The sequence below is a fragment of the Ammospiza caudacuta genome, chromosome 1 (genome assembly GCF_027887145.1).
Source record: "Ammospiza caudacuta isolate bAmmCau1 chromosome 1, bAmmCau1.pri, whole genome shotgun sequence".
NCBI classification, from domain to species: domain Eukaryota; kingdom Metazoa; phylum Chordata; class Aves; order Passeriformes; family Passerellidae; genus Ammospiza; species Ammospiza caudacuta.
In genome coordinates, this window is record NC_080593.1 from 15,360,081 (window position 1) to 15,632,046 (window position 271,966).

Sequence of the window (271,966 nt, forward strand, 5' to 3'; positions counted from 1 at the left end):
GGGGAAAGCTATCTGTATCAGATGAAACATAGTTAATTTTTTATATTCCTCAGTTCAGGCTCTATATCAGATTTAGTTCTGGTTTAAAAGCAATTTAAAACCTGAATATAAATTTTTGGGTCCCATGACCACTCAAGAGAAACTGGAGGAGCAATATTATGCATTGGTGCCAGCTGAAATATTTGTTCCAGCACTAGAGCTGTGTTCAGCTACACAGCAGTAGTACCAAGCAACTTTCAGCTGTGCTTGATCTGTACTGATTGCAGGTTTCTTCATTTTGAAGCTGGAGAGAGAAGTGGGCACAAAAAAGGCAAGGCAAATATGCACAGTCAGTTTACCATTTCAGGTAAACTAGTTTTTTTAATTTTGAGTTGCATGCAGGAAACTTTATTTACTTGCAAGTGGATAGGTCATGCTTAACTGTCCAGGCTCAGGAAAGCCTCCCTATTTTCACAGAAATCCACGATAAATTCCCTTTGTACTCAACTCACTGTATCCTGGCAAGCGAATCCTCTCCTTGCAGCGTGAGAGAGAAGGGAGTTTATAGGTAACACAGTATCAGTTTATTCCTATGCTGGGCCCTGACTTTTTTCCCCTTGAAGGGAACAGCTTTATTTAGCCCTAAAGCAGTGATATTTTCAGAATCAATTGGTTAATTCATAAGGCATCACGTAAGGCAGGCACAGTGGGGCATTCTGCCGGCCCAGGGGGAGGGACAGCATGTCTGATGAGGCTGCCTGCAGCCGCTGGGGAGAGCAGAGCTCCTCTGAAGAATCTTAATTAGCCTCCACAATTGGGAAGTTTTGTGGGCAAGCACAAGCTGGTAGGACTGGATCAGGCCTTTACAAAAGTAGCCCTATGTGAATGTGGGGCTTAAATGAACATTCCCCCCCTCTCCAGCTCCCCCAGCATTCTTGTAAACAGAGCACTTGTAAAACAAGCTCACACTGTGTAACAAACCAACATGAAAGGCATTCAGAGGCGACTTGGCCTCTCAGTCCATTTTATTGCCCTGATAATTAAATGGCAGCTCTAATATTAGTTTCCTACAACTTCCCCAAACAGATTCTAGTTTCAGCTGCTACTTTAAAAAAACTAAAAGAAATCTGTGTTGTGTTCAGCAAACTTAGAATGCAAAGTGGAACAAGCTGGTACAGTGTCAGTTTTATTTTTCATAGAATCTCATTTTACAGCTTATTACACTAACATATAGTGGGCTGGGGAAGGGGAGAGAGATCCTGAGTGTGGGAATAAGTAAATGCAGAACACTGAAGGCAACAGACAAAGCAGGTGTGATGGACAAGCAAGATAGCAAAGAAACATTCACTCAGAACTGCAGGAATCTAGGCCAGAGACCTGGGAGAGAGCCCGGCTGCCTAGAGTGTGGGCTGGAGTTGCTTTTTATTTTCTCTTTTTCTTCCTTTGCATATCTTAAAATACAGATGAAGGCCCAGCTATGTTTTTAAGGGTCATTTGCTCTGCAAACAGGTGGAGTTAAGTACCATTGCAAAGCAGCAGTGCCTGCCTTTCTCCATCTTTTCTGGAGTGGCTTCTGTGTGTCAGCTCCTCAGGGATGCACTTGTGTCTAACTTCCCTGGACACAAGCACCTGAGTGCCAATGGGAGTCAAGAACTGTGTCCCTTCAACCAGCATCTGTGCAATAAAAAAATAAACTTGTTCTCAGTTTGGCAATGTTGTTCTGGTGGCACTGAGGGCCCCATCCAAGATCCAGCCCTTGTGGCAGCAGATCCTGAGAAGCACAGGTGGTCCTGTCTGCTACAACCTCAGCACACAGAAGAAACAAATGCATGAGGCTCAAAAGCGGGAGTATGCCAAAAAAATAAAGCTCCAAGCTAAACTATCTTCATAGCTAGTTCAGATCTGTTTGCACAGTACAAATCTGCTCAGAATAGCTTGTTAATTCGTAATGTGAAAGAAACAGCTGTCCCCTAAAAAATTAAGTACTGTAATTAAAAGCTGTCATTTCTTATATCAGGCATTGGAAAATACATGTTAAACATTGGTCAGCCTGTCTAGTTCATCAAGTGCTGCAGCCAAATGACTGGAATGAAACCCCTGGCAGTGTTTCCTGGCCACTGATGTGCCAGTGCTCTCTGCCTTTATGAGGAGGCTGATGCTGAGCTGGTGGTGGCTTGGTGGCTCCTGCATGCACCTCTCCAATTGTTCCAGTAAAGGAGGTGACTAACCTGGAAACAGAACTGAAAAATCACCTTTTTACAAGAAAACCTCTCCTATCAGCCTGGGCTGGGTGGTGCTTGGCTGCAGGGGCTTGAGCTGAACAGTGCTGTCCCCAGTCTCTCCTGCTGCTGCAGGGATGTTCTCCCTGGCACTGAGTGACTGAGTGAATCTTCTGTGGGTGCTGGCCTTGCCAGGCCCCTGCCACACACATGTGACCTGCTCAACTTCACAGCTTTCTTCTGTGAGGAAAAAACTGAGACATGGCTGTGCCAAAGGTAATGCCCCTCCTCTGGCAGGTTGAAGGGTGCCACTGTGTTTCCTGCTATGACAAAGCTCTTTCAGAGCTGAAGTGCTGTTCTCACTGACACACTACACACTAGTCCTGCTCTGATCCAGCTCGGACCTTTTGCTTCCTTATTTGTACAAGAGTCTGGAGCCCTGGAATGTGCTGGGCTCTGCCCAGGGCGCTGCTTCCCTGGCAGGGCTGAGGCATGGCCACTCAGCCATAGACACAGCACAAAGCAGACATCAGTGCAAAACCAGGGACTAGAGAATGAGAGAAATGTTCCTTTCCAGGTGATAGTTACAGCAGGCTGTGTGCTGCTCCTCTGGTGCTGCAGAAATGTCTGTAAGCTGAGCAATCAGGAATTGCATTTGGCACAGGGCTGGAGGAAAGCAAAGTGTTTCCATGCAACCTCTGAATCCCCATCTGCATTGCTTGTGCAGGCTGAGCTGTGAGCCAGCTGCCAAGAGGACAGCACAATCTTCAGGTTTGCATTAAAACACTGCAGCTGTAGGCCAGGATCATCATTGTTGCTTTCTTTTGCCTGAGCTTCCCAGCCTGTCCCGTTCAAATGCATGAAAATTAATAACTTTCTGTCCACCTTTCCTATTTATGGAGTGCAGCAGCTCTGTGCAGCAAGCCAGGTGCTCAGGGCCCTTGGGTACAGCTTCCCACCCTGTATATGCACAATTTAGTTAAGAGGGGGAGAAGACAGTTTATTATAAACATTGAACAGTGGGCGGCATCATTAGCTTTTAAAAATCATAACTAACTCCCCAGGTGGTTGTCCTAATGTGTTCTGGGCTTTCCTTGCATCCCTGACATTAAAAGAAAGCCTGAGCATATGAGGGTGGAAAGCAGCACAGTGAAATGTTGAGCGCTGCTGTTGGTGGCACAGCAAATCCTGCTCTGCCAGCATCAGTCTCAGATGGCAGAAGTGCTGCCTGTGTTGTACAAGGCAGAGGCTGAGGACCAGAGCCTTTCCTTCCTTCCTGCTGCCTTTCTCATTTGCTAGGTTGTGATCTAAGGCTCTGGGCACGTTGCAAGCCAGACATCACCATTGTAGCAGTCCTCCCAGGTTTTGGAGAATCAGTGAATGGAATTGGCAGTAGCCTCCTGTTTAGCCATGGGCTTCCTTGTTCCCTCTTGGCCATTCATGGTCTCTAGCAAATGAAAGCTCTTCTTCTGGCCAAAGGCTTCCTTCCCATTTTTGTCCTAAATGAGCACTATCAGTTGAGCAAACCTGTCTCATCAGCCATGGCAGCACTCACAGCCCTGCTGGTGGGCAAATCACTCTGCTTGACATCTGCAGGGACATGTCCTTGGGAGGAGCAAAACCTCACATTAACAGCTGATATATCAAAGTGCTCCAAAATTTACAAATCTACTCAGAAGAGTTGGCAAGGAGAACTGGCACTAATTATCAGGGAGGAAAGTGAAAACCATCATGGGCAGCTGCACTGGGTCTGGGCAGAGGAGCTGTTTACTCTGACTCCTTTCCAGAACAGCAAGTTTAGGTGATGTCAGCACTCAGGTAGGTAACTCTTGTTATCCTTGTGAGCCAAAGCTTTTCTGGAGTGCCAGGGACCAGAGCACTGGCAGAGAGTGCTGCTCCATGGGCTGGGCTGTGTGTGAGGGTGAGGGAGCCTGGAGCAGCACTGGCGAACCAGGGCACTGCAAAGGGACTGCACTGACCCCAAAACCAGACTTTGGATGGGGAAGAAGAAGAATGGCTTCCAGGAGCTGTCACCAAAGCAGCAGCCCTGGCACACTCTGCTGTTTTCTCCCTAGAACAGGCCCCACAAAGCCTCACAAACATCCTGGAAGGGGCAAGGGCCACAAAATGGGGAAAACCCTGGGGTTCCCCTTCCCTCCTCTTGGCAGTGCCCTCCCCTCTGTGTCTCCCATCACAGCTGCCACACTGTCCTGTCCTGCTCTGTAGTTTCCATGAGTCAGGTCACCTGGGCAAGAGCTGCCCTCCAGCTGAGCCCTGCACAGACAAGGAAAAGCTGGAATGACCTTTCTGCTCATGGGATGAATGTCAACATTGAAGGACCATGCTGTTAGCTACCTTGTGGCAGCTGGAAGAGGTTTTGGACACAGAAACACCAAACACATCTAGCTTGATTATTGTTTTGGGGACAAAGCTTGTTGTGGCAATGAACTATTTAACTTCGTAATGGGTCTCAGCATCTTGTAATTATGTACAAAAAATTAAGGCTCTGAACATTCAGAACCAAGATTAAAATAAAAATAAGGTACTAGCACATTTGGCTTAGTCTAGCACATTTGGCTGACAAATTAAAAGAACTAACAGAGGTGCTATTTATCATTATTTTATGTGAGCTGGTGATCAACATTACACCTGCAACACCAGGAAGAGGGTGACAAAGCTGAACTTCCTGTCATTTACAGGAACCCATGAAAAGCTTTTAATTCAACCCCTGTAAAGCCATTCAGAGGTAGTTTGGGGTCTAGTAATGATTTCCCCACAGTGCATTGCTGTGTGGAGGATATGGCCAATCCCCTTCCTGCCAGAAATTCAAGGTCTGCAAAGCGGAGCCTCCATTTCCCTTTTTATTCACACAAAATAGTCCCCAAACAAGTCACCAAATCCTGGGTGAAGTTGAAAGAGCTGGAAATTATAAGCCAGGGCAGAGCAGATGGTGCAGTCAGAGTGAGTGAGTTACTGCTCCTTTGATCCCACCATCTGGGCCCCCTCCCACCTGCCCTGCACACAAACCCTGGGCAAAGTTGTTGCCCGCCCCCAAAGCTCTGCTCCCCACCAAGCTGCCCAGCATCTCACAGTCTTGCACAAACACATTTTATAATTAAAGCACTGAAAAGAGAGGGAAGACACAATTAGGAGGACTCTGGTCCTCTTTTTGCAACCTTAACCCTGCTCCTGCTCAATCTGGCAGAACAGCACTGTCACCTCTCCCCAGGATAATGAACTTGGCTCTGTCAGACCCTTTCCTAGGGAGGTGAAATATCTAACAAATTCTGGCCCCTGTTACCCATTAAGCACAAATTGCTTCAGAATTGTCTTGACCTCATCACATTGGTCATCCTTGGTTCTGGTCATCATCCTCATTACATCTCCTCTGCAGAGCACACTTATGAATGCTACCAGGCTGCAAAAAAATCCCTCTTTTTAGCCTGATTCTGGAGTCAGACGCTGGATGCAGCTCCCTGTGGGCTGGAGGGCCCCAGCTCCAGGGACAACAACCAGGGTAAAGTTCTGAGCTGGCCCTTACCATGATGGGCACGAGCAGGAGGCACAGCCTGGGCCAGGGTGGGCTGGATGCTCTGTCTGCAGAGTGCCCTGGAGAGGACAGGCAGTGCCTACAAGCACAGGGCCAAGTGGGTATTCCAGGAAAATTTCCAGGCCAAGTTCTCTCCTTGCCTGGGACCTCACATTCCTTTTCTGTTTGTTTTACTGTCCAGTTGTTGGCCACCAGTAGAACGGCGGCGGTCACAGCTCAGTTTGTTAAAAATACCCACCCAGTTATCTGTTGGATCATAGTTATCCTGCATTTTCCTGGTTGTAAGCAGTCCTGGAAGGCACAGGACCACTCACCTCAATGAAGGCAGCCAGTCTGGGAGCATGGTGTTCTATCATTCCCTGCTTTCTCCCAAAAAGTGCCATGTGAGGGCTCTGAGCTCCCTTTTGAGGGGGTCTCACAGCCTTCCCTCTGAGAGTGCTGTGAGGTCTCTGGCACAGAGCAATCTGCTCACAGCACAATTATTCTCTGCTAAGGCCTCAGAGACCACGAGGCTCCTGACATTTTTCACTGCCTGGAGAGGGGTAATTTTTCATTGCTTTCCTGAGGACTCTTGTACTTTGCAACAGTAATGGAGCATCCAGCTACACTGAGCTGCAGCCTGCAGTTTATTTTTATCTCTTGATGGGCATAATCTGAAGGACTTCCAGCTAAGATCAGGAAAATGGGGAGTTATAAGCAAAGCTAGTAAGTACACAGGAGAACCTCCTAGCAAACCACAGATTTTATCATAGTGCATGCAACATGTTTTTGAAATTGTATAATAACAAGATATGCTTTACTAAATACTAAGTAAAAAGTAACAGGAGAGACTGGATCTTAAGTTACACCAAAATAAATAAACTCTGAAATACAATCAGCAGTATCATACATGCTTCTAACTTCATCTGTCCCCAGCTACAGATCCAGAGGCCACATCCATCTGCAGCTGGTATGGGACTGTGTCAGCTGAGCTGCTGGTTGGGAAAGACATCACTTCATCTCTGGGATACATACCGAGGAAAAAAGAGCCCAGAAACCGTACTTTGGCAGGATCTGCACATCTCCAGCTAGTTATTGCATTTTTTCACATAGTCTGTTTAAAAGAAAGTAACTGTTACAGAAATCACTCTTGCGAGCAGCTGGTATAAAATAAAACCAGCAAAAAAACAGAGCAGAAAAGGATTGAAATTATAGCTCCTATTTGAAGGGCCATTGCATGAAAGAGGTGTTTGCAAATACTTCTGAAATCTACCATCTAATTTAACTTAACAAAACAGATAACCAACAATCTGCAAGCCTGAAAAATAAAAACATCTGAGTTTTGCCAAACCTTTCCAGTGATTTGCGAAAGAGTAAATATTTTCATTTCAAGCTCTAAAAAAGGAATTATTTCTGAGAATGAAAATGTAAAGCAAAAATCAAACTCTTTTAAAATTTATTTTTCCGGTAGCATTCCCGGTGCTGCTGCTGAAGGGCAGCAGGCTGGGCTGCCTGCTCAGCCTTACAAAGAGTGTGAGGAGAGGGAGGAGGTACAAACAGGGCTGGGGACACTGCCCTGGGCAGGGCAAATCCCTGCTCCCGAGACAACTGAAAGCCTTCCTGCCCTGCAATTACTTCTCCCTTGCATTAGACAATCTGCACTTAGGTGACAGAGTAAAAGTCAGGCGAATTTCTTTGGCACAGTCTAGGACAAAAATTAGGTTGATGCTGTTTGCTCCAGACAGGGTGGGTTTTTTCTTTTCTTTTCTATTCCTTTTAAACCCAACCCTAAAATTCAAATTAGGCTCCAGCTCAAAGCCTTTACCACCAGGGCATGAATGCTAAATAGCCTGTTCCCAGTCCAATCTGTTCACGGCTTGGCTAATGATTATTCTCCATAGAAACCTCACCAGAGTCAGTTATTATTCTCTCCTCATGCACTTGTATCTCTCTTGTATTTATATAAGATTAAGTAGCCCTGTTAAGTTTTTACCTCTCTGATTGGAGCTTATTTTAACCTCAATTAAGCCATCAGCCTGGGTTTCTGAAGGCAGAGCAATAGCATAGCCATTATCATTCTCTCCACCTTTTGTATGAAAATGATGTTGGGGATTGGTTGCTTTGGGGATTGCTCTGTGGCAGGTAACCAACGCCGAGAGTCGGAGGATAAATGGTGCCAGACTCCCAGAGGTGCCGTGGCACTGTGTAATTATTGTTCCAGACAGCTGAAAGCAGCAGGGTTTCTGGTTCCCCTGCTTAGTTTCAGTCTGCCATGATTGCTGGCACAGAAAGATGCTGATTGTAAGTAAACATCAATTATGCCCCGCTACCCCACTGCTAACATCTCCGGGCTTGCAAGAAACAGAAGCACAGTGCTGTGCTTGGCTCCTACTACCAAAAAACACCTATATGGATTTCAGCTTCCAGGTTTTTGTCTTGCTTGGTCAAGGGACATTGCTCCTAAATTCCATCCTCATGAATAATGAAAGTTATGGAGCTCTTTGTATCACTACTTATGTGCTGTACTTCAATGCTCTTGCTAATATAATGACTAAAGTACTTATTCTTTGAAGAAGGCACACTCAGGTGATGCAGCAAGCAATTCTGTTATCTGCTCTGGAGCAGAGGAAGCATTTTAGAGTCTTTAAAAGAAAAAGAAAAAAAGCAACCAACCAACAAGGCAAATATAACTTATCAATCATCCTATATGTCAAGGTAATTCTTTTCAGACGATGTGTTTTTTTAAATGTCAGCCTATTCCTTACCCTTTTTTATGTGGCTTTGGGATTTCTTTTTTTCTTTGCTAAAGGAGGCTTAAAAATGCAGAGCCCAGGCTGTGGCAGATGACAAGCCCTGCTCCTGGGGCTGTGTGGACAGTTACAGAGCGATTTCCGTGGCGCTGGAAATGCAGCCCCGACGCTGATGGAATTTCGCTGTGCTGTGATTGCACCGCACTGCAGTGAAATGGGTTCAATTTGATTATCTGGCTATTCCATTTCGCCTATATTTACAACCTGCCTGACCTCTGGGGGAAGGGGAGGACAGGCAGCCAGTCATGCTGGAGACATTTCAAAAGGTCAAAGCAATACAGCGTTTACCACTATAATTCACAGGCTCTACAATTCGGAGATAGCGCTCTCATGACAAAAATTGGCAGACGAACACAGTTAATGTGAAATATTTATCTATTCCCAGAGCAAACACAGAAAGAAGAGAATGTTTTCAAAATTCTTCCCTTTCTCCTTTTGGCACATGATGATGTATAAGTGCATAAAAGCAGCGTGCAGACAATACCTTCTCTTTTAGAAGTTGCCCTTGCATGGTGCCAAAAGGTTTGTGTTGGACTGGCTACCTTGTTCACAGCCTTGGTGCTGATGTGAATGCATCCACAGCCCCACTGGGAGGATTTTGAGTGTGTTGTTGCTGCTGATGCTGCCCCCACAGGGTTCTACCCTCTGCACCTTCACCATCTGTGCTCAGCAGTGAGGCCTCAACCTCCCTCCAATGTTGAACGAGCAGCTTGGGGGTGGGTGAGAGCAGAAAGTCCCCTGCAAATCTTAATTAAACTTCACATGCAGTCCTCCTGTCTTGAGGTGCAGATTCATTAAGGTTGTAAACAACCACCACTCATCCCAACTGGCTAAATAAGAAAATGGTGTGTTGACTCCAAAGCACTATTTAAAAATTCTGGTGTACTTAATAGGCCCCAACAGTCAGAAAGTAAGAAAAGCATCTTCATGTTCATGAGGTCTGTGCAGCTGCCTGTTTCTGAGATTTCCATCCCTCCCTAACCTGAACCCCAGGCCTGGGCAGCCATGCAGTCTGGATCTACATTTTGTACCTCCAACTTCTTTGTTTTTAAACACTGCTTATTCCTAAATGTCCCCCAAAGTTAAGCCTTCTGGTACTGGGACAGAAGTGCTGTGAGTTATATTAGTTTCATTTTGAAAGCTGGACTGGTTTGTTTTTTTGGTTTTTTTTTTTTAATGAACACCTTGTATGACATTTTTGAGGGCTGCTGTCTATCATTTTACATCTTATTGGATTAATATGTAAGAGAGAGTGGAGTGTGAGAGGCAGCTATAGGACCTACTTCTTAGCATCTTTCATCTTTGCAGGAAAGATATTTGAAAGTCAGCCTAAGAGTGCAGAGCAGTTTGAAATCAGGTACAGCCTCAGCTCTGTGAGTCAGCGCGGATCAGCACTGTGAAGTGTTCACACAGGGAAGCATCTCAGTCAGATGCTGCATCACATCCCCAAAGGATCACTTGAGGCTCATGCAGCCTCTTCCTGCAGCTGCCACGAGCTCTTGGTCCTCTTCTTAATCCCTAACAGGGGTCTCTGGTGACAGCCAGACCCTGCACAGAGCCCAGCAGAGCTTTCTGTGTGGGACAGGGACAGGCACTGGCTTCACTAGTGCTGGTCAGACTCTTTCAGGCAGAAAATATTTCGTTTGTGTGTCTCCCTGTGCTCCAGTCAGCACCATATCACCATCTTCCACCAGTCCCCACGCGGGTATTTGATGACTCACTGAAGCAATAGAAGCTTGCAGGGAGGGGAAGAAGAAATGAGACCTGTGTGCTGCTGGATATGATAAGCCAAGTGAGCAAGGAAGATAAAGGAGTGTGCCAGAGGCACAGACCATGCTTATGGTGTGTTCAATTCTCACCCACAGAGCATCTCCTCTGCAGCCCAGCTCACCTCACAGAGGAGGAACCCAGCTCAGACCAAAGAGCAGCTCCCTGGTTAGAGGGTGGCTGAAAGCAGCTTCTGCTTACACACAGGACTTAAAAAACCTTTGCACCAGAGGAAGCAAATACTGCTTTAAGGTCACAGTACCTGGCACTAGCTGGGAGTTTCCATGACCTGGGAGCAGGACATGATTAGGCAAAGTGCTTTGGGGTGTCTCATCCCAGCTTAACCACTGCCACACTCTTGGGGCTTTCTCCTACATTGTAAAGGCTGCAACTTGCCTTTACCTCTAGATCCTTTTAACAATTCTCCCTATCTCCTTCCATTTCTTTTTCCTCATCTTGCATTTTATTCACTCACCTCCCTCCACCCCTTTCCCAAGGCATGTCAGGATTTATAATTATAAATACTGTAAGCAGTCCAAAATTCCTTAATATAAGACCATTTTCTGGTGGATGATAAACCCATCAAGGGCAGAAAAGTTTACAAGGTTTGCTGTGGGGGATTTCTATTTTGCTTTGTAGTGTTTGGGAGGCACTGTCACAAAATCTGCTCAGAGAAACCTCAGAAGGAGCTCAGGGGAAGACCCTGAGGTGAGAGGCCTTCAGTGGGGAGCATTAGCACATCTATTGTTCAAGGCAGAAATTCAGAAACTGGCTGAGAGGTCTCATGTTAGTAATGAGATTTTGTCATTTCCATGCAGCTTGACCAAATTTGGCCAGTTTTTGAGTCTGTGAAAACTTTCAGACTGCACATGGGCAATAAATTCCAGCTGGAGGTTGCCAGCTAAAATATCTTTGCACTGAACATGTGCCCACTGAGGGGCCATGAGATGCCAGATGAGCTTTCCACACCTCCCCTTGTAGGGCACGAAGGACAAAATTAAAATTATTTCAGAAACTGTAATTTTAGAGGCCCCTTTTATTAATTGCTTTGGCTGAATGACCTTACTGGAAGCTGTGCAGACAAACAAGATGAAGATTCCCACTGTAACAGAGTCATTGGAGAAATGAATATTTGCTGTATTTAAAGTATGCAAAATAAAGCTTTTACAAGAAACATGTTCCTATAACCAAAAATGTGAAAGATATGTCTTTATTGTTTGTCAAAAGAATGGTTTAATTATTTATTGCTCCACACTGCATTGCCAAGATTTACACACTAGTTCAAATAACAGAATTGTTTAAAAGAGCAAGATGATGTCTTTACAAAAAAAGCCTGTGCAATTGGTATAAGCTCCTCTTTGCTGGGCTCTGTCATGGATTGTCTGTAATACTACATTGCCAGGACACAGGCTAGAAAGGAGAAAAGCCATCAGGCTAAAGCTCAGGATGCAGAATGCTGAGAAGGGTGAAAGACAGCATCTGCAGGAGTTTCTCCCCTCTGGAAATCAGGCTCAGCAAAAGCCTTCATCAAAGTGAAGCAAGTAGTAAAAATAACAAGGCAATAAAAATTGAAAGCAAGACAAAAATATCCACACCAAGAAAGAAATGCATCTCCAAGGCAGGACGAGGGAGCAACTCAGGGAATTTTTCTGCAGATAAGAGAACTTGGTAAAAAATCCCCAAACTCTCCACCCTGCAGGTCATGCACTGGTGATGGGAGGAGGGAGAATTGGATGGACTGTGAGCACAGCCACAGCTCACCCATGTGGGGAGGACACTGTGCTGTTCCTAGAGCTCACTGAGACCATGCTGCTGCAGGAACTGGCATGCAACAAGGGGTCAGAAGGTACAAATCTCGGCCAAAGCCACACCTGCACTGTCAGGCACATGCACACTGAGCAGAGCCAGTGGAAGGAGGATGGTGGAGCCTCAGTCTCCAGGTGTGAGGTGGCCAGAGAGAGCCATCTAGGCCAGGTGAAGGAATGAGCCACAGGAAGAAATGTCATTCAATTGACAAAATGTTGCTTATAGAAAGTCTACAAAGGAAAAAAATGCCTTATAGTGTTTCTTATTACTAAAGCTCCTTTCCTATTTTTCTTTATTTAATTCCAGTTGTGAGCAGAAGGAAAACCTTTAAAAAAGAGGCAAGCAAATCTCTAACCCTGCATAGATTCCTCCAGGCTGTTAACAGCTCTCCAAACAACTACAGCTACACAGCCTTGACATTCCTGATCTTTTACAACAAACTGGGCTTTGAAAGAAGATTTTCCATGTTTGCTTCTTTATGTTACAAAAATTAGAAAGGAACAAAAAATTACGGGCTGCACCAAAACACAGGGACCCAGAGGGACATTCCTGAGTGTCGGCCCTGTGTCTGACCCTGCTCTGGCACACATAACTGGAGCTGCTCTGGAAATGCCAGCCGTGTCAGTGGACTTCAGGGGTTTTCCTGCCAGGGCTGTAACTCCAGCAGCAGGTTGCTGAAAAGCCACAGAAGAACTGCAAGATCTTTGTGGTACAGATGGGCAGTCAGTGCCACCATTCTTGTCATGCACGGCAATAGGCTCTCTGGAACTTTGCCCTGATGGGAGCAGGCAGAACCACAGTGTCACTGTAGAGATAAGGCTGCAGGGGACTTCTGGAGGTCAGCCAGGGACACCTAGAGGAGGCTGCCTAGGACCATACCCAGATGGCTTTTAAATATCTCCAATGATGGAGACTGCACCACACCCCTGGGCACTGTGCCAGTGTTCAATCACCTTCACATGAAAAAATGTTTCCTCACTTTCAGAGAAAGCCTTGCACTACCTAAAATATTTCTAAAGTCTCATACCTTCACGGCGATATTTCTTGGAGGCAGGTCTTCACAGCACAGACGACTTCTTCTTCTGCTTGTTGCTGCTTTTTAGTCAGGACTCCCTCCAGGCTCTCCCTGACTGGCCAAGCCCACTCCCTTTTATCACAGTTATCTTCACTAGCTACAGCTGCAGCCCAATTACGGACATCGCAGCTGCAGCCCATCAAGAACAACCTGGGCTTATCAGGGCAAGGCCTATATACAGATATTCAAATACAATACAGATATTTTACTAGGACTCCTACTATAAAAACCCACTCTACCTCTGCTTCTTTGGTGGCCAGCAGGCAATGATTTTCCGGCCTCCTCCCTTCCTACCATGATTTTATTGACTGCCGGAATAGTGGCTGTACCCATTGACAGAGCAAAAACGAACATTCATGCCCAAATTGTTAACAGATGTTGGGAACATCTCAGAAAACACAAGAAGCCCTAAATTGGTCTTACAGTGATATTAATATTAAAACGTCATCCTGGCATGGTGCAGTTCACAGCAATCTGCCAAGACAAAGAAAGCCATTTAAAAAGTTAAGCCTGTGCTGTAAGTCCAAATAAGGGAAGAGAAAAATGGAAGTTTACCCTAAGCTATCCTTAGCTCACCTTACTATGTCTAGTTGTGGCAGGTTGTCAGAGAACTCTCCAAGAGCCCTGGAAGCAGGTATGCAGCAGATCAAGTTTTTCAGCTCCCAGCTGGCAAAGACATCACTGGTGCTTGCAGACTGGAGCTCACTGGGAATCTCAGCAAACCTGGTTGGATTTTAAGCCTGTGTTTTTCAGTCTCCTGACATATTTAGGCATGGGATGAATTTGCAAAAACTCCAGCACCACAAGTTTTATACAGAGAGCCATGGGACTTTTTTTACTCTCTTGCTGTCCCTTCCAGGTGTTTTGGAGGAATCTGAAGAGACCCCCACAGAACATCCTACCACTTGTTAGCTGATTTACAAGAGAAAGACAGTTAAGTATCAGTTTAAGGGCAATATAAAAACCCTGAAAATTTGCACTGACTATGATTTGACACCACAAACTGCCTACTGCACATGCACAAAACCCACACTTGGGAAGGAATATTGCATTGGGCAAGAGGGAGAATGTGTGTAATAGGGTTGTGGATTCAATGACTTCAAAAGAAAATGAACATGTCCAAAGAAAAGGGATGTTCAAAGAACAATTTAGTCTTCTACATTTTGGTGCCTTTTGAAGCTGTCCTGATGCAAAAGAATTCTCTTCAGGCACAGGTTTTCAAAGAAAGGCTTTGAGAGGTTTTGCCTTAGAAATTAGTACTTGTGATGCAGCAGTAGAAGGAGATCATGATGAGCAAGAGCTGGTTACAAAGAAGGAAAAAGATAGAAGCCAAAGGGAGCTGGGAAAGGTCAATAAGCACAAGTGGAGCACAAAGCAGACTACAGCAATTACAGCATCATTCTGCTCTTATGCCAGTACTGTACCTTGTTGAAAACATGGTGCTTTTCTGTTCCCTGCAGCATAACCCACAAACTGGCAGGATTGCTCTGCCAAAAACCTTCAAGTCAACATGCTGTGTATTTATATCATTCAAGAAATAAGAGGCCACTTCATCCATGGTATTTAAGCTGATATATTCAGGACATAAACATGTTTTGAGTGACAAGGCCTAGTAAAGTCATTCCATAGTTTCCTGCTATGAAATTTCTTCAGAACTTCTGACTGACTGTTGCTACAGGTGCATATGGGCACAGCTGGAATACTCACTGCAGCAAACTCGTGCTTCTGCAAGTCTCCATATTTGCTCCCTGTGCTCTCCACATCCCTCTGAGATCAAAGATACCACCATGTCCTGGTTCACAGCACAGCAGGAGCTGAAACTGGAAGTGACACGTTTAGAGAGTGGTCCTTTAGTGCTAGCACAGGCACCGTGAGTGGCCACTCGCCTTGATATTAAACAGGTGTTAAACAGTAGGCAATTTTATAAGTTTCTTTTAACTGGAAAGTGTCTGGAAAGCAGTGAAAACCTCATAGAGAAGTTTTTGTGAAATGTCAGAGGGAAACATCTGTTATTTGAAAACCTAATAGGAGGGAAGCGCTGCAGTGAGAACTTTCTCTTTGGCGCGTTTTTCCCATGCCGGGAAATGCTCCGCTGGGACTCTCACTCCTGCCTGCTGCAACGCTGCTGGTTGAAGGTTTTTCCTGCAAGAGCTGTAGAATCTAAAACTGCTGGAGCTTCAGGCAGGACCTGAGCCACCAGAGAGCAGGTGGAGTGAGGCAGCTCAGCATTGCACAGGCTTCCTAGGAACACACGGCCACACAACTTAGCACCATTTTGCCTTTAATTTGTTGCATTTCCAGCAAAACTTTAAGCACCACTGCTGTTCATTAAATTATGTCCCTTGGCAGGAAAAAAAAGGTTATTTCAGGGTCTGTCACTTAACTGAAGTTTACTGAAGGCATCAAGGAAGATTCCAAACACAGAGGATAACAGGTAGGAATGAATCAGGAGCACTTACAGTACAGACAGATCCAACACATTCCTCCTCCCAGCATTTACTACTGGCCACCACCCATAGGTCACTGGGCAACTCAGACAGAGCTTATCCTAAGGGATACATTTGAGATGGCTCCTGAAAAGCTGTTGCTTCTGTTGCAGGTGCGGCCCTGGCTGCTTTGCTGGGGCTCAGGGAGGAAAAGTGACACTTTTAGAGCATCATGCAGCTGATGTTTCAGCCTCCCCTGACATCCTCTGCTGCCCCAACCCCAGGCACAAAGACGCTGTGGGTCCCCACTTTGTCACAACCTCAGAGACTCTTGACAAAAGCAGTTTGACTGGTGATGCAATGTGTCCTAGGAGAGAGAAAAGGGGCTGCTTTTCTACTTAGACCTAAGGCTTGAGCTATATCCTGAGTCTGGTGTATACCTCAATATAATTTATTTTCAAACTCAGGAGATCTGAATTACATCAAGAGAAGCAAGACAAGTTATACTCAGTAAGATTCTCATTTCTCCAGTAATTTCTTTATTTTCCAACTCAGTCTGAAGGTAGCAAGGACTGGTATCCTCTTACATCAGGGGAAAGAGGTTAGCTGGAGGAACTGCAAAGTTTTTCTCTCTATGGACAGGTAATGACAAAAGCAGAAAACAAACCCAATCTTGGAAGACTTCTGTTAACTGTCAGTTTGTTCAGCTTAGGGCAAACTCTCAGAGCCAAAGAAAGTGATTGTTTACTGTTGTGCTGTCAGCTTTTAACTGCATGGTGTGACTGTTTTGGGTAGAAGAAACAGCTTTTGTTCCATTCCTCTGCTTTAGTTGCATGCCTGCACTGGTTTATTGGATTAAAACATACAGATTGAGGGGGTAAACCAGCCAACAAACAGGCATGGAGCTCCACTAGGCTGGGGCAGAGGTGGTGCAGTGCAGGCTGCCAGCAGAGCATCCACACCTGAGAGCATCGCTCCTCCCTGGGCATGCCTCTGTTGGGGCACCTCTCCATGGGCAGCACCAGGGCTCACCCTGGGTGAGAAGTCACATCCATGTTCTCTTGTCCTGGACTCTTCTTCTGGGTTTGTGGGGGTCCATTTGTTCCATGTCTGCAACTGTCTAATTTTAGACCCTGACCAAGTACTTGCAATGTCCTGGAAAAAGCCTCAGGTGAACTCAGTCCAGGGCCTGTGACACAAAGCCCTACCTATGGGACATGCAGGTATTAGTTAGTCACACGTTTTCATGGTCCTATTTAGCCAAAACAAGATGATTGGCACAGGATGGAGTTAATGTGGGAGGCAAACATTTACCAGACACCCCTGCACTGATTTTCCATGGGCACAAAGGCCATGTGTTGGGGTGCAGGCTGCTGGCAGCATTGAGCCACTAGCTGACACTGTGTTTTGTAACCCTCCAACATTTAAACAACAAAAAAACCAAAAAACCCTAACAAAAAAATCCCCCTTGATTTTGGGGGGTAGAGGAAAAGTGACCTGTGCACATACAGGCACTTCCCTGCTCAGGCAGGCGCTCAGCCAGGTGTGCTGCTTTTCCTCTGAGTAATCTGCAGAGGCACCAGGCTTGAGTTGTGCCAGCTCTGTGCAGGCTGTTTGCTGCTGTGCTCTATCCCCACGGTATTTGCCATAAGCCAGGCTCCTCAAAGGCTTAGTGTGAAGTCCCTTACAGGAAAGCTATTTGGCATTCATCTGCTGCTCAGTTCCGAGGCAGGTTACCTGGGATAGGCTGCAAAATCATGATGTACATACTTACAGCTTTGCATTACAGAGCTAACCCAGCTCCTCCCACCTCAGAGCCTGCAGGAGAAAGGCAGCAAGAGCCTCCACAACCCTCCTGCAAAGAGCTCTGCCCTCCCTGGCAGCAGAAAGGCTGCTGTGTTCACAGAATCACAGAATACTCTCAGCTGGAGGGGACCACCAAGCCCAACCCTCAAGCAATAGCCCCTGCTGGGACTGAATTTGTGATACACAGACATCAGCTCACAAGGCAGGCAGTGTCCTTGAGCACAGAGGATTAACTTCATGAGTGACAAATGAAGAATAACTGTCCCATCTTCATTATTGTTCCAAAAAATTCAGAATGTAGCAGGAAATCTGACCTCTATAATTGCCTTTTTCTCCAAAGCAGAAATCACATGAAATAAAAAGGCTCCAGCTTCTCACCCACAGGCACGCTTTTAACCTCCTGCAAATACACAAAGATGATGCACAATGCCCATATTTCATCTGCAAATGTTACATTGGGCTAACAGCCCAGGCTGAAACAAATGGGCTTAGGTTCTAAAAGCAAATAATGTGTCCTGAAACACTATTTCAGCATGTGTTCCCTTTAGAAGTACAGCCTAAAGAGAAATTCTAGGTGCACTAATGGACAGCTGCTTCACCTCTGAGCAAAGTGAAGCCTGTGCTTTCCTGAGCCACAGCCTCTGCTGCACAGACCAGAAAGCCCAACCCATTCCTACCTGTGCTCTGCCAGCCACTTTCTCCATCCTCTGCCCCTTTTGTCTCCTTCCAGTTGTTTTGATTTTGTAGGCTGAAGCATTTGGACACTTCCTGCAGGAGCCTTTTCCCTCACAGAAGCCCCAAGTCTTGAGTGAGGTCATGAGCTTTGCATAAATGGCTTAGCCTCCAGTAATTAGGAGCACCTTTTTAAAAATATATATTTTTTAGGCTATACTGACATCTGCAGGTGCACCATAATGGATTTTGGAAACTAGAGATGCTATCGTTGGAGAATCAGCCTGCAGGTTTGCAATGAAAAGGATGATTGGGATGATTGCATCCCTGGGAGTGAGGGGAGCAGGAGCAGGGCCAGCTCCCACGAGAGGGGGCTGCACACTGCAGTGGCCAAGCCCTGCTGCCAAACCCTCCCTGCTGCTAAGAGCACTCACTCCTTCTTCATGGAATTGTTCTCAAGCCAGCAGGCCAACTTCATACAGAACCTGCAAGGTGCAGCTGCTCAGAATTAGCAAAGAATTGTATTTAGTGATATTTTGGCTGGTATTCAAACCTGTGTTGATCAATGTTAGCCTTAGTTTAAACAATAGCCATAAAAACCTACATTTGGAAAAATGCAGGATATTGTAGATGAGAATGAGGGTCAAATTAACTTAGGTCATTGTTGCTTGAATTTATAAATGCCTATTGAAATTGTATTCAGTCAGAGCATAATGTGCTTTGCAAATAGTCTCAGTTTTCTACAGTTCTGATCTCAAAGTGAACAAGTGAACATCTCTGATGCTGGAGATGCCACTGCAGCAAGATGTCACACATTCTTCTAAATCAGGTGGGGTTCAGAGTGCCTTGCCTTTAAAGAAGCTGTAAACAAAAAATCCATGAGAGATGCCTCTTGAAATAGTTGAACAACAGGTGCCAAGACAGGTGGGAATTTCTGCCACTTCATGCATGCCTGCAAGCTGCAGAACTGAAGGAAATTGGCTGAAGCTTAACTACCACAACATTGGTATATCATAACAGTTTTGTAAAGATTATGATATACCAATAGTTTTTCTTAGATATGTTCTTTGTGAAGTAAACAAACACACAGAATTATCCTCATTTACCTTCCAAAGATTTTTCTGGCTTCTAAAAATATTCTATTACCAGTACAAGACTTTCTGTAGTATCTCATTCTGAAAGCACTTCAAGGCATAAGGATTTGGACAGTCATTGTGTTGCTTCTAGGTATTATTACACTATGAGAAAAGAATAAATTAATTAACAAGACAGAGTCCTTTCTGTTTAAACAGAGAAGTTGTGATTTGTTTGTGTCACATCAAATTAAAACTTAGGTTCTTTGCCCAGGGTTTGAGGGTCCCACCAGACACCCAGGCCTGCCTGACCACAGGGAGGCCTGAAGCAGGGGCCTCCAGGGACACAATTCCCACTTTATCCCTGTAAACTGTGCTTGTGCAGCCCCAAGACCTGCACCTCTGAGTCCTCCAGGCACATTGTCACTTACAAGAGGGGCAGCAGGGACTGATCCTGGAAGCTGTTACTTTTTAAAATTGCCATGGTTGGGTACCAGGAATTAGGTGACGTATAGATGAACACAGTAAACAGAAGAAAGCCTGGGATGAAGAAACTACACTTTTTAATGTGAAAGGTCAGGCTCTGCTCACTTTGCCTTTCCGAGTAGTCCTACTGAGGCTAAAGCAGATCCTGGAGCAGCTAAAGAGAAGGAAGTTGGACTGTGAGTGTGCTAATGTTAGAAAGCCCTTGCCCCTCCCAACAAAGACACTACATGTGAGTGCTGCCTCAGTGCTCCTGCAGGTGCAGAGCTGCACTTGTACCATTTCCTGGGGCTGGCTGAGCTGCTGGGTGCCTGGAGAAGGAACTGAGGTGCCATTTCCCCTGTGAGCTGGACAGGAAGGAGCTCGGGCACCTCCTCTTCTGCTGAAATCTAAGTGCCCCAACCACAGCAAACAAGAGGAGGCAAGTCAGCCAACACAGCTGCACAGTGCCTGAGTGTCACATCCCAGAGTCAGATTGAAGCCTTTGAGCAGCCCTCAAAAAATCACAGCAGAGCTTAAAAATGATCCCAGCATGTGCTGGTGCAGAGTGGAGCCAGCCATGGATCAGGGCCTGTGAGCATGAGAAGTGACCCTCTGCTAACACCACACTCTCAGTACACATCTCTCAGGGCAAGATGCACAAAAAGGGTTTTTTAGACCTTATCTGCCAACTGGAGTCACGGTCCTGAGTTATGTCCTGGAGGTCTCTGCACATTGTATGACTGCAGGGAGTCAAGCCCCTCTGGGTTTTCAGCACACAAGGAGTGATGAAAACCAAGCTGCAGGGTAAGAAATAGCCCTGCACAGCAATTAGGCAACACTCAGATCTGTCTTGTGCACTGGCCCATGTACCCAGCAAACAGAGAAGTCCTACAGCAAGGGCAGTGGCTTATGTCTAGCTGAGATTGACACCCTTGGAGCTACAGAGCCTATATCCCTCAGGCAGAGCTGTCTGCAGCCTTTTAGAAATCCTGCAATGGCACATTGGCTGATGAGGTAGGAGGCAGAGGTACAGCTCTCCCTGGCTGTGGTAGCCTCAGGCATGTCCCTGCCAGCCCCAGTGCAGAGAGGGTCTGACTGAGGGCAAGGTGGCTCTGCCAGTCCCCATAGCAGAAGCCACTTCTTATGCCTCACAATGCAGGACAAGGCTGGAGAGCCTGAGTGGATAAAAGAGAGAGAAAACTCACTCAGCAAAACAGGTATAGCAGCTCTGAGGCAGATTGCACTGAGTGTGAGCTTCTCTCTTCCATCCATTTAACCACCACCATGAAGTGCCTCAAATGAGAAAAGCTGATCCTTCTGACTGGGCTGAATTAGGGACAGAGGTTTTCAAACATTCTGTGGAGACAATAAAGGCTAAAACCACTAGAATATCAGCAAATCTTTACTGCCTTCACTCAGTTTATTCTGAGCATCTGGACAGAGATCTTGCCTTACATGTGAGCTGTGGAGCAGCCCACCAGGCACATGCCAGAATGCCTGGCAGCATGGAATCTGCCAGGAGTTCATCACTTAGCCACACTTTTGCCATGTGGTATTTGCATCCTTGCTCTCAAATTCAACAAGCACAGCCCCAAACCAAGCAGAGTCTCCATGGAGCCACCATTTCCATCACAGCTTTACACCTGTGGAGAGAAAACAAACGTCCTGTCTCTGGGATGCCACAAGAAAAGCTCTGGGGCGGGTAAACTCTGATGTAGTCATACATTGTGTGCCGCATGGCTGGCAGCCATGGACATGAAGCTACCAAGAAACAGAGAAGGAGAGGAGAGGAGAGGAGAGGAGAGGAGAGGAGAGGAGAGGAGAGGAGAGGAGAGGAGAGGAGAGGAGAGGAGAGGAGAGGAGAGGAGAGGAGAGGAGAGGAGAGGAGAGGAGAGGAGAGGAGAGGAGAGGAGAGGAGAGGAGAGGAGAGGAGAGGAGAGGAGAGGAGAGGAGAGGAGAGGAGAGGAGAGGAGAGGAGAGGAGAGGAGAGGAGAGGAGAGGAGAGGAGAGGAGAGGAGAGGAGAGGAGAGGAGAGGAGAGGAGAGGAGAGGAGAGGAGAGGAGAGGAGAGGAGAGGAGAGGAGAGGATGGGTGCTGTTCTCACATCCCAGCACTGGTGGAGACCTTGGGAAGAGGTGCCCAGGAGGACAAAAGTGTCAACTTCTTGCTTCTCAGTGCCAAAAGGCTTTTAGTACAAATTACCTAACAGACAGAAATATAAAAGCCATGACCCTAAAGGCCAGGACAAACCTTCCTCTTCTTCTGTTATGAAGATTAGACATTTAATAAAACCAGGACAATTCATTATATACAAGACCTGTTGAAGGCCCTGGGCTGAGGACCTGGCTCACATGCTGACATGACACAGATTCAGTTCAGCAAAGAGGAACCTGAGGGCAGGAAAAATCCTCATCCAAACTCTACTTGGTAAAAGTGAAGGGGAGAAAAGAAGGAAAAAGCCAGAGTCAGTAGCCAGAATGTATATTTTGGTTTGTGCTTTGTGATAGTCTAAACCTGAAGTCTGATCTGAAAACATCTGAAATGCAAGGAATTCAAATTCAGGTATGAGTTCATATTTGGATTCAATCCAAGCAAAACAAAAAAGGACTGTCTTCTGCTGTTTGAAGATGAAACACCTTTTTTTTCTGCCAAACTGTCATCACCAAGCACGAATTTAGCACAATTTAAAAAAATTTAAAAGGGTGTGGGGGGGAGTAGAATACATTTACTTGAGTTTTAAACAGATATTAAATAGTCTAGATATGGAGGTGCCACCTATGGAGACATAAGACACTAGCTCAGCTCTGAAACTGGGAGTTTTCCAATCTTTTAAAAAAACATTTTACACATTGTCAAAACAAACTACAGATAAACAAGCATACAACAGGTGAAAAATGTGACTGCAAGGGCTGTGATGACAGTTCTGTTTGCACAATACATTCATTTCAGGGTACTTGAGCATCTGTTACATATTTAGTTCTTTCCTGCTAAAGACAATAAAGCGGGTGAGCATCACTTACACCTAAGAGACCATATGTTTGTGAGATGCTGGGAGGTTCACTCAGCAGAGAAAGAAATGCATTCCCTTCAGGGAGAGCAAAGCAGATCAAATTTCTTCCTTGCACGTTATTATAATGACATTATTAATGCAAGTTATAGAAAATAATCTACACAGAATACAGCATCTGGGCTAAATGCTTCCTCTTCCTTGCTGCCAAGACATTAAAAAAGAGTCTTGCTTTGGGTTTTGTGGACCAAAAAAGTACAGAAAATAAAGTTAAGAACAGCTGATTTCCTCTACCCTTTGTAATGAATCCACTTCTCAATCATTAGAAGGACACACTGGGCATGAAAAGGTGGTTTCCATGCAGGTTTCCCCTACTGGAGAGAAACTCCCAGATGCTCAGCTTAAAGCCTCAGCTGAAGACAGGAAAAGAAGAGGTTGTTTTGATTTGAAAATTCTTGTTTATGATGCCCCCATTCCCAGAAACACAGCAGTGGCTGCTTTTGCTCCCACAGTTTGAGGCAATTTTTCATGTTTCGAGGAAAGTCATGATTAACACTCATTCAGAATTATGTACACTGGGAGTACCATGTCCACTTTTGGACTGTCCAGAACAGAACAGACCTTGAGATACTGAATTGTGCCCAGTGGAGGCCCCCAAGATTGTTGGAGGCTGTGCATGTGGACAAGGAGGGGCTGAGAGGGGCCTGGCCAGCCTGGAGAGGGATGGATGTCTGGGCTCCTGCTGCTGTCTACAGCTAATGGCCGGCAGGGAAGAAGGGAGAGGGAGCCAGACTCTTTTAAGAGGTGCACAGCAAAAGGAATGAACACAATCTGGAACCTGGAAAACTCCACCTAGATACTAAATTGGACGTTGTTTGCTGTGAATGGAGTGACATCTCCCTAGGTTACTTCTCATTCTGCAATGCTCAAACTGGAGGAACAATCCACCCTCTTCACACCTCAGTTGCGATGGGAAATGCATAAGCAAAAGAGAGGAATCATATGAAACAAAGATGCATTTTTTATTTGACTACATGGTGTCCAGGACAATTCAGCCAGCAGGACCCAAGCAAAGAAAATCTCTGATTTCTAACTTCTGAGAAAGTTCACTCAACTCAAAAACTTACCAGGGGAATGCATCTCCTCTTTATTGACTACAGCTCTGCTGAGACAGACAGGGATCTCAGCCTGGAGAGAGGTTGTAAATGTAGAAATTAAATTTAGGTGTGTGCACTAATTGGCCAAATGAGTTTGTGTTAGTGTAGGTGCAAAAGCAGAACTCCAGGGGAGTCTCACTGCAGCTGAAGATGCTGGTCAAGTCATAACAGGAAAATATTGTTGTCTCTGAAGATACCCAGGTTACTTGCTGAAGGGGTTTTGAAGTGTTTAGCTAACAAATAAGATGATACTCTTCTTTTCCAGCTCTAAGAAATTCAGGTATAGACTGCAAATTGCAGTTATACTAAAAAGACAGGAAAATTACCCTGAAAGACATTTGGAGAGGACTGAGTTTCTTTGTGCATACTGAAGTACAGAAGTGCAAGTGCTGTGATGTGACCTTTCCCTACAAGTATGTGTAGTGGCAACAAAGGGGAAATTTTGTGTGAGAAAAGCCAATGGATTTACTGCTTGAATGAGTTTTGTTTAAAACTAAAGCACTGGTATTCTAAATAGTACTTACTGGGGGGTTTTTAACAATGCATTAAATGTTTGTTTAGCAAGGAACTGAATGGTATTTCCTTACTGATGCTAACAGGAACCCCTGACACCTTCAGTCAATAACTGAGATCTGTGTATTGCTCTCTGGAAGGACAGAAATGATGCTGATGTTTCAGGAAAGGGTTAAACAGAGATCCTCAGTAAAGGAGAGCTGGATGGTTACAGCAGGACTGGCAGTGAAATGGGGTTGCACAGGCATGCAAATGGAGAGGACAATTCCTACAGCTGAGCACTCTCTCACTGCTTCCCTCTAACCAAATCAGGACAATGTTATCCAAGATACCCCAGCTCCTTGCTGGACAGATCTCCAGCCCACCAGATAAGGGTCCTGAGAGCTGTAGCAGTCAGGCAGGACAGAAATGCTTCCATGGGGAGCCAGCTGGCACGGGAGGAGAGGTGGGAACCACCACCCAGCCTCATGTCTCATCCCATGAGAAGCAATAGTGTAAATGGATCTGCCCCACAAACACTCCTCCTTCTGCAAGGGCATTACCAGCTGGGGGGGTTTTCACTGACAGAAAGGGCAGAGGAAAAATCTCTGGGGCCATGCAAGCCTGCCAGCATCGCAGAGCTGGCAGTTTAGGGATGCACTGTCAGCCTTCCCAGGAGACAGGCAGGCCTCAGAGGCATTTTGCTGGGCCAAAGGGGTGGTGCCTGGGGCTCCTGCTTTGCCCCACACCAGTGCTCCCAGCAAGGCAGTGGTGGCAGAGGGGAAGCAGCCCCAGGGGAAGCAGAGCTGCTGGGCTGCTCTCTCAGGCACACTCTGGACTAAAGCATTGGTCACCCTGGAGCATTTGGGAACAACTGTTCAAAGTCCCAGGGGAAAGCCAGAGCTGACCTTCACTGTGCCCTCTCACTCCCCTGGTGCCTCCTCCTCCTCCAAGCTCCAGCAGCCCAGAGCCCACCGAGCCCTGTGCCTGCTGCTTATTTATTTATCTTGTAAGGATGAGCCCGGGGCGTTTCATGTTTCAGCCTTTTGTGCCCTTGAGGGAGGAGATAATGGAAGACCTGGCAGGAGATGCACACACTCATCAGCCCAGGGATCCCCCACACCACCTTTGCAGGGATCCCTGGGAGGGCATCACACTGGTATAAATAAATATTTACCAGCAGTGCACCATTAATCCATATACTTTTTAAAACAGAGAATGTGAACATAAATAAAGCTGGGATAAAGCACATATATAAAATTTGCAGGAAACACTTGAGACTTGGAGAAGCATCTTTCCTGTACTAGTGGGTTTCCTTCTGCAAAAACACAACAATAAATAAGAAGTACTTCAACTAACAGCTATAAATAGCATCTTGTGTGCATACTCAGATGATTTACATGCTTGTCCTGGAGTGATTGGGCTGGAATGAGTTGCAGCCTGTTCCTCTTCCTACATGGCAGGAGTTCTCCCATTACCTAAGCTTCATTGTTTTTGCACTTTTTATTCCAGGGCTTCACGCATGGCTTGTTTGCTGCTCAGTTCCTTCCCATGTCCAGCTTCCCTCCTTGCCAGCATTTCCAGCCATGGAGATGACACCTGATGGTGAGCAGATCAATGGCTGGTTTCCTTCCTCTGAACTCACCCACAGGGTGAGTTCACACATACACTCACCACAGTCTGTCGGCTTCGCAGATGTTCCCACTTGTTTTCATGGGATATTTGAAAACATTTCAAATCCACCAGTGACTGAATGAAAATAATTCATGCCTGAAGTAAATGTGATGATTTTAATCATATGAATTCCTGTTGTAGAGAGGGACACACACACATGCATATACATTCCACACGCTTTCTTATGCAGATAATATGTTTCTTCTATTGTTTTCTCTTGGTATGAAGCAGTATCTTTAGAGACAGGAAAAATTGCATAGCACTGACATGAAGTTTTTACTATTTGAATTTTTATGGCAAAGGTACTAGTGGAAATTTCCCTTGGGAAAATACTTGGCATCTGAGATTTCTCCCTACATTAAGGAACATACATAAATGAATCTTGATTGTATGAATTGCTAATTGAGAAGATACAATGTAACTTTCCTTGCTATCATAGCTGTAGAATTACATTTGCCTTCTTTAAAACTCTGGTAGTGCCTCAAGTAAATAAAGGCCAGAGAAAGTGAAGTACCCCAGTAAAACACACCATTGTCCCAGAACAGGAGTTCACAGGCTTTTTAATCTGCTGTGCCAGCTCTCAGCCTTTCAAACTGCAGCTTCACAGATGAGTGCCATGCCCTCTGCAACCCACATGTTGCTGGAGGTGGTTCAAAGACATATGGGGAGTGAGAGCCTGTTACCAGCAGCAGACAGCACAGCTTCTGCTGGAGGCCAGACACAATGCAGCTGAGAGCCTGTGGTGTACAGATGAAGTCAAGGCTGTGCCTGCTTAGCCCAGTGCTCTGTCAGCCTTGGCAACTCCCACAGGCCAGCACAGAGTCACAGTCATTGACTGGGAGCTGTTGGAGGCTGAGGAGAAGTCACCCATTGCTTTGTTATTTCTTGTAGGAGCACATGGACACAGACCTCCCAGTGGAGCCCTGTGAAGATGCCTGTTCCTCAAGCACCAGTAACAGCTGCCAGAGAATGTGCTTGTGCTGAGGCTCCACACAGCTGCAGGGAGCTGCAGAAGGGCTGGAGGCACTCCTGCTCACAATGGTTGTTTGCCTGCAGCTGGATTATGCACATGGTTGCTTCCAATGTCCACAAAAGGTTGAAGAATGCAGAGAAAACCGCTCAGACAATTGTTTATTTGTTTTCAAAAAAGGAAAAGAAGGAGACTGTCTCAGTGGAGAACATCAATTCATAGCCGAGTACCTGTCTTTGGTGTCTCCACCAAAGGAGATGAATGCTGGTATCTCCTGCCAGGCTGGGCCATGACACCACCTCCTGCTTTTGCCTCACCATCAGCGGCAGGACAGCCTCTTCTCGAGGGAAGTTCAGCGGAATTAGGGTCTCAACCTCTTTGGGCGTCTGTCAGTAGAGGGCAATGTAGTTACAAACAACCGACCTGCTCCAGGTCCCCACCCAGCAGAAGGCATCGACCTTACCTAGTGTTTTATATTGCCATGTGTGACCTAATAGTGTATCCTGCTGTTATGTGCCGTGTTTAACATACCAGCAACACTATGTCATGCAGCTGATACTAGAATTAAGGTCTAGGGTATGTGTTTATGAAGGCAGGTTCCCTTGTGATCACTGCTATTTGTGGCAGGGGAAAGGAGGGGACACAGTCCTGGAATGGGTTTCCAGTGGGCGTTTGTTTACTGTACTTTCGATGCACTGGTTTATCAGCCCAGGGAATAAGTTATAGCTTCCCAGCCTGCCTGTCTGGTTACAAATTCCAGTCTGTTCCTCCAGGCTGAATATAGAGAGCAGCTGGCTGAAGCTAAATGAATAATACTGCCTCACAAAACAATAGTGCTGGGCTCAACATGTTGCACAGACATCTATTTTGAGTTTGGATATTTAAAGACTAAGGAGGCATGACAAGCACATTTATGGGGCAGCAATTACCAGCAGCCTGCAGACTGTGCCTTGGATGTGAACAGATTAACACCTTCTTCTCTGCGTGTGTCAAATACTCTGGTAAAGAGTTCACCTTTGCAAAGAAAGTGTCTCTGAAGAGTTGACAAGTCCTTCCACTTCCTGTACATCCAGCACTTTCCTGTTGGATAACCTTAAGCAGAAACTTTCTGTGCTGCAATCAATCCTATCTAAAATAAAGAGACAAAATGTGCTGCTGTTATTTTACTCCATTCTGTAACTTTTGTTGGTGGGAAATGGTAGAAAGATCTAACAGATCTTTCTGGTTATTAAATTTCTAATTTCATTCTGGTCTAATGAAAGCACTAAGAACCTCCTTAGCACATAAGGTACCTCAATGCTCAAAAACAATCATTGCTGTTCGAAAGCCAATGGAAAAGGGAGGGAATTTTCTGCTTTTCATGACAATCAGAGCTAGGACATAACCAGATCCCTAGGTTGCTTTTAGAGATACTTCACCTCTTTCAGTTTCATTATCTCACGACAGCTATAAGTGTCTGCATATACCAACAATCCAGAAGGAGGCTGGATTCTCATTTTTCTGAGTACAACCTGATAGCCTCTATTCATTTCAGACCAAGCAGAAAGGGGATTTGGTTGGCTTTGTGGCCTGAGATTGCAAGTATGTACTGAAAAGCACAGCTACAGGACACTGTCATGACAGATTGAAACACTCTCATGCAGGGCAGTGCAAGGATGAGGCTTTAAAATGTATTTGTTTTATAGTTCATGCCATAAAATCATATATACAAGCAGTCATAGGGACTTGCCCGAGGTTTTATAAGCTCATAGTAGCTTCAGGTACTCGGAAGTTCTAAACTTTGACTATTCTCTCCAGCAGGAAGGAAAACTACTCTCAATTAAATGGTGCTTAAGGGAAAAATTGAGTCTTTCTTAAGAAGTTCACTGGCCAGTGACTCTGGGGTTAGAGAAAGCTCTAGATCACAGTGGGAGGTCACTCAATAACCCAGGTTTAGGGGCTCAAATGTAAATTAACATAGGATAAGAAAGCTCCTGGCCTAATCCCCAGCTAAATTAGCAGTGTGGACTGGCCTGCAGATAGCTTATGCACTGATGCATTAGTAGGTTCATGGCAAGTAACTAAAAATACCTAGGAAAAAGTATTGAGATGGTTTGGTAAAAGAATGCTAGGAAATCCTAAACTGCTATTCATGCCAGAATTTGCTGGGTTTTTTCTGCAGTTTTGAAACTGTTCTCCTATCTCATCATGTAGTTCTGCATAGAGAAAAAACTGTTCTCTTATTTCATCATGTAGTTCTGCATACAACAAATGACTGAGACAGTGAAAACAAGCAGCAAACAGAAAATCCCAGTGAAAAATACAGTATATCACACTTCTGACTTTTGTCTGAAGATGGATTGTGATACAAGTACCTTGGTCTAACCAATAACATCTGTAATCATTAAGCTGGGCATGTGTTTAAATGCTTTGCAATACTAATAGAATTTATCTGAGGTTTTTGGAAAGCTGAAAAAATAAGTATTTAATATTTTTTTAAGAAACAAAAAGATTCAGAAATCAGGTTGTGATTTCCAGAAAAAGGAGGATCTAGTAGCAATTTCAGTAGAATTGAGCATTCACACCTGTATTTGTGTCGTCAGGCTTACAGACAATTAAGGAGGATATTCCCACAACCAATATTGCACACTTATTTACCCATATAATCCCTCTAAGCTCTCAATAAAGAGTAAAAGGCTTGTTAGTTCAAAGAACCTAACCTGGAATTGTGCTCTGGAGCACATGCTTGAAGAGACCAACTGAACAGTTAGCCTGGATCGTGCCTTAGAATCACGGAGTAATTTAGGTTGGAAGGGACCTCTGCAGACCATCTTGTCACCCTGCTGCTCAGAAGGGGGTCAACTGCAGCACATTGCTCAGGGTGTTGATGAGCTGGGCTTTGCACATCTGCAAGGATGGAGACCCTACAACCTCCCTGGAAAGTTGTTACAGGGTCAGGACCTTCCTCTGCCCTGCTGATGAATCAGGTTTTCCCACTGGCTTATTTGAATTTCTCATGTTCCAGCTGGTCCACTGCCCATCACTGTGTACCACTGAGGAGTCTGACTCCACCTGCCCCTTTGTGGACCCCCTTCCTGAAGCTTTCCCTTCTCTGTGCTGAACAAATCCAGTTCTCAGCCTCCCCCTATACATCCCCTGCTCCAACCCTCTCACCGCCTCTGTGGCCTCCTCTGGACTCAATCCTGTTTGTTGATGTACTGTGGAGCCCAAAAGTGGACACTGTGCTCCAGATACACTCTCATATCTCCCTGCCTGCTGCCTCTGCTTCATGCTCCCCCAGCTCAGTGTGGAGCTGGCTGCCTTTGCTGCAAGGGCACACTGCTGCCTCACGTCCCACATTTGGTCCACAAAGACTCCCTGATCCTTTTCTGCCAAACCCCTGTCTGTTTGCTTCACCCCCTCCCTGTCCTGCTGTGGGGGGGTGTCTCATCCTAGGTACAGGACTCTGTGTTTGTCGTTTTTGAGTTTCATGAGATTCTTCTCAGTTGATTCTCCAGGTTGTTCAGCAAAGCCCTGAAGCAGCTCTGCCCTCCTTCATATGAATTATCCACCTGCCCCCATTTCAGTACTGCCTGCAAACTGCAGGGAAGAGGAGAAAGGAGTTAATAGGACAATGTGCATCCAAACCCCAGACAAGCAGTGTTTGAGGTCTTCTCTGCATGACATAGCAGCCATGCACAGACGTCCTGTGAGTCAGCAGTGGGCACATTCACAGCACCTGGCAGTGCTGGGGCAGCCAGGACAAACTTCCTGCCACGAGCAGACAGCCTTTCTGGGTGCCTGTCATGTTTCAGGCAGACACAAGTGTAGGGCTGCTGTGACTGAATGTCTAGGGAACGTGCCTGCTCCATCTGAAGGGTTTATTTTTGCAATAATGTAATATTAGTATGGCAAGTAGGAGACAAAATGACATTATATATTTTTTTTATCCATTTCTTTGCCATTAGACTGCACTGTGAAATTTTTTCCATGCCCCAACAAAGGGACATGGGAAATAAGAATCACTAACTGAGCTAGCAGTTTCCCCTAATTTCAGCTATTCCCTATAGCACTTTTTCTCCAGATTTTGAGGGTTTTTTTCTGGGATCAAATGTGTCCCCCATTGAAAAAAGTTGCAGCTGGTCCAGATCTAATGGGTCAAATGCCCTGTTCCTATCTCTGACAATGTTTTACTGCTCTGGAAACTCTTTTAGGGCCGTGTGTCCAATAAAATTCAGTATCTAGATAGTGAAGCAAACTGCAGAACACACTGAGCCCGGCCTCTGCTCACCAGCACTGCTGGTGCTGCGCAGCTCCTGGCCACAGCCCTCTGCCAGCATGGCTGGGAATGGCTCTTTGTGTCCAGAGGAAGATACCAAAGCACTCCTGTACCAGGGAGAGCCCTACAGCAAGAACAAACCACTCGTCCTCACCTCATGCAAATGTTACTGAGCACAAAAGGCTGCGCGGTTTCTCAGGGATGCGATTACAAAGGCGGGGGATGCACATGCTCTGCCTGTTAATCACCCCTCGGGTGCTTAGAAAATGTAAATCTGCTCTCTGTGTGCTGGGCTGTGGCAGTGCCAGCCTCAGAGAGCTCCAGCTTCACCCTGCAGCGTGCACAGCGCTCCCTGACTCCGCACTGAACAGGCTCCCACCTGCTGCAAGACCTGAGCAACCACTTGGCATGGCTTGCTTATAAATAGCACACACCTAATCCCAGCACCAAATTAAATTAGACTTAAAATATTCACACAGTCTACACCTGGCTTCCTGCTAATGGCAGCTACACTAGTAAATGTTCTTTTTCTCTACCAAAGCTGTCCCCTCCAAGGCAGATCCCACAGAACTCTTTGCTCTGATCAAGCATGACTGGGATAAGGGATGTGCTCTGCCTCTGCCCCTCATTTGAGCCAAGTCTGCCACCCAAGCAGGCCACCCCTGAAGCCTGCTGGCTTTTTTTTTTTTCCCCAGAGAGATATCTTCAGTTTGGTTTTTTTTTTTTGCATCATGCACAAAGTACCATCTTATTTTAATTTTATATATATATATATGGGGGAAAAAAAGACAAAAAAAGGACACCATTTGCATTTTCAGAGATCCTGGCAGAGTGTGTACCGGGCACTTCTGAAAACAGAAAACTGTATTTATTCAAAGTGTCCAATAGGTGTGCCCCTGAAGTCTTCCATTTTCTCAGTGACGCACTGAATACAGAGATTGATGACGCAACTTGAAGTTTTAAGATTTGCTGTATAACTGTTTCCATATAATAATATGATAAAATGTGTTGCTTTTTTTAGCACCTACCTTTGGCCTAAAAGGCGACTTGCCCTGCTAGACTTCCAAGGAACTGCTGCAGGAGGAAGCAGCTAAGCAGAACCTTTATCTGAGCAGTGTTGTTCAGCCCAGGCTGCAGCAGCTGCCTCTGCCAAGCTGGATAGTCCAGAAGTTTGCAGGACAATCAAATCTGTCAGTGTGAACTGTGAACCACCTGGGCTGGACCCTAACAGGCTGCCCCAAAACAGGAAGAAAACTTTGAAACTTCTACATTATTCATTTATTTTAAAATTCAACATACTTGTTTTTGTTTAACCTTGATTTATGCTAATCATAATGGTAAGGGCAAGTAATTCAGGAAAAAAACCCCAAAAAACCCTATCTTTGTCTCTGGCCTGAGGACAGTATTTGGGAGTTCACTCTTTTGTAACAGTTCTGGATGCCAGATTAAAAAAAAAGATATCATTATTAATACATCTCTTTTCAGAATCAATCAGTCTACATGTCCCATATGGCAAGGTTTAGGCTTTAAAATATAGTAAATATAAAATATTTATGCAATTTTGGGGTAGGGGGGAAGATGGAAAGACCAGGCAACAGTTTATAATTCAAGTCCTGTTAATTCCATGCTAAAAAATAAACTTTGAAAACCACTGTGGAGGCAGCATTTAATCATGTAAGTGTCTAAGTCAGAACTATATCTCCTGGCAAAGTTGGAACTGAGTAAGAGGCACTGAAACCAGCCTTCACAAGCCCTATAAAGCCCTTGTACAGTTCCTTTCTGCTAGTAGTTATGAACTTGCTCTTAAAGATGTGGAGGATGTGCCAAAAAGCTGTATCCATGTAAACAGGACTTCTGATTTCATCACTTTGGAAAAGATAAAATAGCAGTTACACTCAGGGCACCTGAGGAAATGACAGGCAACGTTTGGAAAAACTGGTATAAAATATTAATTGTTTGCAAATTGCTTATTATTTGCAGAGCACTGTGTAAAAATAGAGAGGTTGCCTGTTCTGGCAAGCCTATGGACTTTGTTATTTTAGCCAGTAGCAAGAAGCCAGACTGCTGTGGCTGTAGGGGAACCAGTGCTTTAATCTGCACTTCTCACCAGCAGACCCACACATTAAAAGCTGCTGCCCGAACAGCCAAGCCACCCAGTAGGAAAGATGAAAGGGAAACCAGGATTTTGAAAACAGTCTTTCTATTCCTTGCTTTGCCTCAGAGACTGTGGGCAAGCCAAAGGCTCATGTTCCCCATCTTTTAAAGGCTGGTGACAGCACTTTGCTGCCCTGCAAGGATGATGAAGATATGTACATTTAATACTCTGAGACTCTCTGGCACTATAAAGAGAGAAGCATCCTGAACGGATACGGAGTAGACAGGCTGCCCTGGAAAGGAATGGCTGAGGAATGTGGCTTAGTATTTGCAAATTATAGTTGACACTTTTTTTAGGACTTAGTATTTTCTGGCAATGATAATGTTCTCGAAGGAACAGACCTACAGTCTCTTGCAAATCATGCACTAGAGCAGATGTCGTATTTCTGATATTTCATTCCATTACGTTTATTTTTGGAACTCTAAAAATTCCTAAATCCTCCAAATCTAGACAGAACACCCTATCTGTGTTGTAGCATAAATATGCATAGCTGAAGCCCTGGTTATGACTGTCAATACTAACTAGAGAGCCTTAATGTACTTAGATTTAAGCCCACTTAATTTGCAGAAAGCTATTCAGATGCTGTCAGTCAAGCTGGGAATTTGAAGAATATTTAAGTTGTTGATTAAGTACTTAACATTACAGGTTAATCCAAAATTGTCTGTCCTACTTTTCTTGTGGTTATATGGTGACCTGTATAAATATTGGAGTTCTGTCTCACTCCCTCCAGTGCAGTCAGATCTCATCACCCCAAATTATCGAGGACTAGAAGAGGTACAAATCTGCATTCCTATGTCAGGCTGCTCACTAACAGCTCCCTTGTGCTGCCCATTTGCTCTCACTGATGAGATGCAGATATTCACTAGTAGAGTGTGTGAGGCCCAAATAAGGCAGGAGGAGGAGGAAGAAGAAGAAGAAGAAGAAGAAGAAGAAGAAGAAGAAGAAGGTCCTCAGAGCTGCTCCTCTTTCCATACCTGTGGTGAGGCCATGCATGGGCAGGGAGAAGGTGAATGCCAGCAAAGGCACACATGGGAACAGGCACACTACTCCGAGAACCTGGGTTTTATTAGAGCTCCAAAGTGCTGTGAGTCAAGGTGAAACTGGCAACACTAGATCCCTCTCTGCCCAAAACAGCTTCCATCTGAGAAAATCCTGGCCCTGTCATCATTTTGCACATGAAAGTGGGAAGGTGAAACCCTCCCCTCTAGAGACTGAGGATTTGTGTGCAGGACACCAGGTCAACATCACAGAGCAGAACAGAGCATTTGTGCTGCCAGAGCTTTCATGGGGAGGCTTTGATTTCTTTTTTCTTGAAGCCATAGGGTCTGCAACAAGGGTTTACAGTATGTTTTTAGCATAAAACAAACCAAAATATATACAAAACTCCCCATCAACTTTCTAACCCTTCTTCTTACAGAGAAATGCCAAAAAAGATGAGCAAATGCCATGTAACAGACTTAAAACTCAAAAGTCTCCCATCTTTGTTGTGGGCTATTGTAAAATCTTGTAATTTTAAGCAGATGGACAGGCGGAATGTTGAGGCTGCCAGCCCTACTTTGTTGAACACCATGCAAGCCAGGGCAGTTCTCTCCAGCCACTGTGTTAGCAGAGTTGTGCTACAAAGCCTCTCTGCAGGTGTGTATCTTGTGAATTTCATGTAGGGAAGAAGACCTTAGGTGCCCTCTGTTCTCACAGGCTTCACTTGAGATGTTTGGGGCCAGGAAGAGTTCACATTTACCTATCTTTGATGCTGTTTCAAGAGATGAAAAAATGCAGTGTGGTGATTGAAACTCACCAACTGATTGGAGCATCGATCACCCAGTGACAACATCCTCCAGCACTTCACATTGTCACAGAACCCACCTCATCTTCTTCAACAATTCCCATAGCTGCAATTGCCTGCTCTTCCATGTGAGACCAGGGAAGAGTATCATTGATTTCTTGCCTGTTTTAATGGAGCTTAGCAATTAGAAGAGAGGTAGAACAAACATTGCATCATCAACCAGTTCTCACAGGTAAGCACCAACTGATCCTCACACCACAACTGGGACAGCAGTTGGTAGAGATGAGAGGTACAGACATATACACAGATTCAACATGATGGAGGAGTTTCTGGTTCTAATTTTTGGGGTTATCTGCACAAACGCTGTGTCTTTAGCAAGTTACTTTCTCTGCAGTTAAGGAAATTAAAGTTAGGTTACAACCTGCCTATTTGTCTCCTGGACTGTAAGGATGAATGGCTTGTTAAAATAATATATTCTTTAAACATGATTGACATGCTTATAACTGGCCTAAAAATCCAGGTCTAGTAAAATGACACATGGAGTATGTACCTTTGTGTTAGTTTAGTCTTAAATGTACATGGGAATTGAAGCAAATGTTGTTCCCTTCAGTGTTAAAGAAAAAAGCTCATGGCTTATCTGTAAGTGTTTATTCTAGTACGTGTTCACTTCTCTGGGAGTTAGTTTTTTAGCTGTACTCCCAGGGTAGCCAGGATGTTGGTAAATATTCATTGGCAAAAACATCCCTTCATGATTGGAATTCACTCCCAGCAGGCATTAAATTGGAACAGAAGAACAAAGGATATGCCAGACTTGATCAGACCACTGGTCTGTCAAGCCTGGTACCCTGCCTCTGGCAGTGGCCCATTCTTTATGCTTCAGACAAAAGAAAAAACATTTTAAAAAACAATGCACCTGTCTGGAAATGCATCCCAAATACCTAACTCAGACTTACTACCTCATCTCAATGTAGCCGGGACCAGAGTAACAGAGAACAAAATAACTTAATACAGTAATGCAGGGAATGATTGCATTAATTTTATTTTTGCTTCACTGTATTGATCATTTCTTTAGGAGAGACCTTACTTTAATATTTATGCAGTTCTGAGTATCTCTGACACTGTTGAAAATGAGCTGTGGCTTCTCAGGGATAACATTGTGGGTGAGTGTTTCAGAAATCAGATTTTACTCTGGCAGTCTGGCACACAAAACCTGCCTTTCACTTATGGTTCAAAAGCCCCTGAAGTCACCAGCTTGGGTGGCCTCAGCAGCAATTGCTTGATTCCAACAATTAGGTTCTGCTTTTATTATTGCAGTTTATCCTGTATTAAGGCTTTATGAGGTCACCCTGCTCAGGACCCACTGTAGTAGCCCATGCAGAGCCTATCTCAGTTTTGACACCCCCTTTTGACACCCCATCCTGAATAGAATCTGTGTCAAGAGAATGGAATAGGTAAGCCAGCAGGGAAGGTGAAGGGCAAGTTTCTACACTCATCAGGAAAAATTATCAGGATTCTCCCACACTGGTACAATGACAGATCTGATCTGCTCATTGAGTATATCGTTTCATTGGCAGTGTCAGGAGAGAAACTGAGGTTTCAGTGACATGGAAGCTGAGTGATGATTTCAGCCCAGGTATAATTGCCTTCTGGAGAAGATCTGAGGCCTGCTGATGAATAAGGTGCTCAATACTCAGCCTTGGGTGCCAAATAGCAGCTCTTAGCAAATCCTAGAGATCCCCAATGCTGTGTTCTTCATAGGCAACACACAAATAATACAAATATGCCATGTCTTTGGGCAGGTCAAGTCTCTTCAGGCCTGTGAGCAAGCAGAGCATCTCTGTTTCCAGGTGAGTAAGAAGGGCATTTAGACAAACTTCCTGCACACTTTGAATTCCCCTGCCTCAGTCACTCTCGAGCACTGCAGCTGAGAAATCTTTGATCCCTAGTGCACTGTATCACACAAAGTGTTTGTGTCATGAAGTCCTTGCTTTTGTCCCTGATAAATTGTAGCCACGTGTGTCTAAGGCAGAGCTTTGTCAAACCAAGGTGCGTGAAAAGAAAAGCAATGCTCACAAAGACGGGCGTGGGGGACGCCACGGGCAGTGAGTGCTGAGGAGCCCAGCCTGGGGAAAGGTACCACAGTGCCTTGGCCTTAAAAGCTGTTCTGAGCACGTCCAGTCTGCATGGGAAACTCAGTCAAGAGCGGACATCTGTGTTTTCGGTCTGTTAACTTGTATTTGACAGCTTGGGTTTTGGCAGCCTGAAAAGATTAAAAAAACGTAGCCTGGCCAAGGCTGGCCTTGCACCGAGGCCGATGGCGGCGAGGGATTAGAGGTGAGGGAGGTCGAGGTGCCAGGCACAGCGGTAGTGGTGGGCCCAAAGCTATGGCAACAGCCACGCTGCTCCCTTTTCCTCAGCTGGTAGCTGTTTGTTTGAGGATTTGTGCTGCCTGCCCCTGGGTGAGGGTTTGCAGAGTGCCTGCTTGGAAAACATTTCCATCTGCGTTTCGGCACACAGCTGCCGGGGGAGAGGAGCACAGCCTGGGAGTCTGACACTGCTCCACACGCCCCATCCTCCCTTGGGTGTGCCTTGGGCTGGGTGACTTCATGGCCAGATCCAAGCTCTTCCCAGTGCCTTGAGAGCTCGTAGAGCTCTCCCCCTGCCTCCACAGAGTGTTCACCCACTGAAGTTAATTCAAAAAAGGAGCTCACGTATCTGACTGCATGGAGTGTAAATCTGGCTGAGAAGGAAAAGTGTAGAGCCTCCAGTGGGTAATGAATTTATGAGTCTGTACCTGTGGTCTTATTTGCTGGTAAAGTTTTTTATTTCATTGACACAAGAAGGGAATCAAGATTTTTCCTGATTGAACCTGCAACAGGGCAGCAGATTTAGAGAAATGTACTCGTCCACTTTTTGCTGCTGGAAGTTAAATGCTGAGAGAGCTGCATGCAATACTCACAGCAAGACTTTTATCAAATCCTGCCATTGTTAGGACTATGTCAGGCCAAAACACCTCCATCACATGGAATCATCTAATGCTGATGAGCTGATGGTATGCTAGGGACAAGGGATTTTGAAAGCATTCTCCTTGCCCCAGAAGCAAGAACCAAGAAGCTGAGACTGCTGTGTTGCTGGTGCATATCCTGGTAAAGAGGTACTTCAGTGCAATGAGGTAGGAGCTCAGAGTAGTGTTGAATGTAATTCTGAAAAATGTTGGTTTTGTGGAGGGGGGCAACTGTTGTAATACCCAGCAGTGCTGTCTTCTGCTGGTGGGATGGAGGCAGGAGCCAGCTGGAAGGCAAGGCTGTGCTGCTGCAGAAAGCCATCCTGTAGGTGAGAGCAGGACTAGCTGAACCTTCCAGACCTATGAGAGCCTGTGACCATTTTAGCTCAAGGTCATTTAGCAGTAGCACTTGACAGAGAGACCATTTCTTACAGGCTAACTTGTGATTGAATATGTTTTGTGACTGAAAAAATCCAGTCAGTAAAGAGCAATAGGAAATGCCAACCTAGCTGGTCATTTAATTCAATAATTTGTTAAAAAATGTGACTGGTAAGAGGGCAGGGTTACATTCCCAACATCTGTAAGGTTTATAATAAACTACAGAATAGAATGGCACCACAAGAGCTCAGTTCTAGTCTCTGGCAAGGCCAGAACACTGAACATTTGGAATTATTTTTGATTACTCCTCTAGAACAGCATGCACAGCCCTTATGGAGTGCCCAAGCTGCCATGTGTCTTGTTCATGGGAGCCATGAGTGTCTGAGCAGACATATGGTGAGGCGAGGAAGCAGCCGGTGCGGGTGATGCACACACTGCCAATTCACTTGCTGCTGCTGCTGCTGCTGCTGCTGCTGGGCAATTAGGCACATCAGGAACTCACTGGGCTTCTTTCCCTCTCTACTTGTTCAGAAGTGAAAAGACAAAGTGTCTGCAGGGCTCATGCACACTTTCCCTGCCATTGTCTTCATCTGAGTCTCCCCTGGCAGTCACCAAAAGTAAGACAAAAATGTCACTGTTTGAGCTGAATGTATCTCTGTGCAGAGAGACCCTGTAATGCCTTCCACAGCATTCAGGCCTTGCCTTGGGCTTGCATGTGGCTCATGGCTGAAGCAGCCGTACAAAGGGGGCCCTTGTGCTGGACAAGTTCCTTTGGCACAATAAAAGTCTCTGCCATAAGAATAAAGCTTCTTTGTGCCAGGAGCAGAGCATTTCCAGTGTGTGGCAGTGGAAGGAACACCCCTAGAGACTGGGCAGCATCAGGCATCCTTTCCCAGCATGAGGCATCTTCCTCTGATGCTGCAGAGCACACTGCAGCATTGATTGCAAAGATGCAGGATACCAAAATGGGCTTTCTCCTGCACCTCCCTCTCCCCCAGGCCATGGGCCAGCTGTGCCTGGGTGGTCACCTCACTGCTCTGTGAGGGAGCTTTGGGCTGCAAAGATGAGGATTTGCTGCTGCAGGGTTGTCTCTGAAAGCATGAAGTGGCCAATATCTGCTGCTCTAGTACAACCAGGCCATGCTGGGACCTTTGGCAATGATGCCAGACATGGACAGGACACCAGGAGTTGGTAATGTCTTCTCCTGCGCCCTGCAAAGCTGGGGTTGCGGTTCACATGCAGGCTGTACAGCTGGAAAGCCCCCAACAAGTGTTCATACCCCAGGCAGAAATGTCATTTCTTAAATGTTCTCCTGCTGCTGGTCCAAAACCAGCTTGTGAGCTGAGGGGGCCACTGCTGCCACTGAAATGAAAAACACTCTGTGCAGGCAGGAGCACTTGTGAGACTGGTGCTTAAAACTACAACTGAAAACAAACCATGTCAACAGAATATCAAACCACACATTGACTACCTCTGAAACCACATGCAAGTCTGACTTCAGCTGAGTCTGCCAAATGTGCATGGCAAAATGGCTGGTGTGGGCACATTTCCTGCTGTGCCCAGGCCTGGGTGCTGCGGTGCTGGGAAGCAGAGCATTCATCCCAGGGAGCAGCCAGGGGATGGACCAGCCTCTGGCACTTTGTACAAATGCTGCAGTGCTGCCAGGGGATGGACCAGCCTCTGGCACTTTGTACAAATGCTGCAGTGCTGCCAGGGGATGGACCAGCCTCTGGAACTTTGTACAAATGCTGCAGTGCTGCCAGGGGATGGACCAGCCTCTGGCACTTTGTACAAATGCTCCCAGTGCTGCCAGGGGATGGACCAGCCTCTGGAACTTTGGTACAAATGCTCCCAGTGCTGCCAGGGGATGGACCAGCCTCTGGCACTTTGTACAAATGCTCCCAGTGCTGCCAGGGGATGGACCAGCCTCTGGAACTTTGGTACAAATGCTCCCAGTGCTGCCAGGGGATGGACCAGCTTCTGGCACTTTGGTACGAATGCTCCCAGGGCTCCTCAGCCCCATGGCTGCTCCCCAGCCCCATGGCTGCCCCCTGGCAGGTTGTCCAAGCACTCAAACACTGAGCTGGGAAGTGCAGTGAGACTCAATTGCATCTGCTGGCATCAGTACAGGGCATTGGTGGGTGGGCAGGGTGGTCCCAAACCATCATGGTATGCAGCTGTTGGTGGCTGAGGGCAGCAGGCCCTGTGGGCCTTTTTGTTGAACAGCCCAGAGAAGGTTGTTTTATCTGGCTTTAGTTACAGCTGGAGCTGTGGTAGTTAGGAGGACCTTTCACAGGGGCTTAGGGGATTCAGGCAGAGCCTGCAGGTAGAAAGAAATATTTCTGGATTTCAGACTTCCCTTTGGTTTGGGAAAAGGATGTTGATGGTGAAAAAGCTGGGCTGAAGACAGGTCATGACCTGCTGTGATTGCTCTCGTTGACAGTGCAGGAGGCACAGTCTGGTCTCCTCTCCTTGGCTGAGGGAAAGGCTGCCAGCTCCTGGGTCCTGTGATGGCAACTGCCAGGGCTTTGTCTGTGAGCAGCTATGGCTGTGCACCACTGGAATGCCTGGGGAATTTCTGCCTTAAAACCCTCCCTGCCTCCACAGCAATCAAGTGTCAGGATGAGAGGGACCAATTAGAGGGACCAGTGGAGAGTGGGAGAGGCTGCAATGCTATTCACTCTCTGTCACTTCAAAAGGGTTTTATTTTCTGTATGTTTAAAATGCAAATATTTAATGGGGTGTATTAGAGCATTACAGCCATAACTTGAGACCTTTCAGTCAAGAGTAAACAGGTGCTGAGTCTTTCTTTTCAAGGCCAGGCACAGCTGCAAGCCTGCCCTCCCCAGTACATGATTATGGGATGCTGCTGGGACTTTTTCCACATCCCTCCCCCACGATGCTGCACATGCTCCTGCAAAGACCCTTTTTTTGTCTTTCTGCAAAAGACTGTCCTCACTGTTCAAAAGGAACAGGAAAAAAGAAATGTGATTTATTAGCTCTGGCACAGAGGGCAAGGTTTTGACCTCAGGTGTGAATCTGAGAAAAATACTATTTTCTTGACAGCCAGCCCTCTTGGAGTGAATTAAAACTGCTATTGTGAGGAAATGGATTAAAGCCGTTTCAGCTTTTACGACAATACAAGCTGGTTACTTTATAGACCATCTAGGATGTAGACTCGCCCCAAGGTGCTTTATAATCATGGGTTTAAAGGGAGAGAATTTGCCTGCAGAGATGAATCAATGGGTGTATTTTATGAAACATTAATGACTGCTTTTGTAGATGTAAATTTGGGGGTATGTGCCTGCATCTCTCTGCACTGTCCTGCAGCTGCAGCTTAAGCTCTTTTGCTGTTAGTGAAGATCATAATCCAGCAGTGCAGTTTTGCTGGAGGAGCTTTACATCATCTTGTAATGTAAACAATATTGTAAGAGAGCCCGACAGCCCCACAGGATTTTCATTGAGCTATGATTGATGTGGAAAAGGATGGAGCTGCAGTGATTCTGCATCAGTCACAGCTCTTGCCTGGCTCTAAAACTGACCCTGTTAGCACAGTCTGACTTGGATCATTTGTCTCAGAAGTACCAAGGGATTTTAAAGCAGCTGTGGATTCAACCATTTCAAATGGGAACATATTTTTGGTTTGTGGTAAGAACAACATAAACCGTATGTGTTTCAGAACTCGGGCCTCAGCATTCCTGGCCTGTTTTGTCAGCACGTCTTTGCTCCTCGGCAGCATTCACACGTACGGGTCCATGGAGGCTTTTTTGTTTGGTTTTGTTTTTCCGCTTCAGGTCTTCCTCCCTTCTTTTTTCCTTCCATCCTCAAAGAAAGACAGAAAGAAAATGCATCACCCTTGCTTTTTGGGGCTAGGCAAGGTTTAAGCTGAGGCAACACTTAAGCAAAGGGACCATTTGTTTTCCAGCCTTTGATGTATCCCTCATCTGATGTGTTTTCTCCTAAATTCTGTAGAATGTGCAAGGGCCCAGTGGTGAAAGCAAATACCAGGCACCATGGCAGAGCCCTGAGCAGTGCCTGCCCTGTCTCTGTGTCCAGATGGGTAACCTATTTCAGTCATGCAAATTATTCTGCTTTTCTACTCCTCGGCCCTTTAGATCACTCCTCCCCTTCTCCTTCAGCAGGTTCCTTCCCCACTGACATCTGTTCCCAGGAATGATGAACTGAGTTTGGAGCAATTACCACAGTTTGTATTTTCCAAACCAGCTTGCAGCATGTGTATTAAAAACACCAGCATTAAAAGTCAACAGGGTGTAAAAGGTAACAGAGTCTCCCACCTCAAAGCTAATGATGTTTTGCCATGAGAACAAGAGCTGTGTATCCTAATTTGCCGGCTCCTTTCTCATTTGTACAATTTTGAGCCGTTGTTTAATGAAGCCCGTCTGGTTCCCATGATGGGAAATTATATTATCACAATGCTCATGTTAAAGGCCTTATATTTCACCCCAAGCACCTGTGGCTGCACAGCAAGGAGGAAAGCAGTAATGTGCCAACTTGGATTCAGATTTTGAAGCAGGGAAAGGCTAATTTAGGAAATGCTCCTCTGCCTTCTCTGCAGCCAAGCACAGCAGGGGCTGGGGAGCTGGTGGGCTGTTGGGTGCCTGCAGTCCAAGGCAGCTCTGTGCTGCAGCCAGCAGCTGGGGATTAATATCACAGAGAGAGTAAGAGCTGAGTTATTTCCACAATCCGTTCACATAATGGATGTGAATGTCAAGATGTCGCCATCTGAAGTATGAGCACCTTGGAACAAAACAAAAAATTACTGGCAGTGTCAGCTTTCAGGAATGCTTTTCAGAGGTGGTGGAAAGCTGCACACACAGCACCGATTTTCTTCAGCATCTTCCTTTCTGAATAAAGGGTGACCTCGGGCCCTCTCCTCTTCCCCCGCAGGCAGTCATGCACAGGTCTCTTTTAAACTAAACCCTATGCACACTTACTACCATGTGAGCAGATATTTGGCAGGCAGTTTCTCAGGCAGGCACCCTGCTCTGGGTGGATTTGTGGCTCCAGTGTGTATTCAGTCTCTGCCAAAGGGCTGTGAACAGACGAGACGTGAGCATCTACAAATCCTTCCTGAGGTTTTATTCCCCACTTAGCTGCAGACTGCCTGAAGCTCGTGTCAAACATGTGACATGGGCTGATTTGGCAGTGTCCCACGTACAGACACACCCTGAATCTGTAGCTCCAGGACCAAAGCAAAGCTGGAGCAAGGGTTACTGCTAACCAGGAGATGGCTGTGATCACACTGGTACTGAACTGAAGCACTTCATGCTCAGGAGCTTCCTGACTGGAAGTTTAAGTAATGTTCACCTTGTCACCATCAGTGCATTTTGTCAGAATAACCTACTCTGTGAGCTCTGATTATACTGGGCAGCCAACTACTTTGCAACTGTTAAAATGCTTCTTTCTCTATCTGGGAACATAGGCAGGGGAAACTGCATCAATACATCTTGGCCTTGGATGCCCAACAAGCCTCTGCCCCCAGAGCCCTAATACTGCTATATGACATTAGTAGGAAATTTTGCCTTGCATGTCCCATAGAAAAATGCTACTGACTTTGCTGTGGGTCAGCATGTGGGACAGTGCTCCTTCCCATTTGTAAGGATCCTGGCCCAGGCCCTGTAAGAGCTTTGTAACAGGGCCATGGAGAACAGAGAGGGAGTTTATACAGGAGCTCCTGTATTTGGTGCCTGTGCTGAACAGTTACTGATGTCTTAGAAATAAAATGCCTATTGTATCAAAAGAGATGTGAAAATAATTTTTTTTCTCAAATAGACACTGCTGCCCAAAAGTGCTTCCCAAAAATTGTCAGTAGGAAAACATCAAAGCTGGGGTATCACTCCTTCACCATTCCAAGTCAGCTGCAAGGGGATAACTGGTATTGAAAATATTGGATGCAAAATAGATATCTGATAAGGTCTGTCAGGATCCTTCAAGGGCTGAGCAGTATTTCCCATCTCCCACCCCATGTCACCAACTTTCCCATTAGGTAAAGAAGTGTAATCTCCAAGAGAACAGAAGTGCCCTGGCATTCAGACCTGGCTGCCTGATTTGAATTTAGATTATTTCATCAAGGTAATAACAAGATCTGGGACCCAAATCTGCTGGAATAATTTAGAAAGCCATGTGAGGTCACTGTTGCTTCTTACAAATAGAGCTTAGACATAATTTACCTGGCAGTAACTTGACCTGGAAGAGAGAGGTTTATCTTCTTGGCATGCTGAGTCTGAGTAGCTCGACAATCTCTACATAAATTTGAGATCTTTCATTCTCCAGCTGGTTGTTATTACTTATAATCTCTTAATGCAAAAAGTATTCCTTCCAGGGGCCCCTTTCTTTGCCTTTCTTACCTTTGCTTTTTTTTAAAAAAAAAAGATATATTGCATGTCAGTTTGCCTTAGGATCTCAGGCCCATGTCCTTGAAATCCTAATTTGGTCAGTACACCTAAAACTTTTGTTATGTTTTAGGTGCCTCTTCAATTCTAAGTGTTTCATTGTATTATAACATACAATTTTCAGGAAAGATTGAGACCTATATTGAAAATTTTGCATTGTGGGCATACCTCATAGCTTTGCTTAGAATCCCTTTTGTGAGGAGATTACAAGCAGAACAGCAGAATTGCAGGATTACTGTAGAAATGGGGAAAATTGTTGCAGATTCCTGAGAGAAGCCTGGTCCTGACCTGTCTTAGGGTAGTTATGGTGCAGCTCTTACACATCACACTCCACTCCTCTTTGGGTGTTTGAGACTGGCAGGGGATTGCTGTCTCCCCTCTCTGGGCCCTTCTCCATGTCTTGGGACACACTCCCTGTCTCTTGTCCCTTCCTTGGTGGCAGCAGGGACTAAGCAGTTCCTCCTCACTGCCTCAGCTGCCTGTCTGATGTCTGCAGTGCTGCCCCTTCTCCCTCACCCACTGCTGACACATCGGGGGATTTCTGCTGCCCTTCAAACCTCTCTGGCTGCTGGAGCATGAAGCACCTCCTCAGCATTTCCATGTTCTAAGAAAGGGTGGTTTCACTTCCTTTTGGGGTTTTTGACTTTTCTTAACTCCAGGAGCACAGCCCACTGTGGGTTCTGCTTGCTGCTCCCTTAACCAGACAGAGTCAGTGCAAAAGAGCTGCCTTGTCCTCATGACCAAACACTGTGGGGAGCCTGTGCCACCTCCACCGCTGTGCAGGGAAGGAGGGAAAGACAAGATCAGCTGGAAATGAGCTGTGCCTCTGGTGTCTGCCCAGGGCTGGCAAGAGTCACTGTGAACCGGCTTCTCTGTCTCATCCTGGTCACCCATGGTCCCACAAGCATGAGATGGCTGCTCCTGGCTGTGCACCAGAGCTTCCCTCTGGGAATCCTGCAGGCACGGCCCATGGCCAGGGCACGTGCAGGGTGAGTCCCAAAGGACTGGGATGCTGGGAAGCCTGGAGGGGTCAGCCTGCCGTGGTGCTGTGTAAGACCCAGCCTGAGAACTGGAAGGCAGCAGATCCCTGGTGTCCTGCCTCATCTTCCCTGTTGGAATAGAGTCAGTGCCCTGGGGTGTCTGGCACCAGCCCTGGGATTAGAGCATGCTGACCAAAATGCAGCCACCCTAGAAGGGAAGAAGCAAGAAATGGTGCTGCAGAACATATTTGCATCAATAAAATGTACTGTAATACAAACATCCAGTTTGATACATTCATTATAGTTATTGCCTGTCCCTCTGCTGTTTCTGACAATATTTGCTCTTTTCTTCTCTGATTATCTGGACCCCAATCATTACCAGCACCCTTCCATTATTACTGAACCTCATTTTAGCAATGTGACAAACAAGAGCAGTCTCAGAGATGCCAGTTTTAACATGACTAAACCCTCACCCACACTTTCAAACTGGGACAGCTGAAAAAGAGCTTTTATGTAAGATGATGCAGAGCATTACAGCCATCCCCATCAGGTGTTAGCATTTTTTTTCCCTTTTTCTTCATCTTTGCCTCAAGATGTTGCAGTTTTAGCTTGTATTTGCTTTTTTTCCAGCTCATGACTCCACGTGTGGCTGGAAGGCAGAGCTGGAGCAGGCTGTGCTGATGCGTCGTGTAACATTAGCGCGGGGCTGTCGGGGAGCAGACGGCATGTGACCAGGGCAGGCTAAACTGGGACATGGCACTCACATACTGCCTTCCCTATTTCTGGCTCTGCCCCAGGCCCAGGTTCTGCCACTGCCTCTCTTGCAGGGCCAGCACAGCAGCCAGGGCCAGCAGCCAGGCCCCGGGCTGGGCAGGAGAGGCAGGTCTGTGAGGAACAGCATCGACCATGAAAGGGGAACCGGGAGGGGACAGGGCTGGAAACACTCCAGGGAACCCAGTCCCACTGCAGAAGCTGAGGCATTTCCTGCTTCTCCAGCAAAAAGAAACACTCAGCCCTGCAGGGAGCTGCTCTGTCCCCTCTGGCTCCTCTGCCATTGCTTTTGGTTTTGCTGTGAGTTTCTCAGCAGCTCTCCCCACAGCCTGCCACCCCCAGCTCTTCCTCCCACTGCTCATCAAGTGACTGAGACGGATGGAAGGTGGAGGGACACTCCTGGGGAATTTATCCAGCCACCTTCGAACTGTGCAAAGTGTACAAATTCAGCAAAGTTTAATCTGCCCCTGAAAGTTGCAGGTTATTTTTTATTGGAAAAGAGATTTAACTGAAAATTCAGGACTATGTCTCCTGTTGGGTTTTTACCTATGATGAGTTAAAACGTGTTACATGGAATTTTACTTTTAAATTACAGGGCAGTTGTCACACAAAAGGGGCAAAATTTCATTCTCCTAAAAGCTACCTACAGACATCTGAGAGCAGTGCTCCTCCTACAAAACCTGCCAGAGGCCTGAGTCTAAAATGCACAAATTTACAAGAGGTAGAAAGCAGAAATGAAGCTTGTTCACCAATCCCCACTGCACAAACTGCTAAAAAAAAAGATTGTTCTATACAAAACACCTATTTAGGTGTCATCTGCCATTTCAAATATTACCAAAACACCTATTTAAGGCTGTTCTGATATTGCAGCTATTATGGCTGATGACAAAAAAGGGTGGAATAAAAGCTCCTCTCCTTTGGTGCTCAGTAAGTGAATCCAGAAGAAGCAGGTACTGCTCCCTGCCTACAGGTAACTTGTAAAAGCTTTAATAGGAGACCAAAGAGTGAGAGCCTGTGCCACAATACTGGCTGCAGGCAGCCTTCTCCTGCCCAGCCAGTGAACCCATTAGAGCAGGCAGAACATCAGGGCACAACATCTGCCTGGATTTCACAGCTCCTTCAGCCCAAACCTTCAGCCTGAAGCTCTTGATCAAAGGCCTCCCCAGCCCTGTCCCTCTTCCCAGTCCCTCTCCCTGCTGGCCTCAGTCTGCTCCTGGCACCAGCCTGGTTCCCTTTTTTTCCCCCAGTTTTCCTTCATGGTCTGTATATTCTTTTCTTTCCCCTATAAATCTCTCTTGCTGTCTGTGACCTACCACAGAGAAAGAGGTGTCTCTCCCACAGTCTCTCCCCTTTTCCTCATCTCCTACCCAAATTTTTGTACCCCCAGGGAAATGGCACTTTCTGCATCTGAGCTGCTTTCCCCCTGCCCATTATCTCTGCCCAGCTTCTGCTGGGTCCTCCCTCTTGTGTCTCCTGATCACCTCCCACAACTGAGTCCAGTTCCACCACTGGCTCCCTGTATTTGGATCTGCTTCAGAGAAACCTCTGCTGCCTGGAAGCAGCATTAGACTGAAGAGGACCCAAAGCAAAGTGGAGGTTTGGATATTCCTCCTCTCTGAGCAGATAGAAAGAAACTGCTTAGCCTGCCCTGTGAAGAACCCCTCCATTGCCCTCCCTATGGGCACTTGGCCTAGCAGAGAAGGCTTTCCCTCCTGAGAGCCTCTCTCCTCCTCTCTCCAGCTTCCTCTTTGCCTCTGGCTTCTCATATTCCTCACCAGCCACCAACCATCGCCTCTGCCATCCTCCATGGGCTGTGTGTGGTTTGGCAGTGGCAGCGTCACCTACACTGTCACCTCTTGGTGATGCTGTGCTCTGGCTTCCCTCTGCACCTGCCCAGCATCACCCCATACCTGACACACACACTTTGAATCCTGCTCTTGCTCTTTGACTCAGACCAGACACCCACCAAGGTGGCAGGATGTGGAAAGGGAAAGGAGATTATCCTCAATCCCCACCTGGTCTTCCTCGTGCCAAGTTTTCTTTTCCTTTCCCCACGCTATCCCTCACTCCATCACAGATTTTGTAAGTTAACATGCCCTGATTTGATTTTTCAATTCACCCTGAGAGGCAGTAGTTCATCTCCCTTCTTGATCCTAACCGATTTTATTTTCTCAGGATTTCTTGTCACCTTTTTAGAAGCCTTTCCTGCTCCCTCCAGCTTGGGCTTTTCTGTCTGCCTGTGCACCTGCCACTCTAAGGACTCCTCCCATTTTCCCCCTCCCTCTTGCATCTTATGCTCAAAGGCATATTAGATTAGAAGAATTGGAGAAGCTTGTGACTTTTAAGTTCCAACAATGCTCTGGTCTTGGCAGATTCCAGTGATGTTGTCACAGATGAATCTATTGCCTGGGAAACTGGAGCACCCCACCTGCGTCCTGCCCTGCCCTCAGCAGTGACACACACTTGGACTCGGCTGCCTTTGATGTAATCATTCCTCCAATATGTCTCTGGGCTTATTATTTATCCTATGTACCATTCCCTCTTACCTTTTTATTTCTGACACTGGCCACATCTCTCCTGCCATGCTATCCCCCTTACCCCCACATTAGCACATTAGTTCTTAATGAACTGAAAGCAAAAACTTATGTGTCTTCATAAGTTTCTATTATAGTGCTTCTTTCTCCAGTGAAAAAAACAGAGGTGACTTGAAATTGAATGAGTTTTTGTGTTTTCCTCTGCATATTTGTAATCTCATCTGGAAGAGCACTTAAAAAATGTTGCAGAGGATCTTGTTATGACTAATACAATTCTGTCATGCAATTAGCACCAGACTTATTTAATAATCTAGTCTTCAGAGAAAAATTGCCATATCAACAACATTTATCAACTCCCCCATAACAGAAACCACCAAGGTACCAATCCATCTTTTCCCTTCAGTCACTTGATACTGTATAACCTCTGTTAAACGCAGCACACCTGCTTATGTGAGTCCTTTTCTTCTTCAGAAATAATGGTTAGCCACACCACTCAAGAAAAACAACCCAGCCCAGGGGCTCTACCCTAGCAACATTTCGTGTTCAATGTTTCAGAGGAATGTCTAAGCTTCACTTTCATGAAATAAGGCAATTTTTTTTCCTGCTTCTACCCAGCAATGAGGTTATGTACTTAGGGAGAAAGCTTGCCTCTCGTGTAGTGTTACAGTCCCTGGCATAAATACAGGTACAAATCTCACTGTCACCAGTACAAGGACTTAATATTTTTGGTTTGACTGCTGCAAAAAGCCACCAAAGCCTAATCTGAGTGGAAAGCTTTCCCTTGCCCCTGCAGTTTCTGGTGCTGTCTGTCTTTCATCTCCCTCCTTTTGCCTGCCCAGAGTGGGCTGGGTGTGCTCAGCATTGCCTGCAGCATGGAGAAACCATTTCTAATTCATCTTTAGCAGCATGGTGTGAGCAGCCAACTGAACTTGTATCAGGAATCAAAGCAGTTCTGTATGCCATGACTCTGGAGGAGAAACACATGCTGCAGTAAGTACAGGTCTAAAATAACAGACACTGGGGGGAAATAAAAAGCACGTCAGAGTGTGGATTGTTAAACCCTCACAGTCAAATCCTGAGAGGTCTTTAGCCCTCCTAAAGCAACTCCTGTTGGCTTCAAGAGGCCTCCAGGTGCTCATCTCCCGTCAGGATCTGTACACAGGGCTTTTACTTAATGAAAAGATCTTCACTGACTGGTAGGAGAATGAAAGGGTTTTGAGCACAATAAAACATTTTCCCTGGATTTGTGGAGCAGGCAGCACAGACTGGGGTCATAACAGCAGTCCCTGCTCACCTGGAAATTGGGGACACAACTCGTGATTCTGGGAATGTGGTGCTGCTTCTCAGCTTGCTGCAGTGAAACAGCCTGTAAAATGGGGAACAAAAAGAGCTGCTGACAGAAGGGCTGGTAGGTAGCAGATGCCTGTGTGGCTCTCTGGAGAGAGGAAAATCTCTTAATTCTGATGGCTTTGAGCTCCTGACTCTTCAACAGACTGCATACTGTAAACCCCGAAACTTGCATTGAAACAAAAGACACTTCCTTGTTTCCATGTGGAGTGCAGGGGGTCCCATGACTCTTTCCAGGGAGGCAAAGTGATTGCTAATAAAACAGTATTTCAGTGCTCATGCATCCCACAAAGGGCAAGTAGTATTGTTATTATCATTATTATTACTGTTATTATTATTAGACATTGAACAGAAGTGCTGTAACTCAGAGTACTATTTTCAGTAGGTCCAGCTCTGTCTGCAGGACACCTGCTCTCCAGGGTCATTTCAAGACAGCTCCTGCTCTGTTGTTATTGGCTTCATACCAAGAGCCAGCAAAGCAAAAGATTTTTCACTTAAGCCCAAACTTACTGTTCTCCTGTCAGCTTCCCCATAATGTATTACTTCACCATGTCCTTTGACCTACTGCATTTCTTTATAGAGAAATATAATTAATTTTGAGACACAGCTTAGCTCTGGGGTTCAAAACAGTTTCATGTGTTTACTCAAAACATTAATTTTTCCCTTCTTTTTTAATTTTCAGGCAGAAAAGGTTATGAGAATTAAATAAAGCACTGCTCCTTCCAAGAGCTCCAAATGCCAGCATGGCTGGAGGAAGCTGATGGAGGGAGGAGGATAGAAGGGACAGAGGTGGGGCTTTCTCAGCCAGAACTCAGGAGCCAGAGCTGTTCCTGGGAGCTCAGGTAGACACCTCTGCTGCACAAATAACCAGTGGTGTATGTGAGGGCGGATCTCTGCTGATCACTCTGAGCTTTGAGGGAAGATTTGTTGACATGCTGAAGCTCCTGCTGCCCACAGCTACACCATCACCTGCTGCTCCCAGGCAGGCTCCCCCATGGGGACAGCTCAGCCTATCCAGCAGCATGTCCCAGGGATCCAGGCAAAGAGCAGCACCTTTTTCTCACAAAACCAGGACACAGATGGGCTGTTAAAGTGACCTGCCATCCTCCTTGTTCATACATTCATTCATGAGGATTTGTCATATGAATGACGACAAATCTTGTCACCAGCAGAAGGTCTTGTCACACCAATAGCACTTTCTTCATTTGTGGATTATTGTCCCAAGACTGAGGTGTTTCTAGAAGCCATGAAGGACCCAGTTAAGCCTCTTTTCTTATCTTTTTTTCTGCAGCAGAATTGCTTACCTTGTAGAACACACTCACAGTCCATTTGAGAGCAGGTGCTGCAAAGCCAACACGTGGGTGCTGTTAATCCCACAGGAATTATTTTAGGGAATGGAGGGGGAAGGGAAGTTGCATATAGGTATAGGAAATAACAAAAAATCCTCATAAAAATTTAGCACATTTCTGAGGCATCCAGAGCCACCCAGCACCATAAGCAATCAAACTGGAAAGAGATCTATTTAGTAATAATGAGAGATGCACTTGGCATCTTATGTTCAAAGGCTTGTGAGGTTTCTAGTCCTTACAATTTCAACAGTAGTCCCATATCTGATGCTCCACAGAGAGCCTTGATAACCCTTTGCAAGGCCAGTCAGCACCTTTGAAGTCAATGCTGCCACAGTAATAGCTCTGAAGATCTGTGCTGGCTCTAACCTCGCTGGAGGAGTGTTACCATCTATTTTGTAACACTCAGATTCTTTGAACTAACAGCACTCCCTGGGCTTACAGCACCTGACACGTCTGCTGCCAAGCTTCTTTGCTTCTTTCTTACTGCTTCTCCAAAGCAAAGTCTCCCATAACTTCATTTTTTTTATTGCTTTCAATAGAAAAGAAACCCAAAAATCCTGGTTCCACATTAAACTTAATGTTTAACTTTGCAGGAATTTTACACAAATAGCCCTGCTGGGATTGAAGCAGTAACCTTTTGCTGGATACTTGTGTTTGTACATCCTCTTGGTTTAATTAATTTTCCTCAATGAGAGTGAAACCACACTTCCTGAAAACATACTTGCATGAAAACTAGTGAGAAAAAGTCTAGATTTAATATCAAGAAAGATGCAAAACTAGTTAGGAAATGGACTATGGGCTGTTTTATTTTTTTTAAAGTCAATATTTCATTGTCATATTGGGAGGATTAAATAATGTTCAAACAAGGTTTGTCACAAATCTGGCACAGACTAGGCAAAGGCAGTGCCCCAAAGCTATTATGAAAGCCATAGCTGGCATTTAACATCATGCATCACCTATGAAAACAAGAAACCCCACAGCACACTCTGATCTAATAATGATACATTTGACAGCTGAATGCCAGAAAGTTCTCTGCTGTTGCTTAATGCACTATGGAATATCCAAATGGTAGAGTGACCCCTGCCCAGGCCTGGCCTGGGGGCTCATCTTTGAGGCTGTGGGGTGAACCAGGCTGTGCTCACCTGGCTGTGCAGGATCTGCTAAGCTGTGTGAGACTGCACACCAGGCCAAACTTACCCTTTGTTGTTTTGAGCATTTGGGGCACAATGAGAATTGAACTGCTCAGTGCTGGGTGCTCTTACAGATCCCACTGTGCCTTGGCAGTGCTCACCCCTCCCATGCTGCCCCAGAATGGAGAACCTAGCACAGAACTGAGCTGCCAGACCACATCACAGGCAGTCCTTAGCAGGGGCAGAATAAAAGCAGTTCTAGAGTAACTGGTTGTAGCCAGGGACAGGAGAGCAGCTCACAATGCAGTGAACAATCTCTAGATTTTTTTATCTAAATATCCATATCATTATGACATCTAATAAAGAAAGGAAACCAATAGTAATTTATCTGACGTGTTAAAGCCTTTTGAGTAAACTAATTCTCCAGCCTGCCAAGCATAAGTCCATGTAGCCAAGATTCACTTCTCTTTGGTACCCAAACTAAGATAAATGATCATCTTGTCCACAAGTCATCTTTATACCATTTCCCACAGGAAGACAAGGTTTGAATCCAAATTGATTCTAAAAACCCCTGAGCTATGGTCAGAAATCAAATAGATGTCAGTAAAAAGCACTTAAGAGGGAAATGTCAAATGCAAAAGCTACCAACAAACAAGCCCAGCCTGTGCCCTCATGAAGAGTGACCTGCCAGGCAGTGCAGGCTGCAGAAAGGGACACACAGTTTTCAGAGATCCAGCAACTGTTTGAATGTTTGGTGTTGTCTGCCCACAACAAAAGAGAAGGCAAATGCCATCCGGGGACACACACACCTGTGAGTGTGTTTCATGTAAAACATGGAAGAAATTATTGTGCTCTAATTGGCACCAGTGCATTCTCTGTGTAGTTTGGTGTCCAGTTCACAGCATCATGTGTTAAGGAAAAGGGATGGTCAAGGGCCAAAGAGTCTCATATGAAATCCCAAAAGTTTAGAAGATGCAATCCAAGACAAAAGGCTGATGAATTGGGCATTTTCTGTGTGGAAATGGAAAGTTGAGGAAAACTTGAAACTTAGCTGTCTACCAGAAACCTGACTTCTTTCCTCCCATTATGAACTGGTGATGTGAAATATTATGTCTTCCACTCTCTGCTTTTGTTTGGTAAGGTTTGGTACAGTAGGACTGTGCAAATTTGGACCATGTGTTAGGGAATTTTCAGATCTTTTCTCTATCTGAGCCAGAGCTTCCTCACATCAAAGTCCTGCAAGGCTCCCCTCAGGATCCAGTTGTTGGGCCAGCATTCATCACAACAACTCCTTTTGGACATACCCAGTTGTCTGGGATCGTGCATGGCTTAGCCCTGAAGTGCTGCAATGAAGCTGAGATGAGCTCTGGGACACGGTGGTTCTTGGTCACAGCACCAGTGTGAGGAGTGACTGCTGGCCCTTGGTGACACACCTGGACACAGTGCTGGAGGCATTTCCAACATGGGCATGCTCAGTGTGCACCTGCCAGGGCTGCCAGACCTACAGAAAACCTGCATCTTCCTGGACCAGCAGCTGGACTCAGGTGGCACTTCCTAGGGGAAAATGGCCAAAAGCCTGTGGCCAAGCCCCTGAGCTGTGCATGCTGTGAGCAGAGGAAGAAGAATTGTGGCAGTGGAGTGTTTATTAAAGCACATATAACAGGGGCACCCAGTGCATGGATAAAGAATGACATCATGCTGCAGTGACAGTGCTGGGCAGGGTCTGGGCTTTCTGTCTGTCCTACAACAGAGAGTCCCAGACTGAAGCCTGGGACATCCACAAGCCCACCCTGTTGATGAACCAAGGGCAAGGTAGTGCCCAGCAGGGCTGGCAGCAGAATGCACAAAAGAAGGCCAAGGAAGGCAGCAGAGCAAGGGGAATGGCTGGGAGAGGGGCTATTTCCCTGCATGTTACTGCAGCCACTTGTCCCTGCAGGTACTGCCCCCGTCCCCTGCTGGAGCTGTCATCACCAAACCCGCAGCTCACCTAGGGTGTGGAGCTGGCACGGACCCCATCGACCCCAGATCCTGTTTCTGGGCTGCACTGACCAAGAGGGCAATCATGCACACTTCCTTCCACATTTATGCAAAAAGCATCCACCCCACACGTATTTCCACTGTATTTGAGGCCTTGTGAAATCTTGGCAGAAGTGGATGGATTTTGCCCAGAATACACAATTTAGTGCTAATTATCTCTTCCTGCTGGGCTTTAGAGCACAGAGCTTTCAGTTCAAGAACAACAGCTACAAGAGCTAATGGATTGCTCTGTTACCAGGAAGCAAACCCTTTGCAGAGCGTGGAGGATCCTGCCCGGCTGCAGGTCCCGGGGAAACTCTGCAACAATAGGAGGATGGAATTCATTAACTCTTCAGGGAAGGAGAGCACAGCACCAGCATCGTAATTGCCTTCCGCTGGTGCTGCTGGGGAGAACATCCCAACACAAAAGGGCATCTCACCCCTCCCAAGGCACAGAAAATTATATGTAGATGTATATGTAGTTGTAAATGTAGAAAAAGAAAATTCCCCTCGTTGGGTCAGTGAGCAGGTGCAGAAGAGAAAAGGATGAACTGTGGTTGTGATTCATTCCCTTCCATGTCACATAAAGTCCATATTTTCTGGGAATGAGTGTACAGGATATGGATTAAATTGTTGCTTTCCAAACCCCACTTCCCACGTGCACTTATCTCACATCTAGAAAGGCCTATGGGCCTCTCTGACTGGGCTCCACTGACAAACACTCCCTGAGACAAGGAAGAGACTTGCTCCACTCTGCTGGCAATTAAGCTGCAGGTAATGAATTAACAGCATATAGGAGTCACACTGAGAGCCAATAATAATTTAATTCTCCTGCACTGGCAGTTAACCACCCAGCAGTAACCACCCCAGAGCTGCTCTCCACACAGCTGATTTTGGAGCTTTACAGACCCACATATGGTGATCATTTTGGTGATTCCAATGCTGACATGTAGCCTTAAGGAGAGTCCAAGGTACCTCCTAAAACAGTGAGCGTTTTGGCTGGTGGTGACCACGTCTTAGCTTTTCTTTCAAATGCAGTCTTTTGGTGTGGCTACTCACCTTCTCAAATATCCTTACAAGTGTAAGAAAAAAAATACCAAAATATAGAGCAGATGCTTCAGTACCTTGGACTAGATCCATTATTGACACAGGACCAACATTACACCCTTCTCAAAGACACTTTCTCACTTGCTCATATGGTGCACAGATGTAGGCTGCTGGCAGTGATCTCTAAAGCAATGTGGGCAACTTCCAGATTTTCAGGTACCCTTTGTCTCCATTTCTTGTGCAAGATTCTGGACAGTTTATTCTCATTTGTGTCTTTGTAGTTATAAGGCTAAAATATCCTTATTGTTGCTGCATTTTTGCTTCCTCTTGGAAACAGAGTGGGGGAAACACTGCTTTGATGAATGGAACAACAGCCAGCACTGAAGGTGAGGAGTGGTGGCATTGTTGCCACAGGTCAGCAAGAAAATCCTGTGACCTGCCTGCCCAACACACAGAGGTTTTAGTGGCAGCTCTTCCAGAGAGCATGCTTCTACCCATGGGAAAGGTTTTCACAGCTTGGAATCATGAGTACCACCACCAAAAAGTAAAAGGCTGTGAGACTAAAAGGAGTGAGAATAATTCTTCCTGAGCTGAGGAAACAACCATACCAAGCCTGACAGCTCTTTGCTGGGACAGTTGTAAGCATCCTCCATCATGTCCAGACAGAATTCCCTGTCTCAAGAACAAGTTGTTCAGCACTAGTTCACTGGGAAACATGTAGGAAAAAAAAAAAGGGAAACACCAAATTGATTCCAAGGAAAAATTTCTTCCTTGAAATGAAGATAAATAATTCTGCTGCTTTATAACTGGTGGTTTTACTGTGAGGTATTGCACAACAGGATTAAACAATGTTCAAGTATGACTGCATCCACTTCTATCTGGCTGTAATGTTTTCCTTAGCTCATTGTGTCTCAGACAAGGTTAGCTATGAAGAACAAAAGCCTTTTAGGTCTGCAGATTACATGCACATGAACCCCTCTCACCTGAGTGTGGTAACAAGCATGTGGAATACATATTGAACTCATTCTTCATAGTGTTTTTTCTCATAACATTTGGAATTCAAGTAAGCTTTGTATCTTAATAAATAAATATTGAGCTAATTGCATTAATAATCACAAAGCAAAAGGCAGAAAATACCCTTCCTATCCTGCATGTGGGCAGCCTCAGTTTCCAGCATGAGCTAGAGGATGACCATGGGCAGGGACCACGGGGTTAATCAGAGCAGCTGTCCACCCTGTCCACCCTGTCCACCCTGTCCACCCTGTCCACCCTGGACACCCTGGACACCAGGCCCCAGGAGCCCCAGCCTGGGCTGCAGAGGGCCCTGTCTCCCATCTCTCTGCCTGCTTGGCCTGCCCCTACTTCCACATTTTTAGCAGGGGTTGCCATGCTCCCTTTCTGTCCAGGTGGTCTCTGCCTTAGTACCATCCCAAGAGACAGGAGAGACTTGACCTCCACACACCTGCTGCCTGCCTAATCCAGTGGAAAAAAGCACCATGACAACCCCACCTTCGAAAGAAAAGCATTATTTACCTCTTCTCACACAATACACATAATAATGAGAGTGCTCCACCAACACTTTCATCACCCATCTTCTCACAGGACAAGATGCTTATCCTCTCTCCTGTATACTTTTTTCTTTAAAAACCAAACAAATAAAAAACAGTTGACAAACTGTTGATGAACAGTTAACAAATGTGAGATGCAAATTTCCACATGAGAAATAGAACTTTTGCAAAAAATGATAAGCAGCTTGAAGCAGACCTTACTGGGGCAGACCCCAAGCAGGCCCAGGGATGTCCTTCTGCCTTTTGTGCAGTGCCTCCAAGCCCAATGCCCTGGGGGGGCTACAGCCATGGGAGAGCCCCATCACACAGGCAGGATTTAGGAAAGCAAATGTGTAGGAAAGCCATGGTCTGTGTTCCCTTCAGGCAAGGCTTGGGATCTGAGCAGTAAGTCCAGGACAGCCCCTATTGCATGGGGTATCTGGAACTGAGCACCAGGCAACCTCCATATCATGGGCAACATTCCAGGCCCATCCACAGGGCAGCAGCTTTGCTCTCCTAGAGCCCCCACACTTCACCAGCTAAGCATTACTGAAACTGGATCCCCCAGCTTGCCTGTGGGTAATGACTTAGACTTACCTTTCCTCTAAAGATGGGGAAACAGGACCAAGTACAAAGATTTTTTTTTTTCCTTCTGTAGAAATGGTTCAATTGTTTCCATCCTGAATGTGATGTTTGTGATCCAGGACTTTTGCCTTCCACCTCATTTGCTCCTGCACATGGGAAAAAGCAGCACCTGGCTGTTTCCCCTGGCAGCTCTGCCTGTTGGCTTTGACAGAAGGGGACCAAGACCCACTCAGATGCCCACAAAAATTGTTGGTTTTTCTTCAGTAGGGCAGCACTGCTCACCCAGGGGGAGGGGAAACAAGGTTATTTTTGGAAGCTTTGCTGACCTTCTGCTGGATAGCTATAAAAAAGCTTTTGTGGGGTCAGGTCTGAAAACACTGCAGAGCCATACTCTTAACTGGAAAGATTTCATACAGATACTGGATGAAAACCAGCAAGACAATGTACAAGGATGCATTTCTTTTCTGTTGTCACAGCTGATGGAAACATCCAGTCTATGCTGGATGTTTCCAGACATGATGTAGGCAGCAGAAGCCAGATCTAATGAGATGCCTCAGCCCCTCCAGCAGGCAGCCAGAGGTCCCTGTGCCCAGGTGATCAGGGCCACCTCAGTGCCAGTGGGTCAGCATGCCCTTCCTGCCCAGGTGAGGGGCATCTTGTTTGAGAGAGATCCCAAAACCTCCCAAGGAGCCTGATCTGCAGGCCTGAGGTCATCTCAGTGTATTCTTCCCAAGTTTGGGTGTCAGAGGCCCCTCCCCTGTTCCTTGTGCAGCACCTTGGAGTGAGAGCACTCGGCAAGGACGTGGTGCTGTGCTCGGGCTGGTGCTCCTCATCTCCTACACCACCAAGGTGCCACCATGGACTGGTCCTTGGGACACAGCAACAGCACAGGAGCATCTCCTCTGTCAAGGAACTGCTCTTCCCGCAGGATCAGAGACAGGTTCCTTCTGGTGCCCATGCTTGCTTGTATCACTCATGACCTCACTCCACCTTCTCCTTTTTCACAGGTCCTGAGACACTGTCTAAAGAGGAAAACATCCTCAACAAAAGGAAAGGGTGTGCACCAGTGCTGCTCTGAAATTCTTTGTGTCTGCTAGGTTATGGTGATCAACTACTGAGGTGACAATTGGGGGATTAAATAGGATGTTGGGTTCCTTCTCCTCACGTGAAAAATTTTACTTTTTGCGCATGGGCAGGAGAGGGGCTTGAAGGAGTGCAGTGAGCTCTGTCCAGCTGCCCAGCACAAAAATGGAAAAACAGATTCTCAGGGAGAAATCCATGTTTTGGAGCATGCATGGACAGAAGGACCTGGGTACATCCCTGAGCCAGGGCAATGCCAGGCACTGAATTTTCCCTTTGCACTCTGTAGCTTCCCAACAGAGATGCTTGGACTTTATTCCAGGGTCAGACCCCCAAGTCTTTTCTTGTGTCTAGCTCCCAGTCCCAGTGTGATGACATCCTGCTGCCAATGCCTCATTTATAAGCAAGGAAAAATCCAACCCATTCAGATTTTGAATCTGCTAAATGACTAATGGAGCTAATTGTGCCCTCTGCTCTTGTAGCAGCTTGAAAGCAAAAAAGAGGGGTTGACACAATAGGGCAAAGGACATTTTCTAGCTCTGACAATAACTCAGCAGCCACTTTTACATTGCAGAGACGTGCTGCCAGCAGCCCACTCTTACTGGGCTCCTACTCACCTTTGTAATTTACTTCAGATTTTGGCCTTCAGTCCAGTCTTAAGCAACACTGTTCTTGGCTTCACTCTGGCACCTATCAGAGCATACAGAAACCCTGTGATGAATAAAGCAAACCCAGAAAAGTAGAATACCTGTAATCCAGGGCCTACTTTGTAGTTTTAGCAAAAGCAGCAGCAGGCACAGCACAGACATAGCAGTGGGAGAATTATTTTAAGTCAAACAGCACAGGAAGAGGTTCTTAGCTCAAAACAAAAATAATCTGCTTGCACCACAAAATAAATTAAGCTTTTAGCAGTAGCTGGAAGTCACACATGCAGGGAACAAAAGAGTTTATTTGCACAACACGGATTACTTACATTTCAGAGTAACCAATGTCAATGCAGGACTAAGAGCAGAGCAAACCCAGTAGTCCGGGTTTAGCTATGAGCTGTTACTGCTGCTGACTATAATGAGAGGGCATTTCCTGAATTATTTCTCAACACTGATACTGGGATATGTGTCTTGGACTAATAAGTTGTACAGGTTGTTTCTTTTTGGGAAATCAGCTTAAAACAAGTTCAATGCCTGCATTGCACCAGTCTAGAAGGAGAAAATCCACTTCCCAAAATCCCTTTCTCTTGCTTTGGTGTTACTTGGGGGACTGATGCAGCTGAAAAATAGTCCAGGAAAAATGTCTGGTTACTTGTCAGCTTGTTAAGGATCAGTCCTGATGGGGCTGCACTGGGAAAGGACAGAGGATGGGAGGGTGCTGGATTCTCTCTTCCAGCAGCAGCAGCAACATGTACTAATACTGACTGCAATGGCTGCTGAATTGCAGACTTGAAGTTTGGAAATACAGTTCTCAGGAAGTTTAAACATCTGCTTCTGGCATTCCCAGAAGTGCACCAGCATCAGCATGCTGATTAATCCATTAGAGCCCACAGACCATCTCTTCCTTCACTTGTCTTGCTTGGGGAGAATGGCAAGAAAGGCTTAAACCCCCCTAAAACATTTGGACTGAACTGCACACTGGTGTGGGAATAAGATAATTCATGATTATGTCCACGTTACAGCACTCATGAAGGACATATGAAACTTGCACTCACTTTTTCCATTGAAATGAAGAGGTTTCAAGGCAGCACACTCCATTCTGGCCCTCCTGGAAGACAAAGACTCCATTGTTGGGTTAGTTCCACTTTGCATGACAGAATCCTGTATTTGTTTGGCTGGAGAATGAGCAAATAAACATGATTCTTAGCCTGTGATGGAGATGGAGGTATCAATCCTGTTGGCAGTGTCCTATATGGATAATGGCCAGACACTGCAGTTAGCACCATAATTCAAGTTCTCCTGTTTCAAGGCAGTGCAATTGTAAATCACTGATTAGACATTCATACTTGCACTTTTGTGTTTGTTTCTTTTATTTTATCTTTTGTCCTTTCAAATAACAGCATAAACAAGAGGGTGACTGAATGAATGAAACCCACTCTCACCTTTTCTATCTCTCTTGGCTGGACAAGCATTGGCACATGCTGGGTGCAGTTCAGAACTGCACTGTAAGGGATGCAGTAATAGCTGTCTTTGCCTAGCAAGGACATTTCTTTGGTCCTCTGCCCTAGGAAGCCAAGTTCCAGAAGTCAAGCAAAGATTTCACATCTTTGACACATCACCTTCCCTGCCAAAATTGGCCAGGCATAATCATCAGGTCAAAATGTAAAGTGAGAGAAGGGGACAAGCAGCACAAGCTCACAAATACCACTGCTTAGGAGATCAAGGCCAAAAACCAGGGTAGGTGGTTACAAGATATTTATAGAAAGGGAATGGTCTTTCACAAGGTTATTTAATTTATTTCTGCCTCTTTTTTTTTGGCTGAGAAATATACAATTATCCTAAATTTAGAGCACCTCAGAGATTATACAGCAGCATTCTTCCACTCCTTGTCACTGCTGGTCATTCAGGAGAGCATCTCCATGAGCTGCATGACACTGATGCATCTTTTGGGGGAGCAAAGACTGCTTTCCACAAGGAGAATTGGATATCAACATGCACTCAGAAAACTCCATGTCAGGAAACAATGTGTCTACAAATCTGAGCAGAAAGATGCCATAATGCATTTCAGAAACTACAGGAGAGAGCTCAGGTAGTGGATTACAGGAAAGGCTAATTTGTGAAATACAAGGGTATTAACCATGAGACATCCCAGAGGAATTTGAAATTTGTGCTTAGAGGGAAGTCCATGACTGGACCATGGTGCAATGGTCTGTTTGAGGCAGATCTACTGCAACAATGAACCAGGCTGCCTCCTGTCCCAGTGTTTCAAATGCTGGCTCTTCCAGCAGCAGAGTCACTGGAACACGGCCACAGCACGAGAACCTCATTTACCCACAGCAGCAACAAGGGATGCACAAGAGTTTGGGTGGATTTGGTCTGTGGGGCAAAGCTGACAGAACTGGGTAGCAGAGGAGCAGAAGATGGACCTGAAGAGCAGCTTTGAAATACAGTTTTAAAACAAGGAACATAAATAGTCTTTGACCCATAGATGGTTCTTGTGACAAAATATGTGCATCATTTTTTACATCAAATTTTCCAGCTATTTTCAATTAGTTTTATATGCAGTGAGCTGAACAGATTCAGATTTCAGTGAATTAAATGTATTTCCACTCTTAGAGAGTAAGCAATGCAGTAATGTAAATGGTGAAGCAAACTAGACTAAATTAGAAGCTACTGTAAAGTAGAAATTAAGTTTCTCCTTAATGTTGAAAAATCAGAACACTTTCATAGCAAGGGTGAAAAAGCAGATCCTACAATGGTTTTACTGACCTAAGTAATCATGAGATGAGCAATTTCTGTAAAGAAGGATGGAACAATTTGTATTTTTAAACATACATGCAATTTGCTGCACTGAGGTGTTTTTTCCTCTCCACTCCTCTCCCCTGAGGATTGCAGGCGGAGCCTCTGCTGGGGAGCCAAAACACATGTCCCTAACAGGTGACCTTCACTCAAAACCTACCAGGAACTAGATGATGTATTGGACCAGCAGGAGTTACAGAGAATCAGCAAAGCTTTTATTCTTTCCCCTCTCTGAGAGCCACTGGCAGAACCTGAGCTCCTTCCAGACTAACAGATCCTCACACTCCATGTACAGCGGCAATCCCAGCAGCAGGGAGCAACAAGGCCCAAACACCTCTGGTTTCTGGGAACATTTCTGGAAGTAAATTGCTGGTGGCAACCAACCAACCAACCAGCCAAAAGTCCCACCAACCCTTTTATTTTTGGCATCTGTTGACCCCACATATGACATTTTAACTGTGTACAAAATCTGAGACTGTTGGTTGGGCTGAAGAATTGCCCTCTGACCACAGAGTGAGAGGGTAAATTTGTCAAGTGGTGTAGCTGCTAATGGCTGAGCTCCTCTGGGCTGCTGAAAATCACAGAAACATTCCGTTTGCCAATGTCCTTCAGAACAAACTGCATGCCAAAGTGAGACAGAAGGCTTTCCCATGTTAGAGTCCTCAGTTCTGTTCCCAGCTTTGTCTGAATAATCCTGTTCAAGTTACATTACCATTCATCAATTATTTTTTATAATATTTTTTTTTCCTCCTAACACAGCAAAACTCACCTTATAATCACAATTGGAAAAGATACAGAAATGGTGATAACACTCATCACAAATGTAAATGGTAGAATTCCTTGTTTCTTGGTTTATAGAGTGCCTCTCCCTAAGCTTCACGACACAACAGATTGTCTGAGAGACTAAAATGTCAGTAAGAAGCCAGATTTAAAAGATAAAAGAAGGATTTTAAAGACAATACCATGTTTTGGGGAACACAAGTCACTACTCAAGAATTTGTAATTTACAGGCTGAGGGGCAGCTTTTCTCTGGGCTTGAGCAATGTAAGCCAGCAGCTCCTCCATTACTGCTGGCTTGTGCTTGAGGCTTTCCTTGGAGCTGTCTAAACTGGGGAAGAAAAGCTGACTTGAGGTCAGCTTAGCCAGTTTGCCTTGATGGAAGCCCCTCCTATCTCTGCAACCAGAGCTGAGATCATTTGCCCAGGTCACCCTTTAACTGTGGCCACTGCAAACACTGCCTGGCCAGCAGGGCAGCAGCTCACAACAAAGCACAGCTGGCAGGACAACCCACTCCAGCTCCCAGAAGGGCCAAACCTCCCTCCCCCTCACTCCAACAGAGGAGTTGTGCCTTTTCTGATCACAAGGACTCAGAGTCTGTGCAAGTCTCAGCTCAGCTCCTGGCTTGGAGAGGACCAGTGAGAGCATTATGCTCAGCCAGGGCAAAAGAAGTTGAGAAATGTCCCATTTCTCCACAGGAATGTTGTCCCATTATTGGATTCACTTGGTTTGAGAAGGGAGCAGGATTCCAAGTACCCTTTTTGAGTATAGAAACTTGCAAACCTGTTGGGAACCCGTGTTTTTTTTCAGGATTTCACATTATTTTCCAATTAACTTATCTCTTGAACAATTTGGTTGAGCAGATTTTATTTTTGCACACTAAAAGAGCAAAATGCTCTCTCTATATCTTTGCAATACCTTACCTGTCATAAAAAATGTAGAAAGTTTCACAGAATTCAAGAGATCTGATGACATCCATGCAGAATTTGGCTAAAGAGAGAGCTGTTAAAGGGCAAGAGATGGGAATAGGACCCAGCCATCTTACGTGCTGTAAGGCTGCTCTTTCTTTGGGCCCAAATCTACAAGTGAGCAGGATTTCCAGGTAGAAGAACAGAAGCTCAGCAGGAATGACACAAAGTTAGTGTAGGCATGCTTCAGGTTTTTTTTGCATTTAATAATTTATCCCCTTTATTCCTGAATTAACACAGAATGTAAATCTTGTGATCATTACACAAAGCCTAGTTTACACAATGAGAAGCAAAACCCAAGGGCAGACCCCAATACAGAAATGTCAAAATCTAAAGGCAGAATCAGAGGACTTGAGGCTCACTAGAAAACAAAAGGAAAGACCATAATGGCATTCTCAAATATGTATTCTAAAGATTACTTGCCACTGTTCTCATAATTTTTAAAGATCCTTTGGGGAGTCTGTCAGTGTAGAGGTAAGGCCTGAGAGAACTTTACCTCATTTTAGGTTAATACTACAAGACTTTCATATTTGGCAAGCTACTAGGACAAACTGCCAGAAAAGTGCTCCTTTCATCAGCACATTTCATGTTTAGTCCAAACAACAGGTTTATTTTTAATCAGTTTTTAAAAAGCAGATTACTTTTTGTGAAGCAGTGAATATATAACAATATATTGTTCTCCCTAGAGACAACATAGATACAATGTGTATGATAGGCATGATACACACAAATAAGAGGACTGTGTGACAGATTAGCAACCAGAGGCCATGAAAGAGCAGAGGGATAAAACAAAAGTAGTAAATTTTTGATCACTTTTGAGCGTTAATTTGGTTCATCACATTCTTTTGTGTGGTTTTTTTTTTAGTGATAATCAGATTGTGCAAATATCATTATAACAACTGTTCAAGAAAAATATGAACAATAAATGACAAAGCATAGACTTGAAAGATACTCTAATATTGAATTTCCCAGATGAAATTTAGAGATTATTGTAGAAACAATTAAACAAGCTATTCTGCCAGGGAAAGATAAAAAAAGTACTTTTTAAAGCAGATTGTGAACTGCAAAACACACATCAAAACCTCTATCTAAGCAGAGAATTGTGTGCAGACTCACATCTTGGTAATAAATAAATTAGAAAGAATCCACTTTGAAGAAGTGCCCAGCACAGTGCAGATTAAGCTCTTTTCTCTCTCCTCTTCCATCACCTTTCTTCACTACAGCCTCCAGGACCAAAATGGACTTTTCTCATCCTCACACCATTACCTTCATCTCTAATGGTCTTCTGCACCCTAAGAAGTATTTTCATTTCTCCCTTATAGACTTCTATGTTGGTTTGGAGTGTCATGTCCCGATCTTTCATTGCTTTGATGATAAAAGCCCCAGAGTAGCATTTTGCTGTGGCAAAAACTGAGCTTTTAGTAGAGTCATATTTTTTATCTTGGAAATAGCTTTGCTTTCAAATTGCCACTCAGTCTGGTGGCCACCGCCATCCCAGGCACACTTTGCCAGCACAAACATGGGCAAAGTGCTGCTTGTACAGACTTTGGGTTTACCAGCAATAATTGCATTAGAATAATTTCCCTCAAGAGTGTGAGTACAACACTTGCTGGCAGTTGAAGCAATTTTTACTGAGTCTGAACAACACTGCCTTTTAGGGTAAATATGTTATGTTCTGTGTTGATATGCCATAGTGCATTATTCTACTAAAATTTAAGGTATTTACTGAAGCACATTGCAATTCCAAGATTAGGCAAAGTAACAAAACTTTTTCATTTATTTTTCTAGCATCCATTAATCTATATGGAATTCAATACAATTTGTAAAAAAAACTTTCAAGCTCACCATACAACTTTGCTGACTATTGCCGTGCTATTGATTACACACATGAATTGGCTGCTCCAGAAAAACAGCAACTAGACAGCAATGTGGCTATGGAGAATTTGGGAATGCCACCAAAATCACCACTAGGATGCCATATGAGTATTACTGAAAGAGAAGGAACAGGTTCTCTTCCTCAATGTCTCTTCAATGAATTCTGTTTTGCCTCCCTGAAGTTTTCTCTGTAGCTTTAAGTCCCTCTTTCATTTCCTATTAGATCAGGACCTCCTAAGGGTATTTCCCATCCCAGGGCCAAAACTTAGTATTTACTTCTGTAACAATGTTCCTATAGTTATTCTGTAACATTTTCCCCATTCTCATACAATTTGATTAAAGAGGACATACAACTGTCACAATTTTGCTGCTACAACTGATTTTGAGGTGGTGGTTCATTATATTCTGGAGACTGGTCAGTAGCAGAAATAAAACCAGTGCCCCAGGCACAGCAGGGTTGTCCCATGCTGAAATCCAAGGACACTTTTCTTTCTCCCAGCCTGCTCCCTGAGTGCTGTGCCAGGATGAGGGATGCATGGTGCCTGAGGAAGAAGCAAGCACAGACATCAGCTTGGGCACACAGGGCAGATGATGGACTTTTCATCTTGTGACTCAAGAACAAGTCACAGCACAGTGGAGTTTCATTAAAACTACACAGCTCATGTTCACTGCTCTTTCCCAACTTTCATTTATCTCTAAGGGACAGAACCAAAGGCTTTTTTTTTTTATGTGAGAAACTTACTGTCCTTGAAACTGCTTTGCCATTAATTTAGAGAGAGGTCATAAAATCACAAAACCCACATGGCCTCAGCTGGGCTGCTGCTGCTCCCCTGGGGCCTGGACTCGGTCACAGCTGCCCAGGCACCTCCACACACACAGAGCTTCCTCACTGCTGGAATCTCACTGCTGGCGCTGGGAATGGTGCCTACATCCTCTAAGCACCTCTGGCTTCCACATGAGCTTGCTCAACTAAATGAAGACACACCACAATTTCTGTGTTTTTCACACATGTAACAGATGATATTACAAAGTCACAAACACCAAAGACATTGCTGAGCTTGACAGATGCAAAACTCAGTGCACCAATCTATTTTGAAGATAAAAATGTTAATAACATAGTGTAAGTAATGAATATAAATTCTCTCCCCTAAAACAATGACATATCCTGAGTAAAAGTTGCTTGGACTTTACTTTCTATCCAAATTACTGGCCTTCTATATTCAGCTGTCACTTACATGAGAAACCTTAGGTTTACCAAAATTCTCTGTTCTGCTACTAAAGACAATAAAATTTTCCCATTTCAGCAAATGTCTCACTGGGTTTATTACCACAAACATCTCAGAATATGAAAAATATGAAAATCTTAAAATAGTTTCAAGAAAGTGAGTTTCATTACCTAAAAGAGAGTAGAGATAGTTCTACCTGGGAGAAATTCTGAACCACCTGATTAACTCTGTTATGATAATAATTACGAGACAATATAATTAATGCAGCATAAACGGTTAATTTCTTCAAAACAGCTTTCACATATTTAGCTCAATGATGCTATGAAGGTAGACGTTTACTAAAAGTGCAGTATTAATACACTGTACAGCAAGATGCACAGGAAGTAAAATTATTACTATATGGGAGAAATCCTCTGTATGCATTAATACTGAGATAATAAGATTGAGAAATACTCAAAACTTAGGTATGTGAATATAAAGTATCTTACATGATGTTCATGAACTCCCTGCCCCCATATTAATAACAGAAATTCCATTTTAGGTATCATTAAAGAAGAGAACTTTGCTTAAAGAACAGTCTGTAAACTTTGCTTGAACGGCAAAACATTGTAATCATGCATATATATTAAAATTTTCAAGCCTTTATACTTACATTACTGAAATGATATATCTGCAATGTTGGCATTGTATCTTTGTGAAGTTCAACAGCAAAAGATACATCAGCCTTTCCATGGACAACTTATTGCTAAGTCAAGAAAACAGTTGTAGACTTATTTCATTTAAAAGTAGTCTTATTGAAAAATAGCATTGAACAGTACATTAGATAGGTACAGCAAAATAAAAAGACCCAAAAGAACAATGCACATGGTTCATTTGGAAAACTCAGTTGTTTTCCTGACACTGGTAAATCAATGCACTAATGTAGCAATCCCTGTGCCTGCACACAGTTCAAACCCCTCTTTCACTTCCATGCTCCTTATGTACCACTGAAACCCAGGACTGCCACTGAAGCAGGGGCTGTGTCTCAGTAACTTCTCACAGAAATAATCTAAATGCACTTTCTACATTACCAGAATAATGACAGTAAGTCAGACTTGTTGACGCATTTTATTGTGAGATGGGGAGTCTGGTAAAAAACTAGAAAATGACCATGATGTAACAAGGAACTTAAAAATGAAGTTTCAGATTTGTAACATACATACATGAATACAGGAACAAATTGGCACAAAAATGTTAAACATTGTTCCCAACACTGTTTTATAAGATTATTCTAATTTGGCTTACTAAGGAAATGAGAGTTTTATGGTTAGACTAATCTCTTAATAAAACTGCAGAGCATCATGCTATTAGTCACACAGTGAATTTCAAAATTTAAGAGCTTTATATTAAAAACTGGGTAAAGGTAAAATGAATTGATTGCAATTGTAAAATTAATACATTCCCATTTTAATTCTTCTGTTCTACAGTCCAAGGCAAGTATAAATGTTAACATAACACTGTTAAATCAAATCTCAATGCAAGAGAACCGATTGCATCTCTACTTTAAATCTTATCAACTTTCCAAATTTTCATACTAAAATATATTATTGTATTAATACAAACTACAGTATTATACACTACACTGTGTAATAAATAAAGAAATATAAAAATAAGACACATAAATATAAAAGTTTTCTAAAACTAAAAAGGTACATATGTCAGTAAGAAGGGTATTAATACTGCCAGGTTTGAAGACATACAGTACAAAATGTTGCACAGATCTATAAACTAAAAGAAATAAAATAATACTGATAGGTAAAAATCAGCTAACATTGTTAATAAATGGGGTCCATAATAACTAACATTTGAAAATACTTATGAGCCAGATAACATGTCATGTATGTGTCTGAAATTAAAGTAAACCAATAAAGCAATAAAGCAGATTAGAAAATTTCCCTTGTAATTATTGTAGAGAAATTCTGCAAGTCAGGTATTAACCCAAAATACCACCAAATAATTAAATAATGAAATATACCAGTGTTCTTACTTCTCTGATGGCTGAGTGTTTTTTCCCCATGAATAGTTTAGAAGTTTGATACAAATCAACAAATGCTAGTTATTGTAGGCCACACATTGGATAAAGGCTGCTTAGAGCCTTTGTAATACTGATAAATGGCACTTACAGCACATAGGTCTTGCATAAGGCCAAAGGAGATACAAAGCTTCATATCAAATCCTTCATATCATTACTACATACTCAAAACACAATTACAAACACTGTTTTTGACAACTTTCCTGTCCTTACCAGTATTAACACTGTTAGTCCCTGCAATCAGAACTCAACGACAATCTTCTCAACTACATTTTTAACCACATGAGTAAGAAACTTCATTTCTTCTATCATCTTCTTCCTTAAGGCTAACAATACACTTTAAATGATAATATGCTCTACTACAACATCTAATGTCATAAACTGCTACCTTCTAGGTTGAATTTACAAAGGTAGCCAAGCACTGTTTGCAACTGCATTACACGTCTCTGCAAAAGGGAATTTTGTAGTGCAGAAGTTCTCACATTGTAAAACATAAGAAAATACTGAAGCGGATTTAGGAAATGTTTTACCGTAAAAAAAAAATTCATATAAATCTCTCCCAATTGTACAGTTTAAAAATTAATCAACTTAAGAATGAAAATTAATACTGATAAAACAAACAATGCCAGATGCTTGTCTAATAACCAGGTTTCCTACAACCTGGTAAATCTTTGCTTCCAGAGTCACTGTATTTTTCTAATCTGCTTCATGTTATAAACTTGTTCCTAACTTTGAAAACTGTGTGAAAAATTACTAAGTTTGAGGTTCAGGCACACCTGGATTTCTTTTTTTTTTCTTTTCATTTTTTTTATATATATATTTTTTTACACAGTAGTGAACAGAAATCACAGTATGCAGGCTACTGCGTTTCCATGAAAAGCATGTATAATATAGAAGGAACTTCATTACCAATTTTTTTTCCTTATAGAAAAAACCTAACATGTAAGCTTTATTCATTATTTTCTTCTGACACCTGCCCATTATTTTGTATAACTTCTGGTTCTGCATTGCTTGCTTGATTTACAACTTCATCATTCTTGTCACCTTCAGTTTTCCCTTCTTCCTCTTCTACTGCTGCTACTTCTTCTGCATCCCCTACTTCTTGTAGTTCCCTACATTCTTTTTCTTCCTGAAGTCCCTCTATGTCTTTTTCTTCCTCTTCCTCTTCCTCTTTTTCACTGAATTCCTCCTCCTCCCTGGTCAGGCTCTCCCTCTCATCGGAGTCGATCTGTGAGGGGGACGCCCTGGGCAGGGCGTGCTCGCTGCTCAGCGCCTCGGGGCCCAGCTCCTCGGGCTCGGCGCTGTCGCGCTCCTCGGGCTCCCTTTTGCAGTAGGAATAGCGATGGTTCATGTGCTGAGAGTAAGAGCCCGAGTGGGAAAACCTCTTTCCACACTTGTCACATTGGTAGGGCTTTTCCCCAGAATGCAGTCGCATGTGTTCGATCAAATGGTGTTTGTGTTTAAATGCTTTCGTACAGATTCCACACTCGTGAGGTCTTTTACCTGTAAAATAAAGCACAAGCAGTTGGGCATCTTGTAGCAGAAGTGTTAAAATTGTACACTGCTGTTTTCACTGTAAAATGCTGTTGGTGAACTTATTAGCATTGATTAAATTTTATATAACAAGATGTTCTACTCCATGCATTATCAGCCTGAGTCTCTTTCCTGAGCCCAAAGGCTGAAGGTGCAAGGGTACATTGTCACAATCGCTACAGTAATTTCTAAGTTTTTTAGGAAAACCCATAATCTCATAAAGAGATTCTCATATATGACTTTTAGCACCAAAAAGTGCAAATATAAATTAGAAAATGAGACATTTTTTTTGCATAAATTATTTTCAATTGAAACCATTTAAACTTTTCTATATTGATGGCAATTCAAAATTACCTAAGCTTTTACATTAGTTTTGGTGTATGAAGTCCTTCCATGATACAAGTAAAAGGAAAATCATTCTAAAGTCTAGGCTGAATGCTTTATGTACAAAACTTGCTGACTACGCATGCATTGACATGAAAAAAAATCTGTTTCACTCAGTGTGTTTCTGCTGTTTTCCAGCTACTGTCTTGTTTTTAGAGTTTCTTATAAATGTATCAGGAGCCTAGCAGTGTTATTTTGATTTTGACATTTAAAATTGTTACACAAAATGACTTTGCAGTCTTAGCTCAGACATAAAAGACAAAGATAGTAAGACATCAGGTTTCTGGTCACACTACACCTGTGACCAGCACATCCATGTCATCTCATGCCAAACAAGCAACAAGGCAGATATTGGTCTCTCTTCCCAAGAAAGAAGTGATAGGACAAGAGGAAATGGCCTCAAGTTGTGCCAGGGGAAGTTTAGATTGGAAATTAGGAAAAGTTTCTTCACCAAAAGGGTTGTGAAGCACTGGCTGCCCAGGGAAGTGGCTGAGTCACCATCCCTGGAGGTACTTAAAAGACAAGCAGATGTGGCACATCTGGGACAGGGTTTACCAGTGGACTTGGCAGTGCTGGGTTAATGGCTGGAGTCAATGATCTTAAAGGCCTTTTCCAATCTAAATGATTCTATGATTTTGAATGTTACATTGAAGTTAAAACTGGTAGAGGAAGGACAATTCTGCTAGGAAAAGGAAGAGTTAAGAGAGTCTCAGGACAGGATAGGTATGAAATAAGATACCCTTAATGAATACAACTTGAGAAAATTGATCAAGACAAAAGAATTTGTAATGTTTTTAATTTTATATGTGATATAAAACTAAAAGGTTAACATGCAGAAATATAATTAATATAATAATTCAGCTACTCTGTCAAGCAAGAAAGTAGAGCAGCATGAAGGGAGCAGACAGAAGTTCTAAAGAGTTTATTTTATGGATATGGGGAAAGAGAAGATAACAGAGCCAGCAATAATACAAAACCCAATACATGTTTGGCAATATATAATACAAAACCCAATATATATTTGGCACATAATCAGTAAAAAAAACCCCAATTCTTACTTTAAGACATCACAGAAGAAATAAGAGAGAAAGAGGTATTAAAAATATCCTAAAGATACCAGAACCTGAGCCAAAAGGAACAACTCTGAGAATTAAAAATAAAAATCAAAGCCAAAAGGGTGTTCATTAGCAGTTAGATTCTATGTCTAATGAATAGCTGAAGCTGTTAACTTCAGGGCATTATAAATGTAGCCCAGTTGGAAAATCCTTCATGCCAGATATGCACACTGTTTTTCATGCACAGTATCAAATACACACACGATCCTTTTTCCCTCAGCTTTTATTTTTAATTTTTTCAAAATTTATAACCAGGCAAGGTAAATTAGAGGTAATATATCCTCATTTATAGGCTGTAGCTCACAGATGATTATCCACAAGCCAGATGCAAGAACTCCCCTTTTTCTATTTAGGGTTTAGGTTTAACAAATTTAAAGAAAGACAGAATTGCTGTTCTGTCAAACAAATATACAAAACCAGGTGTTTCTAAAGAAAGCTTAGCACAGGCAGTAAGGACTGCTACACTTCCCTACACCGCCTGAGAACTGGGTTCCAGTTGAGATTATCAGTTACCTGTTACCAAAGAAATAAGGATCAGAAAAGTCTTTCCTGGTACATACCTGTGTGTTCATACTTATGTCTCAATAACGAGCTGCTCTTCTGGAATATTTTGTCACATAAATCACATGCATACATCCCATTTTCTGTCTTTCTCATTTTTTTCTTTGGGGGTGTTGAATCAGAATCATTTTGATCTTCTAAATTGGATATTCCTTCTGAGCTAGTGTCTTGCCTTTCATCCTTCAGAAAAATTACAAAAATAGGTTAACTCCAATAAAAGAAGTCACTCACATGAACTGAAGCTTCTATTCCCAATCAATTCCATAAATAGCCAAACAAAATTGTTTAGACTTCCACAGTCAAAGAAAACTCCTTTACTGCGTTGTTCTGCTTTGCAGTCCCTGCCACCATCCAGATGCAGATTTCCTCACTGGGACTGGTTTTAATCACATCCAAATATGACTGTTGGCCAGGTCTAAGCTATGTTGGCACTCTGCACTTTAGGGCCCATAAAATAAATGCAATATTACAGACCTGTAAAGCACTTCAGTAAGTGGGAAGAGCAAATTTGTCACCCAACTGCATTTTTCAGCTAATGCTGGTCACCTACCTTTTGCCTCTGAGATTTTATGAAGTTAAAAGACTGTTTTTGCTGAAGTTTTCACAGAAAAGCTATTTAAATTACCATTCACATTTGCATATTTCACTACCATCTTCCTCATGAAACTACCACAAATACTATTTAACCCAAAATTTAGGGGCGTTCAAGGACTTTCATTAGTAAATATTTTCAAAAATATAACTGCTGTGTATTTCTAAGCAGTTTAAGTGCTAAAGCTTCCCTGTAAAAGCACAGTATTTTCTGCTGACATCAGCAACATGTACATGTTACCCTCAAACTTTTAATACAAGCAGCCTTGTAACTCTTCAAGGCTCCTCAGTCTCTGGCAATACAGAAGCCTGAATAAAATGCTAGACCACCAATTTCCAAGATTTAAGTAGAAACACTCAGCCACTTGCCTGTTCTGCCCTGTCCCTACCTTAATGTTCACAGGTGATTGTCAGGAGGACTGACCCCAATTAGATCCCATCTGGATGTACCCAGGGAGGAACAAGCCAGGATACAGGAATGGCAGATGAAGATAAATATCTCCCTGACTTTCAGTTGAGACTATATCTGCATTTTGTTTAAAGTGACATTACAGTGTCGGATGAATTCAGCTACTCTGCAAACCAAGGAAGCAGAGCAGCACAAAAGGAGTAACCAAAAGTTCCAAGGAGTTTATTTTCTGAATATGGGGAAAGAGGAGATGCAGAGCCAGCAAAAGACAAAAGCCATGTCTTTATTTTGCTTTTTGATCAGGAGCATTAGATGGTCTTTAGAATAGTGAGCACTAATGTCCTAGAAGATTAAATATGGGGAATAACTGAGCTGTTCATGCACAACAGTTTCCATTAGTCTGGACTCAAGCTGCCTGAGCTAACTAGCTTTGCAGAGGGCACAACAGTAATATCTATTACCTATTTACAATCAAGTCAAATAAGCCTGATAGCTTGTATTTATATTTTTATTTAGTTCACCTTGATAGCTTTCTGTTAGTTCAGCAGAGGTACAGATTGAATACATCATACGTACATCATGTAGGAATATGGGGACCGAAGTACCTGATTTCCATTGGCTTGGATCTGTTTTGGTGGTGTCTCATGAACTGCAGGACTAACTGTAGTAGAGTATGTGTAAGCCACCTGTGGAATCAAAATGGTTTGCTTATTGGCAGCGAGAGCTCTCAAGCAGGGAACACTGTTCTGGTCAGCAATGGCAACAATTGTAGGTAACTGGGCAGTGACTGTAGGTATAGCAATATTTATGGGATTGGCACTTGGTGGGATTACATTTACAATAGGATCAGAGTCTGTAACACTGTTGTCCTTTTGTGGTTCTTTTTTTGCACAAGTTAAGTTCAAAGGTTCTTCTTGGACAGAATAAACACTGTTCTGGTAAACACTAGTTATGGTAGATCTTTCCAACAGTTCTCCATGTTGCTTTGGTAGCGAAAGGTCAAGAGGTTCTATTTGTGGCTCTTCTTGTACACCCTCTGCCGTGTACGTGTAACCCTGTGAATTTCTTGATGAAGAAAGGTTTAGTGGTGATGCAGATGGCGTGCTACTGTGTGAACCATTCAGAGTTGAAGCCCCTGGTAAAGTCTGAGATTTCGTTGTACTGCCAGGATTTTGTGAGTTACTTGTGCCGTTCTGGGGTTCGCTCACATTTGAAGTTGCTGCTTGATCATCGTTGTCTGTGGGGCTGCTTAATTTAACTTGTTCAGGAGAAGATGGTCCAGAAGACTGCACAGAAATCTGTCCAGCTTGCATTTTTTCAAACCACTTTTTTACCACATCCAGTGGTAGGTTTACAGAATCTGCTATTTTTGAAAGCTCTTCTGCACTTGGTTGTGCATTTAATGCATAATAGGCTTTTAGGAGCGACAGAAGGTTCTTTAAAGGTGGCTGACCAGGAGACAAGTTGTTCTCCCCGGTTTCTGATGGGACAGGGGACTCGGGTTTCTCAGCTTCTGCTCCACTGGGCTGGGGAAGCTGTGGAGGGCTTTTTGTTTCATAGTGCTTTAATTCTTGAAGTGCATTAAGATCTCCTGGACAGTCATCACAAAGAAGACAAGTGCTATCGTTGGTCTCTCCTTCAAAGTTCTTATCTTTCTCAGACTTCACTGTGAGATCTTGTGGTAATTTTTCATTTTTGCAACTATTTGTAGGAACAGAGTTTTCTTTTTTTAGATTTTGTGGAACAACCTGAAGTTGACTTGGCTGCTCCAAGCTGTAGTTGATGATAATTTTGGTTGTCCCATCTTGGTCAACCAAAGGAAGACTGATAGCTGAAATGAGGGAATGGCCAGCTTGTTGTATAGATGCATTGTTGATTGTTTCTTGTTCTTTGGATGCAAGATTAGCATGATTGTTTTCCAGTACTTGCCTTATTACATTACCATCCACTGCCACTTTTAGTACATTTTGAATGTCACTTAAATTGATGCTTATGGGAGACACCAGACCTACTGTTGGTAGAACAACAGCTTGCACCACACCCTGAGGAGAACTGGTTGCCTGCAATGGGCTACCACCACTAAAAACCCCATTTTGCAAAGGGTTTGAACAATTAATTCCTGAAGCAACCACTATGGGCTTGAATTCATAATCCACAGGTTCAGTTTTAATTTGGTTAAGAGGGAGCTGCTCTTGCAAGGGTTTATTTTCTATCTTTTGTCGTATCTGTGGTCTTGCTGGGCTACCTGGTGATGCAGAAAGGGAAGGGGAGGAGCACTGAGACATCTTGAGCCCTGACCGGGCTCGACCATTCACGGGCATCAAACCAATACACTTCTTACTGCTTATGTGTGAACTGTATGAACCAGAATGGGAAAAACGTTTCTTGCAGTTTGGGCACTCATATGGCTTCTCTCCTAAACAGAAGAAAAATAAAAAAGAAAAGAGAAAAGGCATATGCAACAGTTAACCAGGTTATAGTGCAACTTCATTAAACAATAATTACCAGAACAAATACATCATAATGACCTCTCAAAGAGTCCTAGGGGAAAAAAAAAGTCTTATCTAGTGAATTGAACAGTAAGAGTATAGCTCTGAGCCAAGGCTCCTTTAATACGTTTGTGATCCACTAGATACAGAATGGAGCCCACATAATCATGTGTTCCAGTATTTCTCTATTTGACAATTACAGATTTCATTGAACTTCATTAAAGTAGTACCACCACTAACTTCTAACTTCTTATATAAGATTTCTTATAACTTATCCAATAAATTGTGTCCTGAGTCTACTTTGGTATGACTAATCTGGAATGATGTCAATTACAGCCACAGGAGGAACACTCAGTTCTTATGTCCTGATTATTATCAATTAAAATTCTCTAGCAAGGCTTGTAACACGCTGAATGATCTGCAAACATTGAAGAAAAACAGACAAGTGCAAAGGACAAGAAAGATGTCCCCATTTCTTCAGTGACAAGTCAAATTTTCCTTAATTGTAAGAGATTAAGTTGCAACAGTAAATCCTCTTGACTTTTTCTACATATTCCCCGCAGAGACCTGAAGGCTGCAGTCAGTGCTTGCGGTCTTCCAGAGGGAAAATATAAGGAAAACAATAGTATTTTAAACTTTATAACTTTGCTATTACAACAAAGTTATAAAGAGCAGAAATGGCAACATTAGTACTCAATTCAAAGCTTGATTTATTTACCACTGTGGATTCGTAGGTGCTCCTTTAGGTGATGTTTATATTTAAAAGCTTTTCCACATTCAGTGCACTTGAATTTTCGATTACCGCTGGACTGCGTCACATGTCTCTGTAAGAAAGAAGTCTTAATTATTGTACAGGACAGCAGCTTGCAGAAACACCTTCTATTTTCACATTGCATCATAGAAAAAGCCATACAAACCCAAAAGAATCAACCATAATTGTAAGAGACTGAAGGTGGTATGGAAAAAGGAAACAAATTAGAAATCAGGTACAAATGGAGGCACACATTTCTTCTGAATAAATCTGATACAGTAAAGAGAAAGAAACAAAACAAATGCAAAATATAGTTGCCCCTTCTCCTAAATTCAGGTGAAGTTTACACTGACATGTTAGTAGGAAGTTCCAGGATGAATGCTAGTTCTACTTGTGAAAGCAAAACCATCACGGAAAAACCCCAAGCCCACTACCCACAGAATATTTCATGCAGGATAGAAAAACATTAAAGTCTATAGAAACCTGTTTAAACTTTAATCGGTTGACTTGATTTTTCCATTTACATGCTTCCAGGGCTTACTGTTGGCCTTGGATCCCTCTATATAATGATGCCACAGGACTGCTCAAGAGAAGGTAGCTTAGTGACAATAAAGGTATTCTTGGTCACAATTAATTTGCAAAATAAATGTGAGAAACTAAACCAAAACAAATAAAAATATGGAAGGGTTTCCTAAGTACAAAACACCAAACCTCTTCACCATTTGCACTGAAGCTTTGTGATTATTTTTGTTAGATTTTGCCTTGTGAGAGCAATTATTGTTAAATTCTAAATTGTTTTTGTCTTTATTGCTATACCAGTTTAAAAAGAAGCAAAAGCTAAGACAGACATGTAAATATCTGTAATATATACATGACACATACATTCAAGATTTGTAATTTTACCACAAACTGTATAAATCTATGAATGTGTATTTTTAAGGACAAAAGTTACATGCACTTTTAAAGTTGAAACAGCCTAATTACCAACATAAAACAGAGGAACTAGGAATTTTTCTGTTCAAACAACTTGTATATTAGAAAAGCCCAGGAGCTCCTTTTTAAATAGAGCTCATTAGGCAAAAAGATACTCTACCATTATTGGAATGCACTGCGGATTTTTAGTAACTGGGACAAGGATTTTCATAAATTCGTGAACAGAGCTGTTCATGGACTCCTGGGACAAACAGGCTGCCCAGCACCAACAGCAGGTGTGGATCAGCTGCCTCTGGTGTGAAAGCATGGGGGGAACCCCTGGCCTGGCCTGCTGTGCTTGGCAGCACTGGGAGCAGATGCTCACTGGGTGCTAGGGCTCTTCCTGAGCACAGACATGACAACTGGGGCTGAGAACTGTGCTGGAGAAGCAGGGATAGATAAAACACAGGATGGTGACCCTGCTGTGAGACATGCCTGCAGATCTGAAGAACCTGTGGCTGTGCAGATTGCTGGATGAAAGTCTGAACTCTCTGCTATGACATATGCTGTCCAAATTATCAACCCTTCCCGTTCTACTCCCTGTCCCCCTTTAAGAGAAGACAAATTGAAATAAGATCATCTAAATTACTTCCACATACTCTAATCCAACAGCTCCCCTGGGAGAAGCAGTTGGTTAAGCTGCAGATTTTGCCTCTCAGCAGATCCTGCTCCCACCCTGCTCAGGATGAGCTGCTTTCTCACCTCCTGGGCTCTGCAGTGAGGTCTCCAGTGAGTTTATCCCAATTAGCACCAGACCCTCATTCCCAGGTTTGGACAAATCCAGCAGGTTTGTCAGCTGTCTTTTGCTAGTTCACATGGCTTTTCAGCTCTGTTTAACTAAGTCCCTTGAAGATGATGTTCTAGAAGACTGTGGCTGACTCACTGCATTTCACTTCAAATGATCCAACTGCAATGAGTCTAGAAGACCGTGTCAGGATTTACTTAAGCCTGCTGAGAATCAGTTACCACTGTTTGTCTTGAATTATACAAGCTAACAGAACTCAGGATATACACAGTTACTGCAGGTCCTGGACTACATAAATATTCATACGAAGTATCAGGGCATGTATTCAATCTGTCAGAAATGTTTCTCCTCCAGTCTTTAAAATCAAATGTTTTATTTCTAAGGCATGGAAGTCCATAGTCCACTTATCAAAATGTTAATGAGTTTTCCTGTTTTCCCAGTCATAGCTGTGAGGTGCTTTAAGCTTTCTGCTAGGTAGTGTTTCCAAATCTTAATTTGGAAATTTTGCCTTAGCTTCTTATATTTGTAACTCTCTGTTCAGTTTTCTTGCTGTCTCTCGTAATACTGTTTAGAATTACTTTGAAGGAGCTTGTTTAAATGTAACTGAGAAATCACAACACTTCTCCAAAGTACCACCTGTAATACTTTCACCTTCTTTTCTCAGATTCAAGTGGTTTTCCCCATCTCAGCATTGTTAGCTTGTGCCTGAGATATGTGATATATTTCTAATACACAGTACATAATTGCTCATTAAAGAAATATCTGATCATTAAAGAATTAACTGCAACATTCAAAGAATATTCTTCTGCACTCCTTGAAGAACTGAAAGAAGAAACGCCAGCATTAAGGTCTGTAACTAGCCTAATAACATCCCTAACTAATACATCCCTGCACCAAATGTTTATGGTGCTTAGGACAGAAACCCACCCTTCTCACACCAGAGAACAAAAATAATTAATGAGAATCCTCCAAAGTTATTTGGCAGACAGAAATTACAGGTATATCACGGGTTTTTTCACAAATAATGTTTCCAAGAACTGCCATTTCTCAGCAGTGTGCACAACACTGTGAAATTCTGAAAATCTACCTACAGGTGCTTCATAAATTGATGAGAAAAAAAATGAAAACAAATATAAGAAGTACTTTTTCACACTTCAACATCCCTTTTGACGCTTCACATGTGAAGGCAGATGACACACACAGCATCCCCTCCTACCAACTGTTAGTTTTTCCCTGTGGAAGCAGCCAAGGGTGCCGTGAGGAGCAGAGGGAGGAGGGAGGGAGGGAAGAAGAAGATGGTGCAGGATGGCTCTCAGCTCTCTGCTGGAGCAGGAGTAAAGTTTTGCATACCTTCCCCTGGCTCAGAAGGAGGCCCAGTGTGCAGGTACCCCTTCCACTGCCTTCACTAAGATAGATTTTATCTTTGCTCATTGCTTCTTTGCAAAGAACAATTTCAAGATTGTCACATGATGGACGTTTCCAGCTAACAAAGTTATCCAAATAATCTATGGTCAGGTGAAGCTCTTTAACAGTAAGACATCAAGTTTTAAACATGCAGCTGTTTAAGATCCACAGCCAGGAGGTCTATACTTCACTAATGACAAAATTTTCCATTACTCAAATGATGTAATCACATATATGCAGCCAATTTTGAAGACATGACAACTCTGCAATAATAATATAAACAAACAAGTATGTCACATTTACCAAGTATCTAAACCATTGTAGTTTTAATTCTGGCTATGGCTTGAGAGAACAGAACACACTTTCATGGGTGTAATACTGAGTTCCAGATACTCCATAGAAACAACATTAACCAAATACAATTGTGCCTTCAAAAGTATAAATCCATTAAAATATTTTTGTGGGAATACAGTTTAAGCTCCCCTTTTTAGCAATTCTTCTGAGTATTTACTCACTTGGTATTTTTTATTTTTTCATTCAAACTGCATGCAAGTATGGCTTCTATCTCCCCCAACTACTTTATTCTTATGGTTTTAGGCTTGTAACTGAAAAGACTGAAAACAAATGTGGTAGCCCACAAGAAAAGCATTATATAAATAGCATTCATAGATTTTATAGCTAGAAATATAAGATGTATGTAAGATGAAAGTAACTTTTAAAGTGCAAGCCAAGCCAAAAAGGAAGCGAAACAGAAATTAATTGCTCATGGGAAGCACATTTGAGTAAAAAAGAACTGCCAAACCAGAATATGCTGGTGAGGTTATTCCAAAGCTTGTGAGACAATAAAATCCTTGCAGCAGGACGGTTGATACTTTTTGTACCAATTTAATTGACCTGTGAATGTGAACACTTGTGTACAAAAATGTATCATAAATTTTTAACCCTGTTAAATTGTTGGACTTGGTGATACTTTGTAGAATGGAGGTTAACAGCCAATGTGTAAAAAAGCATCTCCTTTACTCTGGTTTCCTTGAGCAAAGCATCCTCCTTTACTCTGGGCTACAGCCTGTGGTTTGGTGCTACCAGAAAAGTTGGAAGTACTTTTACTTTTACATTCAGTTTTTAATTTTTCTGTTATATTTGTCTCCTATTTCATTTCTGGAGGGTATGAATCTTTCCAGTCTGTCCTCTGAAGGAAACATCTCCTAGCCTCTTCAACTTGGTGGTGGAAAATCTGTTTGTTTTTTCCTCTGGAAAATTCCTGACTGTTTCAGCTGGTTCCTGAGCCTCAGAGTGCCTCTGATAAGGATGTGCTGGGAATGGATGATGGGACATTGTGGGGATAAAGAAAGAAAAGAAAAAGAGGGATGGGAGAACAGAGACTCAGGATCTTCTGATGGTTATGATCAGATGGTTAACTCATGGAAGACATTCCAGGGACCCATGCCCTCAGGTCAGCCCATCAACCAGAGAAAACAAGCTCATAACATCTTTAGCCTTTTCTGTTGCTTCATTTAGTGCTTAACATCATATTTCACACATTTAACACCATAATTTAAACACTAATTATTTGGATATTGTCTTACAGCATGAATTGCATTTAAAAACTGTACCTCACAGTTCAAGCAACACAATGGTTTGTTTTTTAAGGGCAAAATGCTACAGTAAATAATGAATTATTCAAACAGGACTTATGAAAAAAAAAAGGAAATGTTTCATTAAAGGCTTGAAATTAGATTTAAGTCATAATTTTTATGCAATGGTAGCCAATGAACAGAAAAAACCAACAAATTACCTATAAATGTAATAAGGCACTTCTGAAAACAACTCTAGTGCCTGGATGAATGAAAACAGAAATTGAGATCTCAACCTTTGACAACTACAGAAAAAGCCTGACTTGAGCAGTAAGCTTGAGTGCGTTCTCTGGGCCTGGACCATGAGCACACAGATGATCTGCTGTGAACAGTTTACCCACTCTGCACCTTTCTGCCCACATAACAAACCACAGCGTTGCTGCAGAGGACAATAACCATGCTCCAAATGCCACTTACTGGGTCTCTTCCTGATTTGTGTGATGTCATGTGGCGGTCGAGCTGCGTTCTGTACGCAAAGGTGTAGCTGCACAAGGAGCAGCTGAAGTTATCCTCGTTCTTTTCATGGCGGTATTTGATGTGTTCCTTCAGAGAGGTGAAGCGTTTGTACCCCCGGTCGCAGTACGGGCACGTGAGCAGCTGGGAAAACGCGTCAGGAGTTCCTGCACAGGGCACACAATGCACCACGCTTAAATAAACGAGTTCCAAACTTACTACCTGCAACAAACAGGCTTTACATTTGCACCTATTACTGTAAGAGAACATGCAGCTGCTGGAAGCTCCATTTTTTTAGAAAAAGACACGTGACAATTTAAATTTTTTCCACAGGTATTATGCAACCTCCCACACTATTGCCCCAATGTACCTTGGAGAGAGTCAGCACAATATGCTGACAGGACAAGGAGAAATGGTTTTAAACCAAAATAGAGTAGATGGAGACTAGGTATAAAGAAGAAATTTTTCATGATAAGGGTGGTAAAATACTTCAACAGGTTGGCTAGAGGGGTGGCAAATGTCCCGTTCCTGGAAATATTTAAGACCATCTTGGAGAGAGTTCTGAGCAACATGATAAAGCTGATGATGTCCCAGCTCATTTCAGGGGGGTAGGACCTAGATGACCTTTAAAAGTCCTGTCCAATCCAAACTATTCTATGATTTACAGATACATATGTGTTAGTAGGATATACTGTCTGCAGGACAGAAAGTAGAGAGATCAAATGTGTGGCCATATATATGAGTCTAAAGTGGTCTATGGAATCTATTTTGCTGGCTTTCATAAAGTACTTCTGTATTAACACAGGGTAAAGTGAAACCAGACTGAAGGTAAAAATTAATTTCACATGTCTATTTCAAGAAGATACCATTTATGAAGCTTTAGCTTTTAGCTCCATCCCTTCTTACCAGTTTAGCCCTCCACATAGCAACTCATTCTATCCTTGAAAAATTTATTTTTAAAGGACTGAATAAAATACTTCTTTATAAATTTATCACTAAAGGTATGATCAAATAAATGTAGGGTTTGCTGCATTTGATCAAAACACCAATTTATAGGTGTGATATCCTCCAATGAGCATGCTACTCTTCCTTGCTTCAAGTCAAATAGGAAGGAAATTTTGCAAGGATGCACCTATGCACTGTGCTGAGCCTGAGAAAGGTGGAAGGTCTTTTCTGATTAACATTTTATGCTCTGACGCACAAGGGGCACATTTGTACACGCTGTCATTTTAGGTTTCAGAACTGTAAGAATTATTAATGCTCATTAAATGAACCAGTACTTTAGAAAGTACTTCTGAATTATTTACCTTCATGACCTCTTCCAGCAGTTATCACCACAGATTGGTAATATGTTCTATGAAGTAGCAATTCATTCTGTTTGTGTGGAATTTACCAACTTAATTTTCACTAAATGTGCCACTGACCTTGCAACAGTGAAAAGCAATCAGATCACTTTTCCTTATGACTAAAAATCCCTTTTTCTGTCATATAGGTTCTTTTATACTTGTTATAGTGACAATCAAAATAACCTCTACCCACTGGGGTTTTTTTTGTTGTTCTATCCATTTCTGCTTTTCCTGGTTTAGCTGAGTTGTCCAAAAAGAAAGCCATTCCCACATGTGTAGACCAAATATACTTCCTCTCAATTCTCTTTTTAGCATCTACAATTCAACTCATCTGACATAAAGAATACTCCATTTCAGCACAAATACAACTCAGTGGAAATGTCAGAAGCACGTTAGCTTAAATTTTATTTTCGTTGGAGGAAATGGAGAAATGAAATGAAACTATCCCAAAATCACAAAAAACTCTGATTCTGTCACTTCTCTTGTCTACTTTCCCAGTTTGGAAGCATGCATCTTTACCAAATGTCACTACATTTTTGGCATTTTCTGTTCCAAAATGATTAAAACACTAAATACTATCATTCAGCCTTGTGATCTTCACAATACTTCTCAGTGAAGTTACTGGGATAGGTCCAATTTAAATGATTAATACAAAGATATATTTTTAATGATTACATGGAAATCATATGACAAGTCTGTAAAACTAACTTGACAATATGTGCCACTGCAACCACATATTAAAATCTTAAATTAATGAATGCACTTTTTAAAGTAAAATCTGTAATAGCATAAAATCTCTGGAGGAGCAGAACAAAAAGGCGATCTTTACATCTATCTGCTCAGTTATACTCCTTTCTTAAAACAATTAGAACACAAATCCTAACCATTTATGTAGGCTGTTACCTTTTCTTGAAAAATCATAAATATTCCAATTGACACAAGCTATCTAAGCTAACACTTGAGAAAACACAGAATGCCAAACCAATCTCAATAGCATTCATCTTCAAATACTTCATGATGAAGAAATGAACAAAGTGTAACCTCTCATCTCACACAGAACACCTTAAGCATGAAACTTCTTCAGAGGAAAAAAAACTATATCTATGTAAAAATAACAACAGGTCATTATTTTTACCACATAAACATTTTTAAATGAACAAAGCTTCTTTTTTCTTTGCTGCTGTCCCTTCAGGCAAAAAACCTCAAAAACCTGTTGTAGACTGGCTACCCAATAAAAGAAATTCTATCTAATAGATCCTATTGGGAGCTTTGTTTAGAAATATAAAAAAGGAAAGAAATATGTTATAACTCTCCTTGAGTTATTCTTATACAAAATTGTACTATTTTGCTTTACTTCTATTTTGTTTAATAAATGTTTACTCTGTTCTGTTGAATGGATCTATGAAAGCATGAACTTTTCTCTTCAATGACTAGGTTATCATTTAGGTACTCATACAAGTGAATCCCAGTGCATGTCTTGTTTGCAAAATCAAGTGGCAATGTTTTTTGCATGATGATCCTATCCTCTTATAATTATTTAACTAAGATTTTTTTCCTCTATAGTTGCATGTATATGCACGGGTGTCTTCTTAAGCCCAGCAGTTTTGGGTCAAGGAGTGAGTACAACTGATTTCGTAAGAACTGAGCTGATGACATATTTACCATTTTCATCCTGACCACTGGCTTCTGGCGTGCCTTGTCTCTGGTCCTCCTCAGGTGCTTCAGGGTAGATAACAGCTGTATCTTCTTGTTTAAGGAATTCTTCAACATTAGGGTCATGGTTTTGCTCATTCTCTGCATCAGAATCACATTCGTCTTCTTTTACTAAGTGTGAAAAACAAGACACAAGATACAAAATTAAGTTCAGAAAGAACATAAATGAGATTCAGTAATTCACATTGTCAAATCTCCCTCTAGCCAAGTAGTTAAAAACTCTTTACAGATATTAGCATAGGTTAAGTCCTTTAAGATGCCAGATTATGCCATGTTTTGGAAGAACTGGTAGCATAATGGTATTTAAAAACTTTACTAAACACAGTTTGCCTAACTCAGTGCATTTTTGTCATTTCAGATTTAGCTGTTCTTCTCAATTTCCCAAAAAATCTTAAATGCAACATTAATAATGATTTAGGCCTTGTAGCTGGAAGGCCTGGTTACCATCTTGGCTCCTGTGTTTGCAAAAGTACATTTGTTGCCTTCAAGACACAATTTTTAATGTTATTTATAGCTGTTCATCAGCACAAACTCAGAAGATATTTGAACTCAGTAAAAACCTGGGCAGATAAATGCAGCAAACTTGAACTATGACTGGCTTGTTCTATGGTGCTGGAAATGGCTACCAAAAAGGCTTCAGATCTAGTTACCAACTTTTAACACTTCCCACTTAAAAACTTAAGAGAAAAGCCCAATGAACAACTGTATTGCAAAATTAGCAAATAATAAATTAAATTTTTTTACCTAATGCTTGTATGATAAATATTTGATCCCAAGTATTAGCCTAAATACATTGTTCATAGAGTTTATTTTTACCATGGTGGAACGTTCTGTGAAAGCTCTGTCTGCACCACCCTAAATCATTACAGAGGTTCTCCACTATTAATGTGAGGTATATTTTTAATAGGAAAGAGAAGTTTTATGATTCATCTCTCAGTGTGAAGTCACATACTCAATTTACAATTTGACACAATCTTTTTATGACATGAGGCAGTCTCTCACATGTAGACTGTAATGTAATGAATAATGCAGCTCTCCATAGCTGCAAGAACTGACTTTATAGGAACTGAAAAGAATGGGTGAAACTAGAGTTTAAAACATATCAATGTGTTTAGATGTGGGTTTGCTTTTAAATAAGACTTACTCTGATATTATCTACCTATCTAGTAAGGTCATTAAATAAACCCCCCAAAAACCTTTCAGAAGTTGGATGGGATGTATATTAATCTTCTGTCGTACAGAGAAATGGAAAAAATAACAAACCATTTGCTTTTGTTTGAGTCTGAAACTGAAGTACACATTTTATTTTGCTTTCTATGTAATCAGTCCAAGCAGAGGAGTGGATAATAAAATACAGTATTAGCTTAAGTCTATTTTTGTATATTTCTTCATAGTTTCAAACACTACCTGTTGACCCTACATGCAAGCTCATTGCTGTTCCTTGCTCTGCCCTTTGGAGATGCAGTGCTGCTGGAGCTGCATGGTCAGTCCCTGGGAGGGAGGGAGGGCTGCTCTGTGTCCCTGGTCACCTGCACCTCTGGACCCTGCACACCAAAAGATGCCCAGACTTTTTTCCTCAGCTAGAACAGCTTTTACAGTTTAAGACCTCTAGCATGGAAAAGCAAAGCACTTTTATAAACAGAGGTGGGAGAATTCCAAAGCTTTTGGAATGATACCTAACTAAAATTCAATAGCACTTTATGAATAAGGGACTCAGATTAACAAAGAAATACCTGTACATCCAATTTCATCTGTCTGAGCTTCAGGCCCCAGGATTTCCTTTCTTTCTTTTCCAGCTGAAATAGCACATTTCACAAAAAGAATGAATATTTAAAGAAAACCCCACAAAACAACAACAAAAGGCACATGCACTCCAACAACTTAATATACTTGAGTTATTTCTTCATCAGTGCTTTCCATTTCTGTATTGTTCAGAAGTGCATTTAAACACAATGTTCTTTCAAAAATATGGATGGCACGTTATTTCAGCCGTGTGTGATCAGTTGAACCACAAAGATATTTCATACTTAAGAAAACCAAACCTAAAAAGGAAGCAATACTAAACACTGACCATTATGTGAAGAGAGGTAAAGCCGTGGACAGTGTTTCACCAGCAAACAGAGAGTCACCTACTTAAGTGACCCCATCTACAAATGCAGCCATCTGATACATTGGAATATTATTTCCAGAAATCAGAGCATTATAAAACAAATGCAGTTATAAATTAGCGGTTTTCAGAAATGATTGATAATTTGCTGGTAATGCCTGCAAACAGCAACCTAATGTGTTCTCTTTCTTGCAAATTATCTGGAAACCACTTAAGGCTGTGATTGCCTTAAAAAATTAAACAAAAATAGGATTTTAAACACATGCTTCCCCTTCAGAACAACTGTGCACTGCAGATCTGCTTCACGTATCAATTCCAATACTCGGTATAAGTCTGCAGAACCAGCACTGCAGAGCCAACCTGCTGCCCCAGCTCTGCCAGCTCTGCTGAGCTGCAGCCCTCAAGGATGCAGCATGGAAGTTTTAACTCTAATTTACACCAACAGGTTTGCTGGTGCAAATCAATAAACAGCCAAGTTATTCTTCATTTTGCTTCATTGATTGGCACTGGACTGGGAAGCTCCCACAGGAAAAGCCACTGCTGACATTTCTGTGGGTACCTGGCTCAGGGCAGGAGTACACAGCTGAGCTACATTGCTTGGTTTGCTCTCTGTCACTCCTATATGCCCCATCTATGCTATGCCAACAGATGTGAAACTAAAGTGTTATTTCATAGTTTCATTATGGAAACCTTGGATGCTTCAGACCTACACTCCAGAAAACACCTCCTAGGTGATGCAGAAGGTTAGAGCACAGCTGCTCTGACCTGAAATGGCACCTGTAACACTTCTATTACTTATACTTCTATTTACCTTCCTACTTCTATTTACCTTCCTTCACTTTACTTCAGTGCAGGAAAAATCCTTTAGGTAGGTAAGTCAAAAGCCCAGAACATTCCAGCTTTTTAATTACAGAAGAAGCCAATTTCTCCTTTATGGAAGGAAGATGACAAATCCTAGCAGAACTTTTAAGTTCTCAAATAATACCTCAGCTTCCTCAAAGGAAAAACTTTTTAATTGTGCCTACTTTGACCAAAGCCCACAGACCCAAGGTATCTGCAAATAGTGGCCATTCAAACACATTTCTTACTTTAAACAAGAAATGTGTTTAAAAGGAAACTGCAACTCTTAAATCTTACCTTAATTTCAACTGACATCTTAAAAACCCCTCAAGTTTTGGGTCATGATACCAGACTTGGTTCAGAGTTTGTAAGATGGATGACTGGATGCAAAGCAAATTTAAACCCAAAATTTAATTTCGTAAAATCAAACACAATACAAATTTTCCTTTAAGGAGGGTTTTTGATGGTTGTGATTTTTCTCCATTATAAAATAGGATCTACATGAAGGGGGAAATATCAATCAGTAAGTTATTACTCTGGAAATTTAAATTACAGGGTCTCCAGTAAATTCCACTGGCTTCAGTACAAATAAAAGCTTTGCTTCCCAAGAGAATGTCAAGGAATTTATAGAATTATAGATTAATCTAGTGAAGTTAAACTCCCTCTCAATTCTAATAATCCTAACCTCTGTTTGGTACTGTCTCTTCCCAATAGCTACAAGTAGGGTACTGTCTCTTCCCAATAGCTACAAGACAGGGAGAAACCCTTTTCCACAGGGAAATGCTGAAGGAATAATTAATAATTTGAAAAATATTAAGTAGATATACATCTTTATAGCTATGAATGGTCCACAAATAAAGGCAATGTTGCAACTGTGCCCTCAGAAGCCCAGTTATCACACAGCTGGGACACAACAGAACGGGATGTGATGTGGGATGTGATGATGGGGGAACAGACCCTTAAGACACCGTTCCACCAAGCAGAAGTCACAGTTCTGAGTTCCAGAGGAAATTCAAGCTACCTGCTAAATGACAGCTTAAATAGAGGTCTCCACAAATAGCATCTAGGTCATAAATATCCATCCTGGTATTGCAGCTGGACATACCAGATAGTGTAAGACAAGTTCTTGGGCTCTGCATCTCATCACTGCTTATGAGCTACTGCTCAGAGACACACTGGGGCTTCCCAGGGTTAAATGCTGACGATTTTCAGATGTCAGGGGACAGTGTTAACTAGCAGCAAACATGCCTGACAACTACTGACATTGGCTGACAGTAAGGATCTCTGCATGGCTAAGATAACTGATCAAATTGAAACCACTAGCAAAGTGGAAATTTTGGCTGTAGACAGAAAGACAAACTTCACTGAAATTTCCACTGCAGTCTTGATCTGCACAGAAGGAAAGGAATTCCAAAGCCCATCAAGAGAGTTTCTAATTTAAATTCTTCAGAGCTAATTTTCTGATATTCATGTAGCAAGCACTATTTACAGCTTGCAGTATTGACTGGTTGTTTGCTTTTTGATCAAAAACATGCCACACACAACCCATCAAATGCCAGCACACACTTTTGAGCATATAGGCTCAACCTAAAATTTGATGACTTTAAGAAATTTTGAATTCCAGAAAGTCCATAAACATAAAACACATTTATATTTTTTTCAAAGGTATCTTAGTTCCAGTCCTGAGACCTCCAGATTTGCTAAATACTTATAGTACATAATAATGCTCTTTTAAGAGCATTAATACAATAAGTTTAACTCCCGCCTTTTTTTTTTTTTCTTTTAATTGTAGCATAGTTTTTACTTCTAACTAAAGCAAAGGAAAATCATATGAGAGAATCATTGCACACATGAATGCTGGCACACTGTCAACAACATGTACAGGATACACGTGGTTCACTTTTTTAAACCCCTAGGACTGTTTCAGTTAAACCTCTTGAGAAACACACCTTATATTTAAAACACCTGTTCCTAGGGTCTTTTAGAAATTCAGTTAGAATGACTGGAAACGGAAGGAAACTAATCTGATACAGAAATGTTATGTGTGTTGTTTCTATTCTGGGCAATTCGTGAACAGAATAAATACGCAAAAAACTCATTCTGTCAAGTTCAGCTAAACCCAGAACCACTGAGTACTACTTTACTGGTGAAACACAACTTACTAAAACTGCTGCAAAGTATATTTTTCTGAAGGTAATCACCAGTCTTGAAGATACTTGCACACCATCTACCCCAGCACATTTCCCTGTATGTGAGAGATCATGTATTCAGTACCTCTCTCTTCATATTTCTAACATGCAGCCAAGACTGATGATGTGATTTTCAGCTCATACTTTCCCTTCTAGGAAAGCTATCAAAAGAGTAAACAGTATTCTACCCTAGCAAATCAAAGTTCTATAAAACCTAATGTAGCCTTACTTTTCTCATATAGCCATTGCCAGAAATTTCAACTACTTATTTTAAAAAAAACCCTATTATCAAAATAAAAAACCCTTCCAGACTGCTACAAAAGAGGCTTCAGAATACATACTTTTTACAGAGCAAATCTGTGGTTGTTGAGCAAGCTTGTATGGCAATTGATTTATCTTTTGTCTGGCTACCAATGAAATTCTGTCTTCATTAGCAAACTCCAAAGCAGAGAAACATTGCTTACATTGCAAATCTTCAACCACAGAAGAATTTAAAATTAAAGAGAAGTTAGAATTTTAGCAAACAAATTTTTAAAGGTTAAAAATGGTATATTTCACTTAAGGAGTTAAAAAAGATGGCATCACATGTCTAGAGTGCTGAAAACCCCCAGAATGCTGCCCAGATGCTGTGTGATGAGTACATCTCCAGAAAACATCCAGTCCAAGAGGTCTTGATCCCAAATGTCTGGGAGCTAGTGCTCTTCTTCCTTCCCATTTTTAGATTTCCTACACCTGTGCTTGAAGGGTTCAAGCCTACACAGAGCCCACTTTAATGTAACCACAATTTCTGAATCCTGCAGGAGAGCAAAGATATTACAGGGGAACTAAGAAAATTACCTACCTAATAATTCAGCTCCAAAACACTCATTTCCTAGCACAGCATACCTTGGCAGTGGCAGCTATGTAAAAACAGGCTGAGCTGATGCTATTCTCTGACCTCTCAGCTGCTCTCTCTCAGCTGGACTGCAGTTAGGGGCCATATGAGTGCTTTCAGTTTATTTAGATGCGAGGTCATGCACCGTATGTTAAACCACCACTGTTCAAAGGTGGATGCTAGGAATTGTGGCTGGAGTTCATATATGCTGAAAAACATTCTGTATCTTTCAGGGCATTAAGGCCAAATTCCACAGTAAATTCCACTAATTTATGCATTTATCCCAATTTGGCTCAAAAGTAAGCATGCTGTGTGATATTATGAAACTCATAATATCTTTTTACTGTGGAACGTACTGGTTCCACAGTAAAAAAAAAGGCCCATTTCCTGTCTGTTTAAAATTTTCAGCTTCTAAACCTGCTGCCTAATATGTGCAACACTTACCTCCTTCCAGTATTTTCAAAGTAATGATTCATTATGATTTACATAGCCAATTCTAAAACTAATAATCTAAACATTAATTTTCTGCCTGTATTTTACAAGGAAAACGAGAGAAATTAATATCTGATTGGGGTTTTTTTCATGTTTTTTGTGTACTGCTTACTCCCCAAGCTGAGCCAATCCTGAACCTTACAGGGAGCTCTGGTAGAGACCTGCCAGGCAAAGACTTGAAAAAACCAAGATCAAGTAACTAGTCTTTAATCAGCCTTTGGAATGCTGCATCTAGAGTCTGGAAGCTCCTACTAAACAATGTCAACAGAATTAATGCACCTCTGAATCTGCTTCAAATAATAAATTAAGAACATAAAGTATGTTAAACAAATATGTTATAAAACCTCTTTTTTGATTGTGAATCTTACATGTTATTTCAGTATAAAAAAAGGAACTAAAAAAAGTTCTATTGAATCTGCATTTTAGAAAACTTTCTTTCCATAGCACCATCAGTAGAAATGAACATACCTTCATCTTCCCAACAAGTGTTTGTACTTGCTTCTCTTTCACTGTTTTCTGGTAACACTATATGGTCCGTTGGCAAGTCATCTTCTGGCACACTAGCATCACAGTCTGCTGCATCTGTTACACTTTCCTCTTCCACTATATGCAATTTATCTTCATCATCTGAGTCTGAGTTTGCTTCTACCACATTGTTATAATTGGTTACTGTGGAGAGACAAAAACAAAATACTGATCAACGTACTCTTAACTGACAGCATGGGGTCACATAATTATTGCTTCTTGCCCCATGGGGATGCCTTGTGAGCAGCTTGGCTGTAATGCTGGCACACAAGGAGCACCTGAGAGCTCCTGGGCTCCCACCACCTCTCACTGTGCACACCCAGTCTCAGGCTGCACAAGAGGAGGCAGTGGCCAGCTCCAGAGTTGGAGCCACAGTGGAGCAACAGAATTCCAGCTGGATCACTCCAATGTGGATGCCAGCATTGCCAAAAGTCTCTTTTATGATTATTATGGCACTGAAGACCCCGTGGGCCCAGGCTGAGCACCCTTCAGAGAAGGCAGCCCAGCTGCTCTCGGGGTCCCATGATCCAGCCCTTCCCTGCAGGCACACCCTGTGTGCTCCCCCAGCCCAGCTTCCCCCTGCCTCCTCCTGGAACCAACGCACCCCACGCTGCAGCTGTGGGATCACAGGGAAACAAGTGGGAACAATAATGAGATTGAATTCAGAATGGCTTAAGTGCTCCTGATCCAAGCTAAAAGCTCTTGTAGTTACACCCATTAAAGACTCAGCAGGATGAATGTGAAAGGAAAAATCACAGAGATCACTTAGATAGGGAATCTCATGTAATATTTGCCCAGTTACAATGAAAAGGTAAGAACTCTACTTTCTTAGCCTGGAGAACACATTGCAAGTCTTTGGACAAAGGATTACATGACAATATATATGTTTCTGTCATATGTGAGCAGATTATTATTATAACAGTCTTCATTTTTAGGCACAAAAGATCAGTTATGGTCATTTCAGCTTAAAATGTAAGGAAACTGTAAGTAAACTGTATCAAGAAAAAATTACTTCCACAATCTTGTGTCTAAATGTCTAAACAAGACATTTGTTTAAATGTCATGTTACTCACACTGAAGTGGAACTATGAAACAGATCTATGTTGGTATTATTTCTCCACTGCCAAGTTTGAACTTCTTACTAAAATGCTTCAAAGTACAGTCTAAGAATGAGAATAAATTTATAGATGGATAAACCAACAAGACTTGGCTGCAGCACTCCTTCAATGGCTATCAGAATTATACCTGGGAGGCACATAATCATGGTACTTTATGATACCTGCATCCTGTCACTGTTAGTTCACAAGAAGCCAGACTGATTCATTCATGTGAAATACTGCCTATTAAAGTAGATAAATAGCAAACCAGACTCTGGCTCTTCTGAAGTTAGCTCTTCTTCTTTTTTTTTTTTTTTAAAGTAGAGATTTTAGTAATTTAAAAATGCATGTAACCAGGAAAAGTGAGTAACATTATGAACAGATAGGCTACCATCTCATTTCCTTCCAATTCAGGAGAAAAATGTCTCATCTAAAACATGCATGAGAATGACAAAAGAGCCTTTTCAATTTAAAACAATCATTCAATGTTTCCATATTTTACACAGTGCTATTTGAAAAATGTATTAACTCCCCACTACTCATGGTATTGACATATTCTAAAACAGCAAATTCAGGCAAATTGCCTAAAAACTAGTATCTGGTCCATTTCAATTGATAAATTCATATTCACTTAATATCCTCTAACTGATTTTGCAAAGTAAAATAGCTACTGTAAGTGATGCTATAATACTGTGTGATACATGAAACATACAAATACAGGTGACAAATTCCCTCACCAAAGCAGATGAGATTTATGAATTTATTCTCCTGAATAATGGTAAATGCAACTTCAAAAAAGTGTGAGAACAGACATAAAACAAGAGGAAGTAGATAATAATTTTAGCCTTTTCTCTTGATTGGGTTTTACTCTGAGGCTTAGATGCAGAGTATTATTAATATAAAATAGCAACGCATTTACATTTGCCACACATAAAAGAGATAATTAGAGGGGGGATCAAAATTTATAGGGATAAGTTCAGATGTAGACAATGAATACTTTATCTTTTAAAAATAAATTTCCTGTTAGTTGGGGAATTAGGTGGTATTCCTTATATTAGAGTGATTTTATGGAAAACAAAACCATAATCAAACAGTTCGTCTTCAAGAATTAGACTTACGGAGAAAAAATGTTTCCTCTTTCCTCATTAAATACATTACAGATATGATATATTCATTAGGGCTCTCTTCACCATGAAACATTTCCATACATCCTCACTATACTAAAATGCCAACTCTGCAGAAGTTAAAAACTCTTCCTTCCTTATAAAAAGCAAGGAGCTGATCTTTGGGATTTCAGTTTCTTTCGTTAAACAGGCGAGACAATAAAGCAAAGAAATCTGGTTCTAACATTTTTTCTTTCCTCTCCCCAAAATGCTTTAGGGAAAATAAAACTGCCAAAGCTGCAACTAAAAGGTCTCAGCACATTTGGGGTGGCCAGGCAACCCATCACCAAACACAGCAGAAAGTCAAGCACTTAAAATGACAGGAGCACTCATATATCTACACATGATTTTAACTAAATGATTACATGCTGCTTTCCTTCTGCAAGGTCCTTGCCTCATCTAGTGCAGTGATAGCAAATACAAATGGAATGCTCAGTTTTATGGAGTGAACTGAGTATTTGTAGCCTTCTGCCTCATTTGTTTAGATTGCAAAGTGATTGCTCAAACTTCTTACTCCCTTCAGCCAGCAGTGCACCCAAAGTTTCCCTTATAGGATGTTAGCCAGAATGGGATTCCATATCATATATTATAATGTATGGTGTTGTATGGCATACGCTTATATGCAATGTATTGTAACAATTTATTGTACAGTTACATGATTATATATTTTATATTCTATATAATTCCCTTAGATGGTATTCAGAAGGAAGGCTTCAAAACATATAATTAACTGAACTGTAGTAGGGTGATGCTATCTCCATTTTGCAAATTAGAACCTGGCTGCTTAAAACCCAGAAAGTCTTCTGGCAATCCTGGCATTGCCACGTCAGTGCAGGGCACTTCAGGCTGTACTTTTCAGAGGACTTTGCATTCATCCAATGTTTTACACATTCAAAGCACACTTGTGTTCATTCCAAATGCAGCTGTGCCCAGAGCCCAGGTACCTTGGCCCATGTGCCACAGCAACCAGAAACATAGAGACCAATTCCAAATAAGTGATCTTCCAGAACCACATAAAACCTCTTTCAAAATGAGAAAGTAAAATCTAGTCTTTCTGTGGAGCTTTCAAACGCCCTGGAGAGAATGCTTTTGATTCCTGCAGCCCTCTACTTAAATTACTCTGCTTTCCAGCAATTAAGGCAAGGGTTCTGGAGGCAACAGCTTCCTTTAATAAACACCCCTGATTTATTCTCTGGGCAGCATTCCTCCTGTGAAAAAATTATGTGATCACATAATTAAAGATCTTATCGTTATGCATACATGCAAGAGACAAATTAAAACAGTTTGAACAATCTTCATTTCAACATTTTCCAACTTTTTTTGAATGCTCAGCTTTCAAAGTCAAGTGTTTGATTTCAAAGAATGTGTTAACACTCTTTAACGGAAACTATGGTTAAAAAACAATAAAACCCTGTAATTTACTGTATTTTTAGCTAATTAAAATTAAAATCAAAATCCCATTACATGATACCATACTGATACCTTCATGGCTGCAAATCTTAGCTTTAGCAATGCAGATTTGCTCCTGGCACCCTACAAGATGAACAAGTGGCAGTAGGAAGCTGCAGCCTCCATTTGCTCAGACAGATTTTGGCTCCATGTTTCACAGGAACTATGGCATCTGGCATTCAATTCCAGGGGTAATCATCCTCCCCCTCTCCTTTCTTCAGTTCAGTGTACAGCCAAATTCAAACCTTCCCTATCTGTACATAATTTTGAGTGTTTTCTCCTCCCATCCTTGATGTTTTCTCAGAATAGTGACCACTGAAAGAAGAGGACAACAAGCTCACAAGCCTTGTTCAATGCCTGGCGCCACAGGAGCTGCTGAAGTTGGGAGGAATAAATTTCATAAAACCTTTTTGGATAAAGATTGAAGTATATTCAATGCAAAAGCAATACATAGAGACAACTGCTTACAATCTCTGAAAGAAATTAAATTGACTATACATAAATGATGACTTCAAGGGGCTTCTAATTTGGCAAAATACTCCATGCAGAAAATAAAACACACATAAAACCTTGCCTGGAACAGTTACGGCTTCCCAGTGAAGGAGCTAGAAGTATTTCAGACTTCAGTACTATTTACTTTTAGCTAATGTAATTTAAAAGTAGTGACTGGCTAAATAAAATAATTCAGCCTGGATCACAGAAATCTGGCACCAAGAGCAGCCAGTGTCTCCAGGATGAGACATTGCTCTGTGAAAAGCAAGCACAATTAGAGAGGTTACGTCACCCTCGGCCACCACAGCTCCAGGGACAGCCATCAGCCACAGGGGACAAGCTGCAGACCACTGAGGGGTGTCTTATCAAGATAACTGTAAAAGCCACAGATCATGAGCCATGGCTGCAATCAGCTGAAGACAGGTCACAGACAAGCAGGTATGATGTATGACACACACATGGGTCTACTCTGTTCAATGTACAGTATGGCACCTTAGCAAAATTTTACATTATTAAAGTTTATTAATTTCAGCTTTACTTTCATAGGTTAATAGAAAGCCTCAAAAACATGTTATAAATTACACTGAAGACTAAATATTTATTCAAGAAAATTGATTTTTATATCATGACTATATAAGATCTCAAATAATTATGAAACAGTAATTAAAAATACATTTTATGAACCATAATTACTTTTTTTCCTCTTGATCCCTTTCGTGATACAGTATCCTGGTTCTTAAAGAACAGATCACTAGCTGGAGTCGAAATTTTCCTTCCTCTAACAACAAATGACTGCAAAATGAACTGCAGCAAATGAGCTTCACTTTCTGGATTTTTACAGTCCTAAATGCAAAGCAGATGTATGACGTTGCACAATTCTAATTAAAAAACAAATGTGCTCAGATGGAAGTAGTGATTAAAGAGCTAAAACAGAGATATATATTATTTTGCTGGTTGAATACAGGTGGGCAACTATGATACACATGTCTAATCAAATCAAACATGATACATAAGTCTAATCAAATCAAATACGATATTTGAAAGGAAAAAATTGCTAGTTGCTGGTTTAAAATCAGTAAAACCTCGAAATTCAAGGTGAACACCAACATTGTGGTGATGAAAGACTCTAGGATTCATTGTTTCCATGACATAATGGGTGAGTCCCCAAAAATACAATTATTATTTTTGCCATCTGGGTGTCAATAGAAGAAAAGCTCCTTAAAAAGCTGTCACCAGTTACCTGCTCACCACTCCCCATTCAAACCTGCCCTCAGAATCATTAGGTGACATGAAAGATGACATTCCCAACACAAGGAATGACACAATCAAGTTGATGTCACTCAACAAGATAAAAACATACATGGTGGAATATGCATCAGAATTATTTGAGATCTGGCAAGAGGACAGAACTGCACTTAAAAGAGGACAGAATTCCACAGAACTAAGGCAAAATACCTATCATGTAATACCAGGATCTAGAAGGCTGCTTTGAACCTGCTAAAACCTTTTGCTCAATACTTGACCATTGTCTTTTATGTAGGATCTGGTCCAGCATTCTTACTAGCTGTCTTCTGTACACCTCTCCATACTTATCCCAAAAATCCCACCTACTTCCACTGAACAAACCCCCCACACACAACTTTTGGGAATTTGTGAGTTAACACAAACACTGTTGAATTTTTTAAGATGTTGAACACGTAACCAACACATCTGAGTTGTGTGAGCTCAGCATCTCAACACTGAACTGGCAGGGGATGTAGAACAGGTGTGAGAGATTCTGATCTTTTAGAAATCCTACTTCTAAAAGCTACTCCAAAAAAAAGCTGTGAATGCTCATGCATGAATTCTGCTAGAAAGAAAGGTTTGATTCTACAGACTGGAACAACTCCTGTGCTCTCTGAAGTTCATCCCCAGTTCATGGATTTCTGCTCTGACAGCCTACAATCATCTCTTGGAAACCACTTACTCTTTGTCAGCCCACCTGAAAATCTGCTCCTATATATTATTTAGATCTAGTGCAATATTTAAGCAAAATATATTGTGAAGTCTGAAACCTAGTCATTTAGCATTCAGCACTTTATACTTAGATTTTAGGGTGTACTATTAATTTTGTTACTACTACTGAATGAAATGCCATACTTTCAACTCTCCACTGATAAGCTGCATAGACCTCTATGTTATTTTCATATTTTTCCTCTCAGTTTAATACTTGCATGCAATAATATATACAGAACCATGCTACCACCTGAAGCAGAAACATGAGAAAGAGCTTAAGAAAAAAGAAAGCATATGCTCATGCTTCTACTAAAATTCTCTGCTTGGAGTTTTCTGGCTTCTGGAATTCCTAAATGACTTGTGCTGTCTTTATACCTAAGAGCTTAATTTTCTGTGAATTTGTCTGCTTACTTCTTGAATTCATGAAAATGTTGTCATTCACATTAGTCTGAGGCAAGCAGTTTCACAACTCTGTATTGTGGGCAGAATAAGTTCTTTCTGTTAATTTTGAACCTGCTGTGCACTACATGCAGTGGGTGTCCACTGTGTGCTCTGTGCTGTCCATGATTTTATTCACATCACAGCACTGCCCTCCCCTACAACAGGAAGAGTCTTTGCTCACTTGTTACCCATACAAAAGTTTTTCCACTGATCATTTTTGCTGCACCTCTCTGGACCTCCTGTTCTGCTGCATCCCTGTGTTAGCAGGGGGAAAGGTGACAATCTAGAACTGCACTCAGCATTCATCTTGGATTAGAATGGCAGCACTACAACACACTGTTTTCTTTATCCCTTCTATCCCTAAGAACACAACCATATTTCTAGACTTTTCTTGACTTCCACAAGTAATTAAGCTGGCATTACCAAAGGTTTGTTACCTCTGAACCCAGAAGTGCTATTCCTGAATGGTAACAATCAGGTCAGAACCCATCACAGGACCTTTCCTCAACATTCATGGCTTCACTTTTATCCATCTAGAATTTTACCTGCCATATTACTGGCTTGACTAAGTGGAAACACTGTCATTATTTCTCAAACAAGTACAAGCAATTCTTAGTGAAAATATTTGCTGCTTCACACTCATGTCACTGCCTCCATCAGGCAGCAGGGTGATTTCCTGCAGCACTGGGATGGCCAGCAGCATTTACGGAGGAGAGTGGAGGCAGCAAAAAACATTCCATTAGGTAGCCTGTTGAATTCAGTAAAAATACACAATGAGATCTCATTACGTGCAAAGAATGAAGAAACTGTATTATACTTTCAATTAAATTGTTCAGGAACAAAAGCCATGCCAGAGATTAGTTTCTGAAACAATCCATTTAAAATTTAATTTAAGAACATACTTGCAATTTTCAGAAAAGTCATTCTGCTTTTAAGAACGGTATATGTGCTATGACTGTGGAGAGCAGAACTAGCTTTTATATATAAGAGTTTGACTTGTGTTGATTTGTATTTGTGTAGATATACACACACGTGAGTGTGCTCACACAAGAATGGGGAAATGGATTCTGTCCTTTCTCTGCCTGAAGGGATCAGACTTACATCTCCTACACATGTTTATATAAATATATGAATAGTTGGAAAAATAGAAGTCTAAATATTTATATGTACCAAGCACATTTCTGATAATTTTGTTTAACTAATAAAAACCTCTTTCAAAATAGCTCTACACCTCTTAACTGAATTCTAGTTAAATTCAGCTTGACACACTTTGACTGAATATTCCAACACATTAAAACCCACAAAATTCAAGAATCTTAATAAGCACTAAGGTATATAAATCACCTCAATACACATGCACTGGATTATTTGCTCTTCAGAACAAGTCAAAGAAACTTTGAGTTTAAAATAAATGCTTTGCAAGCAGACTGCAGAAAAAATGTGCTCTAAATACTTTACCAAGAGGGACACTGGATGTTTGGCTTGGCTTATCCAACACATTAAAATCAACAATGTAAACAGAATTTTTCTGCTTGTCAATTTTAAATTATGATTTGAAAATCCATTAGCATTTGACACTAAAAAAAAACCCCTGACTCTCAATGTTATGGCAAAGTCTGGAGTAAATTCTGATGATCTAAATCAGGACCAATTCCCAAGCACAAGGGTAATGGCTACAGCTCTGGCACTACACCCCAAGATGACATAAGTGATACTTGGAGCAAATGTGGCAAATATTCCAGTCTCAGTGAGAAAACTTTCTGCTGATTGTCTTTGTTCTTATCATCATGTCCCTTTCAGGTAACTGAGTCCTACCTGCACAATGCCATTGGAACAGTTTGGTCATGCACATGCAGGAGGAGCTCAAGGCTTCCCCGTGGGGCAGACACAGAGGAAGTTCTGCCACCACTGATGTCTGAGTGCTACTTGTTACAAATGTATGGATCTTCCAAGGGCAGGAATCAATTCCAGTGCTCAAATGAGAACTCAGCTGTATGTAGAACTGACACAAGAGCAGAGATGAGAAGCAAAGGATACACACAGGCAAGCAAGGCAAGCATTGCAGGTGTTTAGCCTTGGTGCAAAAATAATCCATAATACAAGAAACATTTGTTTACATATGTTCATATACAGATACATACTCACATACATATTTTCAGGTTTGACAGCACGAAGTTAGATTTGGAAATGAATACCTATATCATAACACAAAAATAATATGCTTTAAAAATATTTCCCTTATTTGGGCCTCTACATTGAAGTAACTTAAATATAATTTTCACCATGTTGCTTTCAGACTCTTCATTACTCTGCAGCTTTTCTGTGTTAAAAATGCAAGCTTTATAGCTTTGCAAAATGAAGTCTTTTAGTCTTTCAGTGGCACAAAGGGACTTGCAAAGGAACTCTATTGGATTTGCAAATGATGGTCATTTTTCTAATGAAAAAGCTAACTATTGCCCAAATTTTCTCCCTTTATAGTCTTTGGATTGATGTAAATGCTATGTGCAAATACAAAAATTCTTAGTGGCAGCATAATTTGAAAAATTGTATTTACTACAAGGCGCTGACAGGTTTGAAAATACTATAAATGGTCCCATAAGAAAGAAATTAACCTTCAAAAACAAGACAGCCAAAGGTGTATGAGAAAATTAACTGTACCCTTTGCCTGTTATCACCACAGTACAAGCCAAGGTTTCTACAAATGAGAACTTAACTCTGTGTAATTCCATGTCACCTGCTGCTGTCAGGAAGCTTTACAAAAACTTACAGGAAATGTAATACTTTAAGGAAGTATCTATAAAACAGTGAAGTATTTATGAAGCAGTAAAAAAAGAACAATATCCCCTTCATGCATTTTTTTTTAAATTTCTTTAATTTCACTGCAGCTTTGAAGACTCAGAAGGGAAGAAGTTTGGTACCACTGTAACTTTTCTTTCTCAGGGCTCACTCATTTCACATGCTGTCCCTTAGGGAGCCACAGAAAACGCACAGTAGTGTTCACTCAGTACAGGTGACAAAACTCCTCCTGTGCAACACTGAAGTTTTTACAACTATTTATATTTGTGACTGCATTTGGACAAAATAAATATCAAGCAGAAAGTGGGAGGAGCTATGTAATACATAGGCATGAACTTCTGATAAATCTGCACTCTGCCCATTTTTCACTTTCTAAAGAACACATAGTTTTTCCATAAAGTTGCACAGGCTAAATAGAAAATCTTGATATTAATGATAAAAAAAAAAGATCTGAATTTTCAAAAATACACTGCAGAGCCTAATTCTGTGTAGGTGGCAATGTTTTAGTCACAGTCTGATTAAATCAAAGACAAAAAAATAGAAACCTTTCCCTCATCTCCTATGTGACTGCTGGTAAGTTTGGATTTCTGCCACCAGTATTAGTTGCACAGTTTGTCATTTTCCTCAGAAGACTGGAAAAATTAATCTGCACACCCAAACCTGCTCCTCACATTCTGAAGGCTGCAGGGGTTTACTGCCTCCAAGACAACTGAGCACCATGATCATAAAAATCAAGTGTAAGATGTATAAATATGTGAGAAACCTTCATCTTTCAGTACCTCCACTTACTGAACAAATGGAAACAGTGAATTAAGTGATGAAAGGCTGAGAGCAAGAAGTATGTCCATGTATTACATAGCCTGTTTAACTCTTCAAAAATTACCTTTCCACTGGTGACTGTACCACTCTGCTCTATGTTCAAAATACTCTTAACTCCAAACAGTTGACATTTTTTTCTTTATAAAACTTCTCAGATATTGAAAAAAAACCTAGCTTAGAGATGCATTCAGGAGATAAGACAACTAATTGCTTTCTCAGAGTCAGGTTTTAAAAAGATGATTTATTATTACAGTAGAAATTAACCCTTGCACACAGAAAAACGCCACCAACCAAAGATGAGCCACAGAAAATTGTCTCATCATTAACTAGCACTAGGTATCAGTTCCAACCAGTTCCAAAGAATGGGTTCCAATCATTTGGGAAAATGTGGTGAAAGAAGCTTACTTGATTGCAGCAAGATGGAAACACTAAATGTAAGATACATACAGGCATAAAACACACACACTAAAATTACATAAAAGTTCCCTCATACTGACCAACTTGCTGAACAAGTGTCATATCCTTTTTCTGGTCATAACTGCAGCATAAACTGAACACAACTCTAACACAGTTGCTTTAGATTTATCCTCATTAAAGACTTAATCTGAATTACAGTTTGATAATTACCTTAATCCATGCTGAAAAACTGGGGAGCCACGTTTTCTACAGCCACAGCATTCTACATAAAATGTTGTGTTAGTACAAGATACCACTATAACCAAACCCACTCCACGATGCTACTCCATCCCTCATAACTCAGATAGCATTAGGCCAGGTTAATCCCTCAGGAATACACCGCTGACATGTTTATATAAATGTATATATTTCATAATACTGGCTATTTTATATAACATCATTACCTAGGTTTATAGACAGTAAATATTTATTTCAGGGATAATAAAAACACTACAATACAGGAATACCAGTTTGGCTTTAAAGTATTGAGATCCTCTAAATACAAGCAGAAGGATGATACTCCAGTGGCACATTTTATACCCAAGAATAGCATATGACAGAAATTTTTTCTTGTACCAAAAATTTTATGACTATCACAAGATGCCACTAAAAGTCTTCAACAATATGAAAATTTTATATTTGGCACACATACCACTGAAATTAATCACATGCCTTGTGAAGCTCTGACATAATTCTTTATTCATTCCTAAATTAATAGAGTAATAAATGATGCAATTTTGAAGACATGTTGCATAAATATATCCTAAATTAATAAACTAACAGAATACATTTATTTAGAGTACAAATTTATTTTCATTTCATATTTCACAACATTTTTTCCTAATCTCCAAGGAAACTTAATCTCCATTAAATTCCTTAAATATACCTCTTGAGGGAGAGGCAGTTTGTCAAATGCACAATGGCCATCTATTTGTTCTGACTGTAAGTTCAAACACTCCAGTATTTGAGTAGCTCTCCTGGCTGCTCCCTACTTGTGACACAGTGAAGGGACTTTTTTCTATTTGTCTATTAAGTTGACAAGTTATATTTTGGCTTCACTCCTATTCCACATATAGCACTTTTAATGGTGTTCTATGTTTCAGTTTTCAAAATATGACTTTTGGATTCAGGGTAACTAATTTGTAGTGATTATATGTTATTATCATGACAGATTGTTAGAGCAAACATTCCTAATTCCCTTTTTTTTTGAAAATAAAGATTACAAAGAGATGCTAGAATATCAAAATGTAGATGAATATAGTCTTAGCATGTAATTTGGATTATCTGGTTTGCTACACATACCTTTGTACTTGACTAACATGAGTTTATTATGCATATTCATACATGATTTGTACATAATTTTGCATTTATATTCACAGCTAATCAACCAAAACATTGGCAGCAGAAAATTGCTGTCTGGGAGTGGTATGACAAGTTCCAAGTCCCTCCAATTTTTAATTGTCTACTGTATTTCTGTAATACTCACTTTACAACACAGATTTTTCACATTACTGATATTCAAATTTTTAAAAATATGAAATCACTGACCATTTATATAATTTATTTGTGTGAAGTGGGAAATAAAGAACCATCTAAATTCTAAGTGTGGCTTGTTCCCTTGGCAAGATAATGAACAGCTATCATTCTCAGGAATCTACTGCAATGTAGGAGCATGAAAAAAGAGATGGTCAAAAAATACACAATGGATTTACAGCATTTTACTGGATTTCAAGGACAGACAATCCCTGGTGTTCTCTTGAAACAGGTGGCTACATGAGATTATGAAAGGCCTCATTTATCCTGTTTAAATGGAAGTCTAAAGCTTAAGGAATAATTTAATTTTCAAAAGATGCATTCCATGAGGGCTATATAGATTGTTAAAATAGTAATGGGAAGTTTTATGTCAGTGGATTTTATACATTTAAATAACAAATTTTTATATTTATACAAATCAGAATGAACCTTAATTGGTATTTCTAATACTATATTAAGGAAATAAACATATTTTGCCATACTAACCTCTTGAAAATACTCCAAAAGACTATGAATTTATTCCACAGAAAGATGCTATTTTTCTCTGAAGCTCAAGTAATTTATGATAGATGCTTCCAAAGCTGGGGTTAATTTCTTTAAAACTGTAATCTGGATTTACACTGTTCCATTCCTGTACACAAATTATTCACATATAGCTACTGAATCTCCCTGCAAAGGCACTTAAACCCAGATGTTTATACCAAAAACTGGACAAACCAGTTCTTTGGCTCCCATGTTGAAGAATAACCACAATCTATCTATTGCAATAGTTCACAGTCACTGTGAGCTCATGCTTCAAGAGGAGTCTGGTTCCCAAAGAAGGTATGAGAACACATTAAACTTTCAGGATTTACACAGCCATGCTGATACTGACACTACATCTGCTCCCCATCACAGATATGAAGATTCAAATCAGCATCGAGAAAGTGCTGCAAGAATGAAGAGAAACACATGCAAGAGCTTCTTTCTGAAATACAGTAATACATGCACTCTAACACAAAGAAATAGTAAATTGGGCACCAGCCTAAATTTAAAATAAAATTCTCATTCAGTTCTCAATATAAGTTACTCAGATGAACTAGCAAATTATTAAATGTTCTAGCAAACTGTTTCAGACTGTTTCCCTTAAAATGTGAAATAACATCCTGAGAAAACAGCACTGCTAGCCTTGAAGAATGATACTCTATCTATCAAAACAGTCTTAAGGAATAAGAAAATACCCTGCAAAGCCAGGAACTTCAGAGCAGACATAACATGATGACATGATATTATCTCTGTCTGAACTTACGTGGCAGAGTAAGCTGGGCAATGAAAGCTGGAGAGCTGAGCCATGGAAAGGGACCTGGGGGCCTGGTCCATGGCAAGCTGAACCTGAGCCAGCAGTGCCCTGGGGCCAGGAGGGCCAACCCTGTCCTGGGGGGCATCAGGCACAGCATGGCCAGCAGGGCAAGGGAGGGATTGTCCTGCTCTGCTCTGCGCTGGGACAGCCTCACCTTGGATGTCACGTGCAGTTCTGGGTGCCACAGTATAAAAAAGACATTAAGCTGCTAGAGGGTGTCCAAGGAGAGCCTCCAAGGATGGCAAAGGGTTTGGAGGGGAAGCTTTAGGAGGAGTGGCTGAGGTCACTTGGGTGTGTTCAGCCTGGAGGAGAGACTGAGAGAAGACCTCAGTGTGGTTTTTAACATCCTCCCAAGGGGAAGCCAAGGGGCAGGCACTGATCTATTCACTCTTGTGACCAGTGACAGAACACAATGAAACAGCATGGCGCTGTGTTGGGGAAGGTCCGGCCTGGATACCAGGAAAAGGTTTTTCACCAGAGGGTGGCTGAGCACTAGAACACTCTCTGACTGGCAGAACAGTGGAGCAGGGGATGAAGGCCACTGTCTGCCCTTCCTGCAATCCTGGAGGCTGCTGGCACCCCCAGGGAGGACTCCTACTCTTCCCTTCCTGAGCATCAGGGTTTTTTGCTGATGCTACCCTTGCCTTTAAGCCTTATATTCCTCTGATTATAGTTCATTCCTGCATTTATGAATCCTACCAGCAATAGAAATTCCTATCAACTGCTGAAAATTTGTAAATTGCTCAATGATTTCAGAAAATAACCTGCCTCTCTCAAGAGAAATGTCAAATTCACAAGCAAACCCAGTACAGGGAGAAATGGCTGTAATTGACACAAGTGCCAGGATTTCTAACATTCTTATTTATTTTTCATGTAATTTAAAGTATTTCTCTACTTTAAAGAAGCAATGGTCAAGAAAGCATTTTTAGAATCAGGAAAGAAATAGCTTTCTTACTGAACAGAACTGAAGTAATTGGGTCTGCAAGGTGACTGAGATCCAGAAAAAGTTATTGTGTTGTCCTCTGCTGCACCTCTGGAGAAACTCCTTCAGCTGCTTTGCTTCATTCAGCCTCACATTTGTTTCTTCATAAACTCCAAAGCAAATTATTCCTTACACTATTTTGCATTTTCCAGTCACCAAAAAACCCCCCAAAACCCACAGGCAAAAATATATCTAATCTTCTACTAATTTGTTGCGATCTTTAAAAAAAAATAAAAGAGAGACTGCATATAATTAATATTTATATAATAATATCTGTAATTATTATTTGGAGGGGCAAATTAAGTGTTTGGCCCAAAACCGTGGAATGGAGAAAAGACAATATTTTTTGACATTTTTCAGTTAGTATTAACACAAATGTAAAGTGAGCTGAATGAACAGTAGCTAATAAACTAATGCTAAAATCTTTCTTAACCATTCATAATTACAGTATGCAACTACAGCATGCAACTTTTTTACAGTATGCAACTACATGATACACTGAATTACTATGAAAGCATGCACGCATGTTTGCACAGGATCAACACATGGCACAGTAAAGCTGGTAAAAGGTTCCTAACCAAAACATACTTTAAAAATAAAGCAAATAAAGAGGATTAGAAATATATATATATATATATATATAAAAGAAAACTAAGATTTTATATATGATATTGGAATTTACTGTACAGCAGGTGTGTTCCTTATAAATGGTGATGAATAACTGTACTCAATTTAGTCCAACACCTCCAAATTCCCACTGTCTACACAAGGATGAAGTCAAACATTTTGAGACTTTAATTTAAAAGAGCTTATCTGTTTCATGCAACATTGAAATTCATATATAAGGTAAACAAAAAGCAATAAAGAACAATCCAACAAAGGATCAGTTACTGGGTAGCTTAAGCAGGAAGACTAATTTCCAAAAAAAAGACCCTATTCACCCCCATATTTGTTCATGTAAATGACTTGACATGCATTAGTGGCATTCTTAAATTTAATTTTGCCAACTTCTTGTAAACAAATTGAAAAGACAATTGGAAAGCAACTTAGACATGTCTGATTTCAGATGAGTACTGAGGAAAACAGCAAGAAACATCTGGCACTCACTGCAAGTCAGACTTTTTTTTGTAAAGGCCACTACAGAAACAGCTGAAGCCTAACAAACCTCAATGCATGGTTTGGTACAAAACTCCTTTGTTTAAAAGGAAAATTATTTTCAAGCTTACTGTATCAGGTCTCCTATGAAGAGACAGAAATTCTAAAAAGGGAGAAAAATTTCCAAATACCTTGAGAATTTTTTTTTATTGCATCACAGACAGCTTCTGAGAAATTAAGAACTATGTGGTTAAAATTACAAGCCAGAGAGCTACTGAAGAAAGCAAAAGCATTGTGTTATCTGTAGCTACTTTAGTGTATGTAATAGTTTAATTTTATAGACAGTATTTCTAGAGCAGATTTTAGTTTTTAAGAATCTTATTTGCTCTATCAGAACAGTGCAAGTGCAATTCACTGATAGGCTATGAAAAGGAATAGCAGCAATAAAAATAATGCTAAAAAAATTAAAATATTTTAACCTAGTTACTCCATTTGGGAATCCTAATAATGAACAGTTGGCATTAATAGCTCAGACATTAAACATCTCTAGTCTTACAACCTCTTATTTCCTAAGGGATATAGAACAAGAAAACATAGAATTTGAAGAATTCAAACGTGATCAGACCTGACTTTTGGATCTTCTAAAAAGAAAATATATTTTCCAAGCTCTGATGATTTTTCCAAGAACATACTCATACCCTTTGAGAAGATCTATCTAATCTTCTGTTCCTCCTAGAAGCAGTTGAGACATCTTTATGGCTACAATTGTAACTAAAATAAAGGGGATCTCCTAGAGGAATTGGAATTGCAGAAGGGGCTACATCAATACCTGACTAGATTTTCAGGGAAATTCAGTTTTTCTGAAGCTGTGATGCCATCAGAGAATGGAGAGTGCAGGGAAATGGACTGAGGACTAGAACACAAGCACACTCAGTGAGCAGAAGGCTACCGAGAAGCCATCACTGAATAAGAAATCGATTTACTCATGAAAAAAAACAAATGGCCAAATGAAGGTGGTAAGATGAGATGACATGTTTAAAAAGATAAAAACCCACAACTCTGCAAGGATGCCTGACAGAAACAGCACTTCTGGGAAAGGCACATTTCCACTGTGTTGAGGATTATATGGAAAGACTCCATGCCCCAACTTTCCTTTACCACAGAAAGTAAAATACTCAGAGGTGTTTTGGCCACTATGAAGAACTGCCTGGTAAAAAGTTTAATGAAATAGCTGAAAATAATACTGTATATACCAGCCAAATGCATCCATACTGCTCTAGGGATCCCAAGTTAAATCTACAACTTTTCTGAACTCCATGAATGTTAAGAAAGAGAATTATTAGGACGAACCTTTGTGGTTAAAGACACTGAGTAGAAACTTGAGAGATCTTTGTGGACTGGTAAAAGCTGAGAGGCACCTATGAAATCTCATCCTACAATTTTTTTTTTTAAGCCAAACATGAGACATGAGGTGAAATAAATATTTCTCTTTGAAAATACGAGTCAGTAAGTTTACCCTTGCCTTCAGAACACCCATCTTTTTGCCAGCTGACATAAATGACATATTGGTTCTTTCTGAAGGATAAGGAAACCAAAGAGAGATAAAGAACAGAGAATTTACAACAGACTCGCAAGGCTTCACATTACAATTTAAATACAACATGACTTTAAAAACCCTTTAGGGTAAGAGTGAAAATCAGCTTTGTTTTACCAGCTAAATTTAGATCAATTAGTAAACACTGCAGTCTAATAGGAAGCCACAGGCTTGGCCAGTGCAGGTAATGGCCGTGCCCTGGAAAGCAGCAGCTGCAGAGGTGCTGGAACAATCCATCATCCAGCTCACTTATGAGGTCTGTTGATTAACAAACTCAAGGCCACACAAGGAAAGAGAAAAAACCAAGGGAGTAGAATGGGTAATTAAACTCTTCGTTCACTACACAGTGCACAGAAACACATGTGAACATTCCCCACACTGGCTTCATTCCAGGTTCCTTCTCCAACATTACAATGTTGTAATACCACTCATATCTACTAAAAGACATTAAAAACCACAAAAGGAACAAAACTTCTTAAAACAAAAAATGATTTAAACTCCTTGTGACTAGAAATTTTGAACAATGACAGCAACTTCTGAGACACAAGACTATCAGAGAGTCCAGGATGATGTAGAATTTAAAACAAAAATTTCAGATAAATTTAAGAATTTCAGATAAATAGTCAAATTGTAATATATCCACTATAATGAGAGGACAGCAGCACTGCATTTTTTAAGTAACCCAAAAGTGATGTTAAACATACAAGAGGAGATCAGAAAAGTTAGGAATACTAAGGAAATAAAAAAATAAGACACTACTTATAGTATATATTAAAGTATAAAGCCAATCCTATGATGCTTAGCTCAACAGCAAATTCAGCTAATACGCTTTTAGATTAAAAAGTACAATCTTAGGGCCATTGCTCTGAGAAAAAGGCATACACAAACAACATAATCACAAGACAAGTATTTCAGGCACTTAGAAAACCATACAGAGTTCTAGAACTTTGATTTCCCAAATAATTTTTTTGTATGAAGTTCTGCTTGATTTGCAAAGCTACATATTCTTGACACATACTCTATCAAGATACTTGAGGAAAACTCAAGCCATATGACATTCAAATTCCTTTCTCCAGGAGAATTCTCAAGCATTTTGACTGAATACCCACAATGGAAACACTCAACACTACAAACTAACTCCTAAGTGGAACTTCACATTAATTTTTGGCCACCTGAGTCAGAGGAAGCTGAGTGAACCAGAAGAGCTGAAAACAATATATTGTCATAATCTGAACACACCTAAGAAACAACCTCCCTTCTCTGTAAAACACCTAATCTAGTTCTTAAGAACAGAAGCAATGAAGATTAATTTCACAATATATTTCATTAAATAATATATCTAGATCTCATAATAGTCCATTAGCTCAGTGCACTCTGAATACTAATTATGCACTATCTCATTTTAGTGCCTTATGGAGTAAAACCTGTGCAATTATGAACCAATGCTTATGGAGAGATAACCTGTATGGCAGCATTTTGCTAGTATCAATTATTCTATTAAGAATTCTTAAAGGATCTACAAAAGTATGCATTCTTTCTGTAATTCTACTGTGACTTGTACCATTAGACATGATAGTGCAGTAGGATCATTAACATGTTTTTAGCAACAACCCAATATGAAAGGATTAATTTCTTCACCATTTATTAAACACTTTGAATAAACAATTCTGATGTTACTGTTAAAACAGTAGCACTGTAAAGGAGAAAATTTATTACCAATTTTTGGTTGCAAGAAACTCAAGATGCACATGGAAGTCCCGGCAGTATTCTGACATACCCTCTCTGAAATAAGCTAAAAAGTTTTATATTTTATACTTTTCACCATGGGCTGTGCAGAACTACAAGAAACTACTCATTCCCATAAGACAAGACACAAAAGTGAAGAGGGACTGCAATTATTGTTCATCTTTAAAATTAGTCCACTAGGTCAAATGAGGCAGAGCAAAAAAGTTATTTGTGTTATCAGTTGTATGGATAAACACTCAGTATTATCTGATTATCAGTCTGATCTACAAGCTCATTGGTATCTATGTATGCTGTTACAAAAAACTGAATTACTTCAACGTGACTAGCAAATAAATAAGTCATGGTCCTTTTTCCCTTTGCTCTTATTTTTGAATACCAATGAAAAAAATTACCTGGTTGCCTTCCTGAATTTAGAGATATTTAGAATCCTAATCAGAAATCAAAAACATCAGAGACCTGTCTTACCCTCATCAGAAAGACAGATGCCTGGCTGCCTGATCAAACACATTTGGAGCTACACTTTCTATTCAGAGAGAACAACATCTGATTTTTGCAAGTAAAAATGCATTTGTTCACTCTTATTTTACAAACACAGTATAGACAGATCATTAGGCACAGAGAAGGCAATTAATTAACTTCATGCAGTTAAAGAAATAAACCCAAAATGTTTTCTTTAAATAATAAAAATGTCAGCCACATATACCTGTTCTATGCACTTGTCAAAATGCAGCTTCCCCTCAGAAAAATGAGGTACAACTGAGCAGCATAAACGTTCCAACAGCAGTTTAGCAAACAAGGAGCTGTCAACTTCCAATAAGCTATTATTCACACCTCTTTAATCACTGCCACAGAGTCGATTATAAATAGCCTCATACATTTTTAAATAAGGTCATTCTGAAATGAAACAACAAAGAGGGTAGTAAATATTCCAGTACATAAGCAATTTAAATTCTACAGCATAACAGGGCTGTGTGTTCTCAAATGCTCAGTTTAAAGAAAGCCAACAAAACCTTTTATTAACTGGTGCAGTGTCAGACACGTAATCTCTGTGAGATCAATAAACCAGGCCAATTATGTGGTAGTTTGCAAACAGATCTGAAAGAAATGAAACTATTAAGACTTGCTCACAAAATCCAGCTTCAACAGCATTATTTACAAATATAAAGTAATACAAATTAAGTTAATACAATACACAGAGCTGCATGGGTAAGTGTATTATGTAAACATTTCTTACAAATATGAAACAGCTTCTCTCTGTTTTCCCAGAGGAACACCACAAAGAAACAACTTATGCAGAACCCTGATCATATGAGACTGTTCTGTTTTTCCTGAGATTTTAAATAATTAGAAATTAATGCACAAAGAAAAGCAAGAAAAGATCTGCACAAGTAGAAGTTCTAATTTTCCCCTCTGTTCCCCATATTTTCTGAGATTCAAGATAACTTGATAATTATGACAACACTAAAATAAATTCTTTATCAATTAGCTCAGACAAAAAATGATAAAAATTATGTTGTTTTTTTTTCTCAGAAGCACCATAATAGTTAAGTGGACCACAATTTAAAGATGCTAATTTAGCACTACCAGAAAAAGAAAAATTAGTAGGAAAAAATACCCCCAATAGTTCTCATTTTACTGACCCCACACTTTGTTGTTACTGTGAGAAGTGTTGGAGCACTTCTTCCTATTACATGCTTTGTTTTTCTAACTTGATACTCACAGAATCATAGAATATCCTGAGTTGGAAGACACCCAAAAGGACCTCGAAAGTCCAGCTCCTGACCCTGCACAGGACAGCCCCAGGAATGCCACCACGAGACCAAGAGTGTTGTGCAAACACTTCAGGAACTCTGGCAGGCAGCGGTCACAGCACCAGGTGTGGGGAGCCTGCTCCAGTGCCCAACCACCCTCTGGGTTAAGAATCTTTTCCTAATATCAAAACTGAACATTCTCACTTGACACAGCTTCAGGCCATCCCCCCAGGTCCTGCCACTGGTGACCAGAGATAAGATCAGTGTCTGCCCCTCTTCTTCCCCTATGAAGAAGCTGCAGACTGAAGTGAGGTGGCCTCTCACTCTTCCCCAGGTGAACAGCCCAAGTGACCTCAGCTGCTCCTCACACAGCTTCCCCTCAGGCCCTGCTCCATTTTTGCTGCCCTCTTCACACACAGAGACTTGCCTGTGATTTTCAAGGCCTGCTGATACACTGTGCCATACCCACCCATAGAGCCACAGTCCTTACCTGCTCCATTGTGGAAAATTAGCTCCATGAGTAGGAATCCCAATACTGCCCACTGCCCACACCTTTCTGAGATATTTAACCCAGTTACAATTTCAGCCCCACTTATTTATCAGATTTAGCTCAAAGGTGTTTTCTATAGTTCACAGGCTGCTTTGTACCTGATTCTAAAAAGACTAATATTTTCCATGAGCACCAAAAATATCAAAATCTTTCTCCAACCTAGAAGCATACCTTAATATTAAAATGTCATATTTAAGTATTCATGCACCTGGACAGACACAGGAGGCATTGTACCTGCACTTGGAGCTGGCCATGCCCAGCAGCTGTATCCCCACAGCATCACACCTAACTTGCCACCCTGCTGCATCTTCCTGGTGTTTCATGGTCTCACCAAAAAGCAAGAGTGACCTCCTGCATAAAGGATATCCAGAAGTTCAATTCCATTAAGAACTGAATTAACTTCAGGATTCAATTAAGAACTTCACAGCTATCAAAACATTTACCTATACCCACAAACACTCTAGAAAACAGTGTAAAGGATCCACTCTTCTCAGTCAGACACTACTGGTATTCTACACAGCTACACCTTCTAACTGTTTTAAATAAAGCATATTATAGTAGCTTACACAGTGAAGTGATAAAATTGCAGCTGACTACAGCAAAATCTACATGAAAGCAAGGAGCAAGCTGTGCTATTTCAGTTCTCAGACAATAAAGAAGTAGAAAAGGTTCTGATGTCAACAGGCATCTTAGAATATGTTCATTTCCACACTAGGTATGTTGCTTTTTCATCTGGTTCACTGTCATCTCCCTCACAACAGCCCTTAATGAATACTTGGAAAAGGAAATAGCTTACACTAAGAAATACACCCTCTCAGCCTTAATGTCACCAAAGTTTGGTTCATTCCCCAAAGCTTGCAAACTTCTGCTTTCTTGGGTGTACATCCTCCATCTACCTTAAGGTTCCATAATTTGTTTATAAGAAATTACATATATACCAGGCCAGTGTTCCAGACAGCTGTAAGGTTTTTTTAATGTGTCAAGGAAATGGAGCTATGCCTGAATAGAAACGAATTTTTTTCCTCCAAAAAGATGCACTATAGTGTATATATAGTAAAATATATGTACTATACATATCTTGATAACCCATCCCTGATTTTTCCATTTGTTCTGTATAAGACAGTCCATCTATACTTTCATGCTAACAACTTTTGGTAATAACAAAGCCTCTTACTTGCTGTTTACAGTAGGTTCACAAGCAGAATTTTCTGGAAGAAACAAAGAGTCAACCATACATGATTTCTTACCTGTATGAGCATTTTGGGAGGGAGGATTTCAAGCATTTCCTAATATTAGAGAGCATACCTTCATTGGACAACTGTCAATAAAACAGAAACCTTTTTTCTCATCCAACAGGCAACTAAGCTTCTAATCTGGTAACTGGGAGAAGTCTCGTGTTAAGAGTAGTTTCAGTGATCGCTGTGAGCTTGATGATAATTTGCTTTCAGCTGCCTCACAACCTTGCAGAAGCCATGGAAAAATACTGAGCTTTGATAAACAAAAGAAAGAATTGTGATACTTTTCCCACCACAGTGAGAAGGGCAGAGTTTGGATTCACAAAGCACAATGAACTGGAGAGGTGACAGGTCTGAACCCTTAAGATGTTTTAGGACAAGATATTTAGCACTATCATCAGAGATCAAGAAAGTTGCAATCCCACAGTGGCATTCCACAAGCAAGTAGGAAAGGATCATGGAATTGAAACTGGAAATATCCCATGACTTTTGGGTACCAATTATGATGCTACATATTCTCAACATCAAAAAAACCAAGGCCACCATTAAGTACAAAAGGGTCTGGACCAAGCTGAGCCCCAAAACCAGTGAAAAGCAGTAAAAAATTTTAACTGTAATTTGTATTCATTACTATCAGATGTGACCTCTATAAAGAGTAAAATAGAAAAAACACAATTTGAATTTTATAAAATATGTCTATATTAAGAGTAGAGATACACAGATGTGTTTACACACACATAAATGACTACAATTATTTATGAAGTGCCTAACATCACTTAAAAATCACCTAATTGACAGTCAACAACTACAGGAAAAACAATTTTATTGTAATTCAGTGAGGAGAACCCCAGTCCTTGCTCTGTTTGTACTCTGGGCTGAGAACAGAAGCAGGAATGGAAAAGGGAACATAACAGAAAAAAATACAACTCAACTATGAAGGAAATGAGTTAAAAATAAACTCAACTCTCACATGATAGCACAATATTACTCAGTATGTTAGGACCAGGACACAGTAAATAAAGAATATAACATACATACACAGATGAAGGCAGCACGACAGCTACACTTATATGAGCTGTAAATGAGAATGAAAACCAACACCTACACAATAAAAACTTTAAAAACTAGCAGGTGGGCAGCCCACATGGGATGAAATATCAGCTAACGAAATTCAAGTTTAAAGATAACATTCCAAAGAAGGTCTTGGGGCACACACAAACAAGAATCTGCACATGAGCGTAAGTTCACTTCATTAGGAACATGACCAAAAGCACAGCCCTACTTTCATCACACTACAGCAAAATTATTTTTAATTTTATGAATTAATTTATACACTGAATTAATTTATACTGAGTTACCCTAAGGAATTCAAAACTTAAAAAACACAGTCTTGTCTTCTGACCTGCCTGTGAATAGCCCTGCTTAATTTCTCATGTCTGACCCTACTTGCTTACTCATTTGTTACACTGATTAATAGATAATTCAAATTACATTGAATTAAATCGTTTAAGGAAAGGTATATGCATCCCAGTCATGCTGCAATATCTGGATTGAGATACAGTATGTTATCAATTACACCTTAATAATACTCATGCTCCACTGGATATGGCATCAGAGGAAGAGTAGTAAACAACATCTGAAATTATATTTTGTTGTTTTATTTTCTTCTTTGGTGACTACACAAATGAAGAATTTCACACTTTTTTTTTTTTAAATAGAGTATATTTAGTACTTCCAATGGATGCTTAGAGTCCCCTGACAGGCACCTGCTTCAGGGGAGAAGGGCTGCCCTGTAGGAGTGCCTACTTCTCTCCAACATTAAGTGGAATGAAAGTGGCAGGACTAGCCCTGATCTCAGCATCTAAAATGCTGACAACTCATAAGCACAGGTGACTGTGACAAGGTATCTAAGGAAGAAAATACCTGGGAGAAGATACCTGGCCATAACCTGAAAGAAAACGGACACTTCCAGGGGTAAAGTGTACTTGAACCTTCTCCGGGGGGGTAGTAGAAGACAATGTGTATGAGAAAGCTGAGAAAACTTCCCTTTTACAAAATCCATTTGGCTTTCAGTTTTACCCTGGATCTCCTCCAACACTCTAATTTATATACTTGGGAAGAGATGCCTGAACTTCCTTAAATGTGCAGAAATAAGTGACGCATGCAGAAAGTAAGAGAGAGGACAGCAAACATGGCCAGGTTTAACACACTGGGAGCTACCCCACAAGGCTGACAGTATCACCCTCACCGAACCAGCCCTGCACAGAACTCAGGCCTGCTGCACACTGCAGAGAAGAGCCCACATTTGTATACAGGCTCTTCTCCAAGTAGAAGTGAGCTCCATCAGGTTCCAACTGGACTTGGCAGAAGGCAACAACAAACCAAAACCCTCCCTGGTGTCCCAGCTTGTGCCAGGCCCAAGCAAACCAATCCTGCTACTGAGGCTGGCTCACCAGTGCAGGCATGCTGCTCTAGACATACAGATCACCTGTTTCTAACTCATCCAGAGCAGCAGTGCAAGCAAATTGGAATAAAAAAAGAATATATAACTAAAAGTAAGCTTAAGGAATAAAAAGAAAAATGGCAGAAATTTCAGCTAGGAGCTCCTAAAGCTTCCAAATAGCATCAGCCTTCTGCTATGGGCACAATACTTGGCAGAGAACTCCCTTGTAAGTCAAGCTCTGCCACTCCAAACCCTCTTCAGACCAATTCACAGCCTAAAAGAGATTAAACCCGTGTAAATGGAGTGTTCAGTCCTATTTCTTTCAAAAAGATTGTCATTGTAGGGAGCTTAATTTTGTCCTGCATTTCTACCCCTGCATTTTAGTGCTTGGTTTCCTAATCCAGTCAAGAACTGCTATAAAGTAACAGTGGGAGAAGCAAAAGGTCTAAAACATGTTGAAAAATTAAAGAAGATTTGAGGATCCTAACATGAATGTAATACAGGACATCACTTTTCTTATGCTTCTTTGCTACTGCTGTAACATAGAAAAACAATTTTAAAAGAAAATTTTTATTTAGAAATTATGACATTGATCAGAAATACCAGTTTATAAAGCCATTTTCCTCAATTTGAGAAGGTAATGCAAATATGAGTTTTAGAACCTTATTACACCTATCAAACTGCAGAACTTCTTTCTAAAACACAGGCTACAGTAAGAGCAGAAGACAGATGTCTGGAAATTTTAATGTAGGAAAGTCTTTGGTCCAGGTAAGATCTGCAAGATCTCAGACTTGCATGGACCCATGATCACAGTTTAGTTCTTCCCACTCATGTAAAATGTTTTCTTGATCACTGGCCACTGCTGTGCAAAGCTTCTCTTCAGGAAGCCCCTGGTGTTTTCTCACTGCATTTTGCACCAGTGATTGCAGAACACTTGCACAAAGCAAAAGCTGCCAATGAGCTCTAAGAGAAATACATACTGCACAGGAAAGGGATCCTTCTCAAGCTCAAAACACTACCTTGATCACAAATTTTGTTTCCTAAAGTTTACTTTGCTTGCTTCCAGTGTTCCCTACTCTGCATGTAACTAAGCGCTCAAATTCCTTTTGGATTTAGAATATGTTGCTTCCTTTGTTTTTTTGTGTGTCTGCACTGCTTCTGTCAGATGATGTACCAGGTACAATGACCATTTTACCAAATCCCTAGAGAAATGGATCAGGGTGACTAAATTATCTATTTATTTAACTTGCCACTAGGTACAACAAAATGAAAAGGGGTACCTAATCTTCCGTTCTGAATTCTGCTCTCCAATCCCCAGGCTAACCTGGGCACCTCTGAAGCCATCCTACACAACTGGCAGCCCACGTTCAGCTGTCCTGCACAGGGAGTACCTCTTCTCTCAGCTTACCAGCAGGGAATTTCCAAGACAATGTGTACTTTACCCTGCTGAGCAAAGGAATTAGAACAATGAAAAAAGGATCAGTGACAGAATGTCTTAACGTGGTTCTTGCCAATAATATGAAAAGATGAGCCAGTTGTCAGAAAATATCCATGGGAAAGGTTCATTTTGCTTTCTGAAGTCATCCTGAATTAGCCACACACTGGTGCAGGTGGTAGGTCTGCTGAGAAGGAATTTGACAGGGCAGTTTTTTCCTACTCTGTATCTTAGAAGTTTTGTATAGAGAATCATAAAAACAGAGTGGTTTGGATTGGAAGGGCCTTACAGATCATTCAGTTCCAACCCAGGTGCTGGACCTTGCACTTGGCCTTGTTGAACTTTGTGAGGTTTTCCTGGGCCCAGCTCTCAGGCCTGTCAAGGTCCCCCTGGGTGGTCTCCCTTCCCTGCAGTGGGAGGAACTCCACAGCACAGAGCTCAGTGTCCTGCTGAGGGTGCAGCTCCTCTCACTGTCCTTTGTCACGCTGCTGACAAAGATGTCACACAGGGCCAGTCCCACTGGTGACCCCTGGAATGTCACTCGCCACTGCTCTCTGTTTGGACATTGAGCCCTTGGCCACAGCTCTTTGAGTGGGACTAATCAGCCAATTTCTTATCCACTGACTGTTGCACCCATCAGATCCAGCTTGTCTCCAGTTTTGAGTGTTAAATTCTTCCCACAAGCCTAGGTAGATGACAGAGCTGCTCTTCCTTAATCCACTACTGCCATAACCCTGTCATGCAAGCCCACCAAATTTGTCAGACATGGCTTGCCCTTAGTGAAGCCATGCTGGCTGTCACTAATCATTTCCTTATTTTCCATCCTCCAGGAGGATCTCCTCCATGGACTTGCTGGGCACTGAGGTCTTTCTTTTTTCCATTTTTAAAAATCAGGTTATGTTTTCCCTTTTCCAGGTCCGTATTTCAATCATCATCAAGAAGAAATTAGCCTAAGATGAAAATACATCAAAGGATGATTTCTATACCTATTTCAATTTTAAAAAAAAATCATTATTAACCTCACACACTGAAGACAGACTACAAAAATCTTATTATTTGTAGGAACTGTCATGCAATTAATATGGTACTCTTGAATTTAATGAACTGCTTCCTGGAGAAAAACTGAATGTTGTCAAGTATTTTAGGATCCATATAATCTGATTTCATGAGGAATATAAGACATTTTATTGTATGAAGAAAAAAGCACTACAGTATTAGAAGCAGTTCATTAGATGAAGTCTCACCTTTGCACCTCTGCCAGAGCTTCAACTAACCTATCAAAAAAAATGCCTGTTCATTAAACCTAGTAAAATTTTCAGACAGTAAACATGATTACAACTTTTAAATAGCACTTAAATTTGAAGTTACTTCATCTGAATAGAATTTCACAGGTTCCCTCCATGATAGGGTTGCAAGGCATAATGATAAACTGCTTTTATTTTCAGAACTTAGAAAAGTATGCTTCAGAGAAAGACAATTTTTTCATCTTTGCTTTTTAATAACTATTCTGAAACATAAAGGTGCTCATATTTGACCAAAGACAAAAAAAAGCATACATTTAAAAGGTAAATGGTAATGAGTCTCAAATTCCTCTTCCCTACTGGTAAAAGAGACTCTCACACACCACAAGGGAAGTGAGGGGTGCTGAGACAGAACACAAAGTTCCCCAGATCTCTGCCAGCTTTATCAAAGGTCAGAGCCTGGGGCTCCAGCTTCCCGGAGCTCCTGGGCTTCTGCTGACACATGAGAAGAGAGAGTGGGAAGGAAGGAATTCTCCCCCTTAAGTGAATGGCTCAAGAAATCCCAGGACAGGTGGAGATGGCAGTGTCAAGGCAGCCTTAGATGAAAAAAGTCTGGAATCCACATCTGCAAGTGTGTGTTTATGTTCACTTTATTAATTAGCAGCCTAGAGGTTGCTCTGTACACATATGGTAGCCTTGTCTACTTAGACTAAAAGTTGTTCTGAAGAATATCCTTTCACTTCCTGTGCAGGATTTTTTTTCAGGAAGTACTTAAATGGCAAGTCCTCCTCCCCTACATTAGTTAACTAAAATCTGTGTACAGTGAAACCTTATTCAAATTGTTCTCTAAAGGCAAGTTGAAATAGTCATATTTAAACAAATGACAAAGAGACAGGTTGGAAGGTGAGAAAAAAATTTTCATAACACAAAGTCAACTTTAAACTTGAAACTATGAATTGATCTTAGAGATCAAAAAAGAAGAAGTGAAAAGTTACTTTTTCATGGTTCCATCTGAAATTAAAATTTTTATTTATAAAAAATGCTTACACATTAACTTCAGCTCCTAAAACAATTATTTTCTAACTTAACTTCAGAAAGATTCTAACAATAGACTGAAAAGAAACACCACAAAATAAATTCTTCCTCCAGAATCAGTGACTGGAGCAGTTAACAGATCAATAGCCCTCTTCATGCTGTGCCAATTAGATTATTTCCAGTGATGTAATATCCTGTATACCCAAATCACAGATCATGCAGTTCCAACCCCTTGCCTTGGGCAGGGACATCTTATACTAGACCAGGTTCCTCAAAGCCTCATCCAACCTGGCCTTGAACACTTACAGGGATGAGGCATCCACAGCTTCTCTGGGCAACCTGCTCAGTGCCTCACCAGTGAGGAATTCCTTCCCAATACCTAATGTAAACCTACTCTCTGTTTGAAGCCATTCCCCCTGTCCTGTCCTTACACATCCTTGTAAAAAGTCTCCAATTTTCTCAAAGGCTCCCTTCAGGTACTGGAAAGCCACTATTAGGGTCAGCCACTATTTAGGTCAGCCCAAAGCCTTCTCTTTTCCAGGCTGAAAAATCCCAATTCTCCCAGCCTCTTCTTGTAGGAGACCTGCTCCATCCCTCATCATCTTGTGGCCTCCTCTGGACTCACTCCAAGTCAGTTTTCTCCCTGTGCTGGGAACCCCAGAGCTGGACACAGCACTGCAGGTGAGGCCTCACCAGAACAAAGCCAAAGGGCAGAATCACCCTCCTCAACATCATGAGATCTTTCTGGTTTAATCTAACTTTGGAGAGTATCTCAATAGCATTATCATCACAAACCAGCACCACCTCCATGATTCAGAGCATCTCTGCAGGAGTGGCTGAATGTTGTGCCCTGCACACCCTCTTCTTGCTGTGTACCCACCTACTGAGCACACAACACATGTGCATGCATATGTCCATAAATTTAGACAACGAATTATGATAGCACGTGATGATTACAATTTTGGAATCACAGGTAAGAGACCAGAAGAAATATTTTAATTTTCAGTAGTTAGGAAAACAAATCTCTCCACAACACTTTTTTAGGTGTGATGGCAATTTCAAACCCAAAAGTAAATTGTGTCTGTCACTTAAGCAGATAAAAATACAGTTTTTATAGCACTTTTTAGGAGCAGCTGTGCATTCACCAACAGAGAATTCATTTCAACACTGACAAAATTTTCTGCAATGAGCAAAGTAGAAATAGAAGGAGTAAATATTAGCATATGCATGACTAAAATAGGAAAATTCAACATTTTGTCAGAAGCATCTTTATGCTTCAAGTAGAACAGAAGAATGACTAGGTATTTTGAGCTGTGCATAACTTCAAAAATCCAGCATATATGTCTTCTGATTTTCACCATTTGTAGCTACAACAGAAAATACATTCATGAGCTTTAAATGTATTAATTAGAGAATCACAGAGTAAGGGTTGGAAAAACCCTCTGGGGTCATGGACTCCAAGCATTGACTGGACACCACCATGTCAAGTGCCATGTCCAGTCTTTTGTTATGCACCTCCAGGGACAGGGACTCCACCACCTCCCTGGGCAGCCTGTTGCAATGTCTAATCCCCCTTCTGTGAAGAAATTTTTCCTACTTTTACAGAAACTTACACCTTCTGTTCCAATGTTGTGAGAGGCATTTTGTTGTTGTATATACTAATAGCACTTGTCCCACTGATGCCAAATTGATTTCTGCCTTTTTTCTTTTATATATTCTCTGTATTCTTTCCACATGTATTTGTAGCCTATTATTGCATTTGTCATCCCAGTACTTTTCTCTACATTTTCAATAGGCAGAAAGGCAAAATCTATCCCAGAGCTCCAAGCCCTGGGGGGTTAAAGGCCCTTATCCCATCTTGGTTCACCCTGGCAACCAGGGCTGAAACCAGCTCTTCAAGACACATTTTTATAAACAAAGTTGTCTTCCTATCTGAGGGGGAAAGATGCTGAGAGGGTTGAACCAGGGGGAATTACCTCACCACTAATGTCTCTAATTGGTGATTTTTGTCAATTATGCTAATTTGCTAAACTTATAAAACTGTGTTCACCCTGTGGTGGAGGGGGGTGGTGTTTTGTGGACATTTTCCATATCTGCCCCTGGAGACCATAAATAAAGACCAGCCTTCACATTATCTCCCACACTAATATTATCTAGAAAGTGTGTTGTTTCATTTCTAGGTTCTCTAAGGCATCACCACCACATCTGAATGTAACATCCTTAAAACAATAATCTGAAATCAAGTGGGGGGAGGATATAAAAAATACATTTCAATATTGAAACCGTAATACTTAGCTCATTGACTGCCTTCCTCTGAAATATTCTTTAAGAGCAGACTGAAAGAGTCTGTGGCTCTTGATGTGACAGCATCTCACATTAGCATTTTTGGGAAAAAATAATGTTTTGACCATATTATTAGATTCCAACAAAAAAGATCCAAGTGCCAGACCTAATATCTAGAATTGTTGCCAATTGAGGATTTCACTGATAAGAGAATTAAATTAGACCTAATGAGTAAACAGTAAGGGGGTGAAAAAAAAAAGTGGTCCTACCCTCTCTCAGCACACCATGACTATGGCAGCAAACCCTAAAAGATGCAGGAATAAAAGCAAGAGTTTGTGCTACTCCTCATATTTAGTGTCTTAGAGCTAAACTATAAAGCATCACAAAACATACTTGAAAAACAATGTTGCATTAGATAATTAAGAGGAAAAGTGTTTGATTGTCTAACTGATCACACTGCAAAGCACCAAATTTTGGGGGTTGTTGCAGTGAAAGGAGGATATTCACTGCAGGGCAGGAACAGAAGGGGTTTGCTGTCCATCACTTTGCCAGTTCCCTTGCCCTCTTCCATAGGTGTCAGCATCCCACCTATGACAGCAAAGAACTTTTCCCCTCAAACCCTTACAGTTATTTGTTCCTAGATTTTGCTATGAGAATAAAAAAATCCTTAAAGCCTGAGGCATGCAACTCTCCTTCAAAGCAGTAGAAAATAAAATCTCTGGGTGAACAAGTAGCTGGAAAAACTCCCCTGATACCAGGCAGTATGTTAGGATGAGGAAAGTAAAATGTTCTTTACTTCTGCTTCTTCCAGGCCTCTGGCTAACTGAATATTTTCTCCAAGACATAAAATGGCAGCAAGATGGGTATTAACTTGCAAGCAGCTTTTCAAGTGCTCCACTATTCATCCAACAAAATCCATGCTGTCTTGCTCACTGGTATTCTGTCCAATTTTTAAGCTTTTAATTACAATAAAAATTACCTTCAGAATATAAAAAATTTTTTAAAAAATGTTTAGCAGCCTTTAGCACAGTCAACAGAACTGCTATAAATACATTGGTCCTTGTTTTTGGAATGAAGAGAGAGCTCCACATAAGCAAAAAGAAGAAACTGCATGCCAGCTCCAATGGGTCTGGACAGAAGTGCTCCTGAATTCTCAACATTATTAATATTCTGTTTTCAAAATGGCAAAACATAATTTTTCTGTTTTCTTTCTCATGCAGAAAGCTACTTGAACATTTTCTGATTTATTATAACAATGTCAAACATCCTAGATACTTAGTAAGAGCAAATTCCTGTAGCCAGTTGCTATGCTGTAGCTATTAGCTGAGCAAGCTGTACTCCAGGAAGCATATAAAGAGGTCTGAAATTTTAGAAGCTAAAAATAGTTGGCAGCTTAAAGAAAAACCCAAAATTATTTGTATTAAAGAGTTTTTACTGTGTGAAGAAAAGACTGTCAAATCTAGAAACATGTATTCAAATTCTGATACTGTGTTAAATTCCCCAATTTTAAAGGACACGTGACCAGGCATAACTGCTAGCTTTGAGATGTAAAATAGAAAATAATGCACATGAAAGGAAAAAAAGCTAAAGCAGGTCTAAGGGTTGGGTTTGGTCTTTTTAAGACTGAATCTACCTTGAATAACTTTTCTTTAGGTCAGTGCTTCATTTCCCTGCCTTAGTTGTCATCTTTAGAAGTTGATTTTTAAAATTTTTCTGCAGGACAAACTAAAATACTATTTCCAATAAAACTGTATTGCTACAAGTGTACAATTTCTGGGGTATGTAGGACAGAAACAGGACAATTTGAAGGAGTAAAACCATTAGTTTTTATTTTACAGATCACTAAGTATTTTTTAAGAATTCTGAAAACAGTATCTAAAAAAAAGTATTAAAAAACTTGAATTCATAATACAGTCATCTGTATCATCCTCAAGAAATGTTTAGGATCTACAAATTGAATGCTGAATGCCAGTGGCAGATACCCTCTGCATGGCATGTGATACATCAACATTTGGACTAATACCCAGCTGGGGAAATTAATCTGAAAAGCACTGAACACTGTAGAAGAGATAAGAGCAGACTCAGCACATCAAAATCACTCAGCACAGATCACATGAAAGACATAATCAGAAGTTCAGCAAGGAAGATGACTGCACAGCTAAGGAGAAAATAAAGGCTCCTGCAAATTCAAGTTGAGGCCCTATGACTCTACACTACATTTTTCACTCACATAACCACTTGCTGTTTTTTTCCATGGGACTTTTGTCTCATTCCACATACAAGATAGGCAATGCTCTTTCACTTAGCAGGTAGGCCGACTTCATTTGCAAAGGCATCACTGTGAGAATGTTAAACTCCCAGCTGACCCTGAAATTGTGTGGGATCTTCTGCTCCAGCTGGACCACTACAAATCCAGGGGGCCTGACGGGATTCATCTGAGAATCCTCAAAGAGCTGGCTGATGTTTGTAAAACCTCTCTGGATGATTTCCAAGCAGTCTCAAGAATCCAGAGAGGTCCCAGCTGGATGGAAGCTGGTGCAATATTGTCCCAGTTTTGATGAAGGGCAAGAAGGAGGACCCCAGAAACTACTGATCTGTTAGTATCACTTCAGTGCCTGGTAAAATCATGGAAAGGACCTGAAGGACAATACAGTCACTGGCCACAGCCAGCATGGCCTCATGAGGGGAAAGCTCTGCTTGTTGAACCTGATTTCCTTCCACAACAGGGTAACCCACTGAGCTGATCAGGAAAGCCAGCAGATGTAACCTTTTTGGACTTCAGCAAGGCTTTTGGTACTCACAATATCCTTATGGACAAAGCATCCAGCTGAGAGCAGGACAGCCCTGTTACATGATGGGTGAGCAAGGGGATTGTGGGTCAGGCATGAAGAGTTACAGTGAATGAGGTGACACCAGGCTGGTGTCATTAGTGGGGTTCCACAGGGAGCCACCCTCAGACCAATTCCCTCCAACAGCTTCATTAATGACTCAAAGGAATACTAAATTTGCCAATGACACTAAACTGGGAGGAGATGTCACCTCCAAGGGCAGAGAGGCCTTGCAGAGAAACCATGGCAAATTAGAGGTCTGGGCAATCACCAACTTCAACTTTCCCTTGTTGAAGTTCAGCAAGGGGAAGTGCTGCATCCTGCACCTGGGATGGAGCAAACCTGGATGTATGGACTGGGCAATGAGAGGCTGGAGAGCTGCGCCATGGAAAGGGACCTGGGGGCCTGGTCCATGGCAAGCTGAACCTGAGCCAGCAGTGCCCTGGGGCCAGGAGGGCCAACCCTGTCCTGGGGGGCATCAGGCACAGCATGGCCAGCAGGGCAAGGGAGGGATTGTCCTGCTCTGCTCTGCCCTGGGACAGCCTCACCTTGGATACCCCGTGCAGCTCTGGATGCCACAATATAAAAAAGACACTGAGCTGTTAGAGAGTGTTCAAAGAAGGGCCCTGAGGATGGCAAAGGGTCTGGAGGGGAAGCCAGAGGAGCGGATGAGGTCACTCAGTTTGTTAAGCCTGGAGAAGAGGACACTGAGGGGACATTTCACTTGATCTTCAACATCTTCATGAGGGGAAATGGAGGGGCCAGCACCAATCTCTTCCCTCTTGTGACCAGTGACAGGACTTGAGGGAACAGCAGGAAGCTGTGGTGGGAAACATTCAGGCTGGATATCAGGAAAAAAGGTTCTTCACCCAGAAGGTGGCTGGGACCTGGAACAGGCTCCCCAGGGAAGTGGTCATGGCATCAGCCTGACAGAACTCCAGAAGAGTTTGGTTAATGCTCTCAGGGACACAGTGAGATTCCTGGGGTGTCTCATGTAGGGCTGGGAGCTGGACTCAATGATCCTGATAGGTCCCTTCCAGATCAACACATTTCATGATCCTATGATTCTTTGTATCAATGTACTCAAACATCTTCAAAACATCACTCTGACAATAGGAAGGCTTCACTTGATAAAGTAAGACCAGATTTAAAAATTAAATAAAAAAAGCCACCAACATAAACCAATAATTTGTGTTCCATAATTTGGCAGCTCAAGTTTTTAAAAGTATTTATCATTTTGACAACCACATACATGTGCAGGTGAGAATTTTAACAGAGTGCAGCTGCCCCTGTGAACACCAAGTGTTCTACAAAAGTGACCTCAGTGGCAACTACACAGCCAGAGCAAGCTCTGTTCATTGACCACTGAATGAGAAACAGATGTGACAGAAAGCTGTACATTACAGACCATTGTAACCACTACTGTTCCAGGTATGCAGGGGCCATGCTTCACATTTCACATATACTCTTTCCTGCAGCTGGTGACCTGGCTCATCTACATAACAACTGCAATAACTCAGCATTAAAACAGGATCTTTGACTTGTACCTCTCCTTCTCAATACTGCAAGTAATGTTGGCAAATTCATTTTGTCTCTCAAGTGTTTCCAGTCAGAGACCTGAAATAACCTTGCATCAATACCTTTGAAAGATACTATTCATTAAGTCCTGGAGACAGATGAGAATGAAAGCAAAAGCTTGAAGACAAAGCTTTACCTGAACAGTAGCCTCTGGTACCTTAAAAGCCTGTGCAAACACTAACACTCCTCTTTTCCCAATAACCTCAGTCGATATCAGCCCTGGCAAGGAGCTACAACCTGCTCCTTGATGCTTTCCTCAGAGCCTTCTCTTCCCCATCAGCTAGCTTCCAGGTCATATCTTTACAGCTCCTTTACTTTGACCCACAGAATTCAAAGAGGTTTAAAAAATATCAAAGTAACATGACAGGCACACAGAGTTTAATACTCAACTCAAAAATACTACACCAAGCCTTTTCTCAAGTGCATGCATGACTGGGCTAATTCAGGTTTTGCAGGCAGTTTCTCCACAGTTTTTAAAACCTTTGTTGTTTTATTATTTTTCTTTTTAGACAATATTCCAAGATTATAAGCGATTAATGAAATCATGCTAAAGAGACCCACACTCATGTCTGGGGTTCAGTAGCAAAATCCTGTTGAACAGAGTGGTTTTTCAGCTATGGATTCAGTTTGAGAGATACTAAAGATACCTAAATATGATCATTTTGAGGACTCCTGAAATTCTAAGAGCTATTATGATTAGTAATAAAGAAAATTGTATAATTTAAATATTTAAGATAGAACACACCTTACTTACTAGATCTCTGATGAGAGCTAAATCTTAACAAGAGTACACATTTATAACTTGCACTTGAGAACCCTGAATCCCAAGCAGAGTATTCTTAAGGGTACATCACTAGCCATATCAAAACCTTCTTTCCTGACCCTAAATTCACATCCTTTTGCAACACATAGATATCTTTTCTCAGTTAAATAGCAAATAAGAAGTCTTAATCAAACCTTACAGAACACTGTGTTCAGAACTTAAGACAAATCATTTGCTCAAATTTCACTTCATAAACTTTGCAAAGTTACTCCACATCAAAAAGGAATTTTTCATAAGAGACACGAATCCTAAGGAAGAAACAACACAAACTCCAGAATGAAGACTTAAGTTTTCACAAAGCAATAAGCAACGACCAAAAACAAAACAAAACAAGGAAACAAATTCTTGCTTTTACAAGATAACATGTTACCCAGATGCAGCATACATTTAATACATATTTTAAATAATTAGTCAGATATCAGTTCTAAGATTAAATCTGAGAGCCTGGAATTGCTGCTATAAGGAAAATCTGGTAAAGCAGATGTTCAAGAATTGAAAGGAAAAGAACAGTTGAGGGCAGTATAGATTTTTGTCAATTAATACTTTAGAGGATAAGGAAATACTTACAGCTATTTTTAACCACAGCTTCCTGCTGTTTTCCAGACTTACATTTAAATCAAAGTGCCACTTGGCAAAGTAAAACTGCAACTCTGACAACTTTCACAAGCTGAAGCTGTTCCAAGGAAAAAAAAAAAATCCAAGAAAACACAAACCCAAACAGGATCCTTTTAACTCTTCTTCCCTAAGCAATCTGTGCCATATTAGCTTATGCTAGGCAGGAAGGGTCTCAAGGGGTCATGTTTTCAGTGCCATAATGTAAAAGTAAACACTGAAAGACTGGGGAAAGAGAATATTGATTCTTACAGGTCAGAGAGGCACAAACAGAAAGGAAGAAATAAGTGGTGTCAAGAAAAACAAAAATTAGCAAAATTTCCAAGCAGAACAGAAAAAATTCAGTTGACTAGTCATCACACTAATTAAAAATGCTCTGTATTTTCTCTAGGAAGTGCACTAAAATACATTCCTTTTCCGTTTTACAGGTGTACCTAATTTAAAACAGCATGAAACTTATAAATAGGAAAAATCAAATAATCTACTTCCTCAAGATTGTTTGCTGCTCCACTTGTAACATCCAATTCCAGCTCATATACCATGCCAAAAATCCTCTTACTACCATCAGGAAAAGTTGGGTTTTTTCACCCACATTCATTGGAATTGAAACCAAAAAGACAGAGAAGAAAAAAAAATACATATATTAATTATGTTGTATGGCTTTAATAAAGAGGCAGAGAAACTCAGAAAAGGAACAATTGTAACACATCAAAGGCAGAAGTTACAAAGTATTTTTTATGTAATGGCACTTTAATGGGTTGGGGGTTTTCCCCTATGTGTCACAGGACGACAGTTTTACTTTCAGAAATCAGATTATTTAAAAAGACTTAATCATTAAAAATACATATATACATATAAACACACTGAATTTAAGGGGATGAACCTAAAAATCAGCCCAGTGAAATGCTAAACTAGTTTTACACATAGTGAAACTTGGGTAAAAGCAAGTGTAATTCCAATAAAGGCATATAGAAACAACCACATCAAATGCCTTTCGACTACTGCTATGTGCTCTTGGTAAAACCCAAAACTATGCTAATGAAGTTTCTAAAATAAAAAATTAAACACGGAAATCAACTTTCATACAGTAGCATTAATACAGAAAATGAAAATCTTTGCAATCATCCACATATTCAGTGCTCGAGTCATTGAGAATGTTTTCAGTGCACTTCATAAACAGGTGTTTCATGTTGGCATAGTCTAAACTCCAAGCATATAAAAATCACTGCCTATTTTAACACACTAAAAACAATTACGAAGTGTATGACAGTTCAGGTAGAAATATCAGTTGTTAGCTATTAAAAACAAAGTAAGCAGCATTTCAGATAATTTACTACTATACAAAATAGATGTTATTACTATTGGTTTGTCACTGCAAAATTTCTCCCTGTAAGCAAAACCCAACAATTTTGAAAAAAGCAGAGTGAAATAAAAAGGAAAGATTATAGAGAGATTATGAGAAAACTTGGTAGAGTAACAAAATGGGGCATACTAGATCATATAGAAGACATTCCATAGAGCATATATATAAAATCTTGTTTGACTTTTATTGTACGTAGACATTTTGATTTGAGAAGTTACTGGCCACTGAGCCACGCTGCTCAATGCAGACAGTTTGCTGTTCTCCTTTTTTCACAATGCTCCCTTAGCATCTGCAGTTAGTATCTTTTACATTTTTCTCCATTTATGCTGCAAAACCAAAGAGCTCATCTGTCACAGATGAACAGCAAATCAAAGAATAGTCAGAGTTTGGAGGCTGGAAGATGAATTATGAGCAGATGCCAAGCAGAGCAGCACTGCCAACACCCACTGATCCCTGAAGCTGTCCAAGGAGATGGTGGATAATACCCAGTGGTGCTCTGCCCAGAAATGTGAGTCTAGGAAGACTTGTGTAAGGTGGAAAATTGCAGCACTCAACTTCTGCAGCAGGTGGGACAGACAAGGAGCACGAGATCCACCAAGGCTACTTAAATCCATTTCAGGGGCTCTCTAGCACATGCCATGGTAAGGAGTCTTCAGGCCTGGGTGCAGGATGGGGACTGTGCTGCAGCTCCTCAGCAAGGCTTCTCCTCACTTTCTGAATGGCCAAGTGGGATCCAATTGTGTTGAGAAGCTTTTAGGTTTTGTGGTGGTTTTGGTGAAGACTGGCAGTTCAGAATAGTTTTGGAAAAGACGTTTTGATATGGAGGTAAAGAGCTATTGGTCACCTTGGAGCCCTCAAACACAAAAAAGGAAAGCCCACACCAGAATGCTTCATGCAGAGAAGCCTCCATCACGTGGGAATCTCTGCGGAGCCTTCTGGAAGTAGAAGGTATGAACACACCCTCCCTCCCAGAGGGACCTCAAAACTATACAGAGAACCAGTGAAGGACACTCCACAGCCAGATCCTTAGTCTGATTCAGGACATACAGTCCTTATCATCAGATTTGATGACCAAGTTGCAGAAAACAAGGCAACAGTTTTGATGCATAATTTCTATCTTAAAAGACAATAAAAAAATCTGCATTCTTGACCAGACTTTACTAGTTTGGCTCTGGAGGAACTGCACACTGGTAAGGGTGGGAGGGCAAAGGGACAGCTGTGATCAAGAGGCAGAAGAGAGGCTTTAATTACCTTGTCATCATGGTTAAGGCTCCTTCTTCTAACAGAGCAGTGAGAAACCAAGACATTTATTGTTATACCACAAGAGCTGTTTAAAATTATGCAGGCTAGAATAAAATTTAAAGATTACTCAACATTCAAGTTGCTATTAGAACACTTTGTTTTCACTTTCTTATAAAAAGTAACATCAGCCAATTTTGTTAGAGTTTTGACATATTGTCTAAATTGAGGCAAATACTCCACATGGAGCTCATCTGTCATAAAATAGCTAAAATCCTTTCAAGAAACCTGGATACAGAAAATATTTTAAAACCTGAGGAAAATACATGTGCACACACACTCAAGCCTCATATTTGAGCATGGTGGCACCTGTATATTTAGTAGAAGGAGCCTGATGTGTTTAACAATGTACAATTTACAGGATAGGAATTTGCACTTCACTGTTTTCCTCCCCTAGAACTGGCCTGAAATACATCGTCAAGGTACTGTGGGAATAAGAAATTTGTACATACTAATGACAATAAAAAAAGTTGAGATCCACAACACCACATAGCAAGCCTCAATAGGTATTTTCAACTTTATCAGCTAAACTGTCTAAAAACTGTGGACACCCTCAGTATTGCTCCATTTTCCTCAGAGTAAAAGTTTCCAAGTTGCAGCACCCAAACTTTTATGCAGTATATAGACATAGCCCCAAGAACTGAGTATTTTTTGTGCACTGACATTATCTGGAAGAATACTGCCACAGCAGCACTGGAAAAAGTTTAGGAATTTCACCAAGAAAGTTTTACAGTCTTTCTTTGACAACCATGACTTCAAGGATAAAGTTGGTCTTTTCAAAAATGAATTTTCCCCACAGTTTTAGCTCTTTGATTAGGTAAGCACTGAAAATACAATCCAGAAGCCAGAAAGTTTCTCCTAAGCTTTCAACTACTCTGTGCTGACACCTAGGCAACATAGAAAGGAAAATGTGATTAGAATGCAAAGGGCATGAATGAAGTGAGGAAAAGGAAAAAAGGAGATTGTAGCAGATGCGGTGAGTGGGAAGCTGCAGGAAACTGGCAAGGGAGGATTTGAGCCTTCTTGGCAAGAACAGTGGGAACTGGAGGGAGGGTCAATGGAAAACCAGTCATGAAACACAATTGACAAGAGACAGTAAGAAAAATGGCAGGCGAAGGACTAACAAGCAGTTGGGTGAAGAGGGAGAATGAGGATGCTGAGAAAGTGGGAAAACTGGGAACAGAGAGAAAGGCACAAGCAGGGACTATCACAGAGCTCTGAAACTGGGAATGCAAGGGGAGGGGACACAGAGACAGCATCACAGGTGCTGAAGGGCAGTGGGAAGAAGACACATTAGTGTAGCTCTTTTCCATTTCTTCTGATAGACACTGGTGAGATGGAGGCACAAGAAGATGGAACAGAACAAAAAAGAGAAAAATTAGAAAGAGGTCCAAGGAAGGAAATAAAGAATGGTAGTCAGAAAAAAAGGAGAAGGGAACCAGGTAAGCTTCCATGAATATACAGGTACAGACTGAACAAGGAGTGACTGACACAGGAACTCTGGATGATGCAGTTGGGTAGCATGAACAAGACTGAGACAAACATCCAAAGATGGAGCAGGGAAGGGTATGGGGTATGAAAGCAAGTTGGGGAAAAAAAAATTCACAATCAGAGCTGCAGAAAAAAGGAGAATCTTCTATGGTTTTCAGAACTTTTTCAAGTGGAATGCCTAATTCCTAACTGTTATCTGTATTCTCCCTTAGCAAAGGTTATTCAGCTTGCTAGCACAACATGCTTCCTCCTATTCTACAGTAGTCAGTGGAACCAGCAGCAACAGCTTAGGCCACATGACTTCATGAGGAATTCAAGAGTTCACAACTTGCTGATCAACTGCATACAAGCTAACAGAATGAAAGTGCAAAGGTATCAGCTCAGGCTGTTAAACTCCACTTTTCCCACCTCACATGCAAATAAAGTCATATGAAACCATTATTTATGTGGCCCCTCCCAACAAAACTGTATTACCCTTCAGTGTAGAGGATGCATCTCCACTGGGAAAGAATGAGGAACTGTCAGTGACTGCTGCATCTTTGGTTCATTTACTGCAAAACTTGCAAAGTTGCGAATGATACCAGAACTGCAGCAAGACAGTCTCTTGCTGATAAAACCATGTGCTATTCCTGTCTTTGCTACAGATTCTCTATTGTCACCAAGCAGGTAATTCAGACCAAGTTTACAAGTTTATTTAAACCTCATTAATTATGCTACTTTCTCCATTTTTTTTTTCAGATATCCACTGGAATTTTCTTCTAAAGCAAGCAGCTACTAAATAATCAGCTGCAGCTATGCCAGCAGGAGCTATTCTTGGTATTGCACAAGTTAAGCAGGTTTAAGCATTGAAATCTTTGAGAATATAAAAAAAGTCACCCAAAACTGATGGAAAACCTTCCCTTTGCAATTGCACCTCAAAGCAGCACTGTGAAAAGAGACAGTTGTGAAGTATTACAAATACCTATTTAGAAATAATTTTTATTTCTGAATAGTGTTGAACCGCAAGATTCAAAACAATACATAGAACAATAAGGTGGAAAACTACTGTGACTAATTTTCCATTAAATATATATCACACATCTGCACTGAAATCTGAGTTACATGGAAAAAATGCAAGCTATCAGGAACCTAAAAGCAATTACCCATATACATACATGCACACACATTCAGTGAAGAACCTGCATTTGGAGAGAAAAGACAGAGCAGAGTGGAAAAGCAGTGAGATCCAAATTAACTATAGAGCTTGCTATTTTTTAACCTCTGAGTGTTCACTTAAAGCAATAAAAGTTAAAACTGTTTAAGGCATAAGAGTACATAAATCAAGAAGGATAGGAATTTAAAGGGTCTTGCTTCAAGAGTTCTTTATTATTTTTTTTTTAATAGAACAAGGCCTCCAAATCCTAGACTAGAGTCTCCAGGTACTCCATTTGCTGTCATGCTTCTTTCAAAGCAAATTACATTTGACAAGATTCAGATATCAACAATTAATTAAACTCAAAGTGGTAAATTATGTTCACAGCCCACTTAAAGCGTTAAAAACTTCTTTTGCTGATAAAGTTTAACAGGTAAAATTACCAGGAAAAAACCAGCAGTTTTTAAAAACAATCCATTTCTGGTCAGATATAAGCATTTGTTTCTCAGTCAGAATATCCAGAGATCTGCCAAAAGCCAAGAAGAAATGAATGTTACACGGGGAACTCTTCTACACTGGGAATAAAGAACAGGTGATGGTGACTCACTTTATATGCATATCAATGGCATGACTAAGGATGAATTGTTCTGCAAAACATAGTAGCCCTTTGTCCAAAATAAGCTCCAAAACCTGTCCATCACTTCTAGAGAATAAATATAAATTAACAGAATTGCTGACATATTTTCTCCTTTTTACATGCACACGCATCCTCTTGAGCTCAATGGAAAAGCTCAGTCTTAAAGTTTTGAACTAAGATAAAAAAAGAAACCCACAGAAGACTGGAATCCAACACATATTGCGTATTTAGAGTGGGTGTGTTTCATTTGAAAGAAAAAAATTCCATTCCTGCAGTTGAAGACTGAACAGAGAATATAATTTAAAAGAAGTCTTCTCATGAAGAGGGAATGTTGAATGTATGACTTGTCTTGTAAAAGAAAAAATTTACAGCAACTAGATGGGCTCACTGGAGTCTGCTGCACTCTGGTTCAGATAGAGAGTTGCTAAAAATCCACTGTTCCCATTTTTAATGTTATATGTAGTCTCAGGGGGAAAATTTGACTTGACAGTGAATTAATCTGCTCTTTTGGTTCTTCTTACAAGAGAAGTAATTCTGTGGTAGCAGCAACCATGTAAAGCTACTATATTGCAGGATTTTTCTTCCTCCTTGCATTACACTTGCCCCTTACATTGTAATTTCTCCTTTCATTGTTCTTTCCTGTTCTGCACTGGTTTTTGTATCATATTCATTTTAAATTAGATTATGCTGGCAACAGACTAGATGAAATGTTGTTGATATTTTCTCTTTACGTAAATTGGTAAATATGATAATCTGATCTATAATGAACTGTAAAAACCTTTTCAGTGTGCCTGTATTGCAGTTTTGGTTTAGTTTAATGATGTGTTGTGGTATTGATTTCCTTGGAGATAGAAACTAATCACAACTGCAGTATCCAGGACCATTTGCCTCAAATAAATGCTTTAATTAAAAATCAAAACTCTAAGAGAAGTCAGGAACATTGCTGCCAGAATATCTGCCATGTTTCACTCCAGTTTCCTCTCTCCAATTCTTTCTATGCTTATGAAGCTTTCCTTAACATGGGGAACAGCTACACAATTTACATCAGTTGATTTTGTACTTTTAAAAAATGGATTTTACATACTTGATCTCACAATCAGTTGTTAAAACACATTAATATTTGGTTCCAAAATATGGAGTAAAAACCAGCTTAACTGAAACGGCAACTTTGTCTAAGTTCAACTGTTTTCCAATTCTGCTTTCTACTTTACCTGTATCTATACTCTATTAGTCATTTCCAAAGTTCACGTTGTCATTCCACCTCTTTTGAACAGTGACTATATTTCTCATAAACTTCTTGCTTAAAACACAGCCTAATTCATAAGAACAAAAATCCCCACAGTTTAAATACTAAGTTTAATATCTATTTTAATATAAATTTCTATGTCTAATATCTATTTTCTTGTTCTAGCTGCTACAGCACAATTCCTTTTACTGCATTAATTTCTGTTGAAAAATTTTATGTATCATGTTAAGATTTCAGTCCCTCTGAAAGAAGAGACAATCATCTGTTCTTTTGATGCATGTATTAGGAATGACAGACCAGCAACTCATCCTTTATCATAGGACAAGTACTCTGCTTCAATATTAAGAGTTTTAAAAACACTGAATTTCATTTCTCCCTTTACTATTCTAGCACAAAATCTCTCTGCAATTCCATGTCACTCTCATTTCCATGACCCTGAAAAACTTCACATCATTTGCAAAGTTACTTTTTTTGCTCTCCACGCCCTTTTTCAGATCATTTACGGAACAGCAAAAGTTTTCTGCATTTGTGTGAGTATCGTATTTTATCACTACTCCCTTCTTCTGGTACCCTCAATTTTAAATTAATTTCTCTGCCTAAAGGATTTAAGAACCTTTCACAAGGGTCTTGGCTAATGCATGTCAATTGCATATCCTTCTTGTCCACCTGTCCTGTGACTCTTTTAGAGAAATCAGAAGTGTGAAATCTCGAAGTCTGGAACTCTGGACTCATCCCTGAGCTGTACCCTCCTTCCCAATGCCCTGACACTGACGCAGTCCTCAGTAATCAATGTACTGAATGCCACAGATTGCTCTGTGATTCCATTCTCATGCCATCCATAAGGAAGATTCCATGTTACCTAGGGGGCTGCTCACTCCCCCCACCTCCAAACTCTTAACCTCCAGTTTCAAGGCAGTTTCCTTTTGCAAGAGAGCAGAGCTGGACTGAAGTGAACTTGTCCCACTCCTGTGCTGTGAACACACTTACCTAAAGGCATCGCTTTTTTGTTCCATGACCTTATTTTTTTTCAAGTGCCACTTCCATACATTAATCAGTTTCTAGTATTAGAGAAAGCTTCTGGTTTCAGATGCTTGAAAAAACAGGCTTTAATAGTTTTCAGGCACCTTGTAAATTGTTCCCCAGACTCTTGATTTGGCCCTCTCCAGTGTTTCTGGAGTAAGCCTACTAGAACCTAATGCACTTCCTATTCTCAATGCTGGGCACCATTTGAACTTTATGAGCAAAGGTTATCTTCCTCTTTCTGTACTTCCATTTACTGCACCATCTAATCACACAAACTCTCTTCATCTTTCACACAAGTCAACTACCTGCAGGTTTTGTGGTGATTTCAAGGCTCCAAGAAAAATCACACCACTCTGGGCTGCCCCTTTCCATTTCTTTTTAGTTTAAGGAACATTCTTGCTGACATCCAAGTTGGGGGTGAGGAGGGGCCTTCAACACAACTACAAAGGACTTGTTTTGGACAGCTGAAACATTCCTGGAGGAATGAAGTATAGCCTGATTGCTGTTAGAGTAATTCCTCAACAACACTAATTCCAGTCTCTTCATTTGGGTTCAGTCCACCACTTAGGACAAGTCAAAACCACTTTGCCTTGCAAGCCCTCCAACATTCTGTCTGTGATTTTTCTGCTGTCTAATAAAAGTGTCATACTGTGTATTGGGATTCTGGCAACTTCTTGCACAAATTTATCACCTTCTCTAAAAAGAGGATCAAGCATTTCTTTGGTCTTTCTGGAATCTGCCAGTCTTGCAATGTAATTTAAAAGGCACCTCCAGATCCTTCACATCATATTATCTGTGAATACAATCACTGTGGGCAATTATTTTATTGTGACCTTGAGGGGACAACAAAGTTCAGCTGGGGACGATGTGATTGTGTATATGTGCATTTATTTGCATATTAATGCCACAGCACAACAGCAGCCTGAAATGAAAGCTCTATCACCCCCCTTCAGCAATCACAGTTTTTATTTTTGCAGTTCTGCAGCTCACTTATGTGCTGCATTCTCCACTATAAGTACCTAATTAAATACACTATAATTTTTCCCCATTGCATACTGTGCTGTAAGATACTTTGGTTTGTGAGAACTCAACAATGTTTACAACCAAATGAAACACTCCTTCTGAAAACAAATTCATTTGGGTTAAGTTTGGGCATTTAATAGACAATTAAGATATGCTTGTTCTTTAATAAAAGCACAGAAGATGTAAGAATATGAGTCAGATGTATTAATGATGCATTTTCTTCATTTTATTTTAAAATCATATCTCCTACTGACATATGCAACCAGAATTTCATATTAGAAATATCTATGGAAATGTCCATCTCCATTCAATGCTGTCCAGGTCAGTATTGACTGATGGGAAACAACAATGACTGAAACTGAATTTTTGGTTCCTTATATCAGCTTGTATCATCAGATACATAACTAAGAGATTTCAAGATCAATACATTGCAAACATGTTTAACCTGAATCCTGCAAGTGTCAGACTGTACTGTCAAAAGAGTATAAGGTCATGTCACCTAACAGAGATGATACACAATTCTCTATGTATACATGAAGTTCTCTACAAACAGCTTTATAGAACAAAAAATCTTAGCAAGAGCCATAAGCTATAAAACAAGAATCACTTTTATGCATCTCAGTAGCGCTCATTGAGATTAAACTGTAACTAAATAGCACCCCAGCCCTTCTTACAAAGAAGTTTAAAGAGTAATTTAAAACATTTATTATCTACTGTAATTTTTACAGAATTCTGTTTTCAGTCTTTCTTATTCACAAACATTTAATAATTTCCTTTGGTTTCCTCATGCCATGAGGCAAAACATGAAAGGATTGCTCGCATCCTAAAAGTGAAATCAAAACAACCCTACTCAAATCAAAGCAATCTTAAGTAAAATTGACAATAAAATTAAAGACATTCACAGCCAAGTCTTGACATTCATTATACATTAAAGGTAATAAATATATAAATATTTTGACAGGATATCTTGAAGCTGAAGAAACTCTGAATTTTACATTTTCAAACATTCTGAATCAAGGCTTGAATACTGAAATCTCAGGTAAAGATTTTCAGTAGCTGTTTGAATGTAGAAATATGAAGAACTATAATGTATTCATTAAACCCCATAATCCGTATCAGAACTGCTATTCATCAATTCATTTTAGCAGCAAGAAATGTTTATCATGCAGAAAAGTCCAATATAATTTCCAGATTAAGGAGAAATACTCTCTCAATTGCCTGGTAAACAAGTTAGGAAAACATTATTCTATGAATTTTTCCAAGCTGCCTTGGTAGCACCAAGGCGCATTGCTATTTTCCCTCCCACTTCTGAAATGCGTATTTTAACTTGGAGTATTTCTACATTTCTTACTTATTAAAAGAAAATTCCATTAGATCTAAAGCTAGGTCACTGAATAAGCAAGCCAATTCACTCAATGATAAACACTAGTAATTATATCAACATATCAGTTTCAATAGAAATTACAGATGGTCTCCAGTCAAGAAAATTAGAGAGTAGAGACAAAAAACAGTGCTAAAAAAAGATGTTTGAAAGTGGACCAAAGTACACCTATTCTGTTGCATGTCTTTAATTACATTGCTGTAGAAGAAACTCACCACTAATGGATCTTTTTCTTTTCCTACCAGGATACAGATTTTTTTTTTTTTTTCATTTTTGACAAATACTTTAACCTAAGTTTAGCATGTCTTTTTCAAACACAACAGGCAAGGGTTCATCAGCTACTGCAAGAAACAGAGGCGGCCCAAGCCGGTTCAGTAGAAATTACCAGGCATTAGCAGGGATAAAGCAGTTGCAGAGCACAGAGCAGTGGGTGCCCCATTCTGACACACCAAAGTGTTCAGTACCACACCAAGAACACAGCAGAAAACCTTTGGCCACATCCAAGGTCTTGACACAAGTCCCACACAAAATCATCCTGTGGTCTTCCTGCACAAGTAAGAGCAAGATCCCAGCTCTGAGGTTTTGAAGGGAGGCCATGGGACATTTGATATGGAACTAAGAATAGGTGAAACTATTTATTACACACACCCTCTAAAACCAAACCACAAAAAATCCAGACCCAAAAAAATACAAGATTGTACCTATTCATGAACACAAGAGGGTTATTAGAGCCTGTAGGTCAGGACAGAAGACTGAAAGTATGTTGTTAATTTACAATGGTCTCAAGTCTAGAATTTAGCACGATTATAAAATTGACAGGAATACAAAATGAATTTTCACAGACAGGAGTAAACACTACAGGCAGCTTATGACAACTTCACTCTCTTTCAGGGGCCAAGTAACCAGGACACAATGGAGTTGTAAGACAAAAGTTAAAATTTTTCTATTGACAACAAGCCAGAAGAACTCCTCTTATTCACAGATAGGCAATAAATAGGAATTGTGAATAATTCCTTCTGAGTAAGATAGCATGGTCATCCTCTAGTACCTTTCTTTTTTTAATATAAAATATCCTAACTAGTTTGGCACTAAACCTTTGCTCATGCAGAGGTTCTTACTCAAAGATGTTTTAAACATCTCCATGAAGTTTTTGTCTCCAAGTTCAGAGTAACAAGCCAGTTGTTTAAAATTTAACTTTTTTAAAATTTAAATATGACTTTACTATCTATTCTTCCTCCCCATTTACATTTCACTTTCATTTACTAGTAATAATAACTGCATACATTCATGTAATCAGAAAATTAATGCAGGGTATGCCTCAGCTGTATTGTACTGCTCTTTAGTATTCATTATAGTGCATGTTTTGATACCTCCATTTAACTATTTAAATACGGACAAATATTTAGTAATTTTACCTACTGCCATGGACACCTATTATATTTGATAGTGGTTTCTTGAGTGATGTTGGTTCCTATCTAAAAAGCTGGAAGTCTTCAATTGGACATAGGTTTGCAAAACTACTTTCCATCTCTAATATTAAAGCATGAAAGAAAAAAAAACAATGGGGTTAGAATCTAAGGTTTTAGTTCCCAGGGTTTCCTCTAAATTAATTCAAAAGAGGAAGAGGAAGAGAAAGCATGATCCTTTTTCCGGGGCTGGGGGCTTTCCCTTTCAACTTGCATAGGAGGAATACAGATACCTCAGCGTATCAAAACCAGTAACTGGACATTTTATAAAATAATTTTATAAAGATTTAAAAACAAGTTAATAGTAGAACTGCATTTTGCAACCAGAGGTCAGGAATGCTTTCAGAAAGGGCACAGGAGGGAGGGGAAAGAGTAGGAAATTATACCTGCATCTTCTTAAGTGCATAACAGGACTTTGGAAAAGCTAGCATTCTTTACCTACAAAGTATGTTAAGTCCCTTCTTCTACCTGACCTTTCTAATATCTATTGAAATGCCTTATTTAACTTTCTATGGCCCCTGCACAAGCGTCCACGTTGGGGAAGTATGTAGGTCACAGAACACACTGATGTTTATGGTTAAATGTGTGTGATCAACTAATTACATAACAAAACCTACATAGTGCAGCCTGCATCAGTACAAACAGCAATTCACAAGTTCTGTATTTCCTAACACACCTCACAAGAAGCATGATTTTACAGCAGTCTGCCTCAAAGGCTAATGGCAGGGCGAATGAATTCTGCATGCATCAGTTCAGTTGTTGGTTTTAAATATAGATTTTTCAGTTTATTTTGCTTCTTACAGGCACAGACAGAGGACAGCTGTAGGGAAACACTACAAATATCTTGTTTTCAACTTATGCAAACAAGATGCTCAGTAGACTCAGAGATCTGGTAACTCATATATTAAAACGCCACACAGTATACATAAACTTCCTCACAAGGAAGTTGTGTCCTGAAAGACGGGGCAGAAAAAGAATACTGTACTGCTCCTTTTCAGCCTGTGCATTATGAAGTAGTGTCTAGTGAAAACTGGTACTCCCTCATGAGACATTACAGATGAAGGGACCAAAAGAAAGAAACAAGACGTAATTTTAAAAAAAATTCATTGACAGTTGGGAGCAAGAAGATCTCTTCTGACTCTGACAAGTTTATGATCTCTGAGAAGCCAATCCAAGCAAAACCAGAGCACTCTCAATCAGAAAAGAGGGAAGAAAGGTATTTACACTGCTTGCTCACAGTCCTGTCCCATGCTGTTCCCCCACATGTTCTAGCTAATTGACACATACAGCCTTCTGGCAATTCTGTTTATTACATTTGAACATAAGCTTCATAAATTTAAAAGCTTCTTGCGTTCAGTAATATCACTCTATCCATGCACCAAAACTGAATGCTTATCTGGGCTTTTTTACCTCTTCAGTGTAGCATTAGGAAACTAGGGGACAAAAGACAAAGTGTGAACCCATCATTTAGAAGTTACACACATTCTCCAAAACAGAACTTGTGCTAAAACAGCTCTATCACTCCTCCTCAGGAGTGATTTATGAAATAACTGTTTCTGTCTATGCAGGCAGAGCCCACTGAATGTTAAATGCTTTTAAAGAAAGCTTCATGGTTTAATGTAACATAGGAGAAGTTCCATGGAGCTCATGGACTAGGGCACTGCAGCCACTGTCCCTAGAACAGAAACATTGATTTGGAGTGGGAAGATGTAGTATGAAAACCACAAATAAAAGGAAAGAGGAGGAAGAAAGTTCAGAACTTGTTTCATCTAACAAAAATCCTTGTCTTCTTTTGGATTATTTTCCCTAGCTAACCATTCCAAATTGTCATCTGAAATTACTTTGGTTCCAAGCCTTTTAAAAACATAAAAAATTATTAATTTATTATGTCAGAGGTAGGAAGAAGGGAAAGTCCTCAACAGCAATGTGAACATGAAAAAACCTTGTGGAATTATGGTTTTAAATATAGCCTGTTCAGTTTACCTTTTGGTTTCAAGTGTTTAATATGTAGTATGAACAGCCATTAGGACCACAGAACATGAAGTTATCTTTCTGACCCACTCCTGTGTAACTTTGCATTACATAACAGCACAAGGGCAACAAAAGGAGTCAAGCCCTCTCTTTGACAAGGACTCTGGCTCATTTTGTATTTGTTAACAGGCTCAATAAATATTTGAAATGAGAATAGAAAACTATACTAACAGTCTGACATTCTTCCCCACCCTTTTGTCCCTCCCATACAGAGGAGATTGGCAGGGGTTATTGTTGCTCTGCACAGTAGAGTAGTAGGAATTAATGCCATCATCGTGCTGGACATGGAACAACTTTATTTTCACACTTTTTAACATCAGTGTAACACCAGCACTGCAGTCTCTTTCATTAGCACACAAAACTTAAGTCAAATATTCTCATTTATTACTATTTATTTTCAACTAAGAACCATTAAAGCCACAGATACACAATGTAAACTTTTGCCTCTCTCCTAATAATTAATGTAGAATATACTTAACTTTCCAGCAGATTACACACGTGAAATATTTCCACATACCAAACATGAATACAACTGCATCCAAGCCTGTTCCGTAGAAGAGTGAGGGGTTTGCTACAAATGTTCACAAGCTCAACTGGAAATGTGTAAAAACCCACCGTGTTGGTGGCAGTCTGAGATCATCTAGAGCAGCAGGTGCTCAACCTGCACATTCAATCCATCCCTAACCAGTGACAACCAATTATAAACAACATTCCACAAGCAGAAATGCATCAACCTTCTCCTGCAGAAGTCCCACAGCAACAGGCAGATTACAAAGCAAAACCCATGAGCTGCTGTGCCAGGTTGTGCAGGGCAGGAATGGATGCAGCAATTTCCATGAGCACCAACACTTGCACACATCTTGCAAGAGCAGGGCTCCTCTCAATAGCTTGCAAGGACATTCTAGAACTTCTTCAGCAATTGAAATTTGTCCAGCTTCCATTCCTTCTTCCTGCTGCTGTTCTACACACTGTCAAGGAAGATGAAAGCAAAAAAACAGGGAGCTAGTACAAGGGATGGTAGTTTACACTGAGAAATGCAATGCATACTGAAAGGATGTTTTACAAACCCTCACAGTACCAAACTGACAATGACATAGTGCAGACTTACATCAGTAATCCAGAGCACTATTCAGCCATAGTTTTCAACTGTGTTTCATAAGGAGGGAGATGTTTATGCAAGTCAGAATACAATGCTTTTATCTGGCCCAGATAGCTTTACATTTTACACACTATGGGTACTAGCAGTAAACTGAAGAGAAAAACATTCAACACTTAAATCTACATTGGACTAGTACAATGTATTATCTGCTTGCACCCTTAAAATGAAGCATGGGAGGTTACCTGCAAGGAAAACTAGCTTTCTCTAGCTTTCTCTCAACTTCTTTAAAACTTTTTAATTGCAAGCACCTTTTTCTTCTTTAAATGTAACCTTTTACATGTTCTTCTAAATCTGTTTTGTTTTGTACAGCTGCTAAGTTGTAAGTAGACAGTATCTGGAAACATTGCAAGTGAGCAATAATTCAGTTGAAAGAAGCACAAACGTATGGGTGGGTAATTACTACAGAGACAGCTGAAGAGAAAAGAGGGAAAATACTTAAAAATTTGTAAGAACAAAAACTCCCACCAAAACCAACACTCTCCAATCTTACCACAGGAGTACCTTCACAAGGTAAGGGATTGCAAACTATCATACTAATATGGAATATTTGCAAAGTTTGAGTATCTACTCCATTCTGTGTTTTATCACCCACCCATCTTCTCCATTGAAAACAAAACATGTAGAATTTAAGGCTTGGTCAAACTGCAACTGTTTATGTTCTCCTATTACAGTGGGAGTTAGTCATGCTTTTTTACAAATAGTTTTGAATAATTTCAACCTGCTGTCCAGTCAAGTAAGAGAAGTGCAGCAGCACTTACTTGTGTGCAATAAGTACAAGTGTTCAGGAAGGATACTGAAATACCAGTTCTGCATTTCTTTTTAAGTTTTTCCTTGAAACATAAACAGTTAAGCTGTAGCTCATGATACTTTCTCAGGAACTGTTTGCAACTGTTATGAAATTAATATACGCTTCTACACTTCTCTCTGCATGCACAACTGCCTTTTAAAGAGATAAAGTTCATACAGCAGGCTACAGGAGATACTGTTCTCATCATGATGCTCTTAACTTTAAATGACTGCAAGAACTCTTCAGGAGGCTAAATGGAAAGACCCAAATAATTAGAGATACAAGTGTAGGTTACCTAAACCAAGAAGATGCCCAGGTAGGTGATGAAAGACAACAAGCAATACATATATAAGCCTGTACTAAAATACACCTCCCTGCCTCCCAAACATGAACAGCTTTCCAAATAATTATGGAGCATCCCACATTGAAAGGGACTTGCAAATATCACTGAAACCAACACCTATAAAATGCATATTTAAAAGTTCAACAAATTCAGAAGTTTAGTCACCAACTGCCAATAAATACCATCACTTGAAGATCAAAATCACATCCTGAATTGATTAGATATTGCAATAATCACATTTTGTTCTGTTAATCTCCAACTTCCCCATGAACAATGCAAGCCAGTTAAATACAAAGGTGGGCACAGCAGATTAATCACTAATGCCAGTGCATACTAACAGAAGTTTCACAAATGGCATTTGACAAATATTAACTGATAGGAAAATATTTTTACAGAAATGCTCTCCTATTCCAATCTCCAAAACCACTGAAATATCATCACAAAACTAACATAAAAATTGAGATAAATATATTTCACCTTTGAAGAGAGACAAATAGAATGCTGCAGTTTAAAAAGGGGGGGAAAATAGAAAGGCCAAATATCAGTCTAAATTTCAGTATCTAAATTTAAGTGCTAACCTTCATCCTGCCCTCTCATTCCTGCATCTCATCTAAATTAGGAGTCACCAATCATCACTATTTAAAATGGAGCTATCCAGTCCAAAACCAGTTAATTACTTCATCTTGCAAAACACATGCTCTTCTGTGCTAATTAAACTCTGTGAGGACCCTTGCTGGCATTTACACACAATCATATTTGCTACCACACCCCTCAGCTGAGAGCCCAGGACAACACAGTTAACAGATCAAGGCTGTCTCCACGCCACTCTAACAGTGTCCCAACACCACTACACCACCACACCTCACATTTGAAACTTCTCTCACTTTCAATGTGGTGTAAACACACACCACTTGCCAACAAGCTTGTAGGGTCACTATATAAACAAAACATTTTCAGCAAATTAATGCTCTTGGGCTACTGGAAGGACAAGCCAAACTAAGTGGAGGCAGCATTAGTTTTGCTGGAAAGCTTTTTCCTCAACAGAATTATAGTCTTGTCAATATTGCTTAAAGTCAGGTTCGTCATCTCTGCAAACTTTCTTTAAGGAATGTCACAAGACACAGGTCTGTATCAGGTTTGCATTGCAAGGTATTGGCAGTGAGGGGCTACAGGGGTGGCTTCTAGAAAAAGACGCCAGAAGCTTCCCCTGCGTCCAACAGAGCCAATGCCAACCAGCTCCAAGATGAGCCCTTGCAGCAGCACCTCTGGAATAAAACATTTCAGAAGGGGGAAACTGCTTGGAATCATAACAGTGGAGAGAAGAGTGAATATGTGAGAGAAACAACTCTGCAGACACCAGGATCAGTGGAGAAGGAGGGGGAGGAGGAAGCTCCATGTGCCAGCGCTGAGGTTCCCCCGAGCCCATGGTGAAGACCACGGTGAGGTGGCTGTGCCCTTGCAGGTCCACAGTGGAGCAAATATCCATCTGCAGCCCATGGAAGACCCTGCACCAGAGCAGGTGGAGGCCCAAGGAACACAGACCCAGTGAGAAGCCCGTGCTGGAGCAGACTCCTGGCAGGACCTGTGGAGAGAGGAGCCCATGCCAGAGCAGGTTTGCTGGCAGGACCTGAGACCCCACAGCAGACCCACCATAAGGGAAATTATTTTAACTTCAGTAGGAAACCTATCTTCCCAGAACACACAGATCCTCTAAAGCATTAGGACATGGACTAATGTAATTAACAGACAAGTGTAGTTAGTTCAGCAATCTCCTTACCCTCTCAGAATAGGGAACATGTAAAATTTGTCCTGTTTCCCAGTCCCACTCCCATCCTAGGTGGATAATCACTTACTCTTTCTGCTTCTTGAGTCAATAAGACAATCCCTTATATTGTAGAAACTACTGCTTTGGCTGCTTTACATGCCAGAGTGCAAAAGCAAATTCCCAAGCACAACTGTGAGTTCAGTGAACAGAAGACGGGCTGGTAGGAAAAAAACATGAATTACAGTTTCAAACCATCCTTGAGAACAGTTAGCATTAACTTCATTCATGAGCTGAAGCCTTAAGGAGAAGCAGAAACATGGGTGGTAGCAGTACATCAAGGGGACACAGTTCTGCTGTGAGACTACACAGTCTCCTGCAGAAACATTTTTCTTCCATGTTCTGAAGTGCTTTACGATGGTACTTGAAAGCTTGACAAACACAAACTATTACAGCTTGAAGAACTTGGATAATCTGAGTATTTCTTTTGAGTTTCTGAACAACTTCACTGCCTAACTTTCCATGACCTTTACACATACTAAAAGCTTAATAGCTAACAGATTTCACAGAGCAAGTATCTAAGGTTATTCATCATTATTATTCCAATAATTTGTCTGTTTCGGTATGCTGTCACTATTTGTCATCCTGAACAGTGTGAGAAGTTATTAACACAGACAGAGAAAGAGGTTCACACATTTCTGCATGTGCTATTTTCATGGTACTATAGCCAGAGCATTTCTGAATGAGGTCTCACTAAGAAGGTCTAGTTTTAAAGTCTTGACAGGTATGAATTATACATATTAATGCCACAAAAGCCTTAATTATACTGACAAAAGCTGCCTTTCAAATTTACTTTGTTCAGGAAATATTGTAATGTGTACCTTTGTAAATTATTATTTTCCTAATGTGGATTAATTTAGAAGCATCCTCAGTTATTAAAAACATTACTTCTGGTTGTGTCCCCAGTCTACAGTTGCTCACCATGAAGAGCATTACTGTGAGTTATACAGTACACCACAAAGCATCTGTAAAACCCAGAGGAACTCACTCCAACTCAGGATTTACTCAAATGATGAGTTGTTTTGACTTCTCTTCTGAAACTGCTCTCATGGAGTTAGCCAATATATTCTGGTAATTTGTGCTCTTGTTATATCAGGCATCTCTAGTATCACAGTTGGATTTAGTACTAGTAAAAGTATCATTCAAATTCTAATTGTTTAATTTGGTAAATAACCTGGTTCAAGTACTTTAGAGGGCTTTTAAGTAGACAAACAAAGAATAGCCTTGGCAAAAGCCTAAAATAATATAAATCAATTTTCACAGCAGCTATGCTTGAGGGATTGTTCTCAACAGCTCCAGTCCATCATAACCCTTAAAAAACAAAAAAAAAGTTTAATTTCCCCAACACTTTATAGCATGTTGAGTTGAACTTAACAGTACAATTACAGTATGGAGTTAGCATTTTCTCTACTGTCTGGGAACACCTTTTGCATATGTTTCCTCAAGTAGATTGAAGTTCTTACATGTCCTACAGCTTTTCTCTAAACTTTCAATGATATCCATACACTGAGAAGCAATCAGGGTCACCTACAAAACACAGTTCACCAAACCCAAGTTCTAATTTCTGGTCGTGTTATTGCCTAAAGGGAACCTGAAGTCGGAAATTTAAAGAGATATCAGGTGCTAAATTCTGCTAAGAAGTTTCAAAGACTCTTGAAATAACATCATTTGGTCCATACTACTTAAAAAGTCCATATTAACTTTCACTAACCCATGGAACAAGCAGTATATCCAAAATAGTGAGTTATATATTAACTTCAATGTGAAGAGACTCTAAAAACAGATAAACTCCTTAAGATCAAGCCTTTGAAGACCTCTCCATCTAATTCTAGAGAAAGTCTTAAAAGTTGGTCTAAAACAGAAACATGGAACTTCCTCAATCATGTAACCCACAGCAAGAAGCTGGTGACTGCCCTTGATTACTAACAAAACAAACAAGTGATTCCATATTAACCTACAAAGTTCTTTAAAAGACTATATAAAAATGGCAAAAAAAGCATGAAAAGCAGCAGGTAATACCCTAAACATCAGATGGGTATGTTCTTGATAAATGCAGAAAGCAGCTTATCCTTATTGTACAGAATTTGCCATAGTAACCTAATGCCTAACAGCCATCTGCTGTAAGGGGTTGCATGTTGCTGACATTATTTAGGGGCTTCAAATGACCTAAACTGGCTCTAAGTGAGAGTTATATTCAAAGGCACAGCAAGTGGGAGATGCTCTGCATAAAGCATTAGTGAAATTAAAAAAAAAAAAAACACAAACAAACACCCACAAAAATGAAACCCCAAACAAAGCAAACAAACCAAAACCAAACACATGCCCTTCATTCACCATCAAGCAACCTTAAAGCCAGTGCCTGTTATTGATTCAGAAGAATGAGACTGATTACCAGAGCTAGACAGCACCAAGAACTGAACATAACTACTCCATTTGAAGCTGATTACAGCACAGAAGTCAAAGACAGTAGGAAAAAAATGAAGATGAGATCTACTCTTTCTCCATAAGGTGGATGTATTCTTTTCCATTACTAATTTTTCATGGTAGCAAGGAATAGCAAGCATGTAATTTGTGGGAAAACAACCATTGTTCATTACAAGGACACATGCCAAACCTCCAAATCCTTCAAAGAAGACAGTTCCAGCAAGGTTAAAAGCAGTCACCTGTTTCACTTTATCAGCAAGTTCCTTACTCACATTTGCACATTAGTGCAGAAAGAAAAAGAAAGGTAGAAAAATGACTAACAAAACAGTAGTGAGATTCAGTGTAGAAATACTGGTGGTTAGGTAGAAAAAGCCAGGTTTTCTCACAACTAGCTTTGCTGAGCTCAACTTCTGCACCAAGTGAAGCTTCTTGAAGAGGAGTGCAATACGAGACAGGCATTCATTTCTTCAACCACATCCAGGTAAGTAAAGATAGGTTGATTATGTTCACTTTAAAAAATGCTTATTTTTCAATACCACATCTCCTTCTGTACTCTGAGAGGGGATTATACAAGAAAAGAACCCCCCAATCCTCCTCATGCTTTGACCATGCTTTAATGAAACTGATACATTTCATTCTTCAGCATATCAGTTTTGATGTTCAATATTAGATACACCATGAATTAACATTTTTCAACACCAAAAACATAACTTCTACAACTTCTACTTCATTCAATGTAATAACAATGTAACTTAATTAAGGATTTCCTGACACATAGTGACTACTTTCATATATCCACACAACATAAAACCCCCTCAGCCTACAATTACTCAGTCCCTGAAGCACCTGATGGACACAGTAGCATGTGAGGATCACCACCAAGAACCCTGGCAAAAAAATAGAAATTCTCATTTTATACTGCCATAGAAGAAGAAGCTCTTTAATACATCTGGAACCAAATCTAGAAAGGCTCAAAGGTGCTTTACAAGTATTGAATCACTCTACATGAAATGAAAGCCATAAATAGAAAATGTATTACAATTATTTATTGAAAACATCTTTAATCCAAAGACTCAGTTAAACCATATTGCATGAGCAGCTTGCCTCCTAACCACTTAAAATGTTTTACAGCTTCCACAGCCATGCAGAAGTTCTGACAGAAGCAATGCACCTGCATGCCTTTAATTGCCCATCAAAACCCACTCAACACATACACACAATTCCCATCCTTAATACACATTAATGTATCTGCTCAACATACATGCACATGCTACCTCACACTGTGCAGAAAACAGGAGTAAGAAAAACCTCTGTTCTACTTTTCTAACTTGTCCTAGAAAGTACAGATCCAGAATCCCAAATGCAATATATAGGTAAAGAACAAAAATTTATATCAGATTAAATTCTGAAGAGAAACAGAAAAGTAGATACAAACAAAACCTCAACCAACAGCAAAAAAACCCCAAAACAACAAAACAAAACAACTAAAAACCACCAAAACCCTTCAATTGTCCAAATATGCTGTTCTCTGTCCACCAGACAAAAGTTCCCAAGCTTCAATGAGATTTTAGATATATTCAATGAGATGAAGATGCAGCTAGCATGAAAAAAGCAGAAGGTTAATCGTTTCCAGATTGCCTATCCATGCCCAGCTGTGAAACTTTAAAGAAGGACATTTCTTAAAAAAATTGTTTAACAAGCCAACATATGTGAAAGTGGTTCTGAGCATATTCCATGTCCTTCAGGGGCATCACTATTCTCAAGTAAAAAAGCTTTCAGCAAGGAGTGAGTAGTCATTGATCCCAATAAAAGTTTTTAACAGAAAATGGAGAGAACAGTGGCAGCCAAAAAAGTGTACCAAAGACCCTCACAAATCTCATTTTTATATAAAGTTAGAAATACTCTGGGATTTTTTTCTTTATTACAGTCAGAAAACACTCTCTAAGTCTTGTAAATCTGTGTCAGTTTTTAGGTCTTAAGTGATAAAAACATATGCTAAAGACCATTAATTAAAGGAAAAAGGACTCTAAGAAGTCATGGGCGGGGCTCCATGAGTTAGGGATCGGGCTCCATGCAGTGAGGGGTAGGGCTCTATATTTGAGGGGAGGCGCTCCTTAAGATATGATGCGATCTTAATTTTCCCTTTTTAACATGAGGATATCAGTCTTCAGAGTTTCAAACACACTGAAGGCAAGGGAAAAAACCCTACACTTTTTAAGTTTCCTTCTATTATTTTGGGGCAAGCAAAATACCTGGCTAATTAGCAGAAATTACCTCTCTCTAATGATATTAAAACAGTCTCACAGTTTCCTCCAGCACCCCTTGCAGTTTGTGATATAAAAAGGACACATGAAGAAGCCACAGTCTGGATTTCCAGGATTCTAGATCCTGTGTAGTTTACTCTTAGACAAGCTTAGGCCTTGCACTATTTCCTAGGACAAAACAAAGGCTTCAACATGAAGTTTATCACAAGCTGAACACAGGAGGATTACAACAGTGAAGAGTCACAAGGGGTACAAATATCCCATATACTTAATTTTCCCATCATGATTTATTTTGCTATACAAGGATCCTCAGTGTAATAGAAAATACAAAAGTCCTTTGTGCAGAGGGCAAGTGTAGCTGAAATAGTGCCAAAAAGACTGACATGCTTTTTGCTCCATCTGCCTGCTAATAACCATAGGAGCAATCAGCCAGCTGTCTCTGCTGTTGATCTCCAATACACAGAAGTTCCCAAAAGAAGTCCCCAAACCCACATCCACAAGCAAAACCACAGCAAAGAAAATATAAAGCCATTTTCCAGAATAGACTGGAAGACAGAGGAATCAACAGAACATTGCAAGAAATTCCAAGCTTTTTTTTTTCTGTTTTTTGCTTAGGGAGGGTGAGAGGGAAGCAAGTAGCCAACCCAGCAGTAGCTCAGTGTTTGGCTAGCAGGGGCAATACTCTTACAGTGAACATTCAGCACGACTGTCACAACATTAAGAAAACAATACATGCAAATCACTGTTTTAAGAAGCAATTATCTAATGGGCTTTTGGTAAGTGTTGCCTCTTTATCAGCAAACCCTAAACCAAACAAAAACAAAGGGTTTGGGGAGGAGGGAGATGCCCACAACAAAAACTCTACTGCCACCTTTCTCTTTTGCAATACAACAGTGCATTAAATAGGAGAAAGCCTAAACAGACATTAATGTAAAAGAGATCATACAAATGTATTTAGTACCACATCTATAAAACAATATTAGTCTTCACTGTTTTCACCTGCATAAATGAAAGATATACTTAGCCACTGGAGGGCTCTTAAATCTGAAGATGTACATATTGGTGCCCTACTCCAAGAAGTTTTTACTTACCTTTTCAGGACTATGAAGCACAAAGTGTGATCCTTCACCATTTACTTAACAGTACAATTACACTTTGATCTCGAACCTGCATTCACACTTTACTTTTAAATCCTGTAATCCCCACAAAATTTCTCATAGTTGTATAACGGTATAATGATAGGTGGAGCTTTTTTGTACTAAAGCAATAGAAGAGTGATCCCAGGTGCCTAATGTTAATGAAGCTAGAATTACATCTCAAGACTTGGGAGGGAAAAAACAACCACTATCAATTTTTTCCAAACTTACACCTCTTGTCAGAAGAGTGCTTAAAAACGAACACCAAGACAAAACCCAGTGTTTTCTCCAGTTCCTTATTTTTTAGCTGTAGTGGCTTCAGACTCTTTGCCACCCAGCTACTGGAAATGGGATTTCTTCTTGGCAGCGTGTGCCACAACTGCATGTTCTAACACAGGGCAGCTCAGGCTTGCACACTGCCAGTGATTAGAACTGCCTCTCCAGTGTTTAATATGCACAGCTAGCTTGGGAAAGCCTCAGAAGCAGATCTAGTTTAAAGTATATGTTCTAAACAGCCACCAAGACAGGGGAAAGAAGATACAAGATATCCCTGCCATTGATAGTTATTTACAGGTATTCTTTAGGCAAAGGATTGCCTAAAAGAAAAGAACAACATTTTTAGGTAAAGAAACTGAAGGTACATATTTGATACTGCTCCTGAAATGTTATGCATGACTTGTAAAACTGATCAGTATAAGAAACAAAAAAACCACATACAAGTTAAAAAAATCTAAACAAAAAAACCCAAAGTAAACAAAACTAAATGCTTCCAACTCTGATTTCAAGTATGGCAGTAATAATTTGTTTACTTCTTGCTATAAAGTACATTTCTCTATACAACCATATGTGATGAAAATCTCTCAGATTTAGAACTGCCTACCTCAACCAGCAGCATTATTGAAAATACTTTATACCTCTCCTCTTGCTCTAAGTTCTGTTTAATGACAGGGTTGGTTTGGGTTTGGTTTTCTTTTGGTGTGTGCTCTTGGTGCATGTTATTTGGTTTGGGACTTTTTTTGGCAGAGATGGTGTGTCAGGCATTTTATATGCTTCTAACCTGAAACTCAGAATCATGGAACAGTTTGGGTTGGAAGGGACCTTTAAAGGTCAAACTTCACATGTGCTGCTATTGCCATCCCTCCCATAGTAAAATATAATGAAGTATTTTACTGCAACTGGTTGTAGCTGAAAGAAAAAGCATGCATAGGATAAGAGAAAATTAAAGTGTGTTTTATACTTCCGATTCAGGGGAAATTTTTTCAAATGGACTGAAGTCTAACTGAAGGAGTTTAGCAGTTGCTCAAGCTTGGTTTTTTGTTGTTCAAAGTCAAAACTCACAAGTTGCTTCAAGTAAGCATGGTGTGTTAATTAGTTTTAAACAGGTCATAAAAGAGTCATAGTTCACATGCAAAGTAATTTAACCATTCACTAAACTCCTATTCAATAGGCAATGAAGCCTAACAAACTGCTTCTTCCAGAGGTCCAGCAAAGACAAGTTCCAAGCACTTCTGAAGTGAAAATGTAAGCATTGACCTTTGTTAGCAAAACACATCCAACATGGAATTCACAGCCAAACTGATTTACCCCCTTTGGCTGCCCCCCCAGCAAATGGAGCATTAAAAATCACTGTTAGAAAACTTAAGTGAATTTTTCCACAACTTGCCCAACCATAAAATGCATTTTCAGTAGGAGGAGAAAGCCATCATCAACAGTTAACAATTACAGAAAGTTACTGCCAAGTTGTGTGCATTAAGCCAGTCTCAAATCCATAAAAGTAATCTAACATTTCTCTCCCCCAATAGAGGGAAATCAAATAAATGGAAGATGGGAGTACAGAAGGCACACAGTGAGAGACTCCCTTGAACATAACTGACAGTTCTTAGATTTCTGAATCATACAAATCCAGTGGCTTTAATATAGCTGACTATGACAACTGTTAAATCTTAAATTCATCTCCTTGCTAAAAATCTCATATTAATATTTTATTTTGTTACATAATGCTTCCTTCATGCAAAGCTAAGTTCCAGAATCTTATACCTTTATGTAATACAGAGCTCACAATCCCCATCCTCAGCCTTCCCCCACATTTCACATTAAATTAAAATGAAACTAGTGTACCTCATCCCTTATGCCACAGGACAGAGTCTGCCATAGCTCCTTTCATGCCTCTTTCCCTGTGCACTCCTTTCACTGCAGCACATCTCCCTGCTCTGGAAGACAACCCAAGGCCATTCCTGGCTGACTCTAGTCCAAACACTGGACTTTTTATCTTCTTTTTTTCTTCATTCACAATATGAGACAGAAGCAAATAAGCAGTTGAGGAGAAGGCCCAGTGGGAACAGCAAGAGATGAACTTACAAAAAAACCAGTTGTTACACAGAAATATCTTCAGCTCATGTAAGAGCAGGGAAAATGGTTGCAAAATGAACACAGTAAATATTTTTGAGAATGTGGCTCCTTCTTCCATTGCTTTTCTGGTCACCCCCTAATAACATCACCTCCTTTGCTGCTCTTTGACTAGAATGATGGCAAATGAGGCTGTCATAGGAACAGACTTCAAATAAGCCCACAGCCTATCAAGACAGTATTCACTGACAGTTATATGAACACCTTACTTTTGAGTTTTGATGTAGTCATAATGCTTAGTATTATTTCTTCAGTGCATCACAGAGATGGGAGGTGCTTACAAGAGACTTAAGAACATGGATCTGCTTGTCTTGAGACTGGTTTACTATTAGCTGCAAACAAATGACAGTACTAAAATACTAAACTGTGAGGCTTACAAGAGAAAAATACAAAGCCAAGGTGAGCCAAGAAGTAGAAAATATCTTATCCCAAAGCTTTTAATTCTTGCTCAGGGTTGCTCTTTCACACTGAGCCTTTATATTGTATCTTCAAAAATGTTATGGGTCTCTACATTTGTATAAGTGTCTTTTCATTCTGCTTTTGTACTATTTCCACAAAAAAAACACTGCATCAAAACCACCTGTGCTTGAAGTACAATTTCTGCTACCTTTTTCCTGTTTGTCTTATGCTCCTTTAAAAAACCCCAAAATTTAGAACTGATTTTTCCCCCTGAATTAACGCACAGCCTTAAGACATGTCATCTCTCCTGCAATTAGGCTGGTTCTCAGAGGCCTGAAGCTTCAGGCTTGGGGCATCTCAACTCCATGAACTCCCCTGTATTAGCCATGTCTGCCAGCTGCTCTTCCCTTTTCATATATAAAATAATCTTTAGGCAGCATATGGCCTTGACTATGGGTGTATGTTGTGGCAGGTTCAGGCTAAAAGGGTTACAAGGCCATTTGTCAAGCTGTATCACATTTCCTCCACACCCTTCCTCTCGTGAGTAACCCAACGCCGGAGCACGGCTATGACCGAGGGAAGGCTTTGACTCCAACTCAGCATTACACACTGGTGCCCATCCAGTGAGTCACGGCTGTTAAAATAAAGGGCATGACACAGCACAAGTTAAATTGATAAGGAATTAACAGTTCATCAGGCTTGAGGAGAAAAAGCCTGGTTCTTCAAAAACACAAGAGGCTAAGCCTTCAGTTGTTGTGTTAGACAACCACAGGAGCCACCATGCACCAGCGCAGAAGTGAGGTCATGCTACACCACCCTTCAGATTCATTGGTGAGGAAGCCAACATTCCATGGGCCTCAAGAATCCCATTCCACTCTGCAGCATGAGATCTGTAATTGAAGGGCTTTGCCAGTTCCATACAATCAGTCAAGTGATGATCTGCACTGTCTGCCTAGGAAAAGGACAGACGTAACAACATTTACTGGCTTATCTAAACATCTCCAAGTGTTTACAGGAAAATTGGAGTTTGTCAATATAAACTCCTAAGTGACCCAGGGAAGTTCTACTGGCATAGCTATATCAGTCAAGGCACCTGGCTATGCCTCTTGCCAACACCTCTGAAACCAATGCAGTCAGGATGAGTTTCCAATACACTACTGTCTCACCTTTGGTTCCTACTTCCTCTGAAGTGCAGTTGTGCTTTGGGACGAGGTATTGATGGATGGTTAGAACATCAACTTCATTTCTCTCATCCACAGCTTTACAGACAACTTTTCTGTACTTCACAATTAAATCTTATTACTGAGCCAAACTCTTTCCCTTCTAAATAGTGCCTTTAAAGTGAGTCAATTGCATAGAGCAGCAGACATCTATTTTCTTATTCCAAACAAAGAAAATTAAAGATTTATATTAACAGAGCAGGTATGACAACCACAAGAGATCGTGCTAAAAGCTTTTCCATGGGAATCATCTTGTTTCACACAGGTCAATGAACAGGTAATTTACAAGACATGTTTCAATATCAGGATAAGAACTTTACCCACATCTTGGCCAGACACCTTTGAAGAAAAATAATAAATTACTTCTCAGTACATTTAATGATGGTTGAGAAAAGTCAAAAAAAAGTGGATGCTTTCATACCAGAGAACAGGCCGTTAAGTTTCAGAACTTGAAATGCACAGGAATTGCACACTATGAGAATGATCAAATTTAGAGGCATTAAGCAAGGTGGATTTCCTCATTCATAGATGACTTACAGAAACAGTGACTAAAGTCATAACAATATGTAGTTCATAGCACAAGAATATGCTATAGTATCTGCTTCAATATCTACTTGAGGAAATATGAAATAACTGGTTTCACAAAGCAACTTTGAACAGGTGGCTGCATTTCAAAGGTTTTTGTCCAAATACAATGGCACCCTAATGCTCAAGAAGCAGCATAAACCCTTCTGTTTTGTAAACCTTCAGAACACCCTTATTTGAGGCACAGGGCATAAGGAAACAGAACTGCACTACAATGAGATGTATCAGTGTGCAATAGATTCAGGATGTTCAACTTACTCTACCAGCTCCATCCTGATCCCAAGTGATGACATAGCACCACTTGGGTAACACCAATAAACCACAGTGCCTTCCTGACCTTGCTGCAACTTAGTTCTGAGATGCTCCAAAAGAGATGTTCCTGACACAAGACCAAGCAGTTATCTGTGGAAAATACTCTTGCCTTGGGATATGCTATGCTTGGAATTGCATATCCTTTTTCTAATGGAAAGCTAAGAGCTTCAGTAATAGTAGTAAATTACAAAATTTGGCTTCTGAAGACACTTCTGGGCAGAAAGGTTGTCTGAATTGTTAAGTGTACCACTAAAAGCATTTAGAGCACAATAGAAGAACCAACCACAGGAATGCCCACTTACAATTGAAAATCAACCACAGGAATGCCCACTCAAGATAAGCCTAAGTATCATTCTTACAGCTCAAAAAGTCAGGAGTTCACCAGCTGAAGCACACAACCTTCACTCACCTGCAGTATGCTCTCTCTCTGTCCCCCTAGCATTCAATAAAGTGGAGCAAGTTGGAGGATGAGCTGAAAACATCAAGGAGGCCACCCATGTCCACGTTTTTATGGTTTGAAAAACAGTCCTTTGGTGCTCCTTGCGATGCTGAACAAGCATCTATACAAAAATCACAGAAGTGCCAAAACACAACCAGATCAGTTTGTCAGGATTGCAGCTGGAACTCTGGTGGACCTCTCTACTGAGGTTTTTTGTGACACAGCATCATAGAAGACAATTACTGATATTGACTGTCTCACTCCAAGGTTAGGCTGGAAGGAAGGGATGAAGGCAGCACAACATGTTTATGCAGTTCTTACTGCAACATTTCAAGAAGTCTGGTCCTTTTAAACAGAATTTAACAGCAGGCTGCTTGACGATCCCCAAACAGGTACTAACTCAACAATGTAACCACTTTCAGATTTGGATAGGTAAAAGTACAGCAGCAAAGTTCTCATCTTCAAAACACAAGTTGAGCTCTTCATTCTCATCTCACCTCCATGGGAACAGTGGAAGCTAAGCTGCTACCTATGCCTCTAGCCATACCTAATACATTTTATTGGTTGTGCTATTTATTAATGTAACAACAGTATGTGGGACCTGGAATCAGAAACAGTGAAACTAATACCAGTGAAATTTATTTCTAAACTTGAATACCTAGATTCTGAAGCCTCAAAACAGTGGACTCAGAACAGCTTCTTACAACCAGCTAAATGCCACACATCTTGCTTTGAAATAAGTTGCAAAACAGACTGTCAGACATCTTTGCATGAGTTTGCTTTGTGGTTGGTTTCATCTATTCTAACCACATTTAAAATTGGGGGGGATGGAGGAGGGGATTGGGTTTTGTTTGGTTTAGGGGCTCAAAGCTCCAAATAGAAAGACTCTTCTTGGGACTTTTCCCAAACTCCTATATATGGGGACAAAAACTGCATTTCTTCCATGCTTCTCATGCTGGTGACACAGAGGGCTGGATCTATGGTAGTGCTAACTGCTTTAGGAAAGTAAAAGTCTCATGCAAATAAAACTTCTGTCTCTTTTTTTTCTTTTCTCTTAACAAACTGTAACTTTCCAAACCATGCCTGACAGCTGCCTGCTTTCCACACTGAAAGTCTGTTACAGTTCATGGTATCAAAAACATTGCTAAGCATTTAAAAGGAATTCCTTATGGGTCACTTTCAGAAGTTAAACCTTAGGGAACCCTTCGAACCTACCTAAAAAACTGCTGGGCTTATTTACAGCTGCTTCACTTGACTTAACAGTTCTACTAAAGTAAGTGCAAACCATACAGGTTTGAAATGGTCCATTATCATGTAAGTGCTGCTTTGGTGGTTCAAAACAACCAGTGGAAAATGGTGATCAGCTGTCCAGATTGCAGCAGACATCATAGCAGGACTCTTTCTTTACCAAAAGTTGGTTGATATATCTCAAAGGAAATCACTGGCAGGTATGATAACGTTGTTAGCAGTTAATTCAGTCACAGGACAAGAGACGATTTTCAGTTACCAAGACTTCTATTTAAACTTTTATCTTGATCGCCCAGCAAGAGGAACTTGCTGCTGTTACTTGGTAACAAAAAAAAACCCTACTGAAATGTTGAAGTTGTAAGCAACAGATTTGCTTCTTACATTAAAAGAAACATTTTTATGAACTGTTAAAACTAATGAGATGGTACTCAATTCGTTGAAAGAAATACTCATTACAAAAAAAAAAAAACAACAAAACACAACAATTACTTAATACAAATGTCCTTGTCCCTAGTCCTTCACACACAAATACTACACAGCTCTACATGATCATTACAGGACTGTTTTGGGTCATTACTGACCTTACCAAAAACATAAGTTTAACTTCAGAGCACCATCCCAAAAGAAAACCAAGGCTGAGTTTCATGTTTGTGTAATTGTTATGTCTATCACATGTAGCAATTTACACAGATCTTCTATGCTTGCATGGTTAGAAGAAGCTTTGTTCCTATTTCAGCAGAAACTGGGTTCAGAGCACTGCTAGAGATAAACACCCCAGTTAGGTTGGGGACTAGAGCAAAGGGGAGTAAGTTTAAGTGGGCAGGGAGAAGGGAAAAAAATGGGAAAAACCTCACACCGGTCCACAAGCAGAAAGGGTGGACCCCAAACCCAAAAAGCATCCATCTTTTATTATCTTTGTAATATAAATAAAAAACTGTGAAAAAGCAGAGCAGGAATGCAAAAACTAGAAGAAAAGAAAGACAAAGACACAAAAAACTAGTAAGTTGACTTAGAAGAATGTTTGGGATGAAACAGATGCAGCCTGTTCTAAACTCAAATCGAGTTTTTCTAGATCATGGATTTTTGCCCCTGTACATGACCAACATCTCAGTGCTGTAATTATACCAGCAGAGACTGTTGGCCTTGCTTCAGTTTGACTATACATGCTACTGCACTTAGAATACACCAGAACTATCCCATTCTTCAAAAGAAGAAATAACACTAACCAAATTACAGAACCCAAAACTATTTCATTCCACATATTGTAGGGGGATACACACGTATGTCCTTACATTTGGAACAGAACAAATACATTAAAATCCTACAATACCCAGCATCTGAAAATATTTTTTGTTTATACTGTTAAAAGAATAATTTTTTAGCTGAGAACACCACTTTTCCCCAAAATAAAAATATTAAAACATTAAAGTAGCATACAGTTCCTGTAGAGATTCCAACTTGAGCAAGATGCAGTTGTGGAAAGTCTACGATCCATGTTGCTTGTGCTAGACTAGACTAAGAAAATCTGCTCCATTCTTAGTTTAGGAAAGAACCAGATTTTCTGAACCATAGTTACGATGTTGCTGGCAGCAAAGTAATTTGTAGAGGTTGATTGACATTGTAACTTTTCACTGATTTCTGCAAAGAGCTACATTCAACATTGAACAGAATTGCACTGCATATGGATACTCCTCCCCGGGTAATTCTTCCCCCCCAAATCCCCTTGTTGTTTAATTTACAGGAGGATGCTATTAAGTGAAATTCTCAAACATTTCTTGCTCCTATCCAATAAAGCTGGTTGGCCCATGGGGTGCAAACTCCTGGAGTTCACCAAGCAGAGTCCTCCAGACAGCTCCTGCACAACACAGAAAGCAGACAGGCTCCTGGGGCTGCCAGCATTTCAAAACTGATCCTGGCCAGCACCAGTGCCCTTTGCCAGCTCTGCAATTAAGGCTCATGTTGGGCGGTGCTTCCAGGAGGCCAAGCACCCTAGATAATGAAGGTACAGGGTAGATAATCAGCACAGGGTAGATAATCAAAGAGCACACACATTCAGCAGCAAACCACATCAGAGAAAAAGCAAACTTTGGAACTGCAGCCATTATTTACTGGCTTACAATGCACTAGCAAGAGCCTACAGAAGAGTGCATCCAAGAGAAGAATGGGAAAAAGATAAGTATTTCATATCATCATTGCTCTGCAAGAGAGCTGGCAATTAGAGTTGGAGTTATGCTGACCAGCAGAGTTCCTGTCCCCTTACTGATCCACTTGAAACACCACAACTACTTTTCTCCCCTTCTGGAAGATAAATCAAAATTACTGCATATACACAGTGCTATAAAAAATGCAATCAAAGCCTTTCCAATGGTAATATCAGAGATTTAAGGTGCATCAGCACAAGAGCAAGAATCAAAACAGTCACTTTTGTCAGTTATTCCATTCAATAATCAGCAGAAATGATCATTGACAGTTTTAGCAATGCACGTTTTCCTCTTCCACTCCAGTCCACAGCATCCCATGTTTAAAGCTGACTTTAAAAAACGCTCAAACATCTTGAGGGGTAAACAATAAAATACATCTTGTAACAGAAGGATGTTAACAGCACACTCACTTCTTGCTGAGCTTTTAGAAGCCAACAGCAGCCAATACATTGTAGAGTGTAACTATGTCTCTTCCCAATACAACAATCTAGTTGAAAGAAATCTGGGATATCAGGTGTAGGCCAAGAGCATCTTCAGCTCATTGTGAGCAGCTGCTGCACATGTGACCAATAAAGAGAACCTAGCATCACCCAGCCCCAAAAGTATGGCCATGTGCATCATTCGAGAGCTCAGAAGTCTGATATTTGAAAATACAAGTAGTGCAAATAACCTACAGTTCAACCTGAAAGTGAGTTTTACCTGCTGTTCTTGTGTTATAACCTCAAGAACATCCTTCTTCAACTGTTTGGACTACACAAAAAAATTCAATAGTGGAGGTGGTGTAGGAATTAGCTATTAATTGACTTTACTTCTTGGGGCAAATAATCCAGAAGAGCACTATCTGCAGAAAGCTCTCACAGACACCAATGCTGCCCACCAGCCCTTTCATTGCAATGTACTTGTGCCAGGAGAGAAGGATGCAGGCATATTCATTTTAAACCAAGCGTAGAAGACATACAGTCAAATTATCACATAAAAGAGTATTTCTGAAAAAGGCTGCATATATTCTCCAAACTTAGAGGTGTGTTGCATGCATGTAATCTTAACCAAACTGCATCTGAGGAAGTTCTTCCCAACTTCTCTTAAGCAATCAGTATTTGAGAACATTTCTCAGAGCACAAAAATTTTGGGCTAGGTATAAAACACACAGAAATTTTATATCTAGCCTGTAATCAATTTCCAAATGTGCAAAGAATTGTGTGTGTGCTCCGCTGTCCCTGGGTTAAAAACAGATAGAGCACGATGGCCTAGTCTGCCACCTTGAGCAGCACAGAACACAATTTCAGCCACCAGCTCAAGAAGCCCATGATTCCTGGTTAACCCAGAAACTGCTACTTAAAAAGGCTTATGAGGCCCATTTTAAAAATTCATTTATGATTATCACAAACTAATGTTTGGTAAAATCCCCAAATTTAACTGTCTTTAAGACCTGACACATAGAAGAAGCCTATGTTAGAAGTAACTGCTGAGAAACAACAGGCATCTACCTTTACCTGCTAGAACTGCCCAACTTCAGCTTTCACAGCTTCCTCTGAGCGTCCTTCCTTTGTGACTTATCACAACATTTCCTACTCTTCTTCCAGATAAACTCAAAGTAGGCTTCTTTATTCTCAGCACTAACTGTTTTGCAAGAATTTTAATGTAAGTTTGGCATTCTGTTTTTTTGGGGGTTGTTTTTTGTTTGTGGTGGTGGTAGTTTTGGTTGGGTTTTTTATCTTTGTTTGACATTGGTTTGTTTTTTAATATGAACACAGACACAATATTTCCTGTATATCATGCTGGCAACAGTTCTGAAGAGCTGGTACAAGAAGCAGGCATGATACTCTAGCTTTGGTCTTCTCTAGTGACATATACAATTGCAACACCACCTCCTCAGCATTTTCCTGTCAACAGGGAGACATTTCAGAGTCCTGGAAACTCACAATCAGCTGGCAACCACGAACTTCAGTGTCTTCCAGGACCATCCTTTCAAAGGAATGCACACATTAGCAGCAGTGAGCAACTACAGCCTGAAAGACTTTCTAGTGTTTGCTGTAATTACATTCTACCTGAAGCTATTCAAGATTGAAATCCCCAAAAGGTCAATATGAAAAGTTAGAATGTGAACATTCCTTCTGAGTAGATAATCTCACTTACTGCTACATATAGGACAAATTATTTTCAGATCATCAGTTTCTTTCATATTACTTTTCATAAGTTTAACTATCAAACACATGGATTTGAATTCTTCAGAAGGGTATTTGGAACAGCTAAAAATATGTTGCTTTAATACAGTTTTGCATTTTTTTAAAGTATTTCCTAAAGACTTTTTAAAATTCACATTAACATGAAAGGATCAGAAGAAAACACTACATAGATTATTTTCACCCAAATATCACATTTCCAGATCATTGAAGGAATGTGGTGACTTTCCATAGGGCTTCTTGTACAACTTCAAGAGATTTTGATTTCTACAGAAATAGATTAATATATTACTCAGTCCATTAAATTAAATTATTTCTTTTCAATGGAAATTTGGAAAAATTAATGCAAAACTTTTAATACAGATATGCATATAGACTTACCTCCTCTGTAATTTTTAATAAGAATTTTTAACTCTCAAGTAAAAGCTATGACACAAAAAAAAAAAGCCCAGATACAAAGTTATGTTTCAAAGCAGATGGATACTACATTGATACAGTTATGGGAGAGAAGAAAAGGAAGAAAAGATACTTGTCAAGTTGCCTCTATTTCTATTTGCAAAACAAGACGCTGAAGAAAAAAAATCAGCATGAAGTTTGAGATATCAACCCTCTTGATCTCCTCTTAAGAAATCTACACCAGTAGGGATGGTTAAATTACCCTATCACTTCACCTCAGAATCTGAGATTTTAAAAGTCAGGCTGAATTCCTACAGGATGCCTACTCTGCTTTCCACCAGTCCCCCAGTTTATTGCAACAGTGCAAACCCACTACTTTTCTAACATAAATCTATTCATTTCTATAAATGAAGTCAAAAGGACTTTAAAACAACACTGCACAGCATGAACACTAAAAGATGGAACAATTTCAGCTATAACTTTGTACAGTATGGGAGATTTAACTAAAAGTATCTATTTGTTTGAGCACCATTCTTCAGTTCTTGCCTGTGCTGCCCCCCTCCAGCCACTTCACTCTTTGAGTAGTGAATGCATCCTGTGGTTAGTGAGCACTCTGAATATTGAGGACATAGCAAAATCCAAGATGTGCACTCTGGCTATGGAGAAACCTCCAAGAAGGCAACTACTACTATACAGGAAGAAGGGAGTAAGAAAATATATTTTTGTGTCTAAGTTGCTCAGCTACATAATAGATTCTTCCTTGATCTGAAACAACTAGCAATTACTCTAATCACATTGAACTCAACCCTGAAAACTTCACTGCTATTAAAAAAAAATAAAATAGTCCTTCACAGATACATCTCAATTCAAAGCTTCAAAGCAGCTTTTCCCATTATTAAACCTACTGACTCCAATGCCTCAGTCTCATTTATGATCACCATTTCAGTACAAAAGCACTGCTTAAGCAATCAACAGAAATTAACATTTTAAGTTAAAATCTAGTTGTGACCATCTATGACAGCACATGTAACTGAACAAGAGAAAACAGCAGAGCCTCACAACACTCTGAGATAGCATATAGATTGCAAGAAGCTCATTCCTCATTCCTTTCCCAGCAGGAGACACAAGAAACCTGACTTGAGTGAGATGGGTTGATACCAAGGTGTTCTGAAGGAAAATACATGGGGCAGGGCAGGTAGCCTGCTTCCCAGCTGAACTAACACACCAGTCTATGAGTGCCACAGAACTGAAGACTAGATTGTTAGAGAAAGCTCTAGACAGCTAACATCTTCACAATGTAGCTTTTAGTGCTCAGAAATTTCAACCACTATTATTATTTTCAAAAGAAAGTAATAAAGGCGAGAACTCACTAAGGGAGTTTTAACAGTGAAAGAGAATAAAACAGTTTTTTGACTGATAGAGGTAAAAAGAACACTAAGGTGAGACAACTCACACATAGTAAAACCCAGATTCAGGCATTTTTGCATCAACTAGTTGCTTATGCTCCCACTAAAATCAATGGTATATTCTGTTCATCCTAAAGCAGATACCTGTGTTCAATCAGCTGAATAGTTCCTCAGGCCCACTGGCTAGGTCTCTGCAGACTCTAACGGGAACACAGGCAATGAGCTCACACCCTGGCATCTAAATTTAGGTGCCCAAGACTGTGAGCCAACCCTACAATTTATACAGCCAAAGTACATAGGCATGCTGATCAGCCAAACATACACATGTTGTAAAAAACCTCTGGGACAGCAGTCCTTTAAAAAACCCTTTTCTGAAGAAGGATGTAGGGGTAAAGAGAAGTCAATCAGAAAGCTGCTAACAGAATGAGCTGAAGTCTGACTACATTCCATACAAGTTTCAGTCTGCATGAAAAGAAAATAGTTTCTAGATATACATAAGGAGGCAGAGATTCTGCCCTGCAAAAGCTGTCTTTAAAAACAGCAACACATCTGAATGACTTCCAGCACAGAACTGCTGAGGGAAACCATTCATGAACTGTGTGAGTAGGGAAGGGCTGACATGGATGTATCTTTATTTTAGAATTGCGTCACATTTTTCCCAGTTGCCACATGTATGTACATAGCACTGGACGTACAAACTAGAAAATTAAATAAATAAAGATGGAGTGAAAGAAAATAATGTATTCTAAATGAAACAAACCCCCCCCAAAAAAAATCCCACAGCAGAAAAATCCTACAACACAGAAGCCAGATTTTGAGTTAGGGCATGCTCAGACACTGCAATAAGACAACAAAGCACCACTTCCCTGAATTGCCCTAAATTGACCACTTGTTCTTAATCTCTCCCAATTGTGAGATAACAGATCCACTTGTTGACAGAGCCACAGATTGCATCAATTGGTTGCCCATAGAATAACACTGGGACCACTTGTTTGACAATTATGCAGGCTAACATCCCTCTCCCTCTCAGTTCCTCAGTATCACAGTCAGAGGAAAGGACAGAAGAGTGAAAGCAGCTAAAGCAGCTTAACCCTTGAGATGCCAACAGTTGGCCTACTGAGGAGTTCCTGTACACTTGGCTTTCCTGGCAAACAGGATTCTCCAGGGTAGAGTGTGAGTGAAAACTCTATCTACAACTCATTAATTCTTTTTCTCCTTTGGGCTTGCCTGCCCAGGAATGATTTTCAGACAAGAAATCAAGATATTGAAGCACAGATTGAAGCAGCAGTCACAGGAAGACTGGAGCAAAATATTGCTGTAAATAACATGACAGTGATTCTACATTCTTCTGCTGTCTCGAAGTCTGACAAAAGCTGTTCTTTCCTCACTTTTACTTTTTCAACATGACCACCAGATTTCCCCTAAACCTTTACTTGACAGGATATTATTTCCTCCATCTAATACTTTGTCAAGTAATCCCAAGTAGCAGTCTCTCTGTTATTTTGCCCAAGGACCTAAATTGGTAACTATTTTGATTGTCCTGCATCCTCTTAGCTACTAGGACAGGACTTCAAGAAATAAATCACACCAACCAACAAATAAAAATTCTGGAAAACAATTCCACAGTACTAGCAGTGTGGAGCTGTTGGTTTGTTTCAGTCTTCAGTAGTTGCTACTTAAATAGGACCAGAGCCATTTTTAAATGAAAAGGTGAAGAAACTTTTAATTTTCCTTTTGGAATGAAACATTCCAAAACATAACCAAGTGATAGTAGTTAGCTAAAGCCCAACACAAAAACAAAAGCCTTGGGGCTGTCAGTAGCCAGACCTTCAAGAGGACTCAACCCAACTGTTCCCAGACAGACAGAAACCTGGGGACAAACCCACCAGTTTCTGTTTTGAGGTAAGGCCATTCACATGTTCAACACATCACATTATATTAAGAGCTCAAGACTAGAGCAGGAAGGTATAACATAAATTTCAGTCCAGTTGGAAGGAATGCTTTATGCCAATGGGCTCCAGGCCTCAGAAGGAAGACTTCCCAAATTAGCACAAAGACTCTGCAGCAGCACAACAAGCTGCAGGGGCAGATGAGCTGAAGGACCCTCACATGGCAGGCTTCTGGTCAGCGATTCTGCCAGGAACTGTGGCTTTGAATGCACATCTGTTTGTGCCTTTGTGGTCTCAACTATTCAAACTAGCCTTTAAGGCACATTAGAGTTCATTTATTCCCCCAGGCACTTGCACTTGGGACAGTAAGAGAAACTAAAATCCAACAAGTTTACATTCCTGAATTGTCAGCTGTGGGTATTAGTGAAGTCTATAGCTGTCTCCTTGAACCAGACTGCATTTGGGATCAATTGTGAAATCAGATCAGCTTCCCAACTAGGTACAAAACAGTGGGTTTGTTTCCTCCAGCACTGCTTCTCCAGTTCAGCCTTTTCACTTCACAGCTGGTAGAGATGCTTCTCCAAATCCCACCCTCACACCACTAGACCCAAAAGAGCCCCAAGAGAACATACCAGGCTTGGAAACCAATGGAGAAGCTGTGGGAGCATTAGTTACTAGAAAACCTCCCTTAACATTTCAAGTTTAAAGCAGCCTGGAAACACAGAACATAAAGAAAATAGCAACTCTTACACAGCATGTAGTTTCATAGTCTGAGAGAATAGGAGAGAGGCAGAAATAAAAGAAAAGCTGTTAGTACATAACATATAAGTAGCATTTTAAGATCTGAAGGTTTGATTTACCAATTAAAACACTTGAAACTGCAAAAGTGAACATTTGACTCCTGCCTTTTCATTCTGATTAATACAAGCAACAGATTTTCTGGTATTATTTACAAGTAGCCAAGACTAGTAGATGAGAGCTCATAACAGCGCTGAAAATCACATATCAGTTTCACTCAACTATGGTGGAACTGTTCAGAGTTTTCTTATACTGAGAACCAGTAAGCATTGTGGCATATTTTGTAACTTACTAGTTTACAGCCTGCAACAGTAAGGGGTTTTAAAATGCAAGTTCTTGCTGGCATTAATATTACACAATTGAACTAAGCATGCCACAAAGAACACTACAGGCTAAATGCAGGCTAGTGACACTCAGGTATGTAAGTGCAACATCCAAACCAAGGCAGGTTGTGATAGGGAGAGGGTACACAGGTCAGGATCCAAGCAAAAAAGCACACCATGCTGCTCAGCCTGAGATTCAGAGCAAAATTATGCCGGTAGTGTCAAACAAAGGCACCAAACATATTCCTTAAAGCAGCAAGAGATGATTAAATATCTCTTCTGCCTTTCAGCCAGTGGCTGCTGCCTCCATAACCCACATACCTAACACAGGTATAGGTCCAGGCCTCAACTAATTTTTAAAATTATTTTACTGGGCTGAAGTCTTTTAGTTCCAACTCATGTGCAGGGCTGTGACCTGTGGGGCTGAGTACACCTTCCAGTGCTTCTGGGAGGAAAGCAGAGCCAGCTCTGGGTGTTCATTTCCAGAGAGAGCGTGAGGCAGCTGCTTGTCTCCAGCCATCCCCTGCTTGCAGTGTCCTGCTCTCCCCAGAGCATCTCCTCTTCAAAGATGGACTGAAGCAACACAGTTCTCCTTTCAAAAAAATTCCAACCCCCAAAACATCCAGCTCAAGAGCAATTCTTTGTGCAAAAGTGCTTTAAATCTGAAAATTGGGTGCTGAGCGAAGCATATTTGTTTTCAAGGAGAATGAACAGGTTTTTAATTACTTATCCTCTAAGCAATGAAAAGAGAAAGTAAACTATGAAAAAACACAGAAGGGAACTGCTGAGGACATCAAGCTTCCAAGTTTACCTTAAAAACTAAAGTACACTCAGGATTTCTCAATTACTCTTAACAGGTTTAGTTATATATATATAAAAAGACAGATCTCCTTGATGTTTAATGTGCTTTAAATCTCTGAAGTTAATGAGAGTGAGTTATTTCCTAGTTTGGAAGCCTTTAAAAAAACCAAGGGAACACACTCTTTCCTTAAAAATAAAAGTTTCAAAATTTAATTAAAAATCTAACAGAAAAAAACCCAAACAAGTGCATGTGTTGAGGTGGAAAACACTGGCCATAGCACCAGCCTTGGAAGCGCTCACCCCATGAGGTGCACAGGGCTCAGAAACACATTAAGTTGTTTCAGGAAAAGCCTCAGAAGGTGCAGGGTACAGAAGCTGAAAACCCCCAAGTCAGAGGGAAATTTCCCATAAGCCTCGTGTGAAAGGCTGCCTCCTTATCCTGCAGTCGCTGAATAGTGCTTTTCTTCTGAAACAAAGTGCATGAGGTACAGGGAACAAACTGTAAAGGTAACTAGGCCTTTTGTCATGTAGTTCCTCCACCCACTTGTACTTTACCGCACAATAGCTCGTTTACAGATTCAGACCACTCCAGCTCCACACAGAAACAATCCTGTATTGTGAAGTGAATCTACCAGAGGAGTAAAATCTAAAAATACTGCAAAAAGTCTATAGCAATCATTTCGTGGAACTCTCCGGTTCTTCCCTTAGAGACAAAGGCTTTCCCAATTTGAATGGCTAATAACAGACTTAGTCACTCCTTACTTGAGAGTGACTAATAGCCTGCAAAAGCAAAAAATACATACATACCATATGAAGCTGTTTATCTCTTAAAATAAAATTTAAAAAAATAAATTATACTGAAGCAAAAGCAGTCCTAATGTGAAAACCCATGTTGCTTCCTCCCCCATGTCCAGTGGAGAGAACAAAGCACTTTGTAGCACAGAGCCATTCCTGCATGTGCTACCCAGGACAAGCCAGAGGTGCTTGTTTACACCAGCGGGCAGGCACAGCAGCTACAGAATAGGGATGGGTAGAAAAAACTAGCAAAGCACATGGCTCAACCAGCAATCTGCCTAGTCAGCCATACATTAACACAAGTAAATCAAGGGAGACCAGTCAGGCTGCTGGGAAAGTCTGGAAGAAAAGACAGATAGCCTACCTACACTCTACTTGCACTTTCACCTCACAGAAAATAGTAACTCCATCCCCCACAAGCCGCTATAATAGAATAAAGATAAACGCAGGGATTATGCCAAGTTGACCCCAGGCTTTGTTCTTTCCCTCCAAGCATATTCAGTGAAAAGGTCTAAACACACATCTGATTTGACAAGCATTCAGATTCACAAAGAACGTGGTGAAAGTGAAATCATACTTGGGGCATTCATGGGTCCCTATGTCAAAGGTCATTCAGCAGTGTTTCAGCTGCTGCTTGCTAGGGTTTGAAATGAACTAGTTTAAACCCCCATCACCACAAACACTGACATACAGTTTATGCCAGCCAAATATGTCATAGCATGTTTAGCAACATTTAACTCAGAGATAATATAATTTTTGCATGAACATTTAATTCTCACAATTGGCACTACCTCATCTGGAAAAATGGATCATTTTCCTTTTTAGCCAGATTCATGTCAACTCACATAATTCATCTGCAGAATATTGAATTATTATTAGAAAGAAGGTCTGACCAAACCATTTATATCCTTCTCTCTTTACATAAAAAACCAAACCCACAGTTTTTTCTACCTAACTAGAAGTTAATTAGTTGATTCAAACCAGAAAAAAAAAAATCACATTTAAATCACTTAGCTACCCCAGAGAGCTCAAAAAGGTTTATCAAATAACTTATCATTGATTTTCTTAGTTTCTCAAATATTATTTGAGTCTTCCAGCTGCCGTTCAGGATATTTAAAGAAAGCACACAAGAAACTAACTTGAAATAGTAGTGGGCTGGGAAGCTTCAGGGCTACTAAAAGTGGGGGAGCCTGTAACTTGAAAACCTGCTGAGAAATAACAGGGAAGGAAAACAAATGTATTCTTCCAAAGCCTTTGTGAAGCTCGCTCGCAGCTCCGGGCAGCACAGTGGCAAGCCCAGCTGTCGATTCAGCAAGCTGCAAGACTGTCACTCCAAAACAGGTCACAGTTCAGCAAGCAAGTTGTTATTTGTTTTCACTGCAGAAGAAGAGGTCTACACTCTAAAAAGCAGCATTTCTGAGGCAGTGCTTTCCTAGAAACAACTCTATTTCTTTATGTCTTACAAATAATACAGCATTTTGTCACCAGTAGACATCAGTAGACATCTTAACTGGAGAGAATCTCAAACCTCTCTTTATTACAGGAGGTGGTTTTCCATAAGGATGCTGGCTCACCATAGCTGGCAATCAGACATGTTTGTCACTTTGTCAGCAAGCTGAAGAGTAAGGCACAAACATCTCCTATTGCTACCACCTCTAGCTCCTATGCCAGAGCACTGCCAGTGCATCTGCCAAAAAGCAGCTTCTATTTCTCAATTTCCACCAAAGGCACAAAACCAGGTAACAGCAGGCTCAGGACTGCCCCACTGACTGCTTCCCAAGGCAGCAGCAAGAGGGCTGTGTTTAGTGGGACACACACCATTAACTGACAGGGATTGGTTGCATTACATGTTCTCATCTCAAACACTAGGGCATCAATTTAAATAACCTTTAGGCAGGAGACAGTCTTTATTCTTTTGACAAATGGGGAAAAAAATACCTCTCAAGGAAGCACAAAATATGCTTGTTCTTTTTGGCTAGGAAATAGGCCCCCCAAATCCTGCAGATGCTCAGTATGACTTCTTCATCTGCATCTTTCCCACATGAATAACTAAGATTCCATTAAAAGCAGAAGATTGACATGATCTCAAAGACTGAATATTTTGTTCCAGAGCCCCCAAGCCTAAATGGAAACCTACATGTAGGCTTTTCCATGAGTGTCCTGCTTGTAGAAATGGAGAAAAACAACCAAAATAACACTTGTAGAGGGTTCGAGACAGGAGAGATGACTAAAGAACCCTTACTCTTTCTCACGTGAGGATGACAACACAAGCATCACAAGGAAATGCAGGCCTCACTTCTCTCCAAATCCCTTCTGTCCCCTGCTGTGAACAAAGCACATTACTTTCCTAATGCCTGGCAGGTTGTGTTCAAGATGGTACAGAAATCCCTCCTATTCTATCATGCTGTGTAAGCAAACAGATTTGTCGTGTTGATGCAGTTGCTTACTAGTTTCAGAATATTCTGAGTTTTGTAGATGGCTGTGATGGCTACCAGATACTTTGGGAATCTGAGAGGTACAGAGAAATAATATTCAGCTAACAAAACAAAAAGAATGAGAATCAGAGGTATTGCTTAGTCTCATCAATAACACCCAAGGTAGTAATATGAACATTTTTTTTTGGCTGCATGGTTTTCCAGAACTCCATTGTGAGTCAACACCAAAGGGAAATCTAAGGGCAAGCACATGTGAATGAACCTGAATGATTTTGAATACTCGTTTCCTCCAAAACAGAACTTGACACTCCTTCTTCTCATATGCTACAGGCTGGTCAGCTGAGGATTGCATTTCAGTCTCTGCAAGTCACCCAAATTAAAGAGTTCCCAACTGTATCAGAGACTGTCCACTGAAGTACTCTGTAATAATCACATAGGTTTTACAGAACTGCATTATTTGCTCCAAGAAACCTAAAACACCTATTATTACAGCAGAGATAATCACATGCCTTATTTAAGCTGAAAAACATAGATTTGGCTTTTTTTGGAAGCATTTTTTCCCATCTCTAAAAGAGTCTTGCTTGGAAGAGGGGGAAGAATGGAGGTGAAAATACACTGTAGCTCTGCACATCTTAAAATCTTGAAGCTTTTGGACAGCTAGATAAGCATGACAGGATTCACTACTTCACCCAGGAGTGAGAACATTGCACTGACTCATTTAACTTCTTTTAAGAACTACTCAATTCCAGAACAAGGAGAAAAACATGAGGCTTTATAACATCTGTCTATACAGTACATCTAAAAGACTCTTCATATTTGCTGGAGTCATCAGGATTCACACAGGGCCTACAACACACAGAAAAGATGGCAACAAACAATATTTCACATACCCTAGCTTGTCTACTGCAGAACAAATCTGTTCTACCTGAGAAAAACAGACAAAAGGTAAACAGCATGGTTCTGGGCTGAAGTAGGGAGCAAATCAGTGTGAACCTGTGAGCTTCCACATCTTCACAGCACTGTGTTTGTCAAGCTTAAGGCAAGGGGTGGCCACTAGGACCCACAACAGGAAAACTGGGGAGAGGACACAAGGTGAAGGATAAAGAAGGCACCTTCCAGGCCTGCATTTTCTAAGCATCTCATTTTGTGACAGGCATTGCACTTCTGTTTGCACAAGGCCTTCTTGTGCACAAGACCTTCTTGAATCTACAATCTTCTGTAGATTCATGGTTTGTTCACTAGATTCTTTAGAGAGGAGACACTAAGCTCTTTCCACATCCTCCTCACTCCAACAGCAAAAGACAACCTGCTTGCATAGTTTCAAAATATGTTGTCATTTGAGTTAAATCTAGCAATAAATATTCTGAACTGGTTACCTTTTAAACCTGAAAAACATGGATTTACAAGTTTCTGCCCTATGCCATTTCATAGCTCTGCAGAGGGTGCTGTTAATTATCACATCCTAAACTCGGGATCCCAATCCTCCTGTACTAGTATTTGCCAACAAAAAATTACCAAGAGATCTTAAGCATCAACCCAAAGGCTGTTATAACTGAGGGCTAATCCTGTTTATTAGTACTAGGACTATATTTCACTAGTGTATTTTTAAATAGAGACTTCAAACATACTAGTTAACCAAATGCTGACTTCCAAACTAACAGGTACTAACTAGCAGGACTCAAAATTCTCAAAAATTCCTGGTTTTAGTGAATTTGTCTGAAAGGGACGTTTAAAAACAGTGTACTGCTTGGTCAGACAGACTGACATACTACATCACTTGCCATTATGAGGAATCATTCAACTCTAGGAAGCAAGGACACTGGGTTCCACACACCCCACTCCTCAATGGTATAGGAGAAGTACCCCATCACAAGACTTCTTTTATGGATATTTGGAATCTATTAGCACAGATCCTTTCACATCTGCAAACTTTCCTCATAATATGGTGTTTGAGTCAGCTGTGTCACCATTACACCTTAAACAACACAGAAAACCACAATTAAACTGTCCATCAACAGAATACTTTTTCTGTACCTGAATACTTTGAAGATAATGAAACCCCCATTTTCCACATTTTCTTCTGGCTAAGTGAAGATGATCTTTCAACTGTTCTGCCACTCTGCTCTTCTGCAATTTCCCATATTTGTCCTGAAAACCAGCCACAGCACAACACTGTAGCCATGCCAGCCAGATCCAGTCAAAGGCAATACCCTTCTCAATCCAATATGTAACTATAAAAACACTATAAAGGACAAGAACAGGTCTAGATCTTTTTATTCATATGCATAAATGTAACTTTCCTAAGCTACAATAATGTGCAACATACTGCTTTCAGGAGTGCCAATTAAGTCACAGATGTTGAAAGATTTGTAAAATATGTAGTTAACTCCTTCCCCCCAAGAGAGTTTACTTTCTTATTCTTACTCAGATGTCTTTACATCACCTACCAGTGAATATACCTTTCTTTCCATCTGTGACTGCAGAAACTAGTGGCTTCCTACTGTAAACCACAGCAATCACATGGGGCAAAGAGAGAGGAGATGAGAAAAACCCCACAGATCGCTCTTAAACTAGTCTGGAATGTATTTTATTTGTCACCACATACAGACTACCCACCGTCAGAGATAGCTAACTAAGCTTTAGTTTTATCACCAGCTTCCTTGCTAAGTAGCTACAGTCTTCAGCCATAAAAAGGTCATATTATTACAGAAACAATTCTGAATGCAAAATAAAAATGCATGTAAAGAGAATTAATACTGCTGTCAAGGGAGCAGCATTTGTGGAGCTCTATGGTATTATCAGTTTTGTTATTTCCTTTTTCCTTGGGAGAGGGGGGAGGAGGTGATGGGCAGCAGAGTTTATTGGAGGAGAGGAAGGGAGCAGAACTTTTGAGGAAGGGTTTTTGCTTAAGGCAAATCAATCCAAAGGACTGGGGAAAGTTGGTGTGTAACATGTAGCTTTGGAGATCTTTGAAGGACACAATCCTTACAACAAACAGTATCCACATCCAGAACAGTCACAAGGAGACCTGGCAGCAGCTAAGAGAATGAGAAAAATAAAGCTTGTTCAAACAGTATTCCCATTTTATTTATTAAAAGTTGCAATTCATACATTTTTCTGCTAAAGCATAGATTTTCAGAGTCCATTTCAGTTGTAACCACAGCAACATATTGAACAGACCACAACAAGCAAGACTACACCAAATGTGAGTTAAGAGGTTTGTTTAATTAAGTATTTCAATACAAGTTCTCCATGTTTTGACAATACATCTGTATTCTATATACCAAACTGTTTTTATCCTGACTTGCCGGTTAGTTTGGAAGCTCATGTATATCAGAAGCTGTCTTAATATCCTGAGCAGATGCAAACCAAGAAGATCTTCCATTTAGCATAAATTAATGTACTGCACCTGTTCTGTTTTTTTTAATGGGGGACAGCACCTTTTAGAACTTGAATGCCATAAAAACAAACAAAAAAAATCTTCTTGAAAGCCGCAACTGGAAGTTACAAGTGCACAAGCAGCCACTACTGCTTACTGACACAGTAAACTATAGACAATTGAAAGGGCTTTTAAAACACTGGATTCTTACAATGGGTAAGTATAGCTGTGAAAAAAAAACTTGATAATATTCCTCATTAGTTTTCCTGCTACTATGCTTCTGCACACAGCCTCATTTGTCTACTTGAGCCAGCTCTCTACAGCCTTCTATTCCATGTCCTTCCCCAGCATCTGGACTCCCTGTGTCTTAGCCATGCTCCTGGCCCAATTTCCTTCAAATCTGCATTAGCACATCTTCCAAAAGACTTAATAAACCTAACACACTTCTGCAGGGCAGATTATGTAATCCTGTAACTAAGCAAAACATTAGAGATAAAAAAAAGAAAAGAAAGGAAAAAACCACACACACCTGCATGATGAAAATGAAACGGAGCCATCATGCTGTTACTCCCTTCCTTCCCCCACACATACACAGCAATCAGGAATAGCAAGTAGTACATCACCAATTTAGTTCATAAGTATTTTCCTGCCAGAAGAACTGTCAGCACTGCTCTGTAAAGCACCTAGGAATACTTTTGACAGTTGAAAAAAAATTAAGTTTATTTTATACCCAATAACATGATCATAAACCAAAGGCTGCTCTCTCCCCATCTCCAGTACAGACATCCTCCATGGCAGGCTTGTCATTTTTTTGCTTTATAATGGAGTCATTTTATTGTATGCAAGAAGCCCCAGGCATTCTGTACAGCCCATTACTCTTTGCTGCCCACATTCAGATGGCTAATCTGCTATCAGCCAGAAGCTTGACAGACAAAAGGAAAAGGCAGGAAAACAGCTCATGCAGCTGCACATGCGCACACACACTCCAGCTACAAAGTGTTCCAACAGTAGACCCAAGAATGAACAAGACACACATTGGATTGACAGTCCTACTTAAAACTATAGTTGAAGACACACAAATTCTTTAAAGGTAGACAGGTTGGGGAAATATTTAAGGAATAAAAAGCTTCATTAGGATGCCTATTAAGATACTTTAAGGCACAAACCCGGAAGACTTTACTCAGTAAGTGAGCACCTTGGAACCTTTCAAAAGTCAAACATTTTTATTCTGATAATTTGCTATACGAGACCTTCAAAATGCTTCAAAATAATGTCAAAAGTCAGGAAGAGAGTTAAATATAGGCAACTGTAAACTATTAGAACAAGACATTTGACAAGCTCTAGATCTCAGCATTTCTGTTTTCTTTCTGGCTCAGAAAAGAACTCACTCTTTTCCAAAGAGTTATATGCCAAATTATTGCGACACCATACATATGAAAAAGCAAATGCAATGAAATTATTTGCATACAGTAGTGCATAACAAGGAGCTTTTTAATTACTTTTTTCCAGGCACGTGACATAAATGGAGAAGGCTTGCAACTTCATACTAAAACAAAGAAAATGCCTATATTTGCTGGAGTTCTTAACCACCTTATTTTATTTCACTTCTGAAGGAAAGCATCTTGGTACCATTACAAGCAGTATTGCCAAAAACATTTTTTGAAGCATCAGATCCACAGACAACAGCTTGCATCAAACATCTTGTAAGAACTTCTGTCAGGATCATAAACCACTGCTGTATGTCATAATTTTTATTCAACTAAGTCTATTTGTATCCTTTACAGTTGAAAAGCTAAAATTCTCCTTGTGTGAACTGGCTTAGTTCACAGAAACAGAAAGTCTGCCACTAGTTTTATTCACTCACATGCTGAGGTAAAAGCCAGGCCCATCTTTTTAAGCCAGGCTCATCATCATGTAACCAGCACATGAACTATGCAGGCGTGATTAATCACGTGGTGAAACAGAGAACCATGGCACGTTATACTGTGTGATGTGTCACTGGAACTATTTCCCCTTTCCTAGGCCACAGCTACCAATTAAATTCTGCTTCTCATTTCTAAGGTACTATTTCACTATTGTGCAGAAAGTCTCCCAGCATTTTGATTGCACTATAGAACCAATTCTGTCTTCCAATATTTGCTCAAAATCATATTCAGTGTTCCAGGAATACAGTACATCTGTCAATTCCAAATCTGGAAAATGTACAAGGTAAGCCTTACCATGAAGGGCAGAAGTTAGAATAGCTTATTTCATAGAATAAGTCTCTGTGGTTTCACTATCATTACAACACTTATGAACAGAAATCTACCTTGTGTTAATACTGGGAGCATTCAGACCAGTCTAATAAATTAAATTATTGGATATAACTACAGATATATAGATATAGATAGATGCAGATATATATATATATATGTCTACAAAACAAATCTGTACTGCAAACGCAAATTGACTTTCAGCACCCAGTAGCTAGAATGTATCAAAATAGGTTGTTATAACAAGCCATCCTACAATCTGCTCCTATCTAAAGTTTAAAGTTGGCAAGAATACTGTTTTCTTGTTGCCTTTCAGACTCAGAAGTTCTGAAATCCCCTGCTGAGCCTCGTCCTGCAGATCGAGCACTTGTCTGCTTCTGCAGCCATCTGCAGCATCTCCTCAACAGCAGCACATCCCCAACAGTATTCTGCAACTTTATCTTCCTCTCCCACATGTGCAAGGTAAGAAGGGGGAAAAAATACTACATTTGCATATGTAATTATGGTGCAGCTCAGCAGTGAGCAAAAAATTACTGGAAGTTGAGAACAGATATGCCCATGACCACACCTTAGTATTTCAAATGAAAATGCTTAGCAAGGAAGGGGAAGGGACAGCAGCAGGGAAGGAAGCCAGTCATTACAGCTCCAAATCTGCTTCAAAGCTCTTATTCACCACCTCATGCTCTTTACCAGGCAAACTGTACCTAGGTCCTTCCTGTAAACAATAGCATAAGAATGAATCCAGTAGTGTGTGACTGGTTCTGTTTTGCTTGGCTTAACCAAATAGCTGTGCCAGGAATACCATGAAGAAAAGGAAAGGCTTTGGAAAGACATAAACAAAACAGGATGGAAGATTTAACAGGTTACAGATTCTGAACAGTATCTCCTTTTCCAGTCTAAGACTTAACATGACTTATAGTGGATAGCTTACAGGAACTTAAGAGAAATGACAAAATGGACTAGAAGGGACAAGAAGGAAAATCGGATACATATCTGGAAGCACACAAGGCAAAAATACCTCAAGAAAAACTGTTTAAAGTCAAGTGCATCTTAGAAAAGGGGACAACTCATCTCCCTGATGCTTCTAGGCATTAATAAAAATTATGTTAGCTTACATGAGGAGGAAGGTGTTAGGAAAACAAACAAATAAAAAGCCCAACCTGCTGCTTTAGAGACCTACCAGTTCAACAAAAATCAACTTAAGTCTTGTAGTTAAGGCCTGATTTTTCTGTTCTTTAGTTTGTCCTTTTTCAGATGGAATAGATTTCCCCAGGCTTTTTTCAAATCATGCCACATTTGTGATGTTTTGTTATATCATTTTGCTTTCTTCCATATACACATCTGTGGATGGATGCCTACAAAATAGAAAGAAAATTGCCCTCACTGTCTGTCAGCTGCCTATCAAAGAGAATTGGGAAAAGGATATTTGCTGAAATAATGAAAACATTTTATATCACAATAACTGAAGGTGTTCTCTAGCATCACTGGCTCAACTAGCATTTGATCCTAACAAGGATAGGCACAGTAGTTCATAGGTAAAAATACTCTCTACCACATCAGACTCTTAACCCCTTCTAGTGCTGTCCACAAAAATCACTCTCAGAACCATAGTTCTGAGCAAGGCTTATAACTCATTTATCTCCAATGATCTTGCCAGTTCCTCCAGTGCTCCCAATCTATCACTTGACCTGTGAGAAGCTAAAAAACAGAGGAGTTGCAGAAAGAGAGGATGTCTGCATCAGAAGTACAGATTACTATGCAGTTAGTTAAGGAACAGTTGTTTCTCTTCCTTCCAATACACTCCCATATCATAGAGCGTTTTTGGTGTTTTAAAGAACTAATTTTACATGTCCTTTCACTGAACAACAACTGCTACTCATATTCACAAATCCTAACTGAACAGGATGCAATGTCATCACAGCACAGCAAACAAATTTTCTTTGCTCTCTTTTTCAGTTATAATTAAGAATACGTTCATCATTAGACATGCTCACTTGCTTTACACAGCTCTCCAAAAATAGGATCAATGGAACACATTGAAGGGAGAGCAACAAGAAAGATGCTACCAAACAGAAAGCAAATATTTGTAAGGAAACCAATAAAGGATGCCCATTTTCAGGTTTTAACCTTTGGGTGACAGCAGCTGTTAACCAAACTGCTTTGAAACAACAGGGGTAAAGTCCTCACATCACGGAGGTTGTGACAGCTGGGAATGACAGCTGAAAAGGAGAGAACTGAAACAGGCTGCTTTCAAACAGTACTGACTTTCAAAAATGAGAAAGCATATTTTTAGTTAACTTCTGCTGCTCTGAAAAAGCATGTTAAAATAAAATATATTACATTACACTAATGGCATCTGAGACAATCAGAGTGAGGCAAAGTAAAAAAGGCTCCTTTCTTCTCTATTGTCCTTTCTGGGGACAAATGTACAAGTCTAAAGAAACATGGTTAATATGTTCAGCACTACCCAACTGAAACATCTGAATCTTGCCTCACTGGTCCACATCCAGATAAAAATTTAACAAGTTTCTTCTTTCTACTCTACCATCACCTATCCTGCTAACACATGAATGTAAGCTGCCAGGTACTCACACAAGGAATTGGATGTATAGGCCAAGATGCAGGAAGACTCAGTACATACATTCTTACTGCTGAAAGGTGCTTACATTCTGTGTGATGGAAGCAGTATTCTTTCTCAGGAGTACTGAAATAGATTTATAAAGCTACACTGCATTTAACTGGAGTCAGTATTTTATCCATCAAGTCTCACTGCTCTTGACTGAGATTCCCATTCTTCTTGACTGTCACTCAGGAGTACTACTTATCTATGCAAAAAAGAGATAAATAGATTATTAAATAAACAAACTGTAGCTCAATAGGAAAAATCAAAGGAATGGTCACAAAGATTAGAAAGTTGCAACTGTGAACAGTTTTTTTAAAATATCAAACTTTTGTTACTCTTTCCAACAATAATAAAATAAGATGCAAAGAACTGGAGAACCAGAAAAGCAAACCAAGACTGAGAAACACATGAGCACATAATAATTAGCTAAAAAATCAACTGAGAGTATTAGAGGCAATGGCTTATAAAAGGTTGAAAAACTTGCCAACATAACATGGAAATAGAAAGTAGTACAAAACAATACACTCCTAAAACCCCCTACACAACAACAATTTCAGTATTTCAAGGCATCACCCAGCCAACTAAGGTCAAAGCTATTTACCACTGTGATCTTCTCATGCAGCAGCCAAATACATTCCTCCCTGGAAGGCCAGCAAGGTGCATCAGAAATGAGGTATCAGACCTTCAGTGAGAAGCAGACTACACCCCTGCCTACTCCACTCTTCCTCCCTCATACACGCTGTGCCTCACCCATGCAGCACACATGCACACAACCCTCTACTCTCCAGCCTTTGCTTGAGGGTTTGCCTATATAGTTTTTTTTAATTACTAAAAACTTCCAACAGCATTTCCCTCAGCAGAAAAGAATCCCTATCCTAACCGATGTATTGCAGTGTCTCATGAGTGGAGCTAACCACACATCTTCACAAATGAAGATATGAGAACACTCTGCATACCCACCTTTGCCTCGTGCTGCCCAGACAGGAGCAGCACCCACCTGCACCCACAGCTGCTTCCCACACAGCTCCACCTGTGACAAGCAGCTGTGGTGGCAAAACCTAGACTTGCATGTGTTTGTCCTGTTTGGCCCAGTCTAGTCAACTTATCAGGCCTGGCACTTATTAAGACATTCCTGGGAAAGTTTTGTTTTGAGGAGGACTTATGCTTTTTTATTTACTTACCATTTTCAAGTATTAGAAATGCTGGTAATACACTGAGACTCTTCTCTAGTCATTACTGTCACAACCAAACCAACATCTGATGAAATAATTTCTGCCCAGATGTTCAACTCCAACACAGTCCCCTGAAAACCCTCCCCATCCCAGCAGGGGTGTTGATGTTAACAGTGTAGTCTTTAACTAATTCCTTCCTGACGTGATTTTTGTCTACCCTTGCATCACTGAACATAAGATTTGGAAGTACAAAACACACCAGAAGACAACATTCTACTTTTCTGGCACATCACTACATAGACTATGAAGACAGGAAACATCACCAGTGAAAATCCTATCTTAATACCATCTGAAAATGGCAAAAGACAAAACTGAATTTTGCGTCTTGCCACTTGTTTGGTGGAAGCAAAATATTCCTATAAATATGAACGAACTTCAACAATCAAGCTGAAAGGAATAGTAACTACCAAATGACAAAGCTATTCTTTCCCTTTAAGGCACTAGATCAAGCCAAATGCAAGAGTAGTCCTGAGGATTAAAAATGGATTGGGACTCAGTCTTGCTATGGACTTCCTGTGTGACCTTGGGTAAGTCACTTGAGAATTTAGTTCTCAAAAATAACAGGCCTATTATAGCTGCCAGAATTAAGCACCAATGTTTCTGAGACCACAAATGAAAGACAGGGTTCTGCTTACTTGCCCAAAACAGAAAAGATCCTAGGTGTGAGTCCTCTTGAAAAATGTAGGTAACAACCACCAAAAACTCAGGAATATTGATGTTAATCAGCTGAAAGTTAATCTGGAACTGTACTTTGCAATACAGTAGGAAAGCCTACTTAAAAACAAAGTAATTTTTGGGTTTCAACCTCTAGTTTTGGCTTTTTGAAACCTATCATGAGTAGAACCCTTATGATTTCCAGAGACTCAGAATGTACTGTTTACAGTTGATAAAGCACACCTACTCCATTCAGCTTGCAATATCAATTAGCTAAATGTTTTTGAAGTGACTACAAACAGCTAATGACTTCAGCAATAAGCTTATATTTTTGGTAAATAATAATGACTGAATTTAGAAGCAGGGATGCTTAAGAGGCATTTGGCCAGATAATGTAGTTTCAGCAGTTTCTCTGCAATAGAGAGCAGTTGATCAAAAATCAGTTCAAAAACCCCGAGTTAAAAACCTACAATCCAAGTTTCACAAAAGTTAATTTTATTTCTTTACCATAGTAATACAGAGTCCCACACATGTTAATAGTGTCTGCCATCCCTCACTGGCATTTTAAACTCTATTAAAACAGATGTTTCCACATGAGAAAAGGCATTACAGTGATATTTTGACTTCAGAGTACTTCAGCCTCTCCCCCAGCACTGGAAAACCTCTATAAGAAAAAATTACAGGCTAATGCCACAACCGGAGTCTTGGTGGGGAAGGAAAGAGGGAACAGCTGTAGAACCCCTTCCTCCTGCTCTGTCCACAGAGGAGCTGCTTACAGAGAGCAAGAGCCCAGCCAAAGTCAGTAACACCAATTAATAGGACCGGTCATAAAGCCCAAAGTCCTCAGAAACCCCTCCCCATTGAGTCTACGTGATGTAATTAAAAATATTCAGCAGAAAATATGGACTGAATTCAAAGAAATCAAAGCCTCAAACTTCTAAATAAAAACATTGAGTGATTTCTATGAGAGGGAAGCCCATGTCAGAAGGAAAGTTTCATCTTCTTGCTACTTTTTTATTAACCCTTTCAGCAGCACATGTACAGAGCCCTACAAGCAAGGCAAACTGTTTCAGGAAACAAATTACCTTTAAAACATCCAACTGCCTCAGGTAATTAATTACCATAAGACAACCTGCTTCACAACTGTTAAAATAACAAGCACTGACTGCTGAGAGAAAAATGAAGAAATAGTGACCTTTTTAAGAGAACTCACACTATATTTCAGTAGCTAACACTAAAACAGAAATACTACTTGTTTATAAGAGAGAAGGTTTCCTTGGTCTCAAACAGTTAATTCAGCTGTCCATGTAGACCTGTTCACTGTGCCTGGAATTTTAACTCAGGTTACATTCCACAAATCCCAAATTGCAACTTTAAATTAACATTAGAGTGAAAACATGATACCTAGCAAAAAATAAAGGCAAGGGGGCAAGAGAAGACAGGCACAAGCAGGAATGGTTGTATCCCAAGTGTCACTAACACCTGACGTCCTGCCAGTAGGTAACACCTTGGAGCTAGAAGAAATACGCTTTTGCCTTATTCAAAGAGACTTACAGTCTTCTTACAGTTCTTAGCCTGGTAGCAAAACTTTATATGAGGGTGTTACCTAATAGAAATAAAAAAGAGAGAAGAACCAACTGCAAAGCAACTGAAATTGCACTCTAACAAGTCAATCGACATAACCTTTTAGTAATGAACTCACTGTGACCAAGGCTGGCTTCTATCTTCTCCTCACATGCACCTGACAGCGCACAGAATTTACCCAAATTCATACATTCCTCTTTTCACCATCAAATATGCATCTGAAAAACTGAAGGCATACTTGCATTTTTTTCAGGACATCTATACTTTACGTTGATATCTTTTCTCACTCTAGGAAGGAAAGTTTTAAATATAAGTTTGTTTTATTTATCTCACAGCATTGCTGAAGAGCAAGATATGTCACTTTTAGTTTTGCTGTTCAATAAAAACTAAGACAGTCCCATAACATACATGACAGAAGCTAAGAAAGCAACTAATCAGCCTGCAAACCAACTCAGAACAAGAAAACCTTTGCTGATATTGAATCTATTTGAAGTCTGCTCAGGAGTCTCACAAGAGCGTGGCTATGCAGATGACTGGCAAAAAATACCCAAACCATGTCTCTCTTTCCTCCTCTTCATTTTTCTACCAAAAAAGAGGGAGAAGGGAAAGAAGTAGATAGGATCAGAGACTCCCAACCAGCGCTGTGTTTCTGCTGTTATCACATTATCTCAACACTTTGTTAACTCTTCTGCTGTAGCAGAAGTTGTTTGTGTATTGGCCAGAACTAAGGACAATGACACAGGGTAGTTTTCCTCAGGTAGGAAGTGCCAGATTTCCTTGTAAGTGGAGGCCTCAATGGCAGCACCAATCGGCTCTTGGCTGACCTCCTGGAGGGACCAATAAACAAGGCAGAAAAGGAACCATCCAGAGTTAAGATGATAAGACTGTCTTTCCAGCTAGAGTTAATGCACCAGGATGGCTCCCAAACACAGAGAGAAAGCAGGGGAAAGAAAGAAAAAACAAAAGTTTACAGTGTAAGATTAGCTGTATTAAGTTTAACAAGAGATAAAAAGAAGAAAAGTTTACAATACTCAATGCCATAGCTCAGTATCATTAACTGGCATACTGGATGTCTAGCGCAATCTCTCTGTAATAATTTCATATTCTGTGGGAACGTGGATAGGAAACAACATAAAAATGCTTTTATTTTTTATACTACAAACAAGCCAGTTGCTTATGCATCTCCCCTATGCCCATTCTTCATTAACAGAAGATACCTGTAAGTACCAAGTTCATTCTGCGACTTTGGGGAAAACAAAAGCCTCATACTTATTTATTTTAAAGGTTAAAGGGTTAACATTTTTTTCCTATGCATTTTCTTCAGTAAATATTTGCAAGTCAAACATAAACCCACTGCTGAGAAATCTCTATTATCCAGATTCTATTATCTAACCGATCCTGATGGTCCAATGCACAATGACTTAAGTTGGTTTTAATTCCTCAATAAAAGGAACCAAAACCAGCCTAACCCAGACACACTACATTTTACATTACAGAACTAGTTGATAAAGACTCGGAGGCTTTACATAATAAAGTAGGTGCAGGAATGAGATCCAAAAGTGATAAAGATGAAAGATACCTGGAATGATACCAGATCTTATACACCTTTTGTTTTCTGCAAGTGATACACGCTGCAGACAAAACGGTTTGTGCTAAACAGCCTCAAATCTGGTTTTCTAATATTAAGCACAAAGGAAAAACACTGACAGCAAGCGTGGTAAATAAATCCCTCCCTTGAGAATGAAAGCAGCAGACAGGAGGGGGCTGACATGCATGCAGGAGAAAACTAAACACCATCTTTTTTTTCTACCTGCACAAGTTGCCATTTGCTGCAGCAATCAAGGATCTTTTTTCCCCGTCGATTTCAAAAGCCAGGTTTTCAGAAAATTTCTCTCTCAAGTCATCTGTTGATATGCTTTAAGAGTATGGCATTCATATCACTGGATCTTTAAGAGAAAAATCCATTTTCTTTCCTGTTCAGGTAAACATGTTTACAGCTCCTGCACAGACGCTGGGTGGTTCAGACTCACATGTCACACATGTTGTCGTCAGCAACAAGAAAAGCCCCTTTCTCTGATCATCCACATTTTTAATAAGGCAAAGAGAAAAGCACTTTCCAAACTTACCTTTAACACAGCCAAATCATGAGCTAAATATAAATATTTACACTAGGACAAGGAATTAACAACATGAGCGTGCAAACAAGAATACTTGCTAGAAAACGCACACAGCAAAAATAAGAAACCCTTTTAAGTTCAACACAATCAAACCAACCCGTTAGCCCCTGGAAAGGCCGTCATTTATCACCACGTTATGCCCCAACAGGGAGGATTAGAGAGGTGAAGCACCGATCGTGACTCCGATCTATTTCAGAGACCGTTCACTGCATATGAAAACATCTCCGATCGCAGGCAAAGCCTTCCTATCCGTGACCCTGCACAGGAAATGCCACATAAAACCTAAAATTGCCAAGGAGGGTTACAAAATCGCCTGCTCTACATCCTATTCCGAAGAGTCGTGCTACGAGGACAGAACTACTTCTCCATTTTCCAGAAAATAAGTAGAGAGTGGGTGTTACGAGCCTTTATTTCCCCCCGCCGTGTACCTTCCCATTGCATCTTAAAGTAACACACGTACCAAAGGGGAAAAAAACACCACCCCACAGCAGCCCTTAAGCCTGAAATGTAAATGTAATTCCTTATATAGACTGCAGCAGCTGGTCACACACGCACGGAGAGCGGAGCGGGGGCCCCCGGCCAAACCGTTACCACCCATTATTATACAAACAGGTACCTCCGAAGCCAGAGGGAAGGGAAGAAACTTCGCCGCCCGCCCCCGCCGCCCGGGCGCAGCCCTCCCTTCCCACCGGCCCGGCGGGGCTGCCGCGGGGCGCCGCCGGGCACCAACTCTCGGCGGGGCGGGGAGGCGCGGAGCGGGCGGGCGGGCGCGGAGCGGGGGCGCCGGCCCGGGGCGGCCGCGCTGCCCCCGCGCGAATCGCCGCCCGCTGCGGCGGCCGTGCCTCCCCCGCGTGTGCTCCCGGGTGTGTCCCCTCGGGGCCGGCCGGCGTCCCCCACCGCCGCCCCCCCGAGAAAGGCGAGCGCCGGCCGGGGGCGAGGAGCCGGCCCGCTGCCGGGCGAGCGGGGAGGAAACTCCGGCGGGCGGCAGAGGCGCTCCCAGGCGGGCGGCGGGGCGATCCCGCCCGCGGGGCCGGGGGGAGGCCCCGCTCCGCCCGGGGTAGCGCGCAGGTAACAAGTTTCGGAGTTGGGGCTGCCGCGGCCGGGCGGGCGGCGGCCGCTCCCCCGCCGCTCCCCGCGGGGCTCCGCGTCCCCGCCCGGGCCGGAGGGCGGCGGCGCGGCCGGGGGCCCCCGAGCCCGCTGCCGGCGGCGGGGCGGTCGCGGGGCTTGAGGGGGAAGCAGCGTGTAACGGTCCCGGACAGCGGCGGAGTGCGGAGGCACCGCTAGGCGGAGGAGGGAGGCGGCGGCGAGGAAGGCTGCAGGTAGCGGATATAACGGTGCGGAGGGAGCCGCGCTCCCGGCGAGCCGCGGCGGGGGAATTACTTTGGCGCCCGCCCGACCTCCCCCCGGCGCGCTCGGGACGGCTGTGCCCGGCCCCCGCCCCGGCCCCGCCGCCGCCCCAGCGCGGCCGCGGCGCTGCCCCGCGGGTGACTGACCGTTGTTGCGGCGCGGGTTCGGCTGCTTCCTGCGCTTACACCTGGGGCCATCCGCCATGATCCGCTCGCTGGTGTCTAAATGCTCCAGTCACCTCCTCCCCCGCCCGCCCCCCTCACTCCCTCCCCTCCCCCCCGGACCTGGTTTACGACACTGGGTGGTTTTACTTTTACATCACCTTCCTACACCTAGTGCTCGCCCGGAACCTTGTTGCCACGGGAGACGGGCGCTTTACGGCAGCGCGTTTGAACGGCGGCGAGGGAAAAGTTGCGCCCGCAGGTACCGGGAGCGGCCGCGCCGCCCGGGGGGGCTCGGGCCCCACGACCCCCGCGCCGGCGGCAGCGCAGGGGGACCCCCGCGGGGCGGGGCGGGGCGGAGCCGGGCTGGGGTGTCGGTGGTCGCCGGCCCCCGGGCGGCGCAGGAGGATCCCCGCGGGGCAGCCCCGCAGCGCCGCGCTGAGGGCCCGGACCCGCGCCCGCCCCGCTCCGCTCCAGGTGCGGCCCCGGCAGCCGCCCCCAGGTGCGGCAGGGCCGCACTCCCGGCCCGGCTCCCCCGGCCCGCGGGGCTGCGCTCCCGGCCCGCGGGGCTCGGCTCGCACCTGGCGGGGCGCGCAGCGCTGCGGGCGCGCCCGGGCTCACCGGCACCGGCGGCGGCTCTGGCGGGGCTGAGCGGGAACCGACAGCTGCAGCGCAGGGACGCCGTTCCCACCGTGCGCCGAGTCTGCCGCGCTCGGGCTTTCCTTCCTCGTACTTCCCGGTTTTACAGAGAGGAGGAGAGGTATGAAACTCTGCGCCTTAACGAATAAAAAGAAGAGAGCAAATTTTCACGGATAATTAATAAGCAAGCTCTGTTGTGCTTAATAAAGTTATTTAATGTATATAAAAATTAAAACCATCAAACACTTGTGCTATTTATTTACTCTTGCTTTTCAGGCAATAAAATAATTTAGTAAGTTTGCTTCTAGGCTTCCTTATTTCCCTTTTTTTTTTTCTTTATCTTGGCATGATTCTGTAGAATTTATAGTTCTGTGCTTCTGGGGAACTCTTTTATCTAAAGAAATTAAATGTAATTAAATTAAGTTTCAGTGAAAGCATTTCTCTTAATGGGATACTTTCAATAAGAAATTGATACGCTACAGAACTTGAGGCCTTCAGCTGTTCTCCACTGTCCTATTCCACATGCTCTATTTCACATTCTCTAGCAGGTCACCTCATTTCATGGAAGCAGCATAACACGTCTATAGGAAATGAACTATTGAACTGCCAGTTTATGGACATACCTTGCATTTGAAGCTCCCACAAAAGTCTGGACAATCAGAAGTGCTCAGAAAAGAAGTATTAGGCTAAAATGGGTGCAGATTTAGGTAAAGATCCAAAGCGGTATTTTCCTAATCACTTGTACCCTCAAAAACCCCCAAGCCTTGGCTTTGGATACTTGCATGAAAGCAGTGGCTGCAGGTGCCAGTCATTTGGCAGTTCTCAAAAAATCCTTAAGTTTAGGTGGATTGTTTTTACATTTGTGTCTTTACTCAGTGGTGGTTGGCTGCTGACCTCAGCATTTTAATAAGGCTCTAATGTGTGATGAAAGAAGCAAATCAAACAGTACCAAGTGCTTGATGCACTAACAGGAGTTGTTCAAAAGCATTAGATTTGGCATCATCTGGGAGTACTGAACCCCAAACATGAGGATGGCTAAGAACTGCAACATGAAACTAACTATAAGATAAAAGTGAAACTTGTCAGCTCAAATTTCAAGTGAGCGAATTACAAATTTTAAGGCAGAGTTTTGTTTTTAGTTCAACATCCTTGCTTGTAAAGTTTCTGTCCAGAACATAACCCGTGGCTGTGAAACTGTTTGCAAATGAGTGCTTAAGGTGTTTTGGAATTGTTAGATGCTTTTTATCATTCTGTGGATGAATTTGAGGATGAACCAAAATATGATGTACAATTTTTCATGCAAAGTTTTTACTTCCTTAAATTTAGTCATGTTCTTAGAAGGTAGTTGCAAATAATAAATAATATCTGTAAACATATTTGCGGATTTGTAAGAATATTCTCCTGCATATTCACACAAAGTTCCAAGCCCTCTTTAAGCAACTTTGAAGAGCTTATTTTCATTGAGTCTTGTCACTTTTCACCTCTGGATAAGAATTCTTGTCTCTTCCTTTTGAGCAATTTATGTTTCCTAACAGAATGAGAAGAGAAACAGTCTCCTGGTGTTTGTTGTGCTCATTTTCCAAGAGCCATAGTGTCTGGTTGAACTTGAATCTCCTGAGGTTTCCAAGCAGCTGGGAGAAACTGATGACAACTCGTGCTGCCCATTAGTTCCTGAAGAGCAGAACTGAAACTGGCAGGAACATTGGGAGCTGTACACTGCTATAGTTTGGATAAATGAGAAGAGAAAAACAAAGCAACCTTGGTATATGTTATCTTTGAGACCAAGCAGGTCTAGAAAATAAAAAAAAACCCCAGAGATTAATGTTTTGCATCAAGTTATTGATGACTCCAATCACTATTCATTGTGAAAAGTGTCTCATTGACAACTTGTAAATAGATATTTAGACAGGCTGGGTTTTGGGGGTTTGATTTTTAAACTTTGCTGTATTTAATCCAAGCAACTGGGCACTTCACACATTTGTATACAAAGTTCCCATTATTTACTGTGCTAAATTAAGGGTGCAGCCACTGTAAAAGAATTTTTACCTAATACATCCTTCTAATCCTGGATGCAAAGCAACTAGTTAAAATTCCTGTTACCTTTGTCATGTTCTGCAGGACATGAGCATGTTGTATATGTAATTTAAACTGGTTTGTGCTTCAAGAATGGAGAATCTGGTTTTCCATTATGGTGCACAGCTTTCAGTCTGACTTGTCAGTCAAGGATGCAAGAATTAATTAATGTGTTAATTTGCAAAATCTTAGTGAAGAGGTATATTTCTGCATCCTCCTAAATGTGGCAGTCTTGAGAAGATATCTCTTTAAAGGAGGAATTCTGAGACAGTGGTCATCCATAAGAGTTTCTAGTAACATAATCGTATAGGAGTTTAGGCAACCTAAACAGGCATATGGTAGCTAAAACATGAGATTGCACAGCTGCAGTACTTCAACTTTTTTTTAATTTATTTCCATTGTCTGAAGACAAGAATTAAAATACTTCCGTAGTCATACTATGATGATGTTGTATGGATGTGCAAAAACCAGGTAATGATTCTTACAAACAGATTTTTTCCATTTAAAAAATGTTCCTGTATGTTGTGTGTTGTGTTTTGATTTATGATCTCTTAAGTATGTATCATTAAATAAAAGCAATCAGTTCTTTGTTTGTATTCCTACTCCTTATTGATGCTTATGAAGTGAAGTTTCACATTGTATCTTGATTATTCTAGATTTAAGGATGCTCATTTAGTTTAATGAATTGAGAATTACAATGGAAAACAACTCAGTGTTGTTTCTTGTGTATTGTTTCTTGTTTTATTTCTGATTTGTGGAGATTCTTATTTTTTTTTCTTATTTCCATTAGCGAAATTTTGTTTCCAATTCCACATATTTCTTGGAATCTCAGTTCCTAAAATTTATTTTTCAGTTAGTGATTTTTTCTTTTTGATTTTTGTTAAATGCACTTTTTCTCCTCTGCAGGAATTGTAGTTGAAAGATTTATTAGGAGAACAGTGAAACAGAAATACACAGTTTTCTGGAGCTGAGGAACTAATCTTGAATAAAATGTTAATTGTTGAGGTAGCAACATAGAAGTGTAGTGCCTTTCAGATGACCTTCCAATTTCTATTTATGCTTCCAAATGAATCTAACAAGTTTTGAAGGTATACCCTGGGATGCTGTACAGTCTCAAAAAATGGCTTGAAATTTTCCCATTCATTTAGAGCAGACTGTAAGTATTTATCATGGGAAATTACCTTTTTTCCACTTTCCTCATCTCATAATTTTGTTTTCTGTTTTTATACTTTACCATGAATTTACTTGTACATTTAAAGCTCAAAGTTTATGAGGTCTAATAAATTGTCATGTCTTTGCACAACTTGAGGAGATTGGACCTGCTTGAAAGATGTCAGTGTGAGGGTGTAACTCTGCCATAAATCATCAAAAAGTACATAGCATAGATAGCTATAATGACTTGCATATATGCAACTGACTTTTCTAACATCTTCTTTATTAAGAAAAAGTGTTTGTGAAGGTCACAAAGGCTTTCAAACCCATTTTGTTTCTCTTGCTGTCCTTTGCCCTTCTTGTTGCATATTGTTTTTCTCTTGAAAGCAATTAACCTATGCTGATACCTATGTCAGGTTAGTCTGCTGTAAAAATGAACGTACTAGAATACAACAAGGACCTACTCTTCCATTCTTATACTAATTTTAACTTTCATTGTGATCTCTGTTTCAGAACCTTCACAGAGCAAAAAATGATTTGAGAAAAAAATTGAAAAGGTCATTCCACATTCTTCATCCAAAAGGCAAAGAAAATCTCATGTATTCAAAATGGAATTAGAATGAAAATTTGGATATGAGTGGTGGATAGTGAACAGTTGTGGGGGGTTTTTTTTGTTTTCAAAATACGTGGAACTTCAGATGAGAATGTCTGCTTCAACACTTTATTTTCTACCACTAGATGCAGTAGCAAAGTGCTGCTTTAAAATGCTATTTTAAAAAATTACTTCTGAAGTTGTGACTGATCAACTTACACTTGAAATTAAGTTAGATCGCCCGCTTTTAATAGCAGCACGTTTTCCATTCATCTTTGTTTGTGATGACTCTGCTAAGGGTTCTTATCCTTTATGCTAAATAAACACTAATGTGTTGTGAATATTTTCAGATATGGATCATGTTTGTTTGCTTCTGTAACTTCCCCTCTATTTCTGATTTAGTTCTGCTCCCCAGCCCTCTTGCTGTTTGCTGTCTCACAGTTTTGTGCAGTTGCTCATTTGGCTCTCATTTGGGGTTATTCCCTTTGTTATGATGTCTGTACAGCTCTTTAAATCCCAACTTAAAACTGATTTCTTAATTATTTCATTGCATAATCTTCTCATTTATATCTGGCGGTTTTAGTAGTTGAAACACATTCTGATGTTAGGCATTAGTCATTTGTTATCCCTCATTTCTTGTTTTTCCTCACTTTAAGTGCATAATGTTTCTCCAGGGAATGTTTGTTAATACACAAAAGGAAAGCTGTTTTTCTGGAGCTCGCAGTGTGTCTTCTGAATACACAGAATTAACATAAAGAAAAACAGAAAAAAAAAAGTATGAGAGTCTAACAAAACAAACAAATAAATACAGTTGAAAGTCTCATTTTGCTTAAGAGACCGCAACAAATGATCAGCCAACACCATAAGGAAAAACAGATATTGCAATGGTTAATTTCTGGAATGTGAAGTGAAGCTTTGGTGCACTCAGCATAGTTTGTCTGATTCTCAGGGTTGGCAAGGTCTGTCTGATAGTTACAAACATATGGTGTTAAAAAAATGCAATATGTTTGAAACTCATATGCATAGACCAAACTTATTGGAACTACAGAGCTATGTAAAATTCAGGTGTGATTATATCTGAGTTGAGTTAATTGGAGCAGGGAACAGCAGTTCAGTGCAAGAATAATCATGTGTTGATACAGAATTGGAAAGGGATTGTGATTCTCACATAAGGCTATGCATATCAAGAATTTTGGGTTGCACTATCAAAAAGAAAAGCTTAGTATGGATCCATCCAAATAATACAGTTTTCTGTTTTCCGTTGTGGAAAAAAATTCTAAAAAGATTTTATGTGAGATCATCTAGGAAATGTCTTTTTTCACCCAAGTATTAAAAGCCTGCATTAGAGTAATTATTAAGGGAGAGCAGGTGGTCCACAGGTTTCTACGAACAAAATTATTTGAAAATTCACTTTATTAGGTTCCCTGTTGTTCCTGGGGAGATTTGAACAGAGATGTCTATGGTGGGCAGTATCTTAAATCCCTGGGCTTTTGATATTATGAAGATCTTTCATTTTCTTTTATTGATGACTAGGTACTGTAAAACGACAAGAGCTCCTGTGTCATCTTAAGAGAAGAACTTTAAAACACTCTCCACACCATTTAGATAAATGCTATGGCCATTAGATTATAATGTTTCTCTAGTTCCATTATTATTTTAAGTCTTTTAAACCAAAAACATCCATCAGTACACGTGAAGACCATCTGAATTTTCTTTAGGAAGGTGAATTTCCATCATTACTGAATGACAATGGTTCAGATTTTTATTAGAAGAGAATATAATTGAACCTTGGTTTTTAATATCCTGCAGGAACTCAGTGACTACTAGGATTTCATATTAAAGATTGATCATACCCAATGCTTCATGCACGCTGGGCTTGTTCTGAAAAGCCCAAATTGGTTGCTGAAGAGCAGTTAGGTAGAGAAAAACCAAGTTTAAAGATCTGCAGGTGGTTAGGTAGAGTGAAGAATTAGGCAGATTAGGGAATACCAGAAGTAGATCTTCACATGCCCAGAGAATTTACCTGAAAAATCCTGAGTAAGAATAGAGTTCTACCTAGAATTATGTAGAAGCTGAAAATAGTAATTCAGAGCTTTGTAGGTGTCTGACCATGACTGGCCATGGTTTTGCAAATACAAAAAAGCTACTGATGCCTCAGATTTTAGCTTTTATATTTTTCAGATTCTGTGCTGCTTTAGTGTGTAGTTCTGAGCTTCATATTAAGGGATGGCTACCTTCACAGAGTAGGTAGACAAAACAATTCCTTCTCTAGCTGGGGACCAAGGATAACTGATCCAAATCTCAGGCCCAAGACCATAAACAATGACGGAATGAAGAGAGAGAACAAGAAAGATAGGACTTCATAAGCTAAAGCTATAATTGGACAATTAACTCCAATATGCTAATGGACCAGAACTTATAAAAATGAGACACTTCATGGCCAGTCCTTCACTTTTTGTGACCATTTTAGGTTCATCTTGGGTGTAGCCCTGGCTGGGCTCTTGTACTGCCCAAGGTGTATCCATTGAGGCCTTCTAATAAATACCTACTTTATTCTTTAGCTCTGTCTAGCCTCTGTTCTAGGTCATCCCTGACAAGGCATCAATATCTGCTGCAGGAAAATTAAAATTTGATTTGTTTTAGGTAATTTTGTTTTATTTCAAAGATTCATTACCTGTTTCAGTAGCTGTTGGTAGGCCTTCAGTTGAGCAGTTGAGTTCTTGCAGGTGATGACTAGTTCCTGTTTAGTGACCATGGTAGGGGACCATGTGTGGGACTCAGCTGCCTCCCATAATTTTACTTGTGGGCTATTCCTTCCAACTGCTTTGTAGTTAGATCTAGTCAGTAGAGCCTGGCACATCTCACAGGCACATAAGTGAGATGAATTCCAGCCCATCTCTTAGTCCTGACATCAGTCCAATCAATGAGATATATTTTCCTGTCATGAGGTATTTGGGGTTTTGGAAATTACTTCATTCCTCTGTTCTAATTTTCACTCATTTTTTTGGGGTGAGAAATCCTAGAATTTGTTGTCTCACCTGCAACAGATGTCTATTTTGACAAATACATTTAGATACTGTTTCATGACAAGGCCATCCTCTGTGGATTTTCATATAATGTAACACCAAAAGAAACAAAAGTACTTGTTATGGCATGAAAAAAATGCTTTTTTTCCCCCCATAAATATTTGAAATCCACACAAATGTTTATTAAACATCTGTGCAGTCTTAACATAGAGAGGATAACTGTGGAGGCCTTATTCTGCAGAGATGTACAATTCTAAAGTTCAAAGTTTGGTCCTGCAGCCAGAGGTATTTGGATTCATCATTGCAGCATCTTTCAGAGAAGGACAGAAGAAATTTGCTTAATTGTATTAATAACAGTACTTTGGTGCCATGCCATTTATTCTAAATAATGTCAAAAACTTCCTGGGATTCATTGCTAATTTTGGTGTTACATTAATTTGCAAAATGGATAAACTCTTCCCTCAATAGTGTTCTTCACCATGAATCAGGACTGTATCTACCTTGGATTCTTCACCATAGACTGCTTTGTCTTTAGTTGCTGACTGCTTCCTAAATAGTGCTCTGCTCCTAAATGGTGTTTATATGTTCTGTAATGTTGACATTGTTTCTTGCTTAAATGTTTATTCCTGAAGGTCTGAAAAATTATATTTGCAACTCCAGTTAATTTCCCCTTTGCCAGTTTGCTTATGAGCAACTATTTTTCAGACTCTCTTTCAAGGTATTCTAACGACAGCCTAGTCTTAATCTGAGTAAAATCACAGTCACATTTTCTGTTGAACAGTAATGCACTACATTTGTTTTACAGACTCTGTAACTGCATTTTAAGGACATATGCATTGCTTGGGTGTCCATTCTCCTTAAACTGATGCATGCTGGTATGAATCCTAAGCAAACTGTTTTGGTGCCTTTTTCCCAGCCTGTTTTTCCTCTGGCATAGTGATGGATAACCCTTTCTGTTGACTTGGGCAAGATCAGAGAAAAAAAAAGCAAACAGACAGACCTGTCCATTGCTGCGACTACCTAGTCTGAAATGCCAAACTTAGCAAACAGGCTGTTCTTCATACATAAAAGAAAATATAGACACAGTACCCAGCCAGGCAGGAATCACCAAATGTACCAGAGCAAAGCCCATGGCTAAAATTAAATGGAAATATTTAATGTTCTTTTACTTGCTTGCTACACAGTGTTGTCTGTCACTTCTTACTACACCAGAGCTCAGGGTGCCTTTCTTCATTAGCTTTTCTTACCTTTCAGAATGTTAAAAAATATGCAAAACAATTTTAGTAACATTTATGATGAATATCTGTTACTACAATTGATCTGTTTGTATATATACACCCATGCATAAAGCTATTTTTAAAGATTAGGAAGGTCACAAAGGCATGGGCTTGGCCTAGATTCATGATCCCTTGGTTATACCCGCATCTGGCTGCCCCATCCTTCCCAGGAGATTACTCCCACTGCAGCCAAGGCTGCTGTTCAAATCCCCATGTATTAGCAAACTGAAAACAGCAGTAGTCCAAATTAAAAATGCTCCACTGGACCAGCAGCTGCAGACGCAGCCTTTCTCCCATTTATTTGAAGTGGCTGAAGAGGCTACTGTTTCCAGTTGTAGGATCAATGTTCTTTTCAGCTGCTCCGGCTATATCCAGCATGGATGGCAACATTACAGAATGGAAATATTAATTCTTCTCTTTTCAGGCACAGAGTTTTAATTTTATCCCATAATATGTTAGCTACATTACCCCTTCTCTTCCTGCAGCTTGAGAAGGTGTGTCGCTTGGCAATGAGTTAATGTATCTTCCATCCATGTTCAGAATAGTTTCCAAATCCTAATGATCCAGGTTATGCAAGCCCCACTCTGAAGATGATTTTGGAATTTCCATGGAAGGCAGTCCTGGGCAGATGCTTATGTGTGATTTTGATTTATACAATATATGGAAGGTCATTCATCATATCAGACGCATTTCATTTGTCAGAGTAGTCTTCCCAAATACTTTTAGAAACTAGCTAAAATGGAAAATTCCTTAAACAAGGAAAGTGTTTGACGATTCATTTGGTCTTTTCTTGTTCCAACAACTTCTACCATACTTTTAACTACCAGCTAAGGGGATATATCTCTTTTGGGGAGTAGTGTGGAGGAGTAGGTACCAGAAAAGTTCCAGATACTTTTTATTCCACTTTCCTGATGAGAAAAAATACAGGTTTCTCCAAACCTTTTGCTCTTCCCCCTCAGAATCTTAACAAATTCATCAGAAAGCTCTTTTCTTCATCAATTAAAAGAATGTTGAAAACACTTCCCTTTTGCAGTCCTACTTGGATCTAAATCTGCATTTGACATTTCATGCTACACCCAGTTCCAACAGATGTAGGCTCTGTGGCCTTGAAATTAGGTACTATGTTAAGTTATATCTAATTTTAGGCTGTGCCATATGGCTCTCCCTGTATTCTCCTAGATCGTGTATGGAAGGTGAGCGTGCTGTTTCATTACAGAGATCCCTCACCTCCTGAAGGCATGGGAACACTCTTGCTCCCTGGACCACAATCCATCTGCAGACTTTGTAGAGCCCTTCTACATTCTGGTTAAAGATATGATCTCAAAAAGGAAATAAAGGCATCAATTAATATCAGGACATTGATCCCTAGCTTGAGAATGCATATTCCCACTGTACATTCCGTAATAAAAAATATGCCCCAGCAGGTTATATTTAACAAGAAAAAGAATTACCAAGTTTAAGGATAAGTATGTAGCAGTAATTTTTCTATTTTTCCCTTTAGAAGATGCCATTTGATATTAGGGACTGGTAATCTCCAATTTTTAAGTTACTATTAATTTCAGTGAACAGACCTGTCTTCTGTTATCTGACCATCTGGGATCCTTTTAAAAGAAAAACATCATTCCAGTATTAGAAAGAATATTTTAGCTTGCCATATTTAATCAAAACATATTGAAGCAAGATGCAAAGCAGTATCAGATAAAAGCTAAATTCCTCTGTTAGATGCTAAGTGAGTATAACCTTCCTGTCTAAAGAGAGTCAAAGAGTTTAAGAAATTACTGGCTTTGGGTTATGTAGAAAATAAGAAGGAGTAGTGATTTAATAATGTTGCAGTTAAATATAATAATAAAACACAAAGATTAATATATGTTGACTATATGTTAGGACATTTTAGGGGTTAAGATATGCATTAAGCAGAGTGTCAGGTTTTTCTCTTTGCCTCTCCCATTAGGAATTAGATCACATTCCACAAGGCCAAAGGTAATCACCTTGTTTTCATTTTCCATTATGAATTTTTCAGTGCTGCTCTGTCAGGCTCTGACCACGTGCTTTCTAAACAGAGTCCATCTGACCAGTGCTGAGTGCTCTGCTTGCTGGCAATGCATCCATCACTGGGAGTGTGCTCCCTCCTCACCTGACAGCACTGCTCATCCAACTGCTCCTGGAGTGGGAATCTACAGAAGGCACTTAGAGAGACTGGGGAAGCTCTTCCCTGGAAATCAGGGCTCTTTGAGATGAACAAAGGGAGGTTTGAGATGATGCTTCACCCCATTCTGCTGAGTCAAGTTGAGGGTAATTATCCTGTAGCTGCCCTTCAAGGAAGTAAAAATGAAAAAGTAGTTGTCCTTCTTTGGAGTGGCACAGCTGACATAAATCCATTGCCCAAAAATGAATGGTAGGCAAATTTGTCAGGAGGCAGCTGTGCAGAGGGATGGCTGGAAGTGGGTGTCACTGGCACATACCTGGAAAAGCTGAGAGAAGTGACAGGAGGAGAAGTAAAACCCTGCTTTGGGGAGGAAGTCCTGCAAAAGATCTTTGTTGTCCAAGTGCTGCTTAAAGCAAGGCGTGAAATGGCAAGCAACACAAGCGCCTTCTCTAGTATTTCATTCCTGCCTGGCTGGCAGAGCCACAAGGCAGAGCTTTCTGGAAACTCTCCTGGTGTGCCCTTGGCAGCCAGTGACTGCCATGGGCAGCCTCGGGAGGGCTCGGGCAGCCGGGTGGGTGCCCCTGCCTGGTGCTGCTGCCCCGGGACCCCGCTGTGCATCCCCCGGGGAAAGCACCATTGGCACCCCGTTAGCAGAGCCAGGCAGCCGGACCGGGATGGAGGATGGGCTGGTAACTAAGGATCCTCAATTAGGCAGGGCCTTGAGGCAAGAGGATAACCTATGTCTGGGAAGAAAGGTGAGGCTGTAAATCAGTGTAAGTCGCTTGAGAACTCTTGGGGTTAGTCAGGATATTTTTTTTGTGGCCTTTTGTTCATTTTCTCATTTTAATTTTATATATATATACATATACATACATATACATATACACACACACACACACACACACACACACACACACATATATATATATATATAATTGAATCTATTACTTTCTATTCCTAAATGGATTAGAACAAACTGCTCCAAAATATTGAAGCATAAAAAACAGGAGAATTTCCAAATATTTGAATTAGTAATCATTCCCAGAATTTTGAGAACAAATTTTTGATACGGTGTATTACAAAAAAATAACAAAGTGACTGGTTAGTGGGACATCAGGGAGAACCCCAGATAATTACCTGAAAATGAGCAGTGTCTTGAATCTCTCAAAGTGAAGTCCTATGGATTATGAAATCCATTTTCTGGCACACAGTGGCTTCCTTTCAGCCATTTTTTACTCTTCATTTTTGCCCATCCACTTTCAGATGTAACTAATCTCCTCTGGGTGGAGATTCCAACATTACTGCAGAACTGCCCCGCTGCACATTCCGTAATAAAAAATACGCCACAACAGGTTATATTTAACAAGGAAAAGAGGAACAGAAATTGGTACATCTGCACAATGAATATAATATAACATTGCCTTGGAATTTCCTGACTTCAGCAGTGCTTCCAAAATAATAATGCATTCATAGAATTACACTTAGCTTTCTGCTTTTAAAAGGAAAATATTTGAAAGCAAAAGTATTTTCATCTTCCAAGTACTTCTGGCTCTGTGTGTGAGATAGTGGAAATAACACAGGGCTGTGTAACCACAGCAAACAAGTGGGGTGGGAATTCTGTTCCTGCTTGGCTGGACCAAACCAGGCCAATATTGAAACCTGTATTTTGAATTTAATAAGTAAAAGCTTTTTCCCCCTAAACTCCATTCATTTCTATGGATAAAAATAAAATTACTTGTAGACAGAACTGGTCTACAATTGCAGGTGACCTGCAATTACTGATGCCTGGGATTTCCATTATAAGAGGCAGGTTCTAGTTGGCTATAATTTCAGCTGTTGGTTGGTTGAAACTTTACCTGATTAGACAGGAGCTTCCTTTGCTGGCTAAATCCTGCAGCCTGACTTTTTCAAGGCACAAGTTCAGCAAAATTTTTCATCAGTATCTATCAAGCAATTAAGCAAAAAATATATTATTCTGACCATATAGAGAAGCTCTGTATTTTAAGCTTGTTTAAAATTTGGTAAAGTACTCACCATCTTGTTGGGATGTCTTTTCTGCTTTCTGTGCAGAGTTTCAGAACTTCTAGCTATTTGTACCAATTTAGTACATGGATGTCCAAAAAAAGAAAAAGAAATCCATCTACCCAAGCGTGCTCCAAAGCAGAGACAGAATTAGATCACTGAGAAACACTTGATTGATCCACCAGTAAAAATGCTGAAAGGCAGCTGAAATATGTACACATGTAACCTCCTAGCAATTTTAACTTTTGTAGGGCTTAGCTGGTGAAATGTATAGTTATTTTCCTTCCCTGTTTTACCAGTAAAATTCCCTGATATTTATAAAACTTCAGAGTGTAGATTTTATTCTCCCTTTTATAAATGAATTTTTTTAGCATCTCTGTAAAACCAAAAAAATTACCACCTGACTCATTGACTTCTTCCAAGGAGAGTAATTTCCAGAGCAATTTCCGAGGAGTTACTCTGGAAGGCATTATCAGATACTCTTTGGATACTGACATTTTTAACCAAAATAATAAAAACGTTGAAGATGTGTAAAGATGACATAGTTTTGGGATCTTGGTCAGTGAAGATTATTGGACATACAGCACTGTGTCTTAGCTCCATTCTCTGTTAAGTCTCTTTTTAGTATCCAGCTCACTGCTAACAACCGGGGTATTATTGATGTAACATACACAGAGCCTCTGGTACTTCCTCAGTGTTCCATCAAAGTGAAAATCTCTTCTCCATTGTCCTTGTATCCTCCTCCTACCATTTTTTTGCTGTCACCAATAAGACCTAAGAAATAAAAAGTTGCCAAACTTGCATTACTACTGGTAAATAAATAGCCTTATTAATGTTCACAAATGCAATACCAATCATTTGTTTCTGTGATTAGAGAAATGTGCTTGTTTTCCTTTACAGGTTACTCAGTATATCAATAATTTTAGCTATTGAGTTTTGATACTTCACTGTTTTCCCATGGGAGTATTTGGAGATAAGTTCACAAACCAGCAGGTTTAAATAGGACACATTTTTCCTGGTTTGGAAACAGCTCCTAGAGCTGGGTGTGCTGCACACCAGAGTCCAAGGGGCCTGACAAACAGGCTGACACAGTCTTTTGCCAAGTCTCCAGGAGAAACTGGTGGATATTGGGTCAGGCCCTAGAAGTTGTCTGTCTTTTCCTTTTAACTGCAGGCTTAGAGCAAGTCTGAGCAGCTTTTCCTGTGGCGAGCTTAAGCGTGGGATCAGTGCAAACACATATGTTCTTGTGGCTTCATTGGATCCAGAAAATCTGGTGGGAGTATGTCTGCAACCTAGTCGTGATTGCTGCAAGCTGTGAGCGTGACCAGGGACACTGCAGAGCTTCAAAACCTTGGGAAGACTGTGTTAAGGTTAATGACATTGGATATGCAACTGATTCACAGTATGCTGAAAGCATCTTTCCTATATAAGAGATAGAAGAAACAGCAATGTTAACTGTGACTGTTTTGATGAGTAAATTTGACACATTGCTGCACCCTAGAATTATCTGGGAAGTTTTTTGTTTGGGTTTGGTTTTTTTTCAGACTAAAGATCAAATACAGATTTTCAGTAACTAAAAACTGCAATGTGTAGGGTGTTTACAAGTTCTAGAATCTAAATCAAGGTTTTGTCTACCACTTATGTGATATCTACCTACTCCATGCCCTATTATTTAGCTTATGGGAAAAAACTGTGCTAGTGTTACTTTTTTCCATATGTTCCACTCTGATACCGAACTCCTAAAAAGCTCAAAGCAGACTAAATAGGCCATAGTCAAAACAGTAAGGTTGCTCTTCATGCATTCTTTAAATCAGATGTTTTAATTATAGCTTTCGGTTTGTTTGCTAATTAGAAAATAGGTCCACAGTGTGGTATCTATCTACTTCCACTTGAATCAATAAACAGAAAAGTCATGAGAAAGGGACCTCTTCCCTCCAGGGAGTCTTTTCTTGTTAATGTTGACTCAGGTTGTTAGCGCTTATTCTTTTCTCCTTTCCTCTTCTGCTTACTTCCCAGTCTTTTCTCTTTCAGTTCCTCCTTGTTTCCCAGTGTGAGTGAGATCTGTTGCCTTTCACATTAGCATCTGTGCATTTGTCCTTCATATTTACCTGCTCTGTCATGACTGTGCCGTATTTTTCAGTCTGCATTGTGAAAGTGAGGTCTTTAACTAGGTTGAATAATGCTTTTTAAGCCAATAAAGAGTTCAGATGTGAGTTTCATTGTAAGTGAAACAAGAGAAATACTTTAGCTATAAATAATTAATATGTATGTTTAAATAACTTGTGAGAACTGTTTGGAATAATCCTGAAGGTTTGCCTCCCATCTGAAAATCACAGTGCTAGCTGAGAAATGAATACTTCATGTGCTTGTAACTTGATTGAATTGAGATAAGTTACTAAATGGTCTGACTTTTTTCTGTTTGCTCTGTGCTTTGAATGACACAGTCAGATTTTATAATTTCTCTTTTATGGTTATCTGAATCCAGCTCCTGCAAAGACTTGACAGGTATATATTACTTTATTTTGACTGTGTGTGTAGAGATTTTTTAGATTTGGGACCATGATAAGTTTCTTCCTTGCTGAACAGACCACTGTAAATTTCAATAGGGAAGCAGAAAAGCCCCTTAACAAATTTTAAGGAAGCTTCTAAAACAATGATTTGAGGATGTAGTGTTTGAAGTGAATTGCATTAGATACTAGGTGATTTTGAAATAAAGCATGTCTGAATAACAGTGACCTGATTTTTGTGTGTTCAGGCTTGCTACTGCACACCATAAAATTAGAAACTATTTGTAAGGGAGTGAAAAATCAGAAATTCAAATGTAGCCAAAATGCTGTGATGTTCAAGAGATGTTAATTCCCAGTTGTTTAACAGTTTGTGCAGGGCATACTGGGTCCCTGCAGACTCTAGACACACCTTGCTTGGATTCCATATTTCTCCTGTGTGTCAAGTCTGAAGGGCTTTTCCCATGGTCTGGAAATAAAGAAAGGTCAGTTAAAACAAATACCATAAAAGGACAAGGTAAAATTTTTCAGATTTTAGAGACATTATCTGTCTTCAAATCCCCTCACTAGACCTACATTAAAATAATGATCACAACCCAAATATAGAATATTTGAACTGCCCTTTTCCAGGCCAGATGTGCTATGTTACGTAATGCCATTTTCACCATTTTAGGGTGATTGCTGGAGCTTGGAGTGAAAGGAAAATGAACACATTGTAGGTATTGCTCCAAAGAGTAAACATCATAAAAAATGTTATAAAACTCAAGGCCTTGAGCAAAACATTTTAGCAAATGTAAGTTCTACTCTTGTCTACATTCAGGCTGAATTCTTCAGCAAGACACAATCCAGCCAAAGGGCCCAGAGCTTGCAAAAAGACACAAACACACATCCCTGCAGCCACTTCACCTGGGCACATGATAACCCCTCAGAACTCACTCCAGCCTGGCTCACTGCTAAGGCAAACCCACTACAACAGGAATTTTCTCCATATGTTTCTCAAAACCTTATTAAATCAAAACCATCCAAGCAAGTAATTGTTGATACATGTGTGCAACATGCTTTCCAGCAATTTTTTGTAAATAAAGCATCAATGTTTCCCACTGCTTGCAGGGAAAAAAGTCTGCTGTGTTCAGAGCACTGTGATCAATCCACATTGCAAAGTCAGAAACAGAGAAACCCAGGACAATCACTGTCCATTTTTTGCACGGCAGATGCATTAATCAGATTCCATTTTCTTCACTGCTTCAAACTGCATTCTCAGGATGGAGTGCCAGGGCCCTGCCTCCATGGCTGACGTAGCTGTCCCCTGTGCCACTGCAGCCAGTGATGGGACAGCACACTCTCCTCTTGGAGCATTTCACAGCTGTGATCTCAGGCACAGGAGGAGTGACTGAACAGAGCATTTGAGAGGAAACTATACCAGGGGAAAGCCTTGGAGCATCTACAGCAAGAGTCTGAACACGTTAGAGAGCACACCACGAGAGCGGCTGAGCTCAGGTAGCTCAGGCAGCACTTCTTCTCTTTGAAACATCTTTTCACTGTGAAGAAAATTTTCTTCCTTTTCAGGCGTTCTGTAACAAGGGCAAAAATAGGAACCCAATTAGGCCTGGCCTCTTAGCAGGGAGGAGAGAGCGGCCGAGGACAGGGGGCTGTGCCTGGCCATGCCTGGGGCACAACCTGCGCAGAACTCGCTGTCCCTCAGGGGAAATGTGACCTTCGGCAGCTCCCTTGTTCTCAGGGGATGACAGAGCAGCTATCCTCGGCAGCAGCAGCAGGGGAGGCTGTGTGAGGGCCCTGTGCCCTCAGGGGATAAGCCTTGGGGTGGTTGTATTTTAGGCCACATTTACCTCCACCTTGTAGACTCCGGATGAAAGAAAGGATAAAGAGTCTTTTCCCAAGCTATTGAAGAGAAACCTGCTTCCCTCTGGGACAGGGACTCAGCAGGAAATGGGCAGAATTTCCAGGCTGTTCAAGTGTCCCCATGGCTTCAGACTCCTTGCAAAGCTGACCAGGGGTAGGAATAGGGAGGGATAGGTGGGTAGATTGAGCACAGCAGACACCAGCAATCTGCCAGCTCTTCTTACTTACTCTCCATCTCTGCTAACTGGGCCAGTCAGATCTCTGGCTCGGCCTTGGGAAGGCTGGTGTGCCTACATAGCTCTGAGTGTTGTTCAGAAAAGTAAGTGTGGGTTTTCAAACTTATTTAGTTCTTCACATGTGTTTCATTGCTGTGGTGTTTCTAGATCTGTGCCTGTTTTTATTTTTTTGTGGGTTTTTTTTATTTTCTTTTTGCTTAGCATCAATAACATGAATAAGAGAGATTTAAAGATAAAAATTATATCTCCTCTCTGGCTTTATTTGGCCATGGGTTTTTGTAGTCTCATAAGGTGGTTTACTCATAAAAAAAACCCGTTTAACCTCATAGCCTCACTCTGCAGTTTGATTTTCACTTTTCTGTGTGAGCATCCCAGTTATTCAGAAGATGTCTGCAGAGGTGTCCAATGCCTTGGACAAGGGCCTGAATTCTTCCTTTGTGCTGCCAATACTTTTCTGTATTTTATGATCATGATTTGCATCCTATAATCATGTTTGTAATTTATCAGAACAATCCTGTCTCAGCTGCACTAATCCTGTGACCAGCCTGCAAGTTCATGCTTATCTTGCTCCTCTGTTTTTTCCATTTTTTTCTTCTTAGTTGAAATTCCTGATCCCACACTTTCTACTTTCAAGTGTCTGCTCATGTCTAGTACCTCAGTCCCCTTTCCTGACATTTCTGGGGAAAAAAAAAAAAAGGAAAAAAAAAAAAGCGCTGTTAATGGTTCTACCTTATCTATTGCTTTTCTTCAGGGCACTTTTATTTTATGCAAAATAATAATGTAAAACTCTGAGCAGAAGAATCAGGAGTCCTTGCACTTTAAAAAGCTGCATCAATGCAGAAAGTGTTGGGCAGTGTGGGCAGGCAGGGCAGGCAGCTTGTGGAAAGCAAGGGCTGTAGTGGCTGGCAACACACACAGAGTCTGGAGCTCACGGGCAATCACTGTAGGGAGATTATGATATTGATTAGATTATATTGTGCACAGTCATCAAAAATGGATCCTCACAATGATTGTAATGATGTGCTTTGTTCTGATCTTTGCTTGCATAATATCAGAGGAACATCAACTTCTAGATAAAATAAATGTAAATGGACATAACTGAGCCTGACAAAGTTATCACTCTCCAGTTGCTGGAGGTAAAATGAGAGAGAAAATAAATTCCCTATCCTATTACCAAAAAAACAAAATAAATCTCACAGGTGGAGAATTTGTTGCTTTTTGGGGCTGGTACAGCAGATCTCTGAGTGGCCATGCAGTAGAAACAGCAGTGATCAGTGTGTTCCACAAAGGTGGGTTTGAAGAAGCATTAGAGATTTTATAGCAGCTGAAATATAAATAAAGGAGAAAGGCAAATGTCTGAGGATGAGTCAGCCAAGAGGTGAATGCATTTACTCATAAGTGGGCTGTTTTGTAGATCACATTGAGACTCCTTAGCCAAGATAAGGCTGCAGACTCTGGGCTTGAACTTTTTAGAAATCTTTGATTAATTGCTAGTGGATGATCCATCTAAAATGTTCCCGTTTCTTTCTCTCTTTCTTTTATTTAGCTCCTATTTCTTTAGCCGTCTGTTCTCTTGCATTTTCCTTTTTCTCTGTAATTTTTTTTTATCTAATTAAATATAAATAAAAAGGACTGCATGTTCTGTGCTGTCACTTATGATACATTACTTCCCAGTAGAAATCCCACATTCAGTAGTGATTTTAGCTGACAGATTGCAATTAAATAAAGATAGAAGATTTATAGGTTTCAACTGTGGATCTGCATTTCTTTTCTTCTGTGTGGTTTTGTTTTCCAAGTTAGCTGGCTTTTCAACACGTGCACATGTATAAATATTTCTGCTTTTCTATCTGATCAGATTAGTATTATTTAGGTCACCTCTAGTCAAGCAAGCCATGCTGGCATGGCAGTGTCAGCTAGGGAAGGGATGGGTTTGAGGTTTTTATGGTTGGCTGGTTGGTTGGTTCTTCTTCCTTGTCGAACTGGGGAAAATCTGAGTTTAATGTGCAGTGAAACCAGAAGAATCCTCGAAAAGATACAACAAAAAATCATGCTTCCCCCCCCCCCCCCCCCCCCCCGCCCCCCAATATTAATTTTTTATTTTGAGAGCTCAGTTTCCTTTGGGTAAAGCTCCATAGGTGAGACTGGTCTTTTTCTCCCTTTTTCCGCCCTTTTCCAGCTCTCCGTGCGCTGCTCCCGGCGGAGGCGCTGCCAGCGCGGCCCCAGCCCCGAGCGGCGGCTCCGGCCCCGCTCCATTCCCCGCTCCTGCCCCGCTCCTGCCCCGCTCCGGCCCCGCTCCATTCCCCGCTCCTGCCCCGCTCCATTCCCCGCTCCTGCCCCGCTCCTGCCCCGCTCCTGCCCCGCTCCATTCCCCGCTCCTGCCCCGCTCCTGCCCCGCTCCATTCCCCGCTCCTGCCCCGCTCCTGCCCCGCTCCGGCCCCGCTCCATTCCCCGCTCCTGCCCCGCTCCTGCCCCGCTCCGGCCCCGCTCCATTCCCCGCTCCTGCCCCGCTCCTGCCCCGCTCCTGCCCCGCTCCATTCCCCGCTCCTGCCCCGCTCCATTCCCCGCTCCATTCCCCGCTCCTGCCCCGCTCCTGCCCCGCTCCTGCCCCGCTCCATTCCCCGCTCCTGCCCCGCTCCATTCCCCGCTCCTGCCCCGCTCCATTCCCCGCTCCTGCCCCGCTCCATTCCCCGCTCCTGCCCCGCTCCTTTCACCGCTCCTGCCCCGCTCCATTCCCCGCTCCTTCCCCTCTCCTTCCTCTCTCCTTCCTCTCTCTTTCCTCTCTCCTGCCCCGCTCCATTCCCCGCTCCTTCCCCTCTCCTTCCTCTCTCCTTCCTCTCTCCTTCCCCTCTCTTTCCTCTCTCTTTCCCCTCTCCTTCCTCTCTCCTTCCCCTCTCCTTCTCCTCTCCTTCCCCTCTCTTTCCTCTCTCTTTCCCCTCTCCTTCCCCTCTCCTTCCCCTCTCCTTCCCCGCTCTTTCCTCTCTCCTTCCCCGCTCCTTGCCCGCTCCCTCCCCGCTCCTTTCCCCGCCGGGGCCCGCCGCTCCTTGGCGGGGCAGGAGCGAGGGGAGCCGGCCCGGGGGAGCGGCCCTGGCAGCGGCCGCCCTTGGCTGCAGCGCAGCCGATGTGTTTCCCCGTGTCCTGCCAGTTCCGGGCGGCCAGAGCAGGAAGCCAACGCAGAAAGAGCTGAAAGCTGATGCTGAGCAGCAGCAGCAGCAGCAGGCGGGACGGAGGATGCCTGATGCAGCTCTGCTCCCTGGACCGTGCAGCGCATTCCCGCTGGGACCGTGGATGCGCCGCAGCGGCAGCGATCGCGCTCCCGCAGGAGCATTTCTGTGCTAAACGCCGGGCAGGAGGCAAACCTGGGTGCCTTCAACCGAAAAACGTCCTGTCATTTCAAAAAAACTAACTGCAAGTTAACTAGAGTTATTAACTATTATATTAACTGTAGGTTTCACAACATTAAATCCAATTATATGGAAAGGGGCTTTTTGAGGAGAGGCCTCTTCTTTATGGTCCTTCCTCATTTCTTATGGAGGTGATCTGCACCCCAAGGAGACCTGAAACAGTCCCCCCAGTTCTGCACAGAGCAAGGTGACCCCAGCTCCTGGTACACTTTCCATAGAAGAGGATGCAGTGAAACAGGAAAATTTGGTTCCATCCTGGTTCCTATTCACATCTACCTTGGTAATCACACTTCTTGTTAGCAGAAATACTAAAGACAGAGAAAACCTAGTTTATGGTATCCTGCTCCAGGCCTCTGGAGCAGCCTATACCACTGCAGCCTCTCTACTTTGTATTCAGTCCCCTTCAGTGTCAGTCCTTCTCACTGGGAATTTGTTATGAAGAAAAACCTTAAATGCAAACTACTTCCCAGGCCAGTAAGAAATATTTAAACACTTCAGGCATTCAGTCTGTGATTCAGAGATTTATTTATAAAACTGTTGATTTTGGGACACTAAGCCATTGCATTTAAACTGCAGAAGTGAGTCATATTTGTGGGAGGTAATTACTACCAGAAAGCACAACTAGCTTTTGTAGGTTTCTCCGTAAAATGTCCACTTAAGATCCGCAACTACTAAAAATAACATGCTTTGTTGAATTTCAGCACAAGTTATCTTTACAGAATTATGTGGCTTTATACATGCATTCCGTTTTCATGTCCTATGAAGAAAGAAATATCTCACATACCTGAGAATTTATTTGAGTGTTTTATATGGACTATCCTGACCAGGTAACTTGTTCTGCTTATATGATTTTCATATAATCAGAAGTTCAAAGTTTCATATAAGCAGAAATTCAAAGATTTTGTGGTAACTTCTAGAGAGAAGCCATTTAGCATGGGAAAAGAGATTGTAGCAAGCACTTACAAGCAGTGTTTGTTCATCAGAAATGTTTCTAATTTCTTGTTTCATCCAAACCCACAATAATCTACTCAGTCTGTTCTCTTCTCCATGGTTAATAGATTTTGGGAGCCGAGGGAGTTCCAGATGTCCAACACCTGCAGAAGATACTTGCAGAGCTGAAGGGAACTTTCCTCATTATCCCTCAGTCATGACTGAGGAATTCAAGTTTATTTAACTTGTGGTCACTTAGCAGCACACCCTACTAGCAGATGAGTCAGATGGTATGCCACCTATCCCAAGAGAATACCCTGCAACAGAGTTCAGAAAACTAATGCCCTCCATCCTGGCATTCTAGGCTTTGAATAGCTTTTCCCATGTCAATCAGGGAGTGCTCAACCTTCATTGCTAGCAGACCAAAAATGTAGCTGCTACCCAGCAGTTAAACCACAGGGCTCTGACTGCCTCCTTCCCCTTCAAAAGGGACAATTATAGGAGAGGCCTTCCTTTAAAAACTGCTATTACCTGCTTGTGTGATTTGCCAGGAATCAGGTAGTGTCTGCTACATTTCCCAGGAATCTTGTGTCAAGCTCATGGTCAGGAAGCCTTTCCCCTGTTCTCCTGCTCTTCCAAAGTGAATCCAGCTCCCACTGACTCCATAGCCTTGGTGAGGTGATGGGGTCAGAGATGGGGCACATGGGACCTGCACTTGCCTTTCCATGGCTTTCTGAGGAAGAAATCTCAATATTATCATGCTAAGCTATACCCCTTTGAGCAGCTCCACCTTATTCTACCCATGATTTTTTGACAAATACGCACTTTTTTATTTTTCCTGGCTTTATATATATACATAGTTGCCCCTGGGGTCATGTTTTAATTACCAGCTGGATCTGAACAAATGTGCTGCACTTGACCATGGCAGCAGGGCTGGCTATAAGAGGATTTGCCCCCACAAACTGAGTTCCCCATGCTGCTGGGAACCTCTGGGATTTACCCATTCAGGAAGAGGGCTGAGTGACTGTCACCCCACACTTGGAGACACCACACACTGAGGGATGTCAGCTGCTGCTCAGGAAAGGTCAGAACTGCCTTTCATCACTAAGATTACCTCAATTGGTAAGAGCAGGGTGCTGATAATGCCAAGGTCATGAGTTTGATCCCTGAACAGGCCATTCATGTAGGAGTTGGAATTAATGATCTTTGTGGTGCATTCCAACTCAGAATATTCAGTGATTCTGTGAAACCTGCTCCTCCCTGTGCTCACAGGTTGCTTTCAGAGCTACCTTTCTTCAGTCCTGACTATCAGCACGGAAGTGCACTTGGGTACCCTTTACACTTTTACCTTTACAGCTGCTGGTAAAAGGGCTTTTCCCAGTGCCTAACTCACCTGGCCCTACAACATGTACTCTGCCTTATTCCTTCCTCTGGCTGCAAGCTACTGCTCTGGGTTAGGCTGAGCTTTGCTTCTGTTGTGCATCATCTGGGCCTCTCTACCCCCTGACCCTACCATTTTTAAACATAATTAGTTGGTACAACCTCCTGGGTATCACTGGAAGTAGAAACTCCTTTATGCTGTGGCTCCTTTTCTAACAGGAAACACCTTGCCAGAGTACTGAGGTGACACAGCCCAGATCTTGCACCAGGAGAGATTTTCTCTGGTTTTTACTCTGTTAATTTACTCTGAGATTTTAGCCTTCTTGCTTCTCTGCCCTTCTGACTTTAGTAAGGACTGACCACCTTTCCTGCTGAGAGACTTTGGCCTGATCTGGAGAAGCATAAAGAAAGGCTGCCAGCAGGCAGAAAGACAGACAGACAGAATGATAACTCAGCTTCGGTACAGAATTTGGGCTCTGCAGTTTCTGGTTTATGTGTTTGTGAGGGAGATAGCAGCATTTTTAAGCCAATTGCTTTCAGTTATTCAGGAGACCTAGAAATGCTGCGAAGATTGCACGGATGAAGACTGGTCATAGATTACTCATAAAAAGCAAGATATTTTAGAGGAATAAATTAAATGTTAGCTGACAATCTGCTTGCCAAGTTTTAGTTCAGTAGAGTTGAAATGGCCAAGTTTTTAATGCCAACAATTGAGGTTTGCAAAGGAAATACCAAACCAACCTGGTGGAAAAAGAGGTGGACATTAAATTACAGAGCAAAGACTGCCTTTGCTTTGTAGGTGGAGAAATAAACAAATTACAGAAAAGAAAATCAGTCTGAGTTTTTCAATTTGATCCCTGTGCCTAAGCAGAAAAATGTAGGATGTATCACTAATCTCAGAGCTCAAGGGGACTCTCAGCAAACTGTGCAGAGCTGCTGGCCAGGGGACAGGGAAGAGGACAAATACAGGGAAATGTTGCAAAATGCTCAGAAACTGGTGCTCAGTCTCATCATGAAAAGACTTAAAAAGAGCCCAGACTACAAATTCTTGACTGTTCTTATTTCAGCTAGTGCCAAACAGACACATTCTTTCTTGTATACAATAGTTTTTCAACGTCAACAATATATACTTGTTGTTGGGTATTTGTGTAATTTTTTCCTGTATAATGTGTAAGAGCATGTTCCTGAATTCCTGCAGCAGCAGCAGGCCAGCTAAATTCACTGTGAGCCCTATCTTCATCCAAGAGGCATTCCTCTGAAGCTGGAGAAACTATTCACTGCGTGGGGACTGCCAAACCACACTGGAGCAAGGAGAGCAAAATCTCCTGAAATATTATTTCAGTCATTTCAGTTTTACAAAATACAGGAGAAAACATTGTACATTGCATAGTTAGTCTTGTCTGCTCAGAAGGCTGAATGTATCTCATCCAGAAATGACAGAGGTGCCTGAAAAAACACTTCTCAGAATTAGAAGGTTTATTCTGCAGAGCAGCTTGCCAAACCCCACCCAGCAATGCACATCAGAGAGGTCACAGTACAGAATGCCAAGGCACAGGCACTGGTTCTTGCACAGGACCAACCTAGAGGCAACTTGGTCAAGCAAATTCTGCACCATGTACAACCCCAAGAGATGTGCTGCATTTGTGGATCATGGCAGGGACTGGCAGCCAGTGGCCAAAATTTCCAGACTGCTCTTGTCAGATAACCCAAGAGTGACTGTCCTCCCATTTTTAACTTGTTAGCTCAATGCAAGTCTTTCCTGCTCAGTTAAGCAGATGTTGTGCTACAGCAGAGCATTTCTGGGGTTTCTGCTGTAAATTATTCATATCTGGAAAAAAGGCAGCACCAGGTACTATTTGGGTATCTCAATCACATGCAGCAGTCACCTGTATGTACCTTTTGTGGCTGCAGTCATTTGCAATAAGTTGCTGCAGTTTTGCTTACTTTTTTGTTCTTTCTAGATTTTCCTTTTATGTAAATTAATTTTTAACAAATTCAAAATAAATATATGTTTTATCACATGAACATATGTAAATCTTGTGGTGCAAAGGAATATACAGACTATTGTTACTCTTGCTTAAATGATGCACAACCTTTGCAGTTTTAACCTTCCAAATAAAATCAGAGAAAAGTTTTACTGATTAAATGATCTGTAGCAGCAGGAATACATTATTTAGTTTTTCTTATGTGCTCCTTGCTAGAGGTAAATGAGATATCATTGCAATACTGTTCACTCTGTTACAGCTCTGGCTGTGTCAGCATTTACGTTGCGAACCTTCTTCCAGGGGTTTATAACTCAGCCATAAAATGTACTCCAGTCTGAAACTTGGCATACAGTGTCTCAGTCTGGCAGTGAATTTATTTTACAAAAAGTGAGAACAATCCAATATCTGTTTGGCTGTATCTAAGTTACAATTGTTTAGATTTTTAGCAACAGAGTGGGCTGCACAGCAGATCTTGAGAGGTATCCACCTGCCTGGCACATCACTCCAGCCTCACCCTTTTGAGGTCATCCTAAAATCCTGTGTCAAACTTTGTCAAAGCCTGAAATGCTTTGTGAAATGTTAATGCTGCAGTGAGTTTCATTCCAAAGGTGGAGTCTCAGAAGTGCTGTGCACTGCACTTCTCTAGGTAGCACTGCCACTGCCCCCACTGCCAGCAGAGCTCAGCTGAGCTCCTAGACAGCTCTTCATGGTCCACAGCCAAGCCCCAGACCCGCTGCGATGGTGAGCAGCAACGTCTGTTCCATTTCCACATGTGCCTTCATCCTCAGGACCTGACTCTTCTCTCCCTTCACTCTTGCCCAGGGCAGGAGCCCCTCACACCCCACACACCCTCAGCAGGGCAGGGAGCCAGGCTGCCTTCCCCCAGACTATAGTAGGAGTCCTAGTAAATATATGTATTGTATAAGTGGTCTTGCCCCAGTCCTAGCTGTTTTAAATGGGCTGCAGCTGTGATGTCCTTAATTGGGCAGCAGCTGTAGCTAATGAAGATAACTGGGATAAAAGGGGGGGGGGGGGGGGGTGGGGGGGGGGGGGGGGTGGGGTGGGGTGGGTTGGCCAGTCAGGGGGAGCCTTGGAGGAGCCCTGACAAAGAAGCAGGAGCATCATTGCTGGGAAGAGATGCTTGTGAGAAAACCATCCAGAAGGTATGGGACTCTAGAAATATAATAACAACACTGGGCCAGCCTCTGATCTCCCAGAAGTCACACAGGGAGCAGCCCAGAAGCAGTGGAGCTGCTGAAGTCAGGATCTCATGTTCAGATGCTGAGTTTGCCATGTCCTCCCTGTGGCTTTGCTGGGAATGTCTGAGTTACAGCCCCCAGGGCCAGCTTGGTGGGCAGTGGGGAAGCAGCACCCGCACCACACAGCCACAAACCTCCTCCTCCTCCTACTCCTCCTCCTCAGCAGTTACCTCCCCAAAGTCCTCACCCAAAGTTTCTAAGAGAATTCCTGGCACTATGGCAAGGCTTTTTTCTGCTGTTCATGCTGGAACATAACTTGGGTGTTTACATCCTTGGATTTGCCATGAAATTACCACTTCCAAAGTCATTAGTACATTGAAAAGTGAATACTAGTGTAAAAGCAGGCAAAGGATCTTTTTATGGAGCACATCTACTCTCTGCTCTTGCTCTGTGCCACACCTCAGGCTTTCTCCTTCAGTTTCAAGAACGTGTTTTGGCTCCCTTTCCATCCAAACCAAGGAGCTGAGTGAGCACTAGTCTAGTTTGCCAGGTTTGATATATGCTCACCAACCAGCAATTATAAAAACCATTTGAAACATACAGCATATACTAATACATAGATTTGGAGTGATGCTGTTATTAACCATTAAAGAACATGCTTTATTTAAATAGAAATAGAAAGGCTGATGAGATTTTATCTAGAATCCATCTTTAAGACAAATATATGAGATGTAGTTTCCAAATATTAATTCACTTTCATCTCATGATATTTCCTTTTGGAAAGCCTCAACCCTCCAGGTTCTCTCTGTTTCTGCACTGCAGATGTTGGAAGATTGTGATATTGATTTCATCTGTTTAAAAATGAGCAGTTTGCAACATTATCTTTAAGCAATATAAGACTATGCTTGGGGGAAAAAATCATAAATGTGGCTTTGAGCATGCACACAAAAAAGTGTAATTTTAATAATGTCAATCTTAAAATATAACTCAAGTAGACAACTAGTATTCTGTAAAAATGAATTTAAAGAAAAACAGACATGATGTTCCTACTTGCTCAAGCCAAAGTTTGCATTGGATGTACATTCAGGGCATATTTTGCCTGAATTGTTCAACTATTTATGTCATTTGGAAGGAGATTATTTCCAGTCTCCAGCAATGAAACTGGTCTTCCAAACTCACTGACAATTTCTATCACAGAAATAAAACCTCAGCAATTAGGTGATTAAGTCACTGAAACAACCAATCCAATCAAATATTTGGGCTCCAATGTAAAATGCATGTTTAATGGTAGTCAAGCTGTTTTGTTGCCTCCAGAGAATATTAAGAAATGGGAATGAAATAAATCTTAATATTCAAATATGCAAGCTGTCATAACAAGGATTATGGGAGGAAAATAGGCAAAATTAAAATATGATTCAAATTTTTAAAATTGAGCCAAAATTGTACATTGCACATTTACAGAACTCAACAGAGTTACAGTAATATACCTCTTCCCTCTGAAGAGTTCCTTCCATCAGGGCTTCTTCTGGCTAGGGAAGGCATATACATTTTATGAGCACAGTAGAAACACATATTAAGCAATTATGCTCATGGTTACACTGGAAAAACAGGGGTTTTTTTTTTTCTGTACAAGTACCTTTTTTGAAAAAGCACAAACAGCTAAAGTTCCTGTTGTCACTAATTCCATGCATGAAGGAAAAAGGTAGTGGAAGCATCCACCATGCAGATACTGCCTGAAATGCAAAATTAGCAGAAATGTTGAACCTGTAAATAAGAAAATATTTTCATGACAGGAAAAATAAATCATTTGGAAATCTTATGAAAGATTTGCTCTGATAAATTTTTAGGCTGAGTCTGAAATTGGAAGAGGTAACTCCTTTGTTGTGATGTTATGGAGATAAGATGTTTTTCTCAGTGCTGAAACTCTTGAAATAACTGGGGGGATTCAAGAATGAAAATATAGGTCTCAAGTGACAAATTGTATGAAAAAACCTGCAGGAATTTTTCTATGAATGTATGAGATCACAAAGCAGATTGACGTTTTGAAGAAAATGAACTGCACAGTGTTTATTTTTCTGCCCAAGGGTTTTCCCCTGCTGGACCTAGGGGCCACGTACAACTGAGCTGAAATGAGCATACTCAAGGGTAGATTATTCTGCCCATCCACCAAGGAACTGCAGCAGGGCTCCAGCTTTTCCCCCTGCCCACAGTCAGGACACCAGCCCTGGCCCAAAGAGCTAGTGTAATCAGGATAAAGCCTTGTGGCTTTTCTGACATCATAAATCCTTGTTTTGTCCAGACACCCACAGCAAAGCCATCTGAGCTATTCTGGTCCAATTTGTCTATAACATGAAATTAGCACAGCCATTAGCTAAGAACAGATTTTGATTGCTACTAGTCCTCAACATAGGGAAGGTTTTCTTCTTACTCAAAAGTTCTCTAAGTCATTCCATTCTTCTGCTTTGTGTTTGGCCCTAGTTAGCAGTGGTGTATGTAAATTAGATTAATTTACCTTGCAGAGATTGGCCTTCTCTGTAAAATCTGCAGGCCTAGACTAGCATGAAATCATATTGGCTGTCCATTGGGTGCCACTACCAGGACTGAAAGTTACAATTTGGTAACACTTTCATCCATTGCCTGTTTATGATCTCTCATTTGCTTTCTGATACATGATTCCTGAGAGGTTTGTTTATCACAGAAGTGCTGCCATCTGAGCTGTGGTCCAACCTGAAAGAAAGACAGCACTGTTTCAAAGTTATTTTATGCAACTAAACAAACACGAGTCAGAGAAGGGAAAAGAGCTTCTAATTATTATTCCCAAGGTTGACAAAGACCTTTTAAATCTAAGTGGTCAGGTTTTTATTTTAAGGGCAATCTCAGATCAATACTGCCTTGTAGGAATTTTTGGTGGAGCAAACCTAAACATTTTGTGCTGTGATTCATGCAAATCATTGGCATGGTCTTTGAAAAAGTTTGTGTCTTCAGCTAGGTGAAGGTCATAAGTATCTCCCAAAAGGATACCATCATCGCTGTTCCTTCATCTTCAGACTAGTGAATTAAGCTGAGTTTGAATGCAAACCCCCATGAAAGATGCTGTCCCAGTCCCCAGGAATCAGCTCTGCTGGTGACAACTTCATCTGCACTCCTTCCTCACAGCCCCAAGCTACCAAAGGCTGTAGTTTGTTGTAGTGAGAGTCCTATGTATTGGATAAGTGGGTCCTAGTTGCTCCAAATGAGCCACAGCTGTGAAGTCCTTAGTTGGGCAGCAGCTGTGGCTTGCAAAGATAACTGGGATACAAAGGGGTTGGGTCGAGAGCCCAGGAGGAGTCCCTGTGAAGCCATGAGGAACTGCACAGCAGAGAAGAGCTACATGGTAGAAAACTGAACTCCCTTAGAGGTCACAATTTCTTTCTGCCTTGTTTATTTACTTCTCCAAAATATGCTTCTAAGAAGTTGTGGTTTCTCCTCATTACAGAATACAGATAGAACTCTTTTAGTTCAAAATAACAGCCAGATTCTGCCCTAATACAAGACATGCATCACATCTGGAGTGGGATCTGCAAGCACCTGTGTTGCCTAGATGAAGTAAACAGAAGAAACTAATGGAAGTAGCTTTTACTCTATGAAATATTTACAAAATCCAAATTTCTTGATGTCCCAGCATTCCCTTCCTACCATTCCTTCCATTCTTTAACATTCCCACTGTCTTCCCAAGGAAATGTTGTTAGCTTTGTTCTATCTTAGAAATCAGAAATGTCTGACTTTTGAATCTGCTGTTTTGTCTGAACATCCAAAGCCTTCTCTTCTTCTATCACATAGGAATAAAAAATTCTTCCCTTCCTTCTTATCACTTACTTTCATCCAAATAAAGATTTTTTAAAATTAGTTTTTATTTTTTTATTTTCCCCCTGAATAAAGAGTTGAAATTCTGGAGTTTGCGGTTCCCTGTATGTGAAACAGACCCAGACTACCTTGGAGGAATGTTTTAATAAAATGAGTGATTTCAAGGTAGGAGGTCTTGAGCCAGACATTGGATATATGAACCTGCTTGGAAGCTGGGGGAGGAAAACAGCCTGCAAGGCAGAATATTTTGGAGAAGGCAGCAAAAGGTCAATCTCTGTGCACATGGCTCAGTGTTTGCCACAGGTGCAGCAACTGTGTATATCACTGCCTTTATTTTCCCAGCGTTGGCCCCAGCACTTGAGACGTGCTCTTAGTAGGTTGTAGCATTAACAAATAGACTCCAAGAGTAGATAAAGAAGGTAGGGAGTCAGGAGAGATATTCTCAGTAGAGGGAAAGTGGGGGCAAACCTGAATGCTTGAACAGAGCCATGGCCATTGCCATGAAAAGACAAAAATTGAGGTAAAGCTTTTTTATTTACTTTCTTTCTCTTGTTCTCAACAGACACAGGAAATAACAAGGACCAAATGAGAGTTCAGCAAGGAAAAATATCCAAACTACAGAACAAGTGGATAACAATGTCAGACAAATGGCCTGTTCCAGGCAGATGAGTCTGTCCAAGAGGAAAATTGAGATTTATACTACGCAGATGAGAAATCTGGCATCACCTATGAATTTGGCAACTAAATATTCCCTGGTTAATGACAGGGTCATTTTTGAGATATATGCTTCCAGCTGGCTGGAATGATCAGTGAAAGAAACAGTTCTAAACCATAGTTAAGTCCTTAAAAAACAGCAAGGGCCACAAAACTATCCCAGGGTAAAAATGGCCACAAGGGCAGAACATATATGAGACACTAGAAAAAGTTCTCTTCTGAACTGCCTGGAAAAATCCTATTCTGGTTGTGGGTGCAACCAGGTGAAGGGAGCACTGCAGAGCAGCTGCATCAGGTGGAGAAAAGCCACCAAGAGCTGGGTCACAAACCCATTCTGTGAGCAGTGAGGTGATCAAGGTGGCTGTTGGGACAGCTGAAGACAGAGCTGCTGTCACCAGGATCAACCACAGCTTCTGCTGGAGAAGGGAGGATGGGTGCAACTCTGGGCAGTATCTAAACAATCCCCCTGGAGTCACAGCTCTGAGAGCCCAAGGTGTGCCTGAAGCTGGAGATGCTGCTCCACAGAGTGCACCCACGAGTGCCAGGCTGCAGATCATCTGTTTCTGCAGGACAGTGATAAAGGACAGGCAGAAACAGGCACTGTTCATCCTCCAGTGCCAGCACAGAGCCTGGGGCTGCCTGTGGCAGGGACAAAACTCCAGGTAACCACAGCATCTGCCACTGAAGGCAGGTGAACTGGATATTGAACAGGATGGCTAAATATGATATATGATAATAATATGATTCTAGCTATACTGTAAGAGCAGATGCCCCTCCTGTGGTGCAGCAATGGGCTCACTGAGATGGAGGAGCCACCCAGCTGCCTGTCAGTGCCCACACAGCTCCTGGCAAGCAAAGCTTGGGAGAAATGCCCCTGGGCATGTGGCCAGCCAGAGAGGTGCTGCAGCACCAGCATCTTGGGGGTATTGCAGACAGAGCTGTGTGACAGAGGAAGGCTGTAGGAATGTGTGTCTGCATTCTGCAACCTCAGCACAATGGTCAGGAGGGAACCTTAGGGCAAAATTAACCCCATGCTAGTCCTCTGCATCTGATGCCTGCTGGTTTCTGAAGGACACTGATCAACAAGCCCCAAACAAAAGAAGAAATCTGACCATTTGGACAGACAGGCAGCTATCTTCCCTCTGGAAAGCCCAGGGACAGGAATGGGGAGGCCTTGGGGGCCTCAGTCTCTGTGGGACAACCAGAACTCCAGCTTGCTGCCACAGAAGGACGACTGTCAACAAAGCAGAGCAAATTTCTGCAGCCCTGGGCACTTGGTGACAGAGTCCCAGCATGCTGCTGGGTAGAGCAAGACCAAGAGAAGAGTTTCTCTCCTCTATGTTTTTTAGGTTCATTAATTCAACTTAGAGGTTTTGATCAGTGCTGGTATCCCAGAGAGGGCCTGCTGACATATGTAATTACACTAAGCAACTCCATGACTTTGTTTTGTTTTGTTTTTCTGTAGTACTACAGTGGAAAATAAGGTACTGTCCTTAAAACAACTCCCAAGCTACATTTCTTTGAGTAAAATAAATAGTATTTAACACATGATGAAACCATGACCAGGCATCTAAAAAAGTACTGGAGAGCTCTCCAGGTGCTGTAGAGAGTAGAGCAGCTCATGGTCACTTGCAGAAGAAATAGTGCCAAGGAAACTCCCTGTTGCTGCTTGGTAAGAGACCATCTGTGGCCATGGCAGAGCAGCAGCCCCAGCAGGCTGGTACCAGGAGATGGACACTCAGGCAAGCCTGTGAGCATCTCTGGCAGCCAGGACAGGATGCTCAGCTGATGTATTATACACTCAGTGTGACCATTGAGTGATCAGGTCAGGAAAATACCAGGCCCAAAACAGAGTCAGAACTGATTTGTTCAATTTTAAAGGCAATAGCTACATGGCCATGTTAAATTGTTACTTTTCTTTTTTTTTAAAGAATGGGCTGTATGGAAGGCATTCAAGCAAGAACAGAAATCATGAAATGCAAGGTACATTTCTCAGACAGTAGGTTGTAATGCACTGCAGCAAAATTCAAATAATTCAGTACCATGGGAATCTGAGCACAAGACCTCTTCCCCTGGGTACCCACAAAACAAGTGAAAGGCAGGAATGACAGCAAAGAGCCAGGAGCAAAACCTGCACAGACAAGAAGAGATGTCTGCTTGGAAATACCATGCTCCTGCAGCAATCCTCCCAGGGACAGAGCACCAGCTCAGCCAGAGACCAATGAGTAGCAGAATCCAGACCCCAGGGTGAGCTGGCAGACAGGCTGACAGTGCTGGCAGTGGGCAGTGGCACAGCAGCCACGAGGCACAAGGCAATCTGCTGAGACACACAGGGGCTCAGCTGGTTCTCAGGGCAGCAGTGGAGATAAAACTGAAGGCAGATCACCAGAAGGCAAGTGGAGAGCAAGGCAGACATAGCAAAATTTCAGGAATTTGCTGGTTTGACACAGGACTGCTGGGGAAATGGGGAAATGATGTCCCAGGAAGCCAGAGGAGCCTGCATGACTGAAGCAGCCAAAGAAGCTTGAAAAGCCCCATCAGTAGCAATAACACAAACAGGATGGGGAAGGCTGGGCTGAAGGGGGGCACACTTGAAAGACAGCAAGGCTCTAGGTACTGCTGGACAGCAGCAGCACCACTCAGAGCCCAGCCCAGGCTGAGCAGGGAAACTCCTCACTCAGTAATAGCTGCCAACATGGCAACAATAAACAGCTAAGAGGAGAGATTAACAAGCTTCAGAGGTCCTGGAGGAGCAAGTGTGGCCGTGGAGAGGGGCTTGGAGGGGGCAGCAGGAGCTGCATCTGCGTTTGCTTGGCCGGAATGGCTGCGGCGTCTCAGGTTTTACAAGTGTGGAGTCCTTTCATGTTGCTGTCCAGTGCCCAGAACATGAAACACTTGAGGTGAAATCCTGCCCCCACTGAAGTTAATGGCAATTTGGCCTTGAGTCTGGTTTCTCTCTGCTCACACTCTCTGGTGTAAGGAAAGACAGATCTTGCCCCAGGAGAGAGGGAGGGGAGAGGAAGGAGGCAAAGGAAACATTAGTGCAGCTTTGCTGTTGAGTGTGTGCCAAGGGGACAGGGCTGGTGTCCCTTCCTGCTGGGCACTGAGACAGGCCAGGGCTTGCTGAGCTGAACAGAAAGGGGGAGCAGGGCTGAGAGGGCAGGAGAACCCTCAGCACAGAGGGAAGCACACGGAGGAGGGAGCTGGCATGAGAAAAAAATCACAAACTGAATTGAAAGATGCAGCAAGGAACAATCAAATAGCGAGGGGAGACCACCCCACAGGGCAGGAGAGCAGGCAGGACAGGTCACCAAAAACACACCTTGGCAGCACCAGCAAACCCACAACAGATCTGGAAAAAGGGCAGGGACAGATTTTTTTCTGATAATGCTTCATTGCTGTCTTGGTTTTACTGCATTGACAAGGCAAAACACACAATGCTGCACTGCTGGAGTGGGTAACTTCAGGGCTCAGAAAAGTGGGAAATGGGTGGGTTTGTGTCTTCATGGGCTTAACAGAAGGAGGCCAAAAACATTACTGTATGATACTTCAGCAGGATACCTGAATCCTATGGATTAGTTAAAAACAAGTGGCAGCAGCAGAGGTAGGAAGATCACACACACAAAGGGCAGCTCAGCATCTGGAAGTTGTGGAAGAACCCACTACAGGAAAAGTAGTAGCTGTGTCTGAGCAGTGCCAATTTCTTTGGCTCAAGCAAGCAGATTTCCTTGCATCTTTGGAAGAGCCACTGTGAAGGACACAATGAAAGACCTTGCAGAAGAGGTGCTTTCCTTTAGCTGAAAGCTAGAATTGTGATATGTACAATTCCTGATGGTCTCTGTGCTGAAAGTTCTACAAAATGGCCAGAGAGAAAGGAAATTCCCACAGCAGAGCTGCCAGTGACAGATAACAGCAGTATTGATAAAGGTAAAAAAAAAAAGCCAGAGCAAGAGAAGTCTGTGAGCAGACCTGTTCAGCACTTTTCTTTTTCCCTTTGGCTGAAATGTTTTCTGATGGGAAATGCTCATTTGACTATATGAATATTTCTCTCTGTTTTTTCCTTCAAGAACATGTCTGAAGCCAATTGATTGCCTCTTGTCACTCCCTAGCCAGAATGGGCAGGAATTTCCCAGGGGTCTGGGATGCCCAAGTCCAGTGTCTTTGCCCCACAGGACCTGGCAGTGGTGCCTGGGGTCCCTGTCCCACCACCAACAGCATCAACACAGGGCAAGGGGCTGGGCTGGGTCACCACAAGCTCTGGACAAAGGCAGTGGGCAGGCACTGAGGAAACAGAAACCATTCAGTTTTCATTATTCTCATTCACATGGAAAGTAATTTCTGGGGAAAAGTCTGGTTTCTGTGCTCTTTCCTCGTGGACATAGGGGCAACTGTTCTCAGTGCAGGCACAGCTCCTAGCACCTGATGGTCCCTGAGCTCTGAGCTGAGCTGACAGCCTGAACCCTGCCTGACTCCTCACAGCCTCAGCTCATCCCCCTGCACCACCACCAAGAGCTGCTCCCAGCTCATGGGGCTGTTGTGAGACCTAATTACCAAGTGTTTATGAAGAACCCCATTCATTAGAGGAGCTTAAGCTATATAAGTGCATATTATCATTTAGGATACTTCAAGATGAAAGGCACTTAAGTGCTTGACAAGCTGAGAAAGCAAATGTATACAAGAATCACAGCATTTGCCTCTGAAACGAAGCATCTGGGCTGAGATGTAACAACTGCTTTGGGCAGTGGTGTGAGGTGAGAACAGCAAGCCCTGAAGCTCAGCTGAGGATCCCAAGGCAGAGCAATGCTGCTGCTCAGGGCCCTGGCTGGGGCTGCCAGGGGGATCCCAGCCCTGGGGTGGGTGTCCCTGCACAGGGAGTCTGAGCCAGGGAGAGGGCAGGGACCAGCCAGGCACTGCTGGTTTGCAGTGGATTGCACCTCTCAAAGGACACTGACAGCAGGCTTGCAGCTGAGAGCCTCCTGTTGTTGTTCTTTCCCCCCTGAGAAGAGGAGGAAGGAGGAGGACAGGGAAGGGAGAGCTCAGTGCCAGAGCAGGTCAGCTGGAAGGTGCAGTGCAAGTTCAGGGCAGGAAAGATTCATCAAGCCACCTTTTTTATGACTATTTTGCATGCATAACTTTGAGCTGAAATAAATACCAGCAGATGATTTAAGTGCCTTCCAACAGGCCCTGTAGCCTTTCAGAGGTATTAGCAGTGTGCCTCCAATGAGGAGTGCTCTGTTTGGTGTGATAAATCCGTGCTACACCACACCTCCCACGTACACAAGTGCTCGATTTCTGCAGCAAGTGGAGATAGCAGTGAAGAGGCCTGGAAGGAAACCAGAAAATAGATTACTGGGACTAGAGACCATTTAAAACACATGCTGCAGCGACAGTGAAGCTTTTTTAGAGAGCTTTCATGAACTACATACATGGGCTCCTTTGCCCAAGCCAGGAGCCTTGAAAAGCACGTATTCCATGGTATTTTTGCCAAGGTCCTAAACAGAACAGGATTAGTATGTATTGCTAAATTTCTTTCTTTGTTTGGTCCAGTTCCTTAAACTGTGTATGACATCATGATACCAAAGCTCTGAGTGAAAAATATACTGGACTATATTCTGAAGTCTTGTTACGGAAAAAAAATCTGAGGGAAGACTTAGGTACTTTCTAAGTTGCTGAGCCCCAAGTATGTGCAGCAGTACACAAAAGGACTCCACTCATCAGGCTTGTAAATTGTTTCTTAAGATATGGGGCAAACTGTTCTATATTTGCCACCTCATATTTATGTGGATCTTTATTTCCCAGATGTCAGTGCTTCAATTCATGACTTAATTCTGAGGCCACCTATTTTTCTCCAATTATTTGCAGTCTCTGAGATCTTATCCTTTGCATTGTCCACCTGTGCATGATTGCTCATTTCATGCTCTGCAATCCTCTCCCCTCCTATCAACCTCTTGGCCTGAGCCTGGCACATTGTTACTAAAATTTCTACAAACATGTGTGGTCAAACACAAAACCTTTCACTGGCCACTTTAACCTGGCTATAATATATTATATTAGGGCTGCATACCTATTTTACTTTTTTCACTTTCTCTTCGATGTCACAACAAGAGCAGACGTTATATGGCATACCTGCTGCTGGGCTGAGTCCAGGGCTGGGGATCACACCCTACCACACAGGACAGCCAGGAGTGTCCTCACAGCTCCTGCCAGCACTCCAAGGCTTTGGTGCCTGCCTGTCATGACCCCCCCTTTTATCATCCCTGTGGCATCCTCTGCTGCCTCTGACATCCTTCACCAGCCATGGCTGTTATCTCCCTCTGTAGAGGAGGCACAGAGGGCTCTGGTTCTGCTCTGTGCATGCAGGGCTGTTGGTTATCTGCAGGACCATGCATGAGCAAGGCAGTGCAGACCCTGCAGCTCCCCAGGCACGCAGCCCAAGACAGCAGTTAACATCTCATGGCATCTGTAATCTGTTACATGCACCTGTCCTGGAACTCCCTCAGCTGGGAGTCTGGAGAGTCTTAAAACTTCCTGAGTTCTTGTTCTGTGGACATCTCCACTCCAGCTGAGTACCAGAAGAGGCATTTTACACTCTGCACGTCTAAAACACAAAAGCTGTTTTTACCCATATTGCTGCATTTAGGACCAACAATGTTGGCCCATACTGATAAAGACACACTGAGCTGATAATGACACACTGACATGACAGTATATTTAACAGTAAGAAATCAATATTACTGAATGCCACCTTTATGTGAAAAAAAATTCTGCATTATGTGCAGAAAAGGTAAATCAACCTTGTGTTGGATAAAATCAAACTATTCTTTTTACAATGAAAGAGTGTAGCACAATACAAGGAAGCAAAGTACTTCTAGTTTGTGCTAGCATATTGATATGTCTTTTTTATCTTATTAATATTTTCTTATGGAAAATCAGTGATTTAGAGGATTTATAATAGAAAGGATCCTGTGATGTAACCAGTACCTTCAGCTCCCTGGGGCAGAACTGTAGCACTTTCCAGGAGTGCCCTACACAATCAGGGACTTGTTCTGAAGAACACTGAGCTCCCTCCAACACCATTGATACGGAGCTTAATTCAGCTTTATTCAGCAGGATTCTCAGATACGGGTAAATTTCAGCAATGTAGTTTTTCTTGTAGCCCAAGTCTGAGGCTTTTGAGAATTTCAGCATCATGTAGAACAGAATACATTCAAGGTGGAATGGAGGAAATAAGATGCTCCTCTCTAATATGTAGACATTAGCAAGCATGTGTCTGTGAGCAAAGAATAAAGTGAAGAAAGAAAGGATGTGAGGAAAAACCCAAGAAAATGCAAAATCCAGGCAATTATCTTGCCTGGGTAAGGGCAAATTCACAAATGGTGTATGATAGAATACTGAACCCCTAAAGCTCTGTAAAGTCTGAAAGTACACAAGCTGAAGGCACAGGCTGACTGTACTCTCACCAGCACTGCTGAAGCTGGAAGATATCTAGCTGAGCTTTTAAATGTTGACTGTTCTGAATGGAGATATGAGAAACACTCTTTATCTAACACAGAGCTTGGTCTGGTGTGCCAGCTTCAAAAGAGCAGCTGCTGCAAGTGCGCTTCCCAAGGGCTGATTAAACATTGGAAGGAAGTTTCCAGAGTCAGAATTTATGTTGTGAAGAAGTAACTTTAAAAATAAAACACAGCCTAAAGTTTAACAGAATGTTTCTATATCAGCGGCTCTTGGAAACTGTTGCTTAAATGCAACAATTTCTTAATAATATGCTGTGCTGTTGCATAAAAGGAGAGTTATATTGAGCAGGCAGAAAGTCAAAAAGAAGTGGTCTCTTTTTTTAACCAGCTTCACTGATACACAGGAGGGAAGCAAGCACCAAAAATTGCTAATGAGTGATTGAAATGTTACAAGGTTTTCTTTGGAGGTAAGAAAAGGAGTGCTGTTCCATGCTGGCCTTGGGGTAGGAGTAAGGGAGGATGATGAAGGGAGGTAGAATCCATTAAAAACATTCCACATCCCTGGGAGAAACCAAAGAAACCCCAAAGTGGCAATGGGATTAGCTGGTGGGACAAATTCCCACATAAGTCACCAAATCTTGCATACTTCTGTGTTTCCTTCAATCCATCTTAATTTACTTCATTTTACATGGATTTAAATGTTTGCATCTTACGAGTCGAGTGGCTGAAAGATGGCACAAGCCAAAGCAGCATGTAAATTACAGCAATTCATTTTCTTTGTGTCAGGAGAGCCCAAGAAGTAAAGAGAAGACTAATTTAATTTAATGGGAAGTCTAATTTAATTTAATGGGGTCTAAGCGACACTGCTATCATACAGACACAGTCTAATCATGCCCAATGTTTCTCCAGTCAGTGCTGGTACAAGTGCTCCATGGGCACCTCTCATCAGTATGACCAAGGCTGATAAGCCTTAAAAGTAACAGAAAGGGACACCTTTCCTAAAAATATATATTTTAAACCTTTACCTCAAAAATCTATTCCAGTGTTTTGCATTAGAAAAGCTGTGGCAATATTCAGTAGAAAGAGGAGCTAGAAGCCAGCCTCCCTTTAACCTGAATGAGATTCCTTTATAATAGATTAATAGAGAAGTTTGCCTTCTACTCCAGGGTCAAAGCAGGTCAACTAATTTATAAAGTGAAAGCAGATCTTTGTGTTTCACACAAAGATTTGGGGGAAAAAACCAGACCAAATCAAATAAAAAGCCCCCAAAAATGAGAAAGAGAAGACTTTTGTCAGGCTGTGCTTCAGGGCAGGCCATTTTCTGTGCTATGAGCACATGGAGGGTTCAGCCATGGTAGAGAAGAGTCAGAGGTCCTGATGGCAGGGCCTAGCAGGGTTTGTCCTTCCCTTCCCAGAAAGGAGGAGAGACTTTTCCAGGGAGGGCAAACTGTGCCCACTTGATGGAAAGCAGTGGGTGCTGCGTTTCCATTGGAGGCGGCTCCGCTTTGCACCTGCCACGTACCCTGAGAGCGCCAGGGCCCTGATCCCATCCTTGGGTGACGAGTCCTTGGGCAGGAATCCTCCTCAGGCAGCTGCTGTGGGCACCCGTGGGAGGTGGAAGTGCTGCAGCAGCTGCTCCTGAGGCAGGCAGCAAATTTGAATTGTCCAGAGTTCATCAGCAAAGTCCTTTCCATGCTATGCAGGAAGCAGACAAAAGAAAAGGGTCTGGAAAGTCCAGTTTGCAGTTTAGTGGATTCATCCTTGTTTGTGCAGGTGAGAAAATGCATGAGGCTTTATGTGCATCTGGGACAAGCTCTGTCTTACCACTTGGAAAGCCACACTGGGGCATTTCCCAATGATTCTCAAAATTTACACAGCAAATAAAACAATTATGGAGATGCAAAGGGTCATAGTCAAGTATAAAGCACTCCTTCAGGAAAATTTAGGAAATTTTCCTATGTATTTGTGGAAAGAACTTAGGGCAAATCTGAAGGCCCTCAAGTCTGTTCCTTTGGTTTTATGACAAAATAAAGTCTACATCTGCAGTTGAAGGGCACTAGGAATATTTACCACACAGAAGATGGTCCTGCAACACAGATGATGAGGTTCAAATGCTCCAAACCTTCCAAAGATTAATCAAGAGCTTTGCACTATATTTTTTCCAGCTTATTTTGGGTAAGAGTGAAAAGTAACTTCATTGAAGTCAGTGAATTACAACAATTGCCAATATGGGAGAAGAATGGACTCTCTGGATAGACTCCAAGGTTTCATCACACCTGTTCATGCCTGTTTTCTGACTATGACCCCCTTTTTTGTAATTTTGTCAAGTCAGGCTGAAAGAGATTAAATCCCAGCTCCAATAACTGTTCAATAGTTTAAGATCTATAAAATATTTATGCACTCAGCAGCTTGCTTCTACATAATAACTTTCAAAGATTGATAATGTTCCATCTCTGAGGCTTTTGACTGATGGCATTAACTTTTAACATGCACTGATTTACTGCTCCTGATGCTTTCCTTCTCTTTGGCTGCCTCCAGCCCAGCAGAGCTATTGCTGCACTCCAAGGAGTGGTGCAAAGCAGGATGAGGCATAAGTCAAGAGGGATGTACATCCCAAGGGAGCCTTGTCTGCTGCTGGAATTCTGGGACTGGCCTAACCTGGGACACTGTGGGGTGTGCCCCCAGGAGGATGGTGATCTACCTGCTACTGGAGATGGCCACCAGCTGCATCAGGGCTGGAAAGGAAGCATGAGATTTGCCTTTCACCAGACAAGCCTCTGGTCCCCGCAGTTTCCCAGCCCATCCAGGGCTCCTTTTGCATTCGGGAACAAGTCAGCATCACGTACCAGTGAAAAACATGGCCAGGACAAGAAGAGAACCCCGATTTTAGGGGAAATAAAGCAACAATGGGCTCAGCCAGTCATTTGTGGTCTGCTTGGCAGGACCCAGATGGCTTTTCTTCTCTGTCTCTGCACAGTGATAGAAGCAGGGCTGCAGCACTTAAGGCCTTGGCACTGTCATCCCGGTCGGGATTTGGAGCTCCTCCAGGAGGCCCAAGAGACCTACACCTCGGGCCAAGAACTGGGAATGCGCAGGGCTGTTCTGGATGATTTAAGGTAGATAGCAACAATTTGAAAATGTCTATTGCCTGGCTGCTCCTTCAGCTTGTGAAAATGTTTGTAGAGGGCTCCAAGGTTTCAGCTGTTGCAACAATGCGGTTGCTTCTCTTTAGGAGCCTGTTCTTTTCCCAGGAAAATTTCCACCTGCAAAAAGCTCAGAGGAAAAAATCAGTAAATTCAAAGGAAAATCTGCAGAGGTGCTTGAACCACTCAGTTAAGAAAGAGCATGAAAGCTCTTCACTTTTTTCTCATTTCTTCTGGGAAATACATTGTATTGGCTATTTCCCTCTTGTGTGTTGGGGTAATAGCAAGATCAATAAAGGACAGAAATATTTTTGACCCAGGAACAAAGCGTATAAAACTCAGCTATGTCCTTGAACTCACACATTATCATCTATCGTTTGCCATGGTGACCTCACATCCATGACAGGATGTCTGGATGATGTTCAAGCAAGTTACTTAACCTCAGGTGGCTGCTAGCAAAACTGCTGTGCTTATGGTATTTTCCCATTCTGATGACACAGTCTTGGGTTGCTTATTCCCAGAAAATTATGAATCATCGTGGGTCACTTTACTCTCTGCAGATTCACTTCTAGAACAGACTATTAGTTTTTTAACATTTGAGGTGTTAAGCAGCATCCACCTTGTGAGTTCTTTGGGAAAGCAACCACATTAACACATGTACTCCTCTAGAAGTAAGTAAATGCTGAACAAAATTTTCCCATAAAAAATTGATGCTGCTGCTCTAATTTCCAAATAATTATCAGCATTTTTAAGACCACAGGAAAATATTCAGGATTAAGGGAGTGATCTCTTTACATGTGAAACTGAAGCTCTGAAAGCCTCTTGTACATTAGACCCACAGTGTCTTGAATCCACTCCTTTCCTGCAGGTATGGGGAAAGGTATGCCAAGGTATTCACTGCCTTATTCTGACACATCTGCTGATGCTGGTTCTGAAAAATTCAGATCTGTTATCTGCAACACAAATATGCTGGTCTTAGATAAAACTTTTGAGAAAATACATTATGGAGAAATGTGTTGGTATTCCCTGCATGAAATGAAGGGCATACAAGGGCAGTTTAAAACCACACCACGCCCATGCAATGTTGATGTTTGAAGATGGAAACAGAGATGTAATGGAAGCAAGACATAGAGCAAAGAGGAGACACAGGATGTGGTGAGAAGCAGTGCATAAAGGCTGCAATGCTCTCATGCTCACAGTCAGGGCCTTCATGTCTGGATCTTCCTGCTTACCCACAGCATTTACCATCCACTCTTCTGCCTGCAGTCACACATTCCAGGTAAATCCTGGATTGTCGCACCTCTTCAAACATTACATTGGAGGTTTTAACTGTGAGGTAAAACTGGTCTTCAGATAGAAAATATAGCATTATACCATTGGAATTGCTATAATTGGTCTAGAAGAGGAAGGGCTAAGTGTGATGGCTGGTAGCACTAACACTGCTGCTCTCAATGTGCAGAAATGCACAAATCTAGGAGAAGGAGATCCATGTTTCAGTCCAAATGGCTTTGGGGATATGTTTTATCTGGGATGTTTTCAGTCACAGAGTGAGAGTTCCCTAGGGAGACTGCCAGTCTCTTACTGCAAGCTCCATGTCTGTCTTCTTCCACTGTAGCGCTTATGGTCAGTACTCAGCTCGTCAGAAACTCTTTCTGACTGTTTTCAGTCCAACATTTTTATAGTTCTGGGCAATTTCTAAACTCTCAGTTATGGTAATTTATGCTGTAATTTTCTTGACATTCACTATAAATATGTGCGTACAAGAGAGAAATGGAAAGAGAACAGGGAATATTTATTTTCTGGCAACACTGTTATACCAGTCCCCTTAAAAAGGGGAAAATACTTGATGCTTATAAGTTCTGGCTGTTGGAACAGTCCTATTTTATGTACCATGTTAAAAAAAAATATGGATTTATATTATTGCAATACTAACATTCCTGCTAAATTCAAAGGTGCAGACACACGCCCTAAATAGGAAAATCTCTTGCAGGTTTTGTGGATAGATGAAAAGAAAAACAGTGTTCAGAATAACACTCTAATATGTATTGGAAAAATAATAGTCTTTAGAGAATTGCTTCAATAGTTTCAGGATTAGCATTTGGACAAGCTGCTGATGTTCAGAAAATCCCTCTTTAGAACAACGAGACTGTGTGTTGGTGGGGAATGTGCTCCACTCCTACAGGGACAAGGCAAACATATGTTCATCCAGAGCAATGACTGTACCACTTCAGAGAGCTTTGCTTCAAGAGTCTCTCATGGCTCTCACTGAATTGGGCTTTTCAAATCCTACCAGACTCTTCTCTCAGCTTTAATTTCAGCCCCAGCTTCTATAAGGATTTCATTAAATATTTGAAGACACAGCAAACTTCAGCAGACAGCTGGTTCCAAGAGATGTGCACAGTAGCAAGGCTTCACTTCAGAAAGTCTCCTGGAAGGATGGCAGGGGAGAAGAGCATCACCATCTCTGTTTGTGACTCTCACAGTGTCTATTACCTGAAGCCAAGAGGAGATGCATGCTTGTGCACAGGGGCTGATGATCTCAAACACCAACCAGGCACTTACTGCACTAACAGGGACAGGTAACTGCAACTAAGGAGCACAGCTCTGGTTTAAATAATCTGTGAAAGTAGGTAGAGGAGCTGAGTTCAGTTCTTACAACACAGACAAGACAAGACACTGGTGGATGTGAAAGGCTATGGGGTTCAGTGATGCACTATGATGCCATCCAAAAAAAGCCATTTTATTTGATTCAAATTAGGCAATGATTTAAAATAAGATGACTGGGACTAGGAACAGGTTGCAGGAGTTAAATCCAGCCTGCTTGCAGCCTAGAGAGAGCATGTAAGGGTTAATTCTTGGCTTCTGAGGGAGGTACCTAAACCAAGGCAAAAGGAAAGAGCAGAGGTGCCATTAGAGCTGGCTCAGAGCTCCATGCCACCAGTCTCTGCCCAGGCATGGCCAGAGGTGGGAGCCTCCTCCAAAGCCTCAGCACCCACCTGTGCAGTGCTTGAGAGCCAGGTGGCCATGTTACCCTAGACACCTCATTTTACCAGATTTTTAGTGGTGGGAGGACCTTCCAGGAACAAGAAATCTGATTTCAGATGCTGTCATTGCCTGAAGGGGTTCTGACCCTCATCTCCTGTTTTGAAGCATTCCCAGTTCACAAACTTAGTGAGACAGGGAGCATCAGGGAGGCTGTGGAGTAGAAGAGCCTAACAGTGGCCAAACTCCTTTGTGGAATTACCCCTCACTCACAAGAGATCAGACCCTTGATTTGTGCAAGGCTGTTGAAAATATTTTTCTCTCAGACCTATCAGAAGTTATCAGAATTACTCTTTTAACTGTATGAGTTTGAACAACACGGGAATCTGGCCTCATGGCAGTGAGAGATTGTTCCCTGCAGGATACATTCTGGAACTAATGCAATTTTCTTGCATGTTTGAATGAGATGCGATTAATATGTATCGAATGTTCACTTAGCAATAATTGTATCTACTTCATTACTGATGACAGTAATGTTGTCATTTAGAAATTTTATTAAAAATTTGCAGCTGAGAGGGTAATCCCAGTTTAAATACTGCATTCCTACTTAACAAATCTCAGATCAGAGACAGCTTCTTTAATGGTTCTTGAATGCAGTGGACGAAGTTGGATACTCACAAATCACTTGAAACCATTTGAAAAGCCATGAAAGCTTCTTTAATGATTGATCTATTCAGGAATTAGAAGAGCTAGAGTAAAGGTGAAAATCTGTTTGTAATCCTCTGCACTGCCTTTGCTGCTCCACAGAGCTGCATCTGAGTTACAGGGCCAAGGGCTCTTCCTGCCTCTCACATTTGGCTACAGAGCCTGTGGAAAGCGTGCAGGGGTGAGCCCTGGGTGCATTCTCTGTCTGCTGTGGTTTTCAGAGAACAGAAAAGGTGAAAGAAAACTGGATCCCAGAGCTCTGGATGTCAGATCATGAGTGCACCAAGGAGCAGACCTGCCTTGTCCAGGGGTAGCTGGCCAAGTGTGGGTCCAGCCCCAGAAGTGAGAGACCAAACCTTCAGTCTGCCAACCCTCGTACTTGTACAGAGCTACAAGGCTGAGTGTGTCTTGCAGGTGTCACAAGAAGTAAAACACTTCAAACGCTGACAGGACCCTCTTTGGAAGTTAGGATACCATCTCTTATCTGGCTCCTTTTTGATACTTTGCTGTTGGGATCATTGGGCAGAGCAGTGGGAAGGCACTGCCCTTCCCACCTCAGGTCCCACCTCACATTGTGTGACCCTCCACCCTTCAGACAGCATCCCCACTCCTGCTAATAACAGCCTTCCTCTATCTGATAGAGCCTCACAAGGTGCTCTGAAATTTTAACTAACATCTCACATGCCCATTAATCTCTTGACAAATCAAATAAATTAATGGTGAAATGAAATCTTGTGCCATAAGTGGATGGGTCTTGTAAGGCTTAACTCAGCAAAAATACATTGAAATGTCACTCAGGCAGGCACTGCCAGGATAATAGGGGACTTTTTAATAGAATTTTTCTCCCTCTTCAGAATTTTCTCCAACTGGAGTAAGCATTTTACTGGTCTTGCTGACTCACACCTTTAATTAGGAAAGAGCAATGTTTTCTGTTCTCTGAATAATATGCTTAAATAAAATGTTACAAGTACTCAAATGTATTAAAATATTTAAGAAAATATTCCATAATTTAATGTCATATATATTTCTTGGCAGCAGTGAACTCCAAGAGCCTGAAGCTGTAATTGAACAATAAATTTAAACCATGATTTCAGCCCATGTATTATAGATGTGTTTGGGATCTTTACCAAACTCCTTGCTGATACCATGTCATCAGAATTCCTGTTTTTCAGACAAACTCTTTCTGTGCATTTTTTATAGAAAAGTCCTTATATTGCAGCAGTATTGACTCCAAAGTCATATTTGACTGTAATTTTGAGGTCTTAACATGTGGAAATTGGATAGACCTGTGACAGCCTTTCCTTCAAAGCTGAAAAATAGCCACTAAATTCGTTTCTTTGATCTGAGAGATTTTTGGGTAGGTTATTTTCTGGCTTTTTATAAATACCTTAATAGCTTATTCACATGCAGAACTGGCCATCTAGACACCTTGCTAGAACTTGATATTTAGAATATTTACCATTTAAAACCTTCAGAGATCTTTATCCACTGCTTATAGAGTCAGATTTAGTAATTACAGACACTCTGTAAAGATTATTGAAAATACTATTCAGTAGTTATTCTTCAGCAAGTTAAAGAAGGCTCCTTTTCCTCCACTGTGTGAGAACACCCAAATTCTGTGTGTGTGCTGGATCTATAGCCAAGTTAATCCAAGCTGCCTTCATTCAGTTTATGCAAAGTACCTCTAGCTCAGGGAAATGCATTTGTGAATTTGCAAGCATGTATGCTTAGGTCTGAATTCAAGCACTCACGTCTGTGGTGGCAGAGAAATATGGCAAGGGAACAAATTTAGAGTTGACTTCTGCTTTATTTCTTTGGCTAGTGTTTCTCCTTGAGGCTTCACAGAGCCTCAAGGGGAGCTGCTCTGCAAAAGTCACCTGTGTCCGTGCCCTCCATGGAATATGAAAACTGACCAAAAAAAGTTGCCAAGCAATGGAGGTTGCCATGTCCACATTAGGGGAAAAAATAGCTCCTGCTATTTCTTACTGAGAGATTTGGGAGTGTTCTCCTCCAAAACCAGTCCCTTGAGGTTGACCATCTGTTGTTTCTGAACGTGCTCCAAACCCCCTGTTCCTGATCAGGGCTGTCGAGAAACTCGTGCTAAGAGACACCTTGCAGCCTGGACACGCTGGAATCCCCTGTGCCCGGGGCTGCCTGGTGCCCAGCCAGAGAATGTGACAGCCTGCCCTGCCTCAGGGTCAGCAGCCAGCACAGGGAGCTCCAGGGGCTGTCCCACACACACCTCTGTGTGAGGCTGCCAGTCACAGGAGGGTTTGGTGAAGATGATGCTGATGGGGCACCCATCCGCCCTGGAGCAGAGTGTAAAATGTCACCCTCTCTTGCTTTGCCCATACAATATTGTTCCATAACTTAAAGATGTTTTGGAGACTCCTTATCATTCCAATCAAGGAGAGATAGCACTTTTGTTATGCTGGCATGACTGAGCAAATTCCATAGTTGGGAGCTAGGACTGGTTCTGAATGAAGACCTTTTGTTCCTAAGAGCATGACCTCATTTTTGGTACTGTAGGATTTCATCCCTTCCCCTTACACTAGCCTCAAGGGCCATATAATTCTTCTTTTGTATGGTATTCTGCTATTCCTCTATATTCATGATGTTCCTTAACATTAGGTCACCAGCTAATTCATCTGCACAGTTCTAATGGCTTTGACAAGGTCATTATCCAAATATTAAGACTTTGGAGTCTCTCCTGGTAACCTCCCTCCAGCCCCATATTTCTTGCAGGATTACTCATTGTCTCCTTTTCCTCCACACTCCTATCTCTAAGCCAGCTCCTTACTCACCTTTCACTTTCCCAACTGACCCCAGCTTTTCCAGTTTAAAGAAAGGATTTTCATGTGACCTATAGTAAAATATCCTACCAAAGCCCAGACACTTTGTATAGAATATTTTCTTTATTAGATAAATTTAATGTTTTATCTAAGACAGTCTGGCAGAAGCTACCTTAAAATCACTCCTGTTGCGTTTTATCACTTTTCTTTAATTACAATTTTCTTTAGAAACTGTTTTAAACCATGAACACTGCTGAGACAGACTAATGAGTCTAGAATTAATCTGAGTACTTTGTTTTCCTTCTGAAGCACCGTCTTGCCATTTTTTGTGCCAGTATTTTTCAGAACTCAGGGATGAGATCATACCCTTTCTCTGAACCAAGTGCATTCAACTCCTTGAGCTTTGTTTCCACTGTGATTTCCAGCTCTTTTTACCATCGTCTGTCTTTTCCTCTCATGATTAAACTCGTCACCCCTGTGGGAAACTGAGGCAAAGCCTGGATCCACAGTGCCTCACTTCTATTTCCTTATGTTTTACACTGCTGAAGAGCTCTTGCTCTTTTTCCTCAAGCTTTGCAAGATCATTTTCTGTTTTCCTTTGGCAGTACTAAGAATACCTCTGCTCCTCTCTTTTTTTCATATTGGTCCTCTTTCCAATTTTTGTACAGATTTATTCTCTTTCTTACGTCTCTCTGTCTAGCCTAGTCTGGAGTACAAATCTGTCTTCTTGCATTTTATCCTGTTTGGGATATAGATTACTGGTTCAACTTTTGACAAGTTTGTCCTGAATGTATTTTCTTCACCCACACATTCAGGACTCAGCCTTAAGCCTCGACTCACTGGATTTCTGGAGGACATGGGATGCAGATGTAGCAGACTGTGGTATGTGTTTCAGCTCTGCTGAGTCCCCAAATTTCTCTGCTGAGCTTTCAAGCTGCAGACGGAGGACTGTGGGCTATGACTGGAGTAGGAGGCAATTGCTGCAGGTGGCTGCTGGAGGAAACAGCCCATATTGTGATCCTGTCGTGTTCCCAGGTGCACACACACTATCCCAGTCCTCTGCTTTGAAATTAAGGTTCTAGCCAAAGGCTTTCTCAGCCATCTCTGTGTTTACACATGACAGAAAGGAGAACTGGGAACAAGGTTCACCTTGCTATGGGATGGGCATGAGACACAAAATACTCATGACACAGGTTTTTAACCTGCACTGTCTGTGAGGACTATTGCAGATGATCACCTCAAGCTTCCCAACAGGGAAAACAGCAGGAGTTCATGCTGAACCAGCACTCCAGAGGCTGGAGGCTAAAGCTCATAAGTGGCCAAGGTGCAACCCACATAGCACAGGGTGAAGAGGAAAATAATGGACTGGCTCCATTCATAATGATGTAAAAAAAATCTGAGACTTTTTTACTGCTATCCAGAATGTCCCAAGGCCTGTGATAGGGGCAGAACACTGGAGGGATTATAAATACATTCTCAAGTAATCATTGCTCCTGTTTTGGGATAGGGAGTAGAGGTGGTAAAGAAGCAGTTTTTAGTACTAAATAACTCCCCTACTGAAGGGAGTCCTGGGGAACATGGAAGAAACATTTCCCCCAGCAAAACAGCATGAAGTATCCCAGTAGAGTGGTGAATCCTATCCTTTCCTGGGTTTCTGTTCCAGCATTTGAGTCATTTATGCCACAGCTGAGTGCTGGGATGACCACAGCTCAGGAGTTTTGGTTGCCTGGGTGGCAAGCAGAGGAGGCAGAGCTGCTGCAGTGGGACAGGGCTGGTGCCCGCTGGCACCGGGCACTCTGCACCTGCCATCCCCCAGGGCAGCCCTGGCCACCTCAGAAACAAAAACTGTTTCCCACTGAATGGCTGGCTGTGTCAGAGGGTGCAAGCACAGCTCTGTGTGTGTTCTCAGGGGCTGTGCTGTGCAGGGAGGGCTGACCCGTGAGCCCCGGTCCTGTGCTGCTGGTCCCAGCTGGTGTGCCCTGGTGCTGCACACTCACAGAAGGGCTCCCTGTGTGAGCCCAGGGAAAATGCAGGTGCTGGAAGCAGGGCAGGCTATGCCCAGGCCCCGGGCATGAGGCTTAGAGACTCTCAGGCAAGTGAGACTTTGGAAAGATAAAGGTTTTTCCCCATGCAGTGGTTACTGTGGCGTCTAAACACAGAGAAACATCTGCTCTGTAGAGAAACACACTTGGTTTCAACATCAGGTTCTTTGGAAACATTTATGTAATCAACAAAACTACAAACATTTAAATCTGTAACCCACTGTACGCTACAGAGACTTCATTGAAATCATGAAAAGCTGAATCCCCACCTGATATGAGCTGTCACTGTGGTCAGCAGGGCCATCCTGACCTAAACCAGGTGAGTGTCTGACCCTAAAGCCTTTGAAACATGTGATGGTGTCTGTCTGGGAGTTGTGCAGCACTGAGAATTTCTTTCTTATGATTTTTTTAAGGCATCTTTTGACAGAAACAGTGTTGCAAAAAGGAATTAAAAAGTACATTATGATATACTTAACCAGGAAAGTCTTACACTAAGCCCATAAAATATTTCTGTATCTTCTGTCATCTTTGGATGCATATTTACTTATAGGGCAATTTCCAAACCACTGCTGTTCTGATGGAAAGTGGATTTTTTTTTATAAAGCTATCTGTGGTTTTATTTCAGAAAATGAAACTTCATGTGTATCATTGGTGTTTTGATCACCAGATAATTTTTGTGACACAGTGGAAAGTCTGAGACTTAAAAAAAAAACATTACAAAGATGAACGGATGATAAAATTCTTAAAAAAAAAAAAAAAAGAACTTTACATAAGAAAGATAATGTAAAACCCCACAGCAGTATCTTATATAAAACAGCAGTAAGAAATTCCATGATAGTTTTCCTGGGAGGGAGGGAGGGAGGGAGAAATGAAAAAATCTAGTTGTATAAAACTGTTTTGCTGTTTATTAGGTTATTATTTCTCTGTCTAGAGCAATACAAGACTGTGTTTGATAACTAACACAGACTGAGAGCTGTGAGGATGAGAGGGTTTAAATTTCTGAAATAAAAATTAAACAAAATTCCTTATTCGGTTATTCAGTTATTCAAAGCCATTGAACTAGAACACTTTAGTACAGAATATTACATTCTATCACAATTTATCTATCTTTTAGGTAAATTTATTGTTCTGCTTATAAAAAAACCCAACAGTTCTCTACTTGTCATATTTGATCACAGCCTGTATTGTTTAGTGCCGCGTGCGTCGCTGTGAGTGCCTGTAATTTGCCATCATCCCCGAAGATGTTCTTGAAAATGAGATGTTTCATCTCAGTGGTCATATCCTGCTGACATTTTTTAAATAAATAAATTATCAGTTCTGTAGTACTGCTGTTGAGGTTTAAGAGGAATTTACATAGAGTGCTGTGCTTCTGTGAGAATTGTGAAATCTTAATCTTCCAGTAAGTGACAAAACTATTATTAACATATCTCTGGGTAATGTTGTTTGGTGTTGATAATCAGTGGAATATATTTTTCATTAAAGTATGAAACCAGTCCAAATATGCTTTGCTCTCAGACACAGTATTAGCTGTGTTGCTTCTTGGAATGACTGCAATGTAGAAATTAATCTAGTCCTACTCAAATGACTTTTGTGTCTCTGTACAAATCCTGGACTCTTTCATGGGTGGCAAGATGAATAGAGACAGGAGGAAAAAAAACCTTGGGAGGCAAAGCCAATAAAAATGACAATTAAAGCCAGAGGTTTCAAAGTGATGAGGTGGTTCCCAGTGATGTGGAGGGCAGCTCTCCGTGCACATCTCATCTGATCTCATGTTGGTGAATCCCCACCTCAGCTTCATCCCAGGAGTGAGCTCTGAGGGTGTCAATACGGAGCAGAAGCTGGCCCTGGGACAGGGCAGGGTGGTTCCCACTGTGGCCAGAGCAGGCACCCTCTTTGCCTGGGGCTGGGTCCCTGCAGCTCCCTCTGCCACATGGCCAAGCAGAAAGACTGAACAGGTGCTTGCAGCCATCCAGGTATCTTCCAGAAAATTAAAATCCCTCCTCCGTGCATCCACAAAAAGAAATATAAACAGCCTCATATTAAAAAAATACAAGAAATATGAAATGATTGTAAATATGAAATGTTTGCAGCAAAAGTAGCTGTAGAAATAATAATAATTTTTAAAAATTGAAAAAAAGAAAAATTTTTTTCCCAGTGTTTTGACAGCAGTCTGCCTTCAAGGGATTGAGTGAATTTATGAGGAAATACACAGGATTTTTATTGCCATGTGGACAGGGAAAGGATAAGTTACATATGCCCCTAAAGTTTGGAAAAGTTTTTTCTAACTGATCAGCACAAAACCAGCGTGTGTGAATTCAGCCTAGTAAAAAACAACAAATGACACTAAATGGTTAATTTTCACCTGGAAGAATTTTAACAGTTGTATTAAAACAAAATACTATTACAGAAAAAGAGGTAATTAAAAAGTGTATTAATAACATGGTTGGAGATATGTCAAAAAAGTAAAGGCAGGCAGGGTGCAAACGGGATTGCAAGTAGCATGAAACCTCTTAAGCCAGTTCATGGGCAGCCCTACAAAGGAAGAAAGTCATTTCCAGTAAACAGAAGGCTGAGCAGTGTTAACAATGGACTTATTGCTGGCCTCTCAACACACCATAACCAGTCAGAAAATAAAACCAGGAGTAAGGGAGAAGCTGGTGAAATTCTTGGAGGAAGAGTAAATTTACATGGAAATGTGGTTTTGAAAGTCCTGAAACTATTTCTGAGTTCAGCTCAAGGCACTCAAATAGTTTCACTTCATTTCTTTTTCTTTTTTTTTTTTTTTTTTTTTTTTTTGGCAAGAAGGCAGGGAGAAGGAAGCAAGGAAGGAGCCAGGAGGGGAGGTGTCATTTCATCCTCCTTCATCTTCTACTCCCCTTGTTCTTTGTGTGGGCCATGGAAGAGCCAGCTCTGAGTCCTTTTCCCATCTGAAAGGACCAGACCCTGCAGAAATGTCTGGAGAGGTGCCCATAAAGCACCCAGGGAATCAGCTTGATGCCTTCATCAGTCCTGACTAGCATCATCAGCACCAACAGGCTGAGCCCCAGAGAGGTGTGTGACCACAGGGACAGTGGTGCCTCCTCCCTGGCTCTGTAAGGGCTCTGTGTCCCCTGTGCCATTCTCTGGAGTCAGCTGGGATGCTCTGGTGCTGCTGGGCACCTTTTTAGGAGCTCAAGGCTGGTGGGGGTCAGGACAGCCCAGCAAGTACCTTGGCACTGCCCAGCTGTACTGGTCCTGGCAGCTTGATAAAAAATTGCCTTGAGCTGTGTGGGATTAAGTGAGGGAGGGGGAAGAGGGTCTCATTCTGCAGGGAAGGAAAAATAAGGAGTTTTGTGTCTGAGGGCTAATTTACCTTCCACCCTCTCAAAGGTACAGTTTCACATATGGACTCATTTTCATTTTAGTCTTTGGGAAGAAGATCACTATCCTCAGACAGATGTCAATCAATACCTTTGCAAAACTAATCTAAAAGAAAAATTAAATATTTGACAAAATTCTTCCTTTTTCCTTGTTTGTCTTCCACTGTTCTGTGTGAACACTTTCAGCTTTTCTTTTTAAATTTCACAGCCTACAGCATTCAGTAATAGCTCATTCATTATTCAAGTAAATGTTTCTGTAACTGGGTTAATAATAGTCCTCATAGCTAAGTACAGTAGTCTAGCTGGTAGAGTTTAAGTTCCCACAGAGCTTTTGTTTTCCTCAGTTTGCAGTAATATTCCCAATAAAGTAATTCATGGAAATGACTGTGTCAGAGCAGCTTATGCATAACACCCAGTGAATTATTATAACAAGATTTGTTAAAATGCTGGAGGAGATTTGTAGTAAGATAGTTATCTGAAAACAATCTTTAAAACAAAAGTTGAAAGTTCTCATTTCAAGGTATGCTGCTTTCTCTGCTGCAGTCAATTCCAAGAGCAACCAACTGAGGCTACTGTGATATCTGAAAGTAGTTTGTGATTAAAAGCTTAGACAATTTTCCCTCACATAAAGCAGAAACTGAGGCACCAACACAGGAAGAAGTGCTCAATATGGAGCCCACATTTAAAAATGAAGCTAAGAATCATTTTTGAATCAAATACTTCAGTGTGTAGAAAATTAGGAAAATACTTAGACTAATAAAGCACAAGAATGCTTATAATTTGGTAAGAACATACTAGCATGACATACATAGAAGTAAATTATGTTTCTCCTAAACTCATAGAATTCTCTAAGTTAAAAAAAAATAGTACATTAAAGCAAGATGATGGATATAATTTATTTAGAGTGTTGAAAAGCTTTCGATTCTGCCTGTGAGAATATGAAAGAAGTCTGGTAACAAGAAGGTGAGGCAAAATCTTGTCCTGGATTAACAACTGCTGAAGAGACAAGCTGGCAGTGGAAATAAGTGTCTGAAGCCTGGGGCTGAAAATATTCATAGTGAAGCGCCCTAAGGATGTCTATAAGGACTATTTTTTATCTGTCCATGTGCAGGTGACTGCATTGTACATACATGACACTGATTTCCTTCACCTCTATGAGGATCTGTTTACAACAGACAGCAGACAAATATGGACTTTGAGATAAGGAATGCACCCATTAGTTTTTTATGGATTTTTTATGTCTTAAGACAGATATCTTAAGGCTATGATCATAGTTTCAGTGGATTTGCTAAGTACTGCATTTCCCAATAGCACTAAGAATTTGATGAACAATGAAATGTCAAAATATGCAGCTGATAAAAGCTTGATCAGAAAGGAAAAGCTGCAAAGGATTGTTTGAAACACCAGACAACTCTAATACCACCAGTGGTTGTCCTAACATGATGACAGATGAACTTGAACTAAAAGGTAATGCATTTGAAAGAAATAATTTAAACTACTGTGACACACTGATGGCTTCTGAATTAACTGTAATCTCTGGAGAGAAGACCTGAGCATTATTGTGAACAGCTCAGTGAAGATACTAAGCAGCAGAAGCAAAAAAAGAGAAAAGTGCCTGAGATGCAGCAGGGAGGGGATGCATTAAGGAGAGAATGAGAGTGTACCCACCCTGGTGTGCAGACATGGCTGCAGGTGTAGCCACTTGTGCACTCACAGGGGTGGCTCATCAGCCTCATTACTGTGTGCAACTTCAGATGCCACATGTGCAATCTGAACCTGCTAAAAGAGCCTGTGAATAATTCATGGTTCCCAAGTGAGAAGAAGGGCTGAGAATAAGGAAGTTGGTCACTTGTGTCAAGAGCCAGCCAGTCCTTCTGGCAGTGTGCCAAAGGCTGGGAGAATGGGAAGGTTTGGGTTGACACAAGGGGTGTCTGAGCACACAGACTCCTCATCAGCATTGGCCCTGCTGCTCCTTTTCAGGATATTTCCAAGTACTTCTGCCAAAATTTGCCCCTGTGTCATTTTCCAACAAGGTTCATGGCCCATCTTGCCTCTCATATTGTTAATTATTGTCATACTTGTGGGTGCATAAACTCTCATGGAAAACTGAAACAGTGCTAGTCAGGACTCATGAAGGAATCATGAAAGGAAGGGCTGGGGGAAGAATCTGCAGGAGAGCAGTGACAGTGAGCAAGAAGGAGTGGAGAGGAGGCAGGAGAAGGCAGAATCCCATGGGATCCCCCATCCAGACTGGATCAATCCCTCAGCCAATCTCTCTTCAGCAAAGTATTTCTCTGTCTCCAGATCTGTGGCACACCAACATCCCTGACACATTGCTTTACACCTAGTTCCCATTTAGGATAAAGAGAGGAAGCTCCCAACTCTGGTTCAGTTGCAGTTTCTCTGGCTTTGACACAAGATAACCCCTGCAAAATGCAAACTGAAGCATGGTTATCTTTGCTACCAGAAGGGCTAAACACTTCATTAGGTTTTTAAATGAAAGCTTAGTTTCTGGAGAATGCAGTCAAATCTGCAGGAAGGACCTAATTCCTCCCACATTTTTATGAGCATAGAGGATCTACATCTTTGCCAGTCAGATGCTCTTGTTCTGCCTGTCCCCGAAAACAAAGAAAAGGGGAAGCTTGCATTTACAAGATGACACTTTGAAAAGCTGACAAAGAGAACCATGAATAAGTAGTGTGAAGTAAACCTGTAGAATTCACTGAAGAAAGTTTTGAATGTATTCTGCAGGATTAGAAAAGCACCAGCCTTTTATAAAAGCAATGTTTGCACTGCACTAGTTACAGTGACTGCAAATGATGTTAAAAGCCAAAATATTCTCCTGGCCTGGCATAGTGGATTGAAGCCAGAGGGGCAGTAGCAGGTATTCTGTGCTCTATGACCCCCCTCATTTATCATGAACCTCATCCCAGAGTTGTTTGCTGTGTCCTTTCTCATTGGAAGTAATACTGTGTGAAAATCAAAGTTTTCATTGAAAGAAGGAAGTGAATTTTTTTCATACTGTATAAACAAAATTAAACTCTGACTCCCAAAGTTTCAAAAAGCAAAAAAGCAAAAAAAAAAAACAACAACAACAACAAAAAAAACCCAACAAAATTTGCACTTTTTTTGGTTGGTCATGATATGTGAGTGGCTGGTGTCAGTAATACTGAGAATGGCTCCTGGAGCTGATGAGACCTGCAAGGAGTGTTCCAATGGGCACGAGGAGGCACGAGTGGCCACTGACACCAAGGAAAGACTGAGGAAACAGGGAAGGGCTAGGAAAGAGAAAGCAGCTTTACATTTCCCTCTTCTAAGGTATTCTGAAAAAAGCAGGGAAAAGCCTCTGAAAGAAGCTCAAATAACCCCAGAAACCACGAGGGAGGCTGGATTTCAAAGGACTGCTGAGAATGAAGATCAATGGCACCAAGGAGGACGGCTCAGTCCCGTAGTAGATAAGGCAAAGGCTTCACCACACTGGATTATTTCCTGTTTTGCCTGTGTGTTTGCTTGGAGGGCATGGAGTCCTGATTTAGTGGGACAGCTAAAATATCCAAACAGCAAGAAGAAAGTAGTCATTGGCCAAGTAATCATGATAAAAAAGTTATTTTGTTAAGGTTATGAGCTTTTCCAGAATTGCCACACAGGAATGTGGCAGTATGTTTTTTCTCATTACTGATGGGAGTGACGAGAATGGTGGAGACAGTGCATGAGATTAGGGAGACCCATATTCCCATGGATCATCAATAAGGATATCTGAAACCTCTGAAACCTGAAGCATCATAACTCAGCAGATGGATGTGTCCTTTCCTATTAAAGCCAGTGAGACCAAAGCAAGTGAGACCAACACTTGCTTTCTCCTTTATGTTCTTCAGGAAAAAAATACTAATGAGGAATTGACATAGGACCCCACTTTGAAGCAAAACTCAAATAAAACCTTGTAATTGAAGCTGAGTTAATGGGAAATGTCATGCTGGCTTTCATAATACAAACCATGCGCCTGCCTCTGCAATGCCATACCCCTTCAGAAGATCCAGTGGTGGGGCCTGATAATGAGCCAACATCACACAGCCACACTGCTGCTGGATGTACTGCACAAGGTGTCAGCATCCTGCCAGCTCATTCCCTGAACAGGCATGGCTGATGTTTCCAGGAGCTGTAAGACATCCAGGAGAGGCACCAGCAGGGAGCAAAACCAATGCTGCCAGTAGGAGGATGGGGTAGTGCCAAATTAGTACAGAAGTTCCTGTACGTGCCAAATAGCTTTCTAATTACATTGTGATCAGCAAGACAAAACTGTGTCTCTTTAAAAACATATGTCTGTATTCACAGTGGGTCTTCAATGCAGAGAGGGAATTTAGATGCAAAATGGCAGATGGGAAAGGCTTAGTTGTTTTCAGATGCTTGTGTGCTTCCAGGACCCCAGTACATAGGACTGATGCCCTCCCTCCAAAGAAATCAAAGAGGACAAAGAGGAGGTGGGATCTGGCAGATTAGGAAATGATGGGGCCATTTAATGTATGGGCACACATTGAAACAGGTGAGTCTGGCAGACACCTTCCCACTAAACATCAAACAAACCCATTATGGTTCTTTTTGGCTGCTTTTGGTTGAATAGCACATGCTCCAAACATAGCACTGGACCAGTGGGCCCACTTCCTTTGGTGGTGTTGATTTCAGTGTAATTTCCATATGAATGTAGGACATATTTCTAAGAGTTGGGTTGCAGAAGCCTGAATTTGATAAGCTGGTCCAAATTACAAGGGTGCATCTGATACTCATTAAAAAGAGGATGCAATGGCTTTTGGAACAGATAGTGGATAGGAGTACATCATGGGGGATTTTACAAAGAATGAAAAGTGAATCATGTGGCTATAGAAATAATTATTTAAATATGTGGTAAGTAAAATTTCATCTGGATCCTTTGTACTCATTCAGACTTTCTTTGAACCCCTTTAATGGGTAATGAGGCCACCACACAGCAGAGTGATGAGCAGGTTTACGTGTACATGGGCTTAAGCCTCTGCCTCTTCCCCAAGCCATTACCCTTGGGAGCCAAGTATATTTTGTATCCAGCAAAAAAAGTTCAAAGAGGAGAACATGTGAATACATTGACTGATCTGTGGATTTGATGGGTGGTTATTTTGCTTTTAATGCACAGTAAGCTGTGGTGTATGTCTGTGCTACAGTAGCTACACTAGCTCCCTTTCAGACTCCCCAAAGTCACAGTACAGCAGAACAGTTTTCTCCACTTTCAGTGCCTTTCTTGTGTAGGTTTTATGTGCAGCTGCTCCTGCTCCACACACCTCCATGGGTTTTGGGGAGTATTCAACAGCTGGGTTACAGCACATGGGCACCCCCTGAGATGATCATGCAGGTTCTCTCTGTGAATATGAGTATTTTGACAATCAGCAGTACCTAACCAGGCTGGAGCTTCAGTCTTTTCCCACTTCTCCACATATCTTGGTTGAAGTGGCCAGATCCCTGTTAGCATGTGAAATAACTACATGGTTGGGATAAAACAGTAACAGTACAGGCAGAAATAAAACTAAGAAATGTATTCAGTATGGCATTTTCTATTTCTGGGTACACAGGGTTTGTGCAGGACTGCTTGGATATAGCTGTCATTTACATACCCGAAAGAACAATTCTCCAGTTACCAGTGTGCACATAATTCTGTGAGCCATCTATGCAGATCCAGCACTTTGCAGCAGGTCCATGCATACAAAATAGCAGATCCTTCATTTTGTTTTGATTTATTTTATTTTATTTTATTTTATTTTATTTTATTTTATTTTATTTTATTTTATTTTATTTTATTTTATTTTATTTTCCTTTTGTGGCTTCTGGCAGATTTTGTCACTGTCAGCATGAACCTACCTGCAGTACAAATTTCTGGGTCCTGCATAACTAGAGAAGGTTAATTCAGCAGGCCACCACTCCCCAGACCCTGTGTAGTGCCCTGTCAACCTGTTTTCTTTGAGATTTCAGGCATTCCAATATTGTGGGCCATTAATTGTAGAAATCTCCTGGCTTCTGTTTGAGGAATAAAAACAATTTACTTCAACAGGAGGTAGTCCCTTATGAGATGCATCCAGCTGGCCACAGCAGGGATCAGCCCCATCATCTTTATGAGCAGGATATGTTCACATGCCAAAGTCAGCAGAAACAAAATAGATGACACATCCACACTCTGAAGGTTTGTATTCCCAACAAACCCAAGCAGAAATAAGACAGGATGAGGAGCCAGGTCCAACTCAAGCATTTAATTCAAACATTTACATGCCTGAGATCAAACTCTCGGATTATGGATTAAATCCCTAAAACGTTTAGGAAGGCGGGAGCTGCCTGTGAATTGTCTCTTGGATACGTCTGGGGACATTCTGTGACATCTGTTGTACAAGCTTGGGTTTGTAAAACCCACATGCAAAACAGTGGGTTTAGACCAAACTGCTGATGTCTGAAATTTTCACTCTGCTTGATAGGAGACCTTGCCAAATCTCCAGCAGTATCTGTGCCTGAGACTCTTTTACCTCTCATCCCACACACCTTGAGCTGATTTTTACTTGGACAACTTCTCGTTCTTTATACTTGGGGAGCCATATATCAAGGGGAAATCTGCTCAGGAGGAGAGGACAGGGATTCTGTCTGTTGTCTGATCCTTAATGCAGTTTTCATCTTGAGGTGATTTAAGTCTTTCCATTCCAAAAATCTGACATCAGCCATGCACTCTCGGCCAAGTGAGGTTACTCAGGATTTATTGCATTCTGTTGTGTGACCACTGAATTTGGAGAACAGTTGTGAGGATGATGCTTGCTGTTGTGATTTGGGGACACTTCTGTCTCACCCTTTTTCTTGGAATTTGGTGTCCCTGCATCCCTGCACAGAAAGCAGTAGAAGCTCACCAGTGCTTTTTACCAGGCCCTGCTGGTGAAAACACCACAGGGCCCCAAGCCACTTTCCCTGTTTTCTCTTGGGTATTTTTGGGCAGCAATGAGCTCCTCACAGGTAATTTCAGAATTTCTGCTGGAGTTTCTTGTACCCTTGTGGAATGAAACCTGGAGTCCTGACCAAAGACAGCCCCACAAGGCTCAGGCCTACCTGTGTGCTGAGTGCTGGGCACGTCCCAACCTTCCCTATGGCCCCACACAGCTCTAGGGTGACAGCTCTGAGGTACTGCATAGTGCTGGGACAGAGCTCCTTTCGTGGCACCTGGAGGACCCAAAGACAACTCCAGATCACTGCTAGGGCCCCCTTTCTCCTGTTTTGAACTAGCAGGAATGGACTTCCTCTCTTACCACACTGTTGTGTTTGAGGAGAAGCCAGTGTCAGCAGCTGTCCATCACTGAGAGACAGAAACAGCCAGAACAGGCCCTAAAATGGACCTCTGTGCAGATCTGGCATTCCAGCTCTGAATTCAGTGGGGAACAATTGAGAGCTTCTGCATTCTCAGTGGATACAGCATGAGAGAAGTTGTCCTAGCACAAAGAACTTTGTGCATTCACATCATTTCCAAACTGGCTAAAAGGGGTTGATATCTTTCACAGCAGTTATCCACCTTTGGGAAATATTGTGTGATACAAAGTCCCATAGGGGAGAAGATATTACCCTGCTATTGTTGGGGGACAGTTATTGTTGGGTAAGGCTCTTTGTGCCAGTCATGAAAGATATGTCCATGCTGTGCTGCTACACATGCCTCCCTTGCAACACAAAATCTCTGAAAACAAGGGGACTTGAGGCTAGGAGTGGAGACCTCCACAAAAACTAGTTTTGTTGCTTGAAAGTAAAGAGTGATGATTAAATGGACTATTTACTATGTTTTCCATGGGCTGAATGCCTCTCTTTCTGTGCTTACTGGTTTTTAGCCTTCGCTGCTCACAGCATCCCAAGTACATGTTAACACTCTTTTGTTTGGATGAGCTAACAAAACATCTTCTCTGAACTCCCCTCAATCTGTGTAGCTGCATTCCTCCTCAGCTTGGTAGAGCTCCAAGACACCATTCCACAGACAACTTGCCATGCAACCTGTGGCTGTGTGTAAATAAATGTGCATATATAGTGTATGTGTATATGTATAAAGGCAGAACTGTACATATTAGAGCAGTTCAGAATCAATAAAGAAATAGATGGAGTTTGCACTTCATCTTCTCTATCCTCTCTCCATCAGAGAGAGACTAAGTAAAAACTGCTCCTTTGAGCAAGGTTCATCCTTGTTGGATCAATTCCTTACTCTGGGGGTTCTGCCTGAACTGCAAGTGAAAGCTCAGAGCTGAGGTGGGTACATTTGGGTAAATCAGGCAAGCATGCCAGAGCAGAGTGTGGCCTGGCAGCACCCAGCCATGGGGGAAGAGGGGGCAGTGCCTGCCTGTGGCCATGAGAGCAGGCAGCATTCTCCCCCATGGGCAGGGTGAGGCTGGCTGGTGCCCACAGGGAGGTACAACTCTGCAATACCTTCCCCATTCCTTGGGGTTTAGAAGCACTGAGAGATCTTTTCCTTCTGCTTAGAAAAACTCAGTCAATAGTGAAGAGTGAATTCTAAACAGGTCCATTCCACATTAGGTGTTTTTTAAAGGACTTTAACTATTTGTTTGAAGCCTGTTACTGCTTTCTGTCACCATCCTTCCCCTTTCCCAATCCTTTGGAAGTTTCCCTGCCTTCACAGCAGATCAAACCAGCTCCAGTATCTGCTCCATGGTCACCCAGAGGTGTGCAGGGCCAGGGCTGAGATCAGAGCTCCATCTCAGCTGAGCTGCACGGAGCTGGCTCAGCTGGCTCAGGCCCAGGATGCAGCTTATCTGCCAACAGAGAAGCCACCCATGGATAATGGAAAGTGACTGCAGCAATGGAACGTGTTACAAAACTCCTACTGACTTCAAGGGAGCCGACTGGCAGAAATCACTGTGTACTTATACCAGGGAAGTAATCTGGGACAGTAAATTAATCTCAACACTCCTAGCTTCAGGGGTTCTTGAAGCTATTTTGTGCAGTTTTCATTTGCATGGATTTTTTCGCTATTTAATTTGTAAGAACGAAGCCAAACCTCTCTCAAACTGCTAAGCTGTGCTTTGTTTTGGGATTTCCAAAAAAATAGATGAAGCCAGAGTTTAGTCTGGCTCCCACCTGGAAGCAGAAGTTGGTCCATGTCTGCTGAAAGCCTTGTGACTCTGCAAATTTGAATCCAGCTTGGCCTGTGATCTCTGTCTGTGTCCACCTGGCTTCAAGTCTCATTGCAGAAGATCCACCCAGCTGTAACTCAAGGGTACAACAAGTCAAGCTTTGAGTATGAGCTGGACCACCATAATATCACTTGGGTCAAAATGCAAATATAGTAGCCATAATCACAGCAAAGAGTCGAACTTCTGATTTCCTCTTTAATCAGAGATGTGTGAAATTCAGGGAGGAAGGAGGAGCATGTCTACTTGAGGCATGTATTTAGCAATTTTACTTTTTGCAGTTTAAAATGGGCCCAGCCCAAGTATTTCCAGGGAAGATCAGATTTGTGTCCAGACCCATATTGGTATTCCATTTTTGAGTGTCAGTGGTGCAGAAAACACTCGTCTTTTAAAGTTGAATTTCCAGCTGTGGTGCTGTGAGGACCAGCTCTGTGATGAGCCAGAGAAGAGAGAAGAAACTTTTTGAATTTCTGTGGATTTCATGCAGCACCAGGAAGAAGTGGGGAAATGCTCTTTTTATAAAGGTGCCTGGGCAGGGGGGCAATGGCTTTCCCTCCATGGCTGCAAGGGCTGTCTTGGCTGCAGCATGAGCTGGGATCCTCCTTGAGAGTTGCCTTAAGAGTTGCCCCTCACCTCTTTCCTTCCTCTCACAGAAACCTCTCTTGGGGTGACCTCTATCCTGGCAGGGAATTTGGGCCAGAGAGAAGATGCTGCTGTCCTTCTCCTCGCAGCGCAGTGATGGTAGGAGATGCTTCTAGAAATGCAGATGGCACAGGAGGGGAGCACGGCCACAGCAGGGACACCCTCACCCAGGTGGGACACTGGCAGGGCAGCCTCAAGTTCCCTGGGACGGCTCTGAAGCTGCAGCTTGGCAGACACAGCCCTGCCTGCCAGAGCCACCCCAGGCAGCTGCACCACCATGAGGAACAGGGTCCCACCTGCACCAAGCACTTGGGAAGGAAACCCACTCATTCCTTCCTCCTCTGCCCCAACCCCACCCCCTGCACTCCCAGCTTGGAGGCTCCCTCAGGGCTGCTGAAAGCTCTCTGGCTTCCAGGAACACAGCTGTAAGTGACCTGACAAAGGAACAACAGATTTGTTATGCCTATTTTGTATTTTTACTGGCACTAGAACTTCTGTGACAGGATAAAGGGAATGCCATAGTTCCCAAGAGACTGAGGAGTGAATTACACACTTGCACATCGTCACTGGTACGTGGAAAAGGGCCACAAGAAGGTCCTCACCTGCTGCATAGAGGCCTCGTAACCTGTAGTGCAAACAAAATGTACTCTGCTGGAAACTTCTGCTTGCTTTCACCTGAGAACTAGCAGCAAGGCAAAGATCACATTCTGCCAGCTCTGGTTTTGCCTCAGCACTGGTAAAAGCTTTATTGCTTGTATAATTAAATACAGGTTTCAGATTGCTTTTCTTAAAGCAGCTTTTTCTCTTGATGCTTCCTTGGCTGCTCTTAGAATGATGCTGTGGGTCGGATGCACACATTGCAGCAAGCATGGAGATTTGTAAACTTCTGTCAGCAGAGACACTTTCTTTTCCCTTCAGAGGTTCCCACAGACGATGCTCTGGCTTCCCCTCTTGTGTTCCTGCACCAGTGAGTCATCTCCCTGTCTGCCTTCTGCCTACACACACTCCAGGTGCTGATCCCTCTCTGGGATGTTGAGCATGAAACCAAAGTGATTTGCAGAATCAAGACTACATGAAAGTACTTCCTTTGTGTTGACTTCTTCAAAGATTTCCCATCTCTTTTTGGTTTTTTTCCCCCACGTGTCTCCTATTGTAATGCTTCGTCATATCTACAAATTAGCTTGGTTTGCAACTAAGTTAATTTTCCATCGACAGCCAGCCATGGAGGGGCTTTCAAATATTTTAAATATGTAAATTTCCCCCCCTCTCTGTAGTGGCAGAGAGTCGCGTCAGCTGGGAACCAGGAGAAGGGTGTGTAAACTTCTTCAGAGAAGGCAGGGAAGGGCTTCATTTGAACAGGGCTGAAAAGGGGTTGTCAGAAGATGGGATTTGGGAACACACTGCTCTGAAGTCTGCATACTGAAATGGAAGATCTGAAGGAACCATGACAGCAAGATCCAAACCTGAACACTGGTGCATTTACACCAGTGTCTTAGTTTGTGCCAGGAGCCAACTTACAAAGCCAATCTCCCTGCAGTCCCTACTTCCTGTGCTTTCTTTTCCTTTGTGGAGTGGATCTGGAAGAGAGGAACCCAATGTCTTTCAGGTAAAACACACACTTAAAACTGGAAGCCCACTGTGGACAAACACGTGCTCAGTCTGTGCCATGCTCCAGGTAGCACACTGTTCCCATGGCGTGGCTGCTGAAGGGCCTGAAAGTTAGGCTAAAAGTAATAAAAAAATCAAACCTTCAACATAGAAAAAGGAACAGTGGCCCCTGCCCCACTGTGCACCATACAGAGAAAATGTAATGATATTTGGAAATAAGACCATCTGTATTCAAAAAAGAGTGTTTAAAAAAGCTTGTGAAGTGAGAGAGTTGTCAGTACAAACAGAGCTGCTGAAATAATGCTACAAATACTGCATGTGAAACCTTTGTAGACGTTAGACCCTTTTTAGTCTCACTAAGCCAAAACCCAAAACCCTATGCAATATATAGATCACAAATATTTATATGTATTATATATGCATATAAAATCATCTCCCTGTGTATGTTGTGATTTTGAAAACAGTGGATCTATTATTGACTCATGCTAATCTCTGTAAGGGAACACATAGATTCTGTAACATGTTGTTTTATCCCAGTCCTTGCTTTATATACAAAACCCATAAAATTACTGTTGTATGATCTGAAAGCAAATAAATCTTAGAATCTGAAACATAAACTTTGCTACTCCTGCTTTATCTTGCTCTAGAAGACCTAGGATCATGAAAAACAGTAATAGTAGTAAAAGCTTAATTATTCTTTATTAATTACTGGATGAAATACATTAAATGTCAAGGGTGTCTGTAGTAAAAAATGACATAATGTATGACATAATTAAATACACAAAACTATGTTTAAATAGCTGTAAGTGTCTGAGTAAACCAAATCAACCAAAAAAATTTCAAAGACAATATTGACAAAGGCCCTTAAATCACACTGTTGGGTATAAAAGTTTTTCACAGGAATCATCTTAGTTTTAACAACAAATTTTATGGTAGGTTACGGTCTATTTTGTATTTTTATAATTATTCATTTTAATTTCAATGGTAATAAAAGCCAATGATAATGTTATTTTGAACAGTTGGCATATTTGAGAGGGTGATAAAAATGAGTTGATCAATGTATAATATTACCTTGTGATACTATGGATATAGTTAATAAAGGCTCTGGGAAGAGCTACCTAAACCTATGGTGTGACTGCTACCATATTTTGTGTCTTCAGACATTATGACCTCATGTGGTCACAACAAAGTCTCTTAAATTGGATGTTCTTGATGTGAGCATAACTGAAACGTTTGTGCAGCCTGACCAAGGTGCAGGAAAGCTTGTGGCAGGGCAGGAATTCACAGTGGCTCCAGGGGCAGGTTTGATGGTCAGCTGGAGCTTCTCCCTCCCTGCAGCTCCAGAGAATCTCAGCGTTGCTCTTGCTGACAGCTTTTCTCCCAGGTTTCAGGACGAAGCAGACGATACTTACATTAAAGGAGGAACTTACATGAAGTAAAAGCTGCCAGACCAAACAGGAGCAGCGCTAGCGCAATGCTGCTGTAATGAAAATACTCAAAAGAAGTGTCATCACTCGAATCGAACATCTCTATGTTATTCAATAACGCAGACCTTGAATGACTTTTACTACCGATGGACCCACCTAGGTTTAATGTCAGGTGTTTTGAGCTGCTCTGAGGTGAGGAAGCGCAGCTCTCGGGCAGAGGTGGCCGCGGCAGCAGCAGCAAAAGCAGCGGAGCCTCCGCGGGGCTTTGTTCCTTTGTTCCCAGCCCCGCTCCCCTGGCCACAGCAGCCTCCGCACTGCCTGACCGTGGCTTCGCTTTTCTCCCCCTGCTCGCTCACCTGCAGTCTCTGTTCATATTGTTTTATGGTACTTTAGACAACGGGTTTTAACAGCTAAACATAAAAGCCACTGAGAGCATAAACAGGAAACTTGTGTTTAGGTGGGAGTGCCTAGGAATTTTATACTGCTGACCACAGAGGCCATGGGAGAAAGGAAATAGGAAAAACACTGTAAATACCTGGGTGACTAATGACTTGTGCTGTTCATCTGGCTTTTCAGAACATGAAAAGTTCAGCCTTTTCCAGGCAAAACAGCGCAGGGGAGGCACAAATTCTCTGGTCATTCTCTGGTCAATACTCTCCATGCCTCTCGCTGCCTGTTTCCCTGCTCTCTCCCATCACGGAAAGCGCCCCGTTCCTACTAAGTCAAATAAACCCACAATAAATTTTGGCCGGCACTGGCGGCGGAGGGAGGGAGCGTGACACGCGAGGGTGTTCGCCTGCCCTCCGCGTTCGCACCGCCTAAGAGGATTTCCATGAAAGAAACCAAATTTGCAGCGCCCTGTTTTGTGTGGAGGCGGCAGCTGGAGTTTGGGGGCAGCTTTGTCCAGCTTTGCCTCGCCGGCTCCCGAAGAGGTTTGCCATTGTTCCCGAGGGGCCTCGGCGGGGCTGCTCCTGCGCCCGCTCCCTTTTATCGCCAGCCGCACGGCTCGGGAGAGGTTTTGTCTTGTGCTGACAGCAGCAGATTTGGCCGATCGGCATCGCCCGGGCGGCAGCGCCGGGTGGGATTCCCAGGTTGGCCATCTGCGCCGGGGGCCGGCAGAGCCCAGCGGGGCCTTTCGGTGACCGGGCTGCTCCCCCCGGGGCCGCTGCTGCCGCTGGAACCGCGACATCTGCTCACCTTCACCGGGCTCCGGTTTCACTGCACAGCCCGGGAGCGTGACCCGCACAGGAGGGATGAAGGCACAGGAGGATGCTGCTCCTCAGGTCACGTTTGGGGGGAGCAGCAGCCCTGCAGCAGGACACAGAGCCGGGCCCTTCAGCCTGTGTAGCCTGGGAAGGAGCCCAGGAGCCCACCCGCGGCTCTGGGCAGGCCGGCCTCAGTTTCCCCCTTCAGCCCGAGGGGTTAGTGCTGCAGGAAGGGCAGGGCAATGCGGGCTCCAGCAGCATGGAGGGAGCCCCTCTGGTGTCCTTCATTCAGGCCTTGCTGCTTCTCTCTCCCACAGCACAAAAACTGATAAACAACTAGCCCTCTTTTCATCAAGTTCCTATAAAAACCCAATGACCTGCAGGTAATACTGATGTGCCCAGGCTGCTTCAGAGTAGGGCCAGCACACAGCCAGGGATGTTAGCCCTGGAGCAGCAGCTGGGTCTTGCTGAAATCAAGTGTGTTACTAAATGGGGGTGGAATTTCACTCATGGAAAGTTAAGCACATCTGTAAATATTTCTCTGAATCCAGGCTGGGGTTTCACCCACAATGAACTTGTAGTTTGATTGCTGGAGTGATACAATAAGCCATGGCAAGGTTTGGCAGGGCGCTGGGGAGAGCAGCTTTGTTGATAGCCAGGCATGATCACTTCCAGACTGTGCAAAAGCTGAATTTTATCGTCAGAGATGCACGTATGCGCTGGTATGTATATGTTACTTGATGTATACATGTACCTATAGTTACAAACGGGTGTAGATACAAATTGACTCCAGTTTATAGTAACACAGTTACTTGTTCCTATGCAGTTATAAAAATATGTAGTGAAGGTTGCTGCGATCACAAAACAGACTACCTTTTCCTTTCTTTCCTCGTGAATATTGTAGCAGTAAAAGATGCTGGGCTCTCTAAACCCTCTTCTTTTCCCAAGGGCAGCCACAGACCAAGAACATCGCAGCAGAAGCTGTCCTACAGTACAACTCCAACCCCATCAGGCAGGACCTGCTCAGAGCCTGTCCTGTCAGCTGAGCCTCTTCTGCAACAAGCACACAACTCGCCGCCGTCCAAGGAAATCGCTGAATGTGCTCAGGAAGGTGGAACACGACACTGCCGAGCGACAGCCCCAGCGCAAGAGTCACCGAGGGGCTCAGGGGTAGGGTACGACCATGGCGGGGTTCAGCCCCGGCACAGCGCGGGCCGTGCGGGCGCCGTGCGCTCCCCGCATCCCCGCATCCCTGCCTGCCCGGGGGGATGGCAGCGCCCGGAGCCCACAGGACACACAACTGGGGTGGGATGGCAGCGCCCGGAGCCCACAGGGAACACAACTGGGGTGGGATGGCAGCGCCCGGAGCCCACAGGGCACACAATCAGCAATCGGGATGGGATGGCAGCGCCCGGAGCCCACAGGGCACACAATTGGGGTGGGATGGCAGCGTCCGGAGCCCACAGGGCACACAATCAGCAGTCGGGGTGGGAAGGACAGCGCTCCCTGCTCTGAGCCGGCTGCCGGAGCCAGCTCTCGAACAACGACCCCGAAGCTGTGTCCTGAAGGCTGCAGCGGCCAAAGCATTTCTCAGGGTTTTACTTCTAAATCCCTTCTCCCGCACAATACTGAAAAGGGGCTCTGACCCAAGACTCCTCTCGGTTAAATACCCGAGCTGCCAAGCTACAGATTTTCAGGGATTCCTTTTGAAACTCTTCCACTTTGTACAAAGCGATTAAATATTCATTGGCACGGGGACTGGGAGCCGGCCTCCTGGATGAGCACCCCCACCCCAAGCCGCAGAGCCCTTTTCATTCCCATCCTCTGAATATTTAATCAGCTCACACAAAGCAGAGCGGCTTCAGCGGGGGAGCCTGGGAGAGAGCCGGCACTGGGAGCCGCTGATCAGAGCAGCACCGACACCCGATCCCAGGCGCCGGCTCCAAAGCAGGCACATGAAGGATTTGAGCATTCGGCTCAGCATAGCTGTGAGCGTGTTAGCTATTCACAGCGGAGGATGTGACACTTCCTTTCTCTTCTCTTCTCTCCCCCACCCTGTCTTTTATTTCAGTTAGATGTGGTTTAACCACCTCAGAGTCCAGCCAGGAATGAGGAATGCTTCATTTGTGTCCTGAAAACTGTACAAAATGAATGGATAAAAATTTGATGAGAAGTTTTTCAGCCGTTCAAGCACCTCTCTTAATAATTCAGATGTTTGATTTTCTTCTTCAGTATGCAGTGAGGATTAATGCACTTTGAAGATGGCATAGAAACTTAGTTTCCAGAAAAGGAGAAAAGCCTCAGATTTAAAAAGAAAATCCCACCTAGGAGTATGACATTATTACATGAGCTTCTATCCTCCTGACTCTCCTAACTGATGGCTGGGACAGGCTCTGCACTGAAATTTCAGCGGAGACAGATCTTTTGCAGCCTACCTCTAATAAACAAAGTTCACAGCGGAAATGCTGACAGGCTGTGATCAAAGCAGCACCCTCAGGTGTTGCTGTGATATACTGCTTGCTTACTAAAACACAGCAGTTCAAACAGCCAGCCTGTGTTTAATTGGTGTATATAGTATTTCCAGCTCGGGGAGCCCAACTCCAGCGAAGGTTTCTCTCAGATCTTTCACTCTGCCATTGTTCTGCTATTTGCTCAGAAGAAAGACATTTAGGAGACCAAGATTTGGGTTACATCTGGAACAAGAACCCAAGGACTATTCACGGCATTGCCTTGAACTTTACAGGAGGCTGCCCTGTGAGCTCTCCTCTGCTGTCCCCACTCAGAAGCCCGGGCTGTCCTCTCCCCAGCTGTGGGGAGCAGCTCCTCCCCAGGGATCACTGAACACCTTTACTTCAGCCACATCAACTCCATATGTAAAAAAATGACACTGACAGTATATCATAATGTAGTTCTAGTGTCTTTAAAGTATTAGAAAAAGAGAAAAACATCCAGATGAATTCTTGGATTTACCATTCACCATTCAGGACTTGCTACTGTCTGGATCAGTGCTTGGCTCCATACTCAAAGTTCACAACTCATCCTCTGAAATTCAGATGTGTGTCTTAAACTTTGGCCTAGCCTAACCACAGGAGATACAAGCTCATATATTTTTGAGGAAGAATATTTTTTTTCTTGCCCATTTCTTTCTCAACATCTGCCACAGTCCCAGATCCTGGCTCACAGCCTCAGGCTTCTTACCTGAGGAGTCCAGACCCCCACCAGTGTCACACCCCTCCCTCTTTGGTCAGTGAATTCCCACTCCTGACCAGTTGCTGCTTCTTGGTTCCACCATCTGTTTGTTGTTTTCCTTTAGTCAAGGTTTTGCCTTCTTTCCAGCTGCTCCAAAGAATTCCTTGTTTACGCTGCCTCAGTGCTGGCAGGGATTTTTCATCCCATCCCTGAGTTTTACTTTGAGCAAGCAAAATTAGAGAAATCCACTTTCTTTGACTTTGGATGGAGTGCACTCAGCCCAGGGTGAAGATGATGCACACACCAGCTTTGTGCCAGGCAGGAGCTGTGAGGGGACAGAACATGTGCAGTCACTCTCCATGGACAAACAGCATCTTCTTTCATCCACTCTAGCAGCCCTGAGAAACCTGCATGTGTGCCCTAAAAATGGGAGGTATGGAGATATTAATTCCTAAATTAAAATGTCTCTACTTAGCATGGGCAAAGTAGGTTTTATTCCAAAAGTTTCTAACTGGACCTAAATGAGAGGCTTCTATAAAAACAGCAACAGGCATTTCCCAACAGAAAAGGCCACTTTGCTCCACTCCTGCCTTTTGAGTCACTGCTACAAACTCCTGAGAAACTGGGCCTTTTTGAAAAAAAAGTTTGTTATCATTTTTTTTGTAATATGAGCAAAGCAAAATATTTTCTTAATTCTTGTTCCCAGAATCTGCTAAACTGTTTTGACAATTTCTTTTTCAAAAAATTCTGCCTTAGGCATACACCTGGAATATAAAATATCATCCCAAATGGTTAAAACTTGACAATGTGTCAAAATGTGATTTTATAATAGGAAATATTGTGCAAACATCATATTATGCACTATTAGCCCCACCTATTAAAAATATTTCCTTATGTGTAGCAAAGAGGCTTATACAAACCAGCACTTGCAGATGTAGTCACTGTTTCCTAGTGTGCAATACCTTAGTAATTTTGACTTTTTCAATATTACTGAGTGCAATAAGATAATGTTAATGAAATAATCCCTTGGTGAATTTATTCTTTTAAATAAAAGCTTGCTTTGAATAATGCTGTAAAAATGCATCTTTAAATCAACTAATTTCCATTTAATTACACGGATATTAGTTAAAACCAGCTGAGTGGACTTCTCAATTTTTAATTGTGAAAATTCTCTCCCAGGCTGAACTCCCCTATGCCAAGTTTCTGCATTGAGCACATTTTTATGGTCTAGTTATAAACCCTAGAAAAACAACGTTTATAGGAAATGTTGACACAACCTTAAATAAAGTGGTGCTAGCTGACACCTCTATATTTTCAATTTGGGGATTTCTACTGGGAAAATATAAACGCTAATGCAGCAAAGGAAGCCAACTATAATAAAACCCTCATAGTCTTCCTGTTCACCACACGAAGACCTACTTCAAAAAGCACCAACTCAGACTGGAGATGAGTTGAAGTTAACTGCATTCCTCTGAGGGCACTAAAAATTACCTGCAGATAGTTCAGCCTTACAATTATTTGCAAGGCTTCAGTTTAGCCAGTCACGTGAATATCCATCCCAAAAAAAAAAAAAAAAAAAAAAAAAAAAGTGAAAAGAAAATGAGAATGTGCATAAGCTCAAAAAAAAAAAAAGGGTGCTAGTCCATTTATATCCTTCCTAACACAACATAAAAAGAGGAAAATAGACTTTATAGTTTCTAGTGAAACAAATGTGAGTACACACAGGGGAAAAATATAGAGATGGAAAGTGAAAATGAAGTTAGCTTTCCTATCTGTATCTTTTAATTTTGGCTCACATAAAATGAATTAATAAAGGAAGGGCAGGGGCCTCTGCTTAGCCTTATTTGTAAAAATGTTGGAAAAGATTAATGAGCATAGATCTGCATGATTTTCAGGACAGCTTCTGAGTCTTGGTGACAGAGATTTGAAAGCGTTGGGTTGCTGATCCTGCCTCAAGAATAAAACTCAATCATAATAGTGATATTCTGGATGTGAGATATAATTTTGGAGGGAGGATGTTGGGAAAGGCGTCGATTTCAGAACTTAAATATGAAATTCAAAATAAAAACCAAATGATACTGTTTAAGGGCAAATTGTGCTAGCCTGGTTGCCTCCTGAGATAAGATGTCTAGTTCTGTACATGATGGGAATAAAATGGATGGCATTCTTGATTTAAGCAATACTTCAGAGATTATTTCCTGTAGCATCCTTGTAGCCAAAGTGGGCAGATATGGACTAGACGGCAAGAGTTGAAGATCTGTGATAAACTGACTGAATCTTCAGGCTCAAAGAAAATTAACCAATGGTTCAGTCTCACTGATAACCAGCTGAATGGTTTACTGGACATACAGTGGGGCCGATGCTGTTTAATGTACTCCTTAGTGTCTTGGGCAATAAGCTACAATGCACTCTCAGCAGATTTGCAGATAATATCAAACTGGGGAGAGGGGTCAGTATTCTGGAGGGCAGAGCTGCCATTCAGCGGGACATTAACAGGCTGGAGAAATGGGCCATGACAAAACTCTCACAGTTCTACAAAGTAAAGCACAAAATCTGCACCTGGGCTGAGTTAACCCAGCACAGAACAGCCAGACCTGTGCTGGCTTGCCAGGAAAGGAGCTGGCAGTCCTGGTGAACACCAGGTTAAACATGTCAGTAGTGTGCCCTCTGGGAACAAAGGTTCCTCTGCACACTGGGCTGTAACAGGAAGGGCAAAACCAAGGGATCAAAAGAAGGGACTCTTCTCCTCCCCTTGACAATCATGGGACCTTGTATGAAATAATGTGTCCAGTTTGGGAATCCTGTTACAAGGGAAACACTGATCCATGCTGGAGTCCAGAAGAAGGCCAGCAAGATGCTCAAGGGGCTGAAGCAAGAGGCAATGAAGTTGGAAGAACTGGCTTTGCTGGGCCTGGGGGATGAAAAGCGTCAGGAGAAACCTTGCTGTTGTTTTTAGTTACCTGGGGAATGGTTGTAGAGAAGGATGGGACTGACTCTTCCTGAAACTGCAGGAAGATAACAGGTAAGACAAATGTAAGAACAAGAAATTCCAGTTGGACATATGAGAAAAAAGTCCCAGCAAGAATAGTTGAACAATGGCCAGGTTGCCCAGAGAGATTGTGATAGCTGTTCTTAGAGATACCCAAACCTCTGCTGGGCAGGTTAATCAAGCTTTGAAGAGCAGGATGGGCAAGGTGATATCCAGAAGACCCTTTTAACCTGAATGGCTCTGTTTCCATTCGCTTTTACAAACCACCCTGACTTGCCAGTTCAAGGGGTGTCTGGGAAAATCAAGACTTTCCAATGTCACTTCTGGCATTGACTTGCTCAGTGGAAAAGCAGAAAGTGGGCATGGTGACACTCTGAGCAGCAGCCTGCCGGCTCCCAGTGCCATTCAGGTTTCTCCTTTGGACAAACTGGCTGCTGATAAAGCTGGACACTTGCCTGCCTTTGAGTGCCCAGCCTTATCTGTTTTTAAGGAAAGGCATGCTGAACTCTCTAGCAACATTAGAAAGTATTGGCCTGAGTTTTTCTTTAGTTGCTATCATACCTAACCTTCACCTCTTCAGAGGCAAACACTAAGAAGTTATGTAAAAAGCCAAACCGAATCATCCTGGTAAACAACACTGACCTTGTCTTAGACCTGAAAGGACCTACCCTTATATAGCTGTAACCCATTCCACCTAATGCAGTTAACAAAGTGTAGTCCTTTGATTCAGTGAGACACTTGCTGCTTTTACCATTACTTTTGTCTTGTCTAATTGTCTATTAAGAAAGTAATTTGGGTTACACCCCAATGAAAATCAGACCTACCTAACCTTCTGCAGTTCCCAAGAGACCTTTCACAGAGGTTTCTCTGTGAGCAGAAGAGCTTTGGATGATAGGGGTTTTTTTTAACCTTGCTAACATTTCAGCCATTCTGGCAGCAATTTATATCATTTCTGCCTGCTGCCTCCTTCTTCTTCTTCTGTTTTCCCCCATAGGTTTCACAAGATATCACAGTAACCTTGGCAAAAATGTGAAATCTGCTTTAAGGTTAATGCTAAACTTCTGTAGTACATTATTTTAAGTTTTAAAAGAGAGATAGTAAGTTCCAGTATGTACCTGTCAGTACTAAGTGATTGTTCATTTCCTGTGAATTGGGAATAAAGTAATAACATACATCTGGAGAGCTAAAACATGTTGCTTATTTCTTTTTCTTCTCCGAGCCATATCCTTTACCAGCTGTGAGACATCACCATGCAGAATCTCCAAATACCTTTGAGAAAAATTAAAACAAAGGAACAGAGGGCTGGAAGGGACCCCCTGCGTGTTGGAGCCCAGTCCCCTGCCAGCCCCAGGCCACATCACACAATGCCTTTCCTCAGCTGTTCTCACTCCATCTCACAAACCCTCTCATGCCCCCAAATTTGCTCTCCCCAGCACTGATTGCTCAACTGGCTACATAATGTCTTTCAGCTTCCAGTTCAAATACATTCACGGGCAGTTTATGCCCATTTGTTCCTGTGCCAACATTGTACTTTATCTTCAAAAGATCTTTTCCTTCCTTGATGTTTAACCTCCTGGTGTATTTATAGAAAGCAATGACATTCTGTATCAGCTTTTGTTTTGCTACACTACATATGTCAAGTTCTCCTGGCCTCCCTATGCAAAGTAGAATTTCCACTCCCTCTCATTACAACTTTGCTGCCCTTGTTCCCAAGCCATTTTTGACCCAGGGGGCTGTTGCTGGACACAGTGATCCTGTAAAGGTTTCATTAACTTATTTATTAGTTGCTAACCATTTTCTTGTATGAATCAAGAGAGAAGATGACATGGTAAAAGGATATACATCACTAAATGTACTAAATACGTTGAGAAAAATCCAATTACAGACTCCTGTCCCTTTGTTAATGTAATATTTCTAAATGTTAGGTGTTTGTGGGCTCTGCAAGACAGTGGAACTCTGAGGATGGATCCTGAATCACATGATAGAGCCTGGAAAAGGAGGTTGAGGTATGAAAACAACAGCCGTGGAAACACAGTGATCAGAATAAAGAGTCCAAGGGAGAGGTGAAGTAGGATTTATTACTGCACTGCAATGGATGATAAAGGAGGTGATTAGAAATTAACTGTCAAAATCAATTTTTTACACTCTTCTGGCTTGACAAACACTTGAAACATAAAAATACATGTTTACATGAATAAAAATCTCAGCCTGTGGCATTTTCCCATCTTATATTTCAAAGCATAAAGGATGGCAACTGATTTTTTTATGCTATAAATATTGTTTGCTTTTTGTGTATCTCTAAGTCAGAGCTATAGACAAATGTAACCAGCATGATTAAGTGGAGAATAGAAGATCCTTTTCATTTTTCTTCACATGCACTCAGTCTTCTCAGTTCTTGAGCAACTTAATGTAAAAGTTTAAATTTTACATGCTCGTTGCTCATTTCTGAGGTATGACCTGAATAAAATCCCTGTGGGAAAAAAAAACCCACAAAACAAAAGGTCTTATTGATTGAATGTTAGTATATATTATTTTATGGAATAGAATTTCAATGCACATATTGCTTATCATGATACTGAAATAACAAATTTCTTCAGTCTTTCACAGCAGTTACAGAAATTTAACATCTCTTTCACAGTTTCTGCCAGCACTGAGCTATGCCCAATAGAGTAATTTTCTTTAGTGTAATACACCACATAAATATCACAGTTTTATCTGATGGCAATGAATCTTAGAGACAAACAGTTCTTTTTCCAGCCCTTTCATATTGTATTCATAAAGGCATGAGGGCAGCTTGAATGATTAAATATTAAGCTGAAAGGCAGCATTTCGAAGAGACCTGAGTGGGGACCTCCCTGCTGGATTAAATGTAATGTTCTCCTTGCAGCAAATGGCTAACTGGGCTGCAGGCAGGAGGTGAGCTCCACTGCTCTCTGCGCTCCCAGGGAGGAGAAATTGTGGTTTGTGCAATTTTGCTTTATGTAAGAAGCCGATTCCCAGCCATTGTTCAGCTGCAGTTGCACTAGGCAAAGTCTTTGTACCTCTTCTGCCCTTTGTGGTTCTCTAGCCACGTGAGTGTCGTCCTTCTGCATGCAAATCTCTGTGTTTTGAAGATATTTTTCCTCTGTGACCTGCCTGTTGGACCAGCTGAGGCTCAGATTACAGAGGTATTCAGTGGATATTAAGCACACACTGGTATTTTTCAGGCAGGAATGACCTCTTGAATCTGGAGCTGTAAAATGCAGCTACTGTGTTTACTCAGTTAGGGGACAAATTGTGCTCCCCAGGTCTCATATTCTCAGGTTGGTTGTAAACCTTTTTGTTTTGCTAGTACTATGTTCTGAGACTCAAATGGCATACCCTCCTGGGGTCTGTGCCTGTATGAGGCTCTCTTGAAAAATATGACTTGATTGGGTTCTAGTTCTGCATTGCTCACCCCTCCAAGTCTCTGTGTCAGCTCCAGCACAATGTCTGATAAGAGACAAAACTCAGCTACAGTGCAACAGAGTTACTACATGAGATTGTCCTTTTTTAATTCTAATATCTTCAAATGAGTCCATTTCAGGAATGGAGAATAATTCTCTTGGAGCAATGAAGTTTATATAGCCAACATAAACAAACCCACGCCTGCTTCATGCCAGGAGAGGAGAGAGGGGGTGATATTTTTTTTGCTACCAACATAGGCTCTATTCCTTGAGTAGTATTTTTGGCAGATGCTACCATATTTAACTTCCCACAATGGCACTGTTTATTTAAGGCCAATATAAAACATCCCTGGCCCTTCTCTTAGATTTTTCAGTCCCTTGGTTGACTTTCACGTATCCTTTTAAGCACATTTTTTATGGTGCCTTTAGAATCGCTGCTCAGTGCCTTTAAACAAAATACTTCCAAACAACAAGAACTCCATCTCAGCAGGGTGAGAAAATAAGCTGTACAAGGGCCACTGCTCATGGATTTCACCACTTTCTGTTCTCACCAGTAGTTCAGAGGAACAAATAACTGCCAGACCAGGGGTCTTCCTAACCAGGTACCTTGTCACCAACAAAGACCAGTTGTGATTATTTAGAGAAGAGTGTACAAAAATGCATAGTGATGCTTTGCCTAACATGCACTGGAGCTCCTGACAATCATTTTGTCCAAGGCTGCACTGTTTTGTTTCATCAGACTGACCTAGGGGAAATTTAATTCCAGTTTTTGCACTGTGACTATTTGTGGTATAGAAAATATATTTGCAGCTGTAAATCTTTCTCAGATTTGCATTTGATTTTAAATCAAAGGTAAAAATAGAGCTGCAAAAATGAGTTTCAAATCCTTATAGGAAGTTTAATAGGTCCTTAGGGACAATGGTTTATGGTCAGCCCAACAGCCTCTGCTTTTTCCAGACCATGGTTACTTTTCACTCCTGATTTCAGGCTGAAACCTCGTTCTGTACATGACTGCAGTGGCACCATTTCTGTTTGCACCCACTGCACCTAAGTTATGGTTGCTGGCTTTACACATGCCAGAGCACAGCTGTGCTCCAGCCAAAGCACTGCCTAAAGCCATCCATGTGCCAGCCAAGCTGTCCCAGGTCCTGGAGAGCCACCCTGGGCTGCCTGCCACCAGGCACTGTGGGACAGCCACGGGACACCTCTGTCCATAGGAGCAGGCTGCTGCTCTGGAGATGGACAACTGGAGCAGTCAGCACTTCCCAGCCTGGCAGGGACGGCTGGGGAATGCAGTTTTCAGCATTCTTGCCTCTTCAAACAAATGTGTCAGAAATGGCTTTATAGTGGCCTACTCACATCCTAATTTTTTCCCCAGATCTGTTATTTCTGCTTAACAGTATTTACTGTTGGTATTTTGGTAAACCTCTGGTTACTCAGAATTTCTGGTCATGCTTTTCTAATGTCTTCCCCAGGTAAGAATATCACCTAATACTTTAATACCCTTTAAAACCACCATTCTCTTTTCCTGTGTTGTCCTGTAAAATACTGTGGCAGCCAAACACAACCCAAACAGCCATCTGCAGAAACAGGGTCTCCCAGAGGAGGTGCAGAATGTGCACAAACATGTGCTCTGTTTTCCTAAGGACACCTGCCAGAGTCCTGCTGATGCACCAAGCATAGGAAAGTATTTGGCACAAGTCATGTGTCCAAAGATTTCTGTCCTTGTAGGTAGTGGAAAATATTCCTTTCTTAACATACTTACTTTGTTTTCTTTGGGTTCTCTCTATATAAGTGAATGTTTCTGTTGTTCCCTGTTGTGGTGTCCAACAAGCACAGCCACTCGTGGTTTCTCAGAGCACTTATCCAGTCTCATTTTAGCTCCTGCCTCAAGGTGAGTGATGTGAACTGTTATTATGCTGCACTCTCCATGCTCTGTCCTGTTCTTCTGAGAGTTTCTTTTTTCCTAAGAAGACTTCCCCTAATTCTTTTTCAGTTTTTTAAGTCCTTGGGGTTTCCAACAAATGCATCTTCTTAAAGGCACCAAGACATTTTTATCTTATTAATGGGTTCTGCCTTTACCAATATACTCATGAATTGTGCTGAGGTGGTGGCATGACTGGAATATTAATAAAGGAAGTATTAGCTTGCTTGGAAGGAGAGGAGAGTTTAGATAAAGTGCCCTGCATTCAAGGGTACACAGGTGTGCTGGGAGATCCAGAATATGGAGGAATTTACTATCTCTGGGGAGGGGGTGTAAAAGGGGAAAAGAATATGAAGGCTTTGATTCCAAGGATTGCAAAATATTAAACAAGGAAGATTTGAGGCTTTTTGTGTCCAAAAAGCAGAATCAGCCAAAGGACAGGATATAATATTAATGAGAGATTTTAACAATCCAGGTATTCCTTAGTGAAAGAATGTAACAGAACGCAAATGTCCAGTGAGTTCCTGGAATTACTGGCAATTCTTGTTCAAAAAAGTGTAGGATTTTCCAGATTTGAAGCTAAGCAGCAAAGAATGATGTGAGAATGTGAAGGTGAAAGATTTTATATGTAAGAGTAACCTTGGAGTCACAGGGTATACGATTCTTGGAAAGGCAGGGAAGAAGAGCAAAAGAAGATGATGGACTAGAAGTGAGGAGGCTTCAATAAAGTAATAGATAGCAGGCAGCTAAGTGAGCACAGGCATCAATGACAGCTGTAAATTCCTCAAAAATGTTGCTAAGTATGTATTATTCCACGTGAGAGAAACTATAGACACTGTAAAATGAGAACAAACTGGTTAAGCTATTTGCAAAATATGGCCAAAGGAATTAAAATGAAACACATGCACAGCATAAATAACACAGAAAACAGAGGGGAAAGGAGCTGTGATGGAAAATGAAAATTATTCTCAAATAGATAAAAAGTCACATAAAATTGAGAGGTTTGGTGGGTTTTAAACCATAAAATTAGATTATACCAAAACATTTAATTTCAATACTAAGTAATACTTTCAGCGGTAAAGTAGTAGAAAGCTATTATATATTGTTTGTGAGTAGGGTCATCACAGATTTTACATCAATGGAGGCTTTTAGGAAAGAGAGGAAATTGTCAGAAGTCATCTAGAAATAGTTCCTATTAGTGGGTAAATCAGTGGGATACATGACCTCTTGACTATCTCTCCAGGCATTTATTCAATTTTTATTGAACTGTGCTTCATTTATTAATCAACATTGAATTTATTCACATGCTCCCTTTATGTGTGTGTTCATCATATAAAGGCCTAAACTCACCTTCTTTCTGTGAATTTTTTAGCGTTAAAATTCATAGTGGTCCTGCTTTGGCTAGTATACCTCTAACCTCCTAAAAATTAGAATTATTTCACTTTCCCTGATTTTTGACTGCAACATTTTCCAGTGATCCTACAAAAAATCTTCTTAACAGGAAGATCCTTTATTGCCCTTTTTGTTCCTGCTGGGCATACTTTCCAGACACTTGGAAACTTATACAGTGATGGTGTCCTTTAGGTCTTGCATCTTATTCCATGGACCAGCATTAACACAAGATGATGGGTGTTCACTTTTAAGGCACAATATTGAGAATGATTAGAAGAATGAAAGAGTGGCAGCAGGAGCACACAGATTGAATGCGTTTTCTTGTTACAGAAGCAGATATTGTTCATCTTTAAGATTTGCACTGGACTAGGTTGCAAGATGAGAGAATCAGGAGGACCTGATGACTGAGGCCAGCTCCCCTCCTTCCCCTAACTCTGCTGTTCTTAGCAATTCATTCTTTGAGATTTTGACTTGTGCTCAATTTCCCTAGCAGCAAAGTTCATATGTACTTGATTACTTACACAGGAGACAATTTAACCATGAAAACCTCATATGTGAGGGATTAGCTGAGGGCAAAGCAGGGCTCTTAAACTCTTAATGTAAGTATGGTCATGACAGCACAGTTTGATTAAATTGAAACATTTCACTTAGCAAAGTGTAGATTTAATTCTAATAATTTTAAAGGTGTCAAAAAGGAAGGAGTACTCATTTCACTCAGCACAAACAATCTGCACATCTGTCTCCCTGAGGGGAACAATGAACAAACCTTGCATGGAAAAAATAAACAATTACTGTTTCTGTACATCATTTATCTGCTGGTACTTGCAGTTTTTGTGGACACATCTGCATGATTTCTACAAATCCTATTACACTTTACATAGAGAAATGAGGTTAGTGATACAAAGTTTTATTTGAGAAGCAAGATATGCTGTTGCTTTGTATTAAGATAAAATATAAATGTTAGAAATTCTCACTTTTATTTCCTGCAGATAAATACTGTTGAGGATGCTACTGCCATCTTTTTCCCATTGCAATGGTTTTGTCTCTAACCATGGTTTTCATGCTTAATTTTTATGTTTACCATCAGTCATGCAATTCCAATTGACATATTATTTGATTTTTCTGCTGCATAAACCAATTTTGTATCAGTGTAGTTCCAGTAACTGGAGCTACTCACGCCACAAGAAAAAGATGAAGCCCTTTTTTGTTTTCTTTAGTTTCTCTTTCCTCAATCATTTGGGCCAGATTCTTAGCTAATTTCATTTTCCTCTGTTATCTTCAGTTCAGCTCTGTTGACATACTGTATTGGCAAAATTTGTACTTCATTGTTACAGGTAAATTTCTAAATGAGTCAGTTAAAATTTCTGTGTTTCCATTCTGCTGAACTCTTTCCTCTGTGTTGAACATTTGGAACTCTCTTCCTGCCCTCACAGGCACCCGTGAGATTTGCTGAAATAATGCATGTGAAATTCCAGGCTGGACTTGCAAGATAGCTGCCTAAAAATAATCATCTTGAAATCAATGGCTGGACTTGAGAAACCTCATTTATACATTTTATGCAATGTGATAAATTACTGTTGCACTGTATTAAAAGTTTATACTGAGTGACTCAAGTGAATGGTATGAACTGCTTCATCCAGCAGCTAAAAATCTGTTTTCTTCTCACTCTCTTCTGCCTCATAGAGAAGAGGAAAAGGAAGTTGGAGTCCTGACTGGTTCTGACTTTAGCAAAGAGTGAACAGCCCCCTGTGTGTGTGAAGAGACAAAAAAGTGCGCAACCATCACCCTCCTACAATTGCTCACAATTTAAAAGCCAGGCAGCAGCAGGAACAGGAAGAGAAAAGGTCACAAGAGGACAGTGTCCATGGCCAGCATCAGGTTTCACAGAAGGGACCATAAGGGAGAAAATGAAAAACATTTGGACTTAATTAAGGCACTAATCTGGAAAAATGAGGAACAGTTGAAAGCTGCAGAGTTGGGGCATTGTATAAACTTCTTTTCTTGATCACAAAGTAACCTTGCAGTAGCTTCTGCTACTGAGAATAAGGAAGGAAGAGGTTGGTAGGAACTGGGGCTCTGAGGTCTACCCTAGAGCACTGTTTTTTATGGTGAAGTAACATCAATAAAGGCGAAGGAGGGAGTACAAAAGGAAAGGGGTCTGTGAGAAAATGATTTACATTGCTTAGAGCTTTGCTCCCTAACATAGTGCTTTCACATCTTTGAAAATATCTGTTTATCCTAGAAATAGCTTTTCAGTTGTCATCTTAAATTTTCTGCTAGAAAATTCTCTGTGTGCTTATATATAGTATATAAACAACAGGTAAATACTTAGTTATATAAAATAACATTGTAGATAATATGCACGTGTACTTGCTTGCATTTACCTCAAAAGAAAAAAAAAACTGGCCCCACATCTGCAAAAAATGAAATGAAGACAAGATGCTGGAGTTCACTCCAACCTTTTCAAGACCTATCTGCACTACAGCTTTGATTAACTAAAGGCAGAGCTATCTGATTTGGTTTCAGTCCTCTGTGTTTTGTCACTTTTTTGGACACAACAGTGTTAAAGAACAAAATTAGAGGACTTTCTTGCAGTCAGTGGCCTGTCCATACTTCATCATGAAAAGCACACAAAAAAGCAGTAGTTCTGGGCACCCCAG

The 271,966-nt window shown here is 41.6% G+C and overlaps 1 protein-coding gene across 4 annotated transcripts; it reads right to left on the reverse strand.

Annotated features, from left to right (window-relative positions):
• Positions 1 to 68,441: 68,441 nt before the first annotated feature.
• ZEB1 (zinc finger E-box binding homeobox 1) lies at positions 68,442 to 188,945 on the reverse strand. Of its 4 annotated transcripts, none has more exons than XM_058800183.1 (9): positions 188,862 to 188,945; positions 92,737 to 92,937; positions 87,500 to 87,562; positions 85,716 to 85,877; positions 82,672 to 82,874; positions 77,467 to 77,572; positions 74,865 to 76,675; positions 73,259 to 73,439; positions 68,443 to 71,169 (listed from the first exon to the last, which is right to left on the reverse strand). In XM_058800183.1, the coding sequence occupies exons 1-9, from the start codon at positions 188,917 to 188,919 to the stop codon at positions 70,616 to 70,618; spliced, it is 3,339 nt and encodes a 1,112-aa protein (XP_058656166.1). In that variant the 5' UTR covers positions 188,920 to 188,945; the 3' UTR covers positions 68,443 to 70,615. The 4 variants fall into 4 exon arrangements, 3 of the variants coding, with proteins under 3 accessions (XP_058656174.1, XP_058656166.1, XP_058656183.1); XM_058800200.1 differs by lacking the exon at positions 188,862 to 188,945 and adding an exon at positions 187,985 to 188,149 and having other exon boundaries at positions 68,444 to 71,169; XR_009274404.1 differs by having other exon boundaries at positions 70,933 to 71,169; positions 74,836 to 76,675.
• Between the last annotated feature and the right edge of the window lie 83,021 nt (positions 188,946 to 271,966).

Excerpts from the sequence above, each read along its gene's own strand:
- ZEB1 (XM_058800183.1), bottom strand. The coding sequence starts at position 188,919 with ATGGCGGATGGCCCCAGGTGTAAGCGCAGGAAGCAGCCGAACCCGCGC. Across the intron at positions 92,938-188,861 it reads GAACCCGCGCCGCAACAACG|TAACCAATTATAACAATGTG; the intron begins GTCAGTCACCCG and ends GTCTCTCCACAG. Across the intron at positions 87,563-92,736 it reads CACTTGTTGGGAAGATGAAG|CTGGAAAAGAAAGAAAGGAA; the intron begins GTATGTTCATTT and ends GTGCTATTTCAG.